We start from the raw sequence: 288358 nt of genomic DNA, 5'->3' as shown, positions 1-288358 counted from the left end.
AGTTACATATACTTCGACACAGGCAGACAAGCCCATTTGCCTGAGTAAGAAAAGCTGGATTCAATTAAGCCACAAATTTTCTTGCCTTCAGTTTCCAAATCTGTAAACATGGACTGATAGTAACCCTACCCCCTTCACAGATAAGCAGTACAATGGAGAATCGCCAAAGCTTCTCAGGGGGTCCCTATGTCAATACAGAATTGGGGCAATGAAATCTAAAGACAGTTTAAAAATGTCAACAGTTTTTCTTTTGAATGGAATTAGGAGACAAACTAAGAACTACCTTGTTTTTGTAGATGATATGAGCCTCAGACTTATCACTGCTGACTACGTGAACATCAGGCTGCTATGAGACTCGGCAAGGATCAGACCAAAATGAGAGCATTTTTAGTGTTCTGGTTATGATTTTTCATTATAAGAGATTAGAAGAATGGTCCCCCTTCACTAAAGAAAAAATAATTTCAAGCCAAAACAGCAGAACAAGTCCACTAGGAAAAGTTGCAACAAAGGTCAAAATACTTCCAGCATCAAAGAATTTGAGATTTTTATGCAAGAAGAATAAAACAAATAATTCCACAAAACCTGACATAGAATTTACTTATTTCCATGAGTCAAAGCTTTGATTTTTCTTTCCAGTTCAATCCATTCACACCATTTGAAAATATAAATGTGTCCCACCCTTTGGGGATGCACAGTTATGTATTAGGAAATTATGCTGTAATGTTCTCTACTGTATGCTTCTGGTGCAGCAGTCAGCCTTTTTGTTGCACTTTATCTTTAGCGTAACTACAGCCCCTGATAGAATTCTGCATAAGTCCCTGTTAAAAAATAGTGGTAATAAATTTTTTCCCCCCCAAACGCAGGTAGGAATTCAGAGTCAGCTGTTTTAAAATTTATGAAAAGAAGCAGTAATTTAAATGTGAGATGGGAGCAATTTTATTCCCATTTCAACTAATGCTAATGTTCAGATTTTAGTTATTAAAATTAATTTGCTTCAATTATATTAAAATCAGTGGAATTGTGTGCCACTGTATTGATGGATAATAGCAATAAGCACTAAGTATGATGTTTGAAACCTGTACTCACTGTAAGCAGGAAGCATAAATGCACCCACAAAGGCAAGAATGGAAAAAGAAAAAGAAAACATCCCTTTCACAAACAAAAGCAAAAAGCTACACACAAAATATTGTAATCCAAAAAGTAAACTTCTGTCGGCATTTTAGGGGAATCATGTCCTTTGATACTGATCTTATATTCATGGACTCACCAAAGCCTGGCCAGATCTCAAACTTCGTCTTCTACAAAGTTCTCTCGTGTTCACCTTAAGCCACAAAGCTCATCAAATTCTACTATGCACTTCTTTTATGTAAGGTAAAACCAAAGAGTCTGGGTTTTCCCCCCACTGTCATTGCAAAAAAGCAGAGACTTGCCAGCAAAATGTATGGGTAGGGCTGCAAAACAATACTTGGAAAAAATGTCTTCATCATCTTGGTAATCTTTAAAGGAGCTCTGATTGATCTTATTTACAAAAGGCTCACATGGATCTAGTTTTACTTAAGATTGGAAAGCATGTAATAGGAGACCATAAAGCTAATGGAGGTAAAATTCTTCAATATTGCGATCATTTACAAACTACCTTACATTTATCACAAGTGACTGTTTTTCTTTGAGCTGATTCTAAGCCCTTTATCTTCTAGATCTCCCTTCTTCCTTTCTTTTTCAATGTGTTTATTGAAAATCTTCAATAGAACACAGAAATGAAATTAGCTGGTAAAGTATTTGGGCATTCAGGCAAATCCAGCTGAAAACTGAAAGCCCTCCTCACAGATGCAATGATCCTTTTCAGTTCTGACATGGAACAGAACTGAATATATAGGAAAGACCTGCCACAGGCAGCTAATTAACCCTGAGAAGACACTTTATTCAGTGAGAGCTGTAATACAACATCATGCACACACTGTTTAAGGAGGAGGATATTATTGGCCAAGTATTCGCATGATCTGTAGCATTCCACCTTGCTATCTTTTGAGCAGCAGCACACATAGAGATCCACATTACTATGAGGTAGGAGCAGACCCCTACAGACTTCACTGGGAAAACGATCACAAACCTTATTAAAATACTTGCAATTTAGCTATTGAACAGGTTTTACATGACTCAGAAGATCTCAGCCCTATAGTCTCAAGGTGCTACACCAAAGGCACAGCCATGGTTATATGCATACTCACAGTCCATCATCCATCCAGCCTGAGCAGCAATTTCTCAGCCTTCCAACTCTCCAGTAAAAGTCACAGCAGTTCACTGGGCACAGTACACCTCTTCATCATTGACTTCGAATAATGTGAAGAATAAAACCCAGGATCGTTGGATTCAAAGGCAGGAACGCTTACTGTCTACAGCTCAAGAGATTCTCGAGTTGTGGAGACACAGAACCAAATTGTGACAGTTCAGTTTACCCAATTACTTATGTAGCCTTGAAAGAATGCATGATACTTAAAATACACAGGGTATGACACCAGTCGGGAAGTTTTTGCTGGAAGACAACAAAGCAGGAATAAACTTACAGATCGCCTGAACAGTTTAGAACTTGCTCTTGTGTGTTTTCATACACTTGCAAGCCAAGACAGCCTTTGGACAAAGTAGTAGTCCAGAAATTAGAGTTTCAGAGCTTGGCATTCATTAACTGAATTGTGGTATTTTAGTTTAAAACAGTGTTTAAATATGCAGGTTGTTCCTAAGCAACATTAGTCCCTTAGTCCCTAAAGCAGAGAAGAGATCTGCTAGAATGCAAGCGTCCCCTTTGAAATGATCATTTCATGCACAAGGGTTTCCAGGCATAATAAATTATTCCAGTCCTTAAGTTCACATTTATCTTTGTTTTTTGTTGTCCTTTACTACTTCATGGTAGCCTTAAAAGAGTTCTCTTTAGGGCTCCAGTATTATATTGTAAATGAACGTAGACCTTCAGTAGCATTTTCGTTTACTTGTAGTGTGAGTTATGGACCCCTTCAATGACAATGAATGGCCAAATGATACGGGGTCAAACGGAGTTTGCCAAAAGCTAATGCATATCATATGCTAGGCTGCATATGAAACTTAACTGCTATCATTCTTCCACCATACTTTTTATTTTTATCTTCTACATTTGGAGAGAACAAGACAGTCAATAATACTGTGGGGGATTCATCACACAATAGGCAGGCCTTTTTCAAGCAAGGACCTTGCTAATGAAAGTACTGCAGAATGATCTGTACATTTTAATGGACCTTGAACAAAGGTTTGAGCTTTCCTTTTTTATTTTTTTTAAACACCACATGAATTTTTATTAGTATATTACTCCAGACTTGTTTTGAATACTTGGGGGTCACCTTCTTTGTTGGAGCCTGCATAATGGCAGAGAGGGCAAAGTGGAGTGGAATGAATAAATAAGGAAAGATTACATTGTATCTTTCAAGGACAGGAACTACAAATAAGGTTTTGGGGGTAGCTTGTTTTGGTCTTTTTTTCCCCTCCTCCCAGTTTTTAGGTTGAGGGGTTTTTGTTTGGATTTTCTGGGGTTTTTTGTTTCTTTGTTTTAAATTTGTCAATACCTCACGCACCTTATGCATGGAAAACATCTGTCATACTTTGTGACTGGTGATTCATTTGATTTTTTTATATAAGATTGCAGTTTGTTGTCAACTATAAGCAGTCTTGATAATTTAAAGCTTGAATTAAGTTTGCCTAAGGGTACGAAATAAGAGCTAATGACAACTTAATTACAGATCTCATTAAACATTTAACCTTATCACATTAAGTAAAGCCCATCCCACATTCTTCAGTTCAGCTGGCAACAGCCAGGAGAAAAAAAATACACTCCTTGAACATACAGCCTAATACACCTCAAAAGAATTAGGGTTTTGTGCAAAAGAAGTCAAGCTGTACCACTGATACAGTCTACAGGTGTGTAACCCTGCCTCACTGCAACTGGAAGGATCATGTAGAAACATGAGTCAACCTAAAATGCCAAAGCGCTGCGCAGCCTTGGCTACAGCTGATGCATGCGTAGATTAAGATCCGCAGCATCCTACAGAATGAACTCCTGAGGTCACGGGCAGGTAAGGCTCAGAGCTAAGGGACGATGCGCGCCCTGACTCAAAAATTCCTTCAACGGGAAGAAACGTTGAAAAAGGCAATTCACTTTCAAGAGCATGTTGCACTTTCAGAGCCTGATGGAATCTCAGGATCAGGGAAAAGGAAGCACACAAGGAAGTGGTTTGGCTTTTAAATAATAACCCAGATCACTAACATCCCAGCTGTCTCCATGACAACGGAGCTGGATTGCTTTTGAACGCGATTGTGGATTGCCAGTTTTTAACTCTCATGAATAAAAGGGCATTGGAGAAAACCACTTACGTGGTTTCAAATCTGGTTTTCAGCGAGGAAGTTCTTTAACGTACACGTACTTTTACAAAATAATATAAAAATATATATTTTTTATTTATTGTTTGAACCAATAAATGCAGAAAAGGTACTCCCAAAAAGCCGAAATAAAACATTTTTCTGCAGAACAACCAGCACTGGAATGTGAAAATCCTAGGCAGTAAATATGGTCTTAACTGTAACTTTTCTAAGAGTTTTTAGGAAGTCATTTTGCAGCCACCTAAAAAGCAGCAGTTCCCCAAGAATTACATTCCATTATATTAAATCCACATATTAAGCACAAACAACATATGAGATATCAACCATTTGAAGATCAAACTACAGCATATTTGCCATGTAGCCACAAACAAATCCAGGCACCCCAAGTTTGGACGAGCAATTAGTACAACGGCCTTATTTTCTACTAACAACAAAAGTCCATGAAATTTTGGCCCATATTAATGCAAGCATCCACCTGTATGCATCCGATTAAGGCATCAAGGTCACCTGGTCCCCAGCACTGAGTTGTTTTGTTGAGCCCTCAAAGTCCTGGTGAGGAAAGGAAGACAAAACAGCAAGGGACCCAAAAATCCACAACATCACACCTACATATAGCACAAGAAAGGAAAGGTAGCCCAAATAAAGCATTCCTTATCATGAAACATTCCTCAATAAAAAGAATCCTCACATATTATTAAAAATGGTGATACTGGATCATGTCACCAATAAAAAACACATTTCTATGTTTGTTTGTACATGGCAACAATTGGTAGCAATTTTATTTAAAAAAATAAAATTCTATTGATTTATTCTCCAGGACCTTTTTTCAAGGTAATGTGCATTTTAGATCTATGAATTTTATTTTTAAATAAATACAAGAATTTTAGTTTACCTGTTATTTCTAAACACCAGTTATTTTTGTCTTACTCCATTTTTATTCCAGTAGAGCTCAACTGAGTTCAATAGTATTACTGTTAATTTACATTAGTATAAGTTGAAGAATAATCAGGCCTGGAAGACTGATATGAAAAAATTAGATGTGCAGCTGGGGTTTTTAAGATAATGCTTTCTGAATTACAACAGACATTATGACAGTACAGGGTAAATGTGTTCCCTCACCCTAGCTATGTTAATATGCTCCCTTGATTGCACTATACATATCAAAATGTAGACTACCGTAAGAGAACAGATTAAAATGCACAGTTGTGAAAAGGCCCATAGACATTAAACAGTATAATGGCATTTTTAATTGTCATATTTGCTGCAGGAGGGTTAAATCAGAAACCTATCACTCATTTCAAGCTACAAGTGATGGAGCCACAAAAACCATAATAGGAAAAAAACCCACCAAGGCTGTAACAATGTGAACACTTGAAGCTGAAGAGCACATTTTACTGTTTCTTTTTTAAATACGTTTTCATAGATTTTAATAAGTGCAGGTCAAATGCTGAAAGTTTCTGAGTATGTTTGGTGATGTATTAATTAGCCATTGGCACACCTAGCTGAAAAGGGCAATAGGTTCTCCATGAGAGAAAGAGTTTAAACAAGATTAGAGTTAGGTTTGAATGAATTCCCACACACACACACGATCCCTCATCTAAAATAAGATCTACTAAATTGGCCCTCAAGTGTGTTGCCGAAATCTGCTTCCTCTCACTTCAGGGACTGATCTAATGCATTTCTAAATATCTGGTGGCAAGAAAGGCAAGAGCACTAGAATGATATTTTTTGTGGCAAGTAGAGCTCAGGCACCTATATAGCAGAATCCAGCCACAAATCAAAGCACGTGTATCAGCAGTGAGTCAGTCCTTGCTTTGCTCTGGCCATGTGTTAGCTTTTGGAAATCTGCTTTGCAACTGTAAATTTTCTCCTTTAGGAGAGAAAGGTAGTCCAGTTTTATCCCTTTAACTGCCAAAAAGAACTAGGATCAAGAATCTGGTTTCCCAGATTTTCATTTTAGCAACTCATTGAGCATCTCTCTTCCATGGTTTCATGGAAATAGAGTAAGGGTTTTTCTGACCCATGAACACAATCAAGATTTATAGCTATCCATCTTAACTTGGTCTTGACATTGATGGGAAATGCCCGATTTCACTCCACTGATGTCAACATTTCTGCAGCCATTTAAAACCAGGTAGGGATCTATCCTCAGGTATAGTAACAGACTCCTGGTTTGCTTCAGCAATGTAAACCAGACTCAAGTAAGAGTCCATTATTTCGCATCATAATTTATGAATTCATCAATACAAAGGGCCATTATCAGAAAACCCATAGAACATGATGTGGGCTGTGGTACACGTCAATGTTGTGGTAATTCTGTCATGATTATTTTATTAAGTGCATATTAGCATCAGCCAAGTTTGCCTTGCAGTCAATCATTTGGGGCAAAAGGGGAGAATATAGCAAAAATGAAAACATGCTGTAGGCATCTTGTCAACCTTAATGAACTGCGATTAGCAAAGCTGCCTTTTCTTGCTTCAGAGGTGTCAGAATTTATGCTCTTTCTAGACTCGCTACTTTTAAAACATTGCCATCACCACATGGCAGCCTCTCATTTTATACCACTTATAAGCAAAACATCCTTTGGCCTATGCTGAGGGATGAGCAGCTGTAAGGGTTTGTGCTCCTCTTGCATCTCTTTGCAACTTCACAGAAAGTCTATCTCTATTAAAAGATTTTAAAAATCAAGTCCACTTCATTTTCTCAAATGAATTAGCCTGAAAAAATCCTCTATTAAAAATAATTGAAGATGCCATTAAGACTTCATTTCTTTTCCAATTACATTTGATAGATTTGCTTTATATGACATCTATGGACAGTATTAAACCCTTCATTTTCATCAAATACCACCTTAATGTTGATGGACCCTAATTGAAATCCATGGTGTCACAGATTACACAGTATTAACCCTAGGAGTAGAATTACCCTAAAACTACAGCAGAGATGCCCATATAGAACTGCCAGAAAAACTCACGCTTCTTTTAGGCTGCAGCAACACCATCAGAGCACAGCTGTTATAGATTAATCTGTCATTTTTCTGGCAGTTTTACATATTAATTTATGGTATTGATCATGCAGAGCACTGGGGTGTGTAAGGGGTAGCTTTGAAAGTGAAATCCATTCAAAATATTTTAGCAATACCTGTCACTTTTTAAACTTACATTGTACTATCCAGAGCTCTTGCTTATGATATTGATTAGTCTGTTAGTTTCTGCTATGACTTATTCTTACATAAAAGAGTGTAACATTTCATCCACATCCCACATAGCAGCTTCATAAAGTCTGTCTTCTAATCCTGCTCATCAGGAATTACAGAGCTCAGGTAAAACCTCACATAAAATGTCATCCCCAATTCTTTATTTGTTTTCAAGTGTCTTTTTATTAAACACTGAGGTGTGAAAAATGTCAAAACCACCTTTTCATAGATCCCTGAATGCAGTTGTGATTAAAACAACAAGTATTTATTTATTTAAAATTTAAGCAACAGCATGAACTCCTGAGAGTTGAAGCAGGAAGCAACGCACAAGACACCCCCTAAACGCAATACAGCCCTTACAGGTTTCTCAAGGATGCTGCCGCCAGGCTCTTCTGCTGTTCAAGAGTAAACAGACCAGGTGGTAAAAGAACTACAAGTCAGCAGCTGGAATGGGCTGAAGTTGCTGGTAGCTTGTTCTCCAGGAACTATGATTTAGTATAAGTTTCATGGACTATCTATCATCTGCATATTCTTGTCAGAATATAAACTGATCACTACTTGAGTCTGCCAGCAGCCCGAAACAACTGAGAGAGAAATTCACACAGCCATCATAAAGATATATTTTAAAACTGTTAAAACGACACAGATTTAAAGAACAGCATTATTTGATTACCAGTAGATGAAAAGAAGGAATATCAAAACAGGAGTCTTGTCTGCTGTCACAGGTGGGTGGAGCTTAACAGTGTTTATCAAACACTCATAGCTAATTGGCATAGAGATAATGAGCAATTCAGGGTGAAGGTGACACAGGAGCAGGCAAAGCTGCAGGAACGAATACACATACTCCTTGTATATGTGCACAGGACAGCGTGAGATGCTGTTTTGTCCAGCCATTGACTAACTCTTATTTACAGTCCCATACCACAATCCTGCAATAATCAGGCAATTTTTCAGACACAACTCCCCCTGCTTCATCTCTCATTCTACTCATTATTCTACAAAAAACATTAAACCAAAGAGCAATCAATTCAGTCACTTATGTTTCCTCTATGAAAATATGGTACTGTAGCTTGAATACAGATATGCTAAAGTTATTTAGTCCTGTAGCTTTTTGCTTTAATTCTGCAATCACTCCTAAACTAATATGAAATTCTTGACAACATGAGCTCTATTCCAAATACATCTATTAATGCTACCTGTATGAATGGTAGAGGTATTAACAGTGATTAACTGCTGATTGTTTTGCCTATCATGTTCATTCTGTTAACATGCAAAAACAACTGGCCTTACTAAAGCATGTTTTTGAGTCTCTAACTTCAGTGAGTAAATCAATATATTGTATTTTCTAGGATTGAGGAGTCTGAATAGTATCATACAATTCTCATGCAAGCAAAATAAGTGTAAATAAGCTACTAAAGCAGACTATCAATTACAGATATGAAAAAGCCCTTTATTAGCCCCAGTTTTAATATTGTTCACTTGGCTAGAATCCTAATAAAGGAGGCAGGTGATCAGCAATTCCGTTTAAGTAACATAAGTGCCATCCTCTTGCTGTTACGCTCCCCCACAAATAAAGCAAATATACTTGTAGGTTGATCAGACAAAGGAAATGGTGTTCAAAAGCACAACTTTGATAATCAGAAATGAATTAATGTTCCTTCAGTGCTTTAGAAAGGATCCCACAAATACTCTTAAAAATCAATTGAGCTGTGCTCGTATGCAATAAGCAGAGCACTTTACATTTAAAATCACCACTGCCCATTCCAACATGAACGATTGCAATTAAAAAGGTGTTAAGAACAATCATAATCTGGTTCAGAATTAAATCCATCTTCATACCATGGTTAAGGATTGTAAATGAAATGGAACATGACTTCCCACCTGTAAGATTTGTACTAGTACTTGTGCAATGATTCATTTAAACCAACAAGCTCATTTAGTACAAGTTGATTAGAAATGCCCTGAATTCACCCTCACCAGATACTTTCTGTAGCCAAGACATTGATCTGTTAAAAATGAGATGCCAGCATATCCCAGGGTTACACACAGCCTTCCACAGCACTCTAACCTATAGCAAAGTAGTCCAGTAACTTAGACATAATATCAGTTAAAGAGGTTAATAGCTATCCTACAGCTGATGCAAAGGACAAAGAGAGCTATCATTCTTACTGGGAAAATAACATGAGGTCAAAATAAACATGAATTACTCAATTTACAGGAGGTCAGACTAACCAGTCTGAATGGTCCTTCTTGGCTTTATGATCTATAAATTTTCTCATGCTTAGATTCTGTTTCCTCTGGCCTATATTCCAGCTTGCTTGTAAATGGGTTTTTATTGTGTCAATGATCAGACTGATAAATGGACACAGTACACAGGATAAGGTCTGAAGCATCTTCATCTATAAAAGTCCCCAAGATTTGAGCTTATGTAGCCTGAGATGCTCAATTATCTACTCAAGAGTATTTACTTCAAGCAAACACCAAGACACTGTCAAAGATCCATAGGGCATACTTGCCTTCTTCAATCACATGGAGCATAAGTGCCTTTAGGTGCCTAATTTTGATTAGCATTCTTTGCAAACCCAGCAATCCCACTGATCTTGGGCCTGACCTGGGATTGTTAAAATAATGCCATAAAATTGAAAGCCAGCAGCCAGAAAGAAAGCGGAACAGCAATTCCAAAGCCAGACCCTTGTGTCAACACAAGGGCTTTGTACTGGGAAAAGCAAATGAGCTTAGGGCATTTTTAGTAAAGTTAGTGCCTTCTCAAAAATATTGGTCAGAGGCACGCAGGTTTTTCCTACAGATACATGATGGATGCAAAGCAGCGGGATGAGGAAGACATCTATTGAATCATAGGCAGCTGGAAAAAAATCATGATAGCATCCTTCTTTTAAGTCTGCTTTATAATTTTGTATCTATGGGGAGTAACCTAATCTTCAGAGCACGCTAGTCAGACCAATTAAAACTCCATAAACATCACTCTGAAAAGGAGACTGTCTCCCCCGTAAACATCTACTCTAATATGATCGTATTTCAATACGAAGAGTGAGGAATGAAAAAGGAGAATGCCCATGTTTAAAACTTAAATTTACAAATGTATCAAAAAACCCAGCATAAAAGGATGTAGCTCCACAAAGAATTTCAGCAGTAGGGAACAAGTTGATGTACAAAACCTTTCATCACTGCATAGCTAGGGGTCATTAACACAGAGGCCTCAGGCTAAGACATTAATTTCCCTAGCTGTCTAAAAGTGAGAGATGTACAAAATAAGCTTTTCATTGCATATTTGAACAGTGTTAGAGTCTGCACCAGGTCTATGATTTGGTGTTTTGGTTTGGTGGGGGGTTTTGGGTGTTTTTAGGGTGTTGTGGCTTTTTTGTTTTGTTTTTTTTTTTAATAGTCCACATGTATATATACACACACATATATATAGTCTACATGTCTCCCATGTAACCAGCAATAGAACAAGAGGAAATGGCCTCAAGTTGCACCAGGGGAGGTTTAGACTGGATATTAGGAAAAATTTCTTTACTGAGAGAGTGGTCAAACATTGGAACAGGCTGCCCAGGGAGGTGGTGGAGTCACCGTCACTGGAGTCACCTTAGTGATTCTGTAAGTCTGATGTTTTTACCTACTGGAACATGTCCTGCATTCCAAGACAGCCACACGCAGCTCTTGACAAATGGCACAACTGGATTTGTTGTTGATGTTCACAATAATCAAACTCATAATTAACAGAACAGAAATGCAAAATGTACTACTCCTCCTAGCTAGATACAGGCCTATAAAAGCATGCATGGTGCTTCATAGCCATGGGACTACAGGTTGCCACTAGCACATACATCTGGCAAGCAGCACCTGCAGTTCTACACTCTTCATAAAACTGTTGCTCATCAGTGTGGTATAGGAAAACTGCTATCTGGAGACACTTCTGCCTTCTTTCCATTTAAGTTATAGTAACAAACCTAACTGCAAAACATTTAAGTTTACTATTCTTCTAGAAGTGATGATTTTTAAAGATTAACTTTCTGAAGTTTATTGCCTTCCATAGTTCACTGTTCCCCGTCTTTCCTAATGATATTCCACTGAGACTCAAGAAAGGCACGATTCAAAGCTGTTGGAGTGATAGATTTAAATGTCTGCAAATTCTAAAGATATGGACATGATTCCCGGACACCGCTCAAATGGGAGGATTACCTCACTTTTCAGAAGATTCACTCAGCATTTCACCTTGTTACTAGAAGGTTTAAAGCATCAGATCTTAACACTGTATCATTATTAGACATGGAGCACTGAAATTTTTAAGGTTGCTATCAGTTATCTTCCCCTTCTTAGAAATGTAAAGTTAGGTTCATTACCAATGTGGCTTAGACAAATTCACGTGAAGCATCAGAAGACAAGACAACATGGAGTTTAAAATGGGCCCAACGTTGATATTGGAGAGGGTGTTGCCTCAGAAAGGCTGCTGGACATGCCCACTTTGTATACTGGAGTAGAGCATAAAGAAAATTAAATTCACTACTGATAGAAGTAACTTAATTTACATTCTAAAGTGTTACATCTGAAATATAGTAAGTGTAATTGAACTAATGGGAGGTGGCTGGAAGGAACATGAGCATAATCACAGACTCGTTTAAAAACAGCTGCTAGCACTCCTGTGAAGAAAACAACTATTTTAATACTAAGATACATAACTGACACAGGAGAACAAAAGACCATGAAAACTAATGATTAGGTCATGTGATTTCCAGGAAACTCCCAAAATCCATATGTCCTTTATGTCCTTGTCCAGCTTTTCTTAGAGTACTTCCTCTCAAAAATGTCAAATGAGGTAAAAAAAAAAAAAAAATCAGAAGCATGAGGGTTAGAGCATGGCTTATTAGGAAATTGGAGTAGAAAGGGAAACGGTGCCCAGTATAGAGAACACATAACACAGAACTCAGAAAATGCTGCATTCTGTGTTGTTCTAGGACCTTAATCAGCAGAGATATTTACACCGCCACAAAAGCCTTTCACTCGTTTCAGTGAACACTCTCTCATTCAAAAGCAATTACAGCAAAAGAACCAGAAAGAAGATACAAAGAACAGTTGATGTGGGGATTTTCTTAAATGCTTTGGTGCACTGAGATGCAAAGCAGCCAGTCAAGCTGTAAGCAAGAACAGTGCTAAGTAAGAACAAGGGAAAGAAGTTTACTTTGGAGTAAATGACCTTTTTAAATTGCCCATCTTTCAAGAAACTTTAAGGATGACAAATTCTCCAATAGCATATTCTTTTATCATCCTTGCTCTTGCTAATTCTTCAGAAATACCCTAAGGTTGCCAGATGAGCCAGAAATTGACAGCAGACAGCTCTATTGTGCGATACATTTGAATTCCTACTGCCATCCATTCTGGATTTGCCCCACAAAAACCCACACAAATTGGGGGCATAGCCATTTCAATAATGAAAATGTAGACATTAGCAGTTATTGCATCTTATAGGCAAGGGAAGGAACGAGATAGCTGAGCACAAGCACTAGCACCGCTGCCTCTAAGTGCTAGACCACCCATCCCAGATACATATGGCACAGTCTTGAGTCCTTGCCTTTCAGCCTACTTGGCTGAACCAGTTCATTATAACAGTTTATTTGAATACCTAATAAAATTACAGCACTTATGGAAGGTACCATGCATCTAGACTTCCCACAGAAGTACAGTATTTGATCCAACAAAAGGCTATTTTACAAAGCCTTATGATAACAGGAACGTAAAGAAATCTTTTACAATTTGAACAGCAAAAAATGTGTAGGTAATTTTATCTGGCTTAAAAAAAATTAAGATTCTCTTTGAGAAATAAGTTGTAGTGATATTTTGAATGTGTTGGCCAATTGAGTGGGTTTGCAAAATAAAGACAGATGGCAATGGATTACCCAAGCGGTTCGTTGTGGGAAGTCAGCCATTTGCTGTGCCTCCAACATGATTGTTTCTAAGATCCTACCCCACTCAATTCCCCTACACCTCACATACCACCTGCTGCCCTACTCTGGGACTATATGATATGAAGAGAAGTGTTGCGGGTGACCACTGTTCTGTCAGCTATGGGAACACAAGAGAATGGTGTGGGAAATCCTATACATACAGTTTTTAGGACCATGTGTAAGTACGAGTGGTCAAGTCTCATTTGCTCTGAAGTCACCAGATGTTGGCGTGACTTTGAAATCACTGATTTGAAGAAATTCTTGGTGCCCTGGGTGATTTCTGAATTTTTCTAAGCATGAGGTGAATCATGTCAACAGCTACTCAGAATTGTCTAGAAGCCCTGGTGTCCCTGATTCTTCACTCACAAAGCAATGCCAGACTAGAACCAGATTAAACAGAAAGCATAAAACTACAGCCTGTGCCTGGCTAAGACACAGAGGAGTGCAAATCATAACGGTAATGAAATAAACTTTCCAGGATGTCCACCACATGAAAGGCAGCTAATGCGTCCGCTGCCTGGGAAAAGAAACTCCCAGGCAATGCCACTTTGGGAACCAAAATCTTTGTTGCTGCTCTAAAGCAGCCTCTTTAAACAAATGTATTTTCAAAAATAATGAACAATGGAATATCAGTTCACATACCTGGTTCTCTTCCGCTGCAGCACCAAAGAGGTTCATTTCAAGGGCTGACCGATGGTATAACTCAGCTAAAACTTTGAAGTGGACTGTTCTTCCCATCCTTCTTTCCTTTAAATAGACAGACCAAGAGACAGGAAAAAGTTCCCAGTCTCTAAAGCCACATTTTATTACAAAATACAAAAATAATAAAGTAGAAGATAAGCCCTTAAATATAAGGAAGTCTCAGGTCTGCTGAGGGAGACCAAGTAAATAAAAGGCTCAGAAACAACCCCCTCCAACAGCACCAGGAAGGATGACAAGTCCCTCCTGTCTTGCTTTGCAGCGCAGCTTCCCTCCAGGTGTTGCTTTAGGTTGGCTCTGTGACCTGAGCTGACCCCCAAATCCCTCTCAGGGATCACAGTCTCTCCTTCCAGCAGAATCCCTGCCCAACACCACTGCCCCTCCAGCCTGCCCTCCCCTTGCCTTTCCCAGAGCTTCCCTCCCCTCCTTCCCCCAGGTGACCCAGAGCACAGCCCACAGGGCAAAGCAAATGTAAGTATTTTCTCTCACTGCCAGCTGCACCCCCTTACAAAAAAACCCCCAAACATATGGTCTAGTGAGCTGTGAACCAACCACTATACAACTAGTCTGAGACAAACTCATAAATGTTGCTGCAAGAGCATGACAGACTTCCCTTCTCCTCAAGGCTGCATCCATTTACATCCTCATTATATCCTTACCTGCTTGATTTTTCCCCAATTTTTCCACACAAGCTCATGTTGCCAACTCACTGCAGCAACTTTGTGCTTTGCCAGAGCTGCTGCAGCAAGACTTGAGTTCTTTGTGCACAGTTTGTTCTGCAAATTTCTTCCTTTAACGTGGCTCTTACCATGTTCAGGCATCACTTTATTTTTAGGCTGCGATTCATTCCTCACCTGCTTTCTATAGCCATAACAGGCCACACTCAGGCATGTTCAGTTTCTTCCCTGTAACACTGAATAGTTCACTTATATGCTTTAAAATACTGGGACTACGTAAAAGTTTTCAGTCTGAGCTGTCACCAAACCACACAGGCCATTTGCCATCTCCAAGTTACAGCAATCAACTACTGATGAGCCCAGGGAAGTTCAGGGAAGGAGGTGGTACCGCTGCTGTGCAAGCCAGGGTTCTGTAAAACACACTCTGCCATTCAACAGAGCTTTGTGGAAAAATGGCATTAGTCTATTTTTGTATCTGTACAGATAAGCTCAGGCAGTTTGCATCTTGGTAGTACTAGCATTTCTACACTGCATACACAGCCTCAGCTTCAGACAAAATTCACGCAAACTGGTACCCCATTCTCTTTTTTTCCTACCTTATATTCACATATAATAACAAAGGAGGAAAGAGACTGTTGAATGCAATAGGAAATCAGGAAAAACAGCTTTACATTTCAATTACATTTACATATCATTAGGACTGCTTTGCAAAAGTCTCCCTTGCAACTTCAGGAAACCATTTAAATCACCCCCTTCCAAGTGTACTAATTCAGGCATTCCTACAGCCAGGTATCCCCAGTGTGACTATCTTGGCGTTAAACCACCAAAACTCTGAGTGATTAATTTAGAGCAGTTAAGCTATAAATCTATTGTTGCATTCAGGGATTTCCTGTTAAAAATGAAGAGGCTTGTTTGTCTCTTTTGTGATATGGCTGAGCACTGGGATCCTTTAGCCTAGATAATTAACATACCAGTATAAATCTATTTTTTTGCCAGTCAGTTTCACTCACGGCCCCTGTGACACAATAATGACAATCAGGAAATTTCAGAATAAACTGTCAGTCAATTCAAGCGAACTTTAAAGAATTACAGAACAATAAGGATGCATAAAATGTTGGATTATAAAATGATTTTTTTTAAAGGAGTTCTGAATGTGCAAACATTATTAAAAACAACAGATGTGCAGCTATTTTATGCAATATACAAAACATTTTGCCTTTGACAAGATTAATGTGAGGGCTGAGATTTTCATACAAGCAAGACCAAAAAGCCGTACTATAAAAATGTCAGCTCCACTGCAATAACCACCTAATATCTGAAATACCCTATTCTCTGAGAAGAATAGAGCTATGCTGAAGATACTGGATTAGCCATTGCCAGTTCTGAATGGTACGGGGGGAAATGGAACACCTTTCCCACGGTGCTTCAAGTTTCATTGGATTGGGCCCTATGCTCTTTGGTCATGTAGGCAAACAGCCACATTCAACTCCTTTGACCTTTGTCAATGGTATCGGAGGCCACATTACTATATTTTTACCCATGTTGCAGTTAATCAGATGAAATGAAGAGGATCATTAGGTTAATTAAGAGAACAAGGCTCACTAATGGTAATAAGCAACAGATTGCCCAGAGCAGGCTTCAGTGGATAAAATATAGTGGCAGCTATTGGCACGGAGTATCCACAATTATTTAAATCAGCCTCGGTTGAAGAAAGAGTAAAGTCCGGTCTAGTAAAGCACATAACCCACAGACAGCCATCCTGACCTCAATACTCACATGCCAAAGCCTGGCCTAAAAAGAATTCTTGAAAAAGAGCACGAATTACAACCTTGTTCTGCAAACCTCCTCACAACTGGGAGACACTTCCATTAAATTTCATATTCAAAATTTATAGTCCGAAGTTATCTCAAGGAGAAATTAAAAGTTGCCTAATTTACCATGTGCAGCTCAGCTTTGACTCAGACTCTATTCTTGATCATTACATTATGCAAACTACTTCATAAAGCTCCATAATCCCCTTAATGCAGCCCACACTGGTTTAAAAATTAAAAATCACTATTGTTTCCACTATCCTTTTAATTGGATGATGGCATGACTAATATACAATATAAAAGTCAACTATTTAATCACACATAATCATCCTGTTTTACATTTTATTCATGCCAGGTATTTCTAAATTCAGATGTTATATTGTCAAGTAACATAAAATTTATAGCTTTCAGCTTTTCAGACACACATTACCTCTGAATCAGTAAAATATTGAAGCATGATTGAAATGCATGGTAGGAATGCAGTGTAAAAATAAATAATTGCATACCAGACACTAGATGTTCTAAACATTTCGTGTCAGATTGTTGTGATTCCTCTATGCATGTGAGAGAGAGAGAAAGAGAACATGACAAGCATTTGCCCTAATAACAAGGCTTGTTGCATTGGCATCAGCTGCAACACTCCTGGGAAACCAAGAAATTCCTTTTTGCTTCTCTACAAGAGGATGAAGGAAGAAAAGAATGACAAGAGCTTCTATTCAGCAGCTCATAAGCACCTGCCTTACTAAGTGATTTGATGAGCTGATTCCTATGCTAAATTGAGCGCCATATACTGTTGCAGAAAAAAGGCATCAGAAATTCCTCTAGCAATGTTCACTCTTCAAGAGAAATTCTTTCTGGCTGAAGCAATTCCCCATGCAATATTACACTGATTCTGTAAAGATATCATCTGGTATTTTATAGTATTTAAGTGACTGACTACATAAAATTATTTGGTTAGAGAAAGAACTACACATGCATTGTAGCAGACAATATCAAAACAGTACAAAAATATCCAAGATTAAGGTACACAGGCAATTCCTTCCAGAGTGTCAAAGGAGAGGCTAGATGGGAATTTCTTAGTTAATGCTCAAGTGTCTTGTCCAAGTCATTTTCTGAAGCATCTCATCCCATCCAGAGCTGCTTATTAATTTTTAAATAATTCTTAATAAATGCTGATTTGCTAATCATTATGCAGAAACAGTGCTATGATTTTTTGTTGTTGTTGTTCTGATGAATTTTCTGTTCTGGCAGAAAAAAAAAAACAAGCCAAAAAAGCTTGAAGATGCTGAAAAGTCATGCTTTGACATTTTATAACAGATTTCTTCATTTAGACTTCAGAGTTATAGAACGGTTTTAATCTTTGTTATAAATGTAAAAGGTCAATATCTCAATGAAATATCTTGATTAACCTAGTGCATACTTTTTCAGATTCAGTTCACAAACCATTCAAAGTTTTGAACCTTACGTCCCTGCTCTGAGAAAAGAAATATTTTTCTAAAAGCTCGGATGTTCATTAGACAGAAAAACTTTTTATTACTCATTCTAGTCCCAGCCCATCTTTATATCCCCCCTTTAAAGATCCACTTGTCTGTTTTCCTCATGGTGAAATACTAATGGATTGCAATTTATGCAAAGGAATTAATTGAGAAAGAATGCTTCAAAGTTACTATAAAATATGGTAAACCATTTGAATGGTAGAGAGAACACTAAATCTATAGAGGACTCATTTATTTGGGAGGACAACGTATGAAACATGTGAAACACTCCAGTATTTAATAAGAGAAAGTTGAGTTTTAAGTATTAAAATACAGTTTGGAGTAAGGGAAAGAAGCTAATATTGTTCGTAATAAATTAAAAATAAATTACATGCAATTTAAATTGTAAAGCCATTACAGAAAGCAGTAGTTGTTAATGTCTATATAACACTGTTATTAGAAAAAAGTAGTAATTGGCTCTGTTATTAGAAAACACTAGTAATTGGCTGAGCTGTAAAATTCCAGAGCAGTCAGATGAAGTCAGTCTTCTCCTAAATTAAATAGCTACCACCTACAAAACAGATACGAAACCATATCAGATGCATAAAATCACCAGTGAAATCTGAAACAAAACAGGAGGAAAACCAAAACACACTTGTGAGAAAATAAGACTGAAGACCAGAAATGCCAAGAGTCCACAATATTTGCCAAACACAGTTTCTAAAGTAGTTAAAAGAGCCCCCCCATCCACCACAGAGAGAAATAAGCAAAGCTTAGATGCCGCCAGAATTAAAAGAATCAACTACGTAGATGGAGCTGTTATTTAACAACAAAAAAGTTAGCATTGATTGGGTTAGGATTACCAAAACCAAAAAGCCTTGATTGGGGTTAGGGCTATCAAAAAAATAATAGGTATTTCTAAAAGAAACAGTGGAGGTTTTTTTGATTTTATTTTTTGCAATAATTGCATAGCATGGCATACGTAGTTTGGTTTTGAAAGATTTTGTACAGTTAGGTGAGAAATGCTTTGTGAAGAAGAGGTTTATCCTTCATCTGCAAGACACTGTAGTTAAAATCTGGCAATAGCTCTTGCAGAAGCTATGAAATTTGTTGTACTTTTTATGCTCTAGTTGTGCTGGAAGTTATAGGCTGGTTCCAAGAATTACTACATGAAATCTATGGCCTGTGTATGCAGGAGGTCAGACAAGATGATCATAGCAGTCCCCTTGGTCCTTAAAACGAGTAAGCAGATGGAAATGGCAAAAGCTACGGAGCTTCAAGAGTTCAGATTTTACCCTGACATGAATATGTAATGCAGCCTGTGCTTATACCTCTGTAGAAGAGGACCAATGTATGGCAGCCCATGTTCTGATAACTGAAAACAGGGCTCATAGTAGGTGATTATATTCCTGTATAATACCAGTATTGTTTACAAACTACCCCCAAAAGCCAGGCTCTCCTTTCCTTTTTGATCCCAGTACAGGTTTCAGGTACATATGGACATAAGAGAGCCCAGGTCAGGCCCTCTGGTTACGAGGCCACATCAGAGCGACCAGTCGGAGCTTCCCATCACATAGACATCACAAATGAGCTACTTTCCAACCTCATTCTGCCCCACCCTCTGAACAGACTGAAGGAAGAAAAGGAAATTTTCTTGTGCTTCTGTCTGCACTCATTCATTTCCTCCTCAGTCTGGTGCACTCCCTGCTCCCCATGTTCCCCGTCAACTGCTTTGATCACCTCTCTTAGAAGGGAGGTGAAATAATTGAACTTTTGAGCTTTTGCACAGATCGGCTGCTGAACCACCCCCTAGCAATGTCCTCATCAATGTAAAGGCAAAATAGCTTCCCCAAAGTATTAAAAAAACCCGAACTAACCCAAACCTGCTGCAACAGGGTTCCTGTCCTGAAGGTAAGTTGCAGAAGCTTGGATGAATATTGATACAGTGCCCGAGAAAGAATAAAAGCCTTCCCTGAGACTGAACCAAGTGAGTGTTAGCACCACCATGGCATGAAAGAATATATAATTCTTTGCTCATATTTCCTCTCTTTCAAGTGGGTGGAAGGTGGCCTTCAGCATCCTTAAGCACCTTTGTATACAGTTTCTGTTTGCTCGTTTGGTTTTATAGGTATGGTGGGTTTTAGGGCTCAAATGTGTTTTCTAGATGCAATAAATCTAAGTAAGTATTCATAAAGACTTCTGTTTCTCCAGGATTACTCCCTTTTCCATGCCTGCATGATCTCTACCAGAATCATTTTACCTTAATTAGTGTCTTCTGTACAATGCTACCACATAGTGTTGTTTAAGAACTATGTATATCATTGACTTCTCCCACCTAAAATAAGAGGAATAAAATCAGCATGGCACTGCCCATGTTGAATCACAGATGGCTTAAAACTGGATCTGGTTGAAAAAACAACTTTTCTTACAAGTTCTAGAAGTTATTAGAGTATTTTTTTAGCTTAGTAAGAACAAATCCAGCTTCAAGTTTCAGACACTGTGTGTTTGGTAGGTTTGCTCTTGACAAAACAAAAGTAAATTTAAAAGTATATTTAATTTTTTAAAAAATTACAATTCAACTCCATAGAAGTTTTCCTTTCTTTTTGTTTCTTGCTTTGCAAAGTCTATTGAAATGAATAATTCAACTGTTTTCAGTAAGACTTTCAATAGGTTAAAAATAACGTAGAACAACACAAACAGTTATGTAGAAACAACAAAAAAAAATACTTTGAGTTTGGTAAACAAGTGCTGAAATCAAGTCTGCCTCAGCATAAAAAATACATGCAAGTTTTTAACAGAAAAGAACTCAGATATCCCTGTTTATATTATATAAAATTCATGCCAAAGATTAAAAAATCGATAACATTTCAGTGTGAATCAACACCAGACAGTGCCAGCAACTCTTAGTTCACATTTCAAGCATTCTAGGGCTCCTAGATGCTGCCAAACTGGCATTTCTCAAGAGTGAGATCACATTAGCAGTCCTGCTGGGAATAACATCCAGAGTCTCCAGAAGATATCTGAAAAGCCACCTAACAAGAATCTCATCCTATCGAGATAAAAATGAATTTGGATGGCTCGGGCTTGCCTTTGCCCAGGACATTCACTGTGAGTTTGACAGGTTATTTTGGGTTGGTTTTCAGGTTTTGCATAAACTGTTCTGTGCCCTGTGCTTCTTTCCCTCTCTTTCCTTAGCCTGGGGCAGAGGCTGGTACAGTGTCTTGGCACTACTGTTCCTCTGAGATTATTCAAGGAATTCACCACACAGAAAATATTTGCATCTATTTAAGACATTTCTTATTATGCCCAGCATCAATACATACATTGATCCATCTACCATTGCTCTGGCTTGCTAGCTTTCTAGGTGCTCTTTCATTCATAATGATGCCATAGATGTTCACAAGTCTGGTTTCAGAGCCACGGAGAAATCTCATTTCTTTATGCCTACTTCTAAAAATGTAATTTCACTAGCATTTTTGGCACTTTTTCCCATAAAGCATCAGGAGCACCTGAAAGCAAGTAAGTGTGGCATGGTGGATTTAGCATCTGCTTCTAGGTATAATTTTTGTGAAAGCCATTAAAACACAAACAGAAAAGTCAAAGTTTCCTATGGTATGCCCATGCTAAGGGAGTGCTTCTGTTTCTACTAAAGAAAAAAGGGAAGGAGAAACCATGCCCACCTCCCTCAGACTGATATTTTGAAAGGGGCCTTTCTTCAACTGAAAGCAATGGAATCCTTGGAAAAGAGCAGATTTTTAAATTAATGTTTGAGTTTTCAGAGCAACAAGGGTTAATTTTTCTATTGATTTTTCAAGTCAAACTGACTGCTTCACTTATTCAGAATGAAGACAACAGTAGAAATAGATAATATTGTTAATGAAGCTTATTAGTCACATTTAAGGGCTAGTCATGAATAGATACCATTGTGCTATGCACACAGAGTAGTGAAGTATTCCTGCCCTGAAGATGTGCTGTAAAGAGAAAAAAAAATAATACAGGAACTGACTCTGACAAACATCAGCTCTTTTTCTCAGGTGCAGGGAGGAGATAGCAAAGATCAAGTAAAGGAACAGAAAAAAAAAACCCAACAGAAAACACTAAGTGAACAGAACTGGAGAAAGAGGTGGCAGTACGAAGTGAAAAAATACTAAGGAAATACTCAAGCAAACAGTCAGGAACAGGGTGAAGGACTGTCTGAGCTGCAGGAGGCCCTGCCCAGTTGCTTCTGCTCCTGCTCCTCCCAGCTGGCACCCGGCTGGCTTTCCTCTGAACAGCAAAAAAAGCAGTGAAAGGAGCACAACACAGCCTCCTGTCCAGAAAGGATATTACCCAAGTTAGCCTTAGGAAATCATAAAGCATATACATGATGAAAATACCACATATGGTCCTCTTTTAGTTTATAAGCTATCTATACTAGTCAGAGACTCAGAGTAGTATGAGCAGATTTCAAAGAAACAGCTTGGCTGGCTTCCCTACAGAACTGCAATTGCCCAAGTATTCCTTCATTCAGAAGAAGAAAGGATTCCCCCTATGTTTCCAGGCGCAATTCAGAACAAATAATTCAAAAAATATACATATTGGATGAATCAAAATGATCCTTCTCCTTCAGTGGATCCCTAACACACCTGTACACTGAGTACAGAAACCTCTCTCTTCATTCCAAGGGTGGATGTGTTTGCAGGCAGGTGAAGTCTCAGCAACTTGCTAATGCAGTAAATTACACAGGGGAAAAAAAAAATGAGGGTGACAACATCCAGCTGTAACAGCAGGCACACAAAATGTAGGTAAACAGTTTAATTACCCAAACATTGTCAGCTCCACAGAGAAATTGATGAAAGACTAAATTCCCTTTTTAAATCCCCTTACATCTCCCCCACGTGAACATTTGCCTCCCAGAAGTACAACTCAATTGTAAATAAACACAAATACAGCCTGACCATTCCTCCTCAGTTTAACTTTGCTTCAAATCAACCTTAGACCATCCTTAGTCTTTCTCCTTATCTTTTGGATGAACAAATGTGTTTGAGGTAAATCAGATTTCCTTTTTCTGGTATGCAGTCAAGTCAAAGGGAAATCATTCTCTGTGGAAGCTCTTTGCAGCTCATAAATAGGAGTTTAAGGCTTAAATAGTCATACCTCCTCCAAAACACAAAGGTGCTGCATGACCTACTGCAGCCACAGGCTTTGATTTGGTTTCGGTTATAATGGTAAGAGCAAGGCTTCTAGCAATGTCAGCTGAAACACAATTAGTTTCACCACCTTTGCCCCTCCCAAGCCACCGCCACCTCCGAGAGGTCTCTCCCTTGTGCATCTTGCCATTTGCTATGGCTCCTACCAAACAGCAGCAGGTTGCACACTGTAAGTAAGCGGAGCCAATTGTTCCGAAGAAACAAGGCTTATGGCAAAGTTTCTGCTAAGCTGAAGAAGCAGATTTTACTATGCAAATTGTAAATTGCAGCAATCTTTAAAGAGAAGTTGTTGACAAGCTTTAGGCAAGGTAAAAACAGACAGAAGAGAGCAATTAATTTATTATTTTCCCCTGTACAGAACAGTGTATAGGTAATAGCCCATTGTAAGCATGAATAATACTGAAGCTGCAAGCAACATGGTATAATTTTAACATTCTACAGCCTTTCTTAATCAATCTTATTGATGTTCATCACATCCATAACACTCAAAAGAATGGGTTTACTAAACTTAAGGAAAATCTAAGATCTCATTTTGCGCCTTTCAGTTTCTTCATTATGTTGCCATAATGTCATCAGTGTAATATATTTCACCCTTTTGCCTCTGTTTTAGCATTCATTTTTTGATTCTGCTGTGATCATATCTGGTTCTTTGAAGCAACGAGATGAGTTATGAATACTGCTTTAACTCCACTACCACATCCGGGAGAAGAGTATGATGTGCTGAGAGGAAAAAAAAATTACCTGCTTTAGGACTGGGAAGTCAACACTAAGAAGCAGAACATCTCACCATCTGACATACTGGCCTAAAGGAGCTGCGGGACATGAACAGCGAGAGCAACAGCTGGGACTGGTAGAAATGGCTCTAAGATCGGCATGGCTTTGTGGGAAGATTTTAGCCAAAGATTTTAGCCAAAGATTTGCCAATTTAGCAACAGGTTACACTCTGCTGAAGTCTGCAGTATAAAATGAGATGCAGAGAACAGCGTTACCTCTAGGACAGAGAAGTCAAAGAATCTATTACATTTGCAAACCCCAAACAGAGGGTTTGGGGCAGAGCTATTGAACAGCCACATGGCTGTTCTTGTAACAGTGTCAGGAGCCTGCTGCCTACCTCTGGACAAAGACTGCAAGACAAAGTTTAAGCCAGTTCTTCCACAGAAGATAAGCAATGTTCTAGTCTATGAAGCATAGGGCAATCAGCAAGCTGTAATAGGCAAGACCAACATTACATGTTCTTCCGAGCCAGCATCTCACTCTGTAGTTGATGGTTTTGACTACATTATCCAAGGTGGAACAGCTCCAGTGAAGGCACTCAGATATTTTGTTTATGAATAGCTCATTCAAAAGAGCAAAGTCCAAATCCCCACCCCAGATCTGACAGAAAAGGAATTTAAACTGCAGACCTTTAAGCCACTGGGCTACAGGGCAGTGAGGAAGAGCCGTGGAAAGACACTTTGCTAAAGTGTCTTTCAAAGCTAGGTGGGAAAACAGGAGACTTCTTACTGTGCTAGGGCTCATCCCCTGTTCTTATGTCTTCTTTCCAAATGCCACCCTCTTCTCACAAAACCAAGAGCTGAGATTTAATTAAGAAAATAAAGTTCAAGAACTGAAATATATTGAACTTTGTCAAAGTTTTCTGCATGAATATCAGAACCATTTTAGACTTTCCTTGCAATAGATACAATAACAAAGGGAAAGAAATAAAATGAACATGCACACACAGGGAATTGTTGATCTGATGGATTTTGTTCTACTTGAAAAGTTTGTGTTTTACCTGCAAAGTTTTCAAAGTCATCACTGAGCATCTGAAATGAAATTATTCAGAAGTTGTTTGTAACCACATGCTTGCCCTCAATCTGCCTCATCTCAGTTTGTAATTCCTTGGGGAGAATGACACTTTTTTTTTTTTTAAACAAAAAAGCAGGAAACAATGGCTTGGAATCTTGCCACTTTCTTATTAAAAATGAGTATCTACGCCCAACTAGTTGTGTGCAGACAAAAAAAATCTGTGAATACATAATTTGAAGCACAACAGCATGCAAATATATTCAACAATTCATCTTGCTTAAGAAGCCTAAGGAAAAAGGCAGACTAAACAAAAAGTGTGTGAAGCGTTCCAAATGCATCCTGCTATGTTTTCAGTGATCACTTTAAAAAAAAGTGTAAAGGATGAGAATTAGATTACCCACTTCATAATGACTTTGTAGAACAGTGATCCAAAGAGAATGAGACCACAGTTAGATGTTCACCATCAGTGCTGCTTACAACAGCTTGAGCAGCAGCTGCCCTACCCACCCACTTCTCCAAGGCCCTCTACTTTGATCCATACAGCCCCACCATGAAAGGTAGGGATGAACACCTAGGGGAAAGAAGAAAAAGGCAGGAACTGTTTAGCCTAGAATAAAGTTCACTTGTAACTATAGCCTAAAAAAACTACAGATAAGATATTAAACACCAAATTTGGATAAATTTAAGTCATCCAGATCTTCAAGTTAATTTACTTCCATATAAGTTTAAATTAATAAGATTAACTGGTAGATTTTTATCATTGCTTAATGAGTTTTAAAGAAGCATCATGAAGTTTTGAAGTTTTATTTTCTTTGCTAAATCAGGTATTTAGTCTATTTTTCAATAGATAATATAGTGAAATATGTAGAATTGTAAGATTTCCATATTAGGCAATTAACAGTTTTACAGATTAGCCTTCTTTGTACTAGAAGCACCCAGGCATAGCTCAATGTCTTTAGTGTAACACACACTTAACCAGACAAAAAAAACCCCCACACATACACATTTCCAAATTAGTAGGTGCCAAGAACTAATGCCTATCTAAGCTCCATTAGAAAACCAAGCTTTGGATCCAGCCCTAATAGAAGTTGTTTATATCCTGTTCAAGCTTTTTACTCACTTTCAGGAATCCAACTGTTGCATAACATTTATATACCTGTTACCTTTAGTAAGTAACCAGGTAAGTCCTCAGAGACATAAGCAGCAATGCTCAAACGTGTGCCACATCCATGCTCTCACAACTGGGAAGAAAATCCCAAAGTGCCCAAAGTCAGGCAACTCCTATCACTTTCTACTGTGGCTTATCATATGGTAATGAAATGTTCCCAAAACTTCACAGGAAGTGTTCTTATTTAATCAAAATGCATTACAGTTCCCAAGACTTAAGTATTCAGCATATGTTTTCAGGAAATCTTTCTCATTTGAGGCAGATGTTTGTAAGAAGGTTTTTCATTTGGATAAAAGTCACTAGCTGCAGTTGGACAGGTCATTCTGTGCCACACAGCAAATTGTTTCTTTGAGGCCACACAAGATTTAATATCCTGTGAATCAAAGCGTAACATGCTTTTTGTTTGCTTACAAAGAGCTTTATCACAAGCACACGCCAGTGATTACTGGTAGAACAGACCGTAACTACAGCAAGACAGACAAACCCCTTAGGACAAAGAGCTCCAGGCAGTGGGCAGCATCTACTAAGTGGTCACAGCATATGAAAGAAAAGGATGTCCTTTCTTTGTTGCTCATAACATCACTTCTGCTTTTGGCCCTCTAGGCCTTTTCCCACTTCCCTGTCCCAGTAACCAGAGACAAAATCAGAAGTACCCAACTGCTAGGGTACATGTTTTAACCAACATTTCCCCTTCCTTCACCATTCAATGGCTCTAACCGAAGAACACCATTCACAACTTCAGTGGGACTGGGACAGCTGGGTCTGTACATGACTCAGGCGAGATAACCAGGCATGAGATTCTTCTTGCTTGCTTCATGACCTTGATGTATTAGTTTAGTTAGCCCTGCAAGCCATAGCAGCATAGTAAGTTAGGTCTGTAAAATGTGAACAGATTTCATGTGTGCCTGGATGTGTCCAGTCCGAATTTAGGGTAAAAAAGAATGTATTTAATACTCCACAAGAAACTCAGAATCACAGAATCACTACAGTTGGAAAAGACCTGTAAGATCATCAAGTCCAACCTGAAAAAAAAAAAAAAACCCAAAAAAAACCTCTCTGCTCTGGCTTTTACTGTTGCGATTGCACTGGACAAGTGGCTGTGAACAAAGGAGAGTTTGTGCTGCTCTTCTACAATATCTCAACACTATCACCTGTTTCCATGAATCTATCTTAATTTTTCTTACCTTTATTGGACTGTTACATGGAGGGTAAGACATTTCTCTCCCGTATCCTCTCTCTGACCAGTTTGAAATGTATTCATCCGAACAGCATCAAATAAATGAGTAAAACCCATGGCAGTGACATTTGTGGTGTCAGAGGAGGCACACAGGACATCAGAACTTGATCTAACATCTCCTGACAGTTGTGGCTGATTAAATGCTTAACCTCTCAATTTTTGTTGCAGTTGATGCAAAATGAACATGAGAACCTTGCTAACAAAGGCAAAAGACAGAACTCATCCCCAGGTATTGCAGATCGAGTGAAAACATTTAAGCTTTCATGATCATTTACTGCCATTTTCATCCTGCTCAGTCTTCCACACCCACCAAGAAGCCCTGTGCTGTTAGCACACCTTTTGAAAATTCCAGGGAAAACGCACCAGTAGAGGAGACTGAGTTTATCCATACAGAAAGGCTACAACCCTAGATAGATACAGTCTTTGAGGTGTTACAACCCTAGATATAGTCTCTGAGGTGTTATCAAGCCCTTTATCAAAATGCATTAACATTTGGGTTAGATATTAGAAAGAACTGGAATATAACTGCAAGCGAAAGCTTTCTAAAAATTGCCAGCTAAATGCAGTGGGACCCGTTTGTCAGCAGCTGCAAATCCCACACATGTAGCTGCATCTCCCACTACGCTTCACTTTAGAGCCCATAACTGTGAACACCAAGTGCCTGTTGTGAAGCTGAAGGCACAGAGGTCTTCAAGAGTAGAAAGCTGAAAGATACCTCCTTTGACTACTGCTAAGTGCAACAGAGCTGAAAACCATGCCAGTACAGAAACAGGAAAATGGTTTATAGCAGGATGGCACACAGAGTCTTAGGGGCTAATTAGCCATAAATCATTTAATCACAGAAGACACCCGGACAGCAGAATAGAGTCTTCATTTGGAACAGTTATGTGAAAGTTAGTAATAATAATCCTATTATTTCATTAGCAGTGTTCTTTAATGAACTTCTATTCAATTTCAAGGTCTTACATTCACAAAGTATTCTAGAAGCCTCAGCTACACTCAATCTTCAGATATTTAATGTCAGACATTTTACAAGCAATCACTGATCTAAATTCCACTTGAGTTATTCTTTACAGCATAACATACTTAAAAGGTATCAAAGTATTAAATATAGTACAAACACTGGTATTTAATTCTGTTATATAAAATATTTTCATCTCTATTCAAAAGATAATGCAGATAGCAATTATGATAATAGTGCAGATTATACACTACAGCACCCATAATTTACCTGCTACAATTTTACCAAGGCAAGCATTCTATAAGTCTCCATCCTGCATGTCTATTTGCAAATTCACTGTTCGACCTGCTCTGTCTGATGTTAAATGTATTCATACATATTCAAATGTAAACTAAGAAAACTAAGTATATGACCATGACTGCCTATTAGAATGCACATCTCACAGCAAATATATTAATAGTGAGCTTTTGGTTATTAGTATTACCAGAGCACTATTGAAAAGAGGAGCGTTGTTAGCCTCCCTGTTCTGGACAGCTTCCAAGGCTAGTAATTGCTTTCTGCACACTAGAATCATCCCTGTACTTGGAGTCAAAACCTCAAATTCCCCAACACTGTAAGCTAAAGAAGACTTCCCACCAGCTCACTGGAGGGACTATCATGTGTTAAATGACTTACTATATTGCAATAGAAAGCAGCGTCACAAGCCACTGCAGTGTATATGGCAGAGACCAGAAGCCTCTAAGCATAATTTAAAGGTGGCAGTCTGCAATAGATTTCTAAAAGGAAAAAAAAAGGAAAAGAAAAAAAAAAGAAAAAAGGCACCTTCAGTTCTCACAACCAGCCATCATTATAATTTGTACTATTAAAACAGAAATAAACCTACAGAGAAATGGGCTTGAAAAAAACATACTATCCTTAATGACTTGGTGGACCATCATATTGGTCTTGATTCATGCTCTTGATTAGTTTAGCCTCAGCATGGAGAAGGAAAACTAAAGGACAAGAGAAAGAGAAAGATTTCACACTTCTCTTTCAAGATCTCTTGTTAATCTCGGGGCTTTTTTGTTGTTGTTTTTGCCTCAGTTTAAAAAAAAAATTAAGAACAAAGAAAATGTCCTTATTCCACATCATTGTGTAGGCACCAGATCCTGTCAAAGTGATATGCCTAGAGGATTTGTTACAGAAGTTGGCACTTCAACAGGTTTTAAAATAAATTTGAAATAAAGTAAGCTGGAAAAGGAAGAAAGAGATTGCAGGGAATGGTCCTCAGATAGATGAATGAGGGCAGCAATACTGAAGATTCCAGAAGAACTAAGTTTCACTTGAGCTAAAGATCCTACATATTATTTCTTTAAGGCAAGAATAATTCACTACTCAAAGGAAAAAACTTAATAAGACTACTTACAGCAGCCCATCCGAGCCATCTTCTTGTCAATGCAGGACAATTCAATGCAATGCAACTTGCCCAGGCTAATCCTAGAAGTCAGGACTCCTCTTCTAGAAAGGAAAAGCAACACCATAACTTAACACACCTAATGCAATTATTAAGCCTCTCTTGGATTTCTGTGTATTTTTAAATAATCTTTTTCCTCCCCAGTATTTTCCAAGATTTTTTTATTATTTTTACTGTCTCTTTTTAAGGGTTTTAGAATTCATAAGTTCACTTGTGTTGACCCACTGGGTTGACACATCAGACATCTGATGTAGGTACCTAGCATTAGTTTGGGAGAAAACCATGCTGACCTCTCTGTTTATCATACTTAGTCAGCCTCAGAAGAAACAAATCAAAACACTAAGGGAACTCAGTTCCCTTCTCTGTTGAAGGAAGGGAACGACAGAGAAGGTTAACACTTTCTTTCAATTTTTTCCTTCAGAAAGATCTCTCCCGCTCCTTCCCAAAGGATCTTGACTATATCCCAGGCAAGTGAAGAATTGCAAATATAAACCCATGTATTAAATTTAAAAGATAAAATAAAAAAAGGGTACCCAACAATTTCTTTGGGAATCAGTGTAAGACACGACCCTAATTTTTTAATGCTTAACATTTCCAAAATGAATTTAGAGGCGTTCAGACCATGCCATTTTGAGTATTACTACTTTCAGAAAAAATAAAGCCTGTTTTAGATCAAGTATCCAAACAGCTGCAGCCAGTTGAAAAATTTAGCAGTACCTATTTTGGGGAACTCTAGCATAGTAAGGAAAATTAAACTCTGTTTTCTAGGTACACTTCCTGGCTACCTGGAACTACACCTCTGAGTAAGAATAAAAGGAATTTACCTAATATCTGGTTGTATATAAGATGATTCAGTACGCATATTGACTAAAACTATGCTAGATACATGTCCCTTCCATTACACGGAGAGTTATTGATTTTTCCCTGGTTTGTTTCATTTTCTTCCAAGTTTATCAAACAAAGTAAGCTATTATCCAACCAAGACAGCTGCTGCTCAGAGCAGCGACCGGAAAAAAAGCATCTAATTTGGTACTAAGTATTCAGGATGATAACAATCACTGTACTCCCAGCACATCTCGCAAAGGAAAAAAAGAAAGTGTGCCTGCTGTGGGAGGGGAGAAAACGCACATACTCACTGACTGCCAAAACGTAATATCAGAGCAGGAACCCATAATCATCAAAGCAAAAATGGCTGTAAAGTAGCAGTGCAACTACTGTTAAGCTCTTCCTATCTTCATGAGATTGGAAGACACAACAGCCTTTTTGTGTATGTGCATGTATATACGTACACAAATATTAAAGCTTGCTTACTCTTCTACACAAGTCTTTGCAGCCCTCACAATCCAACCTCTCTCTCCCTGTCCCCTCCCCAAGATTTTCTTCCTTTATTTTTCCTATTTCAAGTAGGACAAGCTCGCCGTAGAACAAGCAGAGAGCATCCCAGTGAATTGCACGCTTAGCAAAGCCTCCACAAGAACCAACAAGGGCCTTCCCACAGAATCAACCATATGGTGGTATGCAGCTCTGTGCAAAGAAAATACCGAGTTCTCTGACATGCTGCACTAGAATACAGAGTTCTCCATTTGAATCGTGCACTCTGAGATTTTGCTTACCATTTTTAAAATGTAAAAATACACATTTACAGAGGAAACCACATTTAATGGGACACTGCAACCACTAAGACAGATTTTTTTGTAAAATAGCATTTTTTCCTGAACAGGAGTTTTTGAAATATCTGTAACCACAAACTGTTAAGAAGACCATGCATTAGATAGCACTGCCCTCCCCCACCAGTGAAAATATCCTGCTTAACAGCTTCACCCATTAATTCACTTATTATTTCTGGTTACCCATTGAGCAATTCAAAAGCAGAGCAGTAGAACTCCATGCCAGGACACCAAGAGACAGAAACTTGAAAAGAAATATCATATATGCAGTACAGAAAGTTTTCAGTAGAGTTTAAAAAAAAAAAATACAGACCCAAACATCTCTTCGTTTCCACTTGCTGCTTTACCCACTGATTAGGTATAGCACTCAGGACCCACCTGAATCCAATCAAAGCTTTTAGGCAGCTACCCAATGCCTTTTCTCTGAGTACTCTCTGATGGGCTTCCCACCTGGGGGAATGCTGGCCCAGAAAATTAACTCTGTAACTGCCACGCTACTTAGAAATTACTGTGACACCAGCTTTTGTCAAAACCTTCTGTTCTATTAAACAGTGCCCCATTTCCCACTGTGCAGAGGGCCGTGCTGGGCTAATGGTTCCACTCTCCTTGATCTGTTTTGGAAGGAGAATTTTATACTTCCCTGTGACATTAGCCTGTATTTTTTCCTTATGAGCAGAAAAAAAATTGAGCTGAGCAGAAAAAAAATCCAACTCAGTGCAATTGATACTTTTGTATTTCAAAAGGAGAGTGTATTTGTCAAACTACTGCCTTAAAGTTCAAAATATCCAAAGAATCTAAATTTCCTTCCAGCACATCCAAAGGATACACCTACTTATTTCATGAAGAATAAATCAAAAATTTATATTTTCTTCTGAAATACAGAGATGGGGCTATTCTGATTAATTCTTGGAGTGGTTTTCACACTAGTGATGAGACAATGGCAAACTGAACAGCCATGTCTCTGTCCTTATGCCTCATAAGATACCCAAAAATTCAATTTTCCAAGAGAGAACATCAGCTGAGGAATGTGTAGTGAGAATAACAGTTTCAGAGCTCACAGTAGATCCACAAAGTACACAGACAACCAAATATGAGTTTATAGCTGTTGATTTGGGCCTCTTCTGTAGGACTTGTATATGCACTGATAAACAGTTCAGTAGGCAGGAGTTGTTTTAAACACACACCTAAACTGAAAACTTCTAACAGCAGCTTATGCTAAGTGAAGTCCCAGCGTAGCATCAGCCAGCCACTCCCTCTGCCATGCCAGGGCTTCCAAAGTTGTTACAGTCATCCTCAGACCAGCTGCGATGGGGCAAATCCCCTCCATCAGCAATAACCGTTTCCACATCTTCCACGGAATCCAGGAGCTTTCCAACCTGCTCAGCATTCATAGCACTGAAAGGATCTACATCTGAGGAGCCAGTTAAGGAGTTCTCCTTTAATAGCAACTCAATTCAGAAATTAAATGGGACTAGTATGCAGAAAGAAATAAGGGGAAAATCTTAATAATGACTCATCCCAAAACTTCATATTGCAAAAGATTTCAAAAATCTTACATGACAGGGAGGGCTATATTGCAAAATGGCTTCACAATGTTTTTTGAAATTTCCTCCATATCTTTAAGCATTGCAAATAGTGAACTTGCAGCTCAGACTGCCAGAGAAAATTAGCCTCCTAAGGATGTAGGTGGGCATTCCCTTGGGACTAATGAAGCCACCCAAGCGTGTTAGGTGCCTGACTCCACTGGGAGCAGATTCCCAGACTATGCAAATTGTATAAGGTGCCTGTCTGCATCTTTTAATGTTTTATAAATGCCTCTGTGAATTTAGCCTTGGATATAGTGCAGAAAAAAACCCCAAAGCCAATTAAAATGAGGCTTCCAAGTGGTGTTTTAGTTTTCTTTCTTTTCACATAAAAGTGGAAGATATAATGCTTTACCTTCCTCAAATGAATGTATTCTAGAAGGGCAAAGCATTGTATCCTACACTTTTATTGGATTGGATTTCAGAACACTCTCCAACAATAATTAATGAACATCGCCTCACTGCTCTTCTTTAATCTAGATAAGCATCAGCAATATTTTACACAGCAGGGAATAAGGGAACACAGGTGTTAAGTGGCTTGCCCAAGGTCACACAGCAAGGCCATACCAGAGTTAGGAATGAAATCAGTTCTCCTTCGCAAGACACCCATCCACAAACTTTTAAAAATACTGCTGAAGTAATGCTGTTCCTCTTAAATTACAAAACCCTGTAAGTGCTTACATGCAATCTGTGAACACCTTTAAAATCATTGTGAAGAGAAGACCCTCCATGTACATGGCATGTTCCCCTCAAGTGGGATGCAGAACTAAGGAGAAGGGGAAGAGCTCAACAGTTGTCCAGCACTGCTGTACCATCCCTTTCTTGCACCAAACTGAGCATTTGCCCTGGCCCAGAAGCTATGCATGGAAAGAAGGGTAGGCCAGAGGAAAATGAATGTGCTAAAATATGATATATCACACCACCCAGTAATCCTTCAAAAAATAAGAATTCTGGACTGCATTAATTTTCTATCACACCATCCTGCTAGTGAGACTCCTTTCTTAAATGCGATATTAATGGCCAAAGAGCAGTGAAGGGTCACTGGAAGTTATGAGGAAATGGCAGATTTGAGGGCTTCATTCTTGTGTCTATTTCTTGGAAATGGGAGAACAATATACACCAAAAGAAGAAAAAAAACATCAAACCTGTCTGTTATATTTCCTCTCTCCTAGACAGCTTCATGATCTATATTGTTAATATAATGACATAGCTTGTTCCATTCTTCAACTGCTTGTCACCTGAACTTGGCAGACTTCAGAAGGCCAAAAATGGAGAGAAGGCAACCAGTAATTACCAGAACCAAACCCACTATTTTACTAGTAGGAGAGGTAGAAAACACAAATTATCAAATATCTATCTGTCTATCTATTTTTAGTTCAAGAAAAGGGCTACATGACAACGTGCTTCTGTTATTATGTCACATCAAAAGTTACCGTAAAAAACAGTTTTAATCAATATTTTTCAAACAACAATAAGGAATATGTATACTCCTTATCATCTTCCAGTCACATTCTTTGTTAGCTGCACTGTCCCCTGTTACCCGAATAGTGCTATATTGATGTTGGGTGTGCAGTGCAAATGGGATGAAAGCATTTTGTCATACAAAGATAAAGCAGGGACGTTTTGTTTTATCTGCTTCCCAGCTACCAGGTAGTTTCTGATATCCAGATTTATCCTTCTGTAGCAGTTCCATAATATATTTCCGCAGTTCCTTAACAAATAATAAGACTAATCAAACATCACTTTGAAAATTCATGATCTGCTAGGGGGGAAATGTTTCCAAGTATCATGGAATTATTTAGTTTTCCACATTAGAAAACTGACAGTGTCTGACAGAGGGCTGAGTTTTCAGCTCATTTGAGCTGGTATAGCTGGAACCAGACTGTAGCTGTTGGCATTATTTACCATTGTTTACCACAAGCTAAAACTTTATTCACAAGAATAGTTCTTCATAAATACAAGTAGAGATGCCAAAAAATTAGATTTAAGGCCCTATTGCCTGTAACTGAGCTCTTTATGAATAAGGATTACTCACAAGAGCAGAAGGTGCCCAAGGAGACCACTAAATCAAAACACAGATTCAAAACCAAAAAGGAATATATTATAATGAGAAGAACAGGACAAAAGTAAACGGCAGACATTTGGAGCTGGAGAAGAGTAGTAACAGAGTAAACTGCACCTCCCACGTTCTCAGCTGTCTACAAGGAATCAGCTTTACCTGTTGCCAGTAAGAAAGTCAGATTATTGCTCTATTAGGACTATCCCATGATTTCATGCCTTGTCCTCTGCAGAAGTCCTACAGACATAAGCTATCTCCTTGCATGCATATTAGAAGTAGGTGAAAGGGTAGGTGCAAACAGCTACTGTCGGCAGCCTTCTTATGGCTGAGATTTTCTCTTAATCAGGAAAATTCCCCAGTACACTTAGATGACTTTAAATGGACTTTGCACTGAGTGACTGCAACTTGCATGACATAAATTTACCTAGTAGATTTAAGAATTTGGTGTTGTATTAGGAAAAGATGTGAATCATCAAAATAGAATGCTAAAAAGCCTTATCAAACAGGTCCACAGATGTTACATTAGTCTATGTGACATGGCAAAATTCACAGAAAATAAGTCCTGCAGATGTTGGAAATGTGATCTGTAAGAGGATATTCTTTGACAAGTGGTAAGGGGATTAGAATAAGAAAAATGAGGTTAGGGTAGTTGCATTTCAATCCTTCATAGCTTTGTTGAAAGTAAAAGTCTACAAACTGACCTTGTAGTTGGATTCCTGGGATAGGCACTGTATTTGAGATATAATGATCACAAAAAGTTTTTTACAGATTTTTACTCATTACCAAGCTCCCTTGAATCTGAGCATCCACAAGTTAATAAAATACAGCGAAGTGAAGTGTGAGAGAGGACGATGCAGAGAAAGTGGCATACTGCTGGTCTGTCATATCCCTTCTCTAGGCACCACATCTTAATGACAAAAGAGGCACACTTCACAACAAGAATAGTCTTCCCATAGCCAACTGGAAAACTTCTGAAATAAGTAATGGCTTTTGCTCCACTTGTGTGTCTGGGTTTTCCCCTGATGAAAACAAGGCCATGGAGTAGAAAGCAAGTAAGAGTGTGTGGAAGCATACCTGGACCTTCAAGTTATGAGATACTCCCAGAGCCTTCAGTTTAGTTGCAGCTAATGATAATGCATCATAGGTCACAAGCATTAAAAGAATGCATGTATAACTTATGTCTGATAAAATATTTAATATGACTGTACTAGAAACCCTAATTATGTGTGGAGAGTTTAAAGTGAACTGTCCAGATTGTATAGTGACAATTAACCAGCTGTGACTAGGAACAAAGGGAAAATAGCCTGTACTAAGGAAGAAACAGCAATGGCATTTACATAATTTGCATACATTCTGATTATTTGTAAATCAGGATTGGGAAACAGCAAAGCTATTAGCTCCAGATAGGCTCACTGGACATTTGTGTTTATATCCAACACTTCACTCTGAAGCAATATACATAGACGTAGGTGGGAATGAAAGTCATCCAGAAATAAAAATAAAATCATAAGAACAAAAGAAAGCAACCTTATATTTACAAGATTAAAAGTTCCACTTCAAACTGTAACCACATAGACACAATTATTTATTTTGGTTATATTTGAAAGGATTGTATATTGATACTGAGCATTGATACTGATACATTGGGATAATTCAAAGAACCACAGTTAGTAAGGGCATACCAAACTTTGTCTGAAAGGGTAATCAGAGTGGAACCGTTTACCCATTCTGTAGAAAGAATGTTTCTTACCTTTCATCAACTGTCCAATGTTTGATTTAAAGCAGGATTTTTTTCCTCAATTTGATTTGCAAAATACAATTGGCAAGATCAAGAAAGACATTTTATTCTTTCTTATTCCTATGGAAAATTTCAGCCTTTGGACCACCTTCAAATACAGTATTGTATTCCTTTTATCAATTCACAATTCAAATAAGGCACCCTTTCTTCTCTATAGGCTTACACTGCAACAATACACATTAGTTAGATATGTCAATGTATGTTTTATTACAAAAGTCAAACTAGGCTTTATCCATAATTTTCTAAATCTCATTAAAGGTTCTTTCATATTGCAGATAGGATAAAGTAGCACTTTAAACTTTATAAATCTATTTCCGCTAGTACAGGGAATCTATTGCCATCTGTAGTTACAGTATATGAAAAAGGAATGCCTTGGGGGTGAGTCTGTTCAAATGCAGATAAGGTGGCCTGCAATGAATCACTGTCCTCTGGAAGTGACTAGTTGTTAATAAAAGGTCAGAGATCATAGCATCACTATTTCTCGTATTTCTCCAGCAGAAAGAGAAGCAGTGACTGGATTTTCTTTATCACTTCCTTTTTTCTTTTCTCCTCACTGAAGCACTCTCAAGTATCTGTTCTTGTTCCTACTGTCTCTGTTTTGCAGATGAGCACTGCCTTTTGAGACAGCACAATTGCATAATATATTTCTAACTAGGTAGGACTACTATAGAATTGGACTGCACAGATTTCAGACTGCTTTGCAGGATGTGATTCAATTTCACTTTTGTTGTTAAGAACATACATTTCTCAGTAGCACAAAACCTTTTTTAAAATTAGGCTAATACGAAAAGTTGTGCCTTGGAGGACATTTCTAATCAGGGATTATCCTCTAGGGCTGTCAATGATGGCAGGTTTATTCCTCTGGACTAATTCCACTGAATTTTCTGAATGAAAATATAATAATGAAAGTTTCTCTATAAAACTTACCAATTTATATGTGCCAGTCAAGGTTATGTTTCCATTTAAAACTTGTTTAGCCTCAGGCTCCAATTCAGTAAAGAACTTAAGATCATGACTAAGTGCTTTACAGAACCAGCATTTTGGTGGGTGCATCTTTGCTCAGCAGTCATTTCACAAGCTAAAATTCCATAAACAGTAATCACAGCTAGTTAACTCTTCTCATATAAGTTTGTATTTGGCCAGAGGTCTGGGGATACCCCAATCCCCAGATACATTTTTATCATGATAGTTTAACTACTGAAGTTTGCATTTAAAGACTCTAGGGCAGCCATTCATGTATTTAGACTGAGAAGACAGTAAGGCTATAAGAGCTCTAGCTAGCCAGGAAGTATTTCCCAACAACATAGTATATAATTGGTATAATCTTGTCTAAATTTATCAAATACACTCTAGGGAGCCTGTTCCCAGAATAAAACAATCCAAAACAAATAGACGATCAGGTCCCAGAGATATTCCTTATTATTGCATTTTACAGCAAGTCTTTTTCAAAGTGATCCAAAAGCAGCAGGGCTGCAGAAGTCAACCTGATAAATGGAAAACCTTCCCTGAGAAACCTTGTGGACTGACAGATGGGAGAGAAGGGGAGATACAGCAGAGCTGGGATTACAAATGAAGCAGCTGGTCACTGCTTAATGGATTTTATCAAGAGTGGAGGATTAGATTTCATTAACCTATACAGACACAGTAGGTACAATTCACCTGAGCAGAGCAATACATTTTATACTGTAGCAGACTTACGAGATTGTTGAAGTGTTGTGTGGGTCTTGGCCTGATATGAGTTTTAGTGAAGAAAGGGAAATAATAAAGGAGAGTCTTGAAAGGCAGATTCTCTCACCTGCTTTTCAATTTCCTTGTTAGAAACATATATTACATCCCCAGCTCCTCTGACCTCATCCTACCCCTAGAGAAATCTTATGATTTTAAAAGCATCTTTCTAGGCTGGCCATCTATTTATTATGTAAGTCGAGAACATACTCCACACAGTATTTGATGCTTCTGATACCTAAGAACTGCTGCCACAGAAGGCCAGCCTTTCAGTCTAGAAAGGAACTGTAGAGAGAATGTCTCATTAAAGCATCCTTTGGTCTCACTACAACTGCTGGATGAATCAATTGGAATGGTAGCCATAGACCCTTTGCAAGACAAAAAGGGTTAACACTATTTTGGGACTGTGTCTCTCCTTTCTTTGCTCAGTTTCCTCTAGCATCTTGGGACATACCTCTGAATTGATCTATATCATGTAAGATACCACAGTCTGAGTCTCTTTTGCAGTCATAGCTGAACAAAGTTGATGCAAAATTTTAACAGTACGATTTGGCAGCATTTTCACCACCTTTGTGTAGATGACCATACCTGTATAAGTGGTAAAGATGTACAGTGAAGCCCAATGAAATTCTCCTACACACAAAATGTTGACTCTGAAATATGCATATTTTCCATAGAGGGAGATATCCCTGCCACTTTTCTTACTTAAAATTTTAGAATGCTTTTGGAATTCAGAGGAACATGCAATCTGCTCCACACTGAACTCAATTCTCAGTTATACAATGCTCCATTTATACCAGTCTGTCAGCTTAAAGGACCTTTGGAGCAGGAGTAATTACAGTTATGCACACTTCATGGCCCCATTATTGTGACAAAGTGGCATAAGGAAGCTCCGATGCAGAAGAAAATCAAGTCTACTTATTTTTTTAATACAGTTACTTTAATATGGTTGTGTTTTATCTCCAATTCTGTCTATATATCTCAGTCTTTTCCTGTGCTTTTGTGTGTTATTTCTATTGCTTGATACTATACTCTTGGAGTATTGCATCTTCAATAAAATATGAGAACGTTAGGGTTGAAGAGTAAGCTCTTAATTCAAGTCACATACCAAGTGACAGGGGAATGAAAGCCTATGTGTTTTGAACTTATGCCATTTTCATCCTTTCAGATGTGCTTGTGGTTCTGCTCTGACTACAGGTCTGTTCTCAGTACTTTATTTATCAACAGCAACTCCATACTCACTGCATGGTGGAGGTGTTCTTAACTTGGCTCCTGTGACATCTCATAGTTTTGAACTGATTTGATTCTCCTTTCTGGCAATATTCCTTGTTTTTGTCCTCCCCAGTTTTAGTAACTAGTAAACTAAAGAAAAAAGTTAATCTCTCTCATTTAATAATTTTTCTCCCATAAACCAGTTACAGGGATCATCCTTGTACTTGATGGGAAATCTTTTGGACTTTTTTCAGCATTCATTCCACCGTATTGCATTTTGGAAAGTTCCCTAAAACTGTAAGACAAAATGTAGGTGTGCTGGGACAGGTTGTAGGTAATCATACCAAAGGATCTACATATCAAGGGACAGGTTCTAGGTAGCCATCTCAGTAGAGCTCTATGTCTCCTTGGCATTTTAGGTAACATAGCAGGGGTTGTAGGTAAACATGACAGGGATATCAGATCCATGAGTTCTTGGAAAGCCATTGGGAAATATCTGAAAAGCTCTTCAAAAATTCCTAGAAAGATTCTAGATCAGTGAAATCCTAGAAAAGGTCTACAGGTAGGAATTATTAGAAAGCTCTGGTGAAATTCTAGGAAGGTTCTGGACTGGGAAAATCCTAGAAAACATGGGGGATTCCCAGAAAGGTTCTACATTAAGGAATTCTTGGAAAAACAGTGGGAAATTCAAAGAAAGCAGCAGGGAATTAATCTCTTTTGTATCTTCTGGAGCACCATACAAAGCCATATCTGGGTTATGCATCATTAAGGAAAAGGGAAAAGTCATGCAGCAATGAAACACAAAGGATAAAAGGGGACAGAAGGGTAAATGAAGAAATGAATATAGACACCTAATTAGCCTTCTTCACTGTCATAACAGAAATACATTAGTTGCAATCATTTTCACGGTGCCTTTCCAGGATCCTTATCTTTCCTCACCAGAGAATCCCATTTTCTATGTTGCTGTGTCTAATACTGCTTTCCAGTCTCTTCGGTGGAAGCCCACTGTGATGAGATATGTTCTTAAATCTGACAAAAGTGTGGAGGGGGCTTGGAAGTGCTTTAACCGCCAAGTCTTTCATTTGTATCATCTCTGTGTCATGTCTAGTTCTTGACGAATCTCAGTGTAAGTGCTGTGTAACTACTATACTTCATGATTTATAAAATATTATAACAGTCTTGGTAATGCTGTGGCCAGAAAGAGACCTTTTTTCAAGAAGAACTGTGCTGATGAAAGAAACCTGACTATTGTGAATTCAAAGGTGAGGAAGGGCCCTACTTGATGAATCTGAGTTGGCAGCTTAAACTACTTTAAAAATAAAAACATGTGAGAGAAAAGCATCTTGGAGAAAGGATCAAGAGGAAGCCAAGAGAAGCAGGTGTTTCGACTAGCCTTTGGTTGTGACAGTCTATGTTTCCATGCAGACTTTAAAGTTTCAGGAGGCTGACCGCTATTGAGTCAGCCCCCCTACATGACATGCCCCAAAGATTTACATAATGACGAGTATAACTCCTAACATACAACAGAGGTCAATTTGAGGGTACGCATCTCCAGGAGGAAATAAATTTCCCCTAACTGGGGGCCAGCACACCTCCACACAGACGATTCACAAATCGGACTGTGCCCTATTATCACACCCCTCAGTGTACACCAGTCTACATCACACCCCCTCCTGGAGGTTCATACAAAGAAGCCCATACAAACACAGCTTACCTCTATTTTCACAGGAAAAGTCCACGAGTAAGAGCTAATACTGCCAGAGGACAGAACCCACACCAAGCATTTGCCAGGGAAATACAGGTCAAAGCAATGGGACTTCCACTTGCAGCAGCGGAAGCCATATTTCTTAAAGTAGTGTCAAATGATGTGGGGCTCAGCTGTGCTAGACTTTGTGCATCAGAGCCTATCACCCAGAAAGACTTCGATGCAGGCAGGAGAAATAAAGCCTAGGTGAAAGGACTACCTCAAACAAGCAGAGCAAAAATGTCATGGTAGCAAAAGTCAAGTTGGTTCTGCAAAGCTGGGTTATTTGATGAAAAAAATCAGAGTTCTTTCCCTTCCTATTTGGCATTGCTTTCTACAGAAGAATAAGACCGTGTGCTAGAAGCCTATTAGTAGCAACTGTGATTTAAATATCTGTAGGAAGCAGGATTCAGATTCAAGAATGAAGGGCATGAATTCTACAAGGCATATTCATAGAAACATATTTTTGTGATGCAAATATAATCCATGTGAAAGCTTTGCTCCCTGCAGCATCTAAGGGCTCATATCTGATAATTCTACTAAAGAACAAGGTAATTAATTATCATGCCAGAAAATACTGTAGTGGTGCTCCCCTTCTGCAGCTTCTATATGTGGGCAGTATCACACCAGTTGTTCCAGTTGTCCCTATGCAATACTTGACTTTTTGAAAGTCGTCCCCCAAATATAAATTAATATTTCAGATTAAAATTAAAATCTGAATGGAAATGTATCGTTGAAAGGCCACTGTTTAGAAGAGATTTCAGGGTAAAATGGAGTATTAAGGTTAACCTCATGCTGTATAAAGAGATAAATATCTTCTCCCTGTGTCCCAGTTCACGATGGGTTCCCTTTTCCAAAGCTTGCTAGCTGCATTCTGGGAACGAATTTCCTCCACACACAGTAGTTGTTTTCTTGGATGCAGCTGTCCACATAGCTGGAGTTAAGAGGGCACAATACTTTTAGAGGGAGATTTCTGATAACATAATTTTTTTTTTCCCCATTTTGTGAGTAAACAATCAGATCTGGGCTCATGCAAAATCACAGAAATCTCTGTTTTTCATGTGTTGGTAGTTTCTTATTCTGATTGGCCTTAGGTCTCACAGTACATTAAAGTATGCAAACGCTATATGACTTTACAGGCACATCTTTTAATACTGTGCCATCCATGAAAGCATGTCTACAAAGTAATCTGGTGAGGAACTGGCAATAAATAAATAAATAAAATTCTATTCAGATTTATCTCTGTTAAAGTAAATATAGCTTGTGCACATAGTATATATATTTTACAACTATATCTTAGATAGGTAGGAAAAAATGCCCTCTTTTCTATGCCCATTTTGTGTGCGCAAGGCTGCATTTGTATAGGAAAAAAAATAAAGGACCCATCTATTTACTTCTGCTGTAACATTATTAGACCATGTAGTATAAGGCAGGAAGATGGTACATTTGATTCAGATTTGTACTTCTGGAAAACTCAGTTTGAACTCCCAGTCATTCCTTCTTAGGCTAATAGGAATTTGTAAGGAATTAGCACGTTAATTCTAGAATTCCCTATTCCACTTAGGAGATCTGTCATCTTGAACGACTTCTGAGCATCAAGGCCCCATGCTCTACTGTGCTATACTATCGCAGACATTTATCAGCTAGCAGAAGAGAGGACTTAGTTAAAAAGATTTGCTACATTTCAACCCTTTAAAACAAATTTACTAATAAAAATATGTTACCAATTCTCTTTCAGAAGGGTATCTACAAGGATGACTTCGCAGTTTGCTGAACCACACCATGCATGAAACATTTAATATGTGGGACAAAAGAAAGACAGGAGTGCTGAACAGGAACCAAAGGATTTGGATGCATGAATCATACTGAAAAATGTTTCTATTGTGGCTACTAAATCCTCTAATGCCTTTTTGTTTTCCCAAACAGACTAAATGTAGAAATGTTTCACTTACTGTAGCACTATGGCTAGAATAGCAACAAGTTACCTCCTTGCCTTGGTCTTCCAGTTGTTCCCTTCTTTACCAATTCTTGTCACTGCAGCTCAGTTCGATTGTTACAGAGCTTTCCCCACAATATTGTGATTTCAAAGTAATTCCTGACTACATCCATAAATTACCAACCACTACACATGCTCCTGGATCTCCTGGGGGAAACTAACCAGCGAGAGTTTACATAACAGTGTTTTGCACATGGGAAAATGACTGAAACAAATAGATGCAACTTAAACTTGTTGGTCAATTCCTTTTTGTTTTATGTGTCTGAACTGTTCAGCTCAGACAGGACAGCCGTTGCAGGCAGAATTTTCAAGGAGAACTCTCTGCTCGACATCTTAAAGATACCCCTCCTAACCTCGATGTTTATTTTTGCATTGACATTTATATTGATAAAGGGACTTGTCTAGTGATCAAGGTTCTAAAATGGACGATTTCTGTATAATATGCAAGTAATAAAGAAATATGTTCTATATGCTATTTCATATAGCAATACTGCCATATAAATACACATTGTGAAGCTGCTTTCTTCATGGTGGCAAGCGGTGTTTCAGGAAGAGAGAAAGAAATTCACACAATGGCAAGATTGTATTACCAAGGAATTCCTAATGAGCGTACAGTAAACAGAAGAAAGATGAGAAAAACTGGGAAATAAATGCAGATAGATTTATTGCAGTGCTGACAGATTGAATGAAATGTGGTGGAAAATGCAACAAATTGGGAAATAAATATTGAACTTCTCAGCTGCTCAGATAGATATGACTAATATTTACAAATTGGGAATGTATGTAATTCGAGTTAGCTAGCAGAAGATAAAATCCTAGAAAAGACAAGGCTTTCAGTAACTTCTTTACCAGTTAGCAGGGCACTCTGATCCCTGAGGTCTTTTGACTTGATCTGCTAACTCATAGACTGCTTTGATTTAGGATTTTACTTCATTTTACATTTTCTTAGTGACATTTTACATTTTCGTAGTGAAGAGGCAAAGTATGCAAAGGTGGTATCATAAACATTCAAGAAACAGAGTTTAACGTGCTTTCACTATATGAATATAGAAATTTTAATAAACTCATTTATAAATGATTGTCTGTACTGCTACTGTACAATGCATAAAGGAATCTAATTAAGCATAGTGAGTCTAGCAGCACTTCTACTATCAGTCAACAGAGCTGCACTATATGATGAAATTATTATGTGTGCTATTTGCTCTATACACAAATTAACTGACATTTTGGATGGTTGCTACCATGATCCTTTTACAGACTGCACTTGAAATAAAGTAAAACACATACCAAATGGAATTAAATCTAATTGAATAATGCAATACTAGCCTCAGTCCATTTCTCCCCAATCAAAGATGTAATAGGTTTTGCAATACTAATTATTAATGACTTGCAATTTGTAAAACAGATTTTTAACAGTTGAGTTAGGCTACCCACCAGCCTGTAATTTTCAAATTATCTTTTAATTTACTGGGATTACAGATTTTAATATGTGATGAAGTTTCTTTCCAAACACCTAATGCACTTAATAAATTTTGGGAATACATGGGCCCTGTATTCTGCACCTGCAACTCTACTGAGAAATTATTATTTTGATTCTATTCAGTAGCAGGCCACTTACTTAAATAGTATAAACATCTCTAAATCCAAATAAAAGGCCAACGGTTCTGCCAAAAAATATGCAAATTTTTCAGAGCAAACTATACAAGAAGAGCAGATTGGTGGCTCTTGGTTTTGGTTAAGACAAGCGTAGAAGAGATGATTGCGATGATGAAGTAATAGCAAAGTCCAGAAACAGTGTGGATAGATAACTTAAAAAAAAAATTACTCCCTCTCCCCTCCTTAGCCCATGGGACTTACCTAATCATATAGAAAAACAAGCAGCAAGTTCTCCGTGTCACACGGTGAGAGACTGCGTGTAGCAGGGATTGGTTGTACCAGAAGATGGCAATCCTCAAGCACTTAAACTTCTGAGACCTCCAGCTCCCCAAAAGGGCCTGAGTCTGCAATCACGAATGTCACTGTTAGAAGCAGTTTCCCCTGGTGCCAGACACAAGCAAATACGAGTGATCACAAGGTCAGGGCCTAAGAGGTCAACATCTATCCTGACATACCGAATGTTCCTAATAGTGTCATATACTTTTTTTTCCCAGCAAAGTGCTCCATTGCATGCTGAGCTGAACCAAGATGCTTACAATCAAATGCTTAATTTGAATCACATGCTTAAATACTTTGCTGAATGAAGACTTCTACTGGGGCACAAGCTTGTCCTTACATCTCCAATACTTCGTTTACCTTACCATTTATTACCACTTTTATTATTTTAATGAAAAAGAAAAAAATCATACTATTGCTACTAAAGTGATTTGCAATATTATGCATGTTTTTTCCAAACACTTTCCAAGTACCTTGTTTTCGCTATGCCGAGTAGAACTGAAATTCTAGCCTGTATTTGCAACTTAATCATATTAAATGAGGTTTTTTGTTTTAGTGATATCAACCACAAGGACAGAAAGCAAATTATGGGACACAAAATAACTTGTTCATGAAGGAGTTAAAGAATTCATCAACAGGAACACTTTGAAAACACAGGAAATTCTGATCCATCACTTAGCTGTAGGCTTATGTGACATTTACAACAAGCATGTATATTCTGAGATAGTTGACAATGACATCTTTATGTTTTTGTTATCAAAGCTTCCATCTTACAATCCCCTTTGGTCCTGAGTATTGTTAAAAATGTGCCAGGGTTATGGCTGTTCAAACCTTTCCTCTTCTAAGTGGTACAATGATCAGAGAAGAGCAAAGTTTTATGATCCCTTCAAGGTATTTGAAAATGACACTAAATGACGTTTATAAAGATTTCTAAAAGTCAGAAGAGCCTTATTTTCTTTTTGAGGGCTTGTTCTCATCCTTTTGAATTGTGTTAGATGCCAATTCCTCTACTCTCTTTCTAGAAAAATACAAAGCATAAGTTTCACAGGTCCCATAAATCTACCGATAGCACTTGCAGATCAGCCATCGTGGACTTTTTTTGAGTAACAGCTTTTCTTAGGACTTACATGGTATTTATCTTCAGAGCTTACTGCAAGCATTAACTGTTATATTTTTGCATCCTCATAAGCAGTATCTCCATTTTACGGAGGAAAACTGAGGGAGATGAAACCACTTTAGAACCAGGCATCAGTACAAGTAATTACTCCTGGAACTTGGAAGATTTAGAGGAAGGAGTTAGGAGAGGGTTATTTTCTTCTGAACTGTTGCAAATGAACACAGAAGTTCCGTTCACACTGTAGCTGAGGAAGTGCCATTCAGACTGCGGCTATTGCAGTCTGTTGACTGTAAACTGTAGTTGTGCTCTATGAGACACTGTGCCTCTGGAAGCCTCCTACAAAAAAACCTGAGTGCATGGTCTGTTTTAAGCACATGAATAATTCCATTTGCTGAATTACTTTTGTGATGAAAGTTATCCAGCTGGCGAAAGGCTGAATTGAGGCTTAATTCCAAAGGAAATGTGTTCAAAATCAAAGGGTGAAACTCCCATTCACTTTAATGGGAACAAGCTCAGGCTCATAACTGATGCTTTATGGACATTTGCAACATGTGAAAAGTTGCAGGGAACAACATCTAATGCTAAGATAAGCATATTAATCTCTGGTTTCAGAAATCTCATATTAACTGACTTTGCCTAAAAAAATACTGGAGAAGTAAGGTATTGTCTTGCAGAATAAAGTTCTGTTTAAAGAAAACCTTGATTACAAAATGCAAAAAATCTATAGAGAGCGAGAGAAGAACAATCCTACTTACTAAGTGTGCTTCCTCTTCCTTCTCAATTGCTATCATAATTGCAGAAAAATATACAGCAATGTATTTCCCAGAAAAAGCAAAATGGTTCATGCATTGATACAGAAAAACAGTGAATAGTAACAGGCAACAATTTAAACTAGATCGTGTCTCATTGTCCACGTGTGCACAAACCTAAACAATATCCACACACAAAGAAGCCAGGGAACATAACTTTTTTCCTAGACATACATCCTTTAGGTTCAAGCACAAAGCTCGGGAGAGAACAACTTCTAATGAGTTCCTGCGGTTCTCACTGGGCCGTCACGCAGGAAACGACGTGCGCTCAGAGTTGACCTCTTCCCTACCAGTGCCCTGGTGGCAAATCTTAGCACAATGGGAAGAGTGCTCTGGAAGCAGATACCTATTACATCTGAGCAGGAACATGAGTTCCCAACTCAATCCACTCTGAGAGCAGTATAGCCTGAAAATTGACAGCATAGCTACCTTGACTCACACACACATAATATTAATCTGATACTGCAATCACTGTTACTCTATGTGGCATAAGGAATTATATTAAACAGGCACCATGTGACAACTAGCTGTCAAAATCTGTAATGAGGAACCAGTAAGATCCATATCACAATAATATTCAAGATGTGTGTTCTTTTCTTTTAGATTGAGATGACAAAGAGTCCTCAATATCAAAAAATATATTTTGCTTTTGATCTGTTAATTAATTCAAACTTGCAAGAGAGAAGGATAGAGGCAGAAAAACAGAAAGTAGGAAGTTCTTTTTCCTGCTTTGTAGCTTCTGCAAGATGGCTTTAGAAATAGTCAGAAACATAGGGTGGCGTGCTGAGGTACATGGCAGCAACTTTGTCTCCCTTTTACCAAGCAAAGTTGCCTTGAATGTGGCAGAAATGGTCTTGCATGGCTTCTGGGGCAAGGTCTAATTGCAAGCAGTGTGCTAAACCAGCCCACCTGTGGTTGTTAGGCCAAGTGTGTAGGTGAACAAAAGGGGACGCAGTAGAGGCATCAGTATGGACCAAATACTGCTGTTGGCCAGAATGACCCTGCTGAAACACCAGGAGTTTGGCACAACTTACATCAGTCCACAGAGTCTCTGAATGGAGTCAAAGCCGAAAGCTAGATTAAAAGAATGTCCCTTCTAATCATCCACCACTCTTGGACTATACTGCAGTCAATTATTACGAAAACAACCCCCCCTCCAAATCGTGTTCTTTTATCTTTTTAATTATTTTTAACAGGCAAGTTCACTAATATACTCCCGGCTGTGGGAAATAAGAATATTACAAGGACTGTAATCAGTGCACCACCTGAAGTCAATTTTATCTGGTGACTTTGATACTAGCAAAAAAATCAGTTTTCCCACTCTACATGCCTACTCAGAAAAACCTAATTCTGTGGGCGCAAAGCTGCCAAGACTCTCAAAGAACCTATTGAGGTTTATTGAGGAACTGCAAGATAGCATGACGTTTTAAACACTTTTGTGACTAATTTCTCACTTCCAGAAAAGCTAAATCACTGCAGTTTACATATGTCTTTTTGAATTAGAAGAATGTTATTTCACAAATACTTGATGTCTTAACACTGTTTGCTGGAGTTCAGACATGAAAAAGGGATTTGGACTGAAAATAAGTCTTTATGATAATGAACAGACTGACTCACAGGAAAAACACATTGATTGACTTCATAGTTAACTGCCAGTCACTTTCCTTGTTCCTTTGTTGGGGGTGTTTTTAACTTCAAATAAATTGCATCATTATCTCTACCAGTAAAATGTAAATTCTGTCTCAGTTTTGATAAAGACCATCAATACAAGAAAAGAATTACCTTAACGTCCATTGCACTGATGGATTCTTAGAGGCTGTATTTTTACAATGATACATTAAATTTTTTATCAGTTTCCTTAGTGAGGTCAGCACTATTTATAAGCACTGAAGACATTCTCAGAAAATACAAGGAAACATGGCAGTAACAATATATGGGACAGGAGCACTAGAAATTAAATGGCAATATTATCGCTCAGTATTTGTTGTTATATTCTCAGCAACTGACCTGTTGCTAGTGGTTTTCTAATATTAATTTACCTAACCTCCGAACCAAGAAGGTACTTAAGCATCTTTGTAATTTGAGTGGGGCACCTAAAAGCTTAAAATGAGACATATGACTATAAGGATTGAGTTCAGGCATAGACAAATAGGAAATTGTTATGGGCAGCAGACTGCTGACAGTGATGAAATGCCAACAATGCTAAAGCAGAGGCTTTGAGCCCCATCCTCCTTGGCTGACTTGGACCACCAATGCAGCATGCCCCACGCATCGACAGAGCTGAGTGAGGGAGGACTGGAAGCTGGCTGAGTCCTGCGGTGCCTCACCACTTGCTGGCCAGTGGTGTTATATAGCCTCAAAGGAGCTGGGCACTTGTGAGCCGTTCTTAGTCTTGGAGTGGCAAAAGTCAATACTGCCTTTCTTACTGCAAATTATTAACCTGGTCTTACTGAATTCCTTGCTGAATTGTAGACCACTTTATAAATGCAAGATAATGAGATACAGACAGCTTGTCAGAACCCACATAGTCAATGTTGGCACAATCAGGACTATAAATTCTTTCCTAATCCCATACTTACTCCCTGAGATTAGAATTCCTCATACGGGAAATAAGTAAGTACCAAGGGTTTGAGTAGACATATTTTTACTTCTTATTTTAAAAGGAATATATATGTAATTCTTTATCATAGCTCCAAATGTTTGCATGGAATGCACAGAATTTTTCTGGTAGGATTTGCAATTTATTATGATACTTTACTGCCTCATCTGAAGTTACTTGGAATGTGCATGGAAATACATTGGAATGTACAGTCTAAACATAAAAGTCCTTTTTGTCTTCTACAAACAATTCGGTTAATTGCAATAAAAAATTACTAGTGCAAGTTCCACCTGGAATATAAATGTAAATATAGAATAAACTTGAGACAAGGAGGAACAGTGTCATGTTCATGTGATTTACAACAGCAAGGTTCAATGATATCACTATGATAATTTATTCCAAGCAACCACTTTTATTTCAATAGTGGTTAGGGTCCAGTTCTGATAAACAGATTGGTAAAGTTCCCTGAGCTGGACACTAATAGACTTCTGGTTTTGGATGATCTTCAAATCCCCATTTGGATTTGGAGACCCTTGAGCTTTCTTCCACCTGAGTGAACTGCAGCATTGGCCCTTTCTTTGATTTTGATTTAACATTGATTTTGGTTCATGCTCATATCTTGGCTGTTCCCAGTGGCAATTCGGAAGCCACTCGCAAGTTCCTCCATCATCCCTGCCATGGGGCCAGCAGCCCCTGGGACAGGGGAAAACAAGCAAGAGCAAGAACTGTTCCAGCTCTGCCAGCTTAATTGCTGGAAACATGCCAGGAGCTTCAGACAACTTCAATCACAGGCCTTTGCTGATCTGACTTATTTTGACAGAAATGAGCTAGAGAGCGCACAGGCAAGCTGCTGTACCAGATCAGTGGGAACCTTCAGCAGGGCAGTAGTGATGAATGGCAGCAACCTCTTCCATCGGCACAGGGTAAGCCACAGTTCAACCCATTTTGCTCAGAAGTTGCCCAGTTCAAAACAATTTCTACAACTGATCTTTTCCAATCCAAGCTAATTTTGCGTCAAATGAGTCAAAATGCTGGCTCCTCTGAGAAGGTACGAACCTTAATTCTGCCTTACTGAATTGGAATATATTACGTTGATATAAAAAACTTTAAGCATGTGGATTTTGTAAGTACTTTTTGAAGTCTATTCGCATAGCTAAACCAAAAAGTCTTTCTCTGTAACCTGGCCTGAAGAAACTAGGTGTCCAGCTTGTAATTAATACGTTAGGTACTCTTAAACTCTGACAGAAATCCCAGCCACAGTAAAATCCTCACAATTAAAATATACAAACATGCTTCAGAGACCTGTCTAAAACCACTTTGCAGTCATTTTTACCTCTAGGCACAGGACTAGTCCAATGACTTCAGTACAGCTTAAAGGTTGGCAAGATTAAGTTTAAGAAGTTTAGCCAACTGTAATACGAATGGAACTCAAATAAATGCAGCAAATGTCAAACCCCTTCATTTTAGTGAGTTACAGAAGGAGTTTTGAATGGAAACTTACACAATAAAAAATTGATGCTACAGACAGCATTTTTGTCCATTTTGAACTTAAAACTACCCCAATGTACACAGGAGAGTTATGTTCTGCTTCTACGCCAGATATACCCTACCATATTAAACCATTTCCCTTGGGATCAAAAATACTGTGCCAAATTCTACAGAGAAAGCCCGATCCAAAACTCATTGAAGTCTGCAGAAATATTCCAGCTGATTTCAGTGGGCTTTGGAATAGGCCCATATTGACATCCATTCAACTTTATTGAACTAAGCTTTCCTGTGGAGCTGCAGCCACCAGTATGGCCATAATGACTTCAAAACCAAGCTTTAAGGCCACTGCCAGTCAAATAACATCACAGCAAGTAAATGACAGCAGCATGAACTCATTATTGTTTATCTAGATTTTAAAAAATGCATGTTTTCTGAGTTCACTACTGTATTTTCCAGGTGAAGAAAACTTTCAGTTTGCCTTTGATCCCTCATAGATTTTTCAGTCTGAGTCACAAACTACTGATTTACCACAGGCCACTGAAATAAGCATAAGGTTTGCATGAGGACGATAAACATACCACACTAAAAAGATGCACAGAAAGTAATATATTTGGGAGTTTTGGCTATCTGCCAGCAGCCAACATCAACTACCTATTTTTTTCCTGCCATTAAACTCATATTAAAGTTCCACTGACATCAATAGGAATTAAACATGAGGTTGCCGCTTAAGATTTGGCACTCTCTCTTGTCACCAATTCAATTCTTTGCTGACTTAATGGACAATACACCCTTTTATGACAGGTCATCTCACTTGCTTGAGACATTTATTTTCCCACATGTAATGCCATAATTTCAAGGAGTTTAGGAACAAGTATGTCTGTGTAAATATGAGCACAAAAGATAAGGGTCTCTGTGCGTTTATTATGTTGTGGATTGGGATGTTATTGTAAGAAATTAGTTGGAAAGCCTGAAAGAGAATTTCAGTCAAATCCATGGAAAACATTTATCTACTTGAGTAAAGGAGTTTAGTAAACATCAATGGAAACATTTACTGAGCATTTCCTAAAGCATGCTTAAATACATCTAGACTACAGACAGGTGATGCCACTCATGCCTTTTGTAACACCAGAGTAGGAGATATTAACCTGGATTTTAAAAAGGCATAAAGAAGGGAATTGCATATGCTATTTTGCATGGCTGAAAACACAGAACACTCAACAAACAAGGTCTCAGGTTCAATAATAATTGTTTCTTCTGCTGACTGGAGCCTTCATTTGATAACATGATCTTAATGATTTAGAAACATTTAGATTTAGGAATGATTCAGAAGGACTCCTTGCAGTCCTCATTTCATTAACTTTTCAAGAACCGGATGCAAATCGTATTTCAACCTCTTTAAAAATCTGTACTAGTTTGGTACTTCTGGACAACGCATTCAGTGCCCAAAGGCATATCTATATGATGGCATACCTGATAAATGCCTGCTCACCCACAGGCTGCCTTAGTTCCCTAAATTCTATGCATTTCATTTTGCCCAAGAGGGACAATTCTCAATTGCCTAAACTTAAGTATTCAAATGACACTCAGCATTCTGCAATCCTATCAAGGAAAGAAATCTCTCTTGTTGCAGTCCCACTGTTTAATGCAAATCCATCAAAAAATATGGGGATTCTCTAAGTTAAGTCATTTGTCCCTAAAGCCTTGAAGGACTGTGCCTCGTGTCCAGCCTCGCTGTTGTCACTGGGCAGATGATGGCAATTAGTTTGTTAAAATCCTGAGTCTCTTTATAGCCCATGAGAAGAAATGGAGTAAACATCAGCAGACTGCTGCAGTGCAAAGAGCACTTATACTACCCTGAGAACTAGCAAAACAAATACAAGAATCGCATTGACTGCTAAGTGCCTGCAGTTCAATTCTTCCTTTCAAATACTGGTGATTTTGTCCCATCCAGTTGCTTTGAAGCACTCAAGAAATCTGATTACCACAGTTAAATACCGTCAGGATGACTTGAAACCTATGACTCTTATACATTTCTCAAAGCTGATGAAAATAACAACTTAGCCTGTGGTTTCTTCTCTTAGAGATCCTCTCTGTCCCCATTCAGAGATGCAGGCGTCCTCATTTTGCTAGAATCCAGACAAAGGTGCATTTTACAAGTATGCCCTGGGCTGGAGAACTGTTTATAAACCAACCTATGTTCAATCTGTTATGCATGCATCCCCCGCTGGAGTATTTGTAATACGACCTTTGCGTACCTGCCAAGAGCTGGGATATCAGTTTGAAACCCAAAGCATCTCTCTCCCTCCCCCTTCCCTCTGCCTTACAGTGATCAATGAAGGCATCCGCAGTCGAAGCAGTTGCAGGATCACCTTTTCACACCTGCCCCGAGCCGGGATTTTCGTTTGCAGCCCAAAGCCCCTGTCCCCTCCCTTCTTTCGTGACAGACCGAGCCACCCCGCCGGGCGCTACGGCCCAGGGCAGCCCCTGCCCACCTACCCGCGCCGCGCAGCTCCCCAGCCCGCAGCCCCTTGGCTCTGCCAGCGCTGCCTTCCTGCGCCCGGTTTCCCCTTCCGCAGAAAGGCAAACCCAGCCTCTCCCCGAGCCAGGTGCACCTCTTGTTTTTGGCGAAAAAAACCCCCCAAAATCGGACCCACATTTTAAACAAAGTGAGCAGCAGCTTCTGGAATGTGCCTGAGAAGACAGACAGCCGGGGCGGCAGCGCGGGAGGGAGGTTTTTCCTTCTGCCTTCCCCCTCCCGGCCGGCTCACGCCGGACCGGTCCCAGCCGCAGACCCCCCTGCCGCGGTGCGGCCCCGCCGCCGCCCGCCCAGGCACCGCCTCCGCGGCGGAGCGCTCGCCCGCCGGCCCGCGCCCGTGCGCGCCGCCGCGCCGAGCCCCCGCCGTGCCCGGCGCTGCCGCCCGCCGGCCCGCGGCACCCCGCAGCACAGTCTCCTACTCGGGGAAATGGCGAAATAGTCGGCATTAGGGGAGGAGGGGGGAAATCCAAGGAGCTATGGTACCTCCTTACAGCTAAGGTGGTGGTAGGTGGCTGCAGCAAGCGGCTCGGAGCTTGACCTCGATTTGTTTTTGGGACTGCAGGCAGGAGTGGCGAATCCGATGAGCTGAAAAAAATAAAAAGCAGGAGGATTTGGGGGTAAGTAAGAGATTGCCCCAAAACTGGCACTGCTTTTTTTTTTTGGCGGGGGGTGGGGGGGGAGGGAAACCTATGCAGAAGTATTGTGGTTTGGGGAATGCCATTAGATAGGCGTTGCAGCGCAAGGTACTTCGCTAACTCTTGGCTGTATCCTCTTGATGCCCTTCCTACCACCGAACCCGCGAGAAGTTTGGGTTTGTTTTTCTTTTCCTGCTTCTTTAAATAAGTTTAAAAATACTGGCATTCTTAGCGAAGCCGGCCGGCGATGCGCGCAAGCCCCCGCTGCTTGCAGACTCTCGACTTCTGCAATTCAGATTTGGGGGGGGACGAGCGCCAATACAGCCCCCCCCCCCCCCCCCCCGGGCCTTTTGGCGCTGCTGTGCCGCCGAGCTGCGGGGCCGGCGCGGCGCCGGTGTGGGGCCATCCCGGCCGGGGAAGGGCAGCTCCGTGCGCGGGGCAAGAACGACCCCTGCAGTCGCCTGGCGGAAAGCCGCCTCGGCTCGCCGGGGATTGCAGAAGCCCCGCAGGGCTGGGGAGAGCCGGCTGCTGCGCGCTCCGCGCCGTGGAGGTGCGGTAGCATGCGGGGGCGAATGCGTTGCAGCGTGTATTAATCTCTTTCCGCTCATTTTGTAGCAGCAGGAGAGGAAACCCCCTCCCTCCGCCGGCTCCCTCCCCCCGGCATGCTGGCACTGCCCCGCTGAGACGTGCAGAGTTTGGGGTTAACTTGCAGCTGGCCGCCCTGGAATAGAGACTCTCCGGACCGGATCGGTTGGGGTTTGTTGTCTATGTCTTGTTGGGAAATCTGGTGGATTTTTGTCTCACTCGTGGAGGAAGAGCCCGGTGCTGGCAGTTGGCTTCCTGGTCTTTTTTGGAGGGCGAAGGAAGGGAAGGGATCTCGCTTGAGCCGTGCAGAGAGAGAGCTCGGACATGTGTTGTCAGCACATCTGGGGAATACAGTCTGCAAGTCCGAAAGGAGATTTGCTGGGATCGTTCAAACTGCGATATTGATCTTTGTCATTTTTTTTCGCCGAGGGATGCACTTGGCATGAGAATCGGAGGATGGAAATTGTTTGGGAGGTGCTTTTTCTTCTGCAAGCGAATTTCATCGTCTGCATTTCAGGTACGCAGCTGGCACAGAAAGGGAGGGGGGGGCAGAAATACCATACAGGGTTTGCAGGCTTCCCCTTAGCAAGGGCTACAGCTATATGTATAGCAAGGGGTGCAGCAAGGGGCGAGGGGTACAGTTAAAGCCAAATCAAAATAGTAGTTGCAAAATACATGAATGATATATTGTGAGTGGATCGCGACAGAAATCAACAAACATCAATCCGTCGTCCCTTAATTCCAATACCTGTGTAGTAATTGTGATACATTGGTTGCAATAAATAACCACAGTGTACTGATTAAGCAGATGCTTGTAATTCCTAATGTACCTGGTTACTGCAATGTTGTGATTAATTATCACCATCCCAGAATTTCATAGCTCCTGAAGTTCTTAAACTCGGCTGATCTGCAGATCTTAAAAGGTTTGCGGTTCATTGGCAGAGTTGTCATGTTCTGGTGCCACAGTTCAGGGTCTGCAAAGGAAGGAATGATACTGAAGAACGTGCCTCTGCTTTTACATGGAGCTTTACTGTGGCCGTGCTCTGAAAATGAATTTAAAAAAGGAAGTCCTATTCAAAGAACTTGATGACTGGGATTCCAGCTTTAGGCTTCTCAGTTTAAGCTTGCAGAGATCTCTCTCCCCTCCAGTATGTAGAAGTCGGGTAATTTCAGTTGTCACCAGAGCTTGTCCAATTAATGAATAGGCACGGCTGGGTGTCTAGCGTAAAGGATTGGAACAATTTATTCTTGGGGAAAACACTCCCTTCTACTGCAAAAGCCCTGGCTGCCTTGTTAATTTGTCATGTCAGTCATGCTGGAATAATTATGTTGCAGGAGGCAGGAGTGGGGAGGTGGCCAGTTTTCTAGTTTGGGACACTTCAGGGAGCCCCATGGGGATCCAGGCTGCCTGCATCTCCTGCTGTTCCACTTCTCTGCAGGCTGCTTCTGCCCTCAAGTCATTGCATAAGTCCGGAAATGGGAACACAAGCAGCACAGGCCAGGCACTGCAGGGGGGAGGCAGGGGGTCCTGATGGACCTCTCAGTGTCCAGCCTGGAGGTGCTTAGGGAGGGGGAGCTCCAAAGCTCCCTTGGGACCATGCAGGGATTGGCCTGGGCCAGCCCCCAGCCAGCAGCCCCTGCAGCATCTCCCCCCGCCAGTGCCTGCCCCCCCTGCGCTTTCTGCAGCACTTCCTGACCGATCCACCCTTACAGCCTTTGGACTGGGGGCACACATGAACATTTGGGGTGGCAGCATCTATGTTAATTTGTATTGCCTGCACCTGCCCCCAAACTTTTTTATTCCTGAGCAAACAGTGTTGCTGTCGGCCCGCGGGGTACGTCAGCCCTTCTTTTATCCCTACAGACTGGCACCATCTGCTACCAGGCGCCCGGGTGACACTGGCAGCACCCCAAGCTGACCTTCCACTTGTGCCCATTGGAACCATCAGAATAATTCCCTCTCTCACTCTTTAGAACAGCAAAATCTGCTGCCTCTTGTCATTTAAATCTCACACTTATCTATTTAGCTCAGCGTGACATGCCACCTGTCCAGTTCTCTTCAAATTAGGCACTTCTTTAAAGTACCACAGTGAGAATGGAAAAATGAAGCTCGTCGCTTTCTTGGCCATTCTGACAGTAATATCCTGAGACAGAAAGAAGCTGTCCCATCCTGTGCAGGTCCTTATGCCATGCATTTAGCTGCCAGTGTTTCCTAATCTCCCCCCCTCCTTTCCTCATCTTCAGATGTGGGAACCCAGGCTTCTGAAACGGATATGGGATCAGTCCTGCAGGGGCTCTCATCGCTCTCCATCTCCCTCTAGCACTAAGAACAGACTGATAGCCATCGCTGTTTTTCTCTTTTTTGGGGGAATAAAGTGAATGGTGGGGTGCTTTTGCTGCATGGTTAAAGCTGTGGTTTCAAATAATTAATGTTAACCACATAGAGGATGTGTGCATGCTTTAGCCTTTTTTTTTTTTCTTCTTCCTAGGGATTTTTATTTTTTTAAGGAATCCTTAGTATTTGTCATTTTGGTAAAAAGGATTAAGATCTGTAGATATCTGACTGGCACTAATGCTGTGTATCTTTCCTCTGTCATCCTTTTTACACTACGTTTTGTAGCATATTATCTAGCTGGGATGTCTGGATAACAGTGTAAGTAAGAGAAGGTGTAATGAAGCCTGTTAAGGTTTGCCTCAACACTGGATTCCAGAAACTGTGCATTTTTAGCACTTTGGCAGTGGTCATTCGTTCAACACGTTACTTAAAAAACCCACTAGTTGAGCACACTGCTGCAAATCACAGGAATGCGAATTAAGGACTGTGGTAGTATTCTTTTTTTCTTTTTCTTTCTGATTAAGTCAGTTGTTTCAGCAATGAAGATACAAGACTGGTCTTCTGTGCACAGATCTTTCCTGAACATTAGCAAACGCCTGATTCAGTGTCTGTTTAAACCTGTGATGGCCCTCCTACTAATTCCAGTGGTTATTTGGATTAGGGCCTATTAAAGGCTGCTGTTCAAAGGGACGATGTCAGTCACTGAATTGAATAGACTATTAAATTAGTTCATCATTATTAGTAAACTTCTTTATGAAACATAGGTTCAATGTTATGTCACATTGTCTTTTGCTATGTATTTACATGACATTTAAATGTAAATTATGCTGAATGTAGAACTTATGCTGTGTTTCTTATTTAAAATAAATAACGAATTTATACAATTGGCTTTTCGGTGTCTCTCACATGAATGAATTTTTGTGAGACTTAGTATATGGAAAGTAATTTCATCTACTAAAAAGAGGCATATATATTTTCAAAATATTTTATACCTAACATATTTTTTTATCAGTTAGTTACCTGTGTGAATGATAGATTGCTTGGTTTGGAAAAAACGGTACTGAGATTTAGGAATATATTTTTTTTTTATTACTGGCCCTTGTGTTTGGGGAATAATTTATCTGTGAACTTCGTAAACTGAATATTTTTGTTTTCTTGCCATACTGAATTAGGGTTTTTGCTACTTGAAATTGCTTGTTTGAAAGGCGAATCTAGTTTCTTTGTGCAGATGCAAATGAGAAATAAGAACAGATTGAAGGACCATGAAAACAATTTCTATCCTTTAGAAAGAAATGAAAACCCTCTCTTTCCTTCTAAGTCATGATGCATATTTATTCCTTTGAGTTGTAGTCTCTGAGGAAAAATAGTCATGATTTGTATTATGACTTTTGAGGTTTTGTTCCTTTTAATGATACCAGAGCATAGAAGGAACACAGGGTAGTGGAAGTGAAGATGTTCTGTGTATAAAGTGCCGAAATAAGACCTCTCTGGTTGTTGTTCCTTTGAAGATGCAGATAATCATGGCACGGAGATTATCCTGTTTATATAGAAAGAGGATAATAGTTGTTGGTATGATGTCCAAAATTTCCTTCCTGGGTAAGGATACCACCAAAGATTAATTAGCATCGGTGTTCTCAGGTGAGATGTTTTTGATCCCATAATGGCTGCCACCTTTGCTTGCATAGTCATTTGTATAAACCATGAGTGATTTTTTTGTGATTCTAGATATTAACAATCAATTTCAAGAAAAAAAATCAGGATGCTGTTTTCAAACTCTTGCAGGATACTTCATTTAAATAAGGAAATGCTACTGTCATGGGCATTGATTAAGAAGGTTTCTATGTACATTTTCTGTTAATCCATCAACAAAATGGTTTATAGAACCTGCATGTTCAACATCTTTGTGGATTCCTATGAGATGATATATTATCTCTTATTGTTTTGGCTTGCAGGAACTAATAGGGATGAAATTCATGCAAGCACTACAGCTCTCTTATTATTTGGAAGTATTTTCATCCTTTGCCATCATCCCCAAGTCATGTAGGGGCAGATCCCTTTTATGATGTAACTTCTTTGGCCTGTTTGGCAGCACACGGGTCATAAATCATGTGTGATGAACAACTAAGATGGTATAAAAAAAATCCTGTGCATCGAGGAATTCCACTGTGTATTGAGCATCTGATGTAGCATCTCCTGGCATTGAGGGCTAGGGGTGTATTTGGAGCACAGTTGCACTTAATTTTCTGTCTTGCTGCTCCTGCAGTCGCTGAGCTCTTGTTACCTGGCATAACACAGAGTTGTCATATAGGAAATCTAAATTATTCCAGGACTTGAATTATCTGTTGAATAATGGTCTGTAAGGTCTGATAACTCTTCTTTCTTAGCATTGTACAACCTGAGATAATTCAAGCTAAAGCAGTGTAGCAGAAGAGAGGAGTATCAAGGCTCTAATGTCCGTTAGTAACCAACAGTGAACGGTTCATTGTTATGTTTGGACAAAAATGTTGAAACCAAGTTAATTATTCGCAAATAGTGTCACAGAAATAGCTTTTTCTGGCACTTTTAAGAAAGAAGTGTAATATCCTAGGGGAAGGAATTATTCATAGCAAGATATATATATGAGAGAGAAAGTAATGACTAGGCATGTAGGAAGGTATAACATGCAGCCTGGTGCATCTGGTAACTAAGAGCCTTTGGCATCCAATCCCTTATAGTATTCTTTCCTGCTTTGTCCCATCTCCACAGCTTCATGTGTGTGGGCAAACCTTCATGCTTCCACGGAGTTTGTTGATGTTACTGAAAATCCACGTGGATTCAATCCTCCTGTTCACATTCAAACACAGGATGGAGGCCATATGTTGGTTCCAAAGACTCTCAGTTCCTTAGCGCTTGAATGCTTTCTCACTTCAGAGATGTTGCCGCCTTTTCAAAAGGTGTGAAGATGTTTCTGCTTTAAAATTCTATGGAAATAGCCTTGTAGTCTCCTGTAAATGTCTGCTTTACTTTTTTTTTTTCATCCTGTATTTTTCATCATTCTATTTTTATTGTTAGTTTTACAGCTAGAGCGTGACCAGATAGGCGCTAAAGTGCCAAAACAACACACATATTTTTAGCTTATGTAAAGGTAGTAGAAGGGAACGTTTATGAATAGTTTTGCACATATTATGCTGATCTATTTTCCGTCCAATAAACTGGCAGAAAGAAACTGGTAATCGCTGCTATTCTTTTCCAGATCTCAGTGACAAAGATACCCAGTTTTCAAAGGGACCTCTTCACCTTGTTGTGTTGCCTCATTGTTAATGCAACTGAACTAGATACCAAGCCTCCAAGCCAAAATTACTAAAACCAGGAATAAAACCCCAACTCAAACAAACACTCTCAATTTAAGGGTGTTCCTTAAGTCTTTAAGATACAACTGATGTTATAGAGAAGTTTTGCCCTTGATATTCTTGGAAGGGTTTCAGTTTTTAAATCTACAACAGCTAGATTTTAAATTCAGCAAGGATTGAAATGGCTTTCCATTTGCATTATGAATATTCCTTGTATACCCATGAAAAGGAATTCCTGCTCCCCCTAAAAGGCTGTTTTGCTTATTTGTTGGTATTGGTCAAAGTATCGCTTGCTTTCTTGCTTGAAAGTTTGTGATTTAGCTGAGGAGAGAGCTGCTGTTCTCATCGTTACTGATTGTTTATGGCTAAACTTAACATGGCAAAGACTGAAGTGGATGATTGGCCCATCTGGGCTGTTAATAGAAGACTATATAAAACTGTTTTATCATTATCTCATTACCAGCTCTAGCAGCAGACAAAACTAGATGACAGTTAGTTATGGACAACACTGACATACTGTGATAAGTGTTATTTTCCTTCTATCTTGTTTTTATCTTAACTATACATCATGTTGGAAGGAGTAGAAAATAGGAATCAAATTTTAAATGACTTGTTTAGAGGCAACACTGTATAGTGGGACTGCATTTCCATTGTAATGCCAACAGAAAGTGCAAAAGTGCCTGTCCATATGGTGGAGAATATTAGCGCAAAAAAAAAAAAAAATCCATTGTGATAGATAAATTGAAACATTAATGGTATATAAATGGGAAATTTTAAAAAGGATAATAAACTGGCATTTAGGAGAATTTGCAGCCTAACCTGTTTACAGTTGAATTCAAAGTAGTAGAATATTTTATTGCTGTTTTAACCATTGATGGTTAAAAAGTCAAGGGTCTTTTAATGGAATTTCTTGAAGATAGAATAGCAAGTTATTATTGTCATAAAAACAGAGGACTGAAATATTTTAGACCTATATTCTGTGTAGTATGGTAGCCTTTCTGGGGATGTAGACAAGTACTGGGTGCCTCATAGGCACATGGGTGCCCATAAGTGTAAACTTACTTGTCAATATGGGAAACACTTTTATGCAGTGCTTAGCAGCTGACAGTTGAGGTAAGAAAGCATAAGGAAACCTATATTTACACCCACCTTAAAAGACCTTGGAACTCCGAGAATGTTATAAATGGCTTTAGTGTTAATGAGATTTGGGCCTTACAAATTGCAAAAACTTAAAGCTTGACAATGAGAAAAGCTTTAGATGGCAGGTCTTTGTGTTCCTGTGGAGTGCCAGGTACAGCCTATCCAGGTTTACAGCACTAAAATATTTAATTTTCTTTTATTCATCTTGAAAAATGGAAGGCGATCAGTTCCTACATACATAGTGTATTGAAAGCAATGGTCAGAACTAAAGAAAATAAATGCTTTCATTGTTTGATGTATTTTTCCATATGAAAACATTTCTGGTTTAAATTCATGGATCTGTAGCATTTGTATTTCTGTAGTAAAACTAGTGTTAAACTTAAATACCCCACAGTTTTATCTTTTGTAATATTATTGCCAGAAAAATATTACAGCAGCTGTAATTCACAAATAACTAATTAGAATGTACCTTTTAACAAGATACTAAAATAAGTATAGTGATAAGATAATATCCATAATGTTATCTGTTCATTTTGATATTCTATCTTCTTCCCTTTATCATAAGTGCTTAACTTAATCAAGCTCGGAATATTCTATGTTTGTTATCTGGCTTTTAAGTACGGAACAGATAAGAGTTGTGCACTGACTGGTCCAAAGTGGCTTCTAAGCACATGCATGGAGGAGGAAGCTAAGCAATGTTATCCTTTTTTTCCCCTCTAAATGTGTTGACATCTCTAGCTTTTGGAAGTAGTGGTTGAGTAGATGGATTTAGAGGGAAATACAGTTTTTGAAAAGTCATCTTCTTGTCAGTTTTGTGGGTTGTTTCCAATTTCAGTTCTTTCCTATTGTTAACTACTATAGTGCCCTGTCCTGCTTCAAGAATAGTCATCAGAATGGAGTTTTTCTGTTCTGCCATGGGTAGAAAGGCTAGCACAGCAGGACTCCTACAGAATTTGCCATATTAATACTAAAAGAAAAAGATAATGAGTAATAGAGAAAGGTCTTTTGGCATGTGTGACTATGGAAAACTGCACCGTTTGAAGTGATGTTGAATGACCATATCCTCCAGCAAACCTTGCCTGATAGCTGTACTCCTGGTAGGATGGCGGTTGGGTAGCTGAAGGAGCGGTTCAGGAAGGATCGCTACTGCCACAGCTAAATTTTGTTTGGCAAGGTGACACACTTGGGCCACTAGAAAGAGCATTAAATTGCATTTGCCATCATGGCAGAGAAAGAAACTTTCTCTCTTTAGGAAAAAGGTAGTGCTGAAGATTTGTGCTTGCTGACAGAAAAGGAAAACAATACTTTAGTAGTGTCCCCTGAAAGTGAAGTTTTATGGAAAATGAGCTATTTGTTCATACATAGGTGGAACGCTATGCCATTTGCAGCTGAGGTGTGTTATTTCCCATGTGGGAAGCTGCAGTTATGGAAAGGAAGGGCTGTCGCTGCTGGAAAGAAATGGTGTTTGACTGACCCTATGCTGGTCCTAATCCTGCTGCTTGGGAGTGTGTGAACAGCTACTGACAGGAGATTTCTCTGAATGGGATTGTTCAGTCTAGATTTTTCTAAGGATGAAATGTATGAATGAGAAGAGCTTTGCATTATATTTCAATCAAAAAGAAAAAAAGAAGATGAATTTCAGTGGCAGAGCTTGGACCAGTTTGCAGGGAGCGTGTAGTGTTGGCCACACTTTCACAGATGGAGAAACTGAGGTAAAATGTCACGTGAAAGGTGACTCAGCAGCAATTTAAGTAATTACAGTCTATTTTCACCCTCATTTCTGCCTTGCAGCACTAGGATTACTCTTACACCTTCTTTCTGGTCAGGGTATGACACTGAACCTCCTCACTGAGAGAGTGAATCACCTCACTGAAATGAGGGAGCACGAGGCCTCCATGGCACCAGGGTCAGGAAAGAAGGCAGTGACAGACCCTGGGACAAGCCACAGGCTCTGCAGCCTCGTCCCCCACCCTTGGGGTCCGGCTGCTTCGTCCGTGTCAGCTCTCATCCCACACAGCGGAGTAGCCTTGGGTCAGGCTGTGGAGGGGACTGTGAGAAGCCATGTCTGGTGCCTCAGCAGCTCTGAGCTGCCTTTAATCTCGGCCCCTCGCCAGCCCTCAGCCTTGTGCCCTGCTGCTCCTCGCCTCGCCTCGCTGACTGGACTAACCAGCTCGACCGCGGACCTGCCTCGTCTCCAGGGACGTGTTTCCTCCCCACAGGCCCGCCTGGCGATGGCAGGAGGGCGGCTGACCCGCCTGGCTCTCCCTGCACCTGCTCCTCCTCTGCGTGGACTGAGAGGCTGTGCCCCACAGAAAGGTGACCGCCCCTGTGGCACTGCCTGCCCTTGCAAACTCCTTCTAGAAACATCTTCCTGAAAATGGTTTCTGTGAGCTACATGCTAACGCTGCCTTTCAGTTTCTGACTGGAGGGGGGACGGCTGAAGCTGGGCACACGCGACGAATTCAGTGGAGGATGAAACCTGGCCACCTGGCCCCAGGAAACATGAAACTACCATTTTTAAACCCGTAGAACTTGAAGCCCAGCTGAGCAGCGAGTTCGTGGTCATTTCTGCACCTTTGCCGCTTGACTTCGTGCAGTTTGCTTCAGCTAGATTTATCCTCAGTGTTTAAACTGGTGTGGCTTCCCCAGGAGTGAAGGGTCACAGAATGAGGCCTGGTGTGTCCTCTCAGAGGCTGGGTCCCTCCTTCTCTCTCTGCCCGTGTATTACAAGGTATTTTTTCTCTTCATAGTAATAGCAGTGAAGTTATCGTGAGGTATTATTATGGTACATTTAAGAATTACATCAATTAGAGTTTAACTTAAATTGGTTTCCAGGAGTTAGTGTGATACTAAGGTAAAATTCAGACCCACACAAGGTTCCTCCATGAACGTGTGTTATTTAAATTCTGCTTAAATTATTGACATTCATTCAGTTGGCCTCTCTATGTTTTTATGGTGACTATGAGTAACAGAGAGGTTCCTCAACGTGCAGCGCTTCACCTGCCTCGTGTTTTGCATGTTCTTGGCAGATATAGGTAACAACAGAAAGTTAAGGGCACCAGAGGCTTTGGCCCTAAATTTTCTCTTTGAAATTTGCTCTTTCAGCAGACCAATGGGTTCCTTTACATACTGCTGCAGTTGTTGCATATGCTGTGTACACATATATGAATTTATTTTGGGGGGTGAAATCCTCAGCCCAGGGCATTTCGCCCATGACGTCTGTAACTCCCACTTTTTCTTTTCCAGTATATTCACCTGGCTTCACCATTTGCAGATTTTTTTGTTCACATTCATATTTATAAGTGGTATCTTATTGTTACAGTATTTTTTGTGCCTGCTGGAAAACAAAGTAATCTACAAGGACTCCACCGTCTCCTCTCGTTTGCCCAGATGATCCTGAGGGTACTATGTGGCAGTTAGTAATTGCAAGTGGGATTTAAAGTTATCTGCAGATGCATAATTTTTATCTTCAGTAGCCCCCCTGGCACTCTCTCCAAGTTGTTAACAATTCATCTTTGCCAGTCTGTAATTGTGCCTTTGCTCTAGAGTCACAGGTGTTTAGCTCACTGTGGAACAGGATGCAAAATAGAGTAATAAATAATATGATTTATTTTTATTAGGTAGCATAAGTATGTTTGCATACTTGCGAGCTAAAAACTTAGTCATCCTCTTTAGATTTTATTGTGATACTTTAATACACAGATTCAGCAAAACACAAAACTTAAGACAGGCTTAAGTGTTTTGCTGTATCTGAGTCTTAATATGTAATTGTATAAAACAACCTAGATTAAGGATGTGCTGAAGTGCTTTGCTGAAACAAGGAGTAGTAGCGGTATAATACATGAATAATAGAAAATGTTTGGAAAAGCCCAGCTAAAATGAGCAGAAATTTTCATAATCTCTGATTAAATTATACAGTTGTGTAGAAAATAGTTTTTTACCCAGGTAAAATCATATAAATTCTTTGTGTGGTAAAGTGAAGATACAGACTTTTCTAGTATGACTAACACAGCAAGAGAAACTGTACAATCAGAATTAAAATAGTCCGGATTGTAATTTGTTAATTCTCATTTTATAGGATGCCCTGAATGAAACAGACACCATTTTTCACAATAGTAAACAGATGTCCCCTGGACTATGATAAACAAAACCAAAAAACTAAAAAGTGCAATAACAAGAGTTGAGTGGTAATCCACAGTGCTTTTCATATGTGAATTTCTGTTCCACTTTTTTTCCAGCACGAATTTTAGTTTTATTTTGATCAGACCTCAAGTCCTGCTATAACGAGGACATCCCGTGTACAGAGCTGGGCTGTGGGGCTGCATGGCACGACTGGTGGAGGGACAGTGGCACAGCCGTGCGGTGTGGTGAGGGAAGACCCACTCTACCAGGTGGTGCCAACAGTGGTGACTTGGGAAACCTCATGCCAGTTTTGTGCAAGCAGCTGGCACAGTCTAGATTGCATAAGCAGAGTTTAGTCAGACTGATACAGGAAACTTCTTGTGGGGGATATATAAAAATACCTGAGGTTCTGTCAGTCCCTCTGGGACCAAAACAAGCCAAACATGTCCTCCCTGCTGCAGGGAGAAGGTGGTAACATATTCAGTATGTATCAGTACAAAAATTCTGCATGTTTTATGAGGTAAGGCTTTGTATATGGTATTATGAATAAATTTCTACCATGGGCAAGACAGTTTACGTAAGTATTGCACTATTTCTAAAAACGGCTGGACAAAGCTCTACAATTCATATACATCATATTTATGTATTGGGGCTATAACTACCAAAGGGCACAGAGCTTGCAAACTTTCTCCCTTCTCTCCTCCAACCATTGTCCTGCTTTGGCTCTGCTTAATGCTTCACAAACAGCAGCAAGTAACTCTCATAACTCATGCCTGTAACTCTCCCAGTTTTAGTTCCTTACTCTATGTAACTGGGACCTTCTGTGTTTACTGTGTTTTTATGTTTTTAAATACTTATTTACTTTGCAGTAATAAAAGGGCATATCTGACAAGGTAGTCAGCATCTTCCTTTTAATGCTCCTGAAAAAGAACCCGTGACTCAGATTTCAGACCACAGCAAATAGCAGTTGAATTTAAATCCTTTTTGAAAGGCCTCCCTTTCAATGGCTTCTTTACTGATATCCTGGTAACTGTTGTGGAGGACCAAATGATGAAGTGTGTCTTGATCACATAGTATCATCACATTACTGGACACGAAGAATTGATTCTAGTCATTGAATACTCCAGAACTTAAAAACTTTGAAATAGAGCATTCTTATGTATAAAACCAGAGTAGATGACACAATACTATTGCATTATTTTTAAAACTCTTAAGTGTTTTGGATATAACTTTCACTGATATTATATAAACTGTACAGAAATAATCTCCTGGCATTTGCTTGGAATGACAGTCATCTATTCCTACACGTTTATTTAAAATCTTATGTAGCAACAAAAAAGTATTTGTTTTACACAAGTTTGTTTTGGATATTTTGCCAGGGAAGAAAGCAAGCTTTGCTAATATAGGCTGAAATAAAGTGTAAAATAAAATCTTCAAATCAGCTCTTAGTTCACAGAGGTAGTGTGCAGTGGAATTACTCCACCAAAAATGTTGGCGCTGAGTTCAGTTAAGTGTTAAGCAGAGGTCTCTTGGTAAATAGTCCCATTAGAAACATACTGTGACCTCTGCTGCTGGGATTCAGGTATGTGAGAGAAGCGTGCTTAGGAGCTTTACCAGTCATGTGGTCAGAATGATTTTCAATCACTTTGGTCATTGCTGGATTAAAATTGAGGCTGCAGAGATTAATGGTCTGTTGTTACTAATCCACTAAACCGCTGTTCCTAGATGTTTTAAATTGACTGAACCTATAGATTGTTAAGTTACTGAGAGATATGGATTTGTAACGGTTTTAACTGTCTTTCTTGATGTTTAGTGGTAGCAGTATCCTATTATTTATTGCTCTTTGAGACAGTGATCTTGGCTGTTCTTGAATGAAAGTGAACTTTATACTTTTTTATTTATACTATTCTATAGCATAGTAAAAGTGCGTATCATTTTAAACAAATGCGGATGAAGAAAGCTTTGCTATGTTTAGATATGAGCTGGCATTAGTAGAAGCTCAAATAAGAACAATAGAAATTAAATCTTGGTTTTACTTCATTGTTACAAATGGTGGTCACTGTCCCTAACCATCAAAATAGCCACTATCTCCCTTCAGTCTGTCTGCCGTTGACAGTGGTGGTTGTCCCCTCAAGTGGGTTTTACTGACATTTGAAGATGTGGCCAAAAGCAAAATGGCTGTTCAAGCTTTTGGGAAATTATGTTTTCTAAACTAGCACAGTATTTGGAGTATCAGGGCTCAGGACTACTGCCAGAGATCTAGCACAGCTAGACATAATTTCTGTACTTAATTTCAGTACTTAGTTTCTGTGCATGTGTAAGAAGTTTTCCCCAGGTGAAAAACAAAGTACCAAAGAAAAAAGGGGAAAGAAATGAGGGACGAGTTCATCCATCTACTGAGACGGGAGGAAACGTTGGGCACAACAGTGTAGTGGTTTGGGTTTCAGCACGGAACTGTAAACAAGATGCGTGAAGAGAAAGTTTTAACAGGTCTGCATCAGTACAGTATGGGAGAGACAGGGGAGAGGGAATAGCATGTGGAAGAAATCAGACTGTGATTGTGGCTGGCAGAGTTCTGGGGGCATTTAATCTGAGTGGATAGCTTTACATTAGGCAATGTATGTGTTTTGGGCCCTATTTACCAGATCTGTGCCTAAGGTTGCCAATTGGAATAGTTTTGCCTTTCAGGTGTTTGTAATTTTGTGAAATACTTCATTCTAAAATTGTAATTAAAAAAGGAGTTTGATTTTGAGTTCTAGAAGAATGTAAAATACATTCTTTTAAAAATTATTTCCTTTGATGAAAGGAGTTGAGTACCTGGTGCCTGCCAGATTGGTGTGGACATACGCAATGTCTACATGACATACAGAAGAAGAAATTGCTTTTGATTGAATAAATAATGACAACACTCTAGCGCTAAACAACTAGGTTTTGGTGCTTGTTTAAACTGCAGTGTGACTACCTCTTTCATAGGAAGCATGCTTAAATTATCATCTAATTAGGCCTTGCTCTGAATGTGCTTTTGATTCCTATCATTATATGCTGAAAACAAGCAGAATTTTTTTGCTTTTGTGTTCATCACAAAAGATGCGGAAAAGTTATAGGAAAGTATACTTTTGCATTTTAACTGCACTGGCATTAATCTGCTTGGGAGAGGGGAGTAAGCTGTATTTGTAATTGGTATAAATTAAAAACCCATTAAAATCTTTGAAAAAATTTGCATTTTTGATTTAAAGTGTCAATATGTCATAAAATTTTATGATTATTAAATTACTACAGATGTATTCTACATGTTTATACTAACATACAGCAAGGTGACATGGCTTTAACTTTATGATTAACTTACAACTCTGTCAGAGAATTCTAGTGATTAAAATAAACCCTTTATTTCATGCAACTATCTCTGCTTCTGAACCTTGGTGACTTGGCTTATTCTTTTGCCTTCTGGTTATCTCAGCAATAGTATGTCTTGATTAAGACTGCAAAGAGCTTTTACATCTGTTCTTGTCACAAAGCTATGTAGGATAAAGTAGGCCAAAGATAACTCATCATGCAAACTATGGACCTCCAGTTATTTCTTTCCCTCCAGATTTAATACTGCGTTCAAATAAAACTGGGACTGTGGAGGTAAAACCAAAGCATTTAAATGGATTTTTGGCAATTTCTTAAAGCTCTCTTGAGGAAGAAGAAAATATTAATATAAAACTGAAATATGTATGACTGGATGAAAAAGATGAAGTTACTGTCCTGCCAGCTATTAGGAAGTCCAGTCCTTATCCTATAGGAAATCAGAGTTCACCATCTAAGTTAAAACAACAGTCACACTTAGTGAGGTGAATAGATCAATGAGAATAGTTATTGTGAAACTGCAAGGAAAAAGTGACCTCTTTCTTATTTACAATAGAAATACCTGATAGCAGCTGAACACGAGGCCTGTCCTCAGGTCATGTTCTATAGAACACTAATTTGTGATAACTATACACGAATTAAACTCGCAATGTAAGGGAGCTAATGTTTGCAGCTTCCTAGACAGGCTTTGAAGCTTCAACCGCATGGGCCCACTGTAGGGTGGAAGACAGTACCCTGATCTTTAGCTAGCACTTAGACCAGCCACTGAGCAGTTCTTCCTACCTAATCAGGTTGAGATTGCAAACAAATGAAGCATTTGTTGAGTGAAAAGACGTGTGGTAGTTTCTCTGTATCCCTGTAATGCATTTGTGACTGCCTGCTGAATGGCTTCACAGGGTTAAGCTGAATTGCCCTAGCTAGCAGCTGAAAATGTATTGTGCTGTCAGACTTAGCTTTCTCTATTCAGACACTGTAGGGACCAGGGGCTTGAGGGTCCACTGTCTAGCATCCAAAGTAGTTATTTATAACCTCACCGAGTAAGTGAGAAATACTACTCTATTAGAATGATAGCAGTTTTTACGCGCTTGGCTTGAGCGTAAACTAACAAGCAGCCAGATCCTGTATCTACGTAAATCAGCGTAACTCAGAAGATCTGTTCTAGTTTGTTAGAGATAGGAGCTAGCCCAGAGCATGAGTACGGCAGGATCAGGTCCTGGGATATGTCATTTTGGTGAGTTTGGCTTTTGATCAGAAGCAGTCAGCCCACTAGCTCTTTTAACCTGAATGTTTATTGCATGGTTCTAATCCAGGTTTGAGATTGACTTAAATATTTTAACAGTTGCAAAATAAACATGTAGTCTGCTTATTTTTGGGGATTTGTTTTTACAGCAATCATACACAGAGAACCCTATTATTGATAGTCCATTTTTTTAAAGCTTCTGCCATCTCTTGCACTCTTGGTATTGCTGTTTTTTTCTCAGTTGCTCTTAAAGGCAATATTAACAGATGGTATGCATTGCTCATTAAATCTGCATCTACACCTCTCCAAGGACTGCAAAGATGTCGGGAAACAGACCATGTTACTGCAGTAAGCGCTTAGAAGCTTGGAACTTACTGTGCTATTCATGAGCAGTTTTCACTATCTGTGTTTCGAGTGCTATAGCAGTAGAGTTACAAATATATTGGTGAAATATTTCTAATTTAGCCAAGTCCAGGTATGTGCCGTTTCCTCACAGATTGGGTAAAATGTCTGTGTTTCTTTCATACTTCCGTATTTGCGCCTTGGTAGTGTCACAGTCAACAGCCCTTCCCTTTTATATAAATGTCTTAATGTTGGATGTTAAACCTGTATATCTGTAACACTTAATTTCCCACCTCTATTTACATGTGTTATCTGAGGTACCTTTGCTTTTCCTTGAGATCACTTTCTCTACAAAGCTTAGCTCTTCTTGTCCTGTCTGCAGTGATGGCACTCTTTAAATAGATTAGATACATAAATGTTACTTTTAGGCTTTCTCAACTTGAATGTCTTTGTCTGAAGAGGCAGCGCTTTGATGCGCCAGTCGAAAGGGCACGGTGCCAGTGTGGAATTCGCTTTCGGTATGTTTCAAATTGGTGGGGAGAGATGCAGAAATCCAACTAGCAGATAAGAGTTCTCATTTCAGCGTCTTTATTACTCTGATTTGGAACTGATGTGATCTGACTAGCAATCCCAAAAACATCAATATAGCCAGAAATAGGGTGTTCCCATCTTGTTTCTCTTAAGCTTTTCTTTTCTTTAGTAAAGTGTTGGATCAGAAAGGTTAAGTTGTCGTTGATTCCATGGTTCATGGAAGGTTAGGATTTAGTTCACATTTCTTTCATAGCTGGCCAGTGTTAGGGCTAAGGAAGCTGAAACATGGATAGTACATTAAGTGGAAATGAGATCAACACCTACCGTTTTTACAGAAAGAAACACTTCAACCCTTCCACGTTTGAGCTGGTCTAAATGGGCACAGTGAGGAGTGGAAATTCAGTATTTTGGGTATGTGTTTACGATTTTCTGTTGGCTAGGGATATTTCATGTTCTAAAAGCAAAGTCTAAATAAAAAGTGATTTTAAATAAATCAATTTCAATAAAGGGCTACAAAAAGCTGTATAGGCACTTGTAAGATGAAATTAACCTTGTTTGTATTAATTTAGATTGTTTATTTGGAACAGGCTGAAGTGAACCTCATAAACTCAGTTGAAATTTATCCAATACAATTTCTGAGCATAAGGTTGCCTACCTTACATGCACATTTTTCCTTGTGATTTACAAGAGGCAAATGTTTCCTTCACAGAGATTTGCAAAATGAAGGGGCCATCTAAAGTAGCATCAAGAAAATAACAGATTTTTTTAAGTTCCCAACTTAAGAAAATGAAAAGTAATAGAATCAGGAGTGGGACCAAATGCTCTTTCATGTACAATTAATAGAAGTGGTGTCCCTAAGTATGAAAATATGTCAATGTGTTAATTATCAACATGCCATCGATACTATATTTGTTGGTAGCACAGTAGATCCCAAGCCATATAGATGCAAGACAGTAAATTTATCAGTGCTTCATAATTTAAAGTGGCACAAGTGAGAACTGAAGCTGCTTCACTGAGTAACTGGAAGACCTAAGCTGTGCTTAATTCTGCTTGGAGTCTTGCTTCTGATCCCATTAAAAGTGCTGAAGGTTTTACCACTAACTTTCACTCTACCAAAATTGGACTGCAGGGACAGCAAGTGACTTTTACCTAAGGTATTTCAAAGCTTATGCAGTTTGAAGTCATTCACTTTTCTTTCCTGAGGATAATTTTCTTCTCCTCTTCACCCTCTATCATCACTTGCACCCATTCCTTAGTTCTGATTTAGGAGAGAAGAATGACAGGAGTAGACTAGTATGGGGGATAAAGAGTATTTGGTTGTGAGGGGTGGAATAAAAGAAGACTGGAGGAATAGATAAAAGAATGAGGTTATAGTCTAACAGGGAGGATGCTGGCAATGGAAGATAGCACTGAGATTGGGTGTTTCATAGTGCACTTTGCCAGAAGTGAATGAGAAAAGAGCATTGATGACAGTCCACTTCCTAACTGCTTTTGGTTCTAGTCCTAAATAGGAGTTGGGTTGGTGGCTTCCATAGGAGCAAGACAATATTTTTGTGTGAAGAATCACAGAGATAGAGATACAGAGAGTTTGACTGTTCAGTCATCAAATCTTAATTATTTTTTTTAAACCCTTAACTTAGAGCACAGAAGCTGTCAGAATCCTTGAAGACAAAATTGCTAATAACTTAAATGCTCTAAAGTTCTTCACTCTGTAGCTGTTGACCTTTGAGGAGTCTGACTGCTTACTGAGATTATTTCATTAGTATTTGCACATTGACTTCCTGCCAAAAAGTCAATCTGATTTTCCTTTGCATGGTTTTGTTATTTTGAAGGTCTTCAGCTGTGGAATAAAATCCACTGTATAACAAAGAGCTGGCAGAGTTGGAAGCTTTCCAGTAAAAGCCTTCCCAGGTTAAACTGGTGATGCTGAAATATTACAAGTGTTTTGTGTGGCCTCCTTTCCCTTGTGCCTTACCTAACATAGCTGTTCCTGAAGAAGGGCAACAGTTAGTTTTAGTTCCCACTGCCCCCAAGAGAATATTCTACTTCTTATGTACAGGATGAAATTTATACATCATTTGAACTTGGGACTTGGACTTTGCTTTCATTCTTTATCAGCCTCAAGACGTTTTTTTAAAAGATGTTTATGATGAGCTTAATGATCCCTCTCATAGAGTTGATCAGTTATGATGTAAATGACAGTATGGATCTCGTATCATATTTAGGTGCCCAGCACTTCTGCATTGTTGAAGACACTTATACAAGCTGTCTAAAATATCATGTAAATACACAATGAAAAAAGCACAAGGAAAGGCTGTATCAGAAAGGGCTGACTCGAGAGCAGATTAACTACCAGTGGCCACCAGGAAAATGTCAATTTCTTTCTGATGCAGGATAAAAAAAGAGGAAGATGGATGTACACTATCTCTTCTTTTTTCTCTTCCCCTAATTTCCTCCCCAAAAGGAGAGGAAGGTCAAAGTGTCACCTGAAAAAGCTGGGTGGAGCTAGGAACTTTCTATCGGCAGTTAAAGATGTCTAACTATGAATGTCCTATTTATTGAGCCTACAGGGCTGAGATCAATTTTTTTATGATAGACAGAAATTGATGAGCCTATCAAATACTTGGAGCCTGGAGGATGTATGTTTTATATATGTATTCGGTACTACATACAGGGCTACAGCTTGATATACCCTCACTAGATAAAGAGGAGGGGGGTGAGGGTATAAAACATACCTTATCATTAGACTTTGAATTCTATCCTTTGGTATATTGGCAAGGCCTGCATTTTGCAAGAGACAGAGTAAAGTAATTCTCATGTTCCAATCCAGTGGAGTAAACAAACAACTACATTCTGCAAATGTTGCAGATTCAGGATCAGTTTCAAGAAGAGCCCAATTAGAAGCATATGAAGGCAGCCTGGCCTGTCTCCCTGGGATGGGACACGCATGACTGTAGGTATTCATCTGGTCCCTGAGAGGATGGAGCTTTCCTCCTAATTGGAGCTTTTGGATGCTACTCCAACCTAAATGATACTGTGCACAGCAAGTCAGCACAGCTCCACTGATCTTGCTAAATATACATCTGACTTGCACTAGCTGTAAGCGGTCTCTTCCTAGAGATTAGAGTCGTGGGCCTTATTTTGCTGTGCAGGTACTAAGGCAACTTGAAGCAAGTGTGAGAAGGCATTATTATTATTATTCTCAGTTATTCCAAGGTTAATACAGTGAAACCTCTGGCTTGGGCGATTCCCAGACATCTAGCTGTAATGGCTGGGAGGTTTTAGATGAAAGATCTCTCTTTTTCTCTGCCTGTTTTTGTATTCTTTTTTCCAAAACTTTTGCTGCTGACTATTGTCGCAGATCAACAGTTCCCAGACGCGTTTGCCCCTGCATACAGGGTGTGGGATAATGGGGGATGGAGCAGCTCTGAAAATCCTTTGTCAGAGAAAAGAGGAGAGTGTGAAAGATCTGGAACAAGAAGCGTCCATGAGTGTTAGATGCTTAGAGCTCAACCATTGCTTCACAGTCTTCCCCCATGGGGATTACTTTCTTTCAGGACCTTTGCTAAAAAGCAGGGGCTCAGCTCAATACCTGTGGCCCCTGGTTCTGTCCTTGCTGAGTGCAGTGCCTGCCCCTTTCCTCAAGTTTCTTTTCACTGCTGCAACTGCTAGTCCAGGTACTCCCTTCCCCAGATATATCCCCTTCTCCTCCCAGAAGCTCTTCAGTAACCACTCTTAAAGGAAGCACTCATGTCTCATCTACTGGGTTCTTCCCAGGTTGTTTGATCTGATCTGCTGTTGTTATTTCATATAAATTACATTCACATTTATTATGGTTGCAAATATTATGCACATTTGCACACAGATGTATATCACATCACACACATACATATATTTGCATATGTAAGTGTGATAAAAATGGAGTCAGCATCTGAGAGAAACAGATTTCCTTGATAAACCTGAAATAAGCTACAAAGCCTACGTCTTTATCAAATGAAGTGCTTTGGGCTGGATTTTAGTATCTGCTATAACTGGGACTGGCTGGCTGGGTGAAGACAGCTGTGCTAGGTGCTGGGGTGGGAAGACAAGCAGACAGTTGGTGCGGAGGAGATTGCACCCAAATGAGGTGCTGTGGAATGGGGGAGGCAGAGAGAGAAAGAGAGGAGAAAATTAGGCCTGAGAGCCAGTTGGGTATGGGAAAGAGGGGAAAGACCTAACCTTGTAATCACTTTGGTAGGTACAAGAATTATGCTATTTGGTAAAAATTCTTTTAGTTTTATTAAAAAATAAGAGTAGGGGAGAGGCAAGTGAGGGATTCATACACACTCACAATCTAAAGTTATCTTAACACTTTAGAAATACCGGAAGAATGATTGCCTGTGCAAGGGTTGTGTGGGAAAAGGCATTAATTTAGCACGTTCTCATTTTATTGGAGAGTTTGTGGGACACAGTGAATAAAGGAGGGGATTGCAGGAAGAGGAAAAGATAGTCACAAAGGAATTTAAGCCTTCTCTAGTGAAAATAATTTTATCACTGTCTCTGCCAGAATTTGTGTTGCTTGGCAACACTCTTTAATCAAACTTTTCAAGGGTGGTCACTAATTGCATGTTTCTTGTTTCCCCCGAGGCCTGATTTGCAGAAGTGCTGAGCAGCTACAGCTAAAACAGGTCAATGGGAGAAATGTTTTGTATGTATCAAATGCTCTGCAAGTCTAAGTACTGTAAAAATTGTACACTGGGGCTACAGCTTGGCTAACAAAAGGTAGAGAAATATCTTTCTTTGACTCTGGCATTCATCTGCACATTTATAGAAAAGGGACACCACCTCTTCAGGAGCACTCAGGAATCAAACATTTTGGGAGGTTGAATCATGTGCTAAAAATCCATGATATTTCTACCTTGAAGTGGTAGGAAGACTAGCTGAAGTTGCCTTTCACGGCACTGCCTAGCTGGCTTCAATTAATGAGCCTTTGAGGGTTTTCTTTGGCACTGAGGGTCTAAGCAGCAGCCCTTTCTCTCTATCTTGGTCCCAAGTGTTAGGTTGAGGAAAAAAAATAGCTCAAATAGTCATCTTAAGGAAAGCATAAAGCAAAACCAGTCCCCTCCTTTTACTCAGCTTTCTACTTCCAAGTGTTGGCCCCACCTGAATTTCTACTAACCTATCTAACCTAAGAGCCATTAGGTTCTTACGTGATTGTTAAGTGCAGGTCTGGGTTCAGATCATGTTCTGTTGAAGTCATTGTGAAATTTGACCTCCACTGACTGCAGTGGAGGAAAAAGAGGATCAGACCCTTAAAAAGACAGCTTTTGCTATCTGTACAGAAGGAAGCAATGCCCAGAGATATCATAGCTTTGTAATGACAGCAGTCCTCTTGTCTGCTGTGGCTTAGACTGAAGTTTGGAAACCTTTTCCTTCCTAAAGTCCAGACAAGTCTTTTTGATATCTTTTTGAGGGGAAAGAGCAAGCATTAAAATGAATCTTATTTTTGTCATGTTGCTATGGGATAATGCTAATGTGACTGTAGGCCATATGTAATGAGGTGGCGGGCTTCATCCAGCCCATAAAGTGCTTCTTATTCTGTGTATTAATGATCATAGACCATCTCGCTCTTCTAATGCATGGAAGACTATTAAAGAATTTCTGTATTAGCCTTTTATAAAAGGATACGAGCATGTGTAGGAGGTAAGTAAAACATGTCATGTTTTAATCCATTAGGAGTGACTGTGGTTCTTAATTCAAAGCCTAGAGAAATGTCATTTATTTAAACAGTACTTTGTATTTCTATAGTACCTCTTACTCAAATATCTCAAAATGTTTTCCGCTAATTGTTATACAGAAATAAAGAGGTGCTGCTGCTCAGTGTGTAGAACCCTCTTTGATTAGGTCAAAGACTGTTGACTCACAGCTCACTGCCAAATCAGAATAGTGAGGCTTTGCACTGCATTTCACAGAGATAATTGCCCAGACAGACTATAAAGCAATGAAAAAGCTGCCTTGAGGGTCTTGAGGCTTCCAGGTCCAAATCTTATATTGTTCTTAATGCAGATTTATGTGAGGCAGGGCAGCTTACAGCTAGTTGATACTCAAATTTGAAAGAGTATAAATGATGCCCTTTTTTTTATTACATTAGTTAAACCCAATGCAAATCTCTGTGTTAGCATTATAAGTGGATTCTGACCTCATTTGTGTTGATTTATGGTTGAAATTGTGTTTACAGTTGTGATGCTAACCTGACTAGTACAGTACTGTTTTCTGTTGACTGACTTCACATGAACCGATGGACCCCCTGGGTTTGCAGACAAAACTTTGACTTCTTTGGGAAACAGTGCCAGGGAGAAGGGTAGGGGGTGTTAAATGATGAAGAAGCAGCTTTAATACAAAATGCCCGTTCAGGGTGATGATTGTCCTAAGGAAATAGGCCAGTGTATGACCCTCATTTCACTTAGTACTGTCAACCCCATTTCACCACAGCACTTGTGCACATGATGCCACTAAATTCAAGAACGTGACTGAATGCAGATGGCAGGAAAGTGGTGCTGTTGTTTAAGCAGGCATTTGGAGTTTAGGGTTTAATATTTTCCTTAGTTAGTCTGTCTTTAGCATTTCTTTGTAATTTTTTTGAAACGTGGGATGAATGAAAAGTTGTTCAGGGAAGAAGAAGATTGGCACCTGAGATCAGAGGTGACATGATTTCAGAATTGTTGTGCTTTTTGAGACAGTTAAAATCTGCTAAGCTTCTGGATCACCTTGACACTTGCTCAAATTACAGCAGTGTTATCTGTGGATTACCACTGTGTTTAATAGCAACAGAACGGTTAATGCCTAACATTTTAATGTGTACTTAGCCTCTGATCTGGGACAAGTCTATAATTGTGTATTGAAAATTCTTTAAAGATGTATAGTGAAAAGTGATTAGTGATCGCTTTTAGATTATTGACTTAATTTCCAAGATGGAATGCCTAGTCTTTTGGGTTTTTGTTTGTTTTAATACTCAGTAATGTAGCTTGATGGTCCACAAAACTGTACATGGTTTTTTTTACTCATTGGTGTAGAAAAGCTACCAAAAGAATTAAAGGAAAGAAAATGTTGACGTTCTTATGTGGTATAGTTTGCTAAATGCCAGTCATGCCAAAGTGTCATTTTACTCATGTAAAATTCACCAAAAAAATTTCCAATTGTGTTAATTAAATACCACCCAAAGGAGAACATTTGTTCTTCTATTATGAGCTATTTCTGGAGTAGGGGAGGGGGAAGGGTGTAGATCTCCTTTCCACTGAAATCCAATCCGCTGTTATCCCTACAAAGACTGTTAGAATAAATATTGCCCTGCGACTGCCAGGATAAATATTGAGAATTATTGGATTGTCTTTGACGAAAAGCATATTTTAAGAAAGCATGAACCCAAAATTGATTATTTTTGTTTGAGTAGTCTTCCGTTTTTTTGGGGAGTAAACAGAACTTACTTACTTCCTTAATATCAGAGGTTGCTGTTTTGCTTACTGTCCTGACATCTCCCGCACACTCCGTCTGCTTTCTAATGGCAGAAAATAATGAAAAGAAATGGTGCATGTTTGTAAAGCAAATATTATCACTATTGGGTGAACCTGCTGATGGCATAGCCCCATATCTAACCAGCTGAGCTGTGTAGCAATAGCAGAAGTCCAGTGTCACATTCTTCGTATCTACCTTGGGTTGCAGTTGGGGAATTCACAGTTAAAGAAATCCTTACTGAAAAAGAGAGATTGTGATACAGATGGGTCACAAAAAGACTTGTGTTTGTTCTGGAACCATATTCAGTGCATATTTGAAGTAATCAGAATAATTCCTATCAGTTTAAATGTTTTAGAATGTGCCTAGCGTAAGCTGCTGTGAGAGCACCATTTATCAAAATGTTGTGTTCTGCAGAGTACAGCGTCGGTCTTGTTAAATCTTATTAATCTTCACTTGTACAGGAAAACTCTTTGAGTTACATGGACTGCTTGCATTACTAAGAGTTATAGACTCAAGCTCCTTATGTTTGATGACGTACCAATAAGACGACCATAAACATGCATGAATTTGAGAACCAGGAGGTGAAGGCAGGACACGGTCAAACATTGCAAAATGGAGATAGATACAGAAAGGGTTTGGCCTAAGGTCTGAAGGTCGGTAGAATAGTTTGAAGCAGGTGCAGCCACGGTTAAACTGTTTGTTCTCCAGCTAAACAATGAGGTCTCTCAAGTTCTTGAATAGAGATGATCTGTATTTTGTACTGTTTCTAGCATATGACCTCTACAACTTTTGGTGCTGCAAGAAGTACAAAAAATAAGTAAGAGCAGTCTTTCAACATACTGCTGCACAAAGTTGTGCTGGGGAAAAAACGAACAGATGCCACATACATGATACCATAGGATTTAAGAAAACACATGATTCCTTTTAGGTATGTGGCTGGGTCAACTCCAAGCATGTGTGGAAGGGTAGGGATCAGTCTGACTAACATAAAATAAGTTGGCATCTTCTGGTACTGAGTTTAGTTTCCTGTGTAGCTGAGCGAAAACCTGGCATTGTAGCATGCTGATTGCAGTGAACCTGGCCTGGTATGAAGTTGAAAGCTGGATAAAAGACTCTGGTGTAAGATCCTTTCCATGCATCCAGTTTTGTCATCCAATTTTGACCCTAAGCATCTGTCTAACAAGGCTCAAAATCAAGTTTACAGAGACAGTAGTATTGTTCATTGCATAATTGCATGGTCATGCAGCCAGATATAGTGGACTTTGATTTGTGTGCATTATTCATCAGCCCTCACTAGGTTTCCCTGGTGGTTAGTGGGGAGTTTAATGAACAGATAGGCAGGCATTTATGCGAAGAACTAAAATGTGCAGAGTTCAGTCAGTGTCTCCTGGCTACTACTGTGACAATTTTAATGTCTGTGAGACTAATGTCAAACCGTCTTAATTATTTTTGGACGCAAACAAAAGTTTGTTTGCTTTAGATTAATTTCAGTATTCCAGTTATTTTTTAAAAAAATGCTGATCTCCTGACTAGTTTGCCTAGCATCCAGGAGTTTATTTCAAGTGGACCTAGAGTTTATAGAATAGCTGAGATGTTACGTATAAAATGTAGTGTGTTCCAGTGGGAAGATCAAAGGACTGGAAGTAACTTACTTCCTATGGAGTCTGACTTCTCCCATCAGTGTCATCACTGACTTCTGCATACCTTTCCACCCATTCTTTATCTACTTCTGCTCCTCACCACCCAGACACAAACCAGGTCTGATCCTGCAGCCATAGAGCCAAGTTAGCCTGGTACTGTGTACTGTAGCTGGTATGACCTGCTGAGAGACAGAGCAGTCTATATCTGCTTGGATATATATGCCATGTGTGACTTCAGGCAAATCTTAGTAAAAGAAATGACAAGTCAGTTGTCAGCAAAATATGGTTGATACTTTCCTTTCAGGACTGCAGATGCTTTGAAGTGGGCAGTGTGGTTGGCCATGCCTTTTTCATCTGTACCTGCAACCCTTTCTGCATACATAAATCAAAGGCTGAAGTGGCAAAGGCTGAAATACAGGGAAGGAGGCAGGTACAGGACTCGAGGACATGATTTTTGTTAGATGCTGTGTTTATGGAATAGATCTATAGGTGTGCATATCCCACTGTTCTCTATTCCATCTACAGTGCTCAGCATATGTGGAAGAATCAGCAGGCGTTTTTTTGTGGATAATCAGGTATGGGATGTCTGTCTCTCCGGGGTATGTAGCGTGTTCTTCAGGCAGCTGCACAGCAATGAATTTGCCAGAGTTATCCTGAATCATTCTTTGAAGCATTCACTGATCAAAATTGAATACAATACAGATCTTAACTGAAAGAAACAAAGCTTCTCTGAATTGACCTGAATTCAAGGAAGTTTCCCCCTATTTCTGGTATTTTGAAAGCTGGTGCGCTGGGGCTCTTGGACTTACTGCTGTTGGGAGTATATAACTTTGTGCTATTGCGCTGTGGTTGTGTTTTTAAAGTTGAGTATCTATACATATCAATAGATGGACAACTGTTTAGCATTTTTATAAATTAAATGTTGTAGGCAATGAGTATTATTGGTGGACAGGTTTTTCTGTACTGCTGTCATATTCAGTAGTTCCCACAATAGCTGGTAGGCAGCTAGTCTTTATGGCTAAGCCACTGGAATGAGCCTATGCACAGCTTGTCTCCAGAAGTTCTGCCCCATGGTGTGCAGGAGGCAGGGCTGTCACAGTTCCTAGGATTTCTTTGGTTTTTTTCAGTCAATGTCTTGGCCAAAGATGGAATATGGAACAATAAAAAGGGTTACAAGAGAAGTAGACCTTTAGAAGTCTTTAGAATAGAGGTAAAGATAAATAAAATATGGAAGAAACCTGGGTAACGGGTGCAATGCTGTCTGGTTTTTATATGACACTGGAACCTACCAGGCATCTCTGCTTTAGATATGCCAGGCTGATAAGGAGGGAAACATATACATTTAAAATCTACAACTTCCATTTCCAGTCCTGGGTTGGTTTTGCCCTCACTAAAAAAAAATTCTTTCCTCTTGCTATAGGCATGAATAAAAGACTGTCTGAAACTTCTGTGGATTTTGACTTGGAAGAAACAGGACCACACAGATGAAAAGAAGGAAAGCTAGGAAATCCCTGATGAAATCTTTGCAGTGGCATATTTCTCCATACAGTTCCTTTGAACTAAACACATTTTTAAAATTCTTACCTTTGGTGGGTTTTTTTTTTCTCTTTTTTCTGTGTCCAAAGTCTCATCTCTCAAAGACAGGGAGAGCAAGCTATGAACAACAGATACCTAAATGAAGGTATTAAAGGTATAGGTATTTAGGTATACCTAAATGAAGGTATACCTAAATGAAGTGATTAAAATTCTAGATCTGCAAAATGAAGCAGGTACAGGTATCACAGCCAGTATGAAATATCTTCCATCTTAACTTCAAAACTAAATGAGAGAGAGGAAAGAAGCATATCACTGCTTTTGACTAATAGCTAAAGAAGTGGCTGGGAAGGATGAATGGGGGACACCTTTGCAAGGACCACGAAGCCAAGAAATTTAGTAAGGTTCAGAAGGACAAGCTGCTCTCTACAGTCACCCAGGGTAGACAGAGCTGCATAATTTTTAGCCAAGAATATTGTTGTTTGGGATAGGAATAACAGAATAGCAGCAGAGTGCCAGAATAACACTGCTGTCTCGGTAATCAGTCCAGAGAGCGGGAGGTGTATGACTTCTTCCAGGATCAGTGGATAAACACAACTATGGACAGATGGATGATAGGAGTAATCTCTGAGGGATAGTCAACAGAGCTGCAGGGAAGCAAAAATGGTGGGGGGAGGTATGGAGGGTGATCTGTCCCTTGTCAAGACTGGGAGCATGACAAAGTAAAAAGAAAAAAAATGTTCTTCCCCATCTTCACCTGACAAGTGGGATAAACAAAGAATGCTTCCAAACTAATAAAATTTTTACGGATGTCTTTTGAAAGTAGTCCAAAATAAACTAGTAAAAGCTCTACATTCAGGTATTTATATGGCCGTCATCACTGTAATATCTAAGCAGTAATTAATGAATGGGAATGTCGATATAATACAACATGTCTGGCAACTGAGGTGAATAAGGCATGTTCTTTTCTTATCTCTCTTGTCTTATCCTGGCAGCTGATCTGACTAGAATGATTTTGCCCCCTTGCTGCTCCTCAGTTCCTCCACTGCAGTTCAACTTTTCTGCAATTGTTTCCCATCTCTGATTTTAGAAGTCTGAAAAAAGGCTGCTTTTCTTCACTTTTTCCAGGTTTGGATAACCTTTCACCTTAACACTGATGGTTACTTAGGACAGGCAGTAGTGAAATGTATGTACGCCATTTTATTCACAGGGGTTGACTCTTCATCATTTGGGTTACAGGGACTTAAGTGGATTGAGGTGTCGATAAGACTACTTTATTTTCTTCTCTATTTTCCTAAGCTGCCTCTTGTGTTGTAAATTAAATTTATGCGAAGTAAGGTAATGCTGGTGATACACAACGTTCATGTTTGTCTTGTGGCCAGTTTAATACTAATGAGATTCTGAGCTGTGTGCTTCATTCTATTAAATGATTTTGGGGTTCATTAATGACACGGTGGGTAAGTATAATGGCCCTTTGCAACCTTGGATAGCTTTTATGATGCAGGGCCGGAGCCTCTGCTTGCTTTTTGGGGACTCTAAGAATCATTTCTTGTTGGGAGTTGCTCTAACTTTCCCCAACTATCTCAGAAGCAAATATCCTTCTTTAGTTCTTTTTCTTGCCTTCAGTAACATACACTTATTTTCCACAGTTTTTCCAGGAATGTGAGTGAAGGAAACGTATATAAAACCCCTGTATTGTTAACATGGACCTTGGACTTTTTGATAGCCCATGGCATCTCATTGTTTGGTAGCACACAGAAATAAACCTGATGATCCTAACCCTTTTTGGCAGTTTAAAGGGAATTTAATGAGTTCATTGCTATTTAAGATTCTTCTATACTTGCCATGTATGGTAATGGGAATATGCATAAATTCTTTTGAAAATCTGTATGATGTAGAAACATTATTTTGAGAAAGTCAAGATCTGCTTTAGTCTGAAACAATATGTTGAAAAATACATCACAATCTTCTTAACACCACTGAAAGTACTGCTACTTACTGGAAGAAAGGCTGTCACTTATCAGTTCAGAAAAATTAGCCAGAAAGTTGTTTTTTTTCCCCCATTCTGTTAAGAAACGTCTAGTAACCAAGAGCCAACTATTGCTAAGAAACTGATAAACTGCAGTGACGATGATGAAGAGCAATTGCAATAAAGCCACATTATGATGGGTTCAATTTTTTGTCATGATGGCACTGCCTGAAATGGATCCATATCTTGGCTTATCCTCTGACATTAGATTTCTTATTGATGCTAGCAAAGCTGTTATTATATGGCCAGAAAAACATTTTTTGACTTTGTGATTGCAGAAAGCACCAGGACATAAGGTTTAAGTGCTGAGGATTTAGGTAGTCCAGTGAGCTGTGAGATGATCTGGATTAGTGCCCTGACTGTCAACCCCAGGATGACTAGAAATCTAGGTCTCTGAATCCAATTCAGTATAATCAAAATAATTTTGCCTTCCCTTTGCCATTAGCTTTTGAATTACTTTGTGTTGTTTGTTGCAATTGTTTATATGTAGCTATGTTAGCCAGGAGAAAATGACTCTTCCTGTCTCAGGAAAGTGCATCATTTTGTGCTGACTGAAATTAGACTAATGTGTCTACAAGACCTACAGATTGACATTCATAGTTCTGCTGAGTTTTCAAGGGAGATGGAAGGCAGCCTTCTTCCTTCTTTTTCAGGTATGTCCCTTTGTTAAGATTGTGGAAAATGCTCCTAATAGTATTGCTTAAGCATTATGAATTCTCTGCATATGATGTAGCTCTTTAGAATGTTTCCATATCACGTTCTGGACCACAAGTTTTTGTGTGCTGTAGAATTCAGTGGGATTTGAGGCTGATGTGTATTTTGTAGGATCAAGCACCTAATATCGATGCCGTGCCATTAGTCTTGAGGTTAATTGGAAGACCTTTATTTTTTCCCCTTGAGTTTGCCTAAGCAGTGATGAATACTTAAATTCTAGGCACAGCTCCCTCATGGGAAGACTACTGAAGAAATAATTTCTCTTTCCTGGAGCCAAAGATTTGGGAAAAGGAAAAAAAGATCTGCCTGTGGCAGCTAACAGGACAGTCCCCGACCGTTTGTACTATTACTGATTGGTGACTTTCGGTTTAGAGAATACAGAGAGCAACCTGGGTCAGAAACCCAATGAGACGTCAATATCGTATGTGCTTCTGAGGAAGGAACTTAGTGGTTTCCTTTTAAAGGAAGCCCTATTAATTTAGCATTAATAATGTATTGAACTTTAAAGGCTCAAGGATATTGAGGCCATTTCTTTGAAGTTGCTGACTGTCCCCAGACCACATTGAAATTAATGGGAGTGGAGGGCATGCAGTGTGATGTAAAGTAAGAGCTATTTTGAAGTTAATATCACAAGATATCTTGCTGCTTCTCACTGCATTATTTTATAGAGCTCTTCAGACTTTATATCTAGACATGATTAAACAACTCATTGGAGAGGAACTACCCCATCTAACACAACACAGAGTAGGCTATTCTGTATGCTGACACTCCCATCAGAGACTCTGGAAAACAGTGAGACAGCCAAATTGTGTTACCGTGGTTTAGGACCCATGAAACCCCAAGCATGCTCTCAGTGACTGAGATGAAAGGTGCTGAGTCTCTGGTGTTACCGTTTGAATTTCCTACACTGCTTGCAATCAGTATTATGTTCTAATTGCTGCAATACAGCTATGTATTTTTCTCCTGCATTAATTTATTTGCTTTGATTTCTTGCAGTAGTTCAGCTTTGATGCAATTTTGACTCTTGTGCCAGAGAAGGAAAAGAACTGTACCTGATTCAAAAGTAATGTGAATCCCATGGATATGTATGGGGTCTGAGGAAGCGGAGGCTCGCATCCCTAGTTGATAGTAATTTGTAGGTAGAACCTTCAGCATTCTTTCATATCAAAGCAAGCTGCTCAGCTTTCCCAGACAGCATGGAGAGCTATATAGAAGTTCCTGTCTCCCAGTCATTTCAGAAATGAAATTTTGCTGAAGAAGAAATTACGAAAAAAGTATTATTTAAAAAATTGAAGCAAATAACATTAAGTGTAACACTGCCTTAGTATTCCAGCCACGTTAGCCAAAAATTACTTGGAGAGGGCAAACATACTGTCTTTTACATTATGTGGTCTAACTCTTATACATGTGTGTTAGTCACATTAAAAGGACAGCAGCTTTATAGGGACCTTTGATGTTCTACAAATTGAGTTAGGAACAGTATGCAGAGATTCGTGTTAAATTGGGTGCAGTGACATAAAATAATTCACCCTGCAGTGCAATCCGTCATTTACATTGGTGTACTTAGGTGCTCAGGGAAGAGTGAATCAAAATGGTTTTAACTTTCCCTGACTAAAAGCTTTAGATACAACCTGTGCTTTTGTTCATTTATATTAGAACTTAAATAACAGTTGCATGATCGGGCATATATGCTGTATGGAAAAGTGCTTGTTACAAGTTGGGACCCACCACCCAAAACCATGTATTTATACAGCTTCCTTTATCAGCATGATATAGCATGCAGTTACCTAGCATGTTCATCTCACGTTCTTCATAAACATTACTGGGAATGTTTCCTGCTTACACATAAGCTTATTTAAACTGTTTTGATAGTATTCAGAGGTCAGAAAGCAAGGAAGTTGTTAACTAATTATATTTTTACAGCTGAGTGAAGCACAACTTACAAGCGCCTAATAAGCACAGTTTCATGGGATCCCTTCTACTAAATCTTGCTATTTCCTTTCTTGAACAATGGGATGATAACGAGTATTAAAAGCCAGTTTTTACAGGTAGATAAATGAAAGTGCATAGTCACATGCAAGATTAATAGTAGAGGAAGAAATGATGTTCTGGACTCCTGCCTGCCAGTTCTGTGCAGCAGCCTTTAGATTGGCTATCCCTGGCCTTCGCCCCTTTCCTTGCCTTTTAAGATTTGAAATTCTTTAGTGAAAACATTCACAAATGTATTTGACTGGAGGGGATGAGAATAATATCTGCACAAGATCCTTCTCTCTGCTGAACAGAGCTGAGCCTTACACACATTTTTTACTTCCTGCAGACTGAGTTATTGGTAGATACTGCCAAAGTCTTGCAGAGTTCTGGTGAGAGAGTGCTGTAAGCGGAATGTGCATCCTAATATGGGCTTAAGTACTTGTAAACATCTTAGTTTATGGTTCTTCAAGCAGCATTTAGTGACTCTGGACACTCGGTGGCTCTCATCAAAAGCCAACTATATAGGGATAGTAGATGCAGCTGTTAGCTATGTTGTAATGTTGTGCCACGTTGTTTGTCACTACTACCAGCATACATATGAGTCTGCTTGTATGGAATCCCTTTGGCCCAGGTTTTTAATTGGAATCTTATCAGGAAACAAACTTACAATATATAGAAAATACACAGAATAGTCAAGTCTCAGTGCCATAGCAGAGTTCCCATGATAGTGCCTTACTTTTGCCCTCTGACGTGATAAAAACAGGTCACGTCTGATTTGCTTGTGTTGAATACTGTTTGGAATTCACAGCAGCAGTGAGAGCTTTTACACATGGGGATAGTGGAAGAAGGATTTATGGAATTGGAAAGTATTAACTTAATGAAAGAGCATTTGCATGTTTTCTGAGCAAAACGTTATAAAAAAAAAGAAATCTGGCAGAGCTGATGAAAGCATTTTATTTATTGATCCCTTTATAATCCTTTGTTTTCTTTTTCCTCCCTTATCATATGGTGATGCATACAATGTAGGCTGTAATACTCATAAGCAGACTAACCTTTCTTGTCCTGTAACTATTGACTTACAAATGATGCTTTATATAGTGCCTGAAGTGTGTGTTGTTAGGTTCTTTTAATATAAAAAGGCTGCATAAAAACTTCTTAAATAATAGCTGCAGTTATGTACAGACTTGTTTTAAACAAAGTGAACATTAATTATAGAGGGCTGAATCTTCAGCTAATTGCATCTGCTTAGCTCCCCTGCTGTCAGGTCTACTTTATACATGTATATTCCACTTGCTTTAAGAGTCATTTCTTGGATTGAGCCAAAAGCTGGTACTGGTATGACTGAAGATGTTGAAACTGATTTTTTTAAATTGAGTAAGTCTGTGTCCTCTCCAAAGTTTAGGCCACCCGTCCTTGAGTTTAACAGTATGCAAAATATCCATATAAAATATAGTCATTAAAAGTATTTAAAATAATTACAGTATGTACATTACCTAAGAGTCTGGAAATGAAGTTTAGCAAAAAAGTTTAAACTTTTTCTTACACCTTTTTTTTTTTTTTTTAAACCATCCTGCACTGTTCTCTGTAAGGCTAATTTTCTATTAGAGCACATGATCTTCTGAAACACTACAGGAAATTTCCTCTAATTTTAATTTCTGCCATAAGGCACAGCTGTCTTGGATTACTTCTCAATGACTGAAGAAGATACCTTGAGAGTGATAAAGCTACTCAGAGTGAACTAGGGAACTCTGAATGGAAAGTCAAACAGTATTACATAGCTAAGCAATAGCTTCTGCTAGCTGGGAGAGAAACAGGGTAAGGCCTGTAAAGCCAATAGCCTGTGGGACACAAAGGGTGTATATAAGTGAAGATCACACCAGCATCTAATACCTTAGAAATACATCTTTCATTTTCAGTGTTCACCACTGTAATAGCAGATTTGAGGGTTTATTCTTCTTGTAGTAAGCACTGTGCCATTTTTCTGTGAGTTTCATATCAAAGTATTAGCAATTAATGCTTTGCACTAAGTTTATTATGAAACTATATGGCTCATAGTTGCAGCTGGTTTTCATTTTAATCTCGTAACTATGCAGAAGAGGTAACAGTGTATCATGTTATTATGTTATCATGTATGTAACAGTTACCATGTATTTAATGCCAGGCAATACTAGCCACGTTATCACAAGCAAGACTCTTAGGATGTAAGTTGAGTAGGGATAAGTATGCAGGGTGATTAATATAATCAGAAGAGCTCAGATCAATAAAATTCAGATGAAAAAATATTTTTTTCCTAACTGCTGTGAGCCTGATTCTCCACAGTCCAGCATTTTTCATCTGTGTGAAATGGCAGTAAAGTGAATGGAGAATTCTGATCTGGCAGGATTCTACTTTTGGCTTATGCTCAGATGTGAATGACATAAACGATGGCATCAGATACAAGCCTTTTTATCTTTTATTTAAGTATAGACAGTAAATAAGTAACTGTAGAATGACTTGTTTATATCTGGCAAATAAGCATATTTCATAGAATTATAGAATTGTTTAGGTTGGAAAAGACCTTTAAGATCATCAGGTCCAAGCGTAAACCTAACCCTTCTAAGTCCACCACTAAACCATGTCCCTAAGTGCCTTATCCACACATCTTTTAAAAAACCTCCAGGGATGGTGGCTCAACCACCCCACTGGACAGCCTGTTCCAATGTCTGACAATCCTTTCAGTGAAGAAATTTTTCCTAATATCCAGTCTAAACCTCCCCTGATGCAACTTGCGGCCATTTCCTCTTGTCCTAAAGAACAACTTTTTTAAGAATTTACTGAGGGGTGTTTTGTATTTATTACAGCATTTTATATTACGTCAGCACTAGCATTCCAACAAGATGAAGACCTCTTTGCAGTGCAAATTATATGCAGGTATTTGAGCATCTGCATTATGGTACCTGGTATCTGATACAACGTTAGCTGATAATTTTAAAATAGTTTTACTGACTGAGCAACAGCTTCTCTTTGAAACATAAGCCTACTCATTTTAACCTCTAAGCTAAATATAACTAACTGATGACTTTATGGGGCATTGGCATCTTTTGCTGTTTGCATTTACTGTACATTTTTATGATCCTCTACAGCGCTGTTTTCCTATACGTGGAAGTCACTAGGAAACAAAAATGCACGGCATCTTGCAGAATTTAGCCTGTAGTTTTATGTTCCACAATGAGACATACATACAATAATCTGACAAAATGAAAGCAACACGTGTCATCTCAGCTCCAGATAAATATCCTGTCTCCTCTACAGCTGCTGCATTGAAAGAGATCTGACATAATGGTGTTATATCAGCAGGGCTACTAATCTCGGATACTAGTGATTTCAGTACCGAGGGAGAGAGTGCTGTAGCAAATAGAGGTCATACAATATCCTCTAGCACTTTGGACAAACGTGGCATTTTGGACAGTCCCTACTAATGGCAGAATATCTTGCTGATGCTAACATTGCTGTTGCAGAGCTACTTGTGCAAGTAATCTGTTCCTAGCAGCAAAGTGTCTGTTCAGATGGACCTGTTTATTTTTGTGCCTTGCAGAAGCAACAATATTTCTGGAAGCAAAAGGCATACTCTTGGTTTTAGTGGTAAAAGCAAAAGTCTCTGACATATCAGAAATGAATTTTTTTTTACATATTTAACCCTCTTTAGGAATACAGCATTGCTTTCTAGGTCTTTGCCTCCTCAGTACTTTATGTGACAGGTCATGCCAAAAACAGGAGCTGCCATGGAGGAGCTGCAGTGTTCTGGTGGGAACATGGGAGTATCAGAATCCACACAGCAAGCACACATGTCTCTTTTTGTGGTCCTCAAGTGGGAGAATTGCAATAAGGGGTACAATAGTTTTAGTTTAACTGAAATAAGAAGGGTGCTGAGAGAATGTTGCTATTTTCAGTGTCATGAGGTGGCACGTATGAAGAATCCTTTTCCTTGGCAACAATTCCTGAGCCATAAGGTTGAACCTGTTTACCCAGGCACAGTGCCATGCTGTCAGATGGGCACTGATACACCAATTGTAGAGACCCTGTGTTGTATGTGCATCAGATGTAAGTGTCCCAGATAGGATTCCCAGCAAGGATTGTCCATACGTCTGTTCATTCTAATTTTATATTCCCTTGTTCTATTACTAATCCAGGTATGGGTCTGATTATGTTTAAAAAATAGAGAACAGCTTTTTTCTCCTTTAGTAAGACCTCTTGCCCACTTGCGTAACATAGATTGGAGTAATGGTTTAGGAGAAGTTTTTGGAAGACAAACTTTCCTCCCTGGCCTTACCAGACACCCTCCTTCTGCATTCAGAGAAATGAGAGCTTTATAAATCTTCTTCCTTTCTAACCAAAGTCCCTGTAGGATCCATCAGAGTAAATCTTTGGCACCAAGCTAGATTTCATATGCACAGCAGAGTGGAAATCTGTGTTCAGTCACTCTCTACACTATTTTGCAGGATGTTTTGCCTGAACTGGTATAAAGCATTGAGGTTTCAGGGTTCAAGAGAGAGCATGGCACTGGGGATTGTCTCCCTAGCTGCTCTCTCACAACAATCACCTGCCTTTCCTCTTGATCTCCTCAGTGGCCTCAGTTTTCCGTAAATCAGCAGGACTCCCAGCATTGCTCCTGCCCTATCTTAGATATTTTATATGGCTCTGGTACAACATCTTATTTTGCTTGTTGTACTCCTTTTTATGTGTTTCATTTTCATGTGTATTGAAGAGATAAGGATCTGATACCTGTGGAACGTGCAGAGTGATGCCAGGTCATGCTCTTCTCTGATAGCTGAAGCAATTGCACAGGCATCCAATTATGTAGCACAAAGCTTTGATAATCTAATTTTCTTGCTCATCTCATGCAGTCTGTTCCATACTAATGCAGCAGATTTGAAAAAATATGACAAACATCTTAGTTTTCCTGATACTCCTTTTGGAATTAACTTTACTAAGTGTTGGGCAACACACTGAAGCAAAGCTGTAGAGCTGGCCTCTTTTAATTTTGGTTTAAATTAAACTCTGAATAATGTATTATATTTTTCTTCTGGACCTGGCATGTATCATTTAGATTGGCCACATTTCTATGAATGCTGACAGTAAGCAGTAAGTGCCCATCCTGCCTGAAGTCTTCTTAACTTCCCTCTACATACATACTTTTTTCACCCACTTTTAGAAAGCAGCTGCCTCTGGTTGGCTGAACCAGCTTTAGCCGCGTATTACTACACTTTAATGCAATGTAATTTTCTGGGAAATTTTAAGTAGAAGAATGATTGCTGTGCTTTGTTGGGACTCATTAGTATCCTCTCCTATTGCTGAATCATCCTGAAATCTTTAAGGACTTCTGTTGCAGAGCATAGAGGCATAAAACCAACCTGCATAAACCAGTGTTGAGATCAAAAAAATTGCAGTTCAGACTGGGTATGAATATTTTGCTGTTTAGATATTTTGATTGTGGGTTGAGATTTGCCATTTTCCAAATGTTTGTATAGTGAAGTCCACAGTAGTGCAAGGAGAAATCTGCATCTACACATACCCCATTCCACTAGCGTGTCTGGATTTGTGGTAAAGCAGAGTGTTGGTCCTTCTGTCAGTATGTTTAATTAACTTCAGCTTTACTTTTGTTTCTGCAATTTACAGTCAGTTAAATCATAAATATTGTGTTGTTACTGATAGAACAATATGTAATGGTCCTCATCTTGTATCCCTTTTAGTCTGAATGTCACATCCTCTTTGTAATTTTTAATGACAACAACAATTTTTATTATATTGCTGGAACCTTTCCCGGGGTAATTGTGTCTTTTGTATATAATATGTGATCTAGAAATGAAAGTGCAGCAGAAAGCTGCTAAATCCAGCATCTTCTGTAGCTGCATATTTGTGTTAAAAAATTCTTGGACCTAGTGCAAGAGATTGAAAGTATCTCATAAAACAAAACCAACCCAAAATTTAAGTTAATGATACACAAGGTAGCTGAGCTTTCTGTAGCTCAGTGGAGTTACTCTAAATATGAAAATATCAAGCAAAATACAAGTGAAGGCAGAACATACTTGCATATCAGCTCTGATCTACTATCTTATGGAAATCAACTGCACGTTTGTCTTGCTGTGCGTCTGTATGCCCTTTGAAAGGATTTCCAATTAACAGAGATTTTACATTTTGACCACAAAATTTGTGCCAGTTCTGATTTCCTTCAAGACAAAGAGAAGTTATGACCAGCAAACTGACTGATCAAGACCTTTCTGCTCGTGGCTTTTCAAGAATGTAGAGAAGTCATTTAAGCAACAGCCTCATCAGGGGCAAACCTTACCCAAAGCTTAGACTTTATTGTTACAGCCTTCAGAATACTGGTCATAGAAACCTTTCATTTTGTAACTGCACTGTGCTATCAAATGCAAATGTAATAGAGTTACATGTCACATATGTGTAACAGAAGCAAGTATCTTGCCTAGCTACCAGCATGACTGTGGTGGGGGATAAGTAGCGGGTGCTACATTGCAGACAGAGAAGCTAGCAGAAAAAACTTATGCTATAGTGCTGAGGCAGGAATATAAGCCAATATTTGTGAAGCTATGGGCTATGCATTTCTGTACCGGTTTTGGAACTCAGAGCACATGGGATGAGAGGAGAAGCAGTTATAGACACAGCTATTGCCTGTGGTTCACTCTTGTCACTTCTTCCCATTCAAAGTGAGAGATTATTGGAGAACCTGGGAAAGGAAGGGGAGAAACTGCTTTTCAGTCCACCAACTTGGACTCAGCTATTGACTACTGTATATGAGCACACTCCTTTTCTCTGTATTTTTATCCCATACTGAATTTATGGGTGGCACAGAAATCATCAATAGTGCTGTAGATCCTCATTTTCTACCTGAATTTTTAAGTTTAGTGATCCATTCTTCAGAAGCTGAGTATGTTTTACTGTCTGAGAAACAAAGACAAGGTCCTCTAAGATACAGATGCTTACCATAATTCAATAAATTGAATAAACATCACTTGGGAACTTGAGGAATGGCTCTTCGATGATACTCTGTTTAGAGTTTCCAAAGTTCATGTGATTAAATATTTCCTTTGCCTTGCCTTAATTTTATGGTTTCTTTGATTATTTCTTTCTAGCTCAACAAAATTCACCAAAAATCCATGAAGGCTGGTGGGCCTATAAGGAGGTGGTCCAGGGAAGCTTTGTTCCAGGTAAGTGTAATTTAAAATCTTAGTTTTTATTAAATATTTTTTCACTGTTCCATTTGACTAGATGTTTCCACTTAGAAGTGGAGTCACGAAACTTTAGCAACCTCCATTTTCTGTTCAGTTGTGGAGCTGATTTGACAGTACATTCCTCATTCAGTATACACAGACACATTCAGTGATAATTTTGTTCAGTATGTTTTCAGTGCAAATGAGATGAATATGCATTAATTTATGTGTATTACCTATATATTACAAGCTAAAAAAGTGCTTCAAGTTCTATCATGAACACGCAATGAAAATTGCTACATGATCTTTATTTCCTCAAAGTATTGGAAAATATTACTTGGCTATTGTGTGAGCTATTCCTAAGAATCTGTAGATTTGATCTTTCATCAGATATTTTCACTGTTGTGACAACAGTTACAATCTCACAGTCATTCGAAATATCCAAAATGCTGATTATCTTGATAGGAATACTAGTGCAAATGAGATGAACTATTTCAACCCACAAGTTTCTGGCACTGACATTCCTGTGAAAAGCTCATATGAAAATCAACATCTTGAAGCCTGGAGCTTAATTACATATTGATGAAGCATAAAGTAGCTTTTCAGATTTACTTGAGATTGGTTTGGGCTATCAAAGACGTTGTAGTGTATTGTTACGCATGTTTAGTTCCTAATGTTGATAGTGGGGGAAGAAACGTGGAGAACATAATCACCTGCTTTCAAGAAGAAATTTCAGCCTTCCTGATTTGCACAACCCAGGTAGATGCCCAGTAGAAGATGAATGAAAAAAGTATTTGCTTAACATACCTTCTAATTATTTCATCTTAAAGTTATTGAGAAAAATAATTTGTCAGCATGTAAAAGAAACATATGTGATCAGGTAATGCTTGTGGTATTTTAGTCTTAATACCATGAGAAATTTGGGCTTGGGAACATCCTAACAAGATTAATGATGAAACAGTCATGACTCAAACTTTCAAGAAAGAAGACCTTTTAGACTGGTGTGGAGAGACACCTCCTTTCTGAGAGAACCCTGAATTACCCATGCATGTTGAATATCGGACTAACTTAGCACACATCCTCAAGAATTGATCCAGCAGGGCAATTATGACCAGCTCACTGAAGTGGCCATGCAGAAAGCAAGGGTAATTTGGGGGCACCTTTCTTGCAGACTGTCATGGTTCTTTCAGATTCAACTCTGCAACCTGTAAGCCTCAGCAGAAGAGAGAAACCCCATGAATTTTTTCAGAACAAACAAGTAATTTTTTTCAGCAGCACCTAGGTTTTGGAGTCTTTGAAAACCATATTTAAAGCATTTCAAGGATGCATTTTATGGTTATGATCTCAGACTAACACACCACAAAGGATATGTTAGTGCATATTAAGTTTATCCATAATGTTAGCAGTCACATATCAGATCTCGCATGAGATGCTAATTAGCACCTGAGAGGTGATAGCTGCGAGGCAGTCTGAGGAGCTACGGCTGAAGTTGCTGACTGATGTGCACTGAAGCAGACAGCTATAGCCATCTGCTAAGATGTTTCCTTTCCACGGCTGTTTGTCCTGTCCCAGGGCTGGAAGTTACCACCCCCAAAGATACTAGAAAGAAATATTTGTCCAAGGCTCTGTCACTGCAGTTCAAAACTGGCATCTCAGCTAATATGATTGACGTGAATACAGCTCTTATAGTTGCTTGGGGGAGCAACCACAGGAATAGAGATGCCTAATTGGGTTAATAGCATTGTAAAACACTGCAGGATGAGTTGCTAGCATTTGTCTGTCACAGCTTTAGCTGTGTGAATACTTTTCACCTACTTCAAAGCAAAGTCACTGTCTTTCTTTGAACTATCGCTTCTTCTTTCATGTATAGCTGTGTAAGAACACATTTAGGAGTGTATCACAACATGCCTAGGTTAAACTATGCCATTCATAAGTTTTCCCACTTAATACTCTCTTTTGGATGCATTTAAGTCAAGTCCTGACAAATGCTCTGGATCCTGTGCAAATTTGTCTTTCAGCAGTTCATAAAATCAAACCATACTTCAGTACATTCCCCAAATCCCAGACTCCCTATATTCTGGGATAGATTTTAGAAAAAATATTTTAAATCCCTTTCTAATGTAATATGTTCATGTGGACACAGTTTTTTTCCCTGACTCTGGGATTCACAACTTAAATTACATGCTGCAAAACAGTGGCTTACAATCACTGATGTGTACCTCACAGGTAGGAGAGTATATAGGCAGAGATGAGATGCAAGACCCATCACACCATCTTTCCCAGCTTCCCTTCTTGCACTGCTCAGCAGAGAAGAGCACCAGCAACTGACATTAACTGTGGCTCAGGTCTTTCTTAGTGCCAAGCCTTGCAAGTGAGGGTGCAGAGTTGTCAAGTGCAGGAGGGAAGGTGCATCAGTGGCTGGATCTGTGTATATACTAGCGATGCATAAAACACCCTCCCATCTCTCACCTTTTTGAAAAGGAAAGAATTGCTCTTATGATTTATGTCATGTAGGAAAACAAAATGGAAAGTAAGTAGTGCTTTAAAATGTTAGTTGAATGCAAATTAGGTTCCAGATTAAACTTCAGGGAATGTTCAAGGATGAAGAATGAATACTTTTCCTTATGCATGGTGATTTGCATAACAATCAAATAATCTATATTATTACATACTTTCACTACATAGACTTTCTGGTATAGAATATCAAAGTAGTTCATGATGGGTTTGTTTGGCTGAGTTTTGCTGTGACTTTGAATACGTTGTGTCACTGAAGTAGTGCAAGCATTTTCAGGGTGGCAAAGGCAACAATATTTCAAACTATTCTCTACCATTTCTTTTACTTCAAATAGATGTGCATAACCTTTGATACTCTTGTGTGTCTGATTGTATTAATTCTCTTCCTAATGCTCCTGGTTTCTTCATAGCATCATAAAAGTGGGCTTTGGTAAGCATAAAATATAAAGGTGGTTAAATCTAACTTGTGATCACTGAATTCACTTGCCAAAACTCCATCCCGTTACTGAAACTTTGGACTACATGTTAATATGAGGGCCTAAGTATTTCTTGCCCTGGGAAGACACTGTCTTCATGACCCTTACTGAATTATACCAAGTCTAAAGTTACTTTACAAGGTAATAGTGCTAATCTTAGCTACAAGCAGGAAGTCCATCTCTTCCAAATTGAGTGAACTTTGCTGAAGGAACAGATAATGTTGTTCTCCTTCCTTATAATAAAGGTTGTAAAACAACTTTAATTCCAGATAAAGATCTATGTCCACTATGATTCATTATTGGCTACAGACCACCAAATCAAAGGCTACCCATTTTCCTGAGATTCTGAGATGAGAAATCTCCTGTTCATAGTTCCTTTCACAACTCATTTTACTATAAAAGGGAAGAGACTGCTAGAGATTGATAATGCTGTGCCTTTTGCAAAGATCATGTTGATGGGATTATGCCTTATCATAGACCAGCTGGCAAAGCTACACAGACTCAAAAGGGACACAGGGACAGTGTTTGTGAAGCACTGAGAAACTCCCTCCAAGGAGGAAATCCATGAATTTGGTAATGATTTACAAGGAAAAAAGAAGCCTGAAACAATTGACAATCTTGGTCATGAGTGCCAAAACATGATTTTAAACTTCCTGCTATCACCACATGCTTTTGTTATGGCCCACGCAGGCAGTTCAAGTGTTCCTAGTTTCTCCTGTGGGAGCTTTAAGATTTCTTTTAAACTGCAAATGTCTTTGTGTACATGTCCAAAAATAACCTCTAAGTTCATGGTCACTGTAAGAACCATGAACTGTTTGTCCATGGCCTGAAACTGAGACATAGGAAATTTCAAACCCAAACACATCTTAAACTTTCTGAAAATCTCATGTATTATGGCATCCTCCAATCACATAGGGGTCTATTTCGTACATTGAGACTGGAGTTCACTTAGTTTTGCTGCCTAAATAACACAAAACATAAACCTAATGATCACTACTCCTGCATTGCTCCCTTTTGTACTAACTATAAAGTTTCTTCTAGTCTTATTTTGGACTAGAAGAGCCTGCAGCATCACTCACCGGCTGGTGCATTTTGCTTGTCAGTGAAAACAGTGGTGCTGTCTGAGCTACAGTAGTGTTTTAAACAGTCCGCACACACTCTTCAAAATAATTCAGTCTGGTGCCAACTCTGAAGAATTAACCAGCCATATATAATTATTTATTGCAACAATAATAGCAGTTTTTCTTTTAGAAAGCAATATATTGGAACACTTCATTTCTTCAGGGTGATAGAGCATAGATTCTGGAAATCATTCACTTATTGATTGGAACTTAGGTTAGTATGTATAATATTTCAGCTTTGGTTGTCAGTTAAAGATAGCTTGAAGGAAATATATTTTGTATCAAATATTTTCTTGGTTTCTTACTTCCTTTGGTGATTCTGCAAAACCTGACTGTTTACAAATCATGTAACTAGAAAAGAAACTAGATTTTTTTGTATTTTTGCATGGGAGTTAAATATAATTAAAATGTAAAACCATTGTCTCACTTTTCAATGAATTGCTGATACAGTTGATTATTTTAAAATAGCAAGGAACAGATGAGTTGACTGCTTTTAATTTGGAAGAAGGGAACACTGTTGAGGGGAGATATTTGATGGCCTCAGTTCTAATACAAATATGGCAACATTTGCTCATCTTTATATGAATTGTAACGAAATTATAGCACTGAGTTTGAGACACTCTCACATTAGTAGTAGTGCTGTACTTAATGAGACTATCAGGATCAGTCTCAGTCTGTAATTTTAAATCTTCCATAGAAATGTAAAGAGGCTGGTTAGAGAGTGACTCACACTTCAAAGGTTTGATTTATCCCTGAACTTAGATATGAAAAAAGTGGAATTTAGCATATTAGGATTTGGTTATGGTTTCACATAATACTGTACTTTCACAAGGAAGTACAATTCCATGTGGTACAACTTGGTCTCCAGGTTTAGTCAACATTTAGCCTTATTAAAACAGTTTTATGGGTCCGATGTCTGAATTAAAGCTGAGTTTTCCAGATTAATGATTTCATGGGTTGGATTTTCCTGACAAAGCCTCCAATGCCCCTGTTATGTGGATACTCACATTTTACTGGGAGATGAAATGCCCCTTGGCAAGTCAGTGATATAATTGAGAGAACTATGGCATACTTCTTTATAGCAAGAAGTATATTTAACAATCTCAATCTATGTCTCTGAACTTCTGATCATGCAAAGCTTTAAGCAAATACATATACTATGAGTTGCTTTATGAATTTACCTGATTTTAATACAGATGTGAATCTGCTTGCTTTCATGAATAGATGGAGAAATAATGCAAGATACTGTGTTTGAGTGGTGATCTGTAATGTCCTCCTTCAATAGCAACCATAGCATTGGTAGAAGAATCAAAGTTGACATTGATTGTGAAGGTGTATGTGTGAGAAATGGGATTTGTTTATTCATTTAAGAAAAAGCTACAAGTGGCTGCTGAACAAAAGTATCAATTTAATGATAATCTAGGATGTGCACTAAGGGTGCCTTCCACGTGTAATGGGCACATTCTTAGCAAGTTCAGGTGAGAATACAGAGTGTTCATTCATCTGTCTGTGGTCCAGCAGCCTTTTGTCTGTCCAGCAACTCTTAGTCATTAAGCAGGATTAAGGGCTTTGTCTTAAATGCTTTGGTAGCGATCCTTCTCTGGGGTTGCCAACCAAGCTGAATCCTGAATTCTCATCTACCCTGTAAGAAGTGCAAAATGAATTTCAAAGACATAAAACACTTTGGCTTATAGGACAGCCCTGTTTGCTGGAATTTCAGTTGGGCCATTTCTGTTGCCAGACTAGCTCTTAAAAGAAGGTGTCAACAAGGATGGCTGCGTTAACTAGCAATGTGCTAAATTTTTTTTTAGCTATATCCAGCTTCTGCAATGGCTTACCAATATGCACAGGAAAATTTCTTCTAATTGGTTCCTAGTTTCTAGCTAGCTTTGAATTACGTAGAAATCTCCCTAGAAGCTTTCTGTGAGACTGTTTCCTGAATTAATAGCTATGGTCAGTCTCAAGCCAGGAAGAAAAACTGCTGCTACACCTTTCTGAATGGTGTCTTATCCAGAGATGCAAAGGTGATGGGCAGTTCGAGGTTTTTAGAAACTCCCTTTCTAAAGGGAGTAAAACAGAGGAACAAAAAGGAGGAAAGGGAGTAAAAACAGGAGATTGATGGGGTAAGTGGGTTAGTCACATTATCTTGTCCAAACTGCATTATAAAAGCAGTGATAGACTATGTTAGGCCTAGTCATATCAGTTTCCTTCCCCTACTAATGGCCTTTATATCTTTAATGTTCCTGTGGTGGGTAGCGTAAGCACACACTTAACAGGCAGAGTCAAAGAGAACCTACTGTCTGTAGATGCTCTATACTTTATAGTAGTAGGTAGCATATTTCTTAATCAGAAGGAAATAGCTCCAGCTTTTTATCACTTTCTCCATTAGTTCTGTTTAGCAAGGAAAGAAGACTATAACAAAATTTTGCGTCAATGCAGAGGAAGCTGTACAGCACCACAGGACATACACGGTGTGGGTCTCCAGGGCAGTCGACTGCGGAGGAGGTGTCCTGGCAGCAGGCCTCCAAGGAATGCGCTCAGAAGAGGGCAGCTCTGTCTGCCTGCCTGCAGCATGGACCTTCTCCCCTTCACAACAGCTGGTGGCACTGTGGTTTGGTTCCCACAGCCCCCTTCTCACTTGACTAAGGAGCGCAGGATTGGGCATCATCCTTTACAGGTGCTTTTGTTACCGGCATAGAACTCAAAACGTTACTGTCTTCAGGTCCTTCTCACTCCTTTGAATACCCATCTATGCAGTCCTTTTTACAAGGGCCTTTTGAACAGAGTAGGTTACTGTCTTACATATGGCCTGTAGCTGCAACTATTTTGCAAACAGATCCCTGAACACTTTTTTTCCCCCTAAGCTTCCTTCACTCCTTCAACAAAACAAATAAATAAATTTTATAGGGCAAGCAATGTGAACTAGCCACGGGAAAGAACTCTGAAAATCTAAAATTTTAAACCTTGCCAGACTTGTGGTTGGACCACAGTTCTTCACTAAAGTGGTCTCAGATCCCTTTTCCGTTAACAGCCTAATTATTTCTTGGGTGTGTTTTTTCCTCCTAAATTATTATTAATATCCACAGAAGAAAAATTGCATGTAACAGACGTATCTCAGAGTTTGCTTCATTATATTGACAGGACCAAACAATTCAAGTTGTCTTCCTATCTATTTCTAGCCAGTCAGGCACTGCAAAGGTCAAGCCTTCCCATTATAACAAATACTGCATTGGATAGCATGTTGTATCTCGCTGTGTTACCAGCTGTCTAGTACCTCTCCTGCAGAACCTGCAGGTTCCTCCTGCTAGGACACAAGCAGTATTCCCCTTCTACTTCAGGAATGTGCTAATATGGAAGACATTCAAGGCAGTTATCTGCAGATCCTTGTCAATTATTGTACCTCACACTTTGCTGTTAGGTTAGATGCCAATTTTAGGATAGCAGTGCTCCAATTACTTTTTGATGAAGTTGAAAATCCTCTTTCCCCCCATCCTGAAGTGGTTGCTGTTTACCTTGCAGTGACACTAGTATGGATTAGAAGAAGAAAGAACAATTAAGTAACACTAATTCTTTGAGACAACTGTACTTGGTAAGGCTATCACAACCTGCATGGATGATGGCTTCCAGATGGGAGGAAGTTTAAGAGATGGCGATTACCATTTGGACATTTATATCCTCAAACAGGAGAACAGGGAGCAGTATCCAAAACATCTGCTGTCCTACACACTGTGGAGTCTACAATCATTACATCTTGAAGACCTACAGTTATTGTTGGTTAAGTAACTGCTCTTTCTGCAAATTTATTGCAATTTATTTTTTTTTTAAATATTATCCCAGGCCACTTTGAACTTGTTAAAAGTTAAAAGCCAGCAAGCCCACCTCTGTGATCTTTCAAGGGTTCATCATTCCGTGACAAGCACATCCTCTTAAGCTTTTGCATAAAAAAAGAAGGATCATTCCTGTGCAGGACCTTAGATGTATCATCAAAAGTTTGGGGTTTGAAATAAAAGGGTAAGGCTAATATTAGGAATCTTTTTTTTCTCAGGTTCTTCACTGTGACCTAAAAGCAAAGGAAGGAGTTCCAAGTATAGATACTAGTACATACAGGAAAGAATATATCGTATTCTTGACAAGCTAAGTATAAAAACAGTTGAAACAGTGGTCTGTGACTAAGTCATTAGTAACACAAAGCTTGTAAATCCTTATTTTGAAGGATCATTCAGGATAGTTCAGACAGCAAGGCTCCTGCGTGTTGGTACTGCTGAGTATATGTATTGCTATATTGAAGAAGTTTATCTTATCTTACGTCTTGACAGGCTACTCTTAATACAATATCTTAGTAGTTCTTGTCACCTTTTGGCAACAGACATTTTGATGGTATCCATGTCTTAGAGGAGTAGAATTGAAGCACAAAGAAATCTGATAGAAGAATTAGTGGCTGCTCAGAGACCCAAGGAACTTTTCTAAGCTAATAATCCAAACTGAAAGTGAGTAATGACATCTGCCATGGTTGATTATGTAAGGAGGGGACTTGGAGCTTTGACTATTAATTACCTCATAGTAGTAGTCTTTTTTTGTGTGTGTGCATATGTTTTTGTACAGGACAGATAGTAGCAGTCATCACTCCCTACATTAAAAAACCCCTTTCTTTATAGACTTTCATTGTATAGTGTAAAATAAGGTAATGTCTCGTGGAGAAAGAAGTCACTGAGAATAATAAGGAATAGTATTTTTCTGTACTAATAATGTTCTTCTGTAGTGACATGTAATTGGACTTAATCAGAGAAGGGTCACAATGCTTCAGCTTATGTTTGCTTAGGTACTTCTCCCATAAATCTGTATGGGATGAGATAGAACTGGAAGGGGTTGCAGTATAGCATGGAAATAGAGATAATGAGTGACACTAAGAGGTTGCCCCACCGCTCCTCCTGTCGTTACCCACTTACAAAAAATACTCTTGTAAAATGGTTTGATGAAGAGAATTATATTTTAAGAATACTACAATTACAGTTTGCAATTATCAATTAGGAATCCACCTCTTACTTCACTGAGACTATTTACATCAGGATATTTTAGTGACTTCAGGGAGATTATTCCTAACTGTTACATTGGTGATGAACCCAGCACCACTGAGGACTTTATATTAATACAGCATGCAGTTTTCAATTCATACATCTCATTAGTACAATTTAGTGTCATTAGGGTAGAATTTGCCACTTCATACAGAGGAAAATATGGTTACTGCAGCTACACCCTTATCTGTGGTTAAAATGAACTCCTGTGAAATAAGATCACACCACTACCCTGTGTACATTTACACAGAGTAGCTCTGCTTGTTGTTTGTTGTCAATGAAAGCTTTATTGTTACTCACAAAGAACTTCCCTGTCAAATCCTGTCCCCTGCCTAATGGAGAAAGAATTCAAAAAGAAAAGGAAATGAGGCTGTTACCTAAAGGTAGACACATCATAAAGTATGCAAGTACTTTCCTCATACTGCTATGATTTAAATGGTGAATATGGCATCAGAGGGTTGTTGTATCATAGTATTTATTCAGTAGCCTCCAAGAACTTTATTTCTGAAGTACCGTGTGTGTATGTGTAGGATTACTTAGGCTCTTCAATTAGGGGATTACTATTGACTTGATAGTCTGAAACCACTCATATATACTCAGTGAAAATTTCCTCCTCTTGTAACACCTCTCTAAAAGGGTCAGTTGTGAATGCACTGAACCATGAATCCATTGAACACACTCAGGAGCAAAATCCATGCTCATCATTTACCATGTCTGCCTGCCTATGAGTACATGGAATTATTATTTGGAGAAGTTTTACTGCTGTTACTTAAACACATTAAAATACAGCTATCGTATAACATCACCCCGCCATGGTATTTCTGGGCACATGCTATTTGTGGTCATCGAGATATTTACTATCTCTTACAAAGAAACTCACCATAAAATACAGTCACCTACTTAATGCATTTCCGGCTACCTGCTGACCCTGCTCAGAGCTGTAAATCGCATTATAGTTAATGACTCTGCCCAAAGAAGGAAGCTTCCTGAATGTTATTGATTGTTTTTTTTCTACTACTGAAAATAATACTTAAAATTTTCACTTTTTCCTTTCTGAATAGAGTGTGGTTTTATATTAGGGCACTTTTTCATTTTGTATTTATAAAATGTACAAAAATGCATTAGTGTTTCCAGACCAGGCAGTCACCAACTTTATAGTCAGGACATAAACCCTGAAAATAATAGCATAACATCATAATGGGAAACCTGACAGGTCGTTAACTACAGCTGTGCAAATGGCAGTGCTATAATTCACAAGCACATGGAGACAACATCACAACCTACAACCTTTCAGTATCTGGTCGAAAGAGAAAAATATTGAAGTACATAGCACAAAATAACCAGGTCACACTGGAAGTTGTTCACTTGACACCAGAGCACATTGCTGATAAGGTGTTCCGCCCCAACACAGAGGTGGTTCTTCAGGACCTCTTTATGGCCTCCCCCTAATTTATTTTTTCTGTGTCTTTAATATCTAAGAGCTTCAGTTAGGAGGGCTCAGGTAAAGAATGAAGGTCTTTACACAGAGAGGTCATTTTACAAATATTAAATGAGATGTAGGTAAAGAAAGATGGATAAGGTGAGTTCAAGGCAACAGTATCAAGGCTGGGAGAGAATTAAACAACCCGTTTAGATACCTGTGTCATCAGGCTAGTCTGCCTAGTGTCCCTGTGACGTTGATTAAAAGAGAAGAAAAGATGTCCCTGCAGATCCTTTGGAGAAACTCATGTCTTTTGGCTGACTAAAATGAAGTGGTACAGCTGCCCCAACAGAGAAGCAACAGTAGGCAACAGGATGGGCACTGTGAACTTGGCATACCTCCTTCATGTGCATTACCAGATTTTCCATTTCAAAGGCTCATTTTAATAGAGCTGAAGAATGTTACATGGTTATTTGCAGTGAAATTTTGGCATTCTCTCATACTATGTTATAACTTCAGAAGTGAGGGTGGAAGAAGGGTCGATGTGTGCAGGCCGAGTAACAGCCAATGGCACAGCCACCGTGTTTCAGTTTAAAAACAAACCCAAAGGTTAAAAAGCACTAGCATTAAAGCAATGCCATTTCAGTCAGATGGTGAGAAGATAAAATTTTGCTTCCTTGCTCACAGGAAATACTTTGGTCACATTTGGTTTAGTAATGTCTCTGAAATCCAGGCATTACTTTGTTTCTACACTAGAATAATTAGAAAGCAAGTCTGGCTGAAGTAGTCCCTACAAAAGCCAGCCACTGCCAGTTTTGAAAATCCTAGGTTATTACTTTTGTCTGAAAATAGGTCCCACTGAAAACGGTGAGATTTGCTTGTCGAGTCAAGTGCTACATCCCTTGAATAAGGACATCAGGAGCTGATTCTTTAAAAAAGCCCAACCAATATTTACAAGACTATATTCCTTTTACAATGGTTTTATTTAAACCCATCTCTTTCCAACTTCTTTCACTGGAGTAAATTACTTATTTACACATCTGTGCAGTGTACCCTCCATCTCTTTTCTTCTAGAGTGTTTACACTGCAATTGCATTAATAATGTGCTTTTTGAAGATATCACATTTTAATACTGTATACTTTTTTTCTCATGGAGGGGAGGCACTGAATTAGAAGGAATAAACCTTTATACCTGGGATTGTGCCAGTGTTACCACAGCATTAACAGGTACAGGATGAACAGGATGCTCAGTTCTGAGAGGAGCTCCTCCTTCAAATCTCAATCAGATGCAGTTAAAGCCATATCATGGGCCAGCTGCCCTTCTACAACATGCAGATAGGAATGATGGCTAATTCCCAGCTTTAGTCCCAATTTAGAACTGCAGGATTTAGCTGTTCTGTGTGACTCAGAGGATATAGCATATGACATTGGAGAAAGCATCTCAGATAATACAGTCAACCTTTCTGTATTTTCAAACTAGGCTACATAGGCCATGGCTACAGAATACCCATTCACGATTGCATGTCAGGCCATTTCCCAGGCGTGAGTTCTGATTAAATTTTGCTTTTTGTATCCAGCAGTTGGGCATCTTCAAATGACTTTTCTTCCTAGTCTTAAATTAGGCTTTCTTAAAATAAAGAAGAAATAAATGACTGAAGTCTAATAGGATATGGCTGAAACACTTACATTGCATGGCCTTGGCAAGCTCTATTATCCACATACTGACATCTTTAGAATTACCCGGTATTTTAATGTGCATTTAAAATTGGTTAACAGGAGTATAAATTAAAGTAATAGAGAAACTAGTCTCTCAAGATTTTATTGCTCATTGTAATTTCACATTTATGGGCTTATTGCTTTGTGGCAGGACTTGTGGCTTTTTATAGTTCTAGAGAGTATAGTAGTAAGAAGATGGTGCCTCACTTGGAGCCTGGTCAAATCAATGGAAGTCTTTCCACTTGACTTGCACAGGCTCTGTCTCAGGGCCATAGTCACATTATTCTCACTGTGGACTCCTTGGATCTAGTTTCCCAGTTAAGAATTATTGTCCAGTGCAAATTCATTTTTAGATAGACTTTTAAATACTATATCCCAACTTATTTTACATTATTTTTCATGCAACTCCTATGCCTAGTTTAATTAAAAAAATAATTAAGAGGGAAAAAAGACGAAAATGAAAATGACGTATTTGTTGAGACGTGAAATGAGGTAAGAGTTTTACGCAGAGATATGACTCTCTTCCTACATCTCTAACTCAGTGTGGCCACAATGGACTTCTGAAGAGGACCAAAGGAAAAGTACTAATTAAAGTGGCAAAATTGCATGGAATTGAAAGACATGAAGCTCTTCTCCTGTATTAATGATGCTCAGGTTTCTGTCTGTCTTACCATTGTTTCTGATTCTGTAACTACTCTTTTCACAGCCTTCTTTGAACTAATAGTACATTTGGGCAGGCACAGATACATGCTTAAGGAAGGATACAGAGCTACAAGTAACATTTGTAGAAGATAACACAGAAATTCTCTCAGCTTGTTACATCGTCATGAGTATTTATGTTTATTTGTATCCATTAATTATAACAAGCACTTTACATTTGTGTAGTTTTTGCATCAAAACTCTACCTAAAACACCACTAGATTGTAAAGATAAAAATGTGAAGGAGCTCCAGAACATGAATATTATAAAATACTGAAGAAAAAAAAAGTTACTCAGTTTCATAAACAACACTTCTTGATTTAGAAAGTCCTATTTGAAACACAGACTATTTTTTTTTAACCGTTTTCACTTTCAGAACTGGTTTAGCAGTCTAAGTCCCAATGGCTTTTTAAGATTGATGGCCAGATCTACAAACTCTATTTAAGTGCTTTAAAATGCAAACGACTGGCCAAGGAAAAGGAAATAAGTACATAAGATACACAGTTTCTCCCCAAAGGCTCTAGGAATTGGGCATCGAACTTACTTAGGCAAGAAGATGATAAGATCCCAGGAGGCACCTACTGTATCATTTAGTGCCTGAAGATCATCATAATTCTGACTGTAAAGTTCCAAAGTATCATCTTTAAATAAGAACTTTAATCCCTGGATGAGTGCTCTCTATTCTCTTAGGGGTTGAAAGTGGGGGGGTTAACCCCCCACCTCCCAAACCCTACCACATATTAAATGGAAATCCAGAGAAAGATAAGTGACATTAAAGCAGTATAGGCAGAAGAAATGGGTTCAAGTGAAAGATGTTCTTGTTTCTTGCCTCCTCCTGGGAAGAATTCTGGTAAACTGTTTCTAACGTGCCCTTCAGGAAGCCGTTACTGAGATACTGGCATTTAATATCCAATTTCCTGCTTGACCTTGTTCTGCACCATGAGTTTGCATTGGTTTTCATGCGTAAGGTACATAAAGACACCTTCAACTACTTAGTACATAATACTGTTGCTGGGTCATATATTTACAGCAAGAATTTTGTGGAGCGTGCTGTTCATAATTGGAGAAGAGGGGATTCTTAGTTTCAGGCTCTTAAATACAAAGCTGTTGGAATAATGTCAGCTGGCTTTAATAAGAAAATATTTTCACAAGTATTTTAAAGACATATTTTTGCTTACCAATCACACACCTACAGTCATATTTCCCGAACTCTCTTAAACTACAGAATATCATCCTCTGTGTTACATCTACCTCTGTAGAGAAACAGTGCACTAAATCTTGCAACATGACCTGTCTGCAAACATTATGTTTGTGGGATTGGGGTGTAGAAGGGAGGTTCTGGGTTCTTCTTTGCATTCTATATGATTCTGGTGCTTTTATAGACAGAATAGTTGTCAAAAGCCCTGCCATTTGCTATCCCTGGATAGAGACGGTAAATGAACATTTTTGTCATGCTTTTCTGTACTAAAGGCAAAAGGAATGGTACAAGAACTTCTGTCTTGTTTTGTGTCAGTAATGGAAAGCTCCACTTTTCCTCCAAATGGCCTGTTCTATGGCTTGATATATTTGCTTTTATAGCCAAAATCTGCTGTCAGAAACAGTGCATTGGGCAGTCTAGCACAGTACATATTCTTCTGTGATTATGAGATAAAGTGTGACTTTTAAAACTGTCTTCACCTGCACAGGGGTCCTCCATATTGTAGTGTTAAAAATACAGGCAAATTCATATTTTAATGAAGTACTTTCCTTTTACAGCAGAAGTTTAACAAATAGAACCAGACTCAAGTATCCTTATTCAGAGAATCTCTAAATTTGGTATGTGTTTCACTCCCTAACTTGCCTCTTCACCCTGTGATAGATATTTTCAGTGAACCCAAGATGATACTGTGTCTCACCTCCAAATGGTTATGGGTAATCTTCTCAGAGTACAACTTTATTTTATATTCTCTCCCTGCCATACTTTGTATGAAAGTAACTGTTAAATATATAGAGAATCTCATATTATGAATGGACATAATCCCAAATATATTTGTATCTCCTCATTGGCTGCCTGAACTAATTCCCAACTTTGTTCTTTGTCAGAGTCTGAATTCACTATAAGCTTAACAGAAATGATCAAACTCTAGTCTAGCCAACTCAGTGGGATTTTTCATCCCAAGAGCCCCATTGCTTCAGCAGAGACATTCAGCCACCTGGTGGAGCTTACAAACCTACCTGGTCCAAAGAATACGCAGAAATAGCTGTACCTTTAGGCATTGCACCAATAAGTGATCAAATTCTGCTTCTTATATTTCCCTCCTCTAAAACAATCAAAACTTCCAAATAGACCCAGCTACTGTGTAGTGTAAACCAAAATACCAAAGACCAGAGAAGATGATCACAGTATTAAATTTCACTAGCCTCTAACATCTTAAATTTATTGTTCTGTTCATGCTGATATTAGGTTTCTGGGTTTTTTCAAGTAGGTTTTTCAGAACCACCTTCTTTACTACATGGCTCTCCCGTTGAGGTGCATGCAGACATGTGCATATAGGTATATATACCTATATTTATAGAGAGTTTTAACATTTTTAACATTTAACACTCAAACGTTTGATATATAAAATGTTTATCTATAGCATTCCTTATGCAAGACTTACAGCTGTGTAACAATAGCAGGAAATAATACATCTATGGTAGAAATTAATCAAGTAGTTGAAGAATAGCAGATGTAAATTATACTAGAAGACAAAGCTTAATTAAATGGATTTATATGATATGTGGAGATGGATAAATTACTCCTTGAATGCTAACTGAGATCTTTGCATGAAGATGCACAAATAATTTCAGGTTGTTGGTTTTTTTTTTTTAATTTCTTTTAAGAATTGAAACGACCATTGGGATGCACAACCTTTTTTCCAGCACTGTCTTGTCAAGAGGCAGTTACTTTATTTAGGCATTCTTTCATGGTTTTTAAGATTTCACATTTTTTATGTGAATATTCTTCTGAAAGGATTTGGGCTTTTAAAAATAATTTTTCTAGAAATAAGCCACAGGAAATCAGGATACTAGTATGTAATTCAACATTAATATCAGCCAACCAATATTGGGAAAAACCTGTTACCTTATTTTTAGATGCAAAAAGATGGGTCATCTTGGAAACGCCTAATGTCTCTCTGGCACTTTTACCCTGTTTCTCATTATTTCTAAATAATTCTTACTCTGTTCTTTTTAGTTTCATCATGCTTGGGTACCAGGCTGTATGTGATGCATGGCTCTAGTTATCTTCATGTACCTTCAGAACACTCTTATTATTTTAAAATAGCTTGTACATTGCCATTTGCAAATAATCTAGAGTATTCTATCCAAAACAATGTTTTCAGTGATAGTTGAATTGGGCATTTGAGCTGATTTTAAATTTCAAACACAACATAAATCGATGAACCCTGAAACAACAAACCAGCCTGATTTTACTTTCATCTACAAAAATACATGCCAACTTCAGAGTTGTGCACTATGAGAAATTTTGTACATATTTCTAGTATTGAATCTACTGCAAGTAATTCAATTGATAATAGATCATAGGCGTTCGGGTGTTTGATTCTCTCATTTATAACCTAACAAGCATTGCAGTGTTCCTGTGCAGACACAATAGAGAGCTACGAGGGCTAATCAGCAAAGGGAAACTAGGATGCTTTGGACAGAGGAACAGCATATCCATATTGTGCAAAGGATAGCAACAGAAAGGAACAGAGTTATCATTCTCACCCTGATTTAGCAATGCAAGTTAGCATGCACTTAATCCATCATCCTTTCCAGCTGCTGTATCTAAAGTTAGGAATGTACTTGTAGGAGGACCAGCAACCCACAATGAAGCAGAAGAATGTCAACAGCAGACTTAGCTCTTATTGCTAGGTCCATGAGCAACAGTTTTAGGCAAAATTGGTTTTTGCTTTGACTGAAATAAATGGAAAATTTTATTTAGTAAAAACAGTAAGCCCAGAATTTTTTTAACTTTCACAAAACTGGCAGCTAAATTCAAGAACATATGTCCAATTTACTGTGTGGGCAAGGCATTTCTACAGAACTCTAAAAATAAGTTGTTGTGTATGTTTTCTGAAGGTGGAGTGACCTTCTGGAGATACTTGAGCTTTTAGGAATCATCTTCAACAGGAAATGAATCACCTACTGAGTTCACCATGTTCTGTAGGTATTTCTTGTTCTAAATTTAGAGTCCGTGGGACTAAGTCTTCTCACAATTTTTACTTCAGATTTGCCCTAGTATAAAGGGTGTGGGGAATAATCTGGGTGTGGGGAATTGCTTTTGGATTCTACCACAACCAAAATAATAGTAATATGAGGTACAAAAGTAAAAATTGATCAGTGAAAATGACTACCCTTTTGTTGGTAGGTGCATGTTATGTATAATTATGTAAGACTGGTATGTAGCTCCTGTTCTAATCTTCATTTTCAAGCTGATAAATATCTAAATAAAGTGAAATTAGAATTCTTTGTCATAAAAGCATCCTAAAGCATCTCTGTCTAAAAGTACTAACTAGCTTCCTGTGTGTTTGAGGTTTTCAGATACCTTTTTATTTCTCAGCTCTGCACGGTATTGCCGTTCAGTGCACATAATAACAAGATACAGTATTGGAAGTACTTAAGGAGCGTTCAGGTATTTAAGGCACCAATGATGGAAGCCTGTATGCGTTTCATGTCACTGTAATCATATTCTCAGTAGTGTTTTTGCACTGTCATGGCCTCATCACAAGATACTACAGTTCCTAATGTCTGGTTTCTTGCCACTCGGTTTTGTTGAAAGTGATTTGGGCATACTGCACCTAATCAACTGATTAAAGCCCAGCTGCCTACACCAGAGCCCTGTGCTGGTTTACACTAATGAGACTTTTCCAGTAACTTTCTCCAAAGTAGAGAAAGAAGAAAAAACACATTTAGCTTAGCTGTGAGCAGGTTCATATCTGGTTAGTTCAGTGAGAATTCAGCAGTGTTAAATGTGACTATAAGAGTAAACAATAGACGGTGAGCCTCAAGATTCAGTTCCCTCTTCAAGAAAGAAGAGGGTTCCATTTCTCTCTACTGGAGAAACAGTCCTATTTGATTGAGAGAACAGAAAGGTAACAGTCAACATGAGAAACCATCACCTGTCCTCACAGTACTGAAGAGATGCCAGGATCTGGAAAACAATGTAAATGAGTAGATATTCTTCAGCCATTGTCTTTGGAGTGGGTCATGTGGAAGCATTCATGTAGGCAAGCCAAAAAGATTGGAGAAAAGGCACCAAGTCCTGAGTAAACACTTCTAGTACTACTGTCAACAACTCTCTTGAGACTCACCCTGCAATGCCTCCAACACAACCAGTCAAGAGAAGCCCTAGAAGTCTCAGCTTCTTTGGAAGGAAAATCTGCTTCTCATCAGCTTTCAGAGTGAAGAAATACCAAGTGGTACTTGTTTTGGGGTATATGCTATGATTTCATGGGCAAGCTTCCCAGACATTGTTTGATGGAACAGAGAAGCCTCATGGCAGCAGGCCAGCTGGCATCCTCAACAGCACTTCATGATCTTTGGAACCCATGAGAAACAGCAAAGCTTCCTCCACAGATGGCTATCAACCTCCTCCTCATCCGTTCCTCAGTCTGTGACTCTGAAATCAATATTTTCATAGGCAGTTCAAAATTCCAGCTGGACCTTCTATGGACATGCACTCTTCCAGCCTCTGTTGGTAACCATTTCTTCCATTTTCACATGGGCTTAGCCAATGGTTCTTGGTGTTGAAAGTCTTCAACCCCAAGCACAAAATTACTGCATCATCCAGTCTCTTTTGCTTTCCTGAAAGTATCTGCCAAAGCAAAAGAAATAAACTTTGCAATGGCAGAGTGACTCAGATTCTAATTTGAAGAACAAATAACTTTCTAGCTCTAGTTTCTGTATGTTTGCCTTTGGTCCTTGTTCTGGATTCCTTGAATCCATCCTTCAAAATACAGAAAGAATCAATGGTTTCAGAGAGGGACCTCCTATCATCTGTTGATTAAGATACTTTGCCTTTCACAGCATGGTGAAAGCTGAATTTTCATTTTAGTCTGGCTATGGCACCATCATATTTGAGTAGAACAAAAATCAAGATTAATCCTGCCTTGTAACTAGCTAATGTTATGGGCACCCCTCTGGTTTTTGAAAGACTTGCATAATAGGTCATTGAGATTGTTATCTGGGTTTCACTATGAGTTAAGAGAAATTTACCCCTAGCTCAGATCAGATTCAACTGTTTTTACCTCCCTCCCCTCAATCTTTACAGCAGTCCTAACACAAGGCTAAATATTATCCCTACAAGAGAAAGGACTTGCTTCAAACTAGCATATCAGTTCTGTGCATCTATGATACAAATTATACAAGACTTCATAGGTAAATAGGAAGGAATTCAAATTTTCTGCTCCGGGGAGTTCAGTGCTCCATCCACAGGCCATTTCCATTATTCATAACTGTATGTGCAGATCACTGTTATCATTATAGTTCTTTTGGAATAGACATCTCAATATCAAAATGTAAACGTCTATCATGAAACAGGATTTCAAATACAGTATTTGCATTCTTGAAATTTTGTTTTAGAACATCTTAATTAAAAGAATACCAAGGGAAAAATGTCAAAGCAATGAAAAACCTTAATTAGAGGCCTTGCTGTACCCTCTGATCCTAACTGATGGTATTCTTGCAGTTTGAATTAAGAAATATCTGATGCACTTTTATTAAACCATGTTTTATAAGCATTTCCTTCACTGTTTCTGGTTATAACATCAACTTCATTATAAAAAAATTATTTTCCTGGGGATACACAAGTGTAAGCAATGGAAATTTTAAAAAAAATATTGTAATGCATCTATACAAAGGTACTTGCTCTGGGCTTTCTGTTCTACAAAGACACTTTAAAAAGACTGTTCCTCAGTTGTCTTCATGAAATAAATGGATTACAAAGTAATATGGAATAGTGAAAATGTTGCATTTCTGTGTTTTGATGTGTATCATCCTTGATCTCTGCTACTACTCAAATATATTTTCTGTATTCTGTCACTTGGGCACCACAGTGTTTCATTTCATTGAAAACCTTTCACATATGGCCAGAATAGGACCATCACCAGAAAGCTTATTCTTAGAATATTTCAAGGCTGATCATGAGAGGGCTATGTGTCCTTTGCATTGAAAATAAAATAGTAGTTCTTTGTCAGACCTCCAACACTGCATATTTTAAAAACACTTAATCATTATTTGTAACTACAGAAGCTTGTGACTTTATACACGTCGCATACTGTATTCCATATTCTTCAATATATATACACATTAGTACCAAATTTCCGTGAACGTAATTTCAATACATTTTGCCAACTCATAGCATGTCTTAGCAAAGGATGAAAGAACACTGAGATCTGTCCTTCTGACAACATGGTCCAGGAGTAACCCTTGTGTCTTGAGAATGTTGAGGCTTTTGTTGTTTTTAAAACGTTGCCACTTTCCTAATTAGCTTTTGTCATGTTGTCTTTGAACAGCTAAATAGCTGAGATCTCTTTCAGGTGTCTTGTCTTTGAGATTAATTGTAAACATCTGCCAACTGGTGAGGACAGTCATTCTTGTAGTTGTTCAGTAGAGTTCCTGAAAGGATATTAGTTTATTTTCTACAGCTCTGCTTTACAATTCCTTTATGTCCTCAGATTCTGTGTCTGGATTTTTCCTTTCTCTCCCTTATTAACAGTGTGTCCCTGGTTTTACATGCAATACTTTAACTGACTATTTTTATTTTACTTTGTTGCTGATTTCTACTTTCTACCTTCTTCTACTGTTTTAATGTTGTATTTCATTCTTAAGATGGCATCAAAAGTATGTATTTATGTAATCTGTAGAATCTTTTTCTATTGTCAGTGAGAAAAATTAATTGAGAAGTTACATTAAAGCCTTTCCTATAAGGGAATAAAAGTTTTCCAGTATCACACTAACATCTGGGAAAACCAAAAATACTTATTTCAAAGGCCAGTACAAGCAGGAATAGATTAAAATACATAAGCAACCTGAACAGATGGTTAAAAAAAAAAGAGAGTGGATTGCTGAGAAAAGGTCCCTCTGACATTCACTATTAGAGACAACAGTGGCTGTTAATAAAGCAGAGTTAATTCTATAGCAAGGAGTGAAATATTATTTAATCAGCAGTACTTCATACATAATTCAATTAACTGCCTTCACTCATCAGTATTAACGAGAGCTGGAGCTTGGATTAATGTGCTTGAGCTTCATAACAGCACTCCCAGTCTACTTAAATGCTGCCAAAACTTAATAAAGTGCTGCCAATCAAATTATAGTGTATCTGAGCCCAGCGCATCAATGTGCTGATACTACAAATCATCCTATGCTCACATCATTGTTTGCTAATTCCTTATTTATGCTGATCTCTGCGCTAAACAGTTTAATTAGTGTACAGTGGTAGAACAAGTTAAACTTCTTACCACTTTCTTGATGACATCTTTAGGATCATTCAGGTTGTTGAGCACTAACTATAAATGGTGTATCCATGTGCTTTCAAACACATAATTTTTTAAATATTAACTTTAATCAGAAGCATAGATTGCCATAGAGGGATTTCTATTAGTCAGCAAAATCAGGATGATAAATTAATTTCTGCTCTGGTCCTAAAGAACAATTCTATTGTGGTCTGTGCTTTTCTAGGCACAACAAGGATCACGCCCTCGGTTACAATGAACAACCCTGATTGTTGCCATTTGCTGCTGCTAGTACCCCTTGTGCTTTCTCTCACTCCAGGAAGAGGGAAGGGACAACGAAGGTTTCCAAAATATCTTCCTCTCTGCCACTGAGCGATTTGATTCTCAGAAGCTAATAAGGCTGCCTCAGCAACAGTTGAGGAAATGATGCTTTGGTATTATATCCCATTCAGTGCAACCTGTGGCCAGCCTCATCTAGGAAACTTCAGAAAAGCCAAGCCCAACCTCACAGAACTGCTGAAGGGGGAGGCAGCCTAATGCTGCTTATTCCACCTTTAACTCTTCTGAAATAAATCTCTACTGCTCCTCGAAGTGCTTGGCCATGTTTCAGCTGGGTGAATTGAGGCCAGACCACGGCACCAGAAAGGAGATTGAACTGCTGAAAAGTTCTTTGAAATGTAAGCTCTGGAAGCATTACAAGCTGTCAGAAGAAGCAGAATAAGATAAATGACATTACAGAGAAAACATAGAAGAGCATGCGCTTTTTTATATTTCTTTTTAATCTTAACAGAAAAGAAACGAAGATGTCAGAAGAATGCAGTTTTTGTATACAGCAAGGGCCTGATAGTTTCAGGAGCCCACAACACAAGTTTGAGGGAAATTTTGTTTAAAAGGAGTTTAGAACTGCAGATCATTCAGAAACATGTTTTGGGGGACAGAAAGGCATGTGCAAGTCACACTTGACTGGATTCTACTTGAATAGATTCTACCCTTTACTTTGCCTTGTGAAAATGATTCCTGTCATCTGGAGTACGTGAAATCCAAGGAAATAAAAGATGTCATAACCATTCAGTTCTGCAATTCACGAGGTGAAACCAGCTGAGGCTGAATTTGAAGTGGTGTCATTCAGCTCCAGCACTGAATTTGGCATCAAGTCTCTGAGGACAAGCAAGGATTATAAAGTGCAGCACAATACATAAAAGCATGAGACAGCAACCAGAATTTCTCAGAAGAACAGAGAAACTGGCTCTATTAAGTATTACGTAAGGAGGAACAATATTTATGCTGTATGTTCACCAAGTAGTGCCATCTGAGGATTTAGCAATTCATCTGAAAAATATTAGATGGTTAAGGCTAAGTTGGATATATTTTAAAAATAGAAAATAGTGCAGAACCAAATGCTCACTTTTTAATAAAGTCAGCACTACTCTGTTAATTTAAACAAAGTCTCACCAGTTTGGAACAAAAGGTTCCATACAGTTAGTATTTCTCCTTTGCTGTGTTTTTGATAGGAGTTTTAAGAGTGGAAAATAGAATGCTAAGTTGACAGCAGTTATTTCCTGATACAATATCATTATCAGAACCTGTATAAGTGTGGCAGATTTTCAGGGGTTCAGCACTGTGCAAGTGCCTCACAAGTGGTAGAAGTTAATATCTTAAAGGAGCATAAAATGAGCTACGACCACATTGAAAAAGATAGTTTGAATCTGCTGATAAAGTTTAAATTATACTTTATCCTTTCGCCTTCAATTTAAAATAAAGAAATAAAGACCATCTGAAGGAAAAAGTACAGTGTCTACACAAAATCTGGTTTAGAGTGACGAAGAGGCACTCAGGCTTTCAGCCATTTTAAGCGCTAAAGTCGACAGAGAAAGGAGAACCACTTTCTAATTCAATTTCTAAGTTTCAGACACTTTTGGTGACATTCAGAATAAGAGTGATCGAAAAAATCAGCAGACAATACATAATGTGAAAAGCGCTGATGCAAGTAGTATTTCAAAAAGGAAACAGAAGGCTTAGTTATGAATGGACTGCACCAGGATGTTTTTCAGTAGTGGCTTTGTTCGTCAATGATATAAAATGCTGGCAGCAAATACAGCACTAGTGACTTATGAATGATCTAGCCATACTCAGTTTAGAAACTAGTTTTAAGTAGCACATTCAATTCACTGTAGCAGAAGAGAATATGACACTTGCAGTGAGGGGACATGTAGAAAACTGTCTCATTTCCCCATCTGTACTCTTAATAGTAATATTGTCAAAAAAACCTGGTATGTCAGAAGTTTTAGTTGTTATAAAAAAATGAGGAATAGATCCTCCTGGCAACCTTTTCTACTTGTGAGTTTTATGCCCTTCACAGTGGGAGTGACATAGGCTCCATGCTGAATGTCTCTGCTAGCCATAGCTCCAAAATCAGCTGTAAATTCACAGATCTCAAGGCTAGAAGATGCTGCTAGATAATGGGTATGGATTTTCTGTACATCATGACTGTGTGTCATCCACCTACCACCTGTACTGAACCTAATAATTTGTCTGAATAAAGCAGTACTCCATAAACTTTACTGCTGAGCAAACAGCACACTGTTGGCAACATCATACTTTGCTCTCCCTTTCAGCTCATCAAAAGATGACTCAATTACCATTTAAAAAGTTTATACTGCCTATGAAGTCAAGGACTGTAGAATTAGTAGTCAGCTTAAATGTGTTTTGAAAAGAGTAAATGTATCTTAATGGGAAGAACTGACAGGTCTGCATGCGAGTGTTAAAGGACAAGCTGCAAGCCAGTTTTAGCCAGCATTATGTATACAGGGAATAATGGGCAGATGAAAATGACAGATTCTGTCAACATCTCGGAGGGGATGATCATTCTGGTCATGAAGAAAACATTCGAACAAGCCTGCCTAGTTTATGCAGTTGCCCAAATTCAGAGACACCAAGACTCAGAGATTTGAAATAGAAGAATTTGAAATCACAATTTCTTTTCCTTCTGGAAAAGTCAAGGCAAACGGTAAAACTGGTAATTAGAAACATGTTTGTGAATGTTTGCATATTTTGCTTTCTTAAGAGCTGTGGCAGGTATTTGGCTCTAAGGTGCTTTTATCTTACGGCAAAATTTCAGGGAAGCTGCCTTATTTTATGTCTCGTTTAATGTTGAGCCTAAGCCCAAAATGTTGACATCATCTTGTTTAAGGAGTGAAAAGAAGCTTACTTAGATTTAAAATCTATTTATTGTGCCCAGTGCCACCTGCTCCTGTACAGTCAGTGGCCAGAACAGCCATTGCCAATTTCAGGATCTGTGGAATTTGTTTTTTAATGCAAAATTTAATAGGATTTCTTTACAATTTCGAAATGCTAATGTACAAGGGATAACAAGAACTAGGAAAAAGAAGAAAGAATTTAAAAACTTTTGACAAACTCAGGAATTTCAGTTTATTTAATTAAACCTCATTCATGACAAAATATGGGGATTGAGAAGCTAAATGTATTTATGAGTTTCCACACGTCCATCTTTTTTTTCCTCATGAGAGTGTTATTAAATGATAGCCATGGAGCATCCTGTCAGATACTGCTTAAGTTTAAGGAAAACATTTTAAGATATTTTTAAGGGTGTTTAGATAGCACAGCTGAGTTAGGAAAGAGATGAGAGCAGACAGAAGTAGACAAGCTATCTGCATTCATCTGTCATCAAGGTAATGCACCAAAACTTGCCTAATAGAGGTTTTGTTACAATCAAATTTTCAGGCAACTTAAACTACAAATGTAAGTTAAATATAGCATATTCAGCTTGAAAATAAACTAAATAAGAATATCTTATGTATCTCAAATTAAGTCTTTTTTATTGTATAAATGCTAGTGAGTTGCAGGAATCATCCTAGATCTTGTATGTTACTTAAAAACACGTTGTGACAGGGATCTAGGGGGAGTTCATATCACATCTCCAATATGGAAATTATTACCTCCTAGGTTTGGATGTCCTCACTGGATGATTTTCTCATTGGTTGGGTGCCTATTTGCTTTGTACAATACCCAAGTGAGTTTTCAGGGATCTCAAGGTCTGGGATTTAATGCCCAGCTAGTTTTACATGGGTGTGAGTGAAATGTCCAGCAGAACATCTGAGGAGAAACACCTTCTCCTCTGTTACAGAGGGACCAACCATGGTTTTACCAGGAAGTGCAACTCATGAGTAGTTAGAAGTAGATGGGTAATGCATATGTTAGAGCCACCTCGAACATATACATAATGAATAGTTCCCAGGAAGAAGCTTGAGTCCATCAAAACATATTGGGTTTTTAATACCGTGAACACCTGTTTTAAATGTGAGCTTAATGCATCTTCAGCCTACAGAGAATAGCAGTTGCCTTGGAAGTAATATGTTTGTTTTGACTGCAAAAAATAAGATTCATCTGCTTAATGAGTTATAGAGTGTTTTCAGACTTTTAAGGATTTACAAGAAGTGTTACCTCAGGGAAAAAAAGATCTTAAAGAAACCTCACTAGGCTGCAAAAAACTGTGTTTCCTACTCTTTCACATAAATTTCTAGAACTGGAGACTTCATAATCACTGGCATCTTTGGAGATACCCAGGCAGGCCCGTGATGTCTGCTGTGGACTTGTACATTAGGCAGTCCATCTGAACTGCTTTATCCAGACAACATTTCATAAGAACTTTTGATTTAAAATGCATCACAGAAACCTTCCACCAATGATGGCAGCAAGAAGCTTCAGATGATATCTGATAAGAAGTTTCCTAGAGGTTACAGTTTATGGAGTTTTTCATTCTGCAAATTGGAGTATTTTTTTGAAGGAAGAGAAACTGAAAAAGGGCAAACTAAGTTGTGTGAACAAAAATAGAGATTATTCCTCACCCACCTGCAAATATCCCCTCTGTTTAAAAGGTTGTGTCCGCTTTGATTTTATATGCTCTACAGCCAAAATAGAACATGCATGAAACATGCCAAAAAGTAGAAGTTAAAGAGGGAATTTCAGGGATTGTAAAAGATATTAAGCATAAATTTGGAATTAGGTGTAGATAATTTATTTAGTATCTTTTGGCAAGTGATGTGTATTCAGGATGTATCTGTAATTCAGGGAAGCACTTAACTGCAGCACTTATTGTATTTTAATAATCTTTCGGCCAGAAGAGAAAGGGATAACTTGATAACTATGGTTTTTCTGTGGAAACAAAACGTGAAGAATTTTTTGCTGAAGAAATTATCAAAATTTTTGAAACACACAGAAGAAACAAGAGGGAACTTTAGGTAATCTAAACCTGGATGTTTTTTCAACAAAAAAAACCTACAAGACATCCGTTTTGAATCACTGAGAGAAAAACTGTCTTCTGCAAAGCCAGATAATCTGCTATTGTTAGCTACTTCTTTCCTGTTAGGAAATATTCACTGCTCAAATTGTTTCCTTTTGAAACTGTGAAGACATTCAAACTTAGGATGTGTTGCCACTGAAATCATCACACTGAGGTTTCAAAAGAGTGATTATTACCAAAAATCACCATCATAGCAAATCAGTGGAGTAACACCACCACCAGGCATTGTTATGGTTCTGAAATATCTCACATGCAAATATAGCAAAAAGTATTACTTCACATCCTAAGACTGAGGAGCAAATCACTGCGCCAAGTCCCAAGAAATGATGTATAGAGACCATTTTCTTATTAAATTGGCCACAGTTAATGCTACAGAAAAGAAATTCATACTCCTCTTGTACATTACGTAGTAGGCTGGTTATAAGTGGTCCAGGAATTGTCATTATATTGCTCTGCTGGTTTCCTTTGGCAGCATAATAGATACATCCGTTACCCTAGCTGACAACAGCTAATAGTGCAGAACAAAGAAAAAGCATCACTATTGATGCAGGTGAAGCTTCCAATGACAATTGCCCAACTGTGAGACTCAGACTTTGCTGTTTCTCTTGCACCACAATTAAATAGCCACAGTAATTCTGGGTAGTACAGTTAAGACTTTAGGAAGACAGTGATGCTAACACCAGCCATGAGAATTTTTTTGTTTTGCTAAGGTCTTGTGATTCATGTTCAACTTTACTTAGACAGAAAATATTTCTGAAATAGGCACTTTCTACTTTCCTCGTAACATATTCAGTCTTTTCTGTTAAAGAAAAAAGGCATGCAGTAAGTTTAGTCACTGCACATAGTTTATAATTGCTAAACCACTGTTGCTCTTCTACTAAGATGAATGCAAACCAAGAGGGATTTTTATTTCTGTGTGTACCACTATAGTTCAGCAAAATTTCTGCAGCTGTTTGAAAAGCAGCGTGGGAACTAAATTGTTTTGATTCTTGAAATACCTTTCTTAAAGCTCAGACAGAAAATTCATTGTATGTATTGTTGTGAGACATCAAGATAGAAAGCTCTTCTTAAAAGAAAAAAAAATTATTTGTCTTGTCAAGTCTCAAAAAAAGCATTCCATTTCCTGTCTGCCTGGGACAGTACAGAGACTTGGTTAAGTAAACCAGAAAGAAATACAATTTTGATTGTAAGCCTGGTGTTTACTTTTCTTTATTTGGTCAGATCATACTGGAAAAACTTGAGAGTAAGCTTCATCTATAGTGAACGGGTATTTGTACATGGCGATTTTAATAGGATCTGTGATTACTGATTTAGCTTTGGTAGCTTTGTGTTAGAGGAAGTTTAAACAGAAGCTATCTTTAGTGTTCTTGCTAATCTGTACTTACTAAGCCTCCTGGATATTACTTCTACTAGAAGTGCATAAATAATACTAAAGCACATTGCCATATACCTAAAACACATAAGGCTGTTGTAGAAAAAGTAGTCTTATGTTCATAAATAACACAGTTTGTGTTCACTTTTTCACTGAGGGTGCAAATTGTAATCATGTCAACTAACACTAAATGTATTCAGAATATAATTTGTGTTTGAAAAGGAGTACTTTATTACTTAGTAGTGTTAAAGCCAGACTGGTACATTGATGGAAGATACTGGCCAATATATGGAACCAGTTTGTTACAGTTCTGAATGACCTTTTGACAGGTGCAGTTTCTGTTTTGGGTTAGGGGGAATGTTTACTTCAGTATGTTTATTCAACTAATTCAAATTAAAACTGAAAAAATCAAGTGGGAACATAAGTCAGAAGAATTTTCTTCAAAAAAATAAGGTAGGAAAGGTTAAGAGCTGGTAATTCCAAAGCCTAAGGAATTACAATTGGCTAGTTCAGATAGTCCTATTTCCAGGATTACTCTGTTCATATTTTGACTTCTAAAAATAATAGCAAGTCTGTGACACAGAGGTCAACTTAAACTTACATTTTCAGTGATTATGAGGCTACAGATTTTGCCTGTAGGTGATGGCTTTTTTGATTACCTGGTCTATTTGATAATCATATTCACAATAAATTTTGAAGTCATTTGGGAGCTTGGCTCCTTTTCCATGTGCATGACCATAAATTTTCTACTCCATCTGTATGTAACCACTTAACACTTTTCTTCCTAAACCTCTTTTTTTCAAGGAAGTTGCAATTTTATTCTTCTGCTGCTACAAAGGCCATCAAATGCTGTATCCACAGGCTGAAATTATTGAGAAAATAAGATGTATTTGGTTCTGTGTGAAGGTCACAAGTAATAAAGCCTCCAAGGCACTATCTTCCGGTGAATCTTTGCTGCCAAAAAGGCAACATATATTATCTTTTACACATCTACCTTGGAAGCAATTGATGCTCATTCCTTCTGAGCTGTTACAGTCTCTGGCAGAGAGAAATAGGCTGTCAGGAGCATTCTAGAACTACGGGCCTTCTGTTCTCCCTGTGACACACTGGGAAGTAGATTATGGTCTTTGTGCCTGTGAGAGATTTTACAATTCTGCATTCTGTGCATTGCACTTCTGACTAGTCTCTTCACTACTTTGCTAAACCGTATTGGGTGCTGCTGTGATGCTCTTCAAGGCGGAGCAGTTACCTTGCAGATTGGATGATGCTCATGCACTGCTGTATTTCTCACATAGTGTACTTGCTACTCATATTTCACAAGCTGAAATAAGTCATTACAAGCCACAGAAAGAAGATATCACATGGCTATTGCCTTACAAACTTAAGCCACCTGCCAGCACTGGTCAAACAAGCAGCATTTTTTTGTGGTGCTCTGATTGACACTAGAATGAGATGTGCATACACAACCACAGCTTAAGAAAACAGTTAGCCAAGGAAGGGTTCCAGAAAGATTACTGCTGTGCTAAACAGCTTTTCAGTCATAGTTTGTGGAGTTGCTAGTTGGAAATAGAGGGTTCTTCTTGCAGTGGCTATTTGATCTAACCTTGAGTACACACCTGACATTCACAACTCAGTTACTCCTGTTGGCTTTCCACGTCAAGGCAGTGCACTTCCATTACCTGCATCCATCCTTGCTGATGCATTCAGAGCAAATTGATCTTATGATTCAATTGCTAGATCGAGTTGTGCATTTGACTGCAGTCAGAAGCTTCCAAAGCTATTTGGGGGAGTTGCTCTTTGTGTCTTTACATGTATGTGCTAACAGCGACATCAGGCACGACCAGATTAGGAGCAGCAATAGCAGTATATCAGGGTCACACAAGAGTATGATAGTGTTGCCCTACAACACTGAGGGGAGATAGTTCCTTCAACCTCCGTCTTCAGAATATCCATAGTGTTCTGGCACTTTGGCTTATGCTAACAGTCTCCTTGAGCTGTTTTCAAATAATCCTCTCTGAACAGCCTGTCCTGTGGGTCTGCTCTCTGACCTGCTGCTCAGAGTCCTGTAGCTACTGGCCTCCTGCCAGCAGCTGGGAGACTGCCGCGATGCATAGCCCTGCTTTATTGCACAGCCTCCATGCTTGTCCTTCTCTGGCTCCTTGTTTACGTAATCCCTGGCCTGTTCTCCCCCATCCATCGAAGAGCCATTTACAAGGAGATTGAAGACACTGAACTCAGGGGAAGCATTAATCAGGTCCTGCCCATTTCAGATCCTTGGCATAACATGCAAACCCTTTAAGAACCCATCATCTGCCCTCTGGTGGCTAATTTTAGATGGAATAATTATGGAAATACCTTGGCATGGTTTAACTCACCACTTCTGATTCAGTAATATATTGTAGTACTTAAGACCTTTTCTTAAACAAATTCAAGCATTAAAAAAATCATCTATGTCCTGACTTACATATTTTGATTTCTTAGCACCAAAGATCTAATACCTGTAACATAGCTAAATAAGATATTTACCTAATTTTTGCAGAGAGTTGATTTAAAATCTAGACAGCAAAAGGATATGAAAGTAGAGATCAAAAATCTGTATTCTGTGCAAAGTTCAACCTAAATTTCAGCCCCTACAGGCTGAGTCTGTAGCTGCTGAAACTCACAGGCTATCTTCATTTTTCACAAAGTGTGTAGAATGGCAGTGGATCAGTGCGCACCCTGCCTCACCGCCTCACTGCCCCCACGCTGTACTGCCCCTCCCTGCACTGCTTTGTAGATTCCCGCCCAGATCTATTCCGCTCACATCCAGCAGTCTCTCCTCCCTTTCTCTGCTCTCAAGCAATGCCTAGAGTATTTATTTGCTTTATTTCTCCCCGCTTCTGTTTTTTGGGGGGTTGGAGGATTTTTGCAGAGGGGGTTGTTCGCAGAGAAAACCAGCTTGAGAACTTTCCCAGTTAGCCTATCTGGTGGGAGTGCTGCAGAACATTTCTCTGTATTTGACTGCAAATACAGAAACTTTAAAGTAAATGAGGAAACACTTACTGGTATCATTAAATACACATTGAGGTGAGTATTTAAGAACCTTCACAGCCTTGTGAAAACCAATATATTTACAAAATGTTTCCTCACTGACAGCAGAACTCAGCAGTTTCATTTGCTGTATCTCTCTCCAAAAGCAGCCTCAGCAAGATCAGCAAGGTTGTTTGGAAGCTCAGATTCACAGCAGAATTAAAAACTGAATGCATTAACGGACCAAAAGGTTTGAAATATGACCTTGTCATAAAACCTGCAGTATATTTGAGCAACACATATGGCAATTAATCCAATGGTAGAGGAGTTCCTAATAATGGCAAGTTCATAAAGGATATTAAAACCAGAAAGCTTGTTTGAATAATAGGTGTGCAAAAACTTCAGTAAGCATGTATTATTTGCCTTGCATATGCTACAAAAGCCAATAGGACCATGGACAAACCCACTTGAATAGCTCTAACAGAGGCAGGTTTGGAGTTTGAAAAGAGGATGTGTATAACAGGAGATGTCTCTCCAGCTATTTGTTACATTTTAGCCATTTGGTGAAGATGAGTAGTTCCATTTTTTTCTCTAGTTTGCAGAGGATTTACAGATAGTCTTATACCAGTGCAGATTCTTCCTCTTCAAGCAGTTACTTAGTATTTATGTTGTTTATACATGATTTTACTAATCTAGACACCATACTGATAGAATTTTCAGATTATATAGTGGCCCACTATTTCAGGAGTGACCTTTCCCATATTCCCTTATTTTCACCTGATTTCAGAATTCAGAGAATGCATTTCAACATTTCCAAATATGAAGCCAATAATGACCAGCCTTACACTCATTATACTAGTTACCACCTGATTGATGATGCAGAGATTTGTTGGGTAGGAACCATTACATTTCCTATGCAGTGGATTTGTCCTGTCATATGCACACAGAAGTCAGATAATGTGGCATCAACCAAAAGAATACCCTTGCACTCAGCTATCCCTGTACATCTCAGACAGTAATTCCTGTGTAAAGAGTTTGTCAAACATTGTAGAGACTAGGAAGATACACACACTGTTATTCAGGAGGAAGAGAGAAGACAGCAAGTGATACCTCTAGAGAAGATCCTTAGATACAGGGGCCCCCATGCAACCAGGTTCACCCTGAGTCAGAGGGACCACTAAGCCTTTTCTGCTTCTGCCTGTTGCACACACAGGGTAGCAGAAACATCCCAGGAGTATTTCAAATTAATCACTTGGTACAAGAGAGCTAGATTCTCCCTAAACATGCAGGAGGTTTTCCTGGATAATGATTAAGCTGGCTTCTGTGCACAGCAACAGCCTATCTGCAGAGGCTGTGTGCCACGTAGTGTATGTACAACATGTTATCAAGGAAGCAGTGACTAGATTCTTCCCTAACAGAAATATCAGATCCTCAGAGTGTAACTGCATTTAAGAAAAGCAGTAGATCACTCGGTGAAAGATCAATCACTGGACAGCAATCACTGGACAGCGTTTAGCTGAATAGTTTGATGTAGCAGCTGAGGAGAGGCCAAGGTTACTTTCCACTCCAAAATACTTCTGTTTGGACTCGTGGCTTGGAAGCACCACGTTGGACTTAATAGATCAGTACTGCCCAGATAACTTCTTTACAGTCTGTAAGTGCATCTAGTCAACTGTCCTAAGGACTTCTGGCCTTTCCAAGAACAATCAAAGTTAGAGACTTTTGGTAATCTCACTGTGGAAACAGCATCCCCAGGCAGGGCCAGAGCCCTGTGGAATGGGGTCAGAGAAATCTGATTACTCTAGGAAATACCAGAGTACAGAACATCAGTGTTTCTGTCTCGAACTGTCATTACAGATATGAACTGTGCACTCAGTGGTGAACTCTGTGCTTGCTCCTCACTTGTCTTTGCAAGTCAGCAGAGCCAGGACATTTCTGCATTACTTGCTGTCATTAGCTGTAAGAGCCTTGTGGGAAACCAAGGCAGTACATAGCTACAAGTAATTCTCAAGAGGCTGCTGACACACACAAATGTTTTGGAGAATGGGACTGATTAACCCTTACTGGATGCTCCTTACACATAACCCTTATGCCTCAGTGCCTGCCTTCTCCAAACTGAACCCCTTAATGCCCTGCAGTTTCAGAATGTGATGCTCATTATATTCATCCTAACAAAGGAAGTGCTAACAGACACAGACATATACTGAATTTAGCAAGAAATAGTTAAATTCCAACTTCCTACCTAAGAGTTGTTTGTTTTAGTAGCAGTATGCTATGAAGCACCGGGATATCCAGAAAGAGCACTTTTGATAGAATAAATATGCTGTCTTTTGTAATTTTTTATGTTCCTTCTTTCATTTATATTTTTCAGCAAAAGGATCAATAGTATCCCAAAGACATTAAAATAAAGCTGAATCTACAGAACAGAGCTCAAGTTATCTGCTGAATCAGCAGTCTTTCGCCTTTCCTTAAAGCAATAAGTTCCAAATTACATTTCTCTGAACAACTTTCTCCTGTGTTCCCATTTCATGTATGTGAAGCTTTCCTCACTTGTCTTCTGGATCATCTTTAAAACCTTAGATCTCACTCGCCCTGCCTCAGAACAGTCATTAATTTTCATAGTCACAGCCAAAGTCCCCACTTTACAGCATGAACCACAGCACAAACAGAAAAACAAAAGATGAAGAAACATGAATAGGAAATGTTACTTTTAGAGATCATACCATAGCTCAAAACCTGGATATCCTGCATTTCAGTGCAAAGCCCTATTTAAAGGGCAGAACAATCATTGCAGCTTTTTTGCATTTCATCGTTTTCCCTTTCAACCTACATTTAAGTCCAGGCCAAACTCCCTCTTTTCCACCCCCCGAATTACAATGACTGTCAGGCAAACTTACTCAGTTGTGATTGCCAACTTGCTCTGTGCCTGCTTTAAGGGGAATCTGTTGAACCCTGGCAGTGATTGATGACTGAAGGACTGACCAGACTTGATTAGAACCTGCCAGCTCAGTGGCAAGTAATTGATGCAGCTAGTTATTCATACGAGCATCCCAGGCACTGGCAGACATAATAAGGGAGCCCAATGTATGACTGAATGGCAGACACAGGCACTGATCCAGTTGACATGTATGGTCAGTGTCTTGTGTTGAGGCAAGAGGGAGAAGGTGTTGCCTTCCTCCCCTCCCCTTTTTCATTTTTAGCTCTTTTACCAAGAAGGATCTCCTTTACCCAAGACTGACATTCTAATGAGCAATCTGTGCCAACTCCACTAAACATCCCAGTTTCTTTTTAACCTTTAAACCAAACTGTCCTTTAATCTGCTTTCATTTCCATTTCTTGACATAGTTAACCTAAACCTTTCAGCAGCAGGAACTTCACTGACATTACACAGAAAGACAGTTTTCCTCAAGACTGTATATCCTTTTGATTGGAATGAGAGAGAAAACTACATTAAATTTTCAGGATAGTGGTAACAACAGCCCTAGAAGGTTGTTACTGAAGTTACTTAGTTTTGGACCTGGCTATACCTCTGCCTATAGATACACCCCTTTCTACTCCTGCCATATTAATAATGCAAAAAGAAGCGATAATGTGAAAAGCATCTATAAGTACCTTTTAACCAGTGACCTATATTTTGGGGAAACATTAAAGTAGTATTTGATTGTATAGTTTTAGTATATGTGTTAACTCACCACAGTGTGGCAGAGAAAAATCTAATTGCATACTGTTGTATAACTGCTCTTTACCCTAAGATTAAGATAATTTATAAAAGTGAGTTAGTCTGGTTTAATCGGTGTCATGAAAGAAGTAGTAGTGTTTTCTGCAGTGGTATCCCAAATGTGTAAATGAAAATAAGCAAAAGCTTTGCAAGGTTAGAGGTCACTAATTGTGATTGCTAAATACTTTTTTCCAGGTAATACTCTTAATTGAAGAAAATGTTTAATTAGGCAGAAATAAGCAGGTATAATTTAAAAGGTAAATTGAAGAGAGTATTGCAGGATGCCTCTATTAAAGGCATAGCAGAAAATTAACACTTTTTCAAAGAAAGTATTTTCTTATCTTTCCAGAATGTTAACTCTTTATTTCCCCCTTCCAATTTTCTGTTGTTTCTCATTTAGCCAGTGCAGTTGTTGAACTCTCCCTGTCATTGAGAATCGTTCATACAGAGGGTAGATGACATTTGCACAGACCAGTATGAAATTAGCAGTATGTAATATGATGCTGTTAGTTCTTCACAATTTTCATTTTTGGATATGTTTCGAGATTTATTGATGAAAACTTTTAATATTTTTCACCATCTTTTGATTAATGATAATGCTGTCTTACTCTCAATGATATATTTCAGCTATCAGCTTCTCGCTTCTTAAAAAGAGTATTTTCAGTTCTCAAATTTGAAACCATTGTGCTACTGCCTAATATTACTGCAATCTGGAGATTTCTGTGACCAATTACTTACATGAATGCCATTCTTTGGTGTCCCTGATTTATCTCTCAAAGCCTTTATGACTTTATGTTTGGCTTTTATGTAGAAGCAGAGCAGGTCATGTGGTTATCCAGAGGCATTAGTATGGTAATTTTCTTCAGGTTGAGTAGGTGGAAATAATTAATGGACTGCTTTATTGATGTACATAGATAGCTGATTCTCTCTGTGGTTTCAATTCCCAGCTTCAATAAAGTAGTTTGAGATTTTATCTGATGGACCAGTAATTACACAGGGCAAGAATAATTGCTGCACAAATACAATCTGATTGTGTTTTATGCTATTGCCATGGCTGATGTTAAAGCTTAAATATATAAACAAGGATCTGCTGCATGAACAAGTTGACTCCTTTTATTTAAACTCATGAACTCTAGAGTAACTTAAATTCAGAAAATCGGTGTTCTTGAAAGTTGAGCAGACTTCAAAGAGGAAGTTATAGTCTTAGTGCAACACAAATAACTATGCTGTCTTGACTAGACTCTATCTCCTATTATTGACAGTGGCCAGTAGCAGATACCTTGGGAAAAATAAGCACCATAAAGATTGGATCACATTTGCTACTTTTTATCTCTCAGACTGATGCAGATTTTATGTGAGGATTTTGGCAATTCAAGTCACTGTCATATTCAACCTGGAGTTCTGACCAACCCTAATGAATTTGTTCATTCTATCAGTTTATACTGGAAGTCATTTTTCTGATGCTTGATTTTGAGACAGTTTCTCAGATTCATTCCCCATAAAGAAGCTTCTGTGTGGGAACCTCCCTAGGCACCTTTGTAAGAAATAAGGAAGAGAACTGATACAGCTTTGCTGCTGCATTATCTTTCATGTGCTGCTTTTACAGCTTGATCATCAGCTGGCCCTACAGACTCAGGCAGGATCCTTGCCTCTCATACACTTGAAAAAGTTCTTAGTGGCTTTTATGCCTTTAGCAAATTTTTCTTCAGTGTCTTCTTTTGGCTTGTCTTATTTTAGTTTTATATTTAACTCAGAGTTTATAATCTTTTCCATTTTTCTTATTTGGACACCATTTTTTAGATGATGCTTTCTTACTTCTAGCCACCTCCTGTATTTTTCTGTTGAAGCTTGCTGGCTTCCTGGCCCTGTTTAAACAAAGGCTCAGAATAAACAAAGAACACCTTAAAACTTCGCTTTATTCTGGCAATCCCAGTGTCCCTTTTACCATTTAGGTGTTCTTTTTAAACGAACTTCCTCATTTTTATATAGTTCTTCTTTGTGTTACATAAAAATTGACTACATAAGGGTTTTCATTCATATAAGAATGCCAAATTCAATGTAGTACGGTACCTATTTCAAAGTCTTGCTTCTATAGTTACTTCCTAAACCAGAGTCCTTGCATTGCTCAGACCTAAATCAGAGGTTGTTTTCTCAGTGAAAGATTTCCCCAGCTAACACTATTTTAATGTCCCACTTATTCCAAGCACCTAGTGCAGGAAGCATGATCGTCAAATCAGTGAGACACACAAGGCAGACAGGAGGTTGGTGGCAGGACAGTCTCCACTTGTATCTAGTTCTGAGGACGGCAGCTTTTTTTAAACATGCTTTTCTCCCAGATATCTTATTATCTATTTGATTTGCTGCTATACCATCTCATTTATTTATGGGGCAACACAAGGAACATAGTAGAAAGTCTGCTGTGTTTTTCCCTGAACTTGAAGCTGTACTGAGAAATATGAGGTTATTTCCTGGATATTATGAAACTTTGCAATGATACAAGTCATTTGCCTACTATGCAGGAAGCCTGCCTGCCTTTTGCTTTTGTACCCAGAGCAATAGTAAATCATGTGTGTTGCCAACATTAAACACTTAACAGAAGTTAGCTTAACAAACTTAAGCTGTGAGTTGAGGATAAGAGAACCTAGGAAGGTAACACAAATGTATGAACAGGAGGGTGGAGCAAGGAGAGGATGAAACTTAGAATTCTTTGAAAACTTTGAACAACTAAGAATGGCTCCTGCCAGTGATTCATCATGGCACAGAATAAAGATCAGAGCTTTAAATCAGGATAAAAGCAGGGAGAGAGACTGGATTTTGTCATAAGTAGATTCTTACATGGTTTATGGCTTAAAAACAAATATTATTATTTTGGTGTAGAAACCTTGCAGAGCCACTCTCTGCAATTGCAGGCACATTTCCAAGTAAATGCAATTATCTTTAAGGACTCCCTAGATTGTGAAGTTGAGAGCTGATGGGATAACGCTTCACCAGGTAGGGCATGGTCTTTAGTCTTTCACAGTCACTTCAGAATGGAGAACACATTCAGGACTTGAATGTAGCAGACAGACACAGCCCAGGGAAGCTTTACTACGAGATGAACCTCCAGGAGTTCTCTGTCCCCAGAGCCAGGTATGCTGGGAAACAGAGTCATCTCACCCCACCCCAAGTGATGCATCTGTTCCCTTCTGAGCTAGACCAAACGATGTCAGTCAGTGCATCATAAGGACTCTTCAGAAAGTGCCTCAGAAATTCTAGCTGCAAACTCTTTATGGCTTTGCGAAGAGCAAGATGCAGAAGCAGAGCATGAGGTTGAACTCTGAGAAGCTTCTTTATAAACAAGCCCTTGACAGCCAGGCAAGTGATTAGGAGACACTGCTTAACTGTCCACAACCCTTTCAAGACCTAGACTTTTGAGTCCAACATAATTTTTTTTCTAAGCTCAAGTAATATTTAAGACATCATACATGGCATGCATCTCTGATCCCATACTGGGAAAACTACTGCCTCCTCTTACAACATGGATGTAGACTGTTACATGTCCATCAGCACACACTGTAGACAGCACCATTAGCTTATCTGCAAGTTTGCCATACCTACAGAAGGGCATCTTTATCAGACACTGTTCACTCATAGCTTTTCTCTGGAGAGGGGAGGCTGGTATTTATTTAGTCAAATCCTTGGTGCTCATCACTAGGAGAATAGCATTCAATCCTTACTTTATTGTTCTAGCTGCTATTATTTCACTGTTGTTATGCATAGATTTGGTAAAAGCCATCAGAATCCCTCATTCTATTGTGTCATGCTGATACTAGAGCACCTTCATATATCTCAATATAAACTGTTCCCAGTAAATTGAGAAAAGAGCAGCTGCAATAAGATACAGACTGAATAAGGATATCAGAGATTTTTGCATAGGTATAAAATATAAGTAATCCCCCTCACCTTCTCCCCATATAACACACACAAAAAAGTCTGTTCTCCATAGTGTGCCAACATACAGAGGAAATAAACTTTGAATTTATCCAATTTTCTTTCTATTATGAGAAGGTTGAAGACATGACATTGATCAGGCAAAAACCTATCACCTTATGTCTATGTAAGATGTTTGCAACAAATCAGCTCTCAAGCTGTATAAATTTAGGGGGATTTATAGATGAAGGCAGAGATGACATGATCAGTATACAGAAACTTTTGGTAGAATAACCAGTAGCCAGAGAACCTTGTTAAATGAGATTGTAAGCTAGTATGTGGGCTGCATGCAGACTAGCTTGTAAGAGTAGCTCCTGCACAGCACAGGAGTCAGGCTGCAGTCTAAAATGCTTCAGAGGTCCACACACAAAGATGCAGCATATTCCCACTCATACATGAGTAGATTTTTATGGAAATACAACATAATTGTGGGGAAGGAGATATGTTTCATTAATGATTTAACCCCTAGTAGAACCTTGTCTGTTACCTAAGCTGGAATAATAGAATAATGAATATTTTGATAGGTTTTCCTAGATTCATACACTAATTTCTTTAGACTAAACAGTTAATTCAGTATTGTGTTTAATTTAAGCCTTGGTTTCCTACATGAGTTTCCTCCTTGGATTTTTCCATTATGGTTCTGAATACTTTTCTATTACTTTGAGCATCTAAGCAGCAGCACTAATTACTTTAATTAAATGTAATCAGACATTAATATTGCATAATATCCCCATCCACTAGTTAACTTAGGTGTGCAGTCTTAGGTCAGTCATCCTTAATTAACCTTCAGCTGAAGCATAAGCAAAGTCATTCTGATCACTGGAGTAAGTTGACCATTGCTGCACTTCCTTTTTGTCTAACCATACATAACATTCTTAAGCATAAGCTTCCCAGGCATTTAGAAAGAAATCAAAGATTGCAATACAGACTTACGTGTCTGGCTGACAAGTGTAACCTTTGCAGTGCAACATCACAATATTGGAGCTCCACCTTCTTGACTTTCAGGGGATAGGCTGGTGTGACAGGCATTGCACAGAAGGCAAGGTTTCCCTGTCAAAAACAGAAATAACATTATAAAACATCCCCTTATAGCAGCTATTTTTCAGTGCAGCTTTTCTGGGACAATCCCAGTTACATCATAAATTCTTTAAGTAATATGAACTTGAAGATAATGGACTGACCTGTTTGGCTTGCCATTTTATTGCACTTACCATATCTAGTTTGTTTATTTTTAAAAAGCTTGCTAAAGAATTGGTTTTACCAATACCAAGAGTATTTCTGCCCAGAAGATTTTTTTAGTAATACTAGAAACCATTCAAGCAACAGATTTCCCTTTTAATATTTGCCCTTTTGAACCAACAGCTCTACATCTCATCATTAATTTATTTTTTTAAAAATAACAACACACGGGGATTTATCAAAGGAAACCAGGCTATCTCAATTAACCAAAAGTTTTATTTTAGGTCTCTCCACAAAGAGGGATTTCCACTCTGACAAAAACTGAAATGAGTGCCTATTGTATTTCTCTTAAGAAAAAAACACAAATAATTAAGTGTGCTCTGTTTTATTTTTTATTGCACTGCATTTATTTTATTCATTTTCAAAGCATTAGCATTATCATTTAGCATACTCTGGGAACTTCTATAGTCTTATAAGTCTCCAGTGGAAGTGGGAATTGACTGGTAGGGTAAATAGAGGATCCAAAAAAAAATTAATACCACACTGCCCATTCATTTTTCTGATCACACAAAGCCTTCCATCTGACCTTCTAGGGGGTGGTTACACACAGAATTTATTATTCCAATAAAAGATTACTGGCATACTTTGATGTGGGCATCTGCAGTTCTAGCCATTCTGGGTGCTATTCCCTGATCTTTGCTTTCCCAGAGCCATAGAGCATTACGCTATCTCATCCCTCCTTAGAGATTTCACGCAGTACAAACTAAAAGTAGTTACCCATTTTAGACTCTGCATGTGAGCTGGTTTGATTGTCCATGTCAGTTATTGAGAAAAGATATTTCACAAGTGAATTTAAGGCATTAGTAGCGCATGTTCACTTCAAAACTGTATGCAAGGAAACTAAACTTTGCTAGCTATAACAGGTCAATTATGGCTGTACCACTTGGATCCTTTCAGAGCTGTTTGAGCTCACCTACATCGGTAGCACCTGTAGATGCACAGACAGATCAGTACAAAGAAAGAAGAAGCTTCCGCTGAAAATTAAGTTTTCAGATATTTTGTAATAAAAATAACATATGTGGACAATAGCTTATGAGCTACTGGAACAGGCAGATGCTCAACAACTACAAAACACTTCTATGTAGATACTCAAGGCAAAGTTTTGCTGTGCAAGCAATAGCCTAAGAACAACCCTAAAGTTTATCTACTTTTGTAGGAAAGTTACGTGAAGCTATATGCTAACCCAACCACAGTTTTACACCTAAGTATGCTCAAACTTTGAGGGCAAGAACTGAGTTGTTCTATATAACATAACAGGAAAACACTCACCCAGATCAGCCATTTTCCTGAGGCTACACTACTCAGAAGATACTGTCCACATTTCTCCCTTCCAAGGAGTATCTTCCCAATGGGTTATGTCTACTACAAATATGATGTTCAATCCAAGCAACACACTATGTGGCTGCCACTAGACTAGCTAAAAAGAGCAAACAGAAGCAAGCATTCACACTGCAAAATCCTGCATACAACTAGCTACAGCAACTGAAAAGCTTTTTATAAGCAGCTGATGGGTTGTTTTCAGCTCCACCCTCTGGGCAAAACACCTGTGCTCCTGCCCCAAGGACTCAGCCACATGCTCCTGCCCCCGGTCTGAGTTTGTAAACTTTGTCACACACGGTTTGTAGATTAGAAGAAGGCTTTGAGGCTCAAACGTTATGAAAACTTTTAACAAAATGTAAAAAGAAGAAATAAAGCCAAAAAAAGGCATCAACATTCGCACCTGTGAAATTTCCACCTGCTACACAAAACTACAGAATAATTCCGATAAAGTCAAAGTTGCCTTATATACTTCAGACAGGGAGAAAGTGTGCAGACATAAATTTAAATGTGTCCTTTTTGTATCTTGTTAGTTGCTCTTTACTCATTTAGTCAGAAATTTTTTCAGCTTCCAAAGAGAAGTTCAGGTTGATTTTGTCTATAAATTGGAGATTAGATGCAATATGAACCTTCAACCTGCAGTTACCTGATGAGAAGCAGTATATAGTTGCATCACATTTTTCTTCTTTTTCCAATTAGGGGCAAAAATCTTTGAAAGTAACTCAGGTTGTCAAAAATCAGGTGTTCTTCCATGTTCCAAGCCATTGCATGTACAGGGAAGTAACTATCTTTCTTCATCATCAGAGTATGGCTTTTCCAACAAGATTTTTTTAAAATCAGCTCTTTAGTTAAAGAAAGGTTTGGGTGAATGGAACAGAAATTAGTAGAACCTGGCTAGAGAGCAGGCCTGTTCTCTGGGATTACAATGTGCGAGCTGCTCTTATAATGATGCTGGTTTTTTGAAAGAATTCTACTAAATATGAACACTTTTAAAAAGTTGAGTAGAATGGAACAGTTTCAGTCCAAGGACACATTGTATGTATGCAAAATTAACATAAGGACTAATGAGTCACATTGCTCAATAAATATTCTATAATACTAACAGCAAAGGAGCTATTTATAATTGAATCTGGGATTATTATCTAGGTACCTTCAAAAGACAAAAAAACCCCTTCTTTCCTGATACAAAAATATATGAAACAATATGTTTTGGTCATTGTATATGAAGTTCTAAATTTCAAATGCTAGATGAACTTGCCTGTCTTCAGTTTCAGTGTGTGTGTGCAGACACTATGACAAGTTTAATTATCTGGCTATCTGCCTTGCATGTATTTCTCTAGTCTTTCCAGACTTTTCTTAAACTTGCACTTTTTTATATTTTGCAGTTCCCTCCTTTTGGGGTTTGGTGAACTCAGCTTGGAATCTTTGCTCTGTTGGGAAGAGGCAGTCACCTGTCAATATTGAAACCAGCCATATGATTTTTGATCCCTTCTTAACTCCACTTCGCATAAACACAGGGGGAAGAAAGGTAGGTGTTCTATCATGTTCTGGCGTAAAAACAAGAAGTTAGTAGGCTTGCAAACATTTGCTATATTTTATATTTCTAAAGCATTTACACTTTATCTGAGTCAGCTCTGAGGCAAAATAACAACATAGTGCTTTGCAAATCACACAATTTCATAACTGCTGGAGAGAGAGTAACCATACATTTTTAGGTGTCTTCCATCACATATTTGTATTTTCGTATTAACTGTTACTTGCAACTCTGCTGTCTGGAAGAATAGCATCTCACTTAGAGACTCCACGTTTATAATTAAATTCTATGTTCATCCTGAGTGACATTTTAAAGGTGCTATTCTAAAAGTGCTATTTAAGACAGCTAGGACCTTCTTTTATTCATCTAAATGAGGATAACATTGCAGTGCTATCACATTAAGGGGTGGGAAGGGATGAATGAGCTTCTTTATGTTATGAAATAAAAGAAACTATGAGATACATATGTCAGCATGGGACAGGCAGACAGATGTGTTCAAAAAGTAATCTAGTTTCTCTGTTATCTACAGCATATTGGCATTCATAAGAAGATTTTTTTTTATTGGACCTCTCCTTACATATATTAATTAGAAAACAAAATGGCAATGTTTATTTTAATAGATCATAAGTAGATCTCCAAAGATACTGTATCAGATGGAAATGATAGGTTAGCAAAGACTATCTTACTCATATAAAATCAGAGTGATGATTTCTTGTTGAAGAGTGACTGCCACAGCTGACTAGTTTATTAACCTCTATTTCTGACCAAACCTTATCTTGTTTACCCAGATTTGGAAAGTGTATCTTAATAAACTGAGGTACGAAACGAGTCATTCTGGGTTAGATAATGTGTATACCTGTGGCTCAGGCACCTAGATTTCTTGGCTAGTACTTGTAGATTAAAGGTGGAGGCAGGAAACAATCTTGACAAAAATCATGCTCTTCAAATGGGTGGAGATTGTTGTCTGAGGTATGTATACATATAGAAATACTGCTGATAGATGCTAATCAGTGATCATATCCTCCCTTTTTTATACTATATCTATGTTAGGAGCTAAAATTTGCACGAGGTCTTTATTGTAGTAAAAACCTTAAGTTCAGTAAACTTTTCTACAAGTTTTTGTAACTCATATTGAAGCATTGTGCTAATGCATGTATATAAGTCAAAATAATTCACAAGAAATTATTTGTAGCTATGAATTTGAAAAACATTCAAGCATGTACACTTGTGCTTGCTGTCCCAGTGCTCAGAAGCAGAATTGAAACTGTCATATGTCAGTGAAAAAACACAGAAAGTTAACAAAACTAAACAATGAAAGCAGATTTGGATCTCAAGCATGTTTCACTTTTAATAATCTCATGCTCATATCAACAGCATAGTTAGGGACATTTTCATACATGGTTCTTAAAATTATTTTCTGCATTGCCAAGGTTAGGTGCTAATTCATTCTTTCTATTTATGTTTACTGAAATAATTATACTCACTAAAAAGTAGGAGTACAGACAAATGTTAGGGTGCAGCACCAAAAAAAATTTTTGAGATCTACTTGGTTCCTAAATTGCCACTCAAAGTATTTCAAAAACCAGACTGATCCCAATGATTATGCTTAATGATTTTTCTTTCACTAAAGACTGTATTCACAGTATGGACATTTAAGGACAATCTTCAAATAACTAAGTTATCAATTCTGTTTATCCAACTGGAGGGTTGATATTTTTCAATTCTAAAATTATTTTATAAATAAAACATCTTGAACCTGTTAGCACTCCTGGAAACAGTCATTAGTTCATAATGTTTTTGTGTTGCTTCCCTTATGTGGGGGTGTTTAAAAGGGTATTTTAAAGATTTTGTTGCTTATTCCATGCAGACAGTTCTCTTTTATTCAATCTGCAATACAGAACAATGCAGAAGAAAAGGCATTGTGACAAAAGGTTATTCGAACATGATTTATATTCTCCTGTTGTCTTGACAAATGAGATTTCTGCTGGAAACAGCATGAGATGTTAGGAATTTGCTCTGTCCTTTCCATTGAGGTTCTGGTGGTACATGTGCACATACATCAGAATCGATGTAAGCTTCATCACAGAAATTATAAAATGGGGGTATCGTTACTTACTGAAGGACAGTAATGCTTCCAACTGTGGTCCAAATTTCAGGGTAATATGTACATTTTGGTTTTTAAACAGAAATGCGTTGAGGTTTTTCATTTTGATACGAGAAAGAGTTTTCTTGATTCTGCTATTTATGTAAATGCTGATGTATTTCAGACTATTTTTAAATTACAGTATGACATAATATGAAAGTCAAGAACAAAATTACATGGAAGCTGTCAGTGGGTCAAAGCCAGGAGTTTCAGAATATTTAATATCTTTAGCAATTCTAAGAATTCAACTGTTTTTTTGTACCAGGTCAGGATAAAGCAGATATCTGATTATTAATAAAATATTGGAGGCACCAATGGCCTGGGAGATGCTATATCAGTAATGAGGTGTTCTTACCACACTCACAAATATTATCCTGCTGCTGTCAAACAGTGACGGCCTTCTATCATGTTAAAAGAACAGGATTTGTTCTAGTTGTGGCTAATCTGTTTTAGAGAGGTTTCTAAAATGGTTGAATCAAAATTCTCCTTTGAGGAAAAGATTGCAATTTTAATGCCTTAAAAAAAAATTCTTTTCTTATAGTTAAGGCTTCAGTGAGGATTTGATTTGGCAGGTAGTATGTTTGTGTTCACTTTTTTGGTAATGTTTTTTATATGTTAAAAGTGGAGTTGTGTTTCATATGGGCTGAAGCACTTCAGGTTCCAGGGCAATGAACCAATGGATATAGCAGCCAGGGAATTTCTTAGACAAGACTTAACTGTGATTATGCTGTACACAAAAGGATTTTATGGAACTGATCCTAGGAAAAATGATGAATAAATAAAAAAGGGATTTGCTATGGTTTCAAATCAAAGTTATAATAAGCTAGCTTACATGCATAGTGAACAAGAGAGACAGCTAGTTGCACACAGAGTCAAAATTATACACCTCTTTTGAAAAAGGAGCTGGGAGGAGAGTCAAGCCTTAACAGAGAGCTAGGTGGAAGGAAACGTTCGGTACAGTTAGTCTTGGAACAGTAACTTCGAATTTTTAACAAAATTTTTTGCTACTAAAGTAGAAATCAGTTTTATTTGAGTTCTGATTTTGACAACAACATTTCTACTTTGTGTGTTTCACTTTTGAAATTAACTTAAGAAGGAACAGAAGAGGTTCATCGGCAGGAATGGAATCCAAGACCAGTCTAGAGAAATTCAAATAACACATGCCTGGGTGATATGATCACTGACTTAATACGTCCTCTTAACTCTTTCATTCCTTACCACTTATTTCTCTTGGGCCTTTATTTTTGGGGGTGGAGAGCTTCGCTTAATTTCTGTAAACCAGTTACGTGTTTCATTCTCAATTTCCAAATCAACAGATCAAACCTGTTCCAAACCATTCCATTACAGAATTTATGACTAAGGATTACACCTTAACTACATACCTTTCTAGCCGATCCCATTACAGAGTTTATTTTATTTCAGTGTTAGTAATGGAAGGCATTTTAGTAAACTAGATTGAGACTTCCCTGCAATTATTTAGACCACTTGGGAATAAAAATGTAATTTTCTTGTTCCTAAAGAAAAGGAATGGTCTGAAAGAAGAGTATGAAGGACAACATCACTGTCTTCCTACCCTGCAGCCTACAAGGGGAGAAAAGTACAGTCTGTGGCCTGTTACGTGGCAGGTCACTTAATAGTTACTTCTGACCCAAGGCTGAGAAGCAGCTTCTTCCCATTCCATTCAGGAGCAAAAGGGATGGCAATGCAATTTGCCAAATATTTATACCTCTTTGGTCCAATCTTTCACAACAAAGTTCCAGTGAGCAGTACTATATTGCTTTATGTGCTGTCCGATGATTGCAGTGTGGTATTGGGACACGCGATGTACAATTCAGGCATCGTCAGATTTTATTCTGAATTGTGCTGTGTTGTTTTGTATGTTTGTGCTTCTCTGTTTCCTGAGAAAGTGGCTTTTCAGGTCCTGAAGGCTGAATATCATTGATACAGATAATTGGATTTCAAGATCCAGAATCTCAGCACAAGATATTTAATGAGTTTACATGCAGATAAATTCCCCAGAAGAAATGCTGCTTTTGAGGAAACTCCCCAAGTTTCAGTTCTCTCTCAGGCCCAGCTTTGTCTCTTGATTATCCATTTTAGTGAATTTAACATGCAGCCCATTTCAGATAAACAGCCCTTTTTAATAAACAATACAAACCCTTATTAATATGCAAATCGCACTCCGCCACTCTGTCACAAAGAAAAACACCGTTTTACTTTCTCTGCTTTTTTTCTTTGGATTCATATAAGCACCAAGGCAATCGGCAACGGGACAACAGAATAACTTTACTGACGAGCCAGTGTAGTCTAGTGACATTTAGGCAGCAAGCACAATGGGTTTCAGCTTCCAAGCAGGGATTTCTGGACTGTCATGGATGATAGTAGTGGATGAACAAACCACCTCACTTCTTACTGAGCTAGTCCTCTGCTGGGATTGCTTCCTCCATTCACCAGTGCTGGCAATCTCTCTTCCCCAAAAGCTCTGCCTTTGGTCCTCAAAATCTGTCCCCTGACTTACCTGTAGCCCATCTGCCTTTGATCTCCTCATTCTCTGTGGACTTAATTTCAAGAACCTTATTTCCAAGATTCTTTAAGACTGAACTACAGTTCTTGGCCATGCTTATTTTTTTTCTCCTAAAAACATGTTTAGTAACAGTATTTGCTTTAGACACTAAGTCCACCCCTGCCAATTAGTTAAACCTTGTCACATAAGTGATGCCACGTGTTACTAATCATTTTACGTCATGCTCAGGAACTTAAATTGTGGCTTAAAGCAGGTAAAGTTCTGTTTAAAATCACTTTATTTTTAAGACAAGGACGGCCATTGTACCTGATGTGGACCTCTGGGGAAATAAACAAATTGATGTCTGTTGGCCAAGGACTGTTATATACCTTCTCTAGCTCAGTGTGCATAAATGAAAGTTACTCAGTAAGATCCATAAGTCTGCCTTCTCATATGGGACATTAATGAATGCAATCACATATTATTTGAATTAATATCTTTATAAATAATTGGTTCATTCTATGCATCACAAGATAATGGCGATATTCAGCAGTTTCTAAACTAAAATAGGATAGGAGAAAAGAGATTTATGAATTGAAATCAGTTAAATGGTTTCTCTGCCAGCTAGTTCTGATTCCATGCTGTTCAATCAATTCAGAGTATTACTAGCATTTTTCTCAAGAGTGCAATATATGACAACTGCCAAGCTTTGCTTTGGTGATTACTAAAAGGACAGATACTGGTGTGAACCATATTTCAGCACTGCAGGAATATAAAAAATGAATTGTTAGAAATGGTCCAGGAGGAATGGATAGCAATAAGACATCAATGTCATCTGTAAACTGATTTGTGATGAATTTTTAGAGAGCTTAATAATATGGTGTTTTGATTTAGAGTGGCTTTGGAAAGTCAAAAGTCTGATGCAAACATCAAAAACTTTAATGAATAAAAAAATAAATACAGTATTGCTGCTTAAATAATTATTTAACATTTCTAATACTCTACAGTATTGCGTGTTCTCAGATGCATTAGTAAGTGAACATAAAATGAAACCAGCAGGTTAAAGTAACTTGTTTATTTGTCCTCGTCATTGACTTTAGAACAGGAAAAAAATGCTGAGTATTATTTCAGAGGTACTTGCAAACTTTCCTGTCAGTAGACCATATATAGGGAAAAATATGTTCAGGATCTAGGTCTGTCTTTATACTGGGACTTCTGTTTCCTTATCGCTTCAGTGATGCTTACTTGAGATTGAATCAATTTGGTATATGTGGGGACTCAGATGTGTATCTTGGCGTATTCTAAATTCCTGGTTGTCTGTGATAGTGGAGCACCACAGAAATCGTAAAGTAGGCCTGAGTGGGCACAAGAATGCATTTCTACAGCTTCTTCATAGTATCAAGGGTTTTTTGCTCCAATGTAACTACTCTGCTTGACATTTAATCTTGTCTAGTGTCATAAAACAAGCTCACTTGTCTGCCATGGGAAACTTCCTAGGAGATCCTAGATTTGGCAAGAAGTGATTCAGCAGGCTTACTCCACAAGCTATATTGCACCCTGGTTTAGAGCTCAGGATACGCTCTCATTTTGGCAGCAGTACCTTTCAAATTATATGTTAAACTGTGTCTCAGCTGCAGTTGTGTAGTAATTAAAAGCAAACCACGGTATCCTTGCAAAGGTGGGTGTGCTAACCCTGGAAATGCATTCAATGGGATGTTATTTGAAACATCAAAGGGATCTGCTGTTATGGACATTGGGCAGTAGATCCATTAGAAGGTTAAAGAGTCTGTGATATTATTGAAGCTGGGCTAACTGATACTAGCTAAAGGTGTTCTCCACTGTTTTCTTTTTTCCCTCCTCAATTGTTTATCGCAATAAGTTCCTTTCCTGTTTTCAGTTCCTAATGATGTAGCTTCAGAAAAAGATTAGAGCAGCAGCTGGCCTCCAACTACTAAATAGTTTGATATATTCAAAGGAATTTTCAAAAGGACCAACTTTGTTCTTAATGCCCTTTTTCTATCTTCTAATATACACCGCACATTGTTTTGATAGTATCTTATTTGGATTCTTTTCATCCTGCACTTAGGTCTATTTATAAACCTAGATATTTATTTCAAGCCTTGCAGAAGTAAAGGTAGCATATATCTTGTCTTTGTACTTGATTCTGTACTTGGGGCTATAACCACTGATGTGAAAAAGCTGAAGATTTTTTTTCTCTCACAGTGATCCTCCCATCATTGTAAAGGTGTGCAAGTCTCCTAATGCCATATGCTTTAAATTGAATATAATTTTGTATTTTAGCATTGTTAAAACACATTTCCTGGTCCCAGAAGGATGATTCATTCTTTGCTTTTTTTTTGTTACAAACATAAAATAATAAATCTATGACATATTTAAACTTAGTAAAATATGATAATATTTTCTTGAAAGCAGGTATTTTTGGCACAATATCAAAGAAACATTTTTTACTGAGAGCGTGCTGTAGTGAATGGGAACGTTCCATGTCATTTTGTACACAGAGTTGAATCATATTATCAAAGTCCAGACATCTGAGGAAGATGCTAGCATATATAAGGTTATTCTTCAGCTGCCACCAGTTCATCTGAGGCAAAACACTTGCCATGCCAACTAGAACTAACGAGAAACCACATACCTCTCCTCCTGGTAAATCCTGGCCTCAATGTTTTACAATTTTTTGCTCTCAGTCCAATGGCCAAAGGCTGCAATTTGTAAAGTAGTTTTTATGATCACTGTCTGTATATTTGATATATCTTTTATTTTTCTTCTCAGAAAGCAAATGTTAGGTACCTGTTATGTTCGGTTATCAGTCCTTTAGGAAGGTGACGTATTCAGAACTTTAAATAGCTATAGTAGCTAACATTACCTGTGTTTAAAAACAGCATTGCAACAGTTTCTTAAACATTTAAGAATAATTTACACAGCATCCAAAACAGATTTTCTTTTTTCTCTTCATAATCATTATAAGCCCATCTTGAAATTATTTTGAACTGATAAATAATTAATTAATTATCAACAGTTCAAAATAATTCTTCAGTTCTTTTTATTTCAGTATTAAGTTTATTCTCCTATGTGAGTCCAAATATTTGAGCTTTGCGGCTTCCTAGCTGGCAAGTGAGTATATTGTGTAATAAATAGTGCTTCCAGCAGTATGTTGACTGTGGTTTTGGTTCTTCACCAACTGAAGTTGGCGGCAAGACTGACTGTTAGCGGATGAGCCTTTATATCCTGCATCCATCAAGTATGTATTCATATCCAAGCTATTTTTCTTGAAGATGATTTACAAATTGCTCTGGAGTTCTATAACAGAGTGTAGCTTAGGAAACCAGTTTATACATGGCGAGAGGAGACTTCATAATGTATGTTAGGTGTCTGCTGCCCATCTAGGCAGGAGATACGTTTTGGCTGAAGATCTGTTTGTGGAGTAAGGTAGTAAGCCAGCTTCCTGAATAGTTTTGAAGGCAGCAGGCACCATGATGGCTTGTGGCCTGCTGTGAAGTGCGAGCTGTCAGAGACCCAGTTCCTGACAAACTCAATCGGCCGCAGCCATTGAGGAACCTGGAGAAAAGGTTCTCTTCCTTTTTTTACATAACTCTCACTTTCCTCCAAAATGATTAAAGCTATGGACTGGAGACTGGTTTGTCATTGGGTTGCAGCAACCCCAAATAAGTGAAAACAATCAGGAAGTAAACTAAGATCCACATTGACCTATCATCAGTTCATTCACGTAAACATTAAGAAAGTTAAGGTTAAGCAAACCTGCTTTGTGGCTGGAGCGTTAAGCACAAAATAATTGCAAGTCTGGTGGTTGTGAAACTTTTTTTTGGTTTTGTGTCTCCAGCATGACAGATAACAGTTCTCTTAGTCACATGTCCCTGTATTGTTTTACACTGAATGTAATCAAGAAATCACCATATATTTGGCAGGGCTTTCTGCCTCTCTTGCAGCTGGAGTAGGTACTTTTTAATAGACACATGTCAATTCTGCTGTAAGCTAGAAAATATGGGGATAAATAGCACTGCTGCCAGGGTGAAATACAAATTGATGTGGCAGTCAAATGTGCCATTCAGAATTTTGAGTAGCAGTTTGGTGTTAGAGAAAAGTGCGAGTTCATTGTTTTTCCTCCTGGTACTGTTAATCGCTGATTGTTGAAGACTGAAGCAGGCACCGTTTGCTTATAGATAGGAGAATTAAACTATGTATTTTAGGATTAGATGCTAGAAAGGAGCTTAAGGGAAAAAACTGAAGCAGTGGTCAATGAACTGTTTCTAATAATCAAAAACAAATCTGTGGATCAGCAGCTCCTCATCAAACTGGGATCTGGACGGTAAAGCAGTGGGGGAATTTAAGCTGCGTGTCACTCAACAGGCTGAGGAAAACCATCAGTAGATGATTCTGGAGCAGAGGAGGAAAATGTACATAAATTGGGGGTAAGAAACTGTTCTTAATGTAAGGGACAGTGTATGTTACAGGGGGTTGCAGGCCTTGCAAGGAAATTGGAAAGAGAAAATAATCCTTTTGCATGTACCCTTTTTTTATCTGGGATACATTGTTCCTCTACAGAAAGTGACAAAATCATAGCTCATAGTAATATTGCTTAGATGTGTGGTAGCCCTCGGTGTCACTTAGGTAAGTGTTTGAATCTGTAACTGTTGTTTGTTTTATGTGACTTTCAACTGAAAGCAATTATAACTGAACAGTTTTACCTCCAGCTTCTTTATCAAGTTATTGTTCGTGTCCCTGAACAAGAAACAGTCCCAAACTATCAATGTAGGTCTGACAATGGAAATTTTAGCTTTTAAACCGAAAAAAGAGAAGGAAGGTAAACTTGACTACCAAAAATCATTGGGGAGTCTGTTTTAACTGGCAAGTGTGAAGAAGATGACTGAAATAAAGAAACATTTCCTTTTGTAAACTTGCGTAGAAGTATAGAAAAAAGGTAGAATCTTAATACATCAATAGAAAATGCCAAATACATAACAGTCCCATTTTCATGAGTCTTCTCTAGGATCCAGTTCATCTTTCCTGTCTCAATTTAGAACATTTGTCTTATAGAAAAAATGAGTGTGTTTGTACGTATGCCTTTGTGTGTATGTGTGTGAGACTCTTAGCTTACCTCCTTTTTCTGAAGCTGTATCCTATCATTCATCATTTCAGCAGTCAAATAAAGGCGAATGAACATAGAAGGTTTCTTCTGCAGTCTATTTTCCAGAATTTTTCAGAATCTGAAAACTCACTGTAAGACATTTGATTAAAGCGTCAGTCTGAAGAAACAGCATCATTTGTAAGGGAAGTCAATAAACTGTTGATTTTTTGAATTTGTGTTTTGTTTCTGTTGCATCAGCTCCGGCTCTGAATAATGCTGTGAATAGGTAAAGGGATGGCTTCAGTGAAGTTATCTTGAACTTAAATCTGTATAACTTGCATCACAGCTTAAAACCATCTGAAGGAAGTTCATATGGGTGCTGAAACACCCCGAGGGGATTGTTTCACAAAGGCAGTTGGAGCATCTGAAGTGACTATTAAAAGATAATTCTGTTTTTTCAAGAAAGATGAGTCTTTATTTCAGTGTTATGAATTCACAAGGTCTGACTATCTCAAAGCCGCTTTGGGGATCAGGGTGAAAACTTACATCATATAAATATAAGTAGTGCTAATCTCTAACCTGTGACATACTACTCAGAAAAAAAAATGTACTGCATACTGCACTCTTATCGATTTTAACAACTCAGTGCCACCTGTCTCAGGGAAGCTATTCAGCAGAAGACGATGTTGCATAGAATACACTAACTTATATGGCATGTTGCCACTTGGGTACATTTGAGGTATGTATCGGGGATGAGGAAGAAGGGGAAGGAGAAGAGCAGGCAAGGGTTAATAAGGACAAATTGTGTTTCTTTACTTTCTTTGTATGTGTAGTAAAAAGGAATGGGTATACCCTTTACTCCCATATCCTTTCTTCTATGCCCCAGCCAGCAGCTGGAGGCAGCATATCAACATCATCATTTGCTACTGATACTATTAAATCCCTATACTCGCATTCTGCAGTCCTCCATTCCCTGCCACACAAACAGTGCAAAGAAATATATCGCAGATACGACTTTAAATCACGGCATCTTCCAGGGCTGTGCCAAGGGCAACACAGCTGTGCTGAGGTGGCACTTAAAAGCTCCTTTGAAGATACTTTGCCTCAACTAAGTATTTAGCCTTAACTAAGTATTTCATCTAGTCCTATTTCATCTAGGACTATTTAAGACTTCTACCCAAAATAGCGTTCAAATGCACTGTGCAAAGAAGCCTTTGGGAAAAAAAAGGATTAAAATGTGAATAATTTTTAATCACACAAAACTACTTTTGATATCATCACAGACCTTCCAAATAAGTGTATTTTTGTGTTTAGTTTTTTAAAGCGTATTATTTATATGATGGACATTAATAGTTACTTTTGAGTGACTTAAGCTTTGATGCAAATATACATTCATGATCTTTTCATTCAGTGTGTTACTAAAAACGACAGGCTGCCATGGTTTCCATAGCCTGAAGATGCATTGGCATATATCTCCCTGTTTGACACATATGGGGCTATTTACTAGGTACTGTTCAATTAGAAGCACAGAAACACCGTTAAACAGGTCTCCTGGTTTGATGTTGCCCAGGGACAGAGTTGAATGCTGGAGAGAGAAACTCTGCACCGAGAACCTCACTACCAAGATGGATTTGGCATGGACAGAGGCAGTGATATTGGAGAGATTCTCGGATTCATTAGCCACCCAACAGTAAATCCGTGCCTCTAAATCTCGACTTGAGGCTTAAAACTTTGGCACTATATCTTGTCTATTTGAAGTCTTCTCAATGCAAGTAAGCCACTGTCTACCCATGACCAGAGCGATGTTGTATCCAGGCTTTTTATAGTGCTTACACCACACTCCTTTTATATATATCTGTATTTACAGAAGGATATTGTTTGGAAGCACAGGGATGTATGCCAGCATCTATCATCAAATTTCAGATGGAATGGTTTTCTATTATTATGCAAAGTTTTGTGCCATCTACTTACCCATTTGTCATCACCCAAATGTCCTCAGTCCTTGAGGTAGCTACGTATTGGTCATAAATGATTTTTGTATCTTGTTTGACCTTTTGGGAGGCCTCTTTGTGACAAATCTTCTGTTAACACAAAGTGTTCCATAAACAGAAGAAATAATGCAGCCTGGTTTCCTACAGCATCTCATTTTAGCTTCTTTATAGCCTCTGTCCCCCATTATCACTTCACTGCTCCACAGATCCCCTCCATTAGAAGGCAAAGGCAGAAAATGTTGTGGCTATTTCCAAGTTCCTTTGTGTCAGCTAGCCTGCAAATGCACCTGCTGATTGCCCGGTTGACTGCTGCTAACAGCAGTCTATAATACCTGAGTTTTACCTGCCTGTTCCTCAGTACAAAATTGGTTTGGCCCTTTCTTCTACCCAATTTTCACAAAACACTGAGATATCTTCTTCTTTGTCAAAGTTGGATGAAACTGGCCAGCAGATACTGGAGTTAGCGCACGGAGAGTAGGAAACAGGTCGACAACCAGTTTGTTACTATTGTAATGAATTATTTGCAGTTTGTTACCATTATAATGAATTATTTGCAGTATCTTTTGTCATGGGCATCTTGCAAGCAGTGTGTGTCTGTGAAGACAGGAGCTATCAAAGCTAAGGACTTATGTAACAAACAGGGAATTCCACGTGTAGATGTATATTAAAGACAGAAATTGCATATCCTGTAGATTGCCACTGTTAACATCACGGTTTTGCACGTCAGTGTTTGGCAGCTATTTTCTGCAGCAGAATTGCATCATTTTCAATATCTTTCAGGGAGTACAGCACTGAGAACTCAACATCGTAAGTGAAATAAAATTAATAAACTAATAAGAGTGTAACATTGCTTGGATAAAAATGTTAACAATGTACCCAAGGAGTGTCTCACCCAAGGAGTTTTCATTCTTTTAGAAAAATCCAGCAGCATTTGAACATAAAGGGTATGCCGTTTTCTTGCTATTGTGATAAATTCGTGCTAGGGAGCTAAGCATCACAAAGCCGCCTGAGAACCATTGCCAGCTGCAATGCAAGGACACGTGTAAGGACTACTATACTTATACCGAGCAAGGTCACAGGTAAAATCCTCTTACAGTTATGTGGTAAGTCTCACAGGCCAAAGGTGCACTACAAGAGAATCTGCTCAAAAGTACCAAAGGTAGCTCAGAGAAGAACAAGCAGAGGTAGCAGCTTAAATTAGGAGAACAGGGTATCTGAGTTGGCACTGCACAGCTGGTCTGGAGCTCAGACAGCCATGGTGGGCATCTCTGCACTCGTCTCCGTGGTTTGGGGGGAAACTTCTGCCTAAACAGCTCAGGATATTTGAATGGACTGATGCTTTTCCAAATGTCATGTTCTTTAAATGCTGTTTGAAGTTGAAGGTTTACTCAGTTCCCCTTAGAATAGCACTGCAAATATCACCAAGATGTTTATATGTGTCCAGCTGCTTTATCACCTCCTGTTCCTACTCTTCCCAAGGGAAGAGGAGAAATTATTTAGCAGGAAGAAGTCTTAGACTACTTTCATGATGAATGCTCACCTCTGCAAGTGACAGTGTAATATCCTTGTGAAAGGACCAATCCTTCATTCTCGATGACTGTTATGTTGTATATGTTGCTGCCTGGACTGCTAACAATTACCCCTCATCCCCTACAAACTAAGCAAAAAATATAGAATCAGAAACACAGCTGTGAATATATTCTTCACCACCAACTCCAAAATATGTTTGTTCATTGAAGGCTGTGCAAATAAAAACCTCTAGAAGGCACTAGACAAGAACCCAGAAATCATCACAAGTCAGGGAGTATTTCACTTACATCTCCATCATTCTTTGGGTAAAAACCTGTTTCATTTCCAGATCTCTGATAATGCTGTTAATAATAAGGTATTCTCAGTCCAGTCTCTTTCCTCAGCTAGTTCTGGGCTCTCTGATTATCTCATTGAAGGGATTAAGTATTATTTTGGCCAATGGATTTTGCTTATATCCTCTCTTCCACTTAGACTTATCTTTTCCTTGAAAGCCCTTTAGCTGTAAAACCACATAACCATTTCAACATCTAAAATCCTTTGTCTAGTAACGTTTGTCCTTTTTTAGTGCACCATTGTGCCCTGCATAACAAATCATATGAGTAAAGGGATGTGCAGTGAACTATATACTAAAGAGATTCCCAAGAAGAGGAACTACTGGGAGAAGGGAAATGCATGCCAGCACTTTAACTTTTCTTCATGCCTCTGCCAGGTACCATCTGTTATCTTTAGAAGGTTTGGGACTACCATTTTCCTGTGAGCAGCATAGAGGTGATTACAGGAGAGAGAGAGCTGTGCTGTTGAGCTGTAAGCCAGTGCTGCATGGTGTGGAAGTGTGCAGCAGCCTTTAACTGAGCACTCCACACATAAATTAGGAACAATATTACAGCATCTGGTGTATGTAATGGGAGAATAAAACAGCTGTGCTGGGTGAAATATTGAGTATGTCAAATTATTACAACAAACTTTATAAGTATTACTGTTAGTCTGGCTGCAATCATTTTTTAATAGCATGAGAAGACAGAAAGAGAGAGGAGTTCTGCACATCAAATGTTATGAAAAAGAATGATACTACTGCCGAGGGCACATGGACCAGCACCCAATTAGAGCAGACAGAAACTGGCTGCAAACCAGAAGGAAACTGGAACAGCAATTCTAGAATGGGAAGGATAGTTCTCATCTCAAGATCTGCCATGGTAGCAAGAGTCCACAAAGCACTAAAGGGATATATTTTGCAATTTTTTGCAAAATGAAACTTACATTTCATTAGCTTTTTATGGTATTTTGAGCCCAATCAATAAGCTTTACTACCTGCATCCTCTATTGGCTCATTGAAGCTAACTGGGCTATCAGCTTTCTGTCTTGATGCACTATGGATGGGCAATCACACTTTATTTAATGACTAAAATGGACACCTTAGGTGGTACTGGATTCTTCAATGAGATATGTAATTGTTCCCCATTTATGCAGCTTTTATTGAATTATTATTGAAAACATAATTTCATGCTTGGTTAAGTGGTAAATTTAATTCATTCGCTAGCAAGATACGGTAACAAATATGACATTACCAGTATTACTTCTAAGAAAGGAGAGGAAGTCCTGTATAGCTAGCCAACAAGTATAAATTAGCTAAGCACTTGTTGGTTAGCCTTTCAACATTTACTGCTGATGGATTTAAAAGTGCAGGAAAAAACTTTTCCATCTAAAGTAGGTCAGTTGTGACTGAAAGTTGTCACTTAGTTGTAATATATAAGTTGAGTCTTGTGGGTACATTACAATCCCAGTTAGTTTTGGTAAAATGGAATTGCCCCTGGTCCTGCTTTTTGGTGGCTTCAGGACACAGATGAGTCATTGACTAAGCAAAGGACTTGTGGCTGCTTATGGGATTTCATTAGCCACAACCAAAAATTCAGCGTCTTCCTTCATGTAGTTGTGCGTACATCAATGCAGTACTTTCACAAATGTGTGCAAAAAGCACAGGAAAAAGGTAAGAACTGTCCTTTGTTAAACTGAAGTCAGTGAGACATGTCTGAACATGGACCATGTGTAAGGTACACCCTCTTCTTCCTTTTCAACATAAAATCCATGAGAAAGACTTAGCTGGATGAAGCCATAGATTACTTTATGCGGGATTGACAATAGTGCCACTTGGAGCAGGAGATTGGACTAGAAATCTCCAGAAAGCTGTCAACCAACATTGCTTTGAGTCTGTCTGTTGAATGGATTCTGGCTGCTTTAATCCTAACTTCTCTCCAAAAACATTAACTAGTATTCCTCTGCTTTAACACAGGCATCTAAGAATAGCCTGAGGAAATGCCTGCTTTTCTTGGTAAGGAAAACCTAGCTTTTAGATGCCTGCAGTTTAATGAAATTAATTTTCCCCCTTATTTCTTGAATATAAAGCAGTTATAAAGCAGACTGTCTTTGACACCTCAGAGTAAGCGCATTGTAAGTTAAAGGTAGCTAGACAAATTTGCAGTGAATTTGATGAGATGAAAGGGTAAAGCTTTCACTGGAAATATATTTTTTCATAATAGATTGGAATTTATGGAAAACCTTACTGACTTTGCAATTACACCAGTTATTTAGCATCTGCAACACTACTTGCTTCAAATGTCATTTTTAGATTACTAATTCAACTGGTCATCTTATAGGCACAGTGAAATTGCATTGAATATACTTAAAATATTTTTTTCTTAAAAACCCAAGATTATTTAATTATTTTTGCAACTTTGCACAACATAAACATGTATTACAAGGTTTATGTCTTTGACTCTTACTGGCTGAGCTAGCAGTATTTAATTTTAAAGTCCAAGTCGCTTCATGTAGGTGAGCAACTAGAATTAGACCCTGATACTTACACTGCATCCCTAAAAGTCAATAACACATTGAAATGATTAGGTCTTTTATGCCACGATTGTCCAAATTATGTTTTCTCAAGGAGCCCTACCTGCCTACAAAATTTTTTGTCATTTTTCTACAAAAAATCTGTGGTGATATTTTTACTTGAAATAGCAAGATTTAGTCCTGTTGCTTTCTTTCTGCCCAAATTCCTGAAGCACCACTGACCCTACAGAAGCCACCAGTATTTTTATTCCGGCCTGTTGGTGTTTGCAAGCAAGTTTTAATTCAGAACTTTTGGAGTCTCTTTTGTATGGGTTTGAGTTTCTTCACGACCTTTTGAAGTTGAGGATCTGACATACCTCATTGGCCTAAATGTTAATCTTTTTTCATTAACCAAATTTTGCTTCATTTACTTTAACATAGAATCTCGTTGCATTCAATGGCTTGCTTTTGGCAATCAAAGGAAACTATTTGGAAGGGGATAGCAAGCAATATTTGGTTCTAGTTGAGGAATCAGTGGATATGTTAAGTAGTATAAATACTGCTAGGGAGTAAAAAAACCTGATTTTGGCAAACACATTTGAAAGAGAAAATAGCTTAATGCATAAAAAAGAGTGTAACATAGTGAAACTATAGCTTTTAACTATTGAATCTATGTTTCTACAGTAGAACGCATTGACTGTGAGCTTGAGAAATCACTGGAAGTTAAAAAATTATTACTGAGTTGAATACAGTAATTCAGTGAATTAGGGCAAAAAAAAATTGGGAAATACACAAAATGTAACAAAAGCCTGGTTAAAAAATAAGGTGGAAGTTAGAATTTTCCTGGCATGGAAAAGTCACTTAGCCAAAGTTCTAAATAAAAGGAAAATAAATTTTTTTAAAACCACACAGGGGAGTAGTAAATTCATAATTTCTACTGAGTAAGAATTGGCAAACTTCTTGTCAATAGCTGTAAAATACCTTCTGTGTGGAAATATTTCAGGACGTTAAAGACGAGGAAAGGTATTTGGCCCGATGCTTTTGCCTCCAATATACAATTTGTGTCAGCTTTATCTTTCCATTTTTCAATACACTGGGTTTTTTCCGTGTTCTCTGTAAAAAATGGCCACACAGAAGTCAGGAATTCTAGTGACACTAGACTTTTTTCCAAATAGAGAGGTGTGTCATGGCTTTATTTGCTGTTATGCAGGCCACCATTTTGTATCGTTGTTATCAAACTGAGTAGCAACACAGTTGCTGCATGTGCCTTGAGATTATTATGTTCTTAACCAGAGTAAAAATACCTGCAAAAAAACTTTAGAGATATCTGAATTTAATTCAACAGTCTTTCTATCTCTGCCTGTCGTAGGAGGAAAACCTACTCTTTTATCTTAAAAAGCCTTTGATTAATTGTTCCTGGTCTTGATATCCTTTTAGAAAAGGTTCTTTACAAGTGTATGTAGTCCTTCTCTATTGATAAAGGAAGTGCTCTATGTAATATCACATTTTCTCATTTAAATACTTTCTCAGTGTTCTGCTTTTTTTATTATGTTTGCAGCTGTTTTAAAGCACCTTAGCTGAAGCCTTCAGAAGTAAAGTACACACAAATGCCCTTTATTAGCCTTTCTGGCTTTGTCTATCATGATCCCTCACCATTTTCTTTGAATGCATACATCTTTCTTTGATAGTTGCATATGAGATTGCCAGTGCAGCTCTCAACAAACAAGGGTGCATTTTAAAGGATAAGCAGAGTGCCTGTGAAATCATTGCACTGCATTACTATAGCCTGTCTTTCTACTTTCATGGTCTGTAGTCCTCATATGGATTTATTTCATCTGCACTTGCACACAGCTTTGATAGTGCCTTGTACCCTTGCATCATTTGTCCTGCTTAGACTCACCATAAAGCCTTATACTTAAAGGATAATGTTCATGATGGGGGAAGTATACAAGGCAATAAACAGCTTTTGCAGGTGATTAAACACACTGAAGCAAAGCTGAGGCATTTGAAAACCCCAAAAGCTGTTTATTGTAAGCACGGCAACACGTCACAAAGAGAAGCTGTGCTCAACAAGCCACAACATTAAATAAAAGCTTTTCTTTGCCTTGTCTTGCAAGGACTGAGAAGTTTTGTAGTCCTGCCTTCATTTCACCGAATAGATCTTTCCTTCTCATTTTTAATAGCGTGGGTGGCTTTCATTGTGTCACATACGGTATTACAGGAGATAGCTCCAGTGTAATTGCTTGGGATAAAAGCAGCAAAATGTCTTTCTTCAAATCGCTACGAAGGTTCTTGATGATAGTCCTTTCCTCCTCTCCCCCTCCCCCACAAGAGGCCCCCTTTATTCCCAACTCCTTTTTTTGCTCTTGCTACTACTCCCTTTGTCTGTGTTTCATGATTTGGGTTTTTGGTGGTTTTTTTTTCTTTTTGATGGTATCTTCACCTCTACTTTCCCCAGTACTTCAAAGTTTTCCTAACAAGAATGCTTGAAGATGAAACGTTTAGCCACTTTAAGGAGGGGGTTAGAAGCAGGAGTATTATGAGTCACAACATTTTTAATGCTAGGGAATCTCTGTCACACAAATAGTACTGCCTTTGTAACGATGAGTTATCTAAAACTGAACAGCCTTTTTAGCAATTATAGTTTACTAAACTGTGTGATCACCAGGAGTATTTTCTTTAAAATGTGATGAGTCTTTTTTTTATTCCAACAGAGGGCCATTTGATAAACTCGTGCAGATTTCTGGGGGGCTTCCTAGCAAATGCAGTGAATAAAACTGCACTTGCAGTTTTTCAGCCTCCACTCGCTGGCACACATAATAGTAGTGAGATATCACCATGGCTATTTGTGCAAGTTAGACACTTAAGTGATACTATAGTTAACTGCTGGCACAAACTGTATGACAGAAAAATAAATCATAGGTCAATAACCCTCGTGGAAGACTGTCATTTTCTATGAATATGAATGGAAGGAAACTTACAGTTTAAGGCAGGAATATTCAATATTTTGCAGTGGTTCACAAAGACAGCATTTTTTGCTGTTTATTGCTGAGAATTACAGCATAGTCTTTCTCATTTATAAATTAGACCTTGGGGCAGTATCTTCTATGAAAGAAAAATATGAAAGGAATAATAGAAGTTTGGTAACTAGCTTAGATTGAAGCCATATGCTGTAAAACCGAATTCGTCAGATAAAGCGATAGTCAGGAAAAAATCTGGTTAGCAATTCCAAGTAGTAGTTGACTGAGGTTTTTTTTCTTTCATCTTGTCCATTAATCATTTCTGCAAGAGCAATGTGTTTTAGGGAAACTAATATTTACTCATTTATGCATACAAAAACGTTCCAACAGCATTGTAAAAAAACCTCTGTGAACATTACATTCTTGTCTCAGATAAATATAAATCCAGTATAATTCTGGATTTGCACCAGTATTACTGAAACACAAATCTATCCTTGAATATCTTTATCCACTGTGCCCTGTTAAGTTTATCTAGGACAAATCCCAAATCACTAAAATTATGGCTAAATAGGGAGAGGTGGCATTCCTTAGCCTCACCGAGAGCCAGCAAGAGCATTCACATCATGGCAGCCCCTTGGGGAAACTGCTTGCAGATGAATACACTGTTTTGTGATGACTCCTTGAGAAGGCAAACTCAGAGCAGACACTGGTATCATAAGGAAAGGCACGCATAGAAAAGTGTGTTTCATCTACAGTCGCTGGAATACATTCAAAGGTGACTGCTCATCCACAGATTGTGCTGTAGCATTTCAGGAAAACATGCACATGTTGTGTCTGCGCAGGGCAGAAAAGATGAAGTGCAAGAAAGAGATGTCAGTGCCTGAATGTGAAAAAATATAACTGACAGTATTTGTGTGGATTTTCTGGGAAGATGGGTGTCATTTGAAGATGTGCTGAGGATTTCAACTGTCGTATTCGGAACAGGAATTAAGGCTAATGATAGTAAACCTACTGACTTTCTTTTAGAAATCTCATTTCCCTCTAAAAGGAACATGAGTTGTTTGTTCCCATTTCAGGTTAGGAAAGAAGCTCTCACAGACTGATACGGATTGTTTCTCACAAAGGTTAATCCTCAAACTCTGTTCTCCGTTTACTGTTGTCTTGTCAATCTCTATAATGAATATGAAGTAAAGGTACTCAGGTAGCTTTTTATATTTATTGTATACTTTCGAATATACTCAGAGTAATATGGAGAACTGGTTTGAATGAAATAGGATGCTTATATTTTGTAATTTTTAAATGGTTTGAGTTAACCAAGACTGGTTTTGTAAATGGATTTCCTCTTTTTTGCCAAAGATGTAACATTTGTCATGCATTAATTTGACTAGTGGAATATATATAACTGAAAGAATGCTTTCCTGATGAGTAGTTAGAAAAGCCAGATGCTTTTAGTGGGAGTTTTTTGGTTGAAATAGATTTGATAGGGCTTTTTCCCCCTATTGCACTTTCCATCACAGTGTTGCTCATTTTAATTAAAAACATGAATTCTATTATTTTCTGCACTACAGGGATAAATATCACAGTAAAGAATGTTTCAAGAGAAATAAAGCTATTCTATTAAAACATTTTTTCTGAAACATAAAGCCATTTCCATTACACAATTTTCAGAGGAAACTTTGTAACAGTCCTAGGACCATGTTTTTAACGTAGTTACATACCTAATGAAGATTCACAAATGTTCTGAACGCCATTTTCATCGACAGAATTTAGTGCCAGAATGAGTTTATGTCTTTCAAAATCACTTCAAGTGTCTATATGCATCTTAAGGACTGAATTAGCTTTAAAACTCTCACCCCTAGACTTCTGTGAGGTAAATGATCACCTAAGGCAGTGTTGTCCTCCACTAGATTAAACAGACATTTAATATTGTATCTTCATCTGAATATACTTTCACTTCAGCCACAGTTAATATGAAATATACTGCATTTTGTATTTGCTTCATGAAAGGAAGATTGATTTATTTCAGGTAGTTTATAGACTATTTTATTATTCACATCAAGATCTCGTCTATTCCCTCTGCATTCATATTTTATAGCACTTTAACTGATTGATTTGATTTGACCCAACACTTTGATGGCACCTTTGCCATGGAGGCTGCACGTATATAACACAGATCATTTACTTGATTCATTTCAAAACTATTTACCTTACCCTTGGGTTATTTTGTGAACTTCTGGCCTTTTGGTTCTGACCAGATTAATCAGGCAAATGCAGGTAAAACACAAGTCCCTAGTCCCCAGGAGTAAATGCCTTATTCACTAACTTACATCATCATATTACAGTGCTGTACAATACGATTGTGTTCATACCAACGCAGCAAAGACTGCAGAGTTTGAGCCTGAATTTGTCTAATTTCCAAAGTACCTCTTGGTACTTGTTTTTCTCTGTCTGGACTGCTAGAAACAAATCAGGTCTGGCATAAACGATTTCATCTCCACCGAAGTCAAATGAGCAATATTGGCTCCCATCCCTGTCTGAATTTGCCCATTTTGTGACACAAAAAGGCAAGATAAGTTTTTATTCCCAAAAGCTCGGTGGTTTATCTGCAGTACCTGAGCTAACTGTGATGGTGAGGCAGAAGCAGAGCCTGGATCTCTGCTCCCACAAGCAGACGTTCTGCATTATCCTTTCTCAATAGGAAACAATTTGGAACTCTACTGTACTTCAAACATGCACAAACAGAAACCCTTAATAAACTACTCAGAAATGGACCCTAGATATAAATTCTTCCAAAAAAGAGTCTTTAAATTATTTTTAGAAAAAATAGAAAAGTAACTCTGGGTATACTTTATGATTTCTTTCTCTTTATCTGTTTCGTTTTCTTTTCTCCATGCTCCTGCATCTCAGAAATGAAGTTTTGGCCTACTAGCGTGTTATCAGAGGGTTTGATCCTTCTGGCAATAAAGTTCCTACTGCTTTTCACAGTTGTGAATGATTCTCTTACTGGAGTTATGGCTCGTTCAGAACTTTATCAAACTAAATTTACACAAGAATAACATGGTGTTTGTGGTTGCTCTCATACATACACTCGGTGTGTGCTATTTCCAACACAAATGCAAACCTCTGTCTTAGCTATGGCAACTATTACTACAGTAGGCCATACTACCGCAGTCCCTGAAGTGAATCTTGCTTAATGGGGAAGTTGTGCTGAAATACACATCAGAAAGGCAAATTCATAAGCTTTCATTGTGAAGACTAACACCTGTCCTGCATACAGGCGTAAAATCCTGTTCACTTCAGTGAACCTGATTAATTGCACTGTAATGCTAGTATAATATAAAAATAAGGACTAGAGGAATTCTTTAATAGAAATTACTGCTATTCTCCAAAGTATTATAAGCTTATAAAGAAATCACATGGTTAACCTTAATTTCAAGATAAAATTCATCTTTCTATATTGTTACAACTTTCAAACTGTTAATTCACATACTTAGTTCTAGGTGGATTTAGTTAGTATTGATTAGAATTGCTACCCCAAACTGTTACTTCATAATTCTCTTTCTAGATCAGGCTACTTTTTTTTAAAAGAAATCTAAGTGCTGGAGTACGTTCTTCAGCCAAAGTCTTTACATCACAAGGATGAGAAAACCGATGGTGACTGTGTATTTTCTAGGCGTTGCCTTTCTTTACAAATCTTATTTTATGTTTAATCTCTGGCTTCACTTTAGTTTACAAACACACTAAAACTATTTTAAATCTCAGAGAAAGGTAAAATAAAGTTTCTAAATAACAGGTTATAAGTTCTCAACCTTTTTGTAGTAGATGTGCTGAGGGTGGATGACTGACTTCTCTTTGATTGAAATGCTTTCAGCATCTGGCTTTTGCAAACAACAAAGGCCATTCCAAAATGATTGTATTTGGGCTATGACCGAAGCTGTGAGGCTGTTATATTTACAGTACAGTAGATGTCAAATAACAGTCAAAGTAATTTGGGCATCACGGGAAATAATAGGAGTGATTCTAGTGCTTTCTGTGAAAACCTTCAAATTCCCATTTCATTAAAAATTCCACTCTGCAGCTGGTAGCAGAGATTACTAGGTTTCACCATCTGTGCAGATTAATGTTTCCTAAAGGAGAATGAATGCAACAGATGAGATGGCTGGCTTTGCAGATAAAACAAAACCCCGAAGTAGAATCTCTTCCCTGACTCTTGCATCTTACACCTGTTTCCTTTTAATCACATGACTGAATTGTTTAGGTCAAACAATTCCAGCTTTCCTTAAAGCAGATTAATTTTAAGATTGCAGATCACCAAGATGCTTGTGGGCTCGTAACTGTGTAGAATTAGTGATGGAAAGAGTTAGATTTTACTAAAAATTGGTTGAACACCTTCTTCAGATGTTATTCTGCTCACGGCAGAGTAAAACGTCTTCACCCAAACATGCACCATGATTTAAAGGCGTCACAGTATGTGTCACTGTGGTATTAGCAGTGACAAGCCAACATGGGGAAGCTCAGTTGCTTCAAGCCCACGTCCCTGTTGTTTTCAATCTCATCTCTTTCTTTTCTACCGGCCATAACTAATCTTTCCAGGGGAGCAAGCATGTGATTAATTGAAATTGCGTTTTTAATCAATCCTATGTCACTACATATCTTACAATGTTATAATTTTCAAATTACATTAGCTTCACCGCACACCAAACACTGAAATAAATTCTTGGCAGTGATCACTGTATTAGGATGAATCAGTAAAATTAATAGAGTTTCTGGGTTTGCCAGGAAATGGGATCATTAATGTGATTATTTCTTGAGGGCAAAAAAAGAAAGCACAATAGGCAATTACGGTGACCTTGAAACATCCACTGTGCTTACCAAGCCAGGTATCAGTCCCTGGCTGGGTTTCCTGGTATACAGGCATGTCTTCCCTGAAATACAAGGTGTTTTGCCTTGGTCTTAAGCGTACTGGCCAACAGACAGATGCTGGTATCTGAGACAAGGCAAATCGTAGCGCGGTGGGGTGGGCAGCCTCCCGTAGAGGCAGCACGCAGCAGAACGGGGAGGGGGACAGCTGCCTCGTGCAGAGGCAGGTATTGCCAAAGCCCCTCACGGTGGCTGCGGAATTCCATGTTTGTTCTTAAAAAAGACATTCACCCATGCATGAGGAACAGCAGTAGCACAGGGTATTACCATCCATATGGATTAAACATTAAAAAAACCCAACACCCCAGAAACCAATTACTAATACAAACATGAAAGTGGATAATTAAACTCACTGGCAACATTGGTCCTTGCTCTCCCTTGCATTTTCCTTTTATTGAAACCCAGCTGTTCTTTGGCTGTTGCCAGGGGTAACCAGCAGTGACATTCAAGGTCATCGATGAAAAGCAAGCCTTTTTCCCATGAATTTTTTCCACTTTCTCAGAAACTTGCATCTTAGATTAAATTCCTTTAAAACAACATATTTTGGTCAGTATAGCACTTTGGGGTTTTTTTTTAATTACCATTTACTGTGCTGCTTTGGTCAGACCGTTACTGCTTTTCCATGTTAATTGTAATGAGCAATATCCCCAATAGCTCATTGTTCAAGCAATGTCTCTCAGAAGCGTAGTAGAGTGTCACCAAAGCAGCTCTGTCCTCCTTTAAGGCAGATTGGTGACACCATAGGAGTGTACTTGTAAAGCTTCCCAGAGCCACTGTACTGTCAGAGGTGGTGTGGTACCAGCAACCCGTGTCCCATTTGTGTATATTCTACTTCAGCAGCAGCAAGTCTATTCATTTTGCTATTTTGCATATGTTACAATTTTCTTTTCCCCTTTCTGTATCATTGGTGATTCATTTCTATGTAGTTTTCTGCCAAGCACATAGTTTATAGAGTTCATTAAAGCACTTTCAGACGAATAAAGTCAGAGTTTCATGGGAAGATAGGGAAAAAATCCATTCTTTTAAACGGGAATTTTGTGGTGATTCATCATGCAGTTCTACTTTATATGATTTTGAAGTGGTTAGGAATATGCTGTATGGTTTAAATTGGTTTTTATTCTGTTTTTTATTTAGTCTGTATTTGTCCATTGCTCATTTTACACTTTTTATGTAAATAAGCTGCCTGGTTGTGAACTAGAGAGAAATGAATATTTAGAAAATATGTTTGATATTGACTGTGAGTTCCCCATGCATTTTTATTATTTTGTCAGCTTTCCAAACTAGTATTTTTCTCTAAAAAGATGCTGCTTAAGAGATGAATATCTGGGAACGGAGGAACCAAATTACGGCTTTGCTTAGGTGAGGAAAAGATGGCAGATACCTCCTCTTGATGCAAGTGGGAGTTTCCATTGTTTATGTGGTGTGTAATTTGGAACAGTGCATTTTACATCTAGTTTGACCCAGATTTTCCTATACCATATTTGGAAAATAGAGGGAACAAGCACAGCAGACATCAGAGCCGGTATTCGGTACCTACCCTGACCCGAGAGCATAAATTTCAAAGTGTTTTGCAGCCAGCAACTTGAAGGTGAAAAGAGACCTGCCTGCTTACCTAGGAGGGAATTCTCTCTCCCAGACTCAGCACAGCTTTTCCAGAGCTGCTTAGCTGGCATCTAAAGGCACTGGAAGTGGTTTAGGCTGGATTACGGGAGGTGCAAATGACAGTACTTACCTATTTTACAAGCAGATTATGATGATTAATATTAATTGCTTGCAGTGTAGGTGGAAAGATTTTAAAACTCACCAGAGAGCTTTACAGCTTTCGCGTGAAGCCTCCTCAACAGATAAATGTCAGACCCCATCTTAGCAGAACAATTGTCACCGTCAAAATGTTGCCAAATGCTGGCGTGAAAGCTGACATCGCAAGCAGCACGCCTGGAGCAGCGCTGGGGACTTGAACTAAAAGAGATGTAGCTGTAGGGTTATCCATGCCAAAATGTCTCTGCGCCGGGGTGTGTCAGCAGAGGGATGAGACCTGCACCACAGATGGAACAATAGGTAAGAAGGGGCTCATACACACAACCCAGCATCCCACAGCAAGAGTTTAAGATGGACAGGATTGTCATACTTCATGGAAAATACTGTCATTTTATTTTTTGTACATGCATATGCATAGCATTCTCTAAGTGCTAGGGACTGAAAGGTGCCTATGAAGCATACAGCCTCGGTTTTGGGAGAATGCAGAGGAATTTTTCTGAAGCCCAGAGCAGCTTTATGGATTGTTACAGAAATTCAGAGTGTATAGCTTAATTGGAGGAGTGTTTGTGCTTCACGGCGGGAGTCAAGGCTGCTCTTCTCTTTTGTTTTATCTTCCCTCCTTTCTTCACTTCAGTGGATTTTGAGTTAATTTGCATCCTGCAGAAGGTAAATGGCAGAAACTATTTCTTACATTACTACATTAGAACTGACTGTTGGAAGGAAATCTTGTCACTCCTTATTCTATCAGGAGAGAGACATATTACTTTCAAATACAGTTATTACGTACTACCTGTAAGGTAGCTTTTCTCTGATGGGCCTCATCTTCCACTCCCACCTGGATGAGGTGGATGTTTACACCTGTCAAAATGCGCTTGTTTCATGCTATGAAAAATAATTAGCTGGACAATGGAGAAGAGGCTTGTTGCTTCGAATTTGCATGTGAGATAAATCATCCCACAAGCCTTTCTTCCTGCATGAGCGTTTCTGGGATTGGGCCCTGTGTTTGGAAAATGACTGATAAATACTCTTTTTTAAACACCTGTGATTTCAGAACAATGAAGGTTGCTGAAATGTAAGCACTTCTGAAAAGGGTACTTTGTTTACATGTCTAGGAAATAAACGGAACTAACAGCTTTTGATGGTCAGGGCATCAATTCCTGTGTGCTCTTGAAATTTCTGGAAAACATATCCGTATTCTATTTTGGTTTGTTTATGGTTCACACACACACGCTTGGCATCACTGGTAATACGTGTTAGGAGAACTACTCCCCAGGGTAGATTTTGAAAGGGTGGGTCCAGCATTAACATAAACTCAATTAACTCTAGCATATTTTGATTTGCGGAAGATTAATGGACGTATATAAGGCCCAAACCACCTTTTTCTTCCTTATACAGATTATTGCATTTATTTCAAGGAATTTTTCAAATGAATAATGAAATACCAGGACATGACCCAGAAACATCTTATAGTTAGCTATGAGTACAATTCAATCAAATGCTTTGCTCAGTGTTACAGACTTTCAGTAGAACTGAAATTTTCCTGCAATATATCCACAGATAATTTGACACAAACTGAGTATCTTTGCTGACTTGTGAAACAAGATGTTTCCACATATCATGCCTTTTTTACCACTACCCTCTGTTTAACAGGATTAAGATCAGTAGTTGTGCTATCAAGAGAGTGTAAATATTTCAAAAGATACTGTGGGATATTTCTGGCCAATACTTCATTCAGAAATGAAAAGTATGCTGACCGTACTCCAGGTTCATAATGAGTTGGAACCATTTCACAGCTCTAAAATTCAGGGAAGAACTGTTTAAAATACAGGCCACACATGACTGATTAGAAAAAAAATAAAACCCCGTAACATGAGTTAAGCCTATTTGAAATCCCCAAAGTATAGACATTTACTGATGTAAATCCAGGGAGACGTAGCTACAGTTTTACTCTGACACTGTAAGTTTACATTGTTCATTGAATTAATACAATGCTAAAAAATTCCCAGTGCAGATATGTTTAGAAGTGCTTGGGCTAAACATGTCATATTACTGAGCTGACAGACTTCAGCTTTGTTGAACATTCACAAACCAAACCTATTTTCTCACAGCTGTCTTGAATGCCAGAAATCTGCGTTTTTAGAGTATTCCCATAAGAACCTGTTCTACTTCTCCATTCATCCTACCACTGAATAGACTGTTTAATGCTCAGCCTCTTTTTGGTAGACAATTAACTGGTTAGCTAATCAGAGGGATAGTTACAGGCGTGCCTTCTTGGAACTACAGACGTTTCTAGAACAGCATACTCTGTTCTTTTATACTTTTGCCTAATATTCCAGTTTAAAATTGGTGAACCTGATGCACATTCCCACGTATCGACTTCATCCCGTTTAAAAATAGCCATGCTGTTACTGTGATCTCATAACAAGACAGATTTGGAGTTTTCTGGATTAAATACAGTGAAAGCTATGTCAGTAATAAATATGTTGTTCAAGAAGAGACATGCTCCAGACTAGAGAAAGTGAAACCATAAAAGAAAGAGGAGAATGTCAAGGGAGTGTTTATATTTCATATGGGGAGGGTATCAAGAAATACAGAGAACAGATAAAGTGCAGGCAAACGCAGACAATCAGGAAAGACAGAATAGGTTTTCAGATAACTACAGAGAAAGCTATTTTAAGTGGGCACGCACACTGACAAAAGAACAAGTGCCTAATGGAAGCGGTCTGCTGGTTGTGTGGAGAACTGTACTCTGAGCATTTGCAACTGTCTCTCAAGGCAGAAGCTTGACTAGCAGAGTAGTCTTTTATACAACTTTTATATATGTATCCTGCTCCACCTGCGCTTGTGTACAGCCTTTGCAGAAAGTTGTCATTATGCAATCCAAAATCACTTCAGCACTTAAAAGCGTAGACCCCTATACCAGGTGCAGTGAAATGCACTTTCAACATTCGCTGCGGGGGCTGTTTCTGCTGTCTTCATCTTGGATCAAGGTTAAAGACACGATACAAATCTGCAAAAGGCAAACTATTCCCTAATCAGCAATTCAGTTTTTAGAATTCTGGCCCCAAAAGCAGGAAAATATAAAGGAGTTCTTATGAAAAATAGAGGGGAAATTATGGAAAAGCAGCAGTAGACAAATATACTTGGGAAAAGGGGACTGTTATCCACCCTTTACCCATCATTAAGGCTTCATTGAGGCTGCATCTTTATCTGCAGTGTGAAGAAACATCAGGAGGACCTCAAGGGAAAACCCATCTACAGAACGATTGTCCTTTTTTTCCTTCATTTCATCCATTTTCAGTGAAGCTTACAGACCCAGCACCAACAGTTTACAAGTAAGAGGCTTGCCCTTATCTCCATTCCTTTTGAGAACTGGAAGACAACTGCTGATCTGCAATCATGTTCAGCCACCTAAGGGGAATATAACTTCCTCCTGCCAGAACAGACCACCACAGGTACTGGTAAATAAGTTAGCAAGTATAACCCACTTGTAAAACTTACATCCAGTTCTCAGTCCCTATCTCCACATAGGAAATTACTGAGTCTCGCATCTGAGAATGTAACGCAATGCAAGAGTCTAGCGCTAATAGCACATTTCCCACCTGAACACATGGACATTCAAGATACATTTCTTACTACCACCGCCTTCTCAACTACTTCTTCGGACATCTTGACATAGCAGCTGAGCCCATCGTAATCAGCTATGAGAACTGTCCTGATGAAAGGATCCCTTTTTACCTGCATGATCAGCTCCTTATAATCCAACTAAGCCAATACAGTTTCTTGTATTTATATAGGCAAAGGGAGGCACCACTGTAATAGCTCAAAAGCCAAGGGCATGCCACTCAGACACTAGTGGCAAATCACTGCATCCTTGAGCAGATTTGTCCTGACAGCCCTACACAAAAATCAAGAGAAGTAAAACTATGACTTTACACGCTACACAGCTGCCACATTACAAGTGATGATGTCAGGAAAAAAAAAAAAAGAAATAGAAAGAAAGGGGAAAAATCAAGATTGCTGGGAACTTTTCAGAGCTGAGTTGGAAAAATAAAAAAACACCACTATATAAGTTTGGTACCATAAAACTTCCCAGCTAGTTCTGGAAAATCATAGGATGATGAAACAGCAGCTGCCTTGGTCTGGAGGGGTACTGGTGAGCTGAAGCCATGGGTGTATTGTCCTTGGTTTTGCCATGCTCATGGCAGATAAGCATCAGCTGAATATTCTTATTTTTGTCCATTTTAAAAACAAGTATTTCCTCCATGAAGAGCAGAATTAATTAGGATTCTGCACATAAAAATGTCAACAGTCTGATTCATCCAGTGGCCTGCTATGCAAATAATTTTTTCTCAACGGAGCTGGACGTATGTTGCCTGTGTGAACTCTCATTCCCTTGGAGCCCTTCCAGTTTCATCTAAACTTGTATCAGACTCTTTGTGGTATGTTCTTCAGATATCCAAGCAGATGTTTACAAAGGAAGCCTGCATTTCTAATAACTGGTTTGAAAAGCTACATATATACTTAGCCATGTGTTTTGCCCATAGCGTCATTTATATGGCGGTTTTTTTAATCACTACTTCCTCAGAAAGCTAGTCTGTTCTTACCAAGGTTATTTTTCAGTATATATTTATGTTGGGATGCTCTCCTATGCATTTGTATAGGTATAGCTTCTGTATATGTTCACAGAGTATCCAAAATAAAAACCCATTAAAAAAAAGTTGAACTTAATCATGCTCTCAGTTTTTGCTGTGCTGTATTGCTGATATCAGAGTCTGGGCTGATGTGTTCAAGAAGGAAGGGGGAGCAGAGCTGAGTACCAAAAGCACTAGAGAGTCAAATCATATATACATGAGTGCATCCAGTAAAGACATTAAGATTACTCCAGATTTATACTACTAGAAGTAAAAGCACAATTTTCAATTCTGTGGCCTTTGTCCACTGTTCGTTGTGCTCATCTGCACGCTGCGAGCATTCCTTAAAGCAGTCTCAAGCATCAGTTTGAGAAACGCATTTCCAGAGTGAGCTGAGATGGCAGACGGCTACAGGACGGATTTTAACAGTTGTTTAAAAAGAAGGATAATGGAAGCAGTCTCTTTGGGAAATAGCTTTACATATTTCGTAGCACCTGGCTCAATAGCGGTGATGCCCAATCTATGTTAGCAGTCCCTAGACACTACCGAAACACAAATAGCGAGCAGCTGCTTTGTGGAGACCACAAACACATCATCAGAAATTAAAAAAAGGTTCAAGGATTGTATAATGGAGTTTTACAGAAGTACAGCAATATTTGGGCAGCTTTCGCAAATACTGATGCAGTCAGGCTCCTTAGATATGCATCTTCTTGTCCTAATTTGATTCCCAGAGCTTCTCTTAAGACAAAGCAAAAGAACACATAGAAATTTCAGCTTGATATTTTAGGAAGGTTCTGACATGGCAACAACCCGAATATATCTTGGGAAGGCTGAATAAAATCTAAGGGTCACTTTGTCTCCTTTGGGGTCATGGCTAAAAGAGGGCAATACATGAGAAAAAACCATCCAAAACTGTTTTCACATATTTTTTCCCAATTCCCTCTCACAAGTAATGAACACAGAGCCTGTCCTTCAACCTCTTTTGAACGTGAAACTTTATGAACGATAGGGTTTTTTGATAGGAGGACCTTTTCAGATACTCATCGTGGAACTGTCTCAGAAATTCCTAAGCTGAGGTAACCTACCTTCTTACGAGGGTTAAAATAGTCACATATTTCTCAGCTCTGCCTGCTCCTTCTGTTTCATCCCGCATCTTTGAAGCAAATTAGTTGAAATAACAAAACTTAAAACCAGCAAGCACTATAACTTCCCAAGATAAAGCAGCGTTGTTTCCAGGTTGCACCTGCTCCACTGAGTTGTAAAATACAAGCATCAAAGCAATAACACTGTTTATTGCCCTGAAAAGCATTGATGCCTGATGCCAGCGCTTTTCTGTGGGGGGCATGGGAGAGGGACGAAGATGCATCAGTAGGAACATGCGCAGGCTGGGAGGGGAGCCCTGCTTGGGGCTTCAGCTTGGCTGGCTGACGTCCTCAAACCTGGCAATAAAGTTTTACAGCGGAGAATAACTGCAGTGTTGAGAAGATTCAGTAGGAAATAAACTGCTGATGAAGCACACAGGTTAGGAGTTTGGAAAGTAGAGTGACAATTTTTTGTCTGGATGGATCTGTAGATTTTTCTCTTTCAGGCTTCTCCCATGAGTTAGAAATCAGCCCCAAACCAAGTAATCCGAATCAAACAGGCCAAAGTCTACATGGATTAAAATCAAATTCTGTCTAGCTTTAATAAGCAAAAGGCATAGCTCATCTTCACTGACATTTTCGTTTGCTTTTAGTTTAACAAGAACTGGATTTTTATGGCACTTTTTTTAACTTAGTTGTTTTATTTGCTTTTTAGTATGGCTGAGTAAAGAATGCTTGAAACATGCACTGGAAGCATATTAAACTTTAATGAATAAAGTGCTAGAGTACCACAGGTTTAGTGTTAGGCTAAAAATGTTAGATCTGAAAAGAGGAGACCAGATTTCCATTTTTATTTACTAATATAAATACTAGCATTAATAATTAATCTAGGATTCTATTAAGGAATACTTCGTTGTTCAAGGAAAGGATAAAAATGGGAGCGATGTGTAAAGGGTCAGTGAGACAAATGTGACATGGCGTAGGCTTGCTTAGTCACCAGAGGAACCAGCTAGTGTAAATCTAGTCCTGATAATGCAGAACTTCAGAAGAACTTACTAGTTTTGCAAAAGAATCTTTACAGCTCTTTGTTCATTTTTAATGCCTGGCTTATATACCTTGCCAGCAGAATGAATAATTACTACCATTCTGCTTTTGTTTGTATTTCCTTCTAGTCCAACATATTCTGCACCATCAAGATGAGATTCAAAGAGCAGTAATAAATTAAACTAGCTGCCGTGGCACCTTTATTGTTTCTGTGGATTGCATCTGTTGACACTAGATGGATGGTACAAGATAAAGAAAAATGCCCACATTAAAAGCCATGAGGGGGGATTTAAAACTTTCTGAGCACCTGACTTTGATTCAAATGCTGATTCAGGTTTAAGTCAAGTTAAATGTTACTTGTCTGCTCTGAACCATCCCAATAGCTCCCAAGTACTGCTGCTCAGTGGCTTTGTTTCTATGATGTTCACCCACAGCTCTTAAAAGGGGAACCAGAGTCCAATTTAGCCCTGGATGTGCATTATAACAAAAAATTCATGCTACCCATGGGCAGAGTTATAGAGGCAGGATAGCAGATCCTGTGCCTATCAGTATATCCTTACTCAGAGTAATGCATAACAGGTTATCTTGCTTCAGGTAACAATCCCAAGGCACTGAAATGCCTTGTCTTTTCCGATAGGCAACTTGAGTATCTCCTTAGAGAATTTTGCAGGTTGTTAATTATAAAAAGGCAGTAAAAATGTAAAAGGAAAGACCAAGACTGTGATCCTGGATTACACTGCTGAGCCATAAGTACCGTATAACTAAAGTTATGGGAAGAAATTAATAGAAAATTGAAGCTGAATATCAGGAAAAACTTTCCAACAGTGAGAGCTACTAGACTATGAAGGAGTCTCCCATGTGAAACAGTAGATGCTTTTCTTACTTGAGTAGTCTCAAAACTGAGCTGGACAAAGTGTTTTCGGAGGAACCATCCCGAAGAAGCCTTGCAAACTGATCTGTTTTCCTGATGTACCCAAAGCGCTTGGAGAGAATATGAAAGTCACTATGGCCTTGACAGGAAGCCCCTGTTCCTTTGCTTTCCATGTCAGGGATGCTCTTTAACTTTGTTATTACATGAGGTTAAAAATATTCAGTTAAAATATTTAGTTGCTCTCTCACTATACCAATCAGTGGTTGCTGCAGGAGGAGAAGTCTTCATAAACATGCTGGTACATGTCAGTGCCCGTTACGCACAACAGAATGCATTTATTTTTCAATCAGAAATTTCTCTCAACCCTACTTTATTCGTTCTTCCTAGTAACATAGGTCTTGTAACATTCATCTTGAATGTTTTAACCTAAAATATTTAAGTGGGCTCTACAGCATTTTTCAGAGCAATTTTTGTTTTTATTAATGACATTCCAAAAACAGTTTATTACCATCTATATGCATTTCTTTCAAGTCTGTTTTTTGCAGGTCTAGCCTACATAGCGCAGGATGTGACAGTTTCTATCTGGTTTTATTTTTATTGCCGAATACAAATGTAGAGTTTGTCTGTGAATATTACTGCTGCCCTGCAGCTCTGGTAGTTTTTTATGCTCTGTCTTTTTAATGATTATGTGTAGTTTTTCTTCTAAATGCCTTTTCTACTATTTACTGGAGTTGTGAAGTATTCACCGACTTCATGAGATGTGACCAATGCATAAGGAGGAAAGGAGATTTGATTATTTAAATTGCATGGAAAAATATGCATGCTGTCAAAACAAAGAGGAGCGTAGGATTGTATTCTCACTTACACTCACACAAATCAGGAGTAACTGCATTGAAACTAATGGACTGATATCACTGCAAACCCAATTTAAATATAAGTAAAATCAGGTCTACCAATTCAATATACAAGAATACTGTAGTTTTAAAGATCACATTTTATTGTGAAAACTGTTGATCTTTTACTTACCGTGCTATCAGCAAAGCTAAAAGTAATTAAAAGTGGCATAAAATATTTTCCAAATCCTGGTTACTTTTTTCCATTTAACAACACTTCTTACAATCAGTTTCTCTCATTTTGTATGGATTTTTTTGTGCAGTAGTGACAGCATTTTACTATTATTGCTTTTATTATTAATTATTGTGAATATTAAACTGCACAAATTGGCAAGGATCTCAGGAAACGTTTTCATATCAAAACTGGTTTTAAACTTTTCTTATTAAGCTGTATATTTCAAGTTGATTGAAGCGTACTAAGGTTTGGATTGGCTTGGGTCATATAGCAGAAATTGAGCAACACAGTTCAAAGTACTCTAGGTTTATACTAGTGCAACTGAGTTAACGATCTGATTCCTAAAGTGGGATTCATCTCCTGTAACTGTAACCATCGAGTTTCACTTAGGCTGCATCAATGCAGAGAGATGGGCATTTGTAGAAGTAATTCATCCTACTCTAATGTAGCCATCAAAGATAGGTGAATGAATTATACTCTGTAGGCACCCCTCGCTCTCCCTAAGTATAGTGCTAGACAAGACTATTAGTTTAAAACAAGATAGTTAGGTATTAAATAGCAAAAATAAGGCAAGGTAACTCTGGACCCTAACATCTGAATAAACGGGAAAAAACAAACAAGACAAACTGTTTTCTCAGAAAAAAATCTTTTAGCCTTCCTTTGGCTGATATTTTTGTATCTGCAGAAGCATTTAGACTGCATATGAGATCATTGTTGCAACTTATCTTCGCTGTACCACCTTCCAGCCTTTGGGCCTGCGTGGTTACGTAGACAGCAGTACTGCATAGCGCAGCATCAATACAGCCCGGGATATGGTTAATGTAGCTGAAACGGTTCCCTGAGCTGCACACATGTGCTGGTAGGTGCTAGTGTTACTCTACAGCCTGGTTTTAAATCCTGACATAGAAACAACCTGAAATATTATGTAACTGGGAGAAAGGACTTATGCTGATTTAGTTTGTTTTTTAAAATGATCCAGGTTTTGTTTATTAATAATTTTATATCATTGCTGATGTACAGTGCAGCTTATAAGAAGACGAACTATTCCTGTTTTCTTACAGTTATCTCAAGTAAAGAAAAGATAGCATTGAGGCTCATCTGATTATATTATAGTTCTGTAGTTTAAAAGATTTTCCAATTTTATCTATTTATAAAATTACTTGAAGCTGAGGATTAAAGAGAAAGGTTTAAAGCAGAAAAGCTGATTTAAGACTGAAGATCTTTCTTAGCAGCATCCATTTAAAGTTAATCTTTGATCATCTGTGAAGCTGATTACCTAACATATAAAACCTATAAAAATTATCCTTTCTTTTATTATGCAATACAAATATTGTATTCTTTCAAATTCACTTGATCAAGAGTAATATTCAGAAAATCTGTTAACAAAACAGTAGTTATAAATGTTGCAGAGAGATACAAACAGACCGTGATGGAAGGAGGCAGAAGAATAGCAGAAGGCTTTGTCATTGTCACTCGCAACAGTGAAATAGAATCGTAGGATCACAGAGAGGGCTTGTAAGGCAGAGATATCGTTCTCCCAAGACAGTGAAGGGTTTAATATTTAAACATACTTGATAGAGAACATGGTCCATGATACACTCTTAAAATCTATCTATTGATTTCGCATGCTTTTCTGCCTGGATATTAAATACTCCAGATACTCCTCCATGCATCATTGCCAAAGTAAAAATAAAATAGGATGTTCAGTTTGCCAGATTTTCTCTTTGGGCCTCCTGAATATTTGCTTCTTGCATTCACCTCAGTAACTGTGTGATGCTCGCTAACTCGGTTGCTCTAGTCTGACTATCAACAGTAGCACCAACAATACCAATATCCACCAAAGGCGAAGACCATCCATATAATCTCTTAATAGCAGAGCTCCTAAAACTGCTGTGCTTTGGTGTCTCTGCTGACCATTTCTGCCTCTTGGAAACTCACTTATTCTGAGGAGACTTACACAGCAAGTAGGAAAAGTTTTCCAAAGTTTTCACATCCTCAAACTTACTGTAAGTGGAGGGCTTTTCATATAATCTTTTACTTTAGTCCCACCAGCCAAGAGGGGAGGTGGGGGGACAAGATGGGAATCAAGGACAACACTACTGATTATCAGAATCCAGGCAAAAATTAAGCAACTTAAGAGTCATTTCTCAGTTTGTAAATCACTTTTTGTCCATCTCTGCACTTTTATTTTACACACGTTTATTTTTAAATGCTGTAAGAGCTTTAAAGTTTTCTCTGCTCCCATCCTAGTTGTATTCCAAAGGTTCGATTAATAATGCACAATGACAAATATATGTAAGTCCAGATTAGTCTTGAACAGTTAGGAAAGCTTCTGAGGCATCCTTTCTTCTATACCTTCCAAGTGCTTATCTGTTGTTTTCATATACAAAATGAAACAGAGTGCATGAAACCTAGACTTATCGTTACTTTAGCTAGAAAACAAAATCTTCCTTGCCACAGATCAAGATTTTGCATTATCTAGATATGAAACCTTTCCATTTGACTTCTGTATTAAACAGTGATAAGGTGTTTGTTATGCTTTCTGTCACACAAACCCATCACACATGGGATTTGTGCTTCATGTCTATTATGTGCTCCCTAGTTTGAAATTAAAGGCAGGCTTAGTTAGTTTTATATTGATACCCATAATGGATACCCATTTTGAGAAAGAAAAAAAAAAAATCTATTTTCAACATCTAATTTGGAGAAAAAGGACTAAGTGTGGGATATTTCTGGGTAAAATATGTCACTGCCAGATCAGTAATGCCATTTGTAAAGTGTTTTCGCGTCGTCTGAAATCGCAGCTGTTGAGATGATTCTAGATAAAACCACTTTGCTCATTAAATGTGGCTTCACTGGCACAAAAATCTGTCCTGTGGAGTGCATTTGCTGAACTCAGGTGAAGTTAAAGAGGTTGCAGTGGTGCAAAGATCCATCCAAGGGAATCTAACTGCAGGACTTGGTGGTAGTGTGCTGCTCATAGTATTTAATCCACTGAAAACATAGAAAAGGGGGCATCTCAGGCAGTACTTATTGTTTTAAGAACTGAATTTTTCATATGAGTAGGTCACTTTGACGATTTGTTCATGCTTGATCTTTGTTTTTTACGATTTTAGGAGGCTTGGTATCAATGAGCATTAAATTCTATTTTGGGGTTTATAAGACTTACTTCTCAGAAAAATGCTACTCAATGCATAAAGTTACTGGTGCATCAAGAACAATGATGAACTTTTGCTGAAAATATATATCTGTTTTCTAAATTACTTAGACTGTTTAAAGAGTTCATGTTTTAAATAGCCCAAATAATACCGTTTTCTTGCTTAGAGAAATAAAATCTAATTTATAGTAATTAAAGCACATTAACCTGATTAAAAATTATCTCCATCATCCTGTATTTAATACCTAGCAGCTTTGTTGCCAAGACAATATTGGTTTACGCTGAGAAAGGATTGCTCTGTCAAATAGGCATGTTCAGCAGCAAATAAAATAGGGGGAATTGGAGAAGCTTTCAACTTCAAGGAGTTGGTAATTTTAGAAGTGGATATTTAATTACCTATGTGTTTATCTGGCCAGCAATCACAGTTTCATGGGAGGAAGGGAAGAATATCCTTTAGAAATTACTTGAAGTACTGGAGGGTTTTTCCTCTGAGGTGACAACTCAAGGAAGATTCTTGAGCATGACACGTAATTGGAACAAACTATTGGAGGCTCAGAAAGCTCCATCCTGTCCTGGTACAGCTCTTTTACAGAGACGTACAGGAGCAATGCATTTGGGTCCAACTTCCATATCTACACTGACACCCAATACACAAAAAAAAAAAAAAAAAAGAGGTAATCTGAAGTATTGACAAGATTTTCAAAGTGGGTTACCCTCTGAACTCCAAAAGACATTTAAATCTGTTAAAATCTGTTATTGCTGGTTTAGCACATCTTACTTTTGTAAGTGGAAAAAACAAGTGGAAGATGTGAAATACAGCCCTGGAATACCACTTCTTCAGATATGAATAGTACTATGGGATCCTTCTGGAAGAAAGCATGTATAAACCTGTGAGTTACTACCATGTGTTAAGTATGGGCATACGTTATGACCTATTATCACAAAAAGATTTATGATCAGTTTAGAAAGAGAAGGGGTATTAATCTTTGTCATTTCAATAAGGGAAAAAAACTTCAAACCTTTTTGATTCACATTCTAACCTTCTGTATTCCTTTTGGAATGTAGAAGTCCGGCATTTTTCTCCTGAACACTAATAGGAGTTGTTGGAGCAGGATCACTACTACACTCCACCACAGTGTTGCATGCAACCCCGTATTATTCTTTCCAGAGGACCAAATTCTATGGATTTCAGCCTTGCAGTAACCTTACAAAATCAGAGGCATTACAAATATCTGAGTTTAATTCAATCTACTGTCTAATTAAGTTGTTAAAAAATGTTCTTGGGGAAGAGACAGCAAATAGGTTGAAGATATTTTTACCATCTACAGTTATCTACTAACCGTAACTCATGGTACATGTTTCAAAGGTATGTAAATTACGCATTTTGAGTGAATTGGAAGTTCATTAGTCAAGAAACAATATGCCATTTCCCAGAGTCATAGATCCTATGTAACATAAATTGTGTAAGAAAATATATAAACTTATAGGTACCTATATTTTCTAGATTTCGGTTTGCAGTGAGTAAAAAAGAACACGCAGTGTACCATTATACCTTATAAACTTGAAGTATATTAAATACAAATCATTCTCATGCATCATAAGCTACTTTTTAAAGGAAAAATATGCATTAAAAAGATTTGTTCAATCTTAGGTCTGCCTTCTAGCATCAAAGATCAATGTGCAGTCTGATTAAGTTGTGCTCTATAGATTTCTGCAGCCAAGTTCATCAAAGAACCCATTTCTCTTCCTCTAATGATGCTTGAACCTAAAGTTCTTCTCTGAAGTACTTTAATTTTCACTTGGTCATTACAAGAAGACAGTGACTTAATGAACTGCAAATAGGAGAAGAAAGTAACATAAATCATTTTTGCATCCTTTTTTGTGGTATTAGCATAACTCTTCTTTCATCATTTTAATGCCTCCAGTGATTTCTCCACATATGATGGTAAAAATTAAATTATGCCACATTTTTTGCAATCCAGTGCACCAATAAAAATATAAAATCATTAGAATAATCAAGATAAATTAATGTCAGCAAACTGTAATATTATTTTACGTTGTGCCACAGTAACTGTTAGAGTGAGTTTTCTGCTAAGATAATAGTCACTAAACATGTATCATAAATAATCAGTAAAAAATTTGTAAACTGTTCTTCTGTGAACACCTTCTCCAAGTCACTTATTTCAAAAATATAAGCCAATGGTTTCTTGCCTTAGTGCTTCTGACTGAAGGTAATATTCAGGACTCAAAAGTGAGATAGTAATTTAAGATGTTTTCTTTCTGGCCTCATGTTTCTGGCTTCTCACCGTGTGTACTTTTGGATAACCTTAAAAATCATGTTGCCATATTATTTTTCTAAAATAGAGGACTAAACCAGTCATGAAAAAGAATATACCTGAAGATGTAAAAACAAAATAAAAGCATGGATCGCATCAAAAGGTAGTAAAAAGCAGACTAGAAGGACAGAAATAATTGCTGGTGTCATTTTTCTCAGTTTAGTGCACTTATGCTGATCTTGAATGCGTTCTACTGTATGTTCAGTTTGGAGCCACTAGGAAGTGAGGATACTGGAGGATTTGCCTGACAAGAGTCTGATGTGCTTATCGAAGCAATACGTAAGCAATAAAAAAACACGAACAGGTAGTTGGCTATTTTTGGTGAGCCCATCAGCCCTAGCTGCATGTACCTCCCAGGTATTTTTGAGAAAGAAGCTTTGTTTCAAAGTCATCAAAACATTTCTAAAAATTTTACACTTCAATTTTGTGTGAAAATTTGTAGTAATGTCAATGGAGAAAGCAAACATCTACATTGTAGGAGAGCGCTGCGAAAGTATTAATACTGTTTCAAAATAATTGTAGGGAGTGTGAAGCAACCACTGTTCGGGCAGTTTTTAATTGCTGCTTCCAGAGAGAGGAGGAAGATACCAAAAAGTAACAAACTTTTTAGATTTGTACCAGATCTGGGCTTGTCCAGACTTACAAAGTTTGTTCAGCAAACCACTGAACTAGGCAGCACTTTTGTTCCTCAGCTGTGTGGGGAGCAGTCACGTAGGAAACGGATGGACCTTCTCAGCTCAGACAGAGAAGCTTTGGCTAACTCATACTGGTGAAAGCAGGACAAAGTTTGAGCGGACCAGCCACAGCACAGGCCATTTGAAGATCTAGTGCTGACTGGAGGTTTCCCAGTTGTTCGGCACATATATCAAGGGTAAAGCAAGGCATTGCTCCCGGGGTGCCCCACAATGGATGGATCAAGCAGGGAGGAGCGCGGAGCAGTCCCGTCATACAGGCCAGGATTTTGTATTTAGTACAAGAAGTACTGCACATACTGAAGGAAGCTAAAAAAAATCTAAACATCTGAAAAGCAGGAAGGAGACCCGAGTATACAAAACACGTACAGCAGCTATTTACAGCAAGTGATGGTATAGGGGCGGCCACAGGCAGCGCAGAGCAGTCCTCGGGTGGCTGGAACTGTGACTCAGTTCACCCTGCTTCCACCCTCCCCTCTCTCACTCTCTTCGTTCCCTTTGTGCACTTAAACCAAAGGTGACATTTGCTCTGCCCTTTTTACAGTCTTTTTTAATGCTACACTAATTTTGCATCCGTATTTTTGTTTCCACAATCTGCCTTTCTATTAATGAAAAAAGTGTTTTTAAAATATTAAATTATTAGTACATTCTCAGTACCAGTGGAGTGCTTGGTTTTATTCTTGAGTGTTGATTATAGGTGATGAGGCCCTTGCACTTGGCATGTTCTGGAAAGGCTCTGAGATGTATGTATAAATAAAATTAGTATTTATGGTCACTGGAGCCTATTAACCTTTAAGAACCTGAAATTAAAAGCTTTAATTCATTGCAAATGAGTGATTCAAAATTGTCATTTACACTTTTGCAATGTAATGGTTTGAAAACTGTAAATATTTTCAGCATAAGCGCTCAGTGAAAACTGAAATCACTGGTTAAAAAGGGATTACATATAGCTTTTGGAAAACCAGAGTTTTCTGAACTTGGCACTGCTATACTTCAGTTTATCTGAACAGCACGTGCTTCCAACACTGAAGTTCCTTATAAAACCAGGATGGGGTAAAAATCACTACAGTAGCTGTGCAAATAGGTCCCACAGTGGCTTTAGGCATTCATTATTAAACACAAAGTAACGCTTAAGGTACTGAGCAACTTCAAAATGACGGCATAAATCTTTAACTGCTTGGGCAATCACCTGTACAGGTAACACTCCAACAATAGGAACTGTTAACTTCATATGCTTTAATAATTTTTATGCATTTTTTCTTCGTTTATTTTAGAAAATGATCTTATTTCAGTAGTAGCTCTGGTGGGAGCTATTGTACAGTATTAGGCAACAGGAGCAGCTTAGTCCTAGTAACACACCTTTAAATATCATGTGGTATTTTTGAACATAAAGCTACTAGAGGTTTCAGTTCAGCTTTATGAAATTCTGCAGTAAATACAGGATAAAGCAGTTCTTTATTAGACTTCTCAGTTACAAAGAGCCAAATGCTGCCTCCTGGGATTTGCTCTAATAACCATCAGTGAAAGCGAAGAAGATCTTTCTCCTTTTAATTACACACAGTCCTGAATCACTGGCATTATCTAGCTGTATTTAAGACTGGAATTTAATCCTAAAATATAATTTCCATCATTAAAAAATTATCATTATTCTTTTGTGTATTTCATGCGAGGGAAGATTTTCCTTCAACTTTTAAAATTTCATTTTCAAAAATATATGCACATGTCTAACTTTGTAATGCAATTGCTATTGTTTTATTCAGTCGTCACTGTTACCCTTAAAACAAAAATTTAAGAAATCATAGTCCTCTATGTCGCTCTGTACTCATTATAAAGTGTTTCACTTCTGCAACACAATTTTAAGTGGTAAGGGTTTAGTCCGGATTTAAGTGTATCTTACTGATTCTGTATCAACTTTAATTACAACATCAAGGATTTAGTTTTCCTGAACAGCCCTTCTGGAGAGCTGGCCAGGCCTCTGACTGTCACACCAGTGCCCCAACTTCTTCTCTGTTCCGACGATGCATAAACACTGCTGGGGTCTGTGTGCACTTGATTCCTCTGCCACCTTACACTGAGGAGGACTAGTATTTTTTGACAGTAATTCAAAATATAATCTAAGGAAAATACACTTGCTTATGTGTAATTGAAGACATAGCTTCTCAGGCCATACCTATAGCATTTCTAGTCACATGAAAGAGGAAAAATTCAGTTAGGGTCCTGGATCCCATTCAATATTCTTGGCTCATTCTTATTAAAATACTGTTTTGCTGACAAACTGAGATGACAGCATTGAAACGCAAGATGGTAGAATCCCAAAATGTCTAATGCACTTACTGTGCTATTCTATTTTTGTTGTAAAAAACTAAAATAGATTAAATACTGCCACTTTTATTGTCATGTTTCAATACTGCAGTGTACAGCCATACTTTCAAAGCCTCTCAGGTCATCCTAAGAAGTACCAAAAGACCTGTTTAGAAAATTCCTAGCTAGGATCTACAAGGAAGGGCATAGATTTCCCCTCATTCTCTTATGTCTCTCTTGCACCCTCATCAGGCAAGCTAACACAATTTTTGAGCAAATGCAAGCCTCTCCCTTATTTTCTGTTCATCCTCCTTGAGAAAAAATCCCAACCTCTTCTTTCCGGGGAATAGAGTTTGCATTAATTGCTGCTTCAAACAGCATATACTTAAACATGGAAATTCAGTCTGGGATGAGACAGTAATGGAAATCTTGCCCCAAAAAAGGCAACAACTTTTCTCATAAGGATTCCAGTGCAAAAGAAAAGAGACAGAGAGAATATGCTACAGGGCACATAAAGAATCGATTCCAAACAAAATGTGTTTCAGAGATTTCCCACAAGGCATCAGCAGCTTCTTAATGCAGTTCATTCAAAATTCCTTCAGGGAGCTCAGTAAATAAAGGCAGCTGATTCCGCTTCTCTACATGTCCATGTTAAAGAGTACATTAAAAGGTACTTGAGGATTCAGAGAGGTGCTTAGAGCTTCCAGAGCAGCCAATACGCAGTTGACCACTCATTGGCTTTGGTCCTAACAATTTAGGCTGAGTTAGGGTCAAAAGTCCCTAGTGGAGCTGGGTACCATTTTCTAATTGAAATTCAATGGCAGCTGAGTAGCTTGCTCCCTTGAATGTCCAAATCTTGAGTCAATGATGGCTAAATGAACAGAAACAATTCTCATGGCACAGTACTCTATTTGTAGCTCTGCAGCCACCTATCACTCTAGTGTCTAAACTCATCTAAACTATCAAAACTCAGTAATGGTTGCAGAAAACCTAATAGATTTCAAGGACTCTCCAGCAGCACCTCGTGTTTTTGGCAGCCAAAGCTAGGCTGTAGGCAGTTACTTCAGCTTTGGACAAGGTGCTTTTCTGGTTTTGTTTTCTTTATACTTATTAATTCAGGTCTAAACAGGTCTGAAGAGAAATTGTAGGCAAAAGAGTGAACGAGAAGGGGAAGGACCAGGGAAGTACTGAATCCAACTACATTAAACGTGAAATTCTTTCTACAATAAATGGCTATTTCTGTTGTAAACTATGGAGCAGAAAATGTGTGATTTGGCAAAATCATCCACATTAACTTATCAAACAAAATAGAATATAAAGAAAAAATTACTTTTGATAAACTTCCTAACGTGAAAACTCAAGAGATCTTTCCAAATCCTGTTTTCTGAGAGTTTCGCAAAAAATACAAAATGAGTCCTAACTTAACACTAATCCTTAAGTGTTCTCGTAAGACTGTTCTCTTAAGAGAACACTTTACAATGTGAAACAGCTTCTGAACTTGAGAGACAGCAACAAAAAATCCATACAAATTAAAAACACACAGTCATTCCAGACTCTTGCATTAGTAGCTTGATCACCCACCCACATTTCCTTACATCTCTTTTAAGGTTTTGGGCTACAGACTATTGAAACTATTTTTATTCCTCATAGTATTCTATATAGGGAAATCACCAGGTAGATGTTCTGGCAAATAGTATCTATGCACACATGTGTATCCTGAATGTACTTTTTGTTGCAGAACAATAGGACAGTGTTTTTAATGCCAAGCAAAGACGACAAGGGGAAGAAAACTAACGAACATCTGTAAATTATTGTGAAGGTCTAGTGTTATTCATTGCACATAGATCAGGGTGGAGTTTTTTCTCATGCGAAGAAGCATAATATATCAGTATGAAAAAAAGGGTTGTGAATTAGATGTAAAGAAGTCCAAAAGGAGAAAATACTGCAGGAGAAACAATGATGTTGGAAATGCTCTTTACGGTTTGTAGAACATCCACTGAAGTTATCAGGTCTGTCCTGATGTTTTATAACTTGATGCTTCTAGGATATCGTAAAATTCTATTTTTAGGATAAAAGAAATGCCTCTATTTCTTAAGACTTCTGAGTCACGAAAATTAATATGTTTTAGCTAGATTTTTTAAAAAATTGGGTGCCAAATCCTTCCCGAAGTTCAATGATGTCTAACTTCCTCAGACTCCTCTGGAAAACTCAGTTTTAATATCTGTAAAACTGGTTAATAAATCTAATACCATAAAGAGCTAAATGCAACAGAAGAGTTACTGACTATTGGGTTGACACTAACCACTTCTCTTCCTGAAAAAAATAATGAAAAATCACTTACTGATTATAGAAATATTCAACATAAGGCCTGCTATAATCTCCTACCATGTTCACAAAGAATATTCTTTCTTTTATGCCTCGGGTCAGTAAATAATACAAGTTGTGAACAGTTGTGTTTACCTTTACTATTATTTAAATAACAGAAACTGGTGGTCCCTTAGAGAAGCTGTGCATCACCCAGGTGCTGTGTTCATCAATAGAATGAGCTGCCACATTACTGGGACTCCAGACACAAAGAGCCATGACTACAGATTGGTAATGCACATAAACCTGAAAAAGTCCTCTTCTGAACAGCAAATTCCTCTGCATTGGCAGACTACAGTCTGATTCTGCGTGATACCAGCTCTGACTTGATAAAATTCATGGGCCAAAGTAGCAGGCAGACGCTGAGTATTCTAGTAGCATCCGACTGCCAAAAACCGTTCTGTGGTGCTTCTAGACCTGGGCAACCAGCTGTGAAACATGGATTCAAATGACCTGGAAAGAAAATTCGGCTTCACTGAAATTGATGTCAGAAGTCTCTTTCTCTTCAGTGAAGCCAGGATTTCATTCCTGGCCATTGCAAAGCTTCTGTTTGTACCAAATTTCTTTCCTACTATCAAGTGTTGCTAGATTTGGGGGGAGGGGGCTGTTTCTCTTGGAATTATTTCTGTAGCTGAGCCAAGGTCTAGAGAATTTATCTCAAGCAAACCACTTCTACTATTAATTTTTAAAGGAATCTTGGAAAGTTTTCTTGCCTAGTCCAAGGAAATAAGACTTCTTTTTTAGCAGAAAACCTAAACTTGGTTACAATTTTTATAAGTCAAAATAAGTTGTTAGTAATGAGGGCTTCAGAAGTGGGAGAATTTATAAAGTTGTATGCTGAGCCGTAGGCACGCCCTATGGAAAGGGTTTGCATCCAAAGCTCAGAGAAGTCAGTGGTCAGTTACCTCATGTTCTTATTAACCCAAATACTATTTACTGACAGAGTTAACGATGCAACATTAGAATTTGAGAGCTCAGAGTGTGCAGCTTTACGTGCTGGTCATTGAACAGCTCCGCTGTTGCTGGAGGCTCCTGTGCGTGTGGTATTACACCTCCTGGTTTGTGCCCAGCTCAGCTGCTGCCATGTATTTACATGCACTGAGATGAGTGTCTTGGTTGCACAAGTAAAATTCTGATTGTCTCTATCCCTCCTCCAGCCAATCTGCTAGGCAAAGATAAGCAGACCTCAAACACAAAAAGGCAGGTAGGTATCTTTTGCAGCTACATAGAAAACAGCTAAATATTAAGAATAAAATCCTGTTTTCCGTACTAGTGAGAAGAGAAGGCAAAGGAGCCTGTTGTCCCCCCACAGTAGTGGATGGCGGTCTTGCGCCTGGCTCCCTAGGCACTGGGAGCGGCTCTAGCTCCGTCCAGATTACAGCAAAGATATTCCAAAGCCACAGGGAGGAATCACATTCCTGTAGACCCTTTGAAATAATTAGGCTTTGAATAACTTTTTTTCCCTGCTGGAAAAGCCCCTTCTACATGTCAAAGCGGAATCGGCATACAGACTTGGTGACCAAGACCTGCTTTTGTACCACCCACGTAAACTACCACAGTTGGTAATTTAGCCATAATCCTCTTTCACATCCCTTCCTCAGTGGTATTAAGGGGTTTTCTGTCAGGACAGAACAGTTGCCATGCAAGTTTAAACTCTGAGTGATGTTCTGTAATTCCATTTTTTAATTGTTTAATTGGGCACAGAATAATCCCTATGCTATTGGAAGAGGCTAAAAGAATAATAAATGTTTTGATACATGGTTTTGACTTCTTCGCAGTGATGTGGTATAAATTGACTCCATCAAAGTAGCACCTGATGTACAGTAATGTCACAGACAGGAATTTTGGAGTGAATCCTGTAGTACAGGGCACATGTTCACACCAGCATGTTTTAGAAACATGTTCTGTATTTTGAAAAACATTACAGCAGTTTTGGTACTATCAGTGCAGCTAGGTGTAATCTATGAAATCAAGTGCTGAAACTAGAGGTATGATTCTTTACCTGGAGGATATACACAAGTTCTAATCACTCCTACAGTTGAAAGAAAGATTAAAGCTCAACATATACAAAGCAGAATTGTGTTGATTTCCCATCCCAGAATGCCCAGAGCCCTGGATTTCCCATGCCCAGAATGCCCCCTCACTTTGCATGTCCATATTGAATGTATTAAACATATCACTCAGTACTAAACAACACCATTTCACCAAAGTTTAGCATATGTTTTATGTCTAAAATACAGGCTGGGTGATGCACATAAGATCTGAGTAGTGACCCAGAGGATATTTGGAGGCATCAGAACTGGTCTTCCCAGACCAGTTTTACTGTATTGATTTAGTCCATGTATCTCAGTATTTAGTGACTGAGACAACTATTCAGTATTAGAAAGCATTTTATCTGCTTAACTCATAACTAATCTTTATTAACCCCTGGGGACTAAGCCTGCATCCCTGTGCACTGGAAAATTTTGGATACACTGAGGGGGTTAATATATACCTTATGCCACCTTAGTGAATATTAGGTTTTCTCTAGTACTGAAGACTGAAACTCATAATTCTAGAATGGAACAGGCTGAAAGGAACAGTTTCCTGAACAATTAACAGCTACTGCTTAAAAAAATATTTCTTTTAATTTTGTAGACTGTAATTTTATTGTGAATAGGCTACTTTTCCATATTTGGGTTTCAGTCCTGCAAATATGAAGGCTATTGAAATAAACAGGAATTTTCCTTCTTTAGGTTCCTAGTTTGTCATTCATATGCAGTTTCATGTCTGTACATAACAATTCACAAGAAGGACACCGATATATGAATACTCATTATTCCAACAAACAGGGTATTTATTTCTGGATAGAGTTACACAGACCGAGTAGATAATGTATCAGACCAAATCACTGGGGTTGACTTTACTTTTATTAGTGTATTAACCTCTGAGCTTTCCATATAGCGTGTCATTCTTGCTGACAATAAAAAGGGAGAGTTTCAGCCTTTACCTTTATTTAGTTGCACCTACAGTGTATTTTACAAGAATGTATTTGCTACTGAATGCAGTAACAAATCTTCAAATTTATTGAACAACTTAGGGCAGCAACCACTTTCTGAGTAAAATAACCCTCCATGGAAAACTAAAGCACAAGTTTAGAACACGTGAGCAAACCAGTTGATTACAGTGTTCTAATACTTTAGTTGTCACTGGAATAGTAATTATAATTCTAACAGAATTAATTCTGACAGACCACTTCAGGGATATTTGAAAATTATTTTAAAAGCCTTTAAAAACTGTTAAACTGGTGGAGCATACCATACCAGTGACTTGTATGGTCATATTGGTTTGACATACTAGGTATGAGCAGAGTACAGCAACGTTCACTTTGGTTGGCTATTATTTCCCTTACTCATGTGGGTATTTGCATAAGGGTTGGAGACTATCTGCAGTGCTGCTCATTTAGAATTGAAATTTATTGTTCACTTAGCTCCTAAAAAATAATCTAATTTTTCAAACCAATAGAAAATTGTGTGAATTATTCACCTTGGTTCATTATTATAAGATATTTTATGGTAACACCACAGAAGTCGTTATTTATAACGTATGGGATCATCTTTTAGAAAATGTTTTCTCCTTTATCTTCTTGTAAATGTCTTGAAACTATGAAGTAAATCTTGAATCATCCAGTCAAAAGTGCCCAACAATGATAAATAGTCACATTATATGCACAGGATTGCAACTGTAATGTTTCTCCCAAAACCGCGTATTAGCTTTTACTTCTGAGAAACAAGACTTTTGATATGAATTTTTCCTCAAGTGCTTCACTTTATCATAACACTGAATAGCTACCCTGCAGTTTAGACGCAGATGCAACAAAAATTAGGGGTAGGGAGACTGTAGGCTTCTGGTTTTGAAAGAGATTTAAGTGTGAAGAAAACCTATTACTTGCCAGAAATAAGCCAGCTGGAGTAGTGTGTGTGAGATGGAGAGACTCTGTGTGTGCTTGTGTGTATGTGTGTGTGTGATGAATTGGGGGAGTGAGTTTAACTGCAGCAGTTGGACTTTGTCAGATTGATGTAGCGGAGAGAAGGTGACTTTTAAAATACCAAACCAGAATTTTTCTTCTGGAATTATGGCTACAGCACAGCCAAGGATACCGTGACACCGAGTTGGACAGCTCATTTCGTTTAAAGAGAAAATGCTCACCTGATACGTTACTAGATGTGGTCAAACCAAAAAACAGACGGTTAAAACTTAGTGAAATCTTATTGTTTAATTGTGTTTGTAATCCTGATTCAGATAAGATCAGAAGTAACTTTCCTAGTTTCTGCAAAATATATTTTCAATGAAACGTCTGCCTAGAAGCATCATTACATCTGTTTCAGAAACACCACTTTCCTCACAACGTGAGATGCTTTGTCTGAAAACTCACCGGCCAGGCCAGTCAAGCCATCTCTAACTTTTAAGCAGCTCAGCACCTGGTCCCATTCTGTCATTGTCTTCACAAAGAAACCTAAACTACAACGGGTTTCTGGTTCAAGTCTTGAAAAAGATGCACTGGCCAAAATTCAGCCCTTTTTCATGTTACTCTTTATCATCATGTCTTCTTTCTAGCTTCAAAATCCCAGAATGAAATCAATAGGGATTTTATACTTTGAGACTAGGATTCTGTTCTTTGAACTTTCTGCCTTTACACATGTCCGTAGACATGGAGAAAGCCAGAACACTGTTTAAATCCATGTTGCTGCTTTGTTACTGAGAGCAGAATCGGGTACAGCGACAATGTTCCTGTTGTATGTGTATGAAATGTTCTGAAAACAAAACCAACAGGGCATAAATAAGAGCAGAACTTAGTTAATATTAGACAAAATAATATTGTTGCAGTAAATTATGAGGTGATGTGTTGCTGATTTAAGTCTCTGAGGAGCGCCAAAACGGTAATGTTATGTGCTATATTGACAGGTTCATGTAAAATTCAGTACAGCCTGCTACCCCTTGGCAGCCATTCTCTGCAAGGATGGATGTGTCAGCCCTCAGCGGCAGCGGTGGTGGCCAGTGCAAGATGTGCCTCAGTGCTCCTGGAATTCCCTCTCTAACAGGCTGCTGTGTGGGTGCTGTAACATCCTTGTCAAACAGACGGCCGCTGCTCAGGGTGGAGGGGCCTTCCCACCGGTACTAACGCTGGCAGATGTTTTCGGTGTTCCTTGCAAAATAGTGACAGTTTAACTGAAAAGAAAAGACGGGGCGATGAGCAGCGAAATGCACTCCTGAGCATCTCTGTAGGTGACCTGGTAGGCCTGCAGAGCCACCTTCCATCAATATAACGTTGGGAAGGTGGGGGGGATGTAAAGTCAATATTCCTGATGGACCAGAAAGAAAAATCCAAAGCACAGACCAACCCATTTTTACAGCTATTAACTATGTAATCCTACTTACTGATGAACTCCGAAGCGTGAGTAGAGCATGCAGCACGACATTTAAATGTTGTTTAGATTTTCTCCCTGAGCAGCAAAAAAGCTTTACGGTTTTTTAAGATGGACTAAAAATACCTGCCTCTTCCAGTTACCTTCCAGAAATCAATAGGCAGGAAAGCAAATTACTGCTCATTCTTTTATGTCTCTGCTATTATGGTCTCAGTGGAGTGAAATTACTTTACAGTTAATTAGATTTTTAAAAAATATAGGATGGTTTCTGTATAATTCCCTTGGGTGTTTCTGTACCTCCCCAGCTTTTTAAATCCATTTCCGGGAGATGAGGCATTGATTTGGAGGACATTTAATAACCCTTTGGTAGCTGTATAATCACCTGTAGCTGCCATGCCAGCATTGGCCAGACTTTCTAATAGCTATAAGCAGCAGGTCAATACTTTCAGCAAAAATATGTATCTGTTTTACAGCCCAGTCCTATAAAAATCATCTGGAGTTTTTAAAATGTGCAGCTACTTCAGGTTTCAGTTCAGCTCAGGACTGTGCTTTCGAAGCAAATCTTCTCATCTCTGCTTGCTGAGATTTAGTTCACATCTGGGGAACCACTTAACATGATAGCAGAAATAAAAAAACCTCAGATCCCTGTGTGTGTGCGGGCAGCAGCATGGATGAGTGGGGGTATGCAGGGGTTTTCAAAGACATTTGAAAATACACTTCTCGCAGTAAGCTCCTCCCTCCAGCAATCCAAAACTTCTGATATTTGGGACAGTGCATCTTCTCACCCAAGGTCTCGCAGTTAGGAAAAGGTACTCTATAGCTAGAGATAACTTTCAGAGGCATTCTGCAGAAGAGAGCAGAATGATTTTTTAAGTATTTGGATTTCTCATTTTTAGCCATCATAAATCTACTGCTGACATTTTGTCTGGGTTGGTGCCTTGCCATGGATTTTAACTTTATCCCACAGATAAAATATAAACAGAAACAAAATTGAAAAATAACCCTCACATGGAGATCCTTGCTACTGTGGCTGGACAGTTTTCACTAGCCATCTTCAGTGATGTCTGAGCACGATGCTATAGTTTGCAGCACAGATGTGCTCTCAGTTTCCATCTCCTGTTATTTCAACCACTTTCCTTTTGAGCTTGAGGTAAGCTCTTCCAGTAGGCAGCGTGCAGCAGCACAAAGAAGTGGTATGCAGTTAGCACGTCTGTTGGAAACATTCCTCCAAATACTATTATTATACTTAGCCATTGCACGATTCAAAACAAATAGGGGGAAAACTGTGACTTTCCAGGGTGAGAGACCACCCTGGGAAGTCCCTTCAAAATACCAGCGATCTTGTGCAATTTAGTGAATTTTGTAGCAAAATATTTGTTCTTCAGAAATCCCTTTATAGGCAGCAGAGAAAAGTCTTTAGCTGCTTAGCAGAGTATCGCATCTGGAGCATCAGGAACTCCATCAGCATTGGGGAAATCATCCTAATCTTTCCTTTTGTTTGCACTGACATTTTTATAGGGGCTCTCCTTTTAGCACATCATTGATTGAGCTTGAAATAGCATAATCAACTCAGTGGGAATTACCAGTAATAGATTACAGCCAAATTCCACTTTCAGTTATGGCTGTCTGAGTCCACATAATTTTGCTGCAGTTACTCTGCATTTACCTTAGGGTAACAGGGATCAGAATCCATGAATCTGCGTTTCCAAGACAGCATGATATTTATAAACCTTGGGTAGTAACTACTAATTGAACTTCATTGTTTAACTGTAGGTTGTTTTCCTCCTGAGCAGAGCTACCCATTATCATTAATTAACACTACTTAATCAAGATTTTACTTTCTTTCTGATTTTTCTAAGAGACATTCACACTGAATACTTGCAAACCAAAATTTTGTTTCCTCATGCTTGACTTTAAATATACGTTACAGTTTATTACTAGTTTTTCATTCAATCTTTGTATTACTTTCTTTTCTTATGTGTAGTTAATTTAGTTTTGCTGAGGTTGGTTCTTTATGGGAAAAAAGAGAGTTATGCTTGGGTTTAAATGCTTTTGCCTCACTTTACTGATGATAATTATTGACGTTATGCTTTGAATACTAGGGGTTATTATTCGCATCCTTTACCAGATTTTTATTTTAAAGTTATGTCCTATTTTATGGATACATTTTCCTAGTAATATCTGGAGTGCAAATTGGAATTTTGGTTTTTTTGATCCCTGCCTCAGTGTACAAGCCTGGTTTTCAGTGAGTGCTGATAACAGGGCTTCCCGGTTCCATGTAATTGCTACAAGTCCTGCAGTTTGGTCTGAGAAGTGGATATATAAAAAAATGAAGCTTTGTTATTTTAAAAGAAGTCTTATTCCCAATTGATATGGGAGAAAACATGAAAATATGACATGAAAACAGTAAAAGCCAGATATTAAAAAAAGAATCACTCAATATATTTCATAAGCCACTCTTGTTCTTTCAGTGTGTTTCTTGGGAGTTTTGAATACTTCAGGAGTGGCCAAAAACCGAATAGAATCAGTGATAGCTGCTTAAATGTGTTGTATTTTTCCTTAAGCTAATGTGTAGGTGAGGCCTTTGAATTTTTGAGTGTTCATTATCTTTAGCAGTCATACCTTGACAGATAATAACAGGTATTTTGGATGCATTTGGTTTTTGATCAGGTTTTCAAAGTAGCTCAGTTCCCAGTTAACAAATATGGGAACCATCACTCCTTTTGAACCCCCAGTAGCTTCTGTTGTTCTCAGTTTGAGTTCCTGCGTTCAAAACTCTTCTGAAAATACAGCCCTCGTTGGATATCACTCCAGACTGATCAGAGTATAAGTAAGGTCCACATACTGGAAAAGACATGAACATTAACTGGAACCTGCTATGCTGTCAGCTGACCAGAGAAGCGGACAATAAGGCAACGTTACAGTTCCAGCATCTGAACTCTATCACGTGAAAGAGTTTGATCTCAAATCTGCTCACTTTTCCCGACTTATTAAAGAGTTACAGGCTGCCACTGCTTGCAACAAATAAGAAAGTGCATACAAAAACTGACCATGTCTGTCAGGTTTGTGACTAGAGGGATGTCTAGGTCTGAGCGTATTCAGAAGCAGACGGGAGCCCAGCAGGCAGATAAATGCAACCCTCACCTGCAATGAGCACTTGACAAAGAAAGGTCAGAAAGGCGACTGTGAGAAAAGAAGTCACAAATAAGGCAGAGCATGTGCCTAATGACTCTAGGGAGGAGGAAACTCTTTTCTCCACAGATACACTGTTTCCATATAGTAATTTAGCTATCAACGTCTATTCAGTTTTTAAACTACTTTAATACTGACTGACATTTTCTTTAAATTGTAACTTGTGCAATTTAATGGTAACCTTTAATTTTCTTCTACCCTTGTAGCGTAATGTGGAGCAACAAAAAGAGTAGGAACTAAATTGCAGACATTAGAAATACTTTTTATCAGAAGAATGTAAAAAAGTGTATTCACGCACTATAATGCATAAGAACTGTAATGCATTATAGCTTTCAACATTTTGTTTTCCTACAATAACTGCTCTTTGGCACTAATTTGTGCGTGATTAATGTTTTTATTATTGTATGGAGTAAGATCTCTTCTACCCTAGATTGATGACCTAGTTTTTAGAAACATTAAGAATTTTCATGTCCCACTGACTAGCGGGAAATGAAGTTTCTGAGCTTTCTTTTAGAAGACCAAACTGTTTACAAGTAGCCCATTTACCCATTTTGTCTGTCCACACGCCAAAAAACGGTTCTCTGTGTAGTAATTCATTATGGCACAGAAAAGAAGCCTGGGTCATTTCAATCAATATGTTTGATGACCTGAAGCTTTTGGGTCCCTTTGTTTAATAGCATAGTGCAGAAAATATTCTGCAGAATTGATTAAATATCTACTTGAAATACGAGTATAAATAAGTGCTTTAGATTCCATTTTTCTTAAATTGTTTGCATGTTTGAAAAACAAATCATTCTTTAATGTGAACCCAGTACTTTCCATATCTTTCTTTTTTTCTCCTTGGTCCAATTTTTATGTGTTGTTTGAGTGTGACAGCTCTGATATCAGAGAGTCTCAGGAACCTGTGACTTTGGAAACAATTTCACGCACTAACTTACAAGAACTAAATATTGCTGCTTTCCAAATTATGCTGCTAGTTCTGTCTCCCATTCTGTTATGTCTCATGAAAAGCCTGCATATAGGAAGGAGCTGGCAGTCAAGGCGCAATTATAAAAAGTTACCCAGGAGTTTTAGTTTGCATTTCTGCATTACCTTGCACAAGCAGGGAGGTTCACTGTGATGAAGGTTTTGGGTTTTAGGTCTAATGCTGTGGTTTGGCTGAATGAAGTCTATCAAAGGAGATAATTTTTACCATGTATGCATTGCCAGGCTCATACCAGCCCATTTATGTATTAAAGCTTGTTTTATTTTGTGCAGTCAAATTGTACCCCAACTTTCTCAAGTATCACTTACTAGAGAAAAGTTGTTCAGGAAGTATCCAAAGGCATTTTTGTAACTGGCAATGGAAAGACTATGATCCCTTACAGTGAGTGAAATTCCACTGAGCAGGATATGGTAAAAGGACATAGGAAGGCACAAAAGTGTGTAACTTTCTGATTTACTTCCCCCCCCCCCCAAGTAAGTTATAAAATTTCCTTAGTTTTATTAAAATTACACAGACTACAAGTCAGCCCAGGCTGAAATTTTAACAATTCAAATGCAAAATTCTTAAGACTTTTTTCACAGATGATGTTAGCTACAGAGCTGTCCTGTTCTCATGGCTGTGAGTACAGTGATGCTGACGTGCAGATCTAGGTCAACTGATGTCTACCTGATTATGCTGATGTTGTGTTCACTGCTCTCACGGCACACCAAACTCACATGTACAGTTCCATCCTTTTAGCTAAACTGCTGAATTAAGAAGTCTGTATACATAAATAGCAGTATGATTCAACTTGGTTCACAGAATCAATCAGTTAATGTAAGTTCATCTTTTATTTCCTAGACTGTTTATGAACATGTATGTGAGCGGACACAAGTGCATTCAGGGCTGACTTAGGGGTTAGAAAATCAGCCAGAGATACAAAGATGCTTCATGTGAGTTGAACTGTATTTTTTCAGAACCAACTATTTTGCCTTTATCAAAAATTTTAATGCCATCTGAACACCTATGTGGCCTTTTACTACAGTCTGCAGGATGCAACCAATTTAAAGGTCCAACATATTTAGCAAATTCTACCTTCTCGTCACCCATCCCTCCTCCCAGTTACTGGGCCATAATCTCCTGGGGAACCGAGATCCTCTACTCTGTCTACAACAGCATGCGTGAGGACTGCACTTCATAAAGGTTGTGAATCTTCTCTGTATGTCCTCACTGGCATGCCTAATTGAAAAATGGGTAAGTCGGAGGCCCGGAGTGAACTGACGACAGAATTGGAGCCTCCGTTCATTCATCTATATTAAGCAAGAAAACAGCTTCGACCTGAAACAGAGCAGGCAAGGCACCCGCTTCCCAGTCTCCACGCATGCACACCCACGTGCACTCCCTCTTCCCTCGCCTACCTCTCACATGTGTAACAGTATTGTGCAGACACACTTACATATTTATAGCCTGCTGTAAATGTTATTGCTTGGTTTATTTTCTTGTGCACACAAGCCTAATTAACAGCTATCATTCAATTTATTCTTGATTTAAACATAATTAACAATATGCTTAAGTAATGATTTTGCTTATGTCTACTAAATGAAGCCAAACTTGTCAAACTATTGCTCCATTAATGTAATTCTTCCTCTTGATTTACAGAAATTCAATTACTCTAATGCAGTTAGTTGTATAGTGAATGTTTTCAGTTCTCTTCTGTTGCTTAAACAGTTCCAGAATATTTTCTAGATTATCTTAATTTGTTGCCTAGGGAGTGCATAAGCAAAAAATGATATCTTTATAAATTGTCAGATGCACCTGACTATTCTATACAAGTTCTCTATCATAAAAGGCATTAGCTTCATTTTGATTTTAAATAATCTACCAAATGTCTTTTTTTCTACAATATCATTTTACAATTGGGGAAGAAAGTGATCCAAATAACTGTCACGATTTACGGTCTTATCCATCACTGTCAGCCCAGCACATGTTAGCAGGATGTTCTACAGAGACCGGAGATGGGCAGGAAGTGACATATTCCTCCAGAAACATCTCTTTTCCCTGCAGGGCACTGGACTTCAACAGCTGAGGCTCCAGTGGATGTGTGCCCCAAAAGCTATGTGTTGGCGCACAGGGTGATCTTACAGGCTTCACCTCTGCAGTGTGTGAAAAAGCAGTGTGTTTCCTTAAAATGGTTTAATTCTGCCCCACACCACTGCTACTACATACATTCCTACTTGGCTGTTTTAAGCATATGTTTATTTAAGTTTTTAGCCATATGAACCTTGTTAAAATGGAATTGCAACTGCTCACATCATTAGTGATTTTTTCCCACACATTAGCAGGAGGGGAGTATTTCAAATATGGAGCATGTCACCTTAACTTAGTAATATACTTGAAGATCCAATAGCTTGTTACATATTCTGGCTACTGACATCACATGAGTGTTTAGGAATAGAGGCAGTATCCTTAAGGTCTCTGAGAACGCATACTGTACTACACTGGATGACTAATGCCGTTCACTTGCTAGTAAAATTCTGGTTCTTCAACTGTTTTTTTAGCTGTATTCCTCTGTTCAGCTGCCTGGAACAAGGCAAGACAGAGATGCTGTTATGATGTCTCCCAGGACTTGAAAAGATAGCCCAGTAGCACTATCTCTGTTGATGTAGCGATAGCTGTCTTGTGAATATTGCCGGCATTTAAGTCCCTAGCAGTTCAAAATATACCCTGAATAAGCAAACGGGTAGGAAAGGACCATGTGGGAATCCAAACACAAACGTTCTGCCTTAGAGAGCAGCGTGTTGTTAGCTGCCAGCTTTTGAAAGGTTTGTGGTCATTTGGGGGAAATCTTCAGCCATCTATGCTACGATGCTCCAGGAGCTCAGTGAAGGCTCATTTTATTCAGTACAGCTGAGGACAAGGGCCCGCATTTTCTGAGTTATCAGGCCTCTTAAAATCTCCCTTGATAAATAAAATAAATGATATGTGCCTCTGCTGTCATCATTTGAGTGAAAAAGACCTGGCTTGAAACTTCCTCAGCTCCCACTGATGCTAGCAGAACTCCAAAACTGAGGGTCCTTCTATACTGCAGTTTGTACCAGTTTATTTAACAGTAAATCAGTTTTGTTACATAGATACAGCCCCTCTTAAACCACAATCTATCTGCCTTATATTTAGTTTCCCTATCAATTAAAAATAAATCCATGTAAACTATTACATAGTTTCCAGATAAAGATTTGAAGCAATTTAATTAAATTGATCTAAAAGTAACCAAGTCTTTCATATATATATAGATACACACATACATATTTGTATGCTGTTTATTAGGAATACAAAAATGGTGGGAGCCCACAAGAAACAGAACGGAAAGAGGAAAGTGTTTTTAAGAGCTCTAAATTTGGCAGGGCGCAGAAGGCAGAGGAGTATTAGGCAAAGGGAAGTCAAACTGTGAATAAGATTGCTGTGCCAAGAGTTTTGATTAAATGATGCCTGACTGAGCTGTTTCCTGTGAACACCTTACCCCACCTGGTGCAACCTGCCCACTCGTTACAGATTTCTCCCAACATGAAGCTAACTTAACCATATAGTGCTGTTCATACATATGGTTATGTAAAATCACACATCTTAAGCTACGAACAATAGCTGTTTTACATCTTAACTTACATATAAATTTATTCATATGTGTAGTACTTTCTGAAACTCTAAACAGAAAGATCTAGCATCTGAACATCATTCACATCCGGACTCCTTCAACTAGGCAACGAATCAAGGCCTATCATCCTCCTCGACACCCACAAAGGGGTACATTCAGGACATTAAGTTGTGCATTTTGCAATGTCCTACAAAGAGCACTTTATCCTGACCTTTGCCGATATTCATGTTACCCACAAATTGGATGGCACAAGAAGAGTCACTGCTAGTTGCTCTATATGGCCTTTTGTTACTGAGATGACATGACATCATTTCAATCTAACTGAAGAGGTCTCTCTGTCAAAACCAAATAAGATCTTAAGCTTTGCTTAGAGCCAAAAATTTCACAAGTTTTTGGGTAGGGTGGTGCCTCTCGCCCCAGTAGAAATAGCCTGATTCCAGCTGATCTTGCCATGGTTTTGAGTCCACAACCTGGATTTTTTTTTACAGGATAACCTGCATGTCAATTAGCTTGTTGTGAATTCTTAAACATTGCATAGATCTGCAAACCTCCCTATTTGCCAATAATCCTCAGATCTCCTATACTGCCAGGAGAGAGTTTGTCATTTCATCTAAAAGAAATCGCCAAGGAATTCTGAATCTTGAAGAAAAACAAAATATTTGGACACAACAAGGTATTTTATTTCAAATAAAACTGTAGGTATGTGAACCAAATTGCCAGATGACCTCCATAGTTTTTAGGCAAATGTATTTGCATAAATATGTATCTTGTGTGTGCATATGCTAACACGGGGTGAGTAGCCACTTGACTTGTACAAGTAAATATACCCACCGTTTTTCAGCCGTGTTAGGACAAGTTGAAAATTTACCCTAAACCTGATTTAATATCTCATAAGCCTGATTTATATGCACTCTGCTATAAATGGTCATTGACTGAGTATTCAAAGCAGAAAACCGAGTGAACTATATACATAAAGGATGACTACTTATCTTCGCAAGGCATCCTTCCCTGTGCATACTTCATCTTTTCAATGGTCACTTACAAATCCTCTGCTATAAACTCTAGATCTGATTCCCCTCTCACAGCAGTGTAAATCAGAAGTAGCTATACTGAAACCAGTGGATTTATACTACAGTAAATCCAACATAAGAGAAGAATCACTGTTTCCCATTGACATCGATAAAAAGAACACCAGGCTCCATATAAATAAATGGCAAGAAGCTTCCTTGAGTCCATTCCAGTTGGCAAAAGTTATTTGATAAATACATTTTAATGAGGCTCTTTTAAGCTGTGTTATATTTCACCTGATGTTTATATGGCAATTCTTAGAAACTGGTTTACTGCCTGAAATATAAGATACTTTGATGTAGTCATCTATATGTATATGTGAGAACAGGAGGTTGGGTGTGCCACATATGGAGAAAGTGTACAATTTAGAGTTCCTAAATGGCATCTTTACGTAATTGTTAGAAGACTTAAAGGAGCTGAATAGCTGTAGTGGTAAAAAAAAGAAAGAGAATCATAAAGCTAATGATAAATAAGTATTTGCACACACACGTCACACAATAATTACTAATTTAATGTCTAAAGACAGAGAGGAACAGCTGCTAGCTGTGTTTTCCATAATAAAAAAGTTCGCAGGAATTTAAATGTGGTACTGATACCAGAATTTAATCCCTTCCTGTATTTTGCAGGTATTGTTAAATATTCCCTGAAGTTATCCTTTCGCATATATTTTTAGTAGTAACCAAAAGTTTTTGTTTTTAAAAGTATGTGGATTCTGTGAAATGACAGGTTTTGCTGTAAATAGGATTTTACTTTAAAACAAGAAGAGGAAATTCACTAGTTATCAATCCAGTGTATTGCACAGATTGCGAATACCTTATATTTCGGGGGTCTCAGCAAAAATAACATAATTTGACAGTAGTTTGAAAACAGACCTCTCGCAGACTGTCAGAGGCAGTATGAAGCCACGGCTGCACAGGTTTCAGCAGGGACAGTTCTTAAACAACTGCCTAGTAGGAGCTCGCCAGGGCCAGTTAGCTGCCGGTGGGATCATGTCGTTTCTGGCTCTGGGGCTGCCTCTGTCGGCAGCAGCTCCAAGTCCTCTGTTTGAGAACATGAGGCAGCATGGACGTGCTCACCACTGACCTGATTTTGTTTCACTGAAATGCTGCTGTTTAAATGGAAGCAGAGTAAGGCTGGTACCCATACTGCATGAAAACCCAGCCTGAAGGCTTCGGTGGTGAGGTTCAGAGCTGGAGACGGTGGTCTGTGCCTATTAGTGACAGCGAGTTAAGCAGAGGGAAGAGAGAACGAAGGTCTCGCAGGGTCTGGTGAATGTGTCAGTGTGGATGCAAAGAAGAAGTGTCCTGCTCTATCCCCCAAACACTGCGACAGAGAAGTTAGAATAGAAGAAATTGTCAGCTCTGCTCAACCAGCCCATAGCAATATGGAAATGTGGTAACCTGCAGCTGAAAATGGAAATTTAAGTGACTCCTGAGATGTATGCAGGAGAGGGGAGGCTCCTCCTGTGAATTTGTCCTGGAAAAGGGAATGTACTAAATACCACAGAGCTGAGCATGACAGCTGTATGGAATTACTCATATACTAAAATTTTGTAAGAAGAAACGAATGCTTTGATTTTGTCTCAATTCATGTTGAATCATGTTGCATCTTGTCATAATAATCAATAGCAGTTTTCAGACACCATTAACATTTTTAGAAGCAACTATTTAATATTCAGGGCTTCTTTTTTGTCTAATTTGTCAATGTCATGAGTTTAGGGGGGGCTTCAGGGGAGTGTTGTTTGTTTGTGCTAGAATACACACAATCAATAAAAATCTTTCTGCTTGACCAGTCAGCTTTTCCCTGCTCGTTTCTAGAGTTTTCATTTGAAACCAAACTGTCTAATCTTTCTCAAAATATTGTTTACTGCTCTTTTATCACCACTTGCTTTCATAAATGCTGTCAGTGCATACGATACCCTCTCTACTTCAGAACCTGCTCATAGCTGTATATTCGCAAAGGTGATAAAATGCATTTGATTTTCACTGAAACAAGCTTGAGGGCCCTGTTTATAGGATATCTCATCCAGTCATGCAGTATTAATTCCATTTGTGTGCAAGTTAAGCTGTGAATTCCAAACAAAATAATAATCATTCTGCCTCACTGGTGTGAAGGTGAATTTTAGAGTATAATCAAGCTCCACAAAATGGAAACAACCCCATGTCATAAATGAGAAACTGTCTGCATAGTAAATACCATCATTAATGAAAAAATGATTAATATTAACTAGAATTAATTAATATCAATCAGAATAAATTCTTCTTTGCTGCATACTCTTAACCTGTAAGTGGAGCACATAAGGTTTAAAACTTTCAGTGAGCACACTGCAAAGCTTGAATGAAACTTCCTAAGATGCAATGTTTTTCACGTTAGTGTCTAACTTGTTGTTGTATGCTGTATCTGTAGTATAGGCTGCTAAGCCATCCCATAGCTGTCACGCTTGCAAAGCTGAGCCCAGGATTAATTTTGCTTAACTTTGGAAAATGGAAGAGATTGATCAGAGGGGAGCTCATATCTCCCCATTGTTTCATTAGTCAGTTCATGGTTCTGACCACTTCTCTTTCCCTTAGCTGGGGCTATTTCAGAGCTCTACTACTAGCTCGGAAAGGTGCTTTATCAACTCCCTGTTGTAGTCCCGCAGTGATGGAACATCCCACACCTGCCCACCACCGAAGGACTGCTTGCTCATAGTACTGCGAGCCCTGAAAGTTGAGCTTCTAGTCTGCAGCTCTCCCACTGATCCTTGCAATAGGTCTGAAAGCGTGGAACTGGAAAACAAACCCAAGCCACCAAGCTACTGCTCTTCCTAAAGTGTTATAATAATACTTTGTAGTGTTTGTGTTATGAACGATGACTAACAACTGCATCAGTAGCACAGACCCTGAAGATAGGCTGGTCACAGATCAGAAGGATATCAGGAAACATGAAGAAGCTCCTTAATTAATTTCTAATCCTTTTTCAGCCTTAATCTTCTTTTTCATAGTAAGATCTGGCATTACACATTTTCTGCACACATGCTTTCTAGATGATGTAGATTAAGCCTTAGGTCTCTGATTTGCTAGAAACAGCATGTCAGTAGGTTAGCTATTACTACAGCCTTATACCAGAATACCACAGGATTATTCTGTCTGGGCTGATGTATTCAGCTAAAATATTAATTAAAAGTATGCGAAGTTGGTCCAGTTATCCATGATTTTAATCCATGCTTTGTTCTCTGCTTCATGAGGGTTTGTTCAATCTCTTTGCCATAGCTGGTGCTGTCTTATTTGTACATTTATTCCATATTAGACTTTGCATATAGCAGTACTGGGGTGGGGGGCAGGACTTCCGAATACCTTGTGGCTAGGGTAGGGGACACGTTTCAGGAATAAGACAAAAATACTGCAGATAGATATTCTGAGTACATATTGGTTATCCAAGCATAACGAAAAGGGGGGTGGGGGGTGGGTGTTCCTTACTAGTTAATGGTATAGCATCTTCTAATTTATGATGTGAATATAGAAAATAAATGGATAGGCCTCTTCTACTAACATAACAAACATAGATACAAGAAAGACAGTCAGCAGTGCATGCTGAATGGTGAAGCCCTATACTCTTAACAAGATAAATATTAATCTTTTCTACTGAGCTTTTTAACACCTTCCTCCACAGATATCCTGTAGCAGAATCTGAAGTCTCCCAATTTGGGACATTTCAAACATGTAGCTTAAAGAACTCTCTCCCTATAAAATTCTGTAGCAAAATAGTTTCAGTATCCCATAGAAGGATCATAATGGGTGTTTTTCAGTGCTTTCCAGAGAAGCTTCTAGGTTTCCCTACAGTTAAATAGGAATTTTCCATAAACATAGGGACATTTTTTAATAAGGAGTTAGTGAATTTTACAACTATCTGAACAACTGGCACCTGATCGTGCTTCTGCCGATTTCAATAGGAGATCATCAGGCTGTAACTACAGGAGAGATACAGAATGGTATGTTCATCCTTTCAAACTCAGAAACGAAGGTAGGTCAGTGCTGACAATGCGGTTTGAATTGTTCCTGTGTCATATGCTCTTACAGCACTATCAGATCCACATTCAGATAAGAATTTATAATCTCTCCCACAGCCTTTATCAGGAGAAAAACGTGTTCACTAGCTTGGAGGAAGCCCTGCACTGTGGAAATGAAAGGCTGAACATTTACTGAGCATTTTTAGCCGGGTAGAATACACACATTCCTGTGCTACATGCTTTTGTCAGAATTTAGGCATCTTTCAGACAGAAAATTGCAGAAAACATTCAGTTCTTCTGCAAACATCACAAAGAATAGAGACACAGAACAGATGATGGTTTTACCCAGAAGAGCAGAAGACCCTAGGGACCTTTCCCACTTGTATTTAGCTTGCTGCAGAGGTACGTGGGAACAGCTGCTATAGGAAAAGCAGACTTTACAATTACAACCGTGCTGACTACCCATATATATAAGACAGTAAAAAAGAGACCAAACTAACCAAGTCACTGAAAGATGAAAGGAAAAAAAATCACTTTACACAATTACAGCTGAAAACATTATGATTAACATTTTCCTAATAGCCTAAGGGACATATTTAGGACTTTCTTAGGATTAATGAAAGCAGCCCTCTCCATTGAAATGTTATGACTTACAGAATTCTGTTTACTCAGCACTTCTGAGAATGAGGCCATGTCTGCTAAGGTGCCTGGATGTGGAAAAAGTTGAGCTAGATCAGTATTTCTCGGACTTTCAGCATGTGTGGACCACTTCTGGTCATCAGTCTTCCTGTGTCTGCAGGGCCCTGCAATGGACTCCACTGCCTTGAAGGGATTCCGCTGCCTCCAGCTGGGGAAGGCAGGTCGCAGTCCCATGTCTGGGTGGAATCAAGTTACTGACGTTTGTCACTTTGTGCCTCCTCATTTCAGTGTGATGGCATCAGGGCCCAGAGTTTGAGGAACGCTGTTTGGCCTAGAGTGTAGAATTTTTATCTTAGAACCTGTTGGTTTGATTTTGTTTTGCTTTTGTGGGACAGGACATGCAAGGAATAAAAGGCAGGGATTTAGGAGTATTAAATATTATTCTTTTTTAATATATAAATGAAAAAGACAACAAGCAACAGTATTTAAATCAGAAACCTGAAATCCCTTAAAGGTGATTTGGCCATAACATTTTTATTCAGGTTTTTACTCAATACCTATTACTATGTTGTCAATCGTCAGCTTGTATATATTACATTTTGTTCAGTAATCCCTTGGTGGTTCTGTTATTCTTTATCCTCTATAAATTTATGTTGCAAGTCTTTTTTTGTGCTAGGAAAGCATAAGCTGGTAAAAGAGCTGGCATTACACCCTGAATACATATCCCTGACAAGACATGCAAATAGGCACCTATGTATTTGGATAATTATGTATATGCTTTTAGTTCCAGAATGGATTTTGTATATATTCAAAAACACAGTTTTAATACACCAGCTACACTCACTCTTGAGGTGGAAGTTAGAGTATCAAAAACATTTTTCTGTTTCAAACTGAAACATTTTAAGATATTTGCCCCTAAAAATTTCGTAATAGTCTAATATGTGCAAGAATTTTGTATTGTTTCCATTTTATTTGCTTGCTTTAGTAACAGATATGCTATCATCATACAAACCTTCTGCCCATTTAACCAAAGAGTAATTTAAAGTCATTCAGGTATGTAAGCCTTTTTCAGTAGGTAGACTGAGCAGTAGGTGTTTGAAGACATCATGATATTCCTTGACATGTGCAAAGCTTTCACACTTTCAGATAAAAATAAAATTCCAACAGTGATGAAAAATATTTTTGCAATTACAGGCAACTTTGTAAATGTTACATGTTGACCTAGCCACTGGGTTTCCATCGCCTTTCCTCTCTGAGTAATGTGATTAGCCATAAAGTTATCTTGAAGTATTGTGTGTACCATATCTCTCTAGTAAAATGATCTAGACCAGAGATAAGAGAAGGTGTCTGCCTGTTAAATGGTGAAGATGCTTAAGTTATTCTTCTATATGTGAAGAAATCAGCTGTTGGAAACTCTTTGCAATTAAGATAAATGCATCCTTCTTCCCTTACCATGGTGGGTCATCGACTTATGAAAGAAAGCATTGTCTTTCCCCACCCTTGCTATCTTATATTATCTCTAGAAACTCCTGTACATTCACTGCTCATGCTAACCAAAGCTCCCGTTAAACAGCTTCAGACCTTCGCTCAGTAAGGTACCCATACTTAGGGATAGGCATTGTCATTAAAGCTGTATGCAGAATTCAATTTGGTGACTGAAATCACCTCTGAAAAGAGGAAATCTAGCACAGAAGCTTTTCGGTAGCCATGCCTGTCTGGTTTTTATATGCAGCAGATTTGGTCCAGTGTCCTTATTGCAAATAAATGTCAACAATAGAAGGATAATGGATTAGACTTCTAGCAAAAACTTCCCTTGTAAATTCAGCCATTTGTCAAGTCAGTTGATGCCCTACTTTCAAGACTGTCATAGCAAGCAATTCTGAACAGTCTCTGCTTATTAAAAATGGAGTACTAAAATCAATATAGCAATATCTTGTTGGAGAAAATTCAATTTATCAACAGGTTTGTCATTTTAAAGATGATTAAAGGACTTGTTTATTAGGCATCATCTAGACTTTAGAAATAGTTGGTGTGAAAATAATAAGACATAAGCCACAATTGACTTACAAATCTTTCAATTACATCTGGGAGTGGATTTTTTTCTGTAAGTGAAGGCCTGGAAGCATTTCCTATCTTTACTTTAGATTATATCAGTCACCAATTACATATTAAAAACTGGTGCTGCTCACAGATTTCTGTAGCTCAAGGGCAGGCCCATTATTCAAAATCTGTGCATATAAAATTGTTAAAAATACCAAATGTGCTGAAATTTTCATTAGTGTCATGTAAGAAATACTTATTCTGATCTGCAAGAGTTCATTTTTGAAAGCTCCAGTTCAACTTCTGCCTAAGACCTATCTAGTTAGTAAGAACATAAGCACATTTAAAGTATTTTCCTCTACTGCAGGCGAGAACAATAACTCTGAATGTGAGAAGGAACTCTAAAACTTGTCTTCATCTAGGATAAAGAGAGTAAGGCTGTCTTTACATTGTAAATAAGATGTTCAGTACCTTTCAACTTCTCAGCTGTAATTCATCACAAATAGGAATGTGAACACACAAGTGCATGTGCAAACACCCAGAGTTGGGAAAGATACCATTTCAGAGGCATTTGGAAGCCTTCAGCCTTCAGTTTGCATGCTACAGAGAAGGAAAAAGGTACAAAAAATAGGAGGAAAAGCAATTGCTAATAAATGGAATGCTGATCCATAACTGAATATGAACTACTATTTTAAAAGATTCTTCCTGGGAAGATAATAAAGATGAACTTGTCAACATTATTGTTTCAAAAGATTAAACATTCTTGAAACTCTTTAGGATATATATGATAAAACACTCCTTAAAAAGGAACTTGTCTTTTATGTCTGGAAAGCTAAGATCCTATCTAGTCTAAATACTGTCCCTATTGGAAAGGCATTTAGTGATATGCTGACTCCTAGCTAACTTTATCCCATAACCCCTTTCTCTTTTCCTTATGGACTCTTCTGCAAAGCTGGATAAATCCGTATTTTGGTAAGCACAGTGACGGAGAAAAACAGAGGGAAACTGATGGGAAATGGGCATGATAGAAAAATTGATTTTCTAATAGCCTTTTTCAGAATAGTTTCTCACCATTTCTTTATGATTTGAGCTAGCAGAAAAGTGTCTCAGTCTGCATGAAATAAAACATACTTGGGAAGGATGCAAGAGAAAAAATTGCTTTTTGGTATTCTGAGCTTTGTGTCATTTTGATTACTTGTAAAAATACTAATTTACACAACTCCAGTATACATGGAGCTGTACAGAAGATTAGAATACTGAACAAAGAAACAGCTCTTCCCCCATAGCTGTGCAATCTGGAAGCACAGCAGGTGATGTGGAATGGGAAAAAACCAAACCAAAACAACAACAGAATACACACAAAATCTCTTGACCACATTTTAGCAGAAGAGTACTCATAAGCGAAGTCTTAGGAAGCTTTCTGATCGAAAGAGTTTTGTATATACATCCACTGGAATGACAACGTACACACCTAACGCCAAGTCTGGAAACACCAGAGGCGGCGAGGTCTGCCTCTGCTGTCGTGTAGCCTGGAGCTCAAGTTCATGCTGTAGCTCAAATGTCCCAGTCTTCCATCCAACCTGCACGTTGACACTCAGACACATTTCAATTAGAGGCACACTGGAACACAGAGAAGATTCTTCTAGTTAGGCTGGAATTGGCAATTATTGGCTTAGGGAGCTCTATTTCAAAAAAATGGGGGTTTGTGGTTTTTTTAAAGTGCATTGTCAGGCAAAAAAAAAAAAGAGTTTTGGAATAGAGTGAAATGTCAGGAAAAGCAAAAATAAGGTCAGGGTAGGATTTGCCTGTTTATTTGTTTTTATTTCTATCTCTACTGCAGTTCCACTGTTTTCTCAACATAAAAAGGTACACAAATGCTTTTGAGGCAGATAAAATGAGAAAAGTAAAACAGTCGTCTGTTAAACAGGAACAGTAATATTTGTAACTGTAAAGGGTAATTTATTCACCTTCTTTAAAGAACTAGAAAAAGCAGGCCAGGCCAGAACAGCTCTCTTCTGCTGCTCAAAAAAAACAGTGAAATATGCTACTAGGCAGAATAGCTCATGATTTTTGCATGCCACAAAGGATTTGCTTTGACACATAATGGATTTTATTGAGGTCAAATTTCAAGTTATCTAAATACTAGTTTACCTCCAGAGATACAGGGCTCAGGAAATTATTTTGCAATAACTATGCATTTTTTCCTTGGCAGTAATTTGGGAAGCAGCTTGATATAGCCTGCTTTCAAAAACTTGGTACAGTTCTGCTAAAAAAGCTGATAAAACTTTTGTCCCTTTCATGGCTAAAAAGCTGAGCTTTATAGATTCTTCTTTTCATTTCCACTGACTTACAATTTCAGTAAAGCATTACCATGCTTCTCTGGCTACACCACGACTCGGGTACTGCAATTTCCCTTAAACAGGGTTCAGTACATTGCGCCTTCTTGTAACGTCATGGCTAGAGTGGTCAGAGGATTTCAAAAAGCAGCAGCGGTCACTTCATTATTTTAGAGGGTTTATGAAAACTTGATAGGCATCGAAATTTAGAACTTCCTGGCAGCAAAAGGATTAGAAAAATAAATAACTACAACAAATGGGGCTTTCTGGCTCTTGTAAAATTGTATCATTAACCTTAATAATGGTATGTTTGGATTGCAGTGTAAAACAGATGCACTTTGAATGCACATCCTTTACCCTGCTCAGAAAGCTGTATGCTTCTCAGTCATTCAGACAGCAATCTAATACTCTGGATGCACAACAGCAGGAAGGTTTTGCCGACTTATTAATCTAGGTCTGTGTGTGAGGACAGACCTTTTTCTTCGTCTTTCTATTCACAAAAGTTAGTAAAAAAGAAAAGATTTTATTTCTGTATATGTGTATATATATACACAAATAGAGAGAGATGTGCATATATACATATATATAGGTGCAGGTTATTAATAATCTACCCAACGCTACAGTGTTATTTGACCACTTAGCTTGAAAGGTACTTCTCAGGTTAATTTAGCACAGCGTTTTTGTTAATGCTATATACAAATAGTAAAGGAGAAGATACACCAACAGTTGAAAAAAGAATTTAAATCAATCAACGAGCTATATCTCATCTGTTCAGCAGGGAAATTTCTTTTAAAAGTTGTGTTAGGAATGAAAGTGCTGAAGAAACTGTACAAGCAAAATAAAGATATTAGAAAGTCTGAATACATTTATTAATATGTAATTGATCAAATGAGATACTAAGCATCTAACGTTTGAAGCCTGTCTTGCTATATGGAAAATATAAGGAAAGTGAAACACTAATTTCAATGTACAACCTATAAATTTCCGTCTGGTCTGGATTCCATTGGAAAACCTCTAGCATTTCACCCGAAGAGCTCTCTGAAAGAAGAGCTCTGAAATCCAGGCAGCTACCAAAGGTCAGTGCATCTCAATATCACTCACTAAAAAAGGACTTAATTAGGCCCTCAGGATTTTAACATATTCCATTTTACATTTTAAACCCACAGAAAAAATTGAAAGAGTAATTTTTCATTTATCTGGATTTCTCACAGGTTTGTAGGCTTCTGTACCATTTACAACCTTTTGAAAATTTATGTAAGCCTTCAGATTTTAAAAAGGCAGCTCTTTTGATATTCCTTTATCAGAGACAAAAATTATCCTTAACACATTTTTAAATGCAGATTCCTCAAACTAAAATCTTGTTACAGATTGCTAGACTAAATTAGGGTAATGAGTTCTCTAAGTCCCAGTTATTCCCTCAATTACTTATTGACTAATAACTAAGGTTAATGAACTAAAAGGAGCACGCAAATGTAATTTTTCCCTCTTTCATACAATGCTTGTAACTGTGTCACAGCACAGGAGGAGACTTGTCATCAGGGGTAAAAAGGTGGCTATAGAAATGCAGGATTGTGAATTGCTGAGTCTAGTTCTGCAATCATACTGTATTACGTCTAGCTTAGAACACCCAAAACATGCCTTTTAAACACTAGAGCATGACACAGGCAGACGACACTTCAAAACAAACGTGAGTTCTCTGCTAATAAACCAAAGTCACTCCAGAATCTACCACAGTAAAGACACATCCGTGTCTGCTGTTGAAGCACTAATAGTATTTATTTTAAAAAAAGGTGACAGTGGTCTCAGCATGGAGACCGTGCCCCATTCTACATACGATCACAAAGAACTTGGAACTTGACATCATTTTACCCGGCTGAAGACACCTGGGATTATTGTTGCCTTATCTGCTAGGTAACTGCATGCTGCATGGTTCTTGCAGTGTACAAAGAAGCCTCTTTAAGGTCACATCACAACATAACCTGTTTTCACATGTTCCTCTTCCATGGCTTCAGTTTGCCTGCAAATATTCAGGCTGTAGGCTTCAATATACTACACAGCAGAAGATGGTGAACACTGAGATCCAGTCTGCTTTCCTGCAGCAAAACATTCTTCATTATTCCTTTTTTCACTCCAAACAGCATGTAATGGATCCCTCCACGCAGGAAGCTCTCAGCATCAAGATATGTCCCCCACTTAAAATCCCTCAGGCCTTCAGCCAGCATTGGTGGAAGCAGATCCCTTGGCCAGTCGCAGAAGCCAGCTTTCTGCTTGTCTATTTTAATAACTGGACTTTATTTCAAAAAATTATTGATGATGAAATTCACCTACTACATATGGTTTAAATGTAGTTGGAATATTTTAGATTAAGGAGAGCACGATTTCACTGTAAAGCTAGCGTCAACACACACAGCAATTGTTAATGCTAGACACCATAAGTTTGCTGCATCTGCTTTAGGCTTCATAGTTACTAACAAGCAAAAATCATTGCATTAATGGAGTAGTGGAAATACAGTAAAGCACTTTATTATCCCTAAAAGGCAGCATGTGGCATATGGACTCTGTGGGGTATTACCAATGTCCTAGGAGCAGTTCCATTCATTCGCATCCTGTGGCATATGATTATCTCAGACTAACCATGACCCTGTGGGTCCTCTATTAAAATTATATTTTTGTTACAGAATGGTGTATACATTATTGAAGCACATTATTTTGATCACTGAAAATTGACATATTGTGCTCATTAGCCAGTAAGCCTGAATATTTAATTTATGAGGTTTGCTCCAAGTTTTTTACAGATCAGTCACTTAAGGAAAGCGAACAGGCAAAACTGCAGAGCAGTGAATGGGAAAGATTCTTACTGAAAATGGTGCTTTAAAAAGCAAAAAAAAAGTGTGTTGTGCCATATGCTGATACATGACATTACATTAAGCAGGTAAATGGGTTAATTGGACTCATTAACATCATTTCCTTTTTTAAACTTTTCAACTGAGAAGATGAAAAGATTATTTTAATCTTTACACTTCTCTCTTACATTTTATATTTTTAACATGGGCCTTTTTAATCAAATATTGATGACGATGGCTGTTGTTCATCAAAGCTCAGCAATTACAGTGCACCTCCTTCCCAGTAAGTGTCACTGTATCAGAACTCTGGTATTTCCTTATCTTTAATCCCCCCCCTCCAGTTTTTTGTGTTTTTTTTATAAACACAACATAAGATCTATTGGATTCTTGCCAGAAAAGGCACTCCGCATATTTTGCTTATCTGATGGCCCTCAAGAAACCTGCTGAGCCTGCATCCTCCAAATCCTCCGTTGTAGACTAGAAACCTGCTTGACTGATGCAAAAGACCCCACAATTTTGTCCCCCAGCTGAAACTGCCACTTCTGAAACCAAAGCCACGGGTTACAATCATGTTACACAGAAAAGATTAGTTTTAATTTTCCACCTGGCTGTGGAAGTCCCCGTGGTATATAGGTGAAAGCTATACGGGATGGGTCAACAGTGCTCTCTGCTGGCACCAAGGAAAGCTTGCAGGAAACATAGCTGGAATTTGCCTTAAAATTACCTTCAAAAATGAAGCATGGAATACTTTGAATATGTATCTATGTCTAAGGCCCCGAGACATTTATAGGCAAATCTGTAGAAGATCATGATTTCCAAGGTCAAGCAGCATGCTGTTTATTGCAAACATGGTTTTGAAAATGATGTTCTGCTAGCAACATTTCCACAATTTCTTTACATACCGTTGTGTACAATGATTAAGTGTAAAGATGAAGGCAGGGGAAAAGTATTATGAAAAATAACTATTCAAATGTACAAATATTCGTCAAATGCACTTAAATAAAACTGAATGCTCTGTAGAAAACAATTGTTTAAAAACAATCAAAAAATTCTTACAAGTGTGCATGTGTCTACATATGTACGCACACAGAAGATACTGCAGGACAAGGACAGAGCTCTCAGAAGTTTGGAAAATCAATAGAACAATTGTCTCCTATTTGATTATATCGATCTCCTTTTTAAGAGAAGATTTTAAAAAACAAGAATACCCTTTTTAAACAACTGTTAAATAACTTCGAAGAATAACGCTGTAAAATCATTATATTTTCCAGCTTGAGTCCCTTCTAACAACAACTAGAAAATCAAGACAGCAGTGTAAAACTACTTCTAAAACTAACTGGATGCCATAAGCACAACATTAAGAAAATAAATGTTCTTGTATAGCCATTGCTTTGAAATAAGACAATGTAATTCTGCTGCAGAGAGCTAAGCAGCGTCCCTTAGTAGGTTACATTTGAAGTTCTAGTTTGGTGCGATGCTTCGTCACTGTCCTTAAAGTAGTATTTCAAATCACAGTCTTGCCCTGAAGTCTATGTAAACTCTGTTTTCAAACCCTGAAGCAGTCTCTGTTTTGCACAAGAGAGATATAAGGTACTTACTACAGTACAATCAATTTAAATCAATGAGGACTATACATTATGTCACAGAATATGGTCTGGTCAAGATATTATGAACAACAATCAGAAAACATTGAAAGAAAGGAATTTGCTTGAGGGACTCAGAAAAACATGATTTGGTTTATCACTGCACTTAGAAACTCAAGTTCAGGTGACCTGAGCTACAGAGGGAAATTTTGCATAGGATGATCCTGTCTAAGTGTCAGGAAGAAAATAAAACAACCTAGCATTAATGTTGACTTACCCCAGTGAGACAAAAGACAATTACAGATTTATTTTTGCATCTTTTAAGCACTTTGAGACCCCTAGACGGCAGATGGTAGGAACAGTCTAATATTAGTGTTAATGTTTTCATGTTTCCACGGAGCACTTGTGCCTCCATGAACCCGCCTGGGAGAAGAGTTGAGCAGAAAACCAATGGCCCATTACAGGTTCCTTAGGATCCATGCTGCACTCCCTAGGCCACCCACTGCTGGTGCTACATGGATACCGAATGGCAGAAACCAAATGTAATGACAAAGTATGTGGCATTAGTAGTTCAGGTGCTGCTAGCAGGGGAGGAAAGCCCACCAGTCCCTGAGCTTGCAGAGCTGCTTTCCCGTTCAGCTGGAATAGGGGACTCCAAGAGGAAAATATGGAAGCCAGGTGGCAGATGACAGAAACTTGATTATTGCAGGATATAAAACTGGGGCACTACGACACCTTCAAAACACTCTTCAGTCCTTGGTGATTTGCTTCCCTACGCAGTACTAGGCCTTCTTTGGACTGTATCTATTTTCATTCTAAAGAAAGAAACATCTAATATCGCAGATAAGATCCAAAGACACCACAGCAGGCAGCCATACACAATTGATTTTCTTGCTTCCTTACATTCAGTGCTGCTCCACTGGCAGGTACTGATACAAGTTTAAAAATGTTCTTGGAACTAATCTTCAGACCACTCTTACCTGCATAAATCCAAAACACACTCTTCCACTATTTTGTAAAGGCCCCTAGGAAGCAGAGGGCCTCCACCACCCCTTGAAGAAAGGTGACGGTGAACTGCTAACGTAGCATGGGATTGAAAGGCAAAGAGTCCATCTCAGCGCCTTCTTCCTTTCCTCTTGCATTCCCTGCTTACATTTCTAGCGTGGCTTCGCCCTGAAGCAGGCTGCTTTTGCTGTCACTTCTGCTCAGGGTTCTGAAGGCCGTTTTAACACAGAATGTAATGTAAAGATGTAGGCCACAAAGGAAGTTCTGACAAATATTTAGTTCATGACTAGTTGTGGAAGAAAAGACAAAGGGAACAAGATATGCAGTTAACTAGGACACAATAAAAATGCTCCCACAACTGCAGGGTTAAAGAACATGGTTAGAAAAAAATGTTTTGGGATTGCTTGGGTTTTTTTTTTTTCCTAATGGTCATAAAGGTCTGTAGAGTTTCAAGATAAACACGCACCAAAGAGTTTGTTTATTAGGTATGCATTTTTAGTGACTTTGCTTGTGTTCCACCTTTCAAAGAGCAGAATTGGGACTTTTTTGTGATCACAGGACCAGCAAGTTATACACAGATACCACATGAGTATTCGGCTCTTACTTACAAACGTAGTATAGAATGTATTAGCGGCGTGTGCCTGTGTGGCTGTCTCGCATCAAGATAAAGAGAGAGAATAATGCTGCTGGGGAATTAAGTGCACAAAGCTCTGTGAAGCAAGAATTAAAATGAATGAGATTAAATACAAAATAACTACATCAAGAATATATTAATAATTTAATTAAAGTCTACCAAAGTTGAACTATTCCACAATTAAGGTTGAAGCCCATCAACATGTTCTGTTCTACTTGGAGATTTTGTCCCAGGTAAAATTACCTGTTTGGAAACATATCTTAACGTGTGAGGAAAACAGAGTCAAATAAGAATGTGGTATGATCATTAACTTTGACAATGTTGGACTTCGCTGTTTTCTCAGACAGGCTTTTACTGACATTTTAATATATGTTTTCTTTACTGCAGTCTCATTTCTAGTGCATAAGATAAATGTGAATATTGATCCTTTTGAAAAACAGGAGAGCAAGATTTAGTGCTTTTTTCCCCAGAACTTGTTTGCCATGTTCTCATCTTTATATAAATTTCAAGTCAAAGCAGAAACACAGAACAAAAGGGATGGTTAATAGCAGAGCAAGAAGCAATACAAAGGCCATCACTATGAAGGACTTAGCACCAAAGATTAGTCTGAAACATTAAGGAAATAGTTATATAGATCTTAACAGACCTTTTATATTATCCTTTTAAACTACCCTATAACATTTTATCCAATCCATAGAATGGTATAAAAAATAAATACTGTGCTTTCTGGAGTAGCAGATACTGTTGACTGCACCAGGCAGAATCAACATCTTTCCCACAAGGCGTCCCTGTCTCCATACTGTTTATCTTGTAGGAGAATGTACAAAATAGAAAATACCTCCTCGTTAACTTCTGTGCCTGAGGCCCTTTACAAGACCAAATGCAACTTTGCTTTCCACAAAACCAATTCAGTTTGATGTTATAAAATGAGAGTGGGCCATCACTTTAAAGGCTCATTACCATAAAATATGGAAAATCCTTCTTTTATCAGTAGGTTCACATAGTGAATAAGATCAGAACCTTCTTTTTCTCCAGCAGCAGTTAAAACTGCACATAGTGAAAAGACAATGCAATGTTTTCTGCTGAAAACAATGGAAGACAACTTTTTTTCTTGCATTGTTTTTTGCATGACACTTTCCTACTGAGTATAATGCATTTGTGGACTTTGAGCTTGCAAACAGAAGGTGATTGCACTTAAGTGATGCTATGTCCTACAGCTGTAAATGGTTATACTTGAAATGTGCACTTTTAAAGGTGATAAGATATTGGGTCTGTATGTAAAACAGACAATGTCCTGAACTGCAATAAAGAATTTCACATAGAGTTAGGGTGGTACTTCCCATAATCAAGCACAGCCTACTCTACAATCTTGGCAAGTCAGAAAGTCTCCAGAAATAAATAAAAAAAAAAAAATGGTTCCTAAATATTTCAATCTTTCATTCACATGTAATCTGAGCAGATGACAAATATAAGACACTTCTAGTCTTCTTGTAGTAAGCAAATGCCCATAAAAGAAATGCCCATTAAAAGTTGTTAGCAATGGTGGTACATGTTGACACTCTGAAGAAAAGAAATGGGCATGGGCATGTCAGGTGCAATTTGGTCCTGAATCTAGACTGTGTACGTGGGCAACAAGAAAACTAGCGCTTCACTTAAACCTAAGGCAGCAGATAAAAGGGCAAGACCTTGCATTTTTTATATTGAAGATCTTGGATTTTGTCCTTCCTGGTGACAAGTCTGTGTACCCATGCAGGAGATTTTTATAGTCTCACTTCAAGCGTTCCTCCCTCCCTGCAGGTCAGAAATGAGGCATGTCAGATACTTCATTGCGTTACTGGTGTTCTTTATCTGCAGTTATGTAGGGAAATTCTGTTTTAAAACAGTCAATACAATCTCATTACAAGCACTGCATCTTTATTAAAGGGGAAATGAGGAAGACAAATGTTACTCCTGTTCTTGAATTTGCCTCTTACCATTTCCCCTCCCTGCTCTACAGAGAGTTCTTTGATTCATATTAAGGGGTTATTTGGGTCACTTTTACCTTGAGAGAGAAAATAATGGTAACCTAATTTGAGATTTGTACCAATTTAAGTAAGAAAATGGATTCTGAATATTTTGCATAGTTGCTAAATTTGAGTGTTCAATGAAGCATGAGTTTCCAAATGTAAGAGTAAGAGGCTTTAAACCATTTTCCCCTATTTGTTTTTAAACTACATTTGTTACTTATGATTAGCAATTTTATGTCATTCATATGCAGTGTACTGAAACTGAATTCAATAAACTGACCTTCTTCCACCTATTAAACTAAACTTGCTATTTAATTATTATGCATGCAAAGTCAAGCAGAAAAACTAAGGAGCATTTATAAAGAAGATCATTGCGTTTTATTTGCAATGAATAGGAATATTTGTGTTTATTACTTTTAATGAGAAATTTATTACTGCTTATCTTGAATTGGAATAAACACAAAAAATAGAACATCTGTATCAAAGTTTAAAAAACCACAACAATCAAAAGCTGTTTAATCTCATGCATTTAGTTCTATTGCACAGTCTGTTCAGTGTAACTTTTTACAACATACTGTGCAAGAAAACAGGTCATTTAAACTCAGTAATTAGTATTACAGATAAAATGACACTGCAGCAATGTTAATTGCTATAGTACGGATGTAGTATAGGATATGATATATAATAGTCATGTCTAATTTTAAATTGAAGTGCAACAAAGCATATTATTACTACACTTCCTCTTCTTAAAGTAAATGAATGTTATTCAAGTGTACCATTTGTATCCATGCAGAATATTTTTAAATAAATCCCAATTCTACTTTAACTGAAACTGACATATTTCACTTTCTAATGGCATAAATTAAGGAACCTCTTGCTATAGTAACTTTTCCTATGACAGTGGAAATTATGACAGAATTATATTCCGTGTGAAAAATTTCCACAATCATTTTCTTTTTCATTACAGCAGCTGTAAATCAGTCTGCAAATGAAGCACAACATTCAGTCTTTTTAAAAATAAAGATGAATCTTGAAGAGCATCACAGCTATTTGAGGTGTACTAGGAACTAGAGATATATGACCAAATGGTAATTAATTCTGTACTGCTATGGCTAAAATATCTGGCAATTGTAAACATAAAATATTCATAACAAGAACAAAGCGACTGGCAGAGGAGGACAATAAAAGTTTTTACCTGCAGCTCCAGTAGGAGCAGGGCTCCCTATTTATGAAAAATTATGTCTCTGCTTTTTGCGGCACCTTTACCTTTGGGTAACTTTGTTATGAATATTAAAAGAAGGAAAAAATGAGTTAAATTTCAGATTTGTTCAAGTGTACTTAAATAATTTATGTCAGCTGGAATGTTCCCATTTTCAGTGCAGAAATTTTGTAATGAAGCCGTTATTCAGACCTTGCATAAAAAAATATTCTAAAACCTACTTATTCAGAAGTATAATAATCCTATTCACTGCATTAACCATGTGCTCCTGGCTAAAATATGTACATATGGATTTAGCAAAATATTTGAATATACAGTATAAGATTCAAAGCAGAAGCTGAAGTATAACCTCAGGTTGTGTATTTCATCTCACAACAACGAAACATATTGCCACATTTAAATGAAAGTGTGTAAAAAGCAAAATCTTGAAGTTCATATAATGAGTTTCTAGGATGTACAAATGATTTTGAAAAAAATTATTTCCCCCCCCCATTTTGTTTAGGTCAGTGGGACGATGTATAATACAGGGAGACACGTATCTCTACGATTAGACAAAGAGCATTTGGTCAACATCTCTGGAGGACCGATGACATATAGTCACCGCTTAGAAGAAATCCGGTTACACTTTGGAAGCGAAGACAGCCAGGGATCAGAGCACCTACTCAATGGACAGGCTTTCTCTGGGGAGGTATGTCAACGTATTTGCAGTTACAAATGAGCCAGTATGAATTACTCACTTTCCATTTCTTCCTGAAGGTATTTGCAAACTAATGTGTACTCATAAAAATTGTTTCCCTTTATCCACTCTGAAAGTCAGGGAATTCTTTTATTTTTTGCCCATGCACTGCAAATTGTGTGACTCATATCTAAAAATGAAACTGTTGTATTTATTGTGTGTGTAGACACCCTGTATCCTCCTATGCGCTACTTACAAAGTAGTCGAGTATCTTTTGATGGGTCCTTTATATCCCTAGTGAATGCAAATACAAGATTAACCACAAAGTAATACTGAAAGTGTTTCAAGTTCCTATAAAAGTTCTACTTCTGCTACTCAGTAGTGCATAACACTTTACATTGAGTATCATTCTACCTTTGATTCATAGTTAAGGTTAAGGTGATAATTAAGGTGATAGTTAATTTTAGAGATGATTCCACAGAAGTCTGTTGGTCTGCTCAAGAAATAAGGTTAACACCACAAGTAAACCCTGGCAGAATTGGTACTTGCTTTGTATTTTAAATACATGTCTGTAATTGTCCCAGAAAAGACCGTAATTTAATGATCCTGATAGCTATTGCAGGATAACCCATTACTCTTGCTGAATAAATATTTTAGTCTCATATATGGAGTACTTTTTCAAGATGTATAGTAAAGTTTGCAGACTTTCTGGTGGGCAAAGCGGATTCTTTCCATTCTTATGTATGAGCGTTTTTACACAGAAGAGATGCATGGGTTTTGTAGTACCCCACCCTTCATCAGCTTGTGCCGTGTCTGTGAACTATCTAGCATGCAACTCTACTCCACAAATCTCAACAAACAAAATAATGCTTCCGAATAACTGTATATTACTGTAGGGACTATTTTTAAAGATACTCTAGGTATCCCTGTTACCATTCTTTCAGAAGATGAAAATGAGTAGTTTTTCATAATAAAGCACTTACTTTCTTGGAGATGAATAATCAAATTACCATCTGTACTATCTATCACAGACTCCAGTGATGAGTCAGTTAATGCATGGCATTTTCTTTGGCACTGTGTACCAGCAGTTATTTAAGAGCAGAAAATTAATTGCAGAGTTGTCAAATGATTGTATTATAATTGATGGTAATCATTTGCTTTGTTTTATAAGCTACATAGATGTATAATATAGCCAGTGGCAGCTTTTTCATGAAACTATTCAAGTCTTACATAGCTGACTTCTGGTTGCCTTCATTAAATTCTATGATAACAGAGTGATACATTTTATGTTCACGTAAGAGCTGAAAGTCAAGTATGCTGTAGTAAGTAAGGTCTTGTCTTTGCTCATCAGATTTACAGAAGACCAATATTCAGATGAAAGCAGGTTGACTGAACAAGAAAGCAAAAATCTGGTTGAAACATACCATTGCACTTTATATGATGTATCAGCATTATTTCAGATATTTTTAAAAGAGTTTTTAAGTTATAAATTCATCAGTTATAGACTATAACAAAAGGTAAAAATGTCAAGCACTGGTTTGCAATACTTAATACTTAACTAGGCTTTTCTGGCTTTGAAAGTAGGAGTTTTGAAGTACTGTTAACATTCGGTATTATTTGCTAACAGAGACCTCAAGTTTTTCTTAATAAAAGCAGAAAACCTAGCTAAGTGGAAACTGCTGTCAGTCAGTCAGTCATGCACAGCTGGATCCACAGTCTATGCAGGATTCATCTAGTTATCTGTATTCCTCCTGCAGTGAATAGAAAGAGATTAGCATCTTCAGAGGATGATCATTCCTGATAGCAAGGGATGCATCTCTTAGGACAGGACAAATCACTCTGTGGAGATGCATCTTCCTTGACAACAGAGCAGAGACAAATACCAGCTGAAGTAGCTTAGACTAGAGACCTCCATTCCACATGGCAAGATGAATTATGTACTTTGAGAATATTTTTCAAAGTTCAGATAGCCGTTTTGGGCAGCTGGACAGGAAAGTTCCAATAAGGTCAAGTAGTAATTACTAATCTGAACCTACATCTACGCAGTTACATCTTATTTATAGAACACATACTGTTTCCAAAGTACAAGCACAGATTCAAATCAATTATGGTTAATAGAATGGGTGCAAATTTTCAGTGAAGGACAGCAGCTAATGGTGTTCTTAGAATATACATCCACCCATACAAGTGCTGTCTGTATAAATAAGTGATTTTCAATAAGCTCTCAGCACTAGAAGATGTAATATCTACAGCTCCCAGCAACTATAGTAAGAAAACTGTGGACAAGCTAGCTGACTTTATGATACAGTACACGTCTTTATAATGTAACGTATGCTTTCAAGACTGTTGCTGCTAATTACTATCACTTCTGCACTGGATAATGCTGTCAGAGGAGATGGGATGAAGAAAAGTAACTGCGTAAGTGCATTCGTTTAATTTAGCTAGTGCAGGTAAGAATACCAATGAATATTTACTTGTTTAGGCTTTAGCAGGTATAGGAAACCAGAGAAAAATGATTGCAGGGTTGCACTGTTTGACTTAATTTCATGCTAATTCCCATGACACTCCCTTGCCACCGCTGTTCTTACTTGTGTTGAACAAACCCACTATGGGTTTTACTTAAACCTCTGCTTTGCTGTGGAAACAATTCCCAAGAATGAAGTTACCCAAGAAGTGTGATCCATTCCAGTAGATTACAATCAGCTCATTCCTATTCTTCCTTCCCTCATCTCCCATGCATGTCTGTCCCCTCATTTTCACTGAGGTCTCCAATGCATGTTAAAGTCAGCACCTTGCAGAGAGAGAAGGGGAACCTGGGGAGAGCTCGGGGAGAGAGCAGTACCTCTCCCTCACAGCACTGGCAAACTATTAGACTGGCTCAAACAGACCTAAATTAAATCCAAGTGCAGACAAGGCAGAAGCTTTTAAACAGCCTCAATGTATCTTGAATCAGCTGCAATGTTCTTTACACATCTGGAAATCCCACCTAACATCCATACTAAGCAAGAAGTTTGTTCTTAGGGACTTCTTTTGCCTAGTGAAGATGTTCTGCAAGTGGGCAGGCACTCAGAGCAAGCTAGAGAGCACTGGAGTGGTACTGTGGCATGAAAAACAATCTAGAAATAGCAAATCGCTTCAAAATATACTGTGGTCTGAATGATACTGAAAGGCTTGTAATTTCTAGGCTTTAACATTTAGCTAAGTGTTAAAGGCTGTCAAGAGAGATCTCTACAATAATCTGGTTACCTTTTAGCCCCTAATTATCACTTTAGTAGGCAGAATAACTGAATTAATGCTTAAACAGTTTGAGTGTAAGGGCTTTAAAACTGTGTGTCAGATTATCATCAATATGTTTGGCACCGCTAACATGGAAAGAAACGCAGGCTTTGCAACGCTTAAATAAATAAATCGAGCATTTACTTGTCCCTCTAATACATACTTGAGTGTGTTTAATTCCCTCCTCTTTGCATAAGCATCCTCCTGTATTGTAATGATTAAAAGAAAATCTTGGCGCAAGCAAAGTCCCCAACTAAGACACCAATCATTTGTGTCTGCTGCCTAATGTCTCTATGCAAAACAGTTTTTAATGCTTCAGAGTCCATATCATTTAATGAGAAAGACCATCTTCCTTTCAGACAGCAGCAATACAAAATACAGCAGAATTCACCAGAGTGCTGTTGTTCAGGCACTGTCTACCTTGTTAAAATAAAAAGGTAACAACATCCAAAAGGTTCATGGTGAAAATGGGACCCTTTAACTTTACCATGTGGCAAAGTCATAAAAATCCATACCAATTTTCTTTCCTAAGCAGAAAAATGAAAAATGTGCTGTGGGAGACCTCCAAGCACTTTATGGCTGTGCATTGTAGTAGCCTTATCAATATAAAGGCAGAAAATCAAGGAGCTTAATTATTTGGGGTTACGCACTTTTCACAAACTCAGTGGCTGGAGACTTTCAAGTAAGAGACCATAGTCCACTACCCATGAAAAAAATAGATTTCTTCTTCTCCTCTGCCCACCAAGTCACCCTTCAAAAACACGTTGACAGAGATTATAAACACACAATTATTTCATCCACTACATAAGAAGTAAAATGAAAGCCAGAATAGTATCTAGATAAATGAATACATATTGCAAGCTACACACAGTTTGGAACTGAGATTTACTGTTGCTGCTGCTAAAAGCCACTAAGAAAACCAAATAAAATACAAGAAAAAGGGAATCAAAGGGGCAGACTGGAAATTCTGAAATACCAGCCTTCTCCTACTACTGCTATTTCCTTAACTGCAGGTATATTCTATGTGAGCAGGCAACTTCTAGTGATAGTAAAGGATTACTTATCAGAGAGATCAGTGTTGCAAATCCAACTTCTGATATTTTTAGAAGCAGGACTGTCAGATAGACAGCTTATGAGAAGCATCTGGCCAGCTGGAATAATTTAATCCAGCCTGCTGCAGAATTAGAGTACTCTGAATTGTTAAATGAGAAACAGTGGCTCTGTCACTGAGACCTTCTGTACACCTTTGACTTGTCTGTGTGGTTCCAAATAGCCTCCCCAAAAATCCTAATGTTGGTATTGTTTATACCAAAAAAAACCCAACGAAAAACCTTTATTGGAATAAAGTACTGTATATGTACTATGACTTTAGTCATGTTGGCAAAACAGACCAAGTCACGACCAATTAGCATGTCAGAAGAAACGGCAAGTAGAGGCCAACTCTGTATTGTATTGCTTGTTACAAGCCATTTACCTCTCCTTTTATTTGATAAGGCCCCTATCTTCTTTCCAAAAACTTCATCACCTAGAAGAGGAACGTTCAGTTGCGCCTCCCACATGACATTTGGCTCAGGACTCTGCCTCCTTTTCTAACCTGTGGGTCAGTTCTGCACAAAAGCCCGTTTCCTCCACACAGTTCCCTACACTTACCCAATATTTAGACCCAGGTCTGTTTTTCTGTTTTGTTCCCTGTAAGAAGCCTCACTGATGTGACAATTTGTGAGCCTAGTGTGGCTCTTCATCAAATTGTGCTAGCACATAGTCCTTCCTCTTCCTCAGGAAAGCACCATTAAATCAGCTAGCGATGTCCCTGAGCAGAAAGGACAGGAACGTCATGACCGCCTTCCTACAGGTGGCTATGACGCTGAAGCAGAGCTAGCTGTAAGCCTGCCCCTACTACGCCTTGTAACGCCGGCACTCCTGCCAAGAGCTTGCAGAAGGAAGTTTGAAATTCAGATCTGTCAGTTGCCATAGGCCATCTGTATTACATTTTGGAGACTTTATTGGAAATTATGCAGGTCATTTTTAAGTATTTCAGCCAGAAGATAAGTTTACTGTACTCTGGTGCTTATTAATGTTGAAAAATAAGCCTCCGAGGAAAGTACCAGATGAGGGAACACATGTCTAATGGAAGGGTGGTTTAGTAAAATCTCTATAACCTTCAGATTAATGTTCAGCTTCAGAGGAGAAAGTCAATAGGATAATGAATTAAATTGCTATAGGAACAGAATATAAATCAGGAAGAGGTGGTGGTATTGTCATCACTACAGTATAAGGAGACTATTCACATGAGTAATTCAAAATTAGTGGGAGATGAACAAGGGCATTAGTTGCAAGAATGCACCTCTGTCCACCCTAAAGATTACAGGTGGTTTCACCCGAAATGTTATGAAATATTCATATCCATAAAAAGCAGAGTTAACGTCCAAAAGACACTTATTCATCAGCACATGCTTATTGTGTTTTTCTAAACCAAAATCAATTTTATATTTTGAGTTAAATGGATTTTTATTGCTGGTTAATATAAAAGAAAATAGGATTGAACAATATATTAGCACAAATTGAGGGATAGTCACACCTGACTGTGGTCTGCTAATTTAAGAGCTCTGAATCATCCAATGGAAATTCCTTTCCTCTATTGACTTTATAAGGCAATGAGGCTCTTTAACAGAGACGTGTTTTAGTAGCAGGCTGCCTGGTCTGTCTCTCCTCTGAAACTACGTGGAGACGAAATGGCTGCCTCTCCCTCTGCACAGCAGAGCCCTTTGGATTTAAAAGCATGGTCCATAGAAAAAAAATTAGAAGTATGGTCCAAGGAAGAACACTGCTGAGGATAATCCAGACAGCAAAGCTTGCAGGGGGGCATACTGGAAACCTATGTTATTTTATAAAGTGAAACTTATCAAAAACATCTTTAAATGTTCCCAAAACACTTCCCAAAGAAAAATGAGATGATAAATCAAGATGCTAAGCAAAAGTTTTGGTGACTAGAGAGTCATTAAGGTGCTAAGGCTAACGTACTTACTGCACCTGAAACCAGCAATAAAACAGTAGGTGACCATAGAACAGTATAAATGGAATAGGATGATGAAAGTTAGTGCTTTAATTTACTGTATATTTTTTGTCAGATATGGATCATATTGTTCCAGAACCACTGCATGAAATGATACACAATAATTAACTGTAGTCTGTTTGGACAAACAGGTAATTCAGATTATGCAGCCTGTTAAACTGTCGGACTGCGGCCTCACTTCGAGTAGAAGCTAGAGGGGCAGATCAAAACGCTCTGAGACTCCTGGGCAAAGCAGAAAACCTGAACATGCCGTATGCTTCCTGCAAAAGTGCAACATTTAAACAAGCTGTCTACACATCTACAAATACATCGTATGTAGCTGCTATCTGCTCTCGTAGGAAGAGGGGCCGCAATGCCTCTCAGCCCTGTGGAGTCCAGGTAGCTTGCAATGCAGCCGCGCTCCGGCAGTCCTGCAAGTCAGCTCAGCACCAGCCTTCTGCCTGAACTTGAATAGTTTCAATAAAAGTGAAAGATAGAAAAGTTTGGGGCACGTAGCAATTGAACAAGTAAACTTATCCCCCAGTGGCTACATAGGAATATATAAAGGGAAAAGCTACAAAATATAAAATGTCTGCAGGTTTCACGAGATAATGCAAATAATTTCCCAAAATCTAATACCGAAAATCTGAACGTCAAGTTTTATTTCCCAGATTTCTCATATTATTTTGTTCTGACCCTTGTATACTTACATTTCTTAAACAATTCAAAGCATCTGAGCTACCCACATTTAACTGTTACTTTGTTGATGGATAAGAAACAAGTCTGCAGATAAAAATGCAAACTAATTGCTGTACCCAATTCCATTTACTTGATTTCATGTTCCATTAGGTTTTTGTAGAGGTTTTTGTGGGACATTTTCAGTGTTACATACGCTTACATGAATTATGGACAGAATTGTGGGGCGAGGAGATGATAGAGAGTGATTCCTTGAAACCAAAAGCTGAAAATGGGTGGAAAGCCAGGCAGTAACCGAACTGTCTAAACATCCGTGGCTACATGGCAGTAATAACAATTTTAAAGTACCAGTCAGAATAATGTGTTGACATCCAGATATTTTGTAAGCAGCAAATGGGCAATATTTAAAATGCAGTTGGCGTTTCTTATCAAGGAAGCTTCTCCTCCTGAACTACTCTATTGGAAACTGCGAGAAAATCCACTTTCTAGGAATATGGAACAGAAATTTTTGCGCTGTATTTTACATCAAAATCCAGTAAACTGGCTATGTGCTAAAAATGCATCTTAATGCTTAGTGACCTTCAAAAGCAGTTTCATCTTTAACACTTTTGAAGTGGAATAGTTGACTTTTAACTTATGTTCCTTCCTGTATTTTTTTGGCTAGACAGTCATCTTCAAGTCGTGGGTAATATACACTTGTTAAATAACAAATCCCAAAACTCAGTAGCCCGGAGAAGTTATAGAATCAAGTGAAGGTGTAGCAACTATAAATCATTGATCATAAATATATAAATAGAAAAAATACACAGGAAGTAAAAGTCATTTTTGTATGAATGGCTGCATTGCTAGGCAGTGCCAGTATACTCTTGCGGTCACAGTCTTACATTTAGTGCTGTTGCAGTCATACTGCCATTTTTAAAGGAAAATTAGATTCTAGAAATAGCCTGTTTTATCCTTCCCTTAGGAAAAAACCTTAATTACACAAATCAAGTTATATAATGTCCAAACTTTGTATCAGCAATAAAGAATTTTACTTCATGTATAATGAGCTTCTCATATCATAAATACCATTCATGTTATTTTTTCACCTTTCTAAAACTCGATTAGCAGTGGAAATACAAATGAGGTTTTTGACTTATTTTTGCAAGGGGAAGAATTTACAGTTCATCCTATAGGTCTAAGCATGCATTTTATGATAGCACAGATAAAACTGGAAAAGTTTAATGGTTTTATTTGAAGCAAATTGTAATAGGATGTTTCTCTATATAAACCACAGAAGTTTAGTTATTGCACCAACAGGGAATCAGGATTGGACCTAGATACAACTATGGCTCTTTGTAGAGTACAAACTAAGAAAAAGATAGGGGGGAGAATTACGTATTTACTTCTTTTAGCAGAAAGACTAACAATAACATATAATTGAAAGGAACAGTCATCTAATTTTATAATCCCAAACAATCATTAGATACCATCTGGAGTTTGAATGATGCTTTAGAACAAGTGTTTAACCCCTTAGAAAATTTGAGACTAAATTTCAGGTACCCGAGCAGGATTTTGATCTTTGTTTTAGGCTTGCACTTTTTCATTCTGTCAGACTACTGAGGTATTTGTGTAGTCACTGCAGGTGAAAAATTACAGTTCACTGTGACATCAAATAAATGAAGGACCTTTTCAGAAGTATTTTAGTACGTCAGCATTTTGATTATTTAGACCTGATAAAATTGCCTGAAACAAATTGCATTAAGTCTTTCTGGAATAATTGAATACGTTAACATTTCAGACAACAAATTATACAGAGATCACCTGATTTCTGCAGAGTATTAATTGATTTCTAGAAAGCATTGTTAAATATTTAAGTATTTGAAAATTTGGTATATAATGTTTAAGGGAATTATTCTTAAAGCAATGAATGAAAGGCTGTTGAAGTTAACGTACCAGCTGCTACATGGCATTGAAGTTGTCTTCGTTATTTCCACTGACGTGCAATAGGACTTCTACTCTCAAGTCAGTTATAGCAAGAATCAGAAATGTTTCTGCAAATGCTTGCTTATCTATCACCTAAGTCTGAAAGCATCCAAATTCCCTAGGTTTCTCAATGTTTTACCAAAGTACGTTATTATTCCTGGATTCTGCATAGGAAATTCTAGGCGCTTGATACAAGGAGCTCCATTCCTAGGTCCCAGTATTTTTTGCTTCTGTACATTGCCCTCTGTGATACAAGCCCCATAGATACTGTCTGCTATATACTGAAATTTAAGAAACTGTACAGGCAGATTTTTAGAGTTGGGGGGTTTTCTTCTTCTTTTTCATTATCTACACAAATGTGGGTGTTCCTTGCCAGAAAACTTTCCTTCTTTGGAAACCACTTTTCTGAATCTTGTGGACTATCCATCCATTAGCAGAATTGTAGGAGCTGTCCAACCCAACTGCAAGCTCTATGACAATATCAGCTTATATTAACGTAGCATGTGACACAGCAAAATATCTGCTGCATGGAATAATAAAGACTGAATTTCTTAGATACTGAGTGAAACAGATCCGTTTAGTAATAAATATATTTTTGCACATGTTTACTTTTCAGTTACCAACTGTTCTCTTTTTTGGGGGGAGGGAGAAGTGGAAGAGAGCGTCAGTGTACTGAGAGCACAGGCTGTCACAGACTATAATCTAAATCCCTTTGGTGCCTCCATTTTAAAATCCAGCATCATAGAGCAATAAGGTGGAGTTTTTCTGCTTAGAGTAGCAGCTGTAGGATTTGCTTTTTTAAACCACTGGGACATTAAAACATTCAGCACTCTAAACCTCCAGTGTCACTTATGAAGTATTCATTTTGCCTCATTCCAAATTATTATCATTTGCTTGGGGTGACTTTACTTGCTACGGGATGATTCTTCTTTAATTAAAGAGTAATTTACCTCTGCAGACAAGAAACCGCACCCATTTTGAAATGAGGTTTGTGTTACTTGGTAATGATTTTTCCACCACACTCTTGTAAATTTTAACTTTTTCTCCAAATATATTTAATGTAACATTCCAGAGAAAGGAGGAATCAGACTAACTTCTTATACAAAAGCTCTTGCACCTATTATGGACAACGACAAAAGAAAATAAAAAGTAAGAGTATATGAATTTTTATTATCTTTGCAATTTACCAAAACAATAAAAAAAAACAGTGAGCAATTACTGTAAACATTACCCTAGACAAAACTCTCATGAAGGCAATGGACTTTTGTCTGAGCTAAAACTATGATTTGTTATTTTTATACTAACCACAGATATCAGACTGTAAAAAACCGTAATACCCTTTTAGCCCAGTCTCTCTTAACTGATACTGCCTGTGCACTGGAAGATGAATGCTGGCAACCAGATCATAAACAGGAGAATCCAGAGTTAATAGCAGATGAAACACAACACGTTCAAGATACTGGTCCATCACCATCACAGTGCAGTTCCTCACGCACTTGCACGTTTGGTGCTGAGCACTCACTTGGCCACATGTGTCTTAATTGCAACAACTTGCTTAACGCCTAAGTGGAGTCAAAAACCACTAGTTCTGAGAACAAGCATGGCCCTTATAGCCCAGAGAGTGGGGATTCACTTTGGAAGCTGTCTTCTCCAGTAATTTTTGTTACTCCGTGCAAATGGAAGAGCTTCAGACAGTGAATGTGACCCTGATTTTGAACAGTCTAAAATTGTTGGTAAGACCCTCTTGTGGGAGGCAGGAGTTTCTGCCTCATACCCATGTCCAAATCCGGCAAAGGAGGCAGCCAAGATGGCATGAAAGGTCTTCCACATCCCACATGGATGCTCTGGTAGCTGTGACTTGGGACCTGAATGGTGGCAGGGACCACATCCTCCAAGGACTGAATTAGCCCAGGAAAAACTCCAGCCCAGAAGTCTCCCTCCTCCCTGGTAATAATGACTGTTTCCTAATACACAGTGGCAGCTGTGAACCCTTACCATTAGCTCTCTACCCTTCAGTTTATTTCCATAGCTTCAGCTACTCCTTTGTTAGGTCTTTGTCCCTTACCTTATGTTTAATAGTTTCTTATGAGGCATTTTAGTGTCTGAGTAAAAAGCCATCTAAATCATGTCAATTCTAGCTGCCTTTTTATTGCACTTTCAGGGAACGCTGTGAGGTTGCAGAGTTACAGTTTTCATTTAGCATAGACTTGACCTTCCACCATCCCTGTAGACCTTTCCTTAATTAAAAGCACACAGGCATACACTGCCTCCCAGAAAGTCAAAATACTTCAAATTTGTGGTATTTTATTTTAACCATCTAGGTAATTGATACTTTCAATAAAGACCGAGAAGGAAATACTTCTAAATCTTGCTTTCTTTAGACAAAATTATGATAGATAATGGATTAGGATATTTTACAAGCAATAAAGGGAAGCAAACTTAAGTTTTTGTTACCATTTCATATGTATGTCTTTCCAAAATTATTACAATTAGGTCAGTTTCTCAGGCATATCTGCCTTTAAAATAGCACGTGAGTGATAGTAGGCACAATAGCATCAGTGTTAACACTGTGGAGAATTAGAATTGACAAGGTTAAACGACATTTCTTCGAAGTCCATTTTCTTTCCATTTATCTTTTAATATCTCACCTTTATCTGTCTGCACCTTATCTCTGTATAAACTAACTGGACATTACTGCACACACCTGCCAAGATTTGCTGGATTAAACCTCAGTAAAAATTAATTCATTCTATCCAGTTACTTTTCAGTAGTTTGGCTGGTTTTTTTAATCTGACTGCCATGAAAACATGTTCTAAGTGACAATTTGCCATAGGCACATTAGAAAAGCACCATATACAAGTTATTACTCTGCAAGTTCTATCAAAAGTAAAGAGAGTTCTGGATTTTAGCTAGAAAGGGCAAGTCCATTACTGTCCATCTCTTCCCATCATCTTGAATTTTATTTACTCTTTCTTATCAAAATATGAACATGCTACTGCCATCTAGTCCCTGGACATTCTGCTAATAACAGAATCAGTTGGTAACACAGCCTTAATCTGCTTAGCCTTCAGTATAGAACTGGTCAGAAACAGCTGTTGCATTCTCTCAAATGCATAATTCTTATGAATAAAAAAATAGATATTTTTTATTTTTCAAGGCATATTCAATGTGAACAGTATACATTTGACATATTTTGTTATGTGAATTTTTGCTCTTTCCACCTTTAGCAATTTCTTTCCCGTTTCCACTGACAATCTAAGCACAAAGTGATCAAGGACTGAGCTATCAGTCCTATACGGTTATCTCCAACTCAGCCTGATACTTTGAAGTGTCTATGTCCAAAGCAAAGCAGGTAGATATGGTCCTGAGAGGCCTGTCATTTTTTCTGCTTATACAAGACTTAATCTTACAAGATCCATGGCTACAGGAGCTCAGCCACCCAATTCTCATTACCTGCTGCTTTTTTGCTTCCTACCATGTAAGTTTGAAATACCCTGGTGAGGTTGTGTAGACAAAAGTTTCTTCCTCCTGCTCCAATCCACCAAACTATCAATGTGGTGCATTTCACTGCACTAATTCATTATATAAATCAGTAGAGAAGCATGGCTTTCAAGTTGTGGTTCTCCTAAGATTCTCCAGAAGAAGAAAGAAACAAACCTTCATCCTTTTATTCTTTTCTCTTTTTTGAAAGAACAAAAAAGCTTATGGTAATGTGCATAAATGATGAGTTGGCATACTTGTCTGAAATAAGAAATTCTGATTCAGAAAAGGATAAAAGACTTAGTACTAAGTGTACTACTGTCAAGTGCTTTGAGAGAAGACAGGTTAATGTCCATTACTTGCTCTCTTCACGTAAAAAACCAGGGAAGGGTCAATAAAATATCATAAAAATATGCTACCAATAAAAGCATAATTAAAAATACATAAAGTATTTGCAGAACAACCCATCATAGGTGAAACTTAAAACCCTCTATACCACACATTCCCTTAGCAGGAGCTGCCTATACTTCACACACAGAAACTAATAATCAAAGAGACAGTCAGAGCTCTGATCCCAATTCTGTGTATTGTGAAATTACTTTGTGGCTTTGGGGTTTGTGGATTGTTTCTAAAGAGTATTGTGGCATTGACCTGTGGAGCCAGTTTTACCTGAAATACAAATTACTACACCAAGATTGCTCCGATTAAACTAGATTTTGGCACATTTTGTTCCATTTTTTCCTTCAGAGCAGTGGTCGCAGTGAGATGTTTCTAGTGAGATGGCTAATGGATAAGCTCAGGAGAATGGTGCTGCTGTGGTTTTAAACAATACAATCCATCCCTGACCATTCCTGCTTTAGGCATGATTAGTGCCATAAAAGAGGCTTCAGACAGGAATATTTCCTTTCACATCCAAGGCTGCGAATTACAGCCTAACCCTAGGAGTTGTGGTTTAAGGCAGAGTTCTCTATAGGAGTCTTAAAGCTCCCGTGCTCTAGGTACCCAGATTGTCCCTTTGACAATCTGCCTGTACCCACAAACAAAATTTTATACACACATACAGCCCTGCCGAGGGGAGGGAGATCACAGGAAAATCAACAAATTACTGTAAGGTAAGCAAGAGGGATGAAGACATCGGGTCTCCAGGCTCTTGGCTAAATCACAAGACAAACCAGCAGGAAATCAGGGAGATTTCTGGTAGCCTCTGCTTGTGTTTCTCTGAAATCAAGTTACCTCCACAAGGTACTTTGGTTTTGACACATAAGCATTTTCCAGCAAAACCCTGTTTCAGCAAAAAAAAAAATCCCAACTAGTTCTGCTTATGATGAGCGCAAGGCCTTATTCTGTGCGAAGCCCAAGGGTGTGTTCAGTTAAGAGGATTTTCACTGTTTGATTTGTAGCTTAGAGCCTCCCTATCTACTGTTCCTAAGTCACAAAAGGCACAATAGAGGAACTGTTCTTCCTTCTAACTGGTAGAGCTATTCCCTGGGGCAGTTAATTAGGAAAAAAAAAAAATAAAAAAATCACCCTTGTTCTTCCAGATTCTAATGAATGTCTGTCTGTTGCATTCTCATAGGGTTTTCTTTCAGAAATCCAGGAAAATGATGAAAGGAAAAATGCCAGGGTAAAAAAAAAAAAAAAAATTAAAAAAATCAGTGTCTGAAGTTCCAAAAGCCTTTTTCCTGTGGCCTATTTGAAAATACATACCTACTTTTTAGATATACTCAGTACTGGAGATGAATACTTCAAAGAAAGTTGGAAATGTTTTGTTAGAATTCTGAGCTTTCAGGCAGCACATTTGGGGTCTATCCCCACAAATCTTCATATACATTAGCAGCCCCATTGAAATAAGTGAAACCAAGGGCATACCAACAAATGTGAAGTAAGGTAGGAATGTGTGTTTACAATGCATCTGTTACTGTTGGGGAGCACAATACAGTGAGTCACAATAGAAGAAAAGCAGGATGCAATCCCTAGGATTTAAAATTCTTAAATCCATCTTAATTGACAATGTTTTAGCTCCACTGTGATCTTACATATGAATTTCACACTCATTTTTTCTTATTTTATGTACATAAGATATTACCAAATAATAAAGTATCTAGATATTGCTAATACCGTAGAAATTACCAAGTGATTAGAGTGAAAAGAGAATTTTTAAAATGACACAGACTTCTTTACTAGCACAGAAGAACACATCAGTTTTGTGATGCCATCCGTCTTTCAAATGATCTTGTAAACTCATCAATATTTTGGTTGTGATCATCAAACAGTCTTTGGGCAGCTTGAAGTAGATCGATTTTACCTGTGTACTGCTAGATGGTATTTCTCATTTTGTGCTCTGAAAGTGGCAGTTTACAACTCAAAGTGAATGGCCATTATTAAATCTAAAGACACACATCGTTTAAAATAAAAAATAAAAAAAATGGGGAATTCTAGAAAATCAACAGAATTACTGAGCTGTATCATCTTGTATCAGCTGAAAATCTGTCCTTTAATGTTTGTGAAGAGGCAAATAAAAGTGCAATTAAGAGCTGGAAGAGACCATCTGTCTCCTTTCAGTTCGTTGTTTTGTTTAGAGTTGGGCCTGAACCAAAAACCTAATTCAGACACGTCCAGTGTTTGGAAACGGTCACATCCTCGTCCCCTTGGATATTCAGAACTGCTGATAGCTGCTCACAGCAGACACTAATGATAGCCCTTGTAATGCTTTTTGTCAAATGCTTTACAGTCATTAATACGTTCCCCATTAACTATCAATTACCTTGCAGTGTAATTATTTTACCGATTTTACAAATGGGTAGACTGAGATGGAGAGGCTGAGTCAACTGCAGTCATAACAACAGACCATGGCGCGGTAAAGACCAGAACATGAGATTTCATGGTGTTTTCAAAGTCCCAGAAATTTTGGCCACCTGATTTCTCCAAATTCATTCACAGTGCCGGATGGATACCTTAAATAGGCAGGTCTTGTCATCGTTATTCCTATAGCGAAAGTTAATTACCCCAATACACACCGCACTGTGCAGGCTACAACATCCAACGGTATTAAAGGACAGTCATGAATTTCCCATTATATATGCACAATATTCTGCCACCCAGAAAACCTTTTATCATCTATACCTGAACCTGTCTCTTACCAACTACTTTTTTAAAGTTCCAAACTTGTAATGTAAATATAGCAAAAGAGGCAGATAAAAACAATGCCAAATAGAGAAGACTGTAGTGAAATAAATATGCGAAGCTAAGTAAATCGCAAACCACTTTCTTTTGAATTGCAGTAGGGCTGTAAGCATTGACAATATTAAAAGTCAATGAAGCAGTGAAAGTAATTTACAAAGATGTACCCTCAAAGTTCATGGAATGCTGATATGGTAAATATCTTTAGAAATGTCTCTAAATATACAGTAATTTATCTTTGGATTTATTGGACCATTTAATTATTTTGACAGACTTCAAACTTTGAGATATCGATTGATTCTAATCAGTAGATCTATAACTGAATAACTGTTTATCAAATTGCTGTTAATGAAGCAAATAAAGCAATTTATCCTTAACATGCGCACATTTCATTTGTATACATTACCTACATCATTCATCTGCGTGGAAAGTGGAGCCTTGCCAGTTTCTACAAAACAAACTGCGCTATGGTAAGAACAGCAAAACGACGATAGGCTTCCCTTGTAATTTTAATTTATATCAGAAATATAATTTACAGCAGTGGCACTATGTATAAAAATAAAAAAGCCATGTACGGCTGTGTGAACACCTCCAGCTGCAGACAGTAAAACTGTTGCCAATGACTTGAGAAAGAACAGCATAGCCTTTGTAATCTGAAGTCTGTGACCTGCTGCGATCCATCAGCTTTCAAGTTTTTGGGCCAACCTTTCTAGAGTGGTCAGTCCAGCGAGAACTACAAACTAGAGAGAGAGAGAGAGAGAGAGAGAGAGAGAGATAAAAACAGCAGCAATTGAATGCTGAGCTGTTTTGAATGAATGATCCACTATTAATAGTTTGCTAGGTGAAGATATTTTCCTTTGTTGCTTAAGAAGCTGTCTTCAGCGTTTTGATTCATGGAGAATTTTCCTCCATTTCCTAGTCTGAAGCAAGGTGAGCAGCTCCTGCTTTAGGTAGATTGTACTGTGGAATTACTAAATTCTTTTTTGCTTTTATTGCTGCTAGTAGTTCTAGTAGTCTTGCTGCTGGTAGTTCTCTCCATTTGTTAATAACAGTGGAGGAACAGGAAAGAAGTGAGCATCTGAGGGGCTGAGAGAACCCCAGCTGCTGGTTGCCCCTGTCTTTGGTCTGTTTGGCCCATTGACCACAGATGAGTTTGTCATGGCAGCAGCAACCTCATTCTTACCTTCGTTTGCTCTAAAGTTTTTCTGTACTGAGATTAGAGCTTGCTTTTGTAATATAGATGGACCTGTATGGTCAAAGGTACTGTGTTGAAACAGAGTTCCTGGAGAATACAAGCAGATACTGCAGAAGTTGTTGGCAATTGAGCAATTCAATAGCATCACTCACACAACATTGTCTCATCTCCTCTGCAACCGTGACCTGTAACTGAACCTCAGCCAAAGGGACCATAGTGTTTTACCTGGGTCTTTTTAAGCAGTAGGAATTACATTGTCAAAGTAGATCTGGTTTTATCCATTATGAAATTGTTTACTCACCAGACTTTCAGTTGGCTGAGAACAGTGAAAGTATGATGAGTGAATAAAACTGCACAGGGCTGTGAGCAAGCTACTGCTGATCTTCTAGGCCTGCATAATAACTCATCCCTGTCCCACCCATGAAACTCCCCTTGATATCAGGAGGATTTGTGATGGTTGCCAGATTCCAGGCCCCAACTCCAGGGTGTTCCTCTGCTACTGGGTATTGAATACTTGACTTGTAAAGTGCGGCAGAAGCATGAAAGATGCTAAAAAATAAGTTCTGTTCTATTGTTCCTTGCTAAAAACTTAGAAGTTCTAGCAAAGATAATAATGGCATCAAATCATTGATCAGAAATACAAATATAGTACTTTCACATCACTACTTGGAGTATGAGCAGATTTAGCCTGTGTCTGTTCTCCCAGCTATGCTCTATGTTAAAGGCAGTTCTTGTGTCATCTTTTTTCATACAAACAGCATATGTACTTTGTAATGCTTCAGGTAACACAGAATAAACTTTGCTAAAAACTTACAGAATGTAAAAGTTTAGTGCTCCACAGTTGGGAAATGGGAACAGAAAAGCTGGTTGTGCATACAGACTTTTTTTGCCTTCCTCTCCACTTTCTTGTCTGATCTGCCGCAAAGAGAAATCAAACAGGGTGAATCAAACAAGCCAAAATAATTCAGAAGGTTGGGGGTTTTTTTCAGCCACAACATCAATTCTGCTGAATTGCAGCATCACTCTGTACATTTAAGTTGTACATTAACGTTGCCCTCCTCGTATAAGAAAAAGCTATAGAATAATATTTTTCAAACACACTTAGGTTCATATGACATTTGGGATCTTTTGCATTTCTGAAATATAGTGATTCTAATTATGCAACATCAAAGCTAAAAACCAGAATGCAAAGACACAGTTTGGCAGTACAAAGAAAAGGTGCGATACCGTAACCTGCCAGAGCATCAGAACCTATTTTTCTGTGCTTTCAGAAACACTTGCAAGAGCAACCTGTGACATCCTCGGAATGATGTAGCCAGCAGAGCAGCAGTGCTGCCCTTTCCCACTGTGATGGCCCCTTGAAAAAGCAGCACTCTGGTTTCAGACATATATTCGCTAACCTCTAAACACCACTGCGAAAGGAAACTAGGGTATATTTAAGGACCATTTTGCTTCTCTAGAAATGCACCGTGAGGAATGGCACAGCTGGATAGCAGTGCTAACATGAGAAGAATGACAGATTTTAAGTGACAGGAAGAAACAGGACAGAAGAGGGCAGGGGAGAGTTTCGGTGTTCGTAAAAACAGGGGAATATATGGGTCTGAATATGGGCAAGGAAAACGTATGGACTTAGGTGGCACAGGCATCATTATAGGAAAGTCTGAAAAAGAGCATGGCTCAAAAGGAATCCAGCCCGTGCTGGGCACATTCATCCGCTGGCATGTTTTTGATTTCATCTTTTCATCTGCTGACAGTAACCAAAGTTGACAGAGGCTATTGGAGCAAAATTTAAGTCTATTAAATGAAGGTGGGCATCCTCAGTTCTGTGCAGAAATATAGACTGACTTGATAAAACAGCTGAGTTTAGTTGAAATTACAGAGGGAAAAGTAGACAAATTGAAATTTGGACTGGAGCACAAGAGCCAACAGCAACTTTATATAATGTGTTTGAGAGATGTAATGCCCTGAAGTACTAACAAATGCATTTTTACATCTCATCCTGAGAGTCTTACAGATTTTTTCTGGAAATGTCCTAAGAATCTCAACCTTGATGTTCAAACTCACAATTATTTTGAGCAAACCTATTTCCCTGGTGAGTTGCCCTCTTTTCTTCTGCAGCAAATTTCTTCTACTTGACTCCCAGTTCTGCACAAAGTGATTTATTAGAGAGATTGCATTTTTTTTTCCTTCTGGAAAGTGTCAGTTTCTGAACAAGATCAAATAATCTCCTGCGCTTCAGTATTGACTAATTTTAATTATTAAAACCTTTCTCCCAGGAAAAACTCTTCGTGCTGCTTGCTGAGAAACCAGCAATTTTTAATAGAATTCAGGAACTTCTTTTCTTGAGGAGATCAGGGAACACTGGAGACAGAATCTGACTTTAAGCTGGGCTCACAGTTCAATGACATTTTTTTTAAAAGTGGGAAGAACTAGCTTTTTCCTTTACCTTTTTTCTATCTATGTGTCTCCCTTTAAACTTTCAATGATGGGCTTTGCAACAGCTAGGACATAATTTGTTATGCAGTAAAATTTAATCATATATATTTAAATTAATTATAAAGCTAAACACATACTTTGCATATATACTACACTTACTAAAATCAGAAATCAATCTTTTGTTAGATATCATTGTAGTGATATGCAGTCCCCATTACCATGATTTTATATGGGATCCTTTCCTCACAACAGCCTGCCAAATTGATATTGTTAAAGTGTCAATGAAAGAAAATAGTAGCTACATTCGTATTATAATTTCTCACATTTAAGTTCTCAGGTTTTAACATCATTGACAAATAATTAGATGTTTTAGCAAGGTAATAGGATAATTACACTGTTGCTCCGTAACTCGAAATCTAAAGGCAGCACTATCTGCATTTAAAGTATAATGCAACTTTGCCTACAGACATTACAAACTAGCATACCTTACCACAACGAATTGTTTACTGCAGTGTAATGAAATCGAATACATGCTTAATGATGCAAGCTTGTCAAAATAATAAACTAACATACAGTCAACATTATCTTCAATTAGATGTCTACTTTGGTTGAGTTCTTAACATTACAGTTCAAAGAGCTGGATTTTTATCTGCTGTAATTTTCAGCTCCATTTCATCTGTGCACTAAGAAAAACGTTCTCTTTTGCTATGCAAGAGCCATACCACAGGATAATGCACATAAAGAAATTAAATAAAGGAAGAGGTGGCAGGCACAACATTAGGACTAACTGAAGAAACTACAGCTGGTCAAATTTGTGACTAGTAATTTCATGGGGGAAAAATAAGACAAAACCCACAGGAGACATTGCGTGTATTAAATGATCTTTTTTTGCACATCTAACAAAAAGCTCAACCTTACCAGTCACTGTGCAGCAACATTCATAAATATTTGCATGATTTTATGAGATCGGCATGAATTCAAAGCTACCCACAGCATGTGCCACAGCCCAACATGACAGTCACACTGTGAGCACACAGCTCCCTAACTGCACGGGGCAAGCGGGACCCACGATTCACTCTTTAGAGCAACCACCCTCCCAAGGGCGGTTTGGCAGGCGGAGACGGCCACTGTCGGGGATGGAAGAGGGGCAGCACCATCTACAGCTCTCCAACTCCCCTCCTCACTTACTGATCAGTAATGCCGCTGAAGGAAATAGTGCTGCGACGAGGCAAGTTGAAAGCTGGTTGTTGCAGAGCTGCGGCTGTACTTGGCACAATCCCTCACTTCACTCGGACGTTAATCCCCCATGGAAGCGACACTGCAGATCCCCAGTCAGTCAGTATTTCAGGGGTCTGTAGCTCTTCCAGTGGGAACTGGATGCAGCAAGAAACAAATAGTGTGTGGCATTTGCACGGCAGTCAGAAACACCCTGAAGGCCAGGCCCTTGGCCAGCGAGAATAAGGAGCTGCTTTCACAGCCTGACTGAGGCCAGGCTTTCTGCCAGCAGAAAATAGTTCACTATGTGGACAAAATGAATTTCAAAGACTTTTGATTGGATCATCACGCAAATTCACCTTTTCTAATTACAGAAAGTCCAACAGACTAAAGATCTCTTCAGGAGTTCAGCATTTTGGAGCATGGCACATTCCCTGGTTTCCTTTCATTAAGAGAAAATATCTGTTTGGCATTTCAGGTATTTCCATGCCAGTATTTTCAGCATTTAAGCTAAATAAATTAACCTGCAAATGAATACAGACTGTGTTTTCTAATGGGGAAAAAAAGCTTAGACTTCTGTTGTCTGATGTAGAAAGCCTGCTGACACAAATTGCAGGTGTGACTTCACTGCTGCCCCTTTCACCACCATCATGTCCAAGAGGCATGTTTTGAGTACTAAAAGGTCTCCGGACTCATCTCTGTTTTAAAGACAGACATGTAAAAGACTTGTGTTGCTGATCTGAAGTGCCATTGCTACACTCACCACCCTTTCCAGTGAAGAGTTGAATTACCAGTTAAAAGATTCCAGATTCATAACAGGCCAGATGATATCATGAACAGTCACACAGAGGATCCCCATAGCACTCTGTGCTCAGGAACCTCCATTCCGCAAACCACAAAACCCATTAGGCAGATCTGCTTTTAAGGTTAGAGATGACGCACCACGGCTTCACCCTCTGTTCATTCGCCCCTCAGTCTAAGTCCTAACTGAAGCGCTATTCACTTTTTTACAATGAGGCTGTCTGCGCAACTGATTTTCTTTACCCTTTTGTCCATTTAATATTCACATCTCACTGCTCAAACTGCCCACAGACACATGGCAGGTACCGTATTTCTGTTGGAGTTGCAATTGGTTTTCATCATTTTTCACTGACCTTCAATTACTAACTTTAAAAACTTGTGAATAAGTGTAATTTCGGGGCGTATTCACAAAGGTAAATCTCAGCTTTACTTCCTAATGTTTAGATGGGATTTTCAGGTGGTTTCTTGTTTCTAAGCGTTCACGTTATACAGACAAGACAAACTGTGAAGCAGAGGTCACTGGTGTTTAGCTAGTCAGGGCAACAATTACTAGTGAGTTAGGAAAATGTTGCTCCTGTGCTGAAATATACAGTTAGAAAGTTTCTGAAACAAATGGAAGAGGAGGGGTTCTTCTCCTGTCTATATGAAGCCAAGACATTTATTTGTTGTGGATGTAAGGAAGCAGCTTTGAGGGATGATATAAAAGAGGAAATTGCAGAAAATACCTTTGACAAAGGAAACCGCTGTTAGATCCTTGAACTTCAACCAACCGCAGTATAATTAAGGCTACTGGAAAGGCTGCTGTGATCATCTTCCTCTGTTTGTTTGTAAATGGCTGTACTGAACTGCTCTTACCATGTGACAATTTTCAGTGCCCTTTATAAGGTACCCAGAAGAGTGTGTCCTTATGATAAACAAATGCTGCTGTGTGTAATTTCATGCCCTTTTAATTTGTGCTGTACTACATTTGTTGAGTAGTGTTTGCCAATATCCTACTTTCTTTTACCAAATCTGCAGATAGAGCTAAAAGGCTTACTTTGTAAAAGATAACTGGCTTAGTTATAACTTCTAAGTGTCAGTTATCTTTCCTAATGAGTATAATGCCACTCAATTCATCTAGAAACAAGATAATTTTATAGTTGTCTGCCTTAAGCTGTACTATCTCACATTCTTAGATAATTCATGTCCTCTTGTTTTGTCTGTGCTCGTTATTTCTCAACTTCAAACTTACCTTTTAAAGTACAAATGTGAAACCGTCTCTTTTGCTATTTACATAAACAACAAAAGGCAGTTGTACTTCCCTTAGCTTTAAAAGAGGCTTCCAGGATATTCTTAAACAACAACCAAAAACCCCCTTATTTTCTGTCTGCAGGGTAGATCTGTGCCTTCTTTCCTCTCAGTCTCTGACTCTGCACCTTAAACAGGAAATCCTGGTGTGAAAATGTCTTCAAATTATTTCTAAAAATTTGACTCCCTAATATATCATCTCATCTACCACAGCATTAATATCCTAAAGGACCTTCAATAATTCAATAAAACATTCATTCCAGAATGGCTATTTTGAGTCAAGCTGGGCTTCCTCAAACTTTTCTGTCTTTGAGCCCTCAACTTACATTCAAAGATTTAACGCTACGATCACTAGCAATTATATCCATTTCAAATTATTTTCCTCTTTTATCAGGCTTTAAGTGTTTCCCTGTTATCACTCTATAAAGTGCTGGAAATCCAAGTGTCCCACAGTCTCCTGCCAAAACTATTTGTATTCTGAGCTTCTTTTTGCACCTTTTATGGGTGATGTGTCACAAATTGTCATGGATCAATAACACAAATTGAAGTTCATAACATGAACCTCATTATCTAGGTGTTTTCCCCAACACTGTTAATGCTACATCTGAGCATCTCACAACATTGTTCCTGGAGAGTGCAGCTATTCCCATGTCAGAGATGGCAAGCTGGGCAGAAAGCAGTAGGAAGATTTGCTTAAGGGCAGAGAAGGACTTGAACATCATTTTCTTAAGTCATAGGTGAGCAACCCAATCACTAAAAAGGAAGGAGACTCTTGAGAGAAAAGGATGTGTCGATAAATCATTCAGAAAGATCCCATGAGACCCTGTGTTTGTTTTCACATTTAACTTTCAATGGATATACTACTAATATTTTGCAATTTCATTGGTTTAAAACAGAAAGTCTCATCTCACCAAGTGCATATGTTCATCCTCCACATTGACGTGCCGCTTTCCCTTCCCAAAGGGCAAGCAGACCATCTCCCTCTCTTCCCCTCCTCCCTGCAAGAGCAGTCAATTCCCACACATCCTGTGCCAAGTTCTTCTCCCATCCTACACCTGCCAGCAGGGAATGGGGAAGGACAGGTCACCAAGCCACATGCCGCGGCAGGAGCAGTAACGACAGACTGGATTGCCTGTGCAAGGCTGAGATCAGGCAACGAGAGCATTCGGGTAGGCAGGCAGGAGCTGCTGCCCAAATGGGCTGGACAAGGACTTCCACGAGCCTCCGATGGACCACACCAATAGCTTCTTAAAATACATCCTCAACGTTATTCTGTGCTTTCCTCATATACACACCTTATTTTCATTTTAAGAATATAAAATCCCATGCTTCATTTTTGCCACAGAAAAATTATATTCTTAATTTAACAATATACTTCTATACTCAAGAGAGCAGGTAAAACTGATAATTGCCTTATTTCTGCTTCTGGTTTGTAATCCCAACATTAACCTTTTCTTTGCTTCTTTGTTAACATCGAGTATATTAAGCTTGATCAATTTTTTTTCTACTAGATTATAAAATGAGGACAAAGGGGATAAAGCCTAGATCAACAACTAGATTTTCACTAGCCCAAATTCTATTAACTTTTTTTGCTCATTCTTTTATTCATCAGTCTGTGATCTTTCTCTGCCTGCTCTTGCCCACCATGCCCACCCTTTGAACAGAAATGTAGCTACAGATGGTATTTTGGCAAGGTAGACTGAGAGCTGTAGTGGCATCGCGTGTTGTTACAGAAGGCCTGAACTGTTAATGCATCTCTGTCACACCATTCGGTGACCTTGCACATGTGTCCTTTTGACTCAGTGTCTCAGGATAACACAGTTAACAACAAAAATAGCATCAGTCGCTACTTCACTGCATTTTTGACTTGCAGGAACTGTTTTCTGCTGCTTTCTGGACTGATTGCTAAAGAAATACAGAATCCTCCCAGAAATTCAGAGCACAATTATATAACTGAATCTCCCAAATGGAGTGTTTACACTGAATTCATCATCATGGTGTCTGAGCATCTGTTGTATTTAAAATGAGAAAACAATTTAAATGTAGTGTTTAGTCAGAAAATCCTGCACGCATCCAGAAATTATGATAGGCTCATCTAATAGCCTTTTTTCCTACATTAACCCTATTCTCTCTTAAGATGTAACTTTTGCAGATGATGGATTGGGTCAGTGCCAAATTACAGCTTGCAATAAAATTTTGCATCAGCCAAGACATAATCAACATCAAACATTTGAGTCTAAGACTTTCCTTTTGATCCTCACATGAAGTGAATTGCAGAACAGTGTCATTTATTTATGTTTACCCAGTACTTGCTCACCTGCTAACAATGAATGACAAGAGTAGTTGACTGGCAGGTCAGCCAAAAATGCCCCATGTTGAGTAACGGGCAGTGGAAGGCTTCAGCAATGACTGCCCTGTCAAAAATTCTCCTGTAGTCACACAGCAACCAGCATCCCAGACACATCTATGTACCTCTGGGGCTCAGTTTGGATTTTTCCTACCTTGTGTTTCCTCCTATCTGGGAGTGAGTACAAATGACTGTGACATTTGCAACAGTTCTGGCAGCATTTGGATGGCAGGAATCCATCACCTTTCACATTTATTTCTTCAGCCTATCGTTTACTTAATTTTTTGGTGTTAGCACAAAGGTGAAAAGTCCTAATAGCAAATTCTGAGAAACACAGAGCCAATCTGACCTCTTAAGCTAGTAATTCGTATTTTTTACTGTAGTCCTGTGGATGCTTAAAAGAAACATCAGGTTTTAAATATTGCCTAAAACAGCCTTTTTTCCTACTTGCAAATGACTTAAAGCAAGACTTACAACAGAGAGAACAACATATAAAAATATTAAAGAGAAATACTTTAAAATCTTCTACACTTCATTCGGGTCATATTTTCCATATTTTCTAGCTGCAATGGTTGCATATAAACAAGGAATAAGGATGTTTTGCTCTGTTAGTAGCCTCATCAGCCTCATCAGATACCAGGTCAGCAGCCAAAATAGCTGTACTGTTTCAGATCTCATTCTCTCCAATCTCTTTTCAAAGTACTATTAAACACCCAGATAGAGTATCTTAGAACAGATGCTAAGACTCTCCCTCACCTTTCGTTTGTATGTCTCCAGCTAGAGAGGATTACTTTAAACCTAAAGCAGGCAATGCTACTCTTTTTTTTTTTTTAAGAGTCATAATACGTGCTGAAAATAACACACAGTGTTAACTACTCACCAGGGAACCCTGGATAAAGCTCACTGTTGAACACCATTTGTTGAACAGAGGTATTGCAAGTTAGTTCTTGTTACCGACCGGCCTAATGCAGTGTTAGACACCATTTGCAGTTCAAGTGCTAATTCCTAGCATATCATTATTTCTAGTAAAGTAGATTTTGCAGCCACGTGTAGTTAACCCTTGACCGCATTTTCACTTTACTGCATGATGCATTATTGCGTTTCTCTGCACATTCTTTTACACAGCTGTCTGCTCAGAAGCAGGGGAAAACTGAGTTCCTTCCTTGCATTCTTAATCTTATTCTTTTAAGTGAAAAAGAATTATAATCTTTTTTATTTATCTAGGATACAATTGTTGGCATATTGTTGTAAATGTGGATGACAAGCCTTTCTGTTAAACCAGTATTTTATAGGCATTTCTTTTAAATCACAAAATAACTGTCAAAAGCAGTAAAAAAAAAAAAAGCCACAAACCACATTTGTCAGCAACAGCCTAAAGAACCTCAGTTTTAATAGAGAGAACATAAAAGAGAGTCAGAGATACAAAATTATTTCAAACAAATGTTTTTTGCATCTCTCCTTTCTTATATTAAACTAAGTTAATCTTTTTAATTGAATTTCATTTTAAAACCACAGTAGTTTTCTAAAATGCTAAGTAAACTACTGGAAGTATAGGTTGTCATGTAAAATTTATCTTACCAATTTACCAACAACGTAAGAGTACCTCACTGCTGTGGGCTTATGCATAAAAAATAACAGACAGGATCTATGGATTAATTAGTTAAGTACGTGAGTAATACCACCTTGGCAGATCCTAATGTTTCATGGTAGAGTACCCTGTGCATGAGAAGAAGATGGCTTTGTTTTTCAAAGACAATGGCTGTGAATCATAATTTCTATCTTCTTAAACACCATTCTTCTGAGCCCACTAACAGCCCAATTCTCCAGCTGTTACTTTGAATATGCTCACTGAAAGCAAAAAAGGGACTGAGAACTGGACCAGAGAGTTAAAGTTCTTACCCCACTTGAATTGTAAGGACTTGTGCCTTGAGCAGGCCAGGATTATCCACCAAGATGCGATAATTAAATACGTGCAATCTTAGCACGTTCGCCTTGCATATGGGTGAGCATGTGTGTGGACAACAAGGTTTGATCATTATAAGAATTCACGAAAAGACAACATTAACATCCAGCTCCAAATCCTAACCAATTATGAAAAAAATGCAATTAACTTTATTTCTTCCTTGAATAGTCCATGTGATATTAGGCCTATTATTAAGCAACACACCATAAAAAAATCCTTCATCACTTGCTAAAGATAGGAAAATTTCCACTACATCACTGCCAGGTATTGGTCCAACGAAACGAGACAAATCAGGACCACAGGTTCTGAGGAGCCTGGTGCATGTTCTCACAGATGGTGCTATGCCTTTCCATGAAGGAGGAGGTACATTTAATTTAATTTAAGACAAAGCTAAAAATATTCTGGTCAGCTACACAAATTACACATCCTAGAACCAGGGGACATTTAAAAAAAACTCATTTATTTCACAAAGTGAGGACCTCAAATCTCATACCTGTTCAGATCCACAAAATTAATGCCATAAATAACTCTTAGGTGATATGACATTACTGCTCTTTCCAAAGGGTTTTACAAGACCTGTAAGATCAACTATATTTTAACACTGGAATATCAATTGTTGTTATTAATAGGTTTTAACTCATTAAAATAATTTTCCTCACTGGACACCTACCATGCAGAAATTACATTTCTTTTGCCGTTTTTATTAAAATTTGAATAAACAAAAAAGTGTAATTTTTTTCCTTAATGAGATCTTAGCCACTTTTTTACAAGGTCTCAGGATCAAAACAAACATTTAACTTGTCGTCTTGAGCAATTTCATTTGCTTTTGTTCCCTGCTGTGCTGGAAACATGCTTTGTGCTTGCTCTCAATCACATATCCCAACAGTTTATCAGGTAGTACAGCATAATACAAATATTACAGTTACAGATTAGCTGTTCCCTGCTGCCATTCACTCCGTGGTTTAGATCCCTTGTCATTTACAAATCAAAATGTTTATGCACTCAATTATAACACTTCTAAGTGAGAATGAAGGGTATTCCATTACTCCCAAGAGGACTATGGAAACATTTGTGTGTAAAGTACTGTGATAGTCTAAATTCCCTCAGTTTCATATTTTTCCACATCTCACAGTGATCTAACGTTTATAAAAGGGTTATGCATGCACACGGGATCAGAGCTTTGTAATATACAGAGGGTCTTTGTCCAAGTTAAAAAATTGCTGAAAGATTTCTGAAAAGAGTCCCTGGAATTTTTGGCACCCACAATGATCAACACAGCAAACTGCCTCCTTTTGCTTAGCCAAAGAGCCTTGGTCAAATGCCACACAGAAAATACCCTGCTACTAGCTCTGCCCAAAGATGCACATTTCACCCGGGTGAAGGATCAAGAAAAACAGCAAAACACACTGCGGAGGAAAACCAGTACGAACAATGTGAGTACTATAAGTACAGGGCTGAACTTTATCAAAGTACAGGCAAAGAACAGGTTATTACCATTATAAACAGACATGCACATGTGTTGAGAAGGGGAATTAGATGTTTTCCCCACAGTGGCCAGAACAGGAGCCATAATATCAGCCTATCTATATTATTTTACCCCATAGATTCAGCCTACCAGGCTGAGTAGACCGTGCTCAGTAGGTTACCCCTAACGTACTGTCGTCAGCTCCTGCTGACGTTCCCGACACCGCCGACCTCAGCCATCTAAAAAGTGCTGTGCCTGCTCCTGGCCCAACGCACGTTCTTGGGTGATGAAAAAAGGGCACATTCTGGATTTTCATTGGCTAAAAGAGAGTAATTAATCTTAATTCTCTTCTCCCTGAAAAATAGAACTTCTATAGCTCGAGGAAAACAAAGAGCTATCAGTTGTGCTGTGGCAAATTAATCTTAAAGGGGGAATCTTCCAAAGAAAATCAATAGCTTATAACGAGATTCTGTATTGTGTTTGAGCCCTGAAACTCAAACTAGAATCAAAGGGTACTTTCAGCATTACAAGTTTACTTTTGTTGTGCTTTGCTTTTAATACAATGTCATTGTTTGAAAAAGTGAAATTTTCATATATGAGCAATTTTAGTTATGTGTGGCTTCACCTTCATGGAAGACTCTAGTAATATTTGATACAGACTGTAAGATTACAGGCATTTCAGGCAACTTTAAAGAAATTATTCTCAAAAGAAGAAATTTAATAGGGAATTATATTTTTTTATCCCACATGTAATATTCTATATCTAAGACATCTTTATTCGTTTGCACCTTTCTAAATTAGCCTGTTCCATATGAGAAGCTTTGAAAATGATGTCTCCTTACATGGTCGATCTTTTTTTTAAAAAAAAAGAAAAACCTAATTAATTTAACCATGGTGCCATGGAAGCAGCTTTAAAATGAATTTGGGTGCAGGGAGGAAGGATACAACTCTAACACAGAGAAAGTAAGAGGTTTCAGAAGGAAAAAGTCTGTCTTGATTCAGCACTGGGATCTTTGAGAAGCAACAACGAATAGCAATGCAAGGGGATCTTTTCAAACTATAGTGACGCAAGATTTCTCAAGCATACTCTTCAAAACAGTTCATTACCAAACTGGGACGTGATAAGGAGAGGCCGAATGGGGCAGAGGCATACAAACCTGCAGGAATGGGAAACTTGAAATGAAAACTGCTTGAAAACACTCATAAAGAATACCAACGTTCTCAGACAAGTACTTGTAAAGACAGTGCAATACAGGGTGGAGAGATCATTTATAGATCAGCAAAGGAAATAACTATTCTAATTCCTGATCAGCTCAAGTCTGTTAACCCATTCCCACAAATACCTATTGAGTGCCTGCAGTCTGAGTGTGAGTTTTGCATGGAGTGACTTGTGTCTGACATCAAGAGAGGTCTGCAACAGAGCCGGGACACTATTATGTGCTGAGAGGCCCATATCACTCATTGCACTATCATGTGTTATGCAAGACTAGAACTGCACTGGACAGTAGGCTCCTTGCAGTGAGTCTGGGACAAATAGCCTATATGTGGTCATATATACTTCAGGAGTTTTATTTCCATAAGTCCCATCAGTAAAAATGAGAGTTTGACATTGACTCAGGCCTTCCATGGGTGGAAGAAGAACTTGGTCCTTACTTTTACCTATTCCTGCACTAGACATTTTGGTTTGTTACATAAACTGTTAATCTAATTCATTGTTATTCTGGGACTTTGTACAGAAGGAATTCTAGTTTAAAGCAGACTTCATCACTTATTTCTTTGATAATTCACAAGTTAGTTTGGCTGCCAGAGTGATTAGTTGTACATAAAAAGAAAAATATGTTACTAAGCCTAAAAATTTCAGTGAGTTCACAGTCCCCAGAACCATGATGTTATCGAAGTTCAGTAGTACCACAAAGTGATGACTAATGAGCCTATAACCTCTAAAAGCTGTAGAGTCAATGCTCTCATTAATTCTTTACAAGACCTTTAGAAAACATACCGCATTCTTCTTGCTTCCTAGCTGTCAGAATTTAGTAGATGACTTCACTGGCTACTTTGACATTTTTACTTTTTCGTTCTAGTTTGGTTTGTTTGCTTGCCTTAAAAAATGCCTACCATGTGAATTGTAAAAAGGTCAACCAATAGTTCCCAATCCAGACAGGACAAAAGTAACTGAAAATAATGCATTATAGCAGTAATTTTGACCCTTACCTTATTTTTTTGGTCTGTGAACCGTTAGCTGTAAATAGTGAAGTGTTGTGCCAAAGATCTTCTAATCTTACTAATGCAAATATTCTCTTTCCTTTCAGAATTTCCACTACCCCTCTTTACATCAATGTCCAAGCACTAAAACAGCATCGCTAAGGGATTTGGGGGGTGCTGGGAGGACAACGCTTGGTGGATTTTTATGTTGGGAAAGCTCATAAGAACCGATTCCGAGTAATTTACTTATAAAAAGAACACATTTTATAGTCAGGGCAGAGTGTAGGAAATGGAACTGTCTGAACACTCCCAGAGTTTGGTCGCATCATTTATTTCTCAACTTTTCATAGACTGAGATAATAATGGTGTAGGTTACACATAAATTGGGATGCTGTTATAATCCAGATCACTACTAGTACACGTGTTGGTGGGTACACATATTGGGATGGCAAAGCAAGGCTTTGTCTTTGTAACTTGATTGTGCACTGCAGATCATACAGGGAGGTCACTCTTGCAGAGAAATCCTTGCAATTGTATTTCATTACTAAAGCATCAGACACTGCATTCATCCAAAAGGCAAAGTCACCAATGCAGGCACTAAACCCCATATTTCAGTGGTTTTTGGGGTGGGGTTTTTGTTTCCTGATTATAAACATGGAAAGCACACTATGATGAAATTTCTTTACTGGCAGTGTTAGTCTTTGGCCATTTGTACAGTTTAGAAGACTACCAGACATAGATCAAGTTAATACCGATCTTGTTCACAGTATGTAAGTCCAGAAATTTCAGTGGACAGCCTTTAGATTTATGCCAGCACATGGAAGACACACCTGATTTTTAAATACAAACATCAGGCTGCTGCAATTCTGAAAATGCCAGAACAACGACCTTACTTTTCTGATCTGAAAACTAAGAAGATATCTTTAGGCTAAATAAAGCTAACTTGCCTTTCAGATTCTTAGAAGTACTTAACTGCCTCCTGAGTTCATTAAAGTTGTTCATCTTTTAAAAAAAAAAAAAGTGAGGCTACGAATTGCAATATAAATGGTAACGATGTCCAGTGATCCCAGACAAATCAAATACCATTGTTCTGGTTAAGACATTTACATATGCAGGGGAAGAGATGAACTGTGTTTCATAATTCAAAAGTTCCAGCAAATCATAAAACTAAAAAGCAGAAGGAAAGCTGTAGGAGCTAAGGGGAATCTGGTTAACAATAATACAGTAAGCGCCTAACTGTAGGAGCTTTTGTAACCCAGTTTGTAAAATCTAGGGCCAATGAATATTAGTATTTTAAATTCTGCGAGTGCTGGTTTAAACAGTTCCAAACCCGTATCCCATATGTTTCTTCAAATATTTCAACCCCTGACTCCTCTGTGTTTGGCCTGAGGCTGAAAAGTACAGATTACTTGATGCCCATGGCAAGTGCTGTTGCAACAGGGAAATGATGTCAACCCCTGCAGTGCAATTCATAACGTGATGTGGGTAAATTCACTTACTGGCAATTCAGAAGAAAACATGCTGGTGCTATGCCAGTTGGAGCCAGATGGTGACTGAAATTATTAAAATCACGCGTGCTGCAAACCTATGAAAAATTGCACTGTTACAAAATATCCTAAGAATAGATGGGATCCTAATACAAACCAATTGGCGTATAGAGAGCATGTGCAAACAGCGTATGGTATGATTTGCTACTGTTTAATTGTAATCTTTCCCTTCCCTGTTTTCTAGGTTCAACTAATCCACTATAACCACGAGCTGTACACAAATGTCACAGAAGCTGCAAAGAGTCCTAATGGGTTGGTGGTAGTTTCCATATTTATGAAAGTAAGTATTCAGAATTATCAATGCCTAACATAAACAATGGGCTTCTTTTGCCATGAGCTGTAAATCTAGGAATTAGGCTCCTCATTATACTATAGCAATGCCTAGAGGCTCTGATCTGGAATCCAGAGACAGCATCGTCCTAGGAAATGGACACACAATCTCGACTCCAAAGCATTTGCAATGTAATGTAAGGAAAATGAAAAGGGATAAGGGAGCGGGGGGAAAAATCCTTATATCATAAACATCACTCATAACACTTTTAATGGCTATGACAAAAGTTACTAATTTTGCAGATTTGGTATTTCTTCATGAAATGTTATGCATTCAATTAAAAGTAAATCTCTCCTAGTAAGTTGAGGCCCTGGGAAAGAGGGCACGTTTGCTCTTTGGAGACATGCTAATGATTCAAACTCAGCAAACTAAGTTTTTCTCACACTGTTATTTAAAACATCTTAAACTAACAAAACTGAAAGAACGTTAAAAGTATAACTCTTAATATCTTCCTTTTCACAGAGCTAGAAAGACATGAATATTTTGTCATATTTTATCCTCCATCTTGTAGCGTTCAAGATGCATAGTTAGGTCTATAAATTACAGTGATCTAGCATTGAACTCAAGACTTAAAAGTTTACTCAAACCCCCCTAATTACACCAGAGAAACATTCTCTCTCATTTCAGATGAAGAATGCATTTCCCCCAAAAATGTTGTTCGTAGTCTTCTGTTAAGTATCTCTGTTTCACCAGTCTAAAAAAGCATATATATCTGAATGAGGGCTTCATGCTGAAATAAACAGCTGTCATCATCAGACCTTACGTATTGGATATCTGTTAATTCCCTTTAGTACTCTCTAATCCCATTTCATAAAGTAAAGTTCCTGACAAAGCATTAACCTCAGAATTAAAATATGCATTTCACAGAGCATATTGCAAAATGAGATATGAAAATTGCCCTTTTATACGGGTCTCATATTTAAGATATTTAGGTTACCTTTTTTCATCCAAAAAGTATTGTGTTACGATCCAACAATCTGACTTGAATTTGCACAAAAGGATAACATTGAAGCAAGCCTTCAAAATGCCCAGCGTGCCAATTTTGTCTGAGTTGCACACCTCTTGTAATGAGCAACAAATTTAGTATCTGCCTCACCATATTTTTCTCTAGGCCTCTCTCACGGGCATGAAAAGATGTGTTCTATTTGAAATGTCCAAAGTAGTTAGAAAGACTTCTCAGTGGAGAAGTAACTATCTGAATTTCCACAAAATGGAACCTGAACTGAATTTTCCTGAAGGCTACCTGTCAAACAGAGCTGGATTACCGTTTGTCCAACAGCCCATCTATTTTCCTAAATCTTAATTAAACTTTGTGAAGTTTTCCATTTTCAAAAGAAATTTATTTCATTCTGGATAAATGCTAGATGTACAACAGCAGCATCCAGTGTCTGATAAATAACCCCACATCGCAGAATAATTGAAAGATAAGTAGGATATTGGAAGGCTAGCTACAGAGTTACTAAAATGTCTCCATAAAAAAATGTGACACTGATTTGATTGCTAACCAATAATAATTTTGCCATTTGCAGTGCAATAAAATCTCTCGTTATTGTTGATAATCAACGATGATATTCTTGATAAAGTACGTACACCACCACCCCCCCCCCCCCCCAAAAAAAAAAAAAACCCAACACAACAACAATGCCTCTAAGCCACCTATAATTTTCCCTCTGAATCCTCTTTGAGTATGCTTACGTTAAGGTAGACTGAACATTTTATGTGCATGTATACGTGTATGTATACATATTTGTGAGTACATGTGGGTGAAATCTAGGCATGTCATACCTGTATGTAAAACAAAGGGAAGACAGATTTTATTTGCAGTCTAAATAGTCTGCTGCAAGAAAGTGTATTTCTCAATAAATAGAAAAGTAATAGAATACTATATGGAAATCCTAATTATATTAACTGCCTGCAAATCCTATCAAAGCTGTTGGAGAAGAAACCTGTACTCACCCTTGTATTCAGGCATTAATTTCTACTCATCCTATTCTCCCATCCCTGTTTTTTTGGATTTATTTTTAGCTACCAACTTCCTAACAAGTTTTGTTCGAGAAATATCTAAGTAATTATTTCCTATTCCCACAACAGTGGAAAAAAAGGCAGGAACAATTTGGAGGAATGGCAGGAGAGAGCGAGAATGTGTGTGTGTGCATGTCCGTGTATACAGAGAACAGCTGCATTTCTGGAAAGGAAATGTTTGTGAGAAGATTTTGACATTGCACGTTTTCTCTTCTGTAGGTATCTGAATCATCAAATCCATTTCTAAATCGTATGCTTAACAGAGACACCATAACGAGAATAACATATAAAAGTAAGTTTCTCTTAATTTACTATGGCTAACAGCTGTATGCTTTTAGTATCAAATAACGTATTTAGCGATTCACTGAAACAAGAGGCACTTCATTATGGGCAAAAATTACAAAGTTTGCATTGCCAGCAACTCTACATGATAAACTTGGGAACCGGAAAAATCTAATAAGGTCATCAGTTCATCAAATGAATTTTGAACTTCAAAGTCTATTTTATGTTTGAACAAGCAATAAATTAATGAAATTACACTTAAAAAATACATATACTGTATTCACACAGAATACTCAGAGGAAACTGCCTACTGTTAGCAATAAAAGTAACATGTGGAGCAGCCTGGGTTATATCAAATCAAGTTATGTCAAGATGCTGCATCATTAACTGTGGATTTAGTATTCATGAATGCTTTCTTTTTGTACAGAAAAATTATGACATTTCTATTCAACTATTGCTGCATTTAATGGCTATATAAAGAGGTCATTAACACAGCATGCGTATTTGTTGTATTCACATTTGGAAAGCCTTTAACTGATAATGCTCAATAATTCCGTGTTAGTATATTGAACTTGTGGAAAACTGGAGCTTAAATGTCAGTGAAAATTAGGCTAGTTTAAAGAAAGTAATGAAAAATACATACATCTCAATAGAACAAATTAAACCTCCTGAAAACCTTATTCCCTTTACGAAATATTCACTTGAATTCCAAGCAGCCATTAAGTTAATAAAATAAGTTAAACGATAGCAGAATTTAACTGGAAAGTATTGTAAAGCTCAGCCTTCGTTTGTTATTCCGTAAACAGTGACTTCACATTTTTCATAAACTTCATTAATTTTGCGTTTGTTTGTGAAAGCGGGGAGAGAGTTGTTCATGATAACTGGAACGAGACTAGTTGTCAGGACTCCAGGATTTGGTTCACAATTCTACTAGGGTTTGCCTCAGTTTACCTCTCTGTAAATTAAATATATTGTACTATATACTCTACAACAACATGGTGTTCCTTGGAAAACTCCAGAGATCTCAAATGCCCATTTAACTTCAATAAAAGTCACTGAACTTCGGGTTTATGACGGATGGTTTGAAGAGTTCTATACACATCCCTAAAGTGCACAGTCTGATTTCTTTCCACGGAGTCCACCTTTTCCCCCTCCCTGCAAAGCCAGGATTGTAAAAAGAAGTATAGATTTAAGACCAATGTAAAGTGAAAGCACAGAATTTTACCCAGTAATTCCTGAACAAGAGAGCACTAGAAAGATTTCAAGTCTTGCCATATAACACAGAATTTGAACAATGGAGCCAGTCCAAGCCCATTCTGAAGTAGATTGTTCCTTGTCCTCTCCTACAGTGTGCACCTTTCTTCCTGCTGATGTTTCTCTAATTTTACCTTACAGTTAACAAGTCTTGTTACAACTTTGGTCCAAAATAAGAGGCCTCTATTATGATAAAACTCTAGTCTTCACGATACCTGTAGAAAGGAAGGCGACAGAGGGTTCCCCTCAGAACATTTTTTCCAGATTGTCCTATCAGTATGAAATGTCATCTTCTCTGCATGGAAGAAGCAGGAGATCAGTCCAGTTTTTAAACCGTCCGTCTTGATTCCTTGCAAAAACACAGCAATAGTGTTCTGCAAGAGCTTCCTGCCTACCAGTGCTGCTGCAGCAGCATCCTGGAGATGTTAAGGCTGTATGTGCTTCTTCAGGCTCTTTCACTCCCAAATTACATATTCCTGGCTTCTGTTCGGGGACCAGCCAGAAGATCTCTGACTGCACCACTGAAGAAGCTGCTTTTCTCCAGTACACACACACACAGACCTGTCAGGTCTCACACACTGAATAAGAGAAGACTCCTGCCTCATTTTTCTCATCACAGCAGCTATATCTCGTGCATTTACATATCACAGCCTTTTTTGTACTCCTTGGCCCCACATGCTACAATGGCTGCCCAGCGGAGCAAAGACGGGACAACTTGTGGTGGCTCAGAGCAGAGGAGAGGCCATGATTAGGGATATACAGCTCCACAGGGTGGGAAGGCACCGGCAGCATCTTTCCCCTGTTGCATGAGTGAGCATGCAACTGTTGCCCACACCAGCAGGCAAGCGTACCTCCCCAATACAAAACATTTTGTTTGTATGCTGCACTTATAAGTGGGCACTCCTCCTCTCTGGAGTTGACAGCATCCTACAACCTCGCATTGGTTGTTTTGCCCCTTAGGAAGGAAAATGTAATTCCAATCACACCTAATTTGGGTTACTAAATGAAGCTTCGCATGAAGATGAACACACACAGAAACCAATGATTAACGGAACTGTTTTAACTTTTAACCACTGTTATCACTAACAAGTTTATCTGTTCCAATGAAATCCTTGGTAGATGCAATGCACATAATATTCTACAGTGCATTGGGTTACTTACTGTAGTAACAAGCATTGACTGGGAATTTTTTAGTGTAAATTGGGAACGTGAAAGCGTTATTGAAAGTAATTTTGCAGTTGTCTTGCATGATGGATTATAGCATCACTGCTGAAAACTAATTTTACCTCTTACATTGCAAGGATTTCTATTCTGCCTTTAGCAGCTGGGGTTTTTTAGCTTGTGCTTTAGGGGTCCGCTCCTGAAGTCAGTGCTCAGCAGGCTGCTGACAAAATGAGCAGTCCCAGCGTGCTCAGTAGGAGCGTGGAGCGCATGATAAGCGGAGCGTAGGTTCAGAGTCAGGACAGTTAGTAACATAACTAAAGTATGCTTTTTTAAAGAACAGCAACAAAATTAAGAGCTATCTATGCTGCTGCATGAAATTTCCATGGGCAAAATGCATTAAAAGGGGAATTTCTACTCTTGGATATTAATGGCTACAGTGAAGTAAAGTGGACCCCAAGGAATTTTTAAAGCAGATTTTAAATGCTTATTTTATTCTGTTATCACAGCCCAAAGAATCTACTGTGAACTAGTTGAAACAACTGTTCTTCCAAACAGGCTTTAGTCAGAAGCTATGTGAATATCTCCAAAGAAAAACTGCCTTAATATTCCTCTAAGTATGACAGTTGAAGGGATAAGTTAGCTTTCTTTCAGAACAGTTATGCTACATTAGCTTTCACCCAGTGTTTGCTTAACATTGGAAAGAAGTAACATTTTAAATTCCCAAAATTCCATATGAAAATTCGGGCTCCACCAAAACACTGCCACACGTTCAGCTAGGCAGAAGAGCTGTAAAATTCTGAATTTCCACAAATTCAATCTTTAGCTATTTTATAGATAATGTACAAGTAAATGAAGTATTCTGATTTTAAGAGATTATCCTGAAACAGCTTAAGATTTCTGGAAAATAAGAGGCTATTAATTTCTCAAGGTTCATGTTTCAGCGCATTCTCTGAACGGCTGAGCTCTTGCAGCTCCTGTCACAAGCAGTAAAAGCTCAGCAGTCTCAGACCAGGCCCCAAGGGACTAACCTGCGATATTCAAAATGAGTCTCTGTCAGCCTGGGTCTAAGTGACTTGTGAAGGCTGGTAAGTGGAGAAACTCTGCTTCAGGATTAAAAAGCTGAGGATCTCTACATTTCTCACCCTGTAATCTAATCCACTTAGAGCTGTACTTTCCCTTTTTGGATTATCATCATAAAAACTTCAACATCAAATGGACCTGCCTTATTCAGTAAATAATATATTCCCTATAAATACTACTGTTTTTAAGAGAACACACATAGAATTTGCAGTGAAAGCAGACCCCACACGCCTATTACAAATCTAGGGATAAAAGAAGAGGATTTTCATCATTTGCTAGGAAAATTGTCAGAGTCAAGGCCTTTATGTAAATGAATATGAAATCTAATTTGTATAGGGAAGAGTTCATGAGTTCAGTAATCACCCTAAGGCACAAGCAGATCAAAATAAACGGAGTGTGGGCTGTAGATAGGAATGGTGCTGAGAATCTAGCAAAGGCTGAATGGGTTTATTAAAGGAAATTCATTACTGGCAAGAGATCACACAGTAATTTTGACCATTTTGAACTACGTACTTGCCATAAATATAATAAAAGACAAGACATTAAAGTGTTGCAGTCTAGTATTAGCGCAAACCCAGTAGTTCTGTTTCAGTTCCAGAATGGGAAACCTTTATCAGGATGTGGGGAAAGGGAAACAGCAGAGCTGTTCATGGGAAAAATCTTGATAACCAAATGCTTATTCTGTAGTCTTTTCTCAGGCCATTCTCATGGAGTCATCTGACTTCCCATGGGAATATAACCCATATACAGGCATGAATAAATACCGCTTTTACTTGGCCAAACTCTTATTTCATTATTTCCTTCAACCCGATCTTCCCCTTTTCCCAAAGCGATATTTTCCTCCAGTATCCCATTAATCACAACTGATAGATTTTGACACGTAATTCGCTGTCTCTCCTTAAACATGTTCCAAGTGAAGACAAAGGCAATGAACCAGGTTTGGAGCCTCTTCACTACTGGGTGCTGGTGGGGGAGATGACCACACATTTTGTAGGTCCTCGGTATGCAAACAAGGTAACCCAGCATTTGATTGAAAGCTCAGTAAGGCTAAGGAGAGCATCTCTCCTGATCTTGAGAGCACCAGCACACGTCAGGCTTGCCTGTAGGAGGAGGAGGACCGTGCCCCACGCTGCTCCCACACTGTTACCGTATTCTACCCCCAGAGTGTTATTCTGTTCTGAGAATGACTAAACACCGTAAATCCACAGACAAAAGTTAGAAGCCCATATCAAAACAATGAATTATATTCTCTATGAAAGCAATGAAGTCCAAAACCCCCATGATTGCCTGCACTAATGCCAGCAGTACATCTGTTTCTGTATCTTCCATTTGATAAGTAGTCCTATTGTTAATAATCTGTGCACTGTTCTGAATACAGATTAGTCAACTAGAATGTGGCACACAAAATATATATGTATCATCAATATCCCTCATCTCTTTTAATCTTTATAGTTAACTTTCCATCTCCTAGTAAACATTTCAGGGCAAATTCTGCCTTGTTTAAATCATTTTAGCCCAACCAAAGTCAATATGGATGTGACAAAGCAGATTGGGTCCTTAGAGTTTGAAACTATTCTGACTGACACCGTGCCATTTGGAGCTAACACACCACTCTCCGTGGTTCATAAATAATGAACAGGATGTTCATGTGGGAAAGGGAAAAATGTGTGATGACTCATTGAAAACAGGCACTGGCTTGGAAACATGCATTCATTCTCTTCTCATGTAATTCTAGCAAAATTACCACTGCACTGCAAATAATGTTTCTAATGAATAGGACACAGGTGTATTCAGTCATCTCTAGCTGTTAAAATTTAGCAGCATTTTGGCTCTGATACTATAGTAATGGTTTCACACTTTTGTCTGGAAATTTTTGGGTTTAGAAAGACTCTGTATCCCAGGCCATGGGCCAGTGAAGGGTGAGCACGTTAAAAAAGGTGACAGTCAGCCACCTAAAAGACACTGGTGGTACTTTCCCCTCTACCTGAGGATCCAGCTATATGGCACGGCAATTACCCTGGCTCGAAGTGCAAGAACATGGCAGAAGGCTGTATTTCTGACAAACTTGAAAGGACATGCCAAGATTTTGTTTTGTAAAGTAACAAACACATTTAAAATATGAAATAACTGTAAGGCACTGGTCAATGTGGTATAAATGTTACACTCTCACCCTGACACTTTAACTGATGCTGTAGCCACTAATATCGCTAACCCGAGAAGCCTGTAGCATGTTGACTACACTACGTCAAAATAAAAAAAAAAGTCACATTTGCTTTGCCCGTGTTCTTTGATTTTCTGTTGCCCAAGACAGTAGTCTGCAGTCCTTTTTTTTTCCCATTAGATAGTACGAGACAAACATTTTACTCATCTAAGTTTTGTCCTTCAGCTATGATACGTTAAATTCAAGTTAAATTACTCCTTTTTTAGTTCTTATACACTTTCTTAATTGTTCATATTTCTTTCCTTGGTTCCATTTCCAATCTTTTCCCGATAGCCAAGGAACTGCTTATCAGTTTAGAAAAAAACAAAACAAAAAAACCCCCACACAATACCAAACCAAAAACTGTTTAAACTTACAGCGAATGGTACATGAAAAACATCAGAGAATCCAACAGAAATGCCTAAATTATTGACATTGACTTAAAAGATGCACTTTCAGTACTTTTCTTTAGTCTGAGCAGTATCTTCTGTTTTATTTGTACTCTTTTCCTTGCCTTCCATTAAAATCAGTGCCAGTTCATCTTGTCTTTTGAAAGGGGAAACATGCCTAAATATGCAACTTTCCTTGCCCGCATTTTAGCACTCGCTCTGCAAATGAAGCGTATTGAACACACTACACGCAAGTGAAAGCATGCAAAAAGATTTCACAACATTATGGCTCGTAACCAGCCCAGCTTTCTCCGAGATACACAATAGCAGTAGTGTATAAGAAGTAAAGCATGTATATCCCTGAGTATTTCTTATTAAGGAACTCCTACAGCCAAAGATATGGCAGGCAAATCTGAGCTCCAGTTTTGACAGCACTGGAAAAAAATTGTAGGGCCAGCATTACACAAGGGAAATAGCACACATAGTGTAGAAAAGCCTGAGGAACTTTGATGAATTTTGAAAGATATAACCATATCTCATTATATTTTGGTACATGTCCACAGAGTGAATTCTGTTGCAGAGGGATACCTCATTAATTTCCAGGGATACTTATGATAAAAGCAGGGACCCTAGTAAGCTGCTTTCTAGCGTACTTTTCCACCCCGATTTTAGCATTCTGAGTGAGCTTGCACTGCATCCACCCCCACTGTGCACAAGAAAGGCCAGCAGGCTTCACTGAGCAGCTTTATTATCATGCATTAACCTTAACTTCCTCCTGTGGTAGAAGGGCAATTAAGTTTTCACATGGCTTTCCCAAGGCTTTGTTGAGCAAAAATGGTTAATCACTCCAAAATATGGTAAGTCGACATTCTCCAAAGACTGCTGCATCTAAATCAATAACTGCACCTTCAAGAAACTTTTAACTCCAGTTCTTAAATGTGATTCAGAGTTTCACTGTGAATGCTTGTGCTAAACTCACAGAAGGTGTCCATGGGCATCTAAGGAGTAGAACTCAACCCAAGCAGGATTCGTGAATTCACGTTGCTTGTTCTTGGTCCAAGCTGCTGGAGCATTCAGAAATGTACGTTCATTACACTTCATATTTTGGTAAAATTGATGCTGATGTTCTGGAATAAGGATTGTACATAAAAAAGGTGGGATTTTTTTTTGTGAAGCTATTGCTTTACCTCAATTGTTTTCCTTCTTTATTCTCCAGATGATGCATACTTACTACAGGGGCTTAACATTGAGGAGCTTTATCCAGAGACGTCTAGTTTCATTACATATGATGGGTCAATGACAATTCCACCCTGCTATGAAACAGCAAGCTGGATAATAATGAACAAACCTGTCTACATAACAAGGATGCAGGTAAAAATAATTTAAAAATTACTTGTTCTAGTATAGGTACAAAAGAATATTTTAAACATATATATTTGTAACTTTACATACAAAATTAGATTCAACCTTTTGCTATAGGGATCTCTGCCTGCAATTTATACAGTTTGCAAAAGCATTGAAGAGTTTTTTGCCAAAATAAAAATATTAATTATTTAGAGCTCCCTAAGTTTCTATACACACACATAGGTACTTTGAGGTGGGCCCTACTTTCAGTAAGGGTTTGAACCAAACAGTTTCCAGTGGACTCTTCCAAACTAAAATATTCTACAATTCTGTGAATAGATATATGGGGATTCTAAAACAAGTATAGCAGTGTATAAAAATAACTGAGATTAGTAAGGATAACAGAGGCCACTCTTAGGTCAGAAAGAAACAGACAAATTGTGAGTGACATTTGCAGCCATTTAAATACACATCGATAGCGCATTAATGTGACAGATTCAATATGTGGGGACTTTTTGAAAAAAAAAAACAGCTAGTGCTTTCTGGTATAGAATAAGATGACAGGATAGACATTACAAATATCTTCAGAAAAAAATCAGATTTACAAATTGAAGCCCCTCTTAGAAAGAAGCAGGATAAATTATGCAAAAGAAAACAATTAAATTCATAGTCAAAATTATGCTGTTGAGGAAACACATCAGTGGAAAAGTCATAAAGACTATATTTCTGTACGGCTTGCTTACAGTCCGAGGCCTAACATCAGAAAACAACAAATTTAACACCAATTGTAGTCTTCTCCAGAGCTTCCATCAGCGACTTGCCTACAGAGCTGTGAGCTGAACTACAACCTATTCTCTTGCGTACTAGAATCCCGAAGGAATACTTGAACCACCATCTGCCTGTCCCAAGCATGCAGCAGAAGCAATCTGGCCTGAGAAATGAAACAAGGAATGATAAAACAACCCTAAGTGTTACACTGGGATTTAAAATCATATTAACATTGTAAATAAGATGACTTTAAAAAGCCTGAGAGATATTTTATCTTTGTGACATTCCTTCTGTCCAATTTTGCCTAGATGCGGAAAAAGCACTTTGTTTCTTTTCTAAATGGGTAATTTGGGAGAATGACACAGCTGAGCGCAGGCAGACATGCTGTATGTTATGGACTTTTCAAGCAGGGGACCTGAATGTTTTCCTACAAGCAACATTTTTAGTTACAACGTTAATGTACAAAACAAGGACTAGGATATTTCTGTAGTCTATGCTAGTACCTATGGGTTATAATCTCATGATACTTACTCTTTGTCACGCTTTACTGGTTAGTTACATCCTCCATTGTTAGTACTGCAAATTGATTTCATGGAATACTTACTAATTACATTGTGCACTCAGACTGAAAAAAGTAACGCACAAGTTTTCCCTGGAAGCAGTTGAAGATAATCTGTAAAACCCAGCTGCTGGATTTCCCCATTTAAGCATTAAATGCCACAACCAAACCTCTTAAATTGTACACTGACATGGAAAATATTTTCTTTTTATATTTTTAAACCAAAATATTTTGAGGGTTTCCGATTTACAAATTGCAGCTTTTTTTTTCCTCTCTCCAGTTTCCTATACAAAGTTTGAAAGGTTTTGGTTGACTTGAACCAATTAAGATGCTCCTAGCACAGTTGCGTAATCATCATAAGAGCCATTGCTGCCTGCTTGTAGTTTGCATCCAACCACTGCTGGGCACACTGAAAATCCTGGATGATTCAGTAATTCCCTCTCTGCTGATCCATTAAACCATCTCAAAAGAAGGCCAGAGTCTACCAGAAGAACACTATAGACACAGCACAGACAGTATCAAGACAGAGCTGTCAATGGAGAGAGGATTTAATTTTTTAACATCATTAATTTCATGACTGCAGCAGCATGACTCTGTCAGTTATCCTTTCCATCCTGACTAGCCATACCTGGTTCTCCAGTACCATCACCCAAAACTGTGCCTTCACAACTGGAAGCTACACTAATAGCTACAAAACTTAGGAAATCAGCTCTTGTCATTCATCAAGCTCATTTGCTCTGCACCAGCTGCTGCCATCCAGTACTCTGGATTCCATTTGTTTCCTGAGCAGCCAAGGACACCTCATACCATTTTCATTTACTCCACGTAAAACTAGTTACTTTCATTTAAAATGGGGCTCAGAAACAGAGGACCACAGAGGGAACAGTTTTATCTCAAGTTAACTCTTTCAACCCACCTCTGACTACAAATCACTGAAATTCTATATAACTTTCATTTATTAAGTAGTCTATTTAATAGTGTTGTATGTTGTTTACTTCCAGGAAAGACCAGTACTAAAAATCCTTGTTTTGTATTTTGTATAGATGCATTCTTTACGACTGCTAAGCCAGAATCAGCCATCACAGATATTTCTGAGCATGAGCGACAATTTCAGACCAGTCCAGCCTCTCAACAATCGATGTATCCGAACTAATATCAACTTTAGTTTACAGGGAAAAGATTGTCCAAACAATAGAGCACAGAAACTACAGTATAGAGGTACGTTCTACCTCCAGAATAATCCTTTTTATACTTACACTGAGCTCTTTTATTTGAGAAACCCAAGTGTGTAACAAAGCATACAAGCAGATGAAACTCCAGATCTGGGGGGCTAACGGTATGAGTCAAACATGACATATTTGAGATGGATGAGGAAACTTGCCCAGAAACATGCAGGAAAAGCATGACAAAAAATACTCTGGGACATCTAACATTTTCTTAACAGCAGATAGGACAGGCCTTCAGTTTTCTAGCCTCATTTTAAAGTCTTCTCACCTTACAAAGTGCATTTTGCTCTTCTTTACCCACCTTGGAAAGAAAAAAGGGGATGAGCTAGTCTTGATGACAGCTGATCCCAAACAAAAGAATAAATTTCACTTTAGAGGTGCCCCACCATAACAAACACCCAAATTGGAAAGTTTTGTATTACGCAATGGATAGTAACCAAATGAGCCAACCCAGTCTCCTCCTGGTAGTCTTACCCTGCCACAGCTGGGGGCTTACAACTGAGCTGTAATGCGTCTTATGCATCTTTAAGCCTGTGCACACACAGTTATATTACACGCGATAATGGTGTTAAAGTGCCTTCATACCAATAATACTATGGTTATGAAGGTGTACTATTGAAGGGTGGAAAAAAAAGCACATTGTCAGCAACAAGGCTGATGACTGAGTTGCAATACTTCAAAAAGAAACAGTCATTCGGATTTAATTCTTTTCCAGAAAGAGGAGGAAACTGAGCCTCCTGCCTCTTTCGAGACAGTTTAAGTGCCTAATACAGTGTTAAATCCAGCCAGTTTCATATTTGGAGTTTATTAAAGCATAATTGTTTTTGTTTTGTTTCTCTTCCCTTTCAGTAAATGAATGGCTCCTCAAGTAAGACAGAGCAGGCAGAACCCATAACCTCAGTGGAATGCTACTACTGTGAATTGACATAATCTAGAATGCACCCAACCTCCCTCTCTTTGGGTTCGCGGCAGCATGTGCAAACGTGCTGTAGGAAAAGAGCTGCCATGTTGGAAACTCAACTAAAAATTCATTCATATGATTGGTGGTAATTAAAAAAGTAAAAAGACAGTATTACAGTAAGTGTGATTACAATTTTGATACAGTTTTCCTGAACTAATTCAGCTTCACAGAGAAAGACTTTTCAGCCTTTGTACATACGAAATTCTTCCTCCTTCCCCCCCTCAAATTAAAAAAAAAAAAAAAAAAGAAAGAAAAAAGGTGGCTCGGTACAGCATCAAAGTGGAGTTGTGTTCTGTGTGCCAAGTAATCCTTGGAAAGCTCTCATTATTTCACTATCATTAATGGATACTGACAAGACAGAACAAGACGACTGTAGAGGAAACTTATTTCTAGCTTATGATCTTTCTGTTCATTTAATTAAAAAAGGGACAGACTTTGAGAGATAAGTATTGTAAATAAATCACTGCAGAATATAAAGGAAATTGAAATATTTCCCTCTTTGTCACATATCTGTAGTAGGATTTGCCAAAATCAGAATTGATCCATTTTCTGTTTCTTGTTTTACAACAGGTCATACATTGTGTTGGTTACTATTAACAACTCAATAAATGTGTTTAACAAATTAATTTAGTAAACTTGCTTTGATTTATTTTTTCCTTTCTGAAATAACAAGCCTCTACTGCTTGTGGCTGCATTATTTGTGTTTTTCTCCCTCCCCCCACCCTTTTTTTTTTTTTTTTTTACTTCATTTATTTGTTTGCAGCCAATTTAAGTGAGTTAATGGCAATTGGGAATGTACTTAAAGCTAGTGTAACTTTAACTCCACTCTCTGGTCCATCATTAATAGGAACTGGGCTCAGAAGCAGAAAGCAGTTGAAACTTCTCAGTTTAAAATTGTCATTTTCCCTGCCAAATCCATTATTGGGACAAATTCAAATCCTGTAAATTGGTGGTGGAAAGGGATATCTTTTCTTTACAGATAAAGCAGGAGCTCACCAAGTAAAAGCGAATGCCTTTTTTCTTGTTTATAATGGTCATTCACTGTGTTTGGTTACTGTCAAGAACTCAATAAATGTGTTTAACAAGTTCACGTAGCTCATGTTTGACCTTCTTGCACATTAAGGGATTTTTTTTTTATTATTATTTTTTCATCTGGAGAGTGGGCAGACCTCATGCTATTCTGTTCCTAACGCTCACTTTATAACCCATAACATGTTGAAGTTAACAAAAAATAAAATTAAGCTAGAAAGTACCATGCCTGACCAATTAATAGTTTCTATCAAATGAAAAATAGGCACTACAAGAACCGTGAGGGAACTGAACCACTGTAAAGAAGTTAGAGGTGTTGCAGGACAACTAGCTGTAACATGACAAACACATGATTTCATCGTTGGCTGAAGACAACAGTGCAGGTAGCATCAGGCAGGAAACTCTTGAGTCTATGTTGCAGACGGCAGTTTGGAAAGATTGCAACTTGTGTGACTTCATCTGTGACATGAAAGGGAAAGTTATCAGGGAAGTGAAAACATGCACAGGGTGGCATTCAGGGAACTCTCAAAGTAGGTACATGGATGTAGATGGAAACAGTGTCATCAGCAATTCAATGGCCCAGTGAAAGGTGCAAAGAAATCCCTAGTGAAAGAGCGGAGGTTGGCATCGGTGGGCTGTGACACAGCGATGCCGTATTTGTAGCAGGGTTCTGGGCTGGTGACCCTGGCCCAGGATCCTACTAGGCCGTATATAGTACCTGATCCTTGAGTTATTTCATTCTGAGCATTTCAAATGACTTCCATCTACCAGCTTAACACTGTGCAGTGATCTGAAAAATCCACACCAGCACCACAGAAATGTCACACAGTGACTCTTACACTGTAGATTAATACTGTCAAATTCTGCAGCTGAAATAAAGCAAAATATTTACCTTAGATTTACCTAGCTAATAAAAAATGAAAAACAACACAAGTCACACACATTTAATATTTTTGAGTTGCCATGGTAATCTATAACTTTTAAACTTGTGGTGTTGAGATTGCTCCACTACTTGTTTGGGTTTTTTGAAGCTTCTCCTAGGATTGTTAAGGTTGTAGAGTAAAGTTACTGAAAGCACAAAGTCCACAATGCTTCAATCTATATTTTTGGACAAATATCTAGCAGTTGTTGATCCAAGTTTGTCAGTGACAGAAGGTAGGGAAGATAAGCCAGGCCTCCATTATAAAACTTTTAATAAGTAATAAAACCTATTTTCTATTTTACTGAAAGCTGATTGAAGGGATTTAAGAGGAGGGAGAGAGATGATAGAAGGCACTAGTCCTAGGAAGGAGTCATGCTGTGCTTTGGATTAAGTGAGGCTGCGATATAGAAGCCCTGCAAATAGAGAAGTGGAGCAATCATACTGGGACACTGCAAATATATTTGTCAACATTTCCAACTCCATTTTGTGAACTAAGGAACTCTATCTTGCCATGATTTGTTTAGATTTTTGTTTTAATAATTGATTACAGTAGAAATAGACCAAACCAAAGCTTAGAATTAAATATCTTGCATATGTCTCACATTTCAGCAGTGCTCAAATCTAGACATCTAGCTCCAGTTTTTCAGATCTGGCACGTTTCTGTGTCAAGAGACACTCAGCATCCAAAGAAAGCCACACCTTATCACAAAGCCTTTAAGCAAAAAGATAAAGTTTCAGTATCAAACAGCTGGCACAGAGACAACCTTCTGGTGTTCAGAGTCTACGCAGCACAGCAACATGCGCACATAGTAATCCCTCCAACTGGAGGGCTTTCTGTCCACAACGCTCACCAGAAGCCTGGCTGCATATGGAGCTCAGTACTTCGTAGTAAAAGCTAAATTTGTGACCTTGGTACCATCCCTGCCCAAACCATTTCCCACTGAAGGGAAATCATACTGAAAAACTGAGACCTGAGATCAAGGCACTGGCAGCCTCCAGCGAGGCTGGGGACTATTACGCTTGATCCAGAAACTTGAACTCAGACAAGCAACTCAATCAAAAAGGTAAGTTGGCCAGCAAAGATCAGAGGAACTCAAAAATCACCTGCATTCATGTTTTTATGAATAGCACTGCTTGCTCTGAGCGTCCATACACTGTTCTACATCTTGGTCTTAAGAAATATCAACAAGAACTGCTCCTCATGTGACATTAGTTTGTCAGGCACCTGAGACACGGGGGCCTGGTGGAAATGGGCTGCCAGCAGCCAATATCATTTTAAGTACTTCGCATCCAACAGTGTTTCAGTCTGTAGGACTTTTCAAAACATTTGTTATAAAACAAAGAAAAAAAGCCCCTTAGGATAATACTTCAGACTCCTTCCTGCTTCTGAGAGACCTGCTTTTACTCTCCCTGCTTTGGTTTTCTGAAGGTTTCACACCTTGCTACTTCCAACACTAGCCTTCCCTTTCAAAATTATAAGCAGCTTTGAGCAACGAAATAAAGGTTTACCCCACAGAATCACAATACTGCCATAAAAATACAAGAGCTGGTAAGTCTCTTAATATTAACTGTTGCTGGAATCAATGTATTTCAGCTGCCATTAAAAATTTAAAATAATAATATAAAAATAATATAAAAAAAAACATCTATTAATTGATGAAGACAAGCTGGAAAACAGGATATGATTCCATCCGAAAGGCCAAGAACAGAAAGCAAATAAAACCCCTCCAACATTTAAGGTATTCCTTGTGATCTTTAATATTAAGGAAGAGAGGTGTTTAATTTTTTGATTTTTTTTTAAAGTACTCAGGGTTAACAATACTGAAATTCCATCTCAATCTGAAAATAAAGCTGAAACTTTCCTTAGCCACTGCTTTCAGGAGCTGAACCTTCCCCAAGAGTCAAGAACTGAAAGGAAAACTGTAACTGGTCAGTATATTTTCTTGCAAATACCAGAAATGCAGCAAAAAGGCAGATGTTTTGCATGTTCTGCTGTACACCTAAAAGCCTTAGTACTGGACACTGCCCAGAAAGTCCCAGATGTTTGGTCCCTATACTCAGAACACTATAAATTTTTCAGGGAGATCAGCCATAACTGCTCCATGTTTTGGGTTGGTTTGGGTTTTTTTTTAATTAGATTTTATTCCCTAGATGCAGTGGCTGACAAAGCATAGAGAGTTTGCTGTAAGAAATGCTGATTTACTAGCAAATGGCTTACTACAGTTCTCAACAGCATACTGTAAAATTATTCAAGGAGCCTGTTTGCAAAGTAAAGAACAAGAACCATTTATAATGTGAAACGTAATGCAGGCAAACATTTTCTGTTTCCTAAAGTGTCAGGCTTCTATTCTAATAACTAAAGATGTGTCAAACACATACTCAGAGCAGAAAATGAAAAACAGGATAATAAATCTTCTAAGGATGGGAAAATAACCCTCAGTATTTAAATAGAGCAAAAAATCCTTAGAAGATGTATTAGAAAAATAGAAAGAAAAAAAAATTGATACAGTTTATTAGTTTAGGCAGATGCTCCCACCCTGTAAGGGCAGAAAGGGTTTGAGGCAAAAGTAAATCCAAGAGGAACAGAGTTACAGCTGCAAAATACTATAGTCGCCCCAGAACGAAGGTTAAGGCTATGGAACTTCAGCCTTGGTGGCTATTCCCGACACAAAGAGACAGTCAACATCTAGCAAAGAGATCTCATTTTCTGAGACATTCAAGTCTTTCCATCCAGGCCATATGTTCAAATGCAGAAATGTGGTGGTTTTGCTTGATCAAGGGAAAGCAATACTGAGTCACATTCAGAATGTCCTTCCTGATTCCTTGACTCCATTCTGGATAAGCCGCCTCAATGCTGTATCAGGTGATTTTGTGAACCTATCTCTAGGGCTCTGCAAAGAAACCAGAGTCTGCCAGAAATAGCTCGTGCTTTACTTTGCTTACTGCCCCGCTATACGCCTATGCTTTAGTTGAGACTACTTGGAACTCAATCTGTGCAAAGCTAATGTCTGAAGGGCAAGGCACATCTCATTCTTACGTTACAATGATAGTAGGATTAGCTGAGCAAAACAGAGGGCAATCAAAACACAAATAATGAAGAAGTATCTAATTATGAGCCAGTGTAAATATGATTGTTTCACCCTGACTCACCTGCGTCGGGGTTGTGTCTTACAAGGACACATAGAATGTGTTGCTGACAGTGCCTCATCTCCAAACTTCTCCCAAGTGCCAGAATTCAGAACACTCCACATTTTTAGATGGTTCGAGGTTTATTCCTGCTATTTTTGTTCCACCTTAGTGGTGTTTCTCTGCCGGGGGGGGGGGGGGGGGGGGGGGGGGGGGGGGGGCACAGAGGAGGAATAAATGTAAAGATTGCCTGAGAAATTCAGCTCTGTACGCAAGTTTGGAGTCAAACTTAAAGGTTTGTTTAAACACCCCACTTTGGCTAAGGGTCCTTTGGCTGCAGTCAAACACTTTAAGTTGAACAAAACCTTTACATTAAAAATCTGTTGGCATGCTAAACTGCAAGATAGTGGAAAGAGGAGGAAAAGGAGAGAACAGGAGCCGAGAACGGAATGAAAAGATTAACTGACTGTAAGGAGGAAAAAAAAAAAACCACACCACAGGAAATTTGTGGCATCTGGTTGCGCAATTTTTGAGTCCCTGGGAAGAAACAAGAAACAGTACTGGGAAAACTATAAAAAAATTGTCGGGTTTTTTCCCCCCTAAAGTGTAAATAATGGAAAGGAACAAGCATGAAGTTCTACCAACAGAACGAGCAAATTCATCATCAGCAAGTTGATGAAAAGACCAAAAGTAAAAGAACAAGGAGGTGCCATCTGCACAAGATACTTTTCAATTTTTTAATTTTTTTTTTTTTTAAGCAGTTGACCATTTGATAGGGAAAGATAACTCCTCTTTAACACTAGCACTTCAGACTTACAGTCTAAAAGACTCCTGGATAACTGCCAGATTTAACTTGCAAGATGAGTAAGTGATTGCAAACTACATATGGTAAAGAGGTCAGAATATGTCAACGAGATGAGGAAACACCATATTAATATTCAAATATGTGATAAAAATCTTATGAAGGTATGTTAAGACAACATAGAAAGTCATCAGCGTAACAGCAGAAAACAGAATTCAGGAGAATCACAGGGGGAAAAGACCAACCTTTTCCCTCTATCCTGACTTTTTCCCTTAATGATACCATAACGTAGCAGCAAGCTGATTTCAGCTTTCTGCCTTCTTTCAGGCACAACTTAAAATTTGACAACAATATGAATAACAGTGATGTTTGCGGACATTCATGCCAAAGTTTTGCCATACTGGAGGCCTCATTCATTAAACATTTATTTATATCTGTGTTCTATGAGCTGCAGAAAGATTTACAGAAATGGAACTCCATTGACAAACATTTCGCCCAAATGCTGTCCGCATTCCTCCAACACAGAGGAACCCAGTCTTCTAATAAGCAGGTTATTTCTACCATTCAAGCCCCACCATTCAACTCTGTCTCTCTTTTTTCACCACACTGTGCCAGGGAGGCAACGCATGAAGGTTTCAATAGCATTTGGGGTACAGCTTCACTGTGGGTGTACAGGCCTGGTGCTGGCTTTCAGCTCGGAGCCCACCTGCCTCCTTCCTCCCCCCATGTCGTTCTTGCTCTGGCAGCTCAGCCAGCTCTTCAGCTTATTAGTGTGTCTTTCAGATTCTTCTACTCCCATGTACTTTCCATGCACAGCAAGAAAATTATTCCCAGGGCAGGGATATATTTTCCCACCAATCATTTAGAGCCCTGTTTTCTCATCTTCTGTTTAAAAAGTAATTAATTATCTTTTAAAAATAAAAATTCTAAACTAGATAAAAGAGGTTGGCTCATAAAGCAGTTACAGCACTGTCTGGGTTTCCACTGCACATGCTAACAATGGCTACCCCTCAAGCTAAGGGTAAACAGCAAGCTCAATTCTTGAGGAAGGATTCATATCGTTACATGGCAAGCTACCAGCCAACCCTCGCAACTGGCATTCAGGATTGTTATGCTCTCATATGAGTTACACGTCACAGGAGGCTCATCTGCACAGACCAGTGCCTGGTGCTGCAAGCCTGAAAGCAAGCAAGTCTCCAGCAGCCTGACTGCATGGCCCACAGAAACACATCCATATATCAGCTTTTTGATATGTTGTTGTGATTCACCATGTTGCTGCACTACAAATCAAGCAAAACAACAGAGATCACACCGACTGCTATTATCAGGGCACAACACTAGGCACACATGGCATGCCTTTTGCTTCCCTGCCTTGGTACATCCATGCTAGTTCTCATCACACAAATTTCAGTATCAGCTAGATCGAAGAGAAAAATACATAATCTAGTTACGACTAACCTGTCCTACTGCCCACACCTAAAATAGGTATTAGGGACAAGCAAAGTAAGTATTGGGAACAAGAAAATGAGCTTGGCCTTCCTTACCTCTGTCATAACGTTTATACACACATAGCGATTTTTGTTTCCAACACAGAAGTGTTTCTGCGGAAGTACAGGCTACATATTTAATTTTGATATATGATTTTCATTCACAAGCAGTGCACGCAACCGTGTAAACGAAAGACATGGGAAATCTGAGGCCCAGTTCAAGTTTAGAGAAACTGTACTCAGTAATAACAAAACTGTGCTATATTTACATCTACTTCATGCTGCACTGTGATTTGGTAAGGACTGTGATCTTGCTACCCACATAAAAGGGATGAGAAAGGAAACAACTGTCTTAAAGGCAGGAATGAAGTTAGAGTGTTTAGACTATAACAGCTTGCTTTATGATATTCATTTGCACAGCTGCTGTGAATTTTTTTGATGTTTTATTACCTCTTCAATTTGAATATCTCAGAAGAATAGTATCAAGTTCTTTTTCTTCATATTGTTATTTATTTGCAGTTTTATAATAAATTTTCACAAATTAATGAGAAAGTTGTTTGTTTGAGGCATTTAGGGGAAGAATATGTCCTATGAAAGTGGTATTAAGGTTCCTTACATAAAGGATTCTTCAAAGTTAGGCTGTACAGGAAGAAGGTAACATATTTGATAACACCTTTATGCTTCCCAAAACCAAAAAACACCAAAAGAGGCAAACACAAAGCAAAGAAACTTCTCCAAACTTTACAGCCTTAAAATATATTTTCTTTTAATGGAATTTACCCTTCTTTGAGTTACAAAACAGAGCACAGGAATAATGCTCTCTGCAAGCAGCTCCGTAAATATTGTGAAACGACTAACAAGAGACACCTGGCAATGGAATCTAGTTGCTTTTATAGTCTAGGATTTGCCACCGTGAATCAGAAGGTATTGTGAAAGGGTAGTAAAGTTTGGTGAGTGATTGTGACAGGCTGGAGCTTAGCAAGGTAAGCAACCCCTTTGCATTTCAGGAGGGGGCATCTTATGATGGGGGAAGAAAGGGAAAAAAAAAAAAAAATCAGGAAAGATTGACTTCAAGATGTTTCTCTTAATGGAAGTTTTCATGTCAACAGTCATTTCAATGCTAATGTCAACATTTTTTGGAAGAAGTAGCACCCTGTAACATTCATTAGGGATGTCATAAGCATCCCACAACATATGGTGTCTCAAATCCAATTACTTTTCTATTCAAACCATGACCTTGAATAGGTTTTTAGAAGAAGAATGAACACAGAAACAAAGCCCCTTTTGCTTATTTTATGGCTTAGCGGCATACTACTGAAATTCAGAATTATGTCAAATTGGCTTTCTGTTTGTTTTGCTTTCTGGTTTTTTCCAAATTCAAAAAAGTTATGGGAGCTTCTTTAAAAAAAGTAGCGGTGGCAACATCTACTTCATAAGTCTATTCGCACAATAAACACACTGTGTACATACAAAACAGCATTTTAAAATACTTTAACCAGCCATTGGCTGGTTTTGCTTTAAAGTATCTCTATTCAGAAGGCTAACATTGAAGTTGTCTATATCCTGCATTGCCCGAAGCTCGAATGCACCTCTGCACTGTGATAAGCCCATAAACTTTAACCAGCCATTGGCTGGTTTTGCTTTAAAGTATCTCTATTCAGAAGGCTAACATTGAAGTTGTCTATATCCTGCATTGCCCAAAGCTCGAATGCACCTCTGCACTGTGATAAGCCCATAACCCAGATGTACGAGGGGCTTACACTGACCAGGTCTTCCTCACTGCAGCTGCCTGCTTTGTATCATTTCTGAACATCAGTCTTTCCAGTTCTATCCATGGAAAAAAGGACATAAAAATTTAGAAGAATCTGTTTCTAGGGCTATTATTTAGGCCCTACACCTGGCTAATTCAGGAAACAAAAAACCCTTTCCTCTATATTTTGCCTTTTGAAAGCATTAACTTCACACAAGGGTTATTTAGCAATACTTGTTTGCCCGACAGAGATTTTTTTCTGTGAACATCTTCCCCTATATGATTTTAGCAAAAGCTGCAAGGGTATTTTGTTTATGTGAAGATCTAAAAATCTGACCCATTCTATGCCAAACATGTTATGCCTCCAGAAAATAAGGTCTTTATAAATATAGATGATATCTTATTGGAACTTCTCCACTTGCCACAAGAATAGGGATATCGCTTGTGCTGCTACAAAAAATACATATAAAAATAATACTTTTATAGAAAGCTTACAATTACTTGCTATATTTTTGCAAGTTCTTCCTAAAAGAGATTATATTGTTACAATACAAACACCCATGCATTTAATGGTACGATTAAATTTGGAGCAATTAGTGTAGATAGTTACCATAGTTCTTCACTGAGCTTTGCTTAAATATCCCCAATCATACTTGCATTTTAATGCATTAAAATATGTAATTATGTTTAGCATATGTCCATTTATTATGCACAGTCACTGGAAATCAAGTTCACTTTGAATATATTTTCTAACTGATATTTAGAAACACTGGCAGACAAAATAAGTGCTGGAGCTATATTAACACAGAGATAAATACATTAACATAAACCCCGTTACCCTTTTTAATGGTGAGGAGAACATGAATTCAAGACATTAATTCATGAAAACATTCACAATTTTCCTCTTAACTTTAAAGTAACCTACAAGCTAGGGAAAGATCAAATACGATTAATATTTTAGAAAAAGAAATACTGATGAAAGAAAAAGCCAGCAGCAAAAAAAAAAAAGAACCCAGGGTATATACCATGCTAAAAAATGAACTGAAAGGGCTGACTTGTCTCAATAGCCATCAGTATTATTCATGGGAATAGAGCTCAACAAGAGAAGCCATCTTTTAAAATATTCCACATTTGTAGTGTTATTTATAAGGTGAACTGAGCAGAATGAGAAGCTGACAGCACTGCAACAGGAAATATGGTCATTCAAGAGAAGAAGTAATCAGCTTTCTGGGACTTCCCCACAGCCTGGGGCTCGCGAGATGTTTGTTCCACCAGAGGCTGTGCTTGCAATCTGTGACAAATCACTGCCCCCTCTTATGTCTCTGTTCACACCTAAAAAAACTGATAAAACCTTAGCACAATAGGGAAGGGTTGATATAAGAACAACCACATAGACAATTCAGATACTGCAGTAATGGAAGCCCTTATAAAGTTTTGGATAGATTCACAGCACAGACAGAGCCAGAACAGTGCAATATTTTCCATATTTTTTTCTTTTTTTTAACGATACCTCTAGGGATACGGAGAACTAAGCCCCGTCCAGTGCCATGAAGAATTGTCAGATCTGCCTGACCAGCAAGGATTGAGCTATCAAAACTACAGCCAGCAATGTTTAGATAACAATATTTAGCATTTAAGATAATGATGTTAGTTTTCCAGATGCCTTGAAAATGACATACCACCCTTTCTAGATGAGGTAAGAGAGGCAGACTTCAGTGGCTAGTACAGGGCTACTCAGAAAAATAATTCCAACCTAACACCAACTTCTGTGCCCAGGCTGCACCTTCAGATAGTTGGTTTCAATTTCTACTCCATTTCACTGCTTGTATATTTTGTCTGCATCTTCTCACTCCCCATAGTGAGCATAAAGATAAGCACACTGAAAAGCTTGCTGAGCAAGATCAGATAGTGTAAAAAATAAAAATAAAAAAAATAAAAGCATACCAAAGTCTGTTTCATCAAAGCTCAGAACAGGCTTACATAAAATCCACAAACAGCAAGATAAGCAAAATATTATGAGAAAAGGAAAATGTTACTTTAAAAACAAAAAAGTAAGGTTAAAGATAAAGAATAGTAAAATGAAACAAATGTAAAACAAAAACAGTAGTAGCTATTCTTGTGTCACGTTGTTCAGAATAACTCGAGTAAGATGGTGACAAATGCTTCTATTAGCATTGAATACTGTCCTTTCAGGATGCTGTTTAATACTGACAAAATATGGGGAGGACAGAAGAACTAACCACGTCTGACAGCAAATAGAAAAAGTACGCAAATTCAGTGCTTAACGAGAAGACCAGTATAAGTGATATGATTCAGCTTAATTAGCAATACTTTTAAGAAATACTAATGTCTACACAATTTTTAGAGGTGGGAGACACTTTCCTGAAGGGAACTGGAATACAAAAATCATGTACACAGGAGTGTCCTATGTTTTGTGAAACAAAGAAATCTCTTCTTCAGACCTCTCTATCATCTTTCACTGTGCTGAAGAGCCGTTGCCATGAGACAAATGTTGCCAAATATTTTTCGTGTATTTAAAGGCCCAAGTTTAGCAATGATCGATTTTTCATGGTGACTTTGCAGAGACTACACAATATGCAAGTGTGATAACATACAAATTACAGAACAATACTTACTGAAGAATGAAAAGTATGAAGTACCATACTCATTAAAATGCCTCACTGTGAACAATTGCTTAATTAATGTTTTACAGCACATGAATGATACGATTCTAAAAATGAGCTATCCTACTGTATATAGTAACACCCCCCAAAACCCTAAGCATTATTTTTTTATTTTCTTTGTTATTTATTGCATCCTTTACCTAGACAAGACTGAGAAGGCCTTCTCTCATGAACTGTCATAATTGCTTTTGTTTTTATTTTCTGTCAGCAGCTGCGCAATGACTATTGCGGTTCGAGGCTGAAATTCATGTCCTAGCATTTTGCTTCCCCTTCTTCTAGCAAGAGATGAAACTCTTTTCTCCCAGATGCATTTCAGCACCCCAGAAGCATCTGCATTTGATTCCACTGGGAAAAATCCTCTCTAACTGGTAAACCATTTTGCGTTTCTTAAGAATGGAAGGCAACACAGAAATGCAAGATGTAGGGGCTATGAGAGAACACTCGCAGCCCACCTGTACATAGTAATGGGAAAAACTGGCAGTAAGACCCCAGACGCTGTACACAAACATGCTGTGTACCTACAAATGCATGAGAAACAACAAGCTAAAATTAATGCATCTTATCACATACGCTGCTGTCACTCTTGTTAACAAGTGAAAAATAACCCAGGACCTTATCGCTGGCACTGACGTATCCTGTAACACTGAAACCTTACCAGCTGATACCCGGGGCATTGCACTGCCCCATCCCTTCCCTCACATACCTGACACATGCATAGACCTGGAGGAGGACACAGAAGCCCTCCACTCATCTTCTCTACTAAAATCAAATGCAAGGGAGACGACTCAGGCAAGACCTTCATTCAAGCTCATTCATTTGACACTTGAAACTAGAGCCAAAGCCAGCACATCGCTTATGTTCATTTATGAAGTATCATGGATGGACGGATATAAAGGAGCTTGCTGAGTCTAGGAGGAAAATATAAAAAGCATGTCGAGCTAGGACTACCCAGTGTTCACAGTGATTACAGACAAGAATGCCTTAAACCTGATGTCTCTCTCTTCCCTCAGATTCTCATCAGCTATCTGTGGTCTCATCCCTGTAAGACAGTCAATTCCGGGGCCTGGCCTTTCTTTTAAAAGAGGCCAAAGGGCAAAAGACATCGTAAACTAATAATTACCATTCATATAGCACTCTTCAATCCCCACCAAAAGGGTACAGCAACGATCCCAATTTGACCACAGAATCTCATGAATCCCAGTTCCAAAACTGCCGAAAAAAGCAGTATTACCTGCAGGGAGTTGAAACCTGATGAATCAGCATTGTATCCTCAACTCCGTATTGCCTGGACACAAAGCAGGATCATTTCAGTTTTCTGAAACTTTGTTGTGCAAAGCAGATGAGCAGAAGTTCAAGTCCTAAAGGCAGGAAACAAAAGTGAATAGAGATCAGATAGAAACACAGTCTGAGTTGAAGTTGTATTACCTACACTTGAAAAGAACCTTTTTTTCTCCACCTTCGTTGAGTCAGCCAAAACTTATTTCAAGAAACTCTCCTGCGTGGCAAACCCCAGGCACCTACAGACATTGCAGAATCTGTGTGAAGACTTAGAGACTTGGTGAAACAGAACATTCCCATATAAACCCACGCAGTATGCCTATACTATAGTACATAAACCCAACAACAGTCCAGTTTTAAAACAAACAGCAGAGTCAGATCAGTGTTCTGTCCTCACTTAAAATCCTTTGAGCCAGCATATTTGAGGTTCAGCCAGGAACTGTAAGCAGAGTCACATTTATTCATTTCTTTAGTAGCAAATTTTCTTCGCCTGGTATATTCCAATTTGTTTCTTAATTCCATCAAACTAAAGGAAGTTCCTACCCACAACTTGCATACCATTCTAAAGTACAAGATGAACATGTTTGTAAAAAGCTCATTAAGTTATTACCTTGTGGTTTACAGTATTATGCAAGGTAAAATTGACTACAGATTTCTCTTAAATCTGTGAGATTTTTTTGTATCCACCTGTGTGCTCATTTGCTAAGGAACCAGCGTTAATAAAGAGATACCAATTCTTCTCTCCCCCACTGCTCAAAACATCATAACTTTTATTTATATATAATTTTTATAGACACACACATAAGAAGTGCCATACATGTGGCAGTCACTGATTATTCTATAAAAGTTAGGGGGATTCATATATTGCAACTCTGGCATCTTCTTAATCTCATGTTTTCAGAGCCCTGAGGATTTTCATTTTTTAGGTTGATACCATAATTTCTCATGCTGTCAGTTCCAAATGTATATATTGACAAGACTCAAGAAGTCGCCTTTTGTGCATTTTATTTTCTCTCCCTCAGTTAATTCACAGCTTTTCAAATTATGAGAAAGATGATTTATCCTTTAACGTGTAAATAAATTGAATGAAGACAACAAATTTAAATTTATTCCTATTGTAGTACAATTAGCTGTTCCTTTCCAATGAAGCTTCGATTTTAAATGGCCCATTGGCATTCAACTAATATGCAGCTTTTTGGTCTAGGACTTAGATGAGAACTCAATAGATCATTTTATTAGATAACTTTCTATACAGTTCCATGCTGTAGAAAAAATTATAATTATGTATTATAAATACCATGTCTTAGCACTCTTAGTTTACTACTCCCCATCATAGATACCACTGTCATGAAAAATACTATGGGTGAATTTCTAGAGAAAAAATACGCATTCCTCCTTCCTTTCAGCCAATAAACAGAAATGTATGTGATATTTCCCCAAAACAACTCTTTAGACTAAGAATCACTGCAACATATAACCAGAAACCAAATAGCAGATTTACTAGAGCTGAAAAACATGTGGCAGTAGGACACTCAGGTAGCAGGAGGGGCTAGTGTTAAGGTGATCAGTTGAGAAAAAGGCAGGCTAGTCCTAAGAACAACAACAGTAATTCAATAATAGACTAGCTTCTTAGTTGAAACTGAACTGGTCATGACAACCATGAAACACTCATAATTAATAATCTTAATGTCTAATCAAGTTACTATTTAGCAATATTAAAAATCTCACTTGGAATGAACCTTCACATGTAATCAAATTCTCCCATTTTCCTTTCATTTGTTTACAAAGGGGTGGGGTAAAGTTTGTTCAGACATGAAGCAATTTCCATGGAATAGCTTTTCTCAAGGTGAGAATAAACCTACTAAGAGAAATGTTTCTTGAAATTTTATTTTTATTTTCAGTGACCACATGAAAAAATGCCAGCTCTAGAGAACATTTACCACTTCCTGCTGACTTCAATAGTCACCATTTTTCTCTGTTAAAGGCAAAATCTGTAGAGTTCGTGGGGATCATTTCTGACCATTTAACAACCAACCACTGTAGTCTTGTACATATATGCAAGGCAGATTCTACCACAGATGGCTATGTTTGTAATAAACAGCTGCTGATATTTATGGAGAAACTTCCAATCCATCATACCCTCGTGGTGACGAAGGTTTGTTGTTTTTTCTTCTTAGAAGAAATGACAGTGAACACCTTCTTGCGAGTTCATTTGGACTAAATGGGTTAAATTCAATAGGAATGATTCTGTTCACTCACTGTCCCAGCACAACATTGAAATGTCATCTCTGGAACACTCCTAACGGCCTCATTTTTCAGCTTGAAAAAAACATGTATTTCATGCTAGCATTACCTGAAAAAGGACTTCAAGGTTGACTGTATTACTATTAAAAATCCAGACAGCTTAAGCTAAATAGGATGTAGCAAGAGCTAAAATGGCTAGAGCTCTCCAAAATATAGCAAGCATGCATTTTGATCAAAAGATGTTGCACACATTGCTTAAAACCAAAAATTCCTTCCTTAAGCAACAACAACAAGAAAAAAAAACACCAAAAAAAAAAAAAAAGCAAGCCACACATCCTAAAGGCCTCCATCTCATGCCTGCTGTGACATACATGGGAGCACGTTGTGGACTGCATTAAGGTAAAGTAGCAGCAGTTAATCCCATTATGGAAGGGAAGAGAGTCCAGGCTGGGCAGTTTGTTAGGATCAACATCTGCCTGAATCTCTTTTTTGATTAAAAATCCCTGCAGTCTAAGATAACCCCAATGTGTCTTTAAAAAGGAAGTTAAAATGTTCCTTTAAAGTTATAGCTGTTGCTAAATCTCCCCTTTCTTGATGACATTATGCATATCTATGAGACGGATTTCCATGCTCTCAGCGTAGAGGAAAGAACTGATGTTTCAATTAAGGCTTTTAAATCTTATGTCTCCAGAAAAGTTCAAATCTCTGCCACTAATATCTTTTTTCTTTACCTACTCTGAAAGCATGATCAGTCTGACCTTCAATCTTCTTCATTTTCTACACTTATCTCCTTTTTCTCCTTGTGATTCTGTATATATTCCTTTTCTGAATAGTTCACGTCCTCAATTTCCCCCACAGGTTTGATGCTCACAACCTCTTTAGTGTTAAGGTTTGAGCCCCATGGGATGCAACCTTGATTCCCTGGCAAAAAACCCTGAGGATCAAAATCAGCATTCCTCAATTTGTTTCAAGGTAAACATTTACTCAGTTTTGTTTGTTTGTTTTTAAAGAGCAGGTCATATAATTTCTCTGAGAAGCAGTCTACCAAGTAATTTCATATTACTGAACTACAATCACTCTTTCATTATAGGAACAAATACAACCACCACTAAAGCATAAAAGACACCTAGAAAGTAAATGGGGAAAAAAAAATAAAATCACTATAGAAGATGGTTTATATTACCTCCTTTAAACACACACATTGTGTGACACATGTTCTTTCACTTGTTTTTCTAAAGGAGGATTTAAGTTCTCAGCCATTAAGCAGCAGCTAATTGTGTCGCCTTAATTCAGAGGCTACATAATTCCTGTCACAGCTGTATTTTAATGAATGCTAAAAAATGAGTGATTTAATCAAGCTAGTTTTGATATTTCAGTCAGGAAGAAAACCAAACATTTCAGATTCTACATTCCTGCTCACCAAGCAGATCAGCTGAGCGGCACATTTAGCCATTTAACCTGTAGGGTATTTTACAAATTGTAGAAATATCTTTATTATAGGAAAGGTAATGGGAATGTCATGTCCTACCAAATAAATTCTAATGGTGTTTACATTAGAAAAAAATTAATGATTAAGTATTAATGCCTGAACAACACAGGTTATAAATAAGGAACGAGGACTGGATATTAATTTTCACATTCTGAATGCAGTGTCTCTTGTGACTACAGGATCTGAAGCATGCCATAACTTCAATGGATTTTTTTATTAGTACAATAAGTCTATCCAACTGTATGATATACTGAAGTTATGCTTGAGATACCATCAAGTATGCAGGGTAATACTCACTAACACAATTAATACTGAAGCCAACAATTCTTGGTCACAGAAGGATTCAGTAAATACAGCTGCAAAGTGAATCAAAAGGTGTTGTAGCAAAACTGACACCTTAAAAGTGTATTTTGAAAGCGCTAAGTATTACTACAAATGATTACTGGAAAAAGTAAGACACAGTTTGCAAGGATCTAGTTCTTCTCTTCAAAGGGAAGATGATGAAAGAGGAGAGTTGAGGGTGTCTATGCACCCTTTTAGAATCACTCTAAGAAGTAAAATAATGATATGTCCTGAGAAGTAAGCCAGCAGATGAACCATAAATATCATGACCAATGTACTGCTAGCTAAAACACCTTGTTTATCCCCCCCATCCTCTCTTTCAAAACAGAACAACACAGCAAACACTTTTCAGAAAAAATGCCCATGCTGGAGAAACACAAACCTTCCTGTTCTATCTCAAATCACTGAGAAATTTAAGCATAGGATGTCATGTCCTGTTCACATTTCAATCTCCAGTTTAAATCCTCCACTTACATGGCATTAAAACACTTAACATACAGAATCTATACATATACATGTCCGTAGTTTTGGAGTAATTAACCATAATCTAAAATATAATCAACCATTGTTCAGGCAGAACTCAAGGTGCCCTGACAGTGGCAAGCATAAATCACCATTCTAATATCAAGGCTATGTGCGCTGGATGCGGCATCTTTGTTTCATTTTGGATTTAACAATGATTGAAAGATTTTTCCAGCTTTCCCTAAGGTAGTAGCTGCTTCAGCAATTATGAACAGTAAAAATAATACTTCCTTCTAAATCTTCATAAGCATTGACCGGATCCCAATTTTACTGAAGTCCTTATTCAGCTAAATGGAAAAAATGTAAACCATACATTTTGGTCAAACATATTTACAGTGTATAATCACAGATCTTTATTTCAAGGACAACAGCAAAACCAGATTCACAGAAGATTCAGCCAGTTATTTGTAATACCTGAGGTGCAGTGGCTATGGCTAGTTTAACCAAGATCCCAACTCTGATTAATCAAAAGGGTACTCCCAAACCCTGATGTTTATGCTTATCCACTGTCACACCTCAAAAAGACTTTTTTCAAGTCAGATGGATCCTGGGTATGGATGGTCTTAGGTTACACAAAGACTGAAGCTGCATTTTCACTTGCCAGAATTCCAGATGAGTATTATTCATTCCAACGTGTCTGGAAACTCAAAACAAGAACAGAAAAGTTCTGCAAATAGGAGAATTGGGTGGCTGCTGAACTGCGAGCACAAATGATGGACAGTGAAGAGAAAAACAGAAAAACATTCCCAAAAGCCTAAATTTTGTCTTCACTTAGGGTATCGACTGTGACCTGAACCACTAAATGACCAAAAAAAAGTTTTATTCATAGCATAGCAAAGACCTTGTAATAAGATCATTCAAGTATTTGTGAGCTGAAGGACTGGACTTCCGGGCACATGTTACTTTCAAGTCACTGTTCAGCTTGTCATCTAATTCAGTATTCAAAAGGGCAGTATCACTTCTTATTTGCCTTCAGCAAGGATAGCTTTTCAAGTCTAGTATCCAAATTCACTGCTCAGGTTAAAGCCATAGCAAATAATCCCAAAGCAAATAACAGACATTAAGTTACATCTTCACCACAGCTGACAGCTTGTTTTCGGGTTCGTGGTGTTCTCATTTGTGGTTTACTGTCTTATGAAAAAATCATACAAGTTTGAATGAATCTACTTTATTTGTGGTAGAGAAAACCTTTTATTATTCCCTTTCAATTAAAAAGAAAAACAACAGGATTGTAAGGTAAGATAAAAGCTGGGGAATTCCTGTAGAGCAAGAAGTAAGTTCACAAATGTAGCCTTGTTCATTGTTCCCTCCCTGTAGGTAGGTGATGGTGGTGGTGTTTGTAATTACACATCTACCGGCAGCAGCACAAAACATTTAATTACATTTCTGACACATTTATTTCCATACCCTCTGCTTCCCTCAAGTGCTAGATGTAATCACCCTGCTGGACTCCAACCTGCTATAAATCACTTGCTCAACATGGTTTATCACTTCATTTATATTAGCCAGAAAACCCACAGTAAAGCTGGAAGTACCAAGCCACCCCCCCAGCAGCTACTTTATGTCCCTCTGCATACACTCAGGCACGCACCTGGATGACATTAAAACATCAAACACCCTGCTGCAAACACAGTGCTAGCCAGAGCTTCCTTAGTGCTCGCTCACTCTCTCTCAGATTAGAGCTGAGCACCTTCACTCTCCCCAGCATAAAACAGCAGATTTCTTTCATGAGCGTAGAAACATTTTTTAAGGGCTTGGAGCCTATGCGATACCAAGAACTTGCAGTTCTCGTGTCTGAGTTAAAATAGGGGAGGTCACTGCCTCAAAGTTTCCATTCAAGATAAGATCTTCACTTTGTTATAACTAAAACATAAATGTTCATCAGTTACCTAAAGGAGAATGTAAGGGGAAAAATACACAGCAGTTCTTTCATATACTTAAAACTCTAGGAAAAAAACCACTACATTAACATAATCTTTAGATGACTAGTGACCTAAGAGACAGAAGGTGGCTGTTGCTTTGGGATCAATATAAACAATGTCTACTGTATAAAAAATAAGTATAAATATTTTTCCTATTGCAGTCAAAATGGAATAATTATTTGGTGACATCTTTAACAATTCTGAATTTTGTAAGAGCCAATAGTACCCATTATTATGTTCAGTACGGTAGGGGCTTAAAAAAAACTGTTTTATTAAAAACATCAAGCTATGCCCTTGAATTAACATGCCCAATGCATACATCATCCCTCTGTTCCTAACATCATGGTATTTGACCATATTTATGTATAAAGAACAAATGAGTCACTGAGCAAGTGTTCTCAGAAATTTTAACTTCATGTGGAGCATCACTCTACATCACACTGATTTTATAGAACTCATACTGGCCAGCGAGATCAAACCCAAGACATTGTAAGTGGAAAATACATGTATCTAGCATTCAGAAGAAGTAATTGTAGGAGGTACACTATCATTCATACTGTGCAATATTACTTAATTAGCTACTTCAGAAGGGAATTCTTCACAGGAAGAAACAGCTGCTTAAAAAGAATGGAAAACTTCTGGTCCCTAAACAAAAAGGCAAACAGCTCTTAAATGTCACAGACACATCTAGAGACACCACAATAAATTTTACTTTTGAACTCTGCTTCATTTCAGCATTGTAATCCTGTTTCGCTTGACACTCACAGAATGTGTCGTACAGGGTTCTCAAACACCAAAATATTGGTGAATTAAGTCTCAAGACTCTGCAACATCTTCAAGATATATTTTTTACTAAGAGAGGATTTGATATTGCTTTACCATTTACAAGACGTATGGGAACGTATCAACATATTTGATTAACTAAAGAGAAAGCCCCATGCAGTAACTATAGCAATTGACTATATCAAGATTTCTCCGGTTTGCTGCAAGGCAATGATGGTTTGGTACACATTAATCTGACATGCAGCTGCTCCAAAAGCTAGTGAAGTACCTTTTGTACTAACTTCTGTACCATTTTTGTTATACATAGTTATTTATACAAATGCGATTGTACCTAGAATCACAAGAGAATAGAAGAATGAGAACTTGAGTGTCTTAAGATCTACATAAAGCTTCTTTTGGCAGTACAAAGCCAGCCTTTATGCAGTGTGCGATACCAGAGCCCATGGTGTACCTTAAATGAACGAAGAACACCAAACAGTGCAACACAACAGTCTGCATAAATCACCATACCAAGGTGGATGGTGAACTATACATACATCTGTCTCAACAGCACCACATTAGACTCTCCATACAGAAACGTACGACATGTTTCAAACTAAATAAACGTAGATACTTTCTACAACATTTTTCTGTTTTTAAATATGCAGCATGATAATTTTTTAGAAAATAAATCTTGCAAACCGCTAAGTGTTATGGTTTGCTAGGATTTTTGATAGCCATCTGGCTTCAAAACAGTTGCACTGGTACAGAAAATTGATTGCCAAACTATTGTCTGTAATCATCATTTAAGGAACATACGCTTATACATTTCCAACCTCGTTTTCAGTTCATCCTAAACAGCCAGAGGTTTCATTTAGCACATACAGAAAAAAAGACATAAGCTGCAAGAAACACCCACAAACACCGCATGGATTTGATAGCGTTGTAGCAATGTATTCAAATGAACTACTGCACTGCAATGATCCAAACAGGTCCCACAAAAACACATAACTTTTCAAGCATGAATGCAGCTATCTGCAGCATTTCTAAATCAGTGTCCTTAGTGTTGTTTATGAGCAAAACCAGGTACAACAAGAAAATAAACTTGTATAAATCTGCATAGTTTAATAAGGCAGTTAATTTATAAAGTAGTTTATACAAGGGAAGTAAAAATATATTGATGCAAAGGGGAATTTAAATGTTTAGGAATAATTCAAAGTCTGGTTTTCTATTGTATGCCGTAAGAATTTTCAGAGGTGTTTATAGTTCTACACATAGAGCACCTTTGGCTTCTTTTTTTCTTCTCCTTTTTTATCACTTATATCTTTTTCACTCTGCTCCTGTATGCAGGTATCACTGTAGCTACAGGACAGACCCGGCCCATTTCAGCTCCTCTGATTTCAAGGCAGTGATTTTGGAAACACCTGAAACTGCATAAGCCAACACTGAAGTTAGAAGCAGCTTTTAACCTTGACCACAGCCTTTTTCCAGTTTCCCCCTCTCCAAACCATACAGTCTTGCCTCAGACCCTTGTATCTGAAGAGGTGTTCGTGAGACACGAGCCAGATCAGGAAACCAAATTAAAATACAGCTATCAAAAATATGTATTTAGTTTTAACCTGACTCCCTAAGTAAATGCCTCTGCTGGCACAAAGGATGGGGCAAAATGAGCACAGAAGCAAATAGCACAAGTGCCACCTTCAGTACCTTACAACATTAGCAAAACTACAGCTTTAGTAATTTGACAGGAACACTACATACACTCGTTTGTTCAATTATGATGGCCGTGTGATGGGATTAAATGGAGCAGAGTACTCATTTTGGACTGCTGCTAAGCATTTAGTTCTTCCTCAGGTATTCAGACTGAAATAGCAGAGTCTACCTTGACATAAACAGACAAAATAAGGAAGGCAGAGCAATATGACCTAAATAAAATAGAAGATGCTTAAGACCTGTAAGGAATCCCCAATGAAAGAATCTTTTAGATCAGGAAATGCTAGGAGAAGACAAAAAAATTCTATGAAGTCCTAATCCATTATACCCTTCAGAGTGTCATTACATTTCCTTCAGCAAATACTAAAGATGATTCAAGGGCCATTTCAGGGGCAATTTAATGCTTCTTGGCACCCTGGTATCAGTGCTGAAACAAACTGAATCGGCAGCATATTTTAAATATTACATGATTCTTCCCTGACCCCTTTCCCTGCTAACCAAAGATCACTGGCAAACTAGACTACATCTAGAACAGACTGGGGGAGAGTGGAGGGGGGGTAAGATAAAAACAGATAAAAATAAAAATCAAGAGATTTCTTAGAAAATGTCAGAACTTCTGAAGAATTTCCCATTTTGCAAGTTTCTTAATACTGCTGTGCTCAGAAGCCCACTGCATCAAGTACTGGGGTTTGTTACAATGGGGATCGACCATCTTTTAGATGGGGAGAATGCCATACAGCTGTATCACAGCAGGGTCATAAGATTTTGTTCCTATCTGTCAGGTGGTCTGAGCTTCTCAAATCAAAGACTTCTTTTAAGTGCTAGGTCACTTACAGACAGAAAGTCACCTGTGTTTTCTTGACTTTACTACAAGAAGTCATGACCTTTTGTAGCATTTCAAAGCAGTGCTTAAGACAGAGCCACATCTTTGCCAGCAAATGCTTAGTCCCTGCTGTGCAGTTAAAGGTCTTTCCCTGCAATTACAAATTTCTTTTTGCAATTTAAATAGCTTTGTATTTAAGCTCTCTTTCCATTGTTTCGTTCACCTACAGCATATGCCTAGTAATAGAAAGACGACAGAGAAGTATGTGCTAAACATGTTTAGGTTACAGACTAGCAAGCTTACTTTGCCACTGTATTCACCCCATTTGAAGAGACAGATAGCTATGCATATAATGGATGCACAGGTGAAGAAGAGAAAGGCATGAGGAGTTACAGCAGGGCAGGAAGAACATTAGTTACAGGCACAGAAAGATCTACAACGTTATTAGACTCCAGTTGCCTTCCTACCCCACCACTCTTTCAGAAGGACTTCTAAACACTTGAAAGCATGATCTTGTCTAAGATATGAAATGCTAGAATGGCTCTTTCTTCAACCATATGTTAGAGTCACAGCAGTAAGATTAGCGCCCTCTTTGAAAACCCTTGTAGTATTTAAGAGCTAGATGGGGAGTTTCAGGAAACAATTGCAGTTTTCAGCATGGACCCTGAATTTGTGCTGAGAATTGAATAGTGTTATTTTCTGTATTTTTTGCTCTGTGGTTTCATTTATTTTACGTAATTATATTTAAGACACACACATAATTGGAACTTTATAAAACTCCCTGCTCACAAGATATATCAGGTATATGTAGTTCACTATGACCCATGTCACCTCTAGAGTTCATAGAAAAGTAGATTAATTTTATCACTTTATTCTCTATCATTTTCTCCCATCCCCTACAAGGACACACACATATATTTTCATGGCAGAGATTTTGTCTGATGCTTCTGCATTAGCAGCAGCAGCACTGAAGGTGCCTTCATCCTACAGTATAGAACCAGTAGATAAATCTTTGTACAATCTACAAGTGGCATAATTGAAGAGAGACAGGGGAAGAGGAAAGTTAGAGCTGGTAGCTGAAAATGTGTACGCACTCATAAGGACAATGAGTGCTGCTAGGCAGAGCAGCAGTATTGGTGTGGTCACTAGAGGCTCTAAATACCAGTCTGGAAGCACACTGGCTTATGACTCTACTCATGACCTATGAGAGTAGCACTCCAAGAAAGACTTGAACACAGGGCTCTGAATTGTCCTAAAAATATTAATTTTAAAAAAAAAAAAAAAAATCAATGAATCTCAAGCTCCCCAAGACACCCAGCTTCAATTCCATAAGACCACTTCTACAGCCTACCTACCAAACACTTCTTTTCAACAATGGCCCCACGTTCACCTTGTCTTACTCCTCCTTATTGCCTCTTTCTCTTCCCAAACCCAGATCCCCCACCCTTGGGGGCCACGAGGCCAGGTCATGTCTCCATTTCCTCAGCCTCCCAATCCCCTGTCCTTATTTCACAATCTTCCTTGGAAAATCAGATTCCAGGACTGCTTCTTGGTGTTGTAGAGCATGCAATCAGCTAATCCACTTGCTCACAATCTTCCTGTGCACAGTGCAGATCATCTGAAATAGTGATAAAGGCTTGATAAATTAAAATTTATCAAGATCATTAGTGCTATGTTTATTACATTATATTGTTGCAGAAAACAATTTGTTTACAATTTGCTTTAAAATAATCTGTATGGTTGTTGCTAGTGTTCAAGCATTATTTTAAGCTTCCTTGTTCTTTTAGATTTTACATTAGATTAGAATCAGATTTAAACACCCTATAAAGAAAACCTGTCCTCCACAGGGAATTACCAAATCACAGACAAGAATTGTAATGCAGAAGATAAAGAAATTACCCTCTTACCATATAAATTGGATTAGATAATCACAAATTTCTCATGCAGTCAGAGATGTATCTTAGAATTTTAAAAGCCTGAGATTCTTCAAAGTCCACAGAAGTACAAGAGAGAATGGAAATACACATCATTAGTTGCTTTGTGTAATTCTCACTTGACATCTCCACGTTGGTTTTCCCTTCAGCACTGAAACAGTGGCTTAGTTTACCAACACAGCCTCTAGTTTCAAGTCTAGCCTCATCTAAATCCACCTGTCATATACGTATTAGTTTTGCCTCAATTTGACTCACATAGTTTGCAATTATCTTATAGATGGCACAATACTCAATGATAAATCAGCAATTGAGACTATGATCTTTGATAAAATTCCATATATATGTAAAAACATACACAATGTACAAAAAGCTGTTTGTTTTTTAAATTCGATTTCTCCCTTGACTATACAATATCACTTTTTTCCTTGGAAGTTTTCTACTCTCTTCACTAATTAAAAAAAAACAAGAAAAAAAAACGCAACCCAACCCAACCCACCAAAGAACCCCACCCCCCAAAAAACACACAAAAGATACTTAGCAATTAAAATTATCTCAGTGAAGAATTTTGCTGAATATTGTCTTAGGCAAAGCTGCAAGTGAAAGAGCTCAGGCAGAACCCAGGTCCTGCTGTCAATTTATCCATAACACCACGCAATGCTGTTGTGCAACACACCACCTCCACCAGTGTTTTGTTTGCTGCTCAACCTCAACTGTTTCTCTTCTCTTTCAAAATTCTCATCAAAATATCACATAGCAGAGGATCAATATCTGCATCATTTGTATCCCTGAGTGCCATTTTGACTGTGATTGAAGAAATGAATGTCTGAAACCATGCCCTAGAAATACACTGGCAAAGAATAAGGTTAATAAGCAATGATATACAGAAGAACTAGGTTAAAAAGTTTATTTTTACATTAAGATCTTTGTTATTTTAATCCTGTTCAAAAAGTGTTTCTTAATTACTTTAATACATATTTCACTTCAATAATATTTTTTTATTTAAAAAAAAAAAGATCTTAGCTCATGACAGGAACAGGGTGCTTTACCCTTCTCTTGCTGTCCATCACACTCAACCTGTGAAGTGCACCTCAGAGACTTAACGTGTGTCATCACAGAAATGGTATACATGCTAAAGAACTTGAATAAATGTATTTTTTATTAAAGATAATGACTTTTTAATTCAGTGGGAGTTAGATCAGACTGTAGCAGAAAAGCATAGGAAGCAAAGTTCATGAAATACAGATTGAACTAACCAACACACAGCCACAAAGTTAGCTGCTAGAGAACTCTAATTCTCCATAAAATCTTCCTTTGCTGAAAAGTTAGTATTATTTATGCATTCAAGTCATCTAGAAGACTGAAGAGCATAAATTATTCCACCACACATTAGCAGTAAATTTACACTTACTCAACTGGCTTCAGATCTGATTGTTTCAGGTGGCAGAACAGGAAAAACTTCGGTGTTTGACTAAATCTTAAAATTTTGCCATCTGTTCACAAGCAATTTGCCAACAGAAAGATGCCAAAATTCATTTAATAATTGTCAGGAGCTGCTCATTCTATTACTGATTGTGCATGACCATAAGACATGATCTGCCTGGATTACAATTTACAAACAACCAGACTCACACTTATAATTTACAGAAGAATTCAAGTGGATAAAATAAATACACAGCAGCAACAATGCCAGCCCTCCCACATATTGGAAGAAGTAAGCAAAGGTTTTGTTCTTGCAGTGGAATGAACTGAGAATCTACCTCTTCACAAAATAAGGAAATACTCACACTAATAATGTTACTGACTTCAGAGGAATTGCTTCTGTGAGTAAGGAGCCAGGGACATGAATACAACCTGAACCACTGAGCAAA

At 38.3% G+C, this 288358-nt stretch overlaps 1 protein-coding gene across 1 annotated transcript; it reads left to right on the top strand.

Annotated features, from left to right (window-relative positions):
- Nucleotides 1–55956: 55956 nt before the first annotated feature.
- CA10 (carbonic anhydrase 10) lies at nt 55957–261582 on the top strand. Its single transcript, XM_009818802.2, has 9 exons — nt 55957–56017; nt 94396–94470; nt 137298–137440; nt 215801–215986; nt 248266–248361; nt 250654–250726; nt 258020–258174; nt 260518–260692; nt 261550–261582. Exons 1-9 carry the CDS (start codon nt 55957–55959, stop codon nt 261570–261572), a joined length of 987 nt encoding a protein of 328 aa, XP_009817104.1. The 3' UTR covers nt 261573–261582.
- Nucleotides 261583–288358: the final 26776 nt, after the last annotated feature.

Source organism: Gavia stellata, chromosome 22, assembly GCF_030936135.1.
Source record: "Gavia stellata isolate bGavSte3 chromosome 22, bGavSte3.hap2, whole genome shotgun sequence".
In the NCBI taxonomy this organism is placed as follows: domain Eukaryota; kingdom Metazoa; phylum Chordata; class Aves; order Gaviiformes; family Gaviidae; genus Gavia; species Gavia stellata.
Note: the sequence above shows the minus strand (reverse complement) of the source record. Positions and strands in the feature narration are given on the sequence as shown.

What these genes read in the sequence shown, in the direction of transcription:
- CA10 (XM_009818802.2), top strand. Translation starts at nt 55,957, where the DNA reads ATGGAAATTGTTTGGGAGGTGCTTTTTCTTCTGCAAGCGAATTTCATC. An exon ending in TAAACACAGGGGGAAGAAAG is followed by an intron (nt 137,441 to 215,800) that starts GTAGGTGTTCTA and finishes CATTTTGTTTAG; the next exon opens with GTCAGTGGGACGATGTATAA. An exon ending in ACAGAAACTACAGTATAGAG is followed by an intron (nt 260,693 to 261,549) that starts GTACGTTCTACC and finishes CTTCCCTTTCAG; the next exon opens with TAAATGAATGGCTCCTCAAG.